Here is a 275,635-nt window from a genome sequence, read left to right on the forward strand (position 1 = left end):
TTAACACGCTGTTATTTTCTGTTGCAGCAGTGAGGCACTATAATGATCTCACAAAATAGCTTGCCTGGCATGTTTTCTCTTATCATTAGGCAAGCAGGTTTTTCTGTCTTGTGCATGAAATCAGCAGTCAGACAGTGAAAACCAGTCTTTGAGTAGCTCTCTACTGCAGTGGCACTGGATTAATAATGCTATTATAAAGGGCCAAAGGGGTTTTAATCATACATTGTGGGCTGGGACAAGCACAGGAGACTCTAGAGATGCTAATACACTAACGCAACAGGACAACCCTGAAAACACAGCAGGACTCCAAGAGTACTCCTAAGAAATGGTTTACATACTATTCCCTGTATAATGTATTTGGCAGCCATGGGGGCGGGGTTAAATAAACCCACTTGGCAAAATATATAATTACATGGCCAGATATAACCGCTCTCATACATAAAACAAAAATATTCTTAAATTTGTGTAACAAGGACATCTGGGGGAAAAAACCCCAGCTATATTCGACACACAAGTAAACTACTGTATACAGTGCCAAAATAAAACCTATTAAACCTTTTCAAATATTATTTTTTTCTTTATATTTGAAAACAATATAAGATTATAAATATTAATAGACTAATTTCAAACATGAATACATGTAAAATAAATATTCCCTTTTGATTTATAAATACTAATAACTACCTGCTTTATTACATTAATTTCTAATATTTAGACATTTTAAAACATTTGAAAATCAATTACTAATATTACAAAACATGAATAAATTACCCTTTGGCTCACCATAGTAACCCTAACATACACAGAGATACAATGCTCTGCAATTCTCTATACAGAATATGTCTCTGGTACTTGGACCCTCCTACTGTATTTCCTGCCAGTTAACTAACACTATTAAAAGCCAGTGAATGCCACTACATGGACTATACTGTGTGTATATGATCCCGGATCATATTTATTAGACCAAACATTGGGACTATCTCTGTGGCCCTTACTCACATGTTACTTGCATATGTAAGAGTGTTATTACAATGTTATTATATGCTTATAAAGACACCATGTTAAAATAATTTTCATCAGATTGCCCTTTCCTTAAAAATAGGGTGTGGTCTATTAAAATGAATTTGGTAAATTGTAATTATTTCTAGATGTTTCTGGGTATGAATGTAATTTTAATAATATTACATTAATAATTTGATTATCTGAAGAAATCGATTTTTCACACCTCTGGTCCCAATTAGTTTGGATAATTCATTGTAACATTATATAAAAATGCATTCCTTATACATGCTAAAACTGTTTTATTGTAGTAAAATATGCCACTTATCCCATGAGAGAACATGAGTTATGATTGTGTTTGATGTTCTAGATCACTTATGCAAATATATAAGATGTACAATTGCATCAAGTAATTAACTATTCCTTTCTGAATATGATCTTTAACCACGAAGCCTTGCATAGAAAGCATGCCCCGCTCTGGTATATTGGATAGATCAACATGAATTCATATATATATATATATATATATATATATATATATATATATATATATATATATATATATATATATATATCGTAAATATGGACTGGAGAGGAGGGCTATAGTGGAGAATTATTGATCCGAGGGAAGACTATTGTTACCGATGGCGGGCTATAATGCCAGGAGCCAAAATAATGAGAGGCAAGGTTGGATAGTAAATATCTTTTTACATACTGTAAAGCCATACCCTTTGCAATATTTGTTTAAATATAGCTGATATAGCATAAGTAAATAAGTAAACAGCATAAATAAATAACAGCAAATGTTTCTGAAGTTCATACTGCAAGTTTATTTTTCTTTCTTTTGTAATATGTTTCGTAATTAATTTTCTATTAAGTCACAGAATTGCTGTTCAGCAGTTTTTTTCATTCAGCCATTTTGTCTTAGTTGTTAGGAGTGGAGGTGGAGGGCGTTCTTTTGAAAAGGGGTGGGATTGACAGTGATGTGAACCAATGACATGACAGATGAAGACTATTGCCTGGGGGTGTAAGGATATTAGGGTAATAGTTCAGTCTACTTTTCTTCCTAAGAGGAGGTTTTAACCAATCACAAGCCAGAATTTCCAACCATTGCCTGACACTGATATACATATATAGGGCCCTATTTTGAAGCAAATGTGAAGGCATATTTTGTTTCATTCAGCTATAAATGTAAGTACTGTAATAGGCAGTCTTTTGCTTTTAATAAAATCTAGCAGCATTTGCAAGGCATATGTGCTCTTTACATTATTACCACACTTTCTCCATAAGTTGCTTTTTTTCTTTTGCAGTTGTCAGTTTGCTGCTGTCTCATGTTCAGTGATTACTACAGTACATTGATTGTCGTTGAGAAGCAGAGCAGCCGATGGAAGCTCCTGCCAAGTGTCCAGAGGATCCCTGAATCCCGTTCTGAATGATTTACAGAACGGGTGGCAGGGGCACTTCATCTTTTAACTTTGATTGGGCCGCAAAGTGGAGGGCAGCACTCCGCTGAGGCTGTGTGCGCTAGAGGGGATGTGTCATCTGGGCAGCAACGTGTCACTGTAGTCAGACAGATGGGGTCAGGAAAAAGAACAATGAACTCACACACAATCTGTTATTATTATTATTATTATTATTATTATTATTATTATTATTATTATTATTATTATTAGTAGTAGTAGTAGTAGTAGTAGTAGTAGTAGTAGTAGTATTTTATCTAAGTCTAAGTTACATACTGCTATAACTATTATTATTTCCATTAGATTGGGTATTGTAAATTTTTGGATCTATTTGTGTAGGCAAGAAATTGTCCAGATATCAACTCAAAATATAAGTGTAGTCAGTTGCCAGCCTTTTGTTAAATAACATTGGTTGTGACACATAAGTATAACTTCTTCATTTTCAGATGTCCCTGGTAGTGTAAAATGTCATTATAACAAAAACATTTTCTGAAAAACTATGAAAGCACATATTGTAGTTGTTCAATTACAAGACGCTAGCAAGTGCCAACATTTTCCATGTTGCTAGACTCACTTCATGTAAAGTGTAAAAAAAAGACAAAATTAAATCAATATGATAAAACAAGTTAGTTGCAAGTAGGGGCAGTCAAATATGTGTTATGACTTTGTTTATTAGCTTTATAACAGGGTTGTTCATTCCCTTCTGGGGAAAAAAAGGGGTAACCTTGCACTCTCTTCAAAATAAGGGCCAAAGTGTCAAATACCAGAAGGCTGGTGAGCCAGAATCTCATTCTATCAGTTTCCACATCACAAAATACATGTCTGGGTACATCGTCCAGCTCTGACAATACTTAGATGTAAATGGACCTAAAAGTACAAAACAAAAATCAGCAGCTGCACCATTTATGATTTGCTTTGTCATCATAAGGTTTGTAGAGGGATACTGGATAAAGAAAGAGTGGGAAGATCTACCACAGCTGTCACTAACAGAGTGTTATCATGTGGAAGAACTCATTTCTGACGATCATCTTATTGGGAATGACACTGCTATAGCTGTATAGGGATTCACGTGGGATCATGAAATCATATGTTTGACAGCTCCAGAAGGTTAATGCACGTCAAGCACTGTGGCGGGCAATAGAGCCCGGGCACAGCTGTATAAAAGAGCGGATCAGTTGTTCATCAAGGTTGGGTTGTTCAGAGGCGGAATGTGAGGTAATGAGAACTAAATTGCTTGTTAGCTGTGTTTATCTATTTGTTTTGGCCATCATGCCGAGGTGTTTGTGTTTAGTGTTTTGTTTCCTGTCTAAATGTTTTATTTGTTTATATAATAAATCCACGCACCAGCGCTTTTCACCCCGTAGTACTGTGTGTGTCCATTTCCTGATCTGATGTCACCACAAGCCACCTGGGTGACAGTGTACAGATCAATTGATTTCTAAATGGTACTTACAGATTAGACTCACAGACAGAGATTTTGTTGACACATTCAGAGTATTTTTCACATTATTTATAAAATGGTACAGCTCTCCTGGTTTTTTAGCAGTTTGAAGTTGATGTGATACAAAACTTTAACAAAATACTGTTTATTAAAGAAAATTGAACACAATCTTCCCAAACCTTTTTTTTTTTTTTTTTCTAGTCTGATCACTTCAAGAAAATGTTTGGTAACAATAAATAAATATTAGCTAGATAGATTTTTTTTTTTGTATTGATCTGAAACACCAGTGGTTTAGCACAGCCAGCTAAAGCACAGTAAGAACAGATGTCAGTGACTTTGTATTCTGTATATTCTATAATATGAATGTATTGCATTGAAGCTGTATTTCCTTCGCAATAAACATAGTGTTTAGGAAACAAGCACTTTATAGAAATCAAAAGAACCACTGCATATGTTCTTAGTATGTGGATGCACCCAGTACCACACAATTGAGATGCAACTATTTAATTTGTAAGAATTCATATTTTCTTGAAAAAGATTAAATCAAAGAACGCAAACAGTAAATAATGTAGATAACATCAATCGAAGTAATGGGGCACACATGCAATTTTAAGAAAAGAGAAGAGGGGCATACCTAATTTAAATATTTGGAACATTTTCAAGTTGTTGCCAGAACACCCCTTGAGGCTAAATTAAACATGTTTCTAGTTTGAACTAAAAAGCAAATGTCTTATAAGTTAAGGTCCATAGCATGTTCTCTCTGTGACATCACACATATGTGTATCATTCTATTTATCTTGTTATTTCTAATGCATTTTTAAATTTAAGAGGTGCGTAATGTTATCACCCCCCTCCACCTACCCCGCGCAGATTCAACCCAGTGATAATTTGCAGTTCCAGTGTGCATTAATGATGAATAATTAACTACCATTTAATTTGTAAGATATATGCAGATATGCAATCTGCCATCATATCAGTCAGTCACTGGCAGGACTATATAAGGACACAGACAGGTCATTGAAGCCCTGTAGGGAGATGATGCGCAATAAAGATCTGGGACCTGCATTGAAAATGAAATGTCAGCAGAGTGCTAACTAGGTAGAACCTTCCATTTATATGTGAATGTCACTGTTGTATTAAAGGATAGTGTGACCAACGCTGGTAAAGCCTGTGAATGAGTGAAATAGGCAACAAGATCATGAAGACTAGTGGTTCCCATTTGATTAGCCATCAATGTGAAAACCATTGCCACCTATGTGAAAACTATTGTCTGTCTAAATGTAAACTGGAAGCAGTACTAAATTAGTACGATATAGTGACTATCTGTACAGCTATAGTCAAAAGTTTTGCTTCACCTAGAATTTTAGAATTGAGACAGAATACAAAAAAAAAAAAAATATGAACATAATTTAGATCTTTTATTTAACATCATGTAATCAAATAAATTACAAAATGATTTTGCAAAAGTCTACTGGAAGCCAAAATAATAGCACAGTATTTCACGTTAGATTTTGAAAAGTCCCTTTTTTTTCTTCAGTTTTTCATTAAGTATATGGAAATCTACAAAACGTTATGTAATTCAATATGCTAACGTAACATTTCAGCATGTTTCCGTCTACCTTATTAAGCAAAATGAAAACATTTTATGCAAAATATTTGGCCATAGCTATATATCAAAAGATAGAAATATTGTTGACTGTGTTTTTATGTTTTATTTGTAAGATTTAAATAACACTTATGCCATGTCTGTGACTTCTAGACTACATACACATTCATTTAGTTACTAGATGTATGCACAGGAGCCTGTGCTTCTTGTTTCACAATAAATGAAGCAATACTGTATACAGTATACACAGAACTATAAATTGCTGTGGTGTCGCACAGACTGTCAGCCAGTCCTCAATGGGTTTATTGTCACCCGCTTGTTCACAGCACACTGTCTGGCCTGCTTGTTACTCACCCCAGAAACATCCATGGAGAAGGAAAATGACATTCTTTTACAAAGGTAAATGATGGTAGTGGATGACAAGCTCCTGCCCTCATTCTGGGTGTGAAGACAGATGATTAGAATGATGATAAATTACATGTTAAACAGGTGAAACTGGCTGACAAGCTTAGTCAACCCAAATAGCGCCACCTACTGGGTGATATTAATAGTTGTTTTGTTTTTTTTTATTTAAGTGAAGCATTCTTTATTTTTCCATTAATAATTATTATTATTATTATTATTATTATTATTATTATTATTATTATTATTATTATTATTCCATTTGCGAGTCCTACAGTAATTATATTTAGTGATTTCTTTCATTATAAGTGTGTGCCAAATTAGAAATCTTACAACTGTATATTATATATTAATATTCTACATGGGAAGGATTGCACCCTGCAATAATAATCTTTCACACATCTATGATAAATTAATGCATATCAAGTGCTTTATATGAGCAAATATAGACCGTGTGATGAGAAAACAGTATAAAATGGACAAGGCAAGAGAAGGACCTGCTGTGGTATGAGTGGATAACAGAACCCTCCCACAAAGTATTCCTGTGATTGGGCTTAGGATCTTTCTTTATAAAACTGTATACAACAGTAGTATTTCCAGGAGGTGAATAACACTGTTCACACATCTTTTTGTGCCATTAAACATTCTGTGTTAGTGCCATACACACATCACAGTGTTATATGAGTATATATATATTATAAGTCATATTATATATATATATATATATATATATTATTATATAGTATACCGACCTAATCACTAAATCCATAATTACATTATCTATAAAACATGAAAATAATTCATAGACCTTGTACCAGTTCAACTAAATTGCACCAGGGTCCTGTAATGGAAATATGCAGGCACAGTACGGATAAGTGAAGGTCTTTCTATGGGAATGGTTTAAACAGGCTTGTGCTAATAGCAGGTAAAGATTTGGTTGAGGCACTGTTGTGTATAAAGTTTGCTGAGGCATTATTGTGTTTATATTTTAACTATCTACAATAATAAAGTTGTTTTAAAATAGGGTTCTCATTTTACCTTTTTTAGGCAGAGTATTAGATTTTTTTTCCACTACCTCTGTAATCCAACACACTGTCTAATCTGTCACAATTGTCTACTCCTAAGAGACACTGGACTTTGCAGGTTTTACTGTATATATTAAACATTCATAATTGACAAGTTACACCAAAACTATGAACATATCTGATCATAATCATTTGCTATCACACATTGCATTTTTTACTTTGTTAGGCAAACCATCTTCTAGTTGCAAACTGATATCAATAATACATGTCAATAACAGAATTACAGTGGCCGCTGCTTTATCGTACTGCTATCTCGTGACGGCAACAGGACAAAAACCTTCTTGTAGGAAACAGTTCAGAAAACCTCAGGGGTCTCATAAATAAATGAATACATGATTGCTGATCTATATACAAAGATATACAAGACACAAGTGTTACCAACAACAACATACAGTGTAAAGGCAGATTTGCACATACATGACTTGAGCAAGGGTGCACAAACGATATGGCACACAAAGTATTCAGACATCAAGGCTTAAGGATGACCTCAGTGTTGCATTTGGTGCGATGAAGGTGTATTCACAAGTACCTGAGGAGAGGGAGCCAACAAAAGCGATAGCGTTTTGGGGGAGAAGCCAGTCGCTCCGGTTGCAATGCCCAAATTCACTGCCACTTACCGTTGTCATGTTTTCATGAGGCTCTCTAACTTTGTAATACTTTTCAAAGAGCTATGCAAAGAGTTCTCAGTACAACAAGCATTAAGTAATTCCACACAGTTCTGGGCTACAATATACTGAACAGACAGAATTTCCAACATTGTATGTAGCACTATATCTGTTATTAATTACTGTATATAAACAATAAACAAAACAAGTGTTTTTGTTTTTTTTTGTTTTTTGTTTTTTTTTTTTGCACACAGAAACTAGCACCTACAATGTTGAATTTATTTATTTATTTTTATTTATTTATTTATTTATAAATATATAGGGGGGGGTTAATATTCTCCCTGCCAGAAACATATATTTGTTTATGTATTTGTTTCATTGTTTAATTACACTATGTAACACAATTTTTGTTCCTGGGTAGTAAGTGTTATTTCCTAATTGCTTATGCCTCAAAAGTATAGAAAATGGCTATTATTCCCCACAAACTTTGCTTTTGTGACCAGGACAGTGATATTTTGAAATTTACCTATTTCCAATGAGAAAACAGTCTTTTCATTCACATAAAGTCAGAAAAAAACAACATACGAATCCAAATTAACATGTATTTATACTAAAGCAATACAAAAATGACTACAAAAGATTTAGAAGTGAGTAGTTTTTCGGGATTTACGATTATACTGTAAATCACTTTCACGAATCAGCCCCCAAATGTAGTCTCCCATCATGTTATACTGTCCTTGGAAGCGGCGTTCAAAGTCCAGTATATCATGGTGGAAGCGCTCGCCTTGCTCCTCTGAGTATGCTCCCATGTTCTCCTTGAATTTATCAAGATGAGCATCAAGGATATGGACTTTTAGGGACATCCTATAGCCCATTGTGCCGTAGTTCTTCACCAGAGTTTCAACCAGCTCCACATAGTTTTCAGCCTTGTGATTGCCCAGGAAGCCCTGAACCACTGCGACAAAGCTGTTCCAAGCCGCTTTCTCCTTACTAGTGAGCTTCTTGGGGAATTCATTGCACTCCAGGATCTTCTTTATCTGTGGTCCGACAAAGACACCGGCTTTGACCTTTGCCTCAGACAGCTTAGGGAAGAAGTCTTGAAGGTACTTGAAGGCTGCCGACTCCTTATCTAGAACTCTGACAAATTGTTTCATAAGGCCCAATTTGATGTGCAGTGGTGGCATCAGCACCTTCCGGGGGTCCACCAGTGGCTCCCACTTGACATTGGTGGGCTTAAGGCCCCTGTATTTATACTACTATTTATATTACTGGAAAGTTCTAGAAAGTTCTAGAAGTTACTCCAAGTTTACTCAGCACTGAATCTATCTGGAATGTTCTGGAAAATAGGTAAATTTCAAAATATCACTGTCCTGGTCACAAAAGCAAAGTTTGTGGGGAATAATAGCCATTTCCTATACTTTTGAGGCATAAGCAATTAGGAAATAACACTTACTACCCAGGAACCAAAAAAAAAAAAAAATGTGTTACACACACAGTGTTATGATTTATTAGTTAATCATCACCTGTACCTGGCTACCATTGTACCACTGCTCAAGGCTGCTGTGTGAAGGAGCCCGATTGAAAGTGTACTCAATCACAGAAAAAATATATATAAATAAATTTAAAAAGGTACTGTGTAGTCTATTTGGTGATTGTGATTTTTGTAAAACCGTATGTTTTGCTTTGTCAAACTGGTAAACAGCTTACATGTCTGGTTATTAGTTTAGGTTCCTGTTTGTGTTTTGTTAGTGCTCAAAAAGAGATGGGTTTTTGTTTGTTTATTTCTATTTGTATTATTAAAAATTTTGTGTGTAAGCACTTCAAAACTTCAAGTTCCTTTGTCTGGGTCTGAATTTAAAGGGACACTTTACAGTATGTATTTATTTTTCAACAGTCAACAGTGGCTTTGTGTTTGTACACCGCAATTTGAAAGTTTTATATTTAGTACATTGTGTCTTGCTTATATACTAAACAAAAGTCACATACCTATCTTATAAATAGGAATCACTATACCAAAAGGGGATAAATTCTAATAAATATCATTCTTTATTCTTCTGCTGGCCTTGTCTTTTCCTTTCCTCATTTCTCTCATGCTACACTGACGCTCCGCTCCCTCAACTGGCTCCCTATCGCTGCTCGCATTCAGCATAGGCAATGACAGCAGCACTGCACACTCCGGCAGTGCAACTACTGCAGGTGGAGCTGGTCTCCTCACCTCTCCCCCTTCTCTGTAGTCGGCGGGCCCCTTTTCTTGGGCTCCAGCCCCAGGATTTTCTGCAGCGCAACTGCTGCTGCTGGATACAACGAAGACAATACTGATGACAAGCAGGCACCACCCCCTGGGCGCTGTTGTGCAGGCACCCCCCCCTCCCCCCCCCGGACGGTGTTGTGCAGGCATGCCCCCGGGCGGTGTTGTGTAGGCATGCCCACGGGTGGTGTTGTGTAGGCATGCCCCCGGGCGGTGTTGTGCAGGCACCCCCCTCGGGCGGTGTTGTGCAGGCACCGCCCCCGGGCGATGTTGTGCAGGCATGCCCCCGGGCGGTGTTGTGCAGGCATGCCCCCGGGCGGTGTTGTGTAGGCATGCCCTCGGGCGATGTTGTGCAGGCACTGCCCCCGGGCGGTGTTGTGCAGGCATGCCCCCGGGCGGTGTTGTGCAGGCACCCCCCTCGGGCGATGTTGTGCAGGCATGCCCCCGGGCGGTGTTGTGTAGGCATGCCCCCGGGCGGTGTTGTGCAGGCACCCCCCTCGGGCGATGTTGTGCAGGCACGCCCCTGGGCGGTGTTGTGCAGGCACCCCCCTCGGGCGATGTTGTGCAGGCACCGCCCCCGGGCGGTGTTGTGCAGGCACCGCCCCCGGGCGGTGTTGTGCAGGCATGCCCCCGGGCGGTGTTGTGCAGGCACCCCCCTCGGGCGATGTTGTGCAGGCATGCCCCCGGGCGGTGTTGTGCAGGCACCGCCCCCGGGCGGTGTTGTGCAGGCACCCCCCTCAGGCGATGTTGTGCAGGCATGCCCCCGGGCGATGTTGTGTAGGCATGCCCCCGGGCGGTGTTGTGCAGGCACCCCCCTCGGGCGGTGTTGTGCAGGCATGCCCCCGGGCGATGTTGTGTAGGCATGCCCCCGGGCGGTGTTGTGCAGGCATCCCCAGACGTTGGCGAACTGGCCTCCCTGGGCGATGCAGGCTTAACAGCACTGTGCGGTGCAGGCTCGGCAGCCCTAAGCAATGCAGGCTCGGCAGCCCTAGGCAATGCAGGAGCTGACCCTCAAAAGGTAGCGTCAGCCCCTCCGGTGGTGGAGGCGGGTGCAACAGGTAGTATCCCTCTTGTGGTGAAGGTGAGAGCAACTAGTGGTCTCCCTCTGGTGGTGGAGGTGGGGGCTGCAAGTAGTTCCCCTCTGGTGGTGGAGGTGGGGGCTGCAGATAGTTCCCCTCTGGTGGCGGAGGTGGAAGAAACAAGTAGTCTCCCTCTGGGGTGAAGGTGCAAGCAGTATTCTGGCTTTATGAACACACTAACCTTGATCAGCCAAAGCTGCAGGTGTTTATATTGTGGTCGAGGGATTAAATGGCTATCAATTACCTAGTTTATCCCTCAACCACATTCGGCACAGGTTTCATCATGTGTATGGTCAACAGCCAGTTTGTCAATAATCTCTTCCAATGCAGGGTCCCATCAGAAGTGCAGCAGTGCACATACCTTCAATGAGACATAAAAAATAAAGTTCACATTTACCACAAAGAGTGTGCCATTTGATGTAGCATGAATGGCCCACCGCTGGTCTAATTTGTCACCTAAGTACTCTCCCACATTCTCTGTTGAATTTATATCTGAACTCACTGTCAGCTGCTGTCACTTCACATTCTAAATTGTTTTGATTGTGGAATATAAATCCTGGATCAATTAGCCATCTACCAACCCTGAGATGGATTTTTATTTAAAAAACAAATAACAGTCTAGCTTCTCGTGACAATGGTGTTTCAATTGTGGCTAATTCCTGAACTGGGTTAAATGACCTTACCAGAAGAGTATTCTTGCTACAACAAGTGATTCAAGCAAACGTTTCCAAATGAGTCTGTAATCACATTGATTTTGTACATTTTTGGAACAGAGCCTATTTTCATCTATAAGCGGATAGCTATTATGGTCTAACCCACTAAATTTCTTGCTAGACTTTTAAACAACACCGAAATTAAACAATGTGGAATGCATCACTTGCAGATGGCAGTATAATCAATAAATGAACCTAGAACTCCATGCTAAACCACTTTTATTGTACACTGGTGGCTGGTAGCTCTAATTGCTGTAGCTTATGGAGTAAATTTTATAGGCAGACAATTGATAGTTGTCATTAACAAAATGATTAAACAGACGGTGATATACTGTTTCTCATTGATGGGCAATTTACATTTCCTAGTTATTCGAATGCAGATGTCACAGTGTAAATAACTTCTCTCTAATTTTAAAATGCATTACTTCATTTTCATAATTTATAGCAATCTGAAACTACACCGTAATTCACAGCGTGGGGCCTGACACTGTCTAATGTGGCTGCTTTGACGTTCTTCAACGTGGATTCCAGTAAGTGTTCACAGCGACCCCTGCTGTCAGATGCCACCTGTGCCAGACTGGATAATAGTTCAAAAAGTATATCATGCTTATTTGTCCATTATTATAGGGTTTTTATCTATCTATCTGGCTTTCTAGTAATGATTACAATTCAATAAACAATGAAACACAAACAGGAAGTTTCAACACTTGAGCCCTTTCAACATATCCCCCACATATAATTCAGACACAAAATGTATGCACATGAAATGAATGGGTGATGTATATTATGTGATCAGGTGATGTATACTGTTAATGTAGCTGACCTTGCCTACCACAATGTAGTCCCATAATCTTCCAGCAATTGTTTCCATTCACAACTAATTAGTTGTTGTGTGTTGTGTGTGTTTTTTTTTTTTATGTCAGTTCAACAAAATTATCTTTCCACTCCTTCCCCAAACAAAGGATTTCTCCCTGTTTTTATACCATGCGACTGGGTCTTAATTGGGGATCAGTTATTCAATTGGGGATCAATTATTCAATTAAGACCCAGCCACATCCCACACCACACTATTTACACCAACAGGACTTCTATCCTGTACACCAGCATATAGTTTACAGGGTCTGGATACCAGAATTCAGCCTTACGCACCACAAGGAAATAAAGTTGTTGTTCATAAGTTTCACTAGGTTAAGGTTATTCAGGTATGTGTTATATACATAGCCAATATAAATGAGAGTATAATGGGTCAAATTAAAAAGAAAACAACTTAAAATATAGTATCATACAGTGTACCAATGAAGATTTGTGTATCACTTTAAATTGCCAGCTTGCAAATCCATTGGTTTGTAATAAAAGATACAGTAGCTGCTGATGCCAGAGGGGTGCTTCATAAAAACTGGACAAGGCATTTAAATGTTATGATAGTTATGATAATCATGTCTTTAGCACTATCAAAATTACCCTACAAGGGCTGTTTCATTTAACCTGAGGGTTTAAACGATGCTTAGAAGGATGCAAAATAGTGTGTTTTCATGAAAATAGATGGCAATTTGAGAGGTATGTTGCACTGTTCAGGTACTGTAGTTCCAAGCTACTAATCCACATCCTAAAATACTATATTATTCAGTGTATGGTAGACTTTTACATTTATTTGATTTTTTTCCCTTATGTGTCACCTACTTTATGTATCACATTTGTAGCTGCTCAATTGAGAGTGTTAACTGATTACCTTGATAAGACCTGATGTTTTTTTGTTTGTTTGTTAGTTTTTATTTGTATTTTTGAATTTTTGTTTTTGGAGAGGTTTACAAGGTCAAGAAAGTTTGCTCTATTAATTTTGTTTACTCATTCATTACTGGAGATCACATATCTCTTACCAACCCCCCCCCCCCCTTTTTTTTTTCAAGATACTGCCATCTCCTGACGCCGCAAAGAGCAAGTGTTCTGTATTACCAGTTTCTTTTGCAGATATTATTTTAAATTCTCACATCATTTTAAAGCTGGAAAACATTTACTGCTTCAGTATGAATGCATGCAGACTAACAACAGATTATTATTATTTTCTGTTTTCTAAAACCACGTGCCGGAGAAATGGGTCAAAGTGTGTACGTGCGCAGTATGCTATTCAATACGTTTTCCAAAAAGTGATATGCATTTTGTTAGTTTTCAGAATGTAATCTGATATTTCTATGTGCTGTTTTCCAAAAACTGACTTTCAGAATGTTGTGTTCACATGACTTTTGATATCGGAATTAGTTTTCCAAAAAATATCAGAATTCTTATGCTCATGTAAACACCCAGTGTTACTGGTCATGTACTTGCAAAGTTGGGTAAGTAAAGTATTATTACTTTAATAGTATATCTATTGTTTGAAGTGGGTTCTGTGTATTACTGTATCTGTTGCTTAAACCGCCCCTTGTATGGTCGCGGGAGACGTGTCGTGCTCTTTTATCAAGTTCGACCGACCAACGATTTTTCATCAGGCTTATAACTTTTGTAGGTGTTCCTTGTAATGTTGTTTTTATAGTAGATTTTATTATATTTAAACGATAGAGCCCATTGATGAAGGCTCTGCCATGTGATAGATGACCGAGGCTGGAGTTATGCGTTCCAAGCCCTAGGCAACCAGCAGTTCCATCAGCTGGTACAGGGACTGTATGACCTGTAAAATTAGTTTTTTGCTTGTAACATACCAGATTTGTAAATAAATATAATTGCTTATGATATACCAAATTTGTAAATAAATATAATTTCTATGATAAATTATTTCTTGGCTGTCATTTGTAACATACACGAAAAATAATAATAGAAAATAATGTCTGTTTACACGTTTCCTTTGTCTTTGTAGAAGACATGTCTTTATAGAAGGCACTACAGCATCAGCAAGCTTCGGTTATTGTTTTCATAATATTACTTTTAAAACTTTCATTTGAATGACAAATGGCACAGAAAGTTTTTTAATTACATTTTTAGCCTCTGTGCTATGTCTGTGGCACCGGCATTTTCAATTTTTGGTCTCCCTATTTTGACCTGACCACAAGCTCCACTTCATATTACACATTGTAACAGGATAGATTTCGGTGGTGAGGTCAGGTCAGGAAGTTCACCGAGCTTGGGTAGGTTTTCAACAAAAACACAAACAAAAAACAACTCAAGGGCATAAAACACCAAATACATGTTCCTAAATGCAGAAATTATGCTAGGAAATGATACCGTTTAAGATGCATTTCATTCTCTGCCTGGTCTGAGGCACGTGTTAATTATGATTCCGGTAAGGGTCAATTAAGGTACAATACAGATTATGAATCTAACGAATAATATAATATGTTTTATTCTAGCGTCATGATGAGTTAAGTTTTCTGACAGTGAATGTCATTTATGCATCACCCAATGAAATGCTGTCATGTTAAACACTATTACTGGCACGATAAAGGAGATGGTAAGTTTTATGAATTTGAAGTTATAGTACATAAGGGGTTAGTTAGTCTAAAAGCACAAGAAGCACTTGCATTAATTGCAGTCGTTGTATTTATATTTCCTGCATGTTATACAAGAGGTTCACGATGGTGTCATGTGTAGGTTTGGAATTAGATTACATAGCGGAAAGAAGTATAATCTGAATATAAACATCAACAGAGATAAGAGTTCCCCTTGCTAGACTGATTCAGCTCTCACACCAATTCATCTGACAGTGGCGGAGAGTAATGTTTCAAAGCTGCTTAACTTGTTTACATAAAAAAAAATAACTGCTTAAAGCTGTAAACAATACAGGCAGCTTTTTAGATAGATGCAGATCCCAGATTAATTGGAAGACAGTTTAGGATTGCAATTTACAGTAACCATCCTTATCAGCCTTGTTAATCAGTTGCAGATAATTAAAAAGACGCTGTGCAACAACAAGAAAGATCAACAACAGATTAATGCAAGTAATTAAGTACAAAGCCTGTTATTTATAATGTGCCCTCTTTATATTGATTTCTGGCAAACTCCCCTTCCTTGATTAAATTACTTACCATACATTTGTCATGAGCTCCTGTGGTCCTGTTGCTCCTAAGGCCATGTTAACAGTAGTTCCAAAAAAAACATCAACTTCCCAAAGACCAGATGTGACTATACAGACAAGCCAAATCCACACTCTACATTATGTGTTCAGTGTTTATTCTAGGATCCACCTTTACAGCCTAAGATTCCTGTCTCTTGTCCTTTATCTTTCTATATGTGCCTGTGGTGAATTAGGGGCTTAACACCATTACAAATGTTGACTCACCTCATCAGAATGAGCCACAGGACTATGTTGCTAGGTTTGACCCAGATATGTGTATATACCCTGGCGCTGTGAGGCAGCAGGCCTAACCACCACACCACAGTGCCGCCCATATATATATATATATATATATATATATATATATATATATATATATATATGTGTGTGTGTGTGTGTGTGTGTGTGTGTGTGTGTGTGTGTGTGTGTGTGTATGTATGTATGTATATATATATATATATATATATATATATATATATATATATATATATATATATATATATACACACACACACACACAATATAGTGGCTTGCAAAAGTATTCAGACCCTTAACCAATTCTCTCAAATTCCTGAATTACAAATGGTACATTGAAATTTCGTTCTGTTTGATATTTTATTTTTAAACACTGAAACTCAGAATCAATTATTGTAAGGTGACATTGGTTTTATGTTGGGAAATATTTTTAAGAAAAATAAAAAACTGAAATATTAAAACTGAAATAAGTATTCAACCCCTGTGCTGTGGAAGCTCCCAGCTTGCACCAATGAAAGAAATTGCCCAAACGAGGACACAATTACCTTACCATTAGCCTCCACCTGTGAACCATTAAAGCTGCTGTCACATTTTCTGGATAAAAACCCCACTGTTGAAGGATCATTGGTAAGGCTGGGAATCTGAAGGAAAATGAAGACCAAAGAGCATTCTACAGAAGTTAAAGATAAAGTAATACAAATGCATAGATTAGGGAAAGAGTACACCATAATGTCCAAGTGTTTGGATAACCCAGTGAGCATATTTGGATCAATAAACAGGAAATGGAAACTGCATTACATCACCCAGGCACTGCCAAGAAAAGGCCGTCCCTCAAAACTCAGTGCTCAAACAAGAAGGAGACTTGTGAGAGAAGCCACAGAGAGGCCAATAATCACTTTGAAGGAGCTACAGAGTTCAGTGGCTGGGAGTGGTGTAATGGTGCACCAGTCAACCATATCAAGAGCTCTGCATAGCACTGGCTTGTATGGGAGGGTGGCAAGAAAAAAGCTGTTACTCAAAAAGTACCATCTGAAAGCAGGTCTGGAGTTTGCCAGAAAGCATGAGAGTGACCCAGCTGCGATGTGGGAAAAGGTTTTGTGGTTAGATGAGACCAAGATAGAGCTTTCTGGCCAAAACTCAAAGCGCTATGTGTGGTGCAAACCTAACACTGCCCATGCCTCAAGACACACCATCCCTACAGTGAAGTATGGTGGTGGCAGCATCATGCTGTGGGGATGCTTCTCATCAGCAGGGACTGGGCATCTTGTTGCAGTTGAAGGAAGAATGGATGGAGCAAAATTGAAATACTGCAAGAGAATCTGCTTCAGTCCACTAAAAAGCTGAAGCTTGGGAGGAAATTCACCTTTCAGCAGGACATTAATCCCAAGCACAAGGCCAAAGCAACATTGGAATGGCTCAAGAACAAAAAGGTGAATGTCCTACAGTGGCCCAGTCAAAGTCCTGATCTCAATCAAACTGAGAATCTGTGGCACTATTTGAAAATTGCGGTCCACAAGCATCGTCCAACCAATCTGAACAACCTGGAGCAAATCTGCCAAGAAGAATGGGCCAAAATCACTCCGACACTGTGGGCAAAGCTGGTACATACCCCATAAGACTTAAAGCTGTTATTGCAGTGAAAGGTGGCTCTACCAAATATTAATTTGTGGGGGTTGAATACTTATGCAAGCAAGATATTTCAGTTTTTTATTTTTCTTAAAAATATTTCCCAACATAAAACCAATGTCATCTTACAATAACTGATTCTGAGTTTCAGTGTTTAAAAATAAAATATGAAACAGAACAAGACTTCAGTGTACCATTTGTAATTCAGTAATATGAGAGAATTGGTCAGGGGTCTGAATACTTTTGCAAGCCACTGTATATACAATTGTGTTTATTTAATTGTTTTTGATGGGTAGATCTCTATGGAGTACTCATTTTAAAATCTAGTTAGGGTGAATCAACTCTGATCAGGCTGTGAATCCAATCAAAAGCCATCTTTGCTAACCAGACAAGCCATACACTCTGTGTCAGGCAACAGCTTCTGATTAGCTAGCTGGGTCTGTTTCATATATGCAATACAATTGGGTTAATATGTGACTTTTTGTGAGGTATTTTATTAATGTATGTGTGTCATATAGCATTGATATACCCCATTTATGCATGCCTCACTTATATGTAGGGCTTGAAGTTTTCAGTTCTAACCAATAATAACTGAAAAAACACCCCTGAAGACCTATTTAGATGATTCGGTTTTTATTATTTTAAACCGATAAACGTGGGTTTTGGCAACATAATTTAAATAATATCAATCATTCGCTACTCTCTTTCTACAGAAAGAAATAGGGTTTTAGAAGACCGGCAGTGTGCAAAGACATTGCAACTGAGCAATCATCAATTTTGTGCACTGTGCAATTTTCATCAATTTGCTTAGCTATAGGCTTAAAAACACAAACCCAAATAAACCAGCAACATGGCATTTCCAGTTATTTTTTATGCCAAACAATAATAATTAAAAAAAAAACAATAAAACCTCCCAAACTGAACAAAAATTAAATTAAAGAAATTCAAGCTCTACTTATATGAAACAGCTTAATGGTACCTCAGTAGTAAAACATGAAGAAGAAAAAATATGGTTTCCATATTAATACATTTTGTATTAAACACTAAAATATCATTATTTTGTGACCAGTATTTTGTACATTCATACAGAAAAGAGATACCCCTGAAATGTTCTGTGGTATCTTATTAGTATGGCTGTCCTGTCAAAGATAGCAGAGAGAATTAGAATAACTAGGGACAATTGTTGGCAGATTCCACATTTTCTCATATAAAGGACCCTGATGTCTGTGGCATGATGAGTTGTCCCTAGTCACATTGTTGTTATGTGTTATTGTAGTTTTTTCGGGCAAAAAATATAAGGCAAAATATAACCAACCCTGCATGTAAATTGGTTCCTGGCTTCCTCCATTCCAGCCATGTGGAGGAAACTGGGGGCCCTGATTGGCAATGTACCGCAATTAATAAATTGAGGATAACATCTACATTATTAAAGGCTGCAGCCAGCCTATCCTTTCAGTTCAGGAGGGGCTGAGGAGTGAGAGCATGGATGCTAGTGAGCTCACAAGTCTTTGCTGTAAAAGTTGTTTTTTTGTTAAAAGCCTACATTTAATTTTTTTTTTTGGTATTTTTTATTTATTTTGTTAATCTTGCTGCCTGAACATAATCACTCAGCCTCACCCCCTAACAGACAGTCCCTGGTCTTGGTGAATGCATTTAATGTTTGAAGTGTAATGCAAAAGGGTGGAGTTCATAAATTACTTTTTAGTGTTCAGTACCTCAAATGAGTTCAGTTGTAATTACAGAGCAGTTACTAAGTAATTATATTGTAATTAGTCCTCTTAAAGTGGGTAAACAAAGTCATCCCAGTCATTATTTCAAATATAGAAAACCAAGACACATTTGGAAGTTGTGTGGAGTCATACAGTACCCAGAAATTTTTATTAAGGGTGGGATTAGTGTGACATTGCAGGTCAGCCATCTGGTGTAGGCACCATAAGGGGGGCTTAGCTATTTTTATTATAATTGTAATCTGATATGTTGTGGTGTGATATTGTATACCCAACATGTTACATTATTATAAGATTATAACATAGCTGGTATAGTAAGAATATAGCTCTGTAACATAGATGTATTCAGGTGGTGTAAAATTACTTGACTTTAATACAGTTAAAAAGCCCATACCTAGTTTTTAAAGCTAGGTCGTCAGATAAAGTCAATGGAATAAAATAAAAAATAAAAACAAAAAAAAAAGCATATAGATGCATACGATCCCCGTTCATCCATTCATTGTTATTTCTCAGACTCAGTGAATTGGGTCGGGAGAAGGTTGTTTTACAGTACTGACTGCTGCCATGGTAAGAATGAGCTGGTAGCACGCAGGGCCCTGGGAACACCCCTCTGCTGTAGCCGCTCGTGTTTCACAAGGCCCAGCAGGAAGCTGAGGGATGGGGGCTAGCTCTGACATCGTGGGCCGCTAGAGGGGAAGGTGTCTTGTTGAGCTTGAAGATAACAGCTGTCACTCACTGGATCATTAGCAGTGAAACAGAGGCAATGAAGCTTGTGCTGTCCTCATTTTTTATGTTTTTTTTTTATTTTATTTTATTTTTAAGAAATTGGCATGAGTAGGGAGCATGAATCAGAATGACAAGTAATCAGAATTTTAACTTTTTTTTCACTTCAGGTCTTTCAGTACTTCCAGAGATACGTCGTCTGGTGAAGTCTTTTCAAAGTCATCCAGAAGTCGTCTATATGCAGCATTTATAATATATATATATATATATATATATTAGATATATATATATATATATCTATATATATATATATATATAATATATATAAGTATATAAACACTGATCAAAGTTTTAAGTGTAATTCACAGAGGGTAAACCGGAGAACACTAAATTACTGAAGCAACCGTATGGACCTGGCCTCATTGGACTGCCATGTCAAAAGGCCCAAATCTGTCTTGTTATTTTAAAATACAGATTGATTTAAGAAATGATGTCCTGTTGATAATGATGTTCATTGGAAATGCTGGTATGCATGAAGGTACCATGAACAAGTCCATACAGTGTTAGTAATATAAGTACATTTTAAATAGACTGAATGGTCAGGCGTTATTCATACTAAACGCTGTGGGTAGCACATTCTGATCTTAGACGGACATGGAATTCACTGTTTACTGTATAAAATAAAACCTTGTATAAAAAAAAGACCTCAAAAGAACAAGAGATTAATAGATGAGGTACTTCAGTATGGGAAGTGCCACCCAGAACCCCTTGACAATGAGTGATCACAGCTGAAGCATTTAAGGCTGCTGGTGACATGGCAAGGTGCTCTCAGCAGGTTTGGAATGGAGCATCACAGTAGTACACAGTAGGTAATCCAATACCTGGCACATACATGAAAGAGATTCCTCCTGCTGTCTGAAATCTCTGAAAATCAATTATTTATTTTTTTCTAAACATAATGGCGGATTGATCATTGAACTAAAACTGCAGGACACAAATGGTTTAGCAGTTGTTACAGATTCAAATAAATACATGCCTATTTGTTTTTTGCGCATTATGATTTTATACATAACTGAGATAAAATGCAAACTATACAATTGTTGGAGTACAACAACACCATAGCTACACATTTCCCAAAACATAGATAACACATAGATAACACCCTATTATAAGTGACTGTGTCTAAGGTCCTATTATAGTCTTTATAAATCCTTCTGGATGAAAGCATCTGCTAAATGATGAATTATTATTATTATTATTATTATTATTATTATTATATATTATTATTATTATTATTATTATTATTATTATTATTATTATTAATAATAATAATAATAATAATAATAATAAAATGTTAGTATTGCAAAACCTGTTACTTACAGTGTTTTTGCTCTCCGAGCCAGAAAAAGATTCTATTAAGCTGCAAACTTGACTGCACAGTTTTAAATGCATTTTCTTCTGCAGGGAAGGATGGTATTCTATCGTACATGCAAGTGCTGTATTCTCTTTTCTCTGTTCCAGAAGTCAGAGTCTTGAAAGAATCTTAATCATCCCACACAAACATGTACTCAAGTCCCCAAACACCACCACGCAATTTTAATTCTAAATAATGTTCATTGGTTTCCTGCTCAGAATCTTTTCTTGGTAATTTTACATTTTCCCATGCTTACTGTATACAATGAATTTACTGTGCTTTACTGTGGTATACACTTCTTGTACAGTGCTATGATTTTACTATACTACACTTTGTTATGTTTTTACTGTAGTACAATTCTATAAGGGTGAATTGTTGACAAACAAATTAATTTCACTCAATCAAGTCAAGGAGGCAAGTGTTTAAGCTGTTGGAAAAAAGGAACAGAAGACACAGGTATATAATAAGATCACTAACCTTCAACAAGAGAGAATCGTTGATGCTGGGCAGAAAGTTATGATAAACTGTTCATTGGCACTAAAATCAGTGCAAGATGAGTAAGTGACCATTCCAAAAGGAGCAGTGAATGGTGGGCTTGTTCAGAAACGCGATGATTGAGAGTGCACATTAACACCATTAAGGAAACATTTGACCTCAAATCGCAGCCAAATATTTGTCTTGGGTTAAAAACCATCTTTGAGTGTTGCTGCACTATGCCTTTATACTTCAAAGTGTTATGTTAAGATATTTCTACTGAAGATTAGCAAAGAGGAGTAGGAAAAAGCACTGTTTCCTCTGAGCAATATGCACCTTTAATCATTAGCTCTTAAACTCTTCAGAAACATATTTGTATGTGCAAAAGAGAAACTAAAAACAAGCTAGTGCAAGGGGAAAAAATATATTAAAATAAAACTAAAACTTGGCTGTAGTCACCTGATTTCATAACCTTATATTCTCCAGGATGCTGGCAAGTCTGCAGTAATCCTGCTGTCAGGTATATAAGCCTTCATATAAAGCTGACATTTTTGTGGAAAAAATATATAACATGGTTACCTAAAAGTCCAAATTCCTAATAAATTAGAGGTAGACATTCTTTTCTCAAGGTAATCCTTTCAGCCCTGAATTATTTCTGTCAAAATTAAGTTATATAATTAAAAAAGGATCTCCTTTATTGAGACTATGAGAACAGGACGACTCTACTTTTAGAATGAGTCCCCTTAGCAAAACCCATAAGGTTCATACTACAAAAAAAAAAAAAAAAAAATTACTGATTCTAAAAAATAAAATCGACAAATAAAACTAAATAAATGAGGTTCATCTAATAACAAACACACTGCTGCTATACATTGCTCAGCTTTAAATTTCTGCTATACATGTCTCCCTTGGTGGGGTGGGGTAGAAACATCGCTGTTTCTATGTTACAAGAAAACAGCATATGGAAGATATGCTTAGAGGTAGAGACAGCAAAACAAAATGGTACTAAATAAAGAAATATAGCAGCAATTATTACTTTCATGAAAATATACAAACATATGTTTTTTCCCCCCATGTATACTGGTAACTGCTGGATTGTAAGGACTGTATAAACTAACACAAATAGTCTTTTAAGTTTGCTGGTGGTCTAACAGCACAACCAGACCGAGTCTTTTTCTTACAGTCAAAAGAGGTGTTTCTGAATGGCACATCAATGTGGTTCTCATCCACGAACTGGGAATATGAAGCAGCAGGCTGGGCTGGAACTACTGGAATAGGATCAGAGGAAGCATTACTACTAAAACATAGCTGTAGTCATTGAAGTGAGTGGAAGCTGTGTGATGTCTGCCGCTACTATCTCAAATGGACAAGTGACAACAATCGCTTGCAATGGGGCATGTCTATGAGGTACAGGTGAGCGTCGAGACTGACATGCAAGGCAGCGTAAACAAAACTTTTCAATGTCCCGACTCATAAATGACCAAAAACAAATGGAATGAGCATGTTGTCTTTTCGGGCTCCATGTGACCCACTGATGGGTGGGATTGTATGAGCTCCAACCATTGTTCTTTCACAGCCTCCGGAATCACCACTTGATAGTAGACAGTATCAGCTGAAGGAAGGTACATTTCCCTGCATAGCAGGTCATTGTGAATGGTAAGTCGTGGATTCTCAAACCAAAGCTTACTCAAAGATGAAGTGGCGTGCTTCAGTTTTCTCCATGGTGGTTTTCGATTATCCTTCTCCAGCCACTGAATGACACATCCCAGTACTGGATCACTGTGCTGCAGGGATGGAAGGTCGTCCACAAGCTGTGGGAAATCGGTCACAAAAGAGGGAACTGATGTTTGTTGTCATGGGTTTGTGGCTTTTTCCAGTGTAACACGACCATTCTCAGTCACTACAAAGGATGACACTACTTATGAAAGATGCTGTGGCATACTACAGCACTGAGTACCAACATTGCAAGTGCAATTGAAAGTACTGGGAGAGTCAGTAGGATTGCCCAGTGAACTATCAGGAAGACACAGTTGCTCAACCAGGGTTTTGAGGTTACAGGGTCACGTATTTCAGCACAAATTGAGTCTATTGTGGACGTCTGGATAGGAAATCCGCATTGGCATAACTGTATCCTTTACTGTGCTCCACAATCCAGTCATAGATATCCAGCTCTAGAGCCCATCGTGCTCTGCGACCAGTTGGATCATTGTCTCCTGGTTTGTGGTCTTAAATGAAGACCCACCCAAATAGTGTTTGGAATGTCTTACTGCCCTCACAATGGCAAAGAGCTCCTTGTCATAAGAAAGTGTTAAAGCATGTCTGGCGCAAGAGATGGCTTTCTCCTTGTGAGCCTGAATTTGAGCTAGCACAGCCTGGATTGTTTGGTTGGAGGCATCTCAGTAAAGAAGGAATGGACAGTTGAAATCTGAGAAGGCAACAATAGGTGGTTCAGATAATACTGCTTTAAGATAGGTGAATGCCTTAGCTGCTGGTGGCGTGGTTCTGCAATTTTTGCAAAACTGAATATGAATCTCCTATAGTAAGAAAAAAGACCTATAAATACTCTCACTTCCGTTGGTGTTGTGGGTGTTGGCAAGTATGTAACTCGCTTCACATTCCTTGGGTCTGGAAGCAAACCCTGCCTGGATACAACATGACCCAGAAAGGTGACATAGTCATGAGCCAAGTGGCACTTTGTAGGCTTCAGCTTCATACCAACACCCTGAAATACTTATTCAAGGTGTTTTATATGGTCCTGGAAAGAGGTGCTGAAAAGGATGACAGCATCTAGAGAGATCAAACAGGTTTTCCAGTGTCAGCCAAGAAGAACTAGCTCCATCAATCGTTGTAATGTGGGAGGGGCACTGGTACAGCCCACTGCCAGTGGTAAGGGCAGTTTTCTCCCAATCTTCTTGTGCCATTTCAACCTGCCAGTAGCCACTGGACAGATCTAAGGTGCTGAACCAATAACCTCCTCCTGAAGCATCAAGATTGTCATCCACCCTGGTAATGGGTGCGAGTCCCTAACAGTGGCAGCATTGAGCCTGTGATAATCAATGCAGAATTGATAGCTGCCATCCTTTTTCCACACTATTACAATCGGTGAAGACCGGGGGTTATGGCTTTCCTCGATGACATCATGCTGGAGAAGTTAATTGACTTGCTTATCAATCTCTGCTCGAAGAAGTGGAGATGTTCTGTTTGCAGGCTATCAAATAGTAGGTGCATCACCGGTCCTTATGTGATGTTAAAGAAACCAGTGCGACCATAATTTCTGGAGTCTGTGCTGAACACATCACTGTACTTGTGAAAGAGGTTCTGGAGAAAGCTATGCTGCTCATTAGAAATCCAGTTCCTATCCAGTTTTAAATAACTTTAGCATAAACTCAGATGCACATGTGGCTTCCATAACTCTACTTCTGTGATGTTGTTAACCACTGCTTCCATCACTGTAAATTCACTGTCACTCTGATGTGTTACAGGATGAAACTGTCCAAACCGAATTCCACTTTGCAGTGTCACACTTTCAGAGCTGGGATTTAAAATTCGGACAGTTGTCAGGCCACTTGCCACGTTTGTTAGTGTTTGAACAGTGACAAGACCTTCGATTAAGTTTGTATGGGGTTCCAGGAGGCCAGCATACCCATCATTAATTGGTGCATAGGTGTCTGATAGATACAGACAAAAAGTCAGATTCATTTCAGTCAGGACAGGAATTGTGGTAGTGAAATGACAGAGAGCACTACAGTTCTGAGGTGGGAGATTCTATGACTGCAGTAATGGAACATAAGAACATAAGAACATAAGAAAGTTTACAAACAAGAGGAGGCCATTCGGCCCATCTTGCTCGTTTGGTTGTTAGTAGCTTATTGATCCCAGAATCTCATCAAGCAGCTTCTTGAAGGATCCCAGGGTGTCAGCTTCAACAATATTACTGGGGAGTTGATTCCAGACCCTCACAATTCTCTGTGTAAAAAAGTGCCTCCTATTTTCTGTTCTGAATGCCCCTTTGTCTAATCTCCATTTGTGACCCCTGGTCCTTGTTTCTTTTTTCAGGCTGAAAAGTCCCTTGGGTCGACACTGTCAATACCTTTTAGAATTTTGAATGCTTGAATTAGGTCGCCACGTAGTCTTCTTTGTTCAAGACTGAACAGGTTCAATTCTTTTAGCCTGTCTGCATATGACATGCCTTTTAAGCCCGGAATAATTCTGGTCACTCTTCTTTGCACTCTTTCTAGAGCAGCAATATCTTTTTTATAGCGAGGTGACCAGAACTGCACACAATATTCAAAATGAGGTCTTACTAGTGCATTGTACAGTTTTAACATTACTTCCCTTGATTTAAATTCAACACTTTTCACAATGTATCCGAGCATCTTGTTAGCCTTTTTTATAGCTTCCCCACATTGTCTAGATGAAGACATTTCTGAGTCAACAAAAACTCCTAGGTCTTTTTCATAGATTCCTTCTCTGATTTCAGTATATCCCATATGATATTTATAATGTACATTTTTATTTCCTGCATGCAGTACCTTACACTTTTCTCTATTAAATGTCATTTGCCATGTGTCTGCCCAGTTCTGAATCTTGTCTAGATCATTTTGAATGACCTTTGCTGCTGCAACAGTGTTTGCCACTCCTCCTACTTTTGTGTCGTCTGCAAATTTAACAAGTTTGCTTACTATACCAGAATCTAAATTATTAATGTAGATTAGGAATAGCAGAGGACCTAATACTGATCCCTGTGGTACACCACTGGTTACCACACTCCATTCTGAGGTTTTTCCTCTAATCAGTACTTTCTGTTTTCTACATGTTAACCACTCCCTAATCCATGTACATGTGTTTCCTTGAATCCCAACTGCGTTCAGTTTGAGAATTAATCTTTTGTGCGGGACTTTGTCAAAAGCTTTCTGGAAATCTAAATAAACCATGTCATATGCTTTGCAATTATCCATTATCGATGTTGCATCCTCAAAAAAATCAAGCAAGTTAGTTAGACATGATCTCCCTTTCCTAAAACCATGTTGACTGTCTCCCAGGACCCTGTTACCATATAGGTAATTTTCCATTTTGGATCTTATTATAGTTTCCATAAATTCACATTTTAGAAGTTTGCATATAATAGAAGTCAGGCTTACTGGTCTGTAGCTACCTGGTTCAGTTTTGTTTCCCTTTTTGTGGATCGGTATTACGTTTGCAATTCTCCAGTCTGTCGGTACCACCCCTGTGTCAAGAGACTGCTGCATGATCTTGGTTAGCGGTTTGTAAATTACTTCTTTCATTTCTTTGAGTACTGCTGGGAGGATCTCATCCGGCCCAGGGGATTTGTTTATTTTAAGAGCTCCTAGTCCCTTTAACACTTCTGCCTCAGTTATACTAAAGTTATTTAAAACTGGATAGGAAGTGGATGACATGTGGGGCATGTTGTCAGTATCTTCCTTTGTAAAAACTTGTGAAAAGTAATCATTTAATATATTTGCTATTTTTTTTCTTCATCTACGATTTTGCCATTTGTATCTCTTAAACATTTAATCTCCTCTTTGAATGCTCTCTTGCTGTTGTAATATTGGAAAACATTTTGGAATTGGTTTTAGCTCCCTTAGCAATGTTCATTTCTATTTCTCTCTTGGCCTTTCTAACTTCCTTTTTGACTTGCGTTTGCAGTTCCGTGTACTCTTTCTGCTGTCAAGAATTTAAAACAAGAAGATCTAGCATCTCTAACTGCATGGTAATGTTTCAGGAAGAAGACGACTTTGGTGAGCATTTTTAACAACTTGCACATCACACTTTACTCTATTATCACCTATGGCTAACGTTCTCCAGTTACAGAGATTTTGCTAAAACATAGCGTTTAATCAAGGGCCTGGAATGGACATATGCAGTTTTTCATGTATGAGTGAAATTTCAGAGTCACTGTCAAGAAATCCATATATTGAAGTGTCTTCCATTAGGGCATGAATATAGACTGTGGTGCAGTCAGTCATCACACACTTAGAAGTAGGTGGAATTTGATTAGGTGTGGCCACTGTTTCTACTATAACTGGCACATGGTCCACTGTACATCATAAGGCTGATGATATTTGTGATACTGTTGGTCAGGGCCGTATGATCTATTGTGAAATGACAACGAGTCTGACTGACTCTGGTAACTGCGTGGTGATTAATTTGTATGATGTGACACTTCAGGGTGTGGTTTGTCATAATCAGGATGGACATATTTGTCCGTGCTATATGGAGAGGAATTTCGTAAATATGGTGCCTGGTGACATATCCTGGGGATCCAGGTGGACTGTGCTGGTAGTGCGAGTAGCGTGCACTGGGTGATGATCGAGTAGGTGATCTGCCACGATGGTAGAAGTCATGTGGAGAAGGGTCTCTGGAATGCCATCCAGCGCTAAAACCTGGAGCATAAGCATCAGTCCTACTAGTTTCAGTGTACCAGTGTAAGTGAATGCTTTAAATGTTCCTGTTCTTTCCTTAGTTGTTTAACCTCTGTTCTTAATTCAGCCAAGTTAGCAGTTAAGCCCTCAATGACTTTAATCAAATGTTCATCACAACTTTTGATAGATTGAGCAGACTTTGTAGATGTACATGACTGCATGTGGTCAATAGTTGCTGATGAGACAGTTGGTACAGAAGCAATAACTCCCTGTGAAATTGTGAAGTTTAGTATTGTTATCTGTAAGGCTTGTTGTGCTCTTTCCCATTGACTGTCTACAGTCAGGGCATCGTCTAGTGTAGATGCACAATCTTCATGGCATTTTGTTTGTAATGTTGGCTCCAAACTAGCAATAAAATATCAGAAACTCTCCATTTTAATAGCAGCGTCACCATAGCCTGGGAATGCTTCTTGTACAAGATGTGTAATTTCAGCTGCATAGACCTCAAGAGCTTCTTTAGGAAGCCTAGGGCATGTATTTACAAAGCTCTGAAAAAGTGTCAGATACTGCTTGCTACCAAACACGGCATTCGTTTTTTCAACAGTCTCCTTATAATCACGCTGAACGTCAAAAGTTAGGGAAACCTAATATGCTAATGCATCGTCACTAAGGCAAGTGGGAAGAATGGTAGATGAATCACAGTTCTGAGAATCATTGCATGCTTTTACTGCAATCTCTAATCACAGCTTCCAAAGGGAAAAGCTCTCCTTATCTTTGCCATCCCCGTGAAAACAAGGAGGAAGCTCGACAATATGCCAGCATTTGCAGTGTCACCCGCATCTCTTTCATTGTCTGACTGTGCTCTTTGGTTTAAAAGTACTCAATAAAATGCAGCCGTATGCAACAGTAAAATAAATATGTGAAGCACAGCAAACAACCTTCGAAAAAACAAGTTGTTTACTGTAGGCAGACTCTCCAACCATCTTTCACTGGTTAAGGCAGGAACCCGACACTGAAAACGGTAAGTCCCTTTTTACTTGTTACTGTTTTCTTTCATTCTTCCCCAACTGCTGACACCAAAATATGTAAGCATGGGTATTTATTGAGGACTATGTTGCAGACACTAATCAGTGAAATGGGTTTTATTTAACCAGAAATAGGCTTTCTATTCTTGTACAATTACTGTCTCTTGCAACAGTTCAACTTTCTCTCACATCGCCATCTTAGAGCTCTCCAATCAACAAGGCAGGAAAAAGGAAGTAACATCCTGTCAATGTAATGCAGTAAACCAAACAACTCTACTTTTAGAGTGAGTCCCCCCTAGCAAAACCCATAAGGTTCACATTACAAAAACAAAAACGACTGATTCTTCTATATAAAATATTTGAATAAAACTAAATAAATGTGATTCATCTAATAACAAATACACTGCTGATATACATTGCTCGGCATTATATTTCTGCTATACAATATCAGTATGTACCATGTGCTTTTAAAATTGGTTTTCTGAAAGGTTGAAACTGGAGCATGCCACAGAAAGAATGAAACCTTGCTGGTAGAAACACATATTTTCTATCTAAAAAAACATTGGTAATAAATTACATTTAAAGATTAATTACTGTAGTTACTGTGTTTACCAAAAGCATGCCTACATATATAAGTGTCATTATCAAAGTGCTGATATTGCAATATATGTTTGAAGGGAAATTATATTCAATTGCATAATAAACAATGCATGTTATTAGCATTAGCAACAGTTCCATAGGTCCAGTAGCGTGGTGTGTAGGTCAGGTGAATACAGTACATAGTAGGAGGGGTCGCTCAAGCAATCTACAAGTGCAGGTTAAACAGATGTGTCTTAAAGTGGTGGTAGAAGGCAGTGAGACAGAGCAGGCTGTCTGTTACAGACATCTCACCGCTATGGATACCCCAAACGCACAACATCTCGCAAACGGGTGCTTTCCAACTCAACTCTTACATAGCCTCTTAATCGCTCAGTTGCTTATCTTCAGCTATCCACTCCAACCGTGACTCCCAGGGCAAGTCTAAAACACAAAGGGGAACCTCTGAATCTTTTCCCGGACAGCTTTTAAAAGAAAGGATAAAGAAAGTTACAACAAACATTGCTAAAATCACCCAGCCACTGAAGACTACCACACAGTCTGAAGAACAGGCTTTTCCCACAACACTCCCACTGCTGACTCGTTTGAAAAGGAAATATAATTTCAGCGAATACACAGGCGGAGGAAGGACATCCATACACAAAACTAAGGTGCTAAATTCGAAATCATAAAACGGGAATGAACAAATAATAAACTAAAGTGCAAAGTAATATAAATATTTATAAGTGAAAATTCAAATAAAACGTCCATTCAACTACAAATAAATCCACTCTTTTACACACTTCTTGATGCAGCGACACTTGGCTGTTGTTGAGGACAGGCAGGAAAACCTTTGGTGGAGAAGAGCAAGACAGAAGACCCTGCATATTCAAACCCAGGGTCACTTTGTTGAAGTTGTCAATAGCTAAATTTTACCTTTTCATCACCTGGTTGACTGTCCTCCTGGTAACACCGACAGCATTGACTTTCTCCACTATAGATGACTATATGGCCTCTTTGGTAGCATAACTGATGTTGGCTGAGGTTTTCCAAATAACTCAATGTCGTGTGGGACTCTCAGCTCCTCAGAAAACTTTTATTTTCTGTGTCCTAAGAGGACTTTTCTGCCCTTTGAGATATTTTTTGTTTGGTTTGATTTTCATGCTCCACAATCACATACAGTGCCTATTTCTGTCTGTACTCCTAACTCACCTCACCGCTGGGTTGTCAATGCAGCCGCTAAATAGCTCGATGCACAGGTGGTGCTCATTGTGACCCTCATTATCATGATTGCCTCATTATTTGTGTGTGTTGTGTAATTTGCATTGCTCTTAAGCTCACATAAGCTGCAGTGCAAATTAATTGCCTGGTCGCTAGGCAATTTGGATTTTGCAGCCGCAGTTGTTTGCACTACGCCTATCCTTACATCAGCCCCATAGTGTCTAAATTATAAAGTAAATTACCCATTGACCCAAAAATTAGATCTTTCTTAACAAAACAATAGTTATTAGGTAGGGAAATAAAGCATGTGGCATGTTTGTGCTGAATGTGGGATTACTTTCCCAACCTTTAACCTTTAGCTTCTGAGTCAATGCTTAGGGTCACTGGAGCACTACACTGAATTCTGGTTAAAATCTACTGACAACTTTGACAGATCTAGGCCAATGTGTATTTTTTTCTAACAACACCATCTGCATAACAAATGATAGAAGCAGGGGGAGTGAAAGCTTAGTCCCGGTTCTTTAAGTCAGGTCAGAACAAACAAACCTTGTGCACTGCATGCTCTGCTCACAGTGTGGCCTGTTCTATGGTTGCTATAGTTATTATATTAAGGTTGCCATGTTTTCCTGCTTTGGCCAAGTCTTATTAATCTTTACTCACCCACACAAAGCCACTATTGGCTGGTTTTCTTTTTCCTTTTTTTGTTTAACAAACTCTTCTTGCCAATGATACTGCAGTTGTTTATTGTGATAGGTCAGTGTAATGAGAAAGTGACCCTACCGCCTGGAGCACTTAGAGGCTGGTGTTAAACTCTGGTTATAAAAACCTCTTTGCGGGCTATTGATTTACTGGCAATGTTTGATTATACCCCAGGGGCAGATGACTGCGAGGCCTGACACAGCTCTTACTGTTTCACGGTCTCTATTACACAAAGCAAATAAATCTTCTATACATTCATTTTCCACCCACTGTTACTGTGCAAAATGGGGTCTGTGTACTGTAGCAGTCAGTTAGCACATTTTTTTTAATCATGTCATGTTTTCATGTAGTGACTACTAAGGTATTGAATGCTTTATTATTATTATTATTATTATTATTATTATTATTATTATTATTATTATTATTATTATTATTATTATTATTATTATTATTTTGTAGTCTATCCTACTCTTTATACTGGTGGTCCTCCTTACAATGATTGCATAAATGCTTTGAAAGACTTCTCTATAGATACTTGATTGCCTAGTGCTCAGCTGACACCAGTGTATTGTCACAGACGGTTCTGGCACATCCCTTTTGTGCTATAAGTCATTAGATCATTTTGCATGCAAGGCCTCAGTTGCAAGGATGTGCGGTTCTTTTATGGATTCAGTTAACCCTTTGCGGTCAGATGTCATCCCCTAACAACAAGCATGGGCCTCTAGTTGTTTTTTCTCCAGAAAAAGCTGAGGAAACCTTTCAATGGCCGAGTGATACTGATAGGAGGTGAGAGAAACCAAAGTAAAAAAAAAGGCTGGGTGTGGGGGCGGGATCTGAGCAATACACATAGCCCCTGCACCACAGAGATATACCAACTTTAAACAAACAAGATAGTTTCTCCCACATCCAGCACTCAAAGAATATCATAGACATTTGCCAAGCCTTTTGAGATGTTATAGTAATAAAATAATGACTTGGATTGCATTATTGAGGAGTTTGGTGATAAAACAAGTGATCAGGAGATGATTTATCAGTATGCACCACTATGAAGAGGTATGTGTTAAATACAGCGAACAAGGTGTGGGGTGGGCCTGGAGATGCAATACTGAGTGTCCTGTTGAAATGCAGTGCAATTTAAACCTGTTTTACTTTGAAAAAAATTACTTTTAAGCAGCATGTGTAAAGTAAACAGCATGTGTGAAAATAAATTGGACCTGATGCGCCTGACAGATGCTGCATAAATGGACCGCAAAGGGTTAAAATGTGTTTGACCACTGACATAAGAACATAAGAACATAAGAAAGTTTACAAATGAGAGGAGGCCATTCGGCCCATCTTGCTCGTTTGGTTGTTAGTAGCTTATTGATCCCAAAATCTCATCAAGCAGCTTCTTGAAGGATCCCAGGGTGTCAGCTTCAACAACATTACTGGGGAGTTGATTCCAGACCCTCACAATTCTCTGTGTAAAAAAGTGTCTCCTATTTTCTGTTCTGAATGCCCCTTTTTCTAAACTCCATTTGTGACCCCTGGTCCTTGTTTCTTTTTTTAGGCTGAAAAAGTCCCTTGGGTCGACACTGTCAATACATTTTAGAATTTTGAATGCTTGAATTAGGTCGCCACGTAGTCTTCTTTGTTCAAGACTGAACAGATTCAATTCTTTTAGCCTGTCTGCATATGACATGCCTTTTAAGCCCGGAATAATTCTGGTCACTCTTCTTTGCACTCTTTCTAGAGCAGCAATATCTTTTTTATAGCGAGGTGACCAGAACTGAACACAATATTCAAGATGAGGTCTTACTAGTGCATTGTACAGTTTTAACATTACTTCCCTTGATTTAAATTCAACACTTTTCACAATGTATCCGAGCATCTTGTTAGCCTTTTTTATAGCTTCCCCACATTGTCTAGATGAAGACATTTCTGAGTCAACAAAAACTCCTAGGTCTTTTTCATAGATTCCTTCTCCAATTTCAATATCATATACATTTACATATCAAATACATATACATATCAAATACATTTTTATTTCCTGCGTGCAGTACCTTACACTTTTCTCTATTAAATGTCATTTGCCATGTGTCTGCCCAGTTCTGAATCTTGTCTAGATCATTTTGAATGACCTTTGCTGCTGCAACAGTGTTTGCCACTCCTCCTACTTTTGTGTCGTCTGCAAATTTAACAAGTTTGCTTACTATACCAGAATCTAAATCATTAATGTAGATTAGGAATAGCAGAGGACCTAATACTGATCCCTGTGGTACACCGCTGGTTACCACACTCCATTCTGAGGTTTTTCCTCTAATCAGTACTTTCTGTTTTCTACATGTTAACCACTCCCTAATCCATGTACATGTGTTTCCTTGAATCCCAACTGCGTTCAGTTTGAGAATTAATCTTTTGTGCGGGACTTTGTCAAAAGCTTTCTGGAAATCTAAATAAACCATGTCATATGCTTTGCAATTATCCATTATCGATGTTGCATCCTCAAAAAAATCAAGCAAGTTAGTTAGGCACGATCTCCCTTTCCTAAAACCATGTTGACTGTCTCCCAGTACCCTGTTACCATATAGGTAATTTTCCATTTTGGATCTTATTATAGTTTCCATAAGTTTGCATATAATAGAAGTCAGGCTTACTGGTCTGTAGTTACCTGGTTCAGTTTTGTTTCCCTTTTTGTGGATCGGTATTACGTTTGCAATTTTCCAGTCTGTCGGTACCACCCCTGTGTCAAGAGACTGCTGCATGATCTTGGTTAGCGGTTTGTAAATTACTTCTTTCATTTCTTTGAGTACTACTGGGAGGATCTCATCCGGCCCAGGGGATTTGTTTATTTTAAGAGCTCCTAGTCCCTTTAACACTTCTGCCTCAGTTATGCTAAAGTTATTTAAAACTGGATAGGAACTGGATGACATGTGGGGCATGTTGTCAGTATCTTCCTTTGTAAAAACTTGTGAAAAGTAATCATTTAACATATTTGCTATTTTTTTTTCTTCCTCTACGATTTTGCCATTTGTATCTCTTAAACATTTAATCTCCTCTTTGAATGTTCTCTTGCTGTTGTAATATTGGAAAAACATTTTGGAATTGGTTTTAGCTCCCTTAGCAATGTTTATTTCTATTTCTCTCTTGGCCTTTCTAACTTCCTTTTTGACTTGCGTTTGCAGTTTTGTGTACTCTTTCTGCGTACTTTCTTTTTGGTCCTTTTTTAATGCTCTGTAAAGTGCCTTTTTTCACTGAATATTTTTTTTAATTGATCTATTAAACCATTTTGGCAATTTAGTTTTACATTTAGATTTGTCTACTTTAGGGATATAATTGTTTTGCGCCTCTAGTACTACATTTTTGAAGAACAACCATCCTTCTTCTGTGGGTGTTTTCTCTATTTTACTCCAGTCTACTTCTGTTAGTCTCTGTTTCATACCTTCATAGTTTGCTTTTCTAAAATTGTAAACCTTAGCTTTAGTCTTTACTTTTGGGGATTTAAAAAACACTTCAAATGAGACCATGTTGTGGTCTGAGTTTGCCAGTGGTTCTCTGACCTCTGTTTTAGTTATTCTATCTTCGTTATTTGAAAAGACTAAATCAAGGCATGCCTCCCCTCTAGTCGGTGCCTTGACAAATTGTGTTAGGAAGCAGTCATTTGTCATTTCCACCATTTCTATTTCATCCTTCGCGCTACCCACCGGGTTTTCCCATTTTATTTGGGGGAAGTTGAAATCCCCCATTAGTATGGCTTCTCCTTTGCTACACACATTTCTAATGTCATTGTATAACAGATTATTGTGCTCACCGTCTGAATCTGGCGGTCTATAGCATGCTCCTATTATTATGCCTTTTGAATTTTTGTCTGGGATGGGAATGAGAACGTAAATTGGAGCCAAGCTAACTTAAGTTTTTGCAGGTATCAAGTAAAGACCCTGGTCCCCCACACCTCTAATATAAAACGTTGGATGCACAGGCCTGTTGTGGTGTTCGCAGAGCCAAAAGGAGAATTTGAATCTTGCTGGGAACAAGCTGACTTATTAGATATGGATTGGATGCTATAGAATGAAATACACTGCTAATAGTAATGTTGTAGGATTCTGTATTTTGTATCCTTTTGAATAAGTCTGTGTCAGGTCTGAAAAAGAGAGCTCCTGGTATCAAAAGGTCAGGCCGACCTGCTGAAAGTTCCAAACCACAATTATCAGGCAAAAGCATATTTTTAATTAGACCCAGAGCCTTAAAACATTCTGATACAGCGAGAGCAGAATGGCAAACTATATGGAACAGAGTTAATATGCCAGAAGCAATCGAACTAGGTTTGATTATAGCAAGAAGAAACAAAAATAATTAAATAAATAGAAGCCTAATATAATAACATAAGTAAATGTATCAGCAGTCCTATCTTTTAATATTCAAGGTTGCATTTGCTGCCAAGCAGGTGCCTAATTAAAAATGAATCTCTTGCCTTCTGTGTATATCGACGGAGTAAAATAAAATTGCAATTTCTAAAAGAGATTGATATAATGAAGTATCTGAATTAGAAAACATGTTATAAAATAATTTAAAGTATAAACTGTAACTTTATATATACAGTGCACAGATTTGTAACCTCGTCCTTACCTGTCTATAGTAAAAGCAGTGTTGGAGATGACTTTTTGGCCAATGTGGCGGGTTTTTTGATGGTCAGCAATTTAAAAGCCAAGATCCTCTCTATAATGAGTGATCTCGTTAATATAAATGAACAAAATACCTTGGAAATTGATAGTATGTCTATCTGTCTTTATTTCACCTTAATTTTGGTCAAAGTGACGATGAGCGCCACACACTGGTTTCGTACTTCTATAAAATGATGCTTCCTTGTTTTAATAATGTTGACCAATAAAAATGATAATCACATTCACACAGTAACTAATGTCTTTTTTTTTAGTGTGTGGTGTATTGTGACGGGGAACTCCCTGTCTATATGAACAAGTTTGGAACTGGCAGGGAGGGGGTTAAATTTCTCCCTGCCAGGAAAACATGTGAGAATGTGGCTGGAGCCCTAATTGAATAATTATTGATTAATTGGGCTCCAGCCACAGGGGATAAAAGCCAGGGGAGAGGCCCTGGCTGGCAGTGTGAGTGAGTAGTGAGTAGTGAGTAGTGAGTAGTGAGTAGTGAGTAGTGAGTAGTGAGTAGTGAGTAGTGAGTAGTGAGTAGTGAGTGTGTGTTTTTTTTGTTTGGAGTTTGTTTTTGTATTTGAGAGTTTTGTGTTTTTAAAGAAAGTATTTTGTGTAGAGCCTGGAACCTGACCGTTTATTTGTAAGTTCATTTTGATTATTTCTGGTAGAACCTCTTTTTGTTGGCCCTTGTGCTTGTTTGTTTGAATATTTTTTTTAATAAAATAACTTTATTTTTTACTTTATTCTGTCTCCATGCCTCAACACTCTGTCATCCTGCCACATGTATCCAGACTATTTCTTTGTTTTATTTAGTTTTATCTCCACAAGAGGAGCAAATGCAGACAATATTTTCTTTTTGTGACTAGCTACAGTTGTGTTATTAATGTGCTCATGCCCTGTATTCGTGTCGTTTGTTTCACTCCCAGTATGCATAGCCCATAAGTCTTGGTCAGTGACATAGTACTGAAGTACTGAAGACATGCTTTGTCAAACACTTGGAAAGAAGAAAAAACTGGCTGTATTTTATTCACTATAATTAAATAATGCCTACAGCCATTACAGAGGCGCTGCTATCAAAAGGATCAATGATATATATATATATATATATTTTCACCTGAAGTTATAAAAGATATTTGCTAAACCACACATATCTAATCTTCAGGTTAACCTTTGTGTAGTCCTTGAAGCTAACACCTTATCATGTTGTTCCTGTTAAGATGCATGTTGGGTCTTATTTCATATTATGACTGCCTGCATTTATGAGGTTAGTCTGTTTCTTTGCTTTTTCTGTGCAGGTTGTCTGAAAAAAGAAAAAGAAAAACATGCACACACAACATGAATCCTGTTTGCATTCTTTATAAATTCTATGTAATTTTGGTATCATTATAATGTAGTATTTATTAGACAGATGTATTTGTTCAGCACTGCTGTTGTCAGAAAATAATAGAAATATATTCTTGCAATTGGATTCCAACCCAAGCGCATTACATTGATTACAGATAGTTATAATTTACTGACAATTCTTGTACCACATTGTTGGGCCAGTGTTCTGCACCCTCTAGAAAATTTGCACTTTGCCATCATTAATCCATTTAAATGATATTGAAATGCATTCAAATGCAGAAAAGAGCATGGAGTTGGGTGGAATCTGGATACTAAGCAGGCAGAAACATTATAATGTGATGTCAGGATTTAGCCTTGCACTTAGGCAATTGCTGCCCTTCCTTTGACATATTGTTTTTGCTTTGTATTTTCGTGCTCCACAAATGTTACACATTGACTACTGCTCTCTGTACTCCTAACTCTGCAAGTGCAGCCGCTAAATAGACTAATGCAGATCATTATTTGTGCATTTTGAGTAATTTGCATTACATTGGACACAATGCAAAATTATTTCCTGACCATAATGCAATTAGAATTTTTTGCAATTATTTGCACTGAGCCTATACTTACATCACGCCCTGTGTGTGTAGCAAATTGCTCCAATATAACATTGACCTTTGCATTAAATAATACTGATAGCTATTTCAAAACTGATTTTATTTCCAGCACCATAATAATAAGTTTGATTTTATATTTGATTGGTGCATTGTATCTCCTCAGAAAGCATTTTATTTGCTAGCGGATGAAATGGATATTCAGTAGTTTGTGCTCCAAAAGGTAATGGTTTAAGAACTTGATAAACAATTATTATTTAATTAAAGTGTGATTAGCAATGTTACTGTTTTTATGACGCTAGAAAAGAGTAATTTTGGTTTGTGGTTACACCTGTCCTCATTTAAAAATAGTCAGTTAAATTAAAATTAACAAAAGCAGAGTGTACATGCACAAGTCATGACAGTTTTCTTCACGCCGTTTTTACTGTACTTTTCAGGAAATGCGTTGCTATGCAGTTCTGATTTAGGGGAAAAAATCGGCCATACCAGTACAGATTACTCAATTCACAGTCATTCAGGGGAGGGGATATTTAAATGTCTGTGTATGTTTACTAAGTAGGAAAAGAACGACTCTGAATATCGTGAGGAGAGCTTCATGCATTGCCATGAAGATAAAAATATTTAACAAGAGAAATGAATTCATGTGTTGTCGTACACATTCTAAATTACACCACGCACACACACACACACACACACTAAGTACAAGTTTTACTACTTAAAATTTATATTTCTGTGTGTGTGTGTGTGTGTGTGTGTGTGTGTGTGTGTGTGTATGTGTTTGTGGAACATCTAAAAGTTACATTTTATTAACACTAGAACTGCCTTTTACAAAACACTAGTTTAATAGCTGACAAAAAGGAAAAAATACCCTAGTTTTCCTATCAGCGTGAAACAGCAAGAACCGGGATTCATCAGATGAGGCAATGTTTTTCCAATCCTCCAATGTCCAGTGTTTTCGTTCCTTAGCCCACTGCAACCGCAGTTTCTTGTGTTTTGCTGAAAGAAGTGGAACTCTGTTAGGTTGTCGGTTGCCATACTCCATTCGTTTCAAGGTACGACGAGTTGTGCATTCTTTTGTGGGTCTTTTGGCACCAATGTTGTACTGGACTGTCAGTTGACTAACTGTACCCCATCTGTTGCTCTGCACAATTTGTGTCAGCCTCCTTCGGCCTCTTTCATCAATGAACCGTTTTCGACCACTGGCCTGCCATTGGCTGGATATCCTCTGGGTGGTGGACCATCCTTGATACACATAGGAAACTGTTGAGCTTGAAAAACCCAGCAGCGTTGCAGTTCTTGACATACTCAAACCGGTGTGCCTGGCACCTGCGACCATACTCCGTTCAAAGGCACCTTTGTCTTGCCCATTTACCATCTGAATGGCACATATACACAATCCTCGCCTCAATTGTGTCAAGGTTTAACCTATCTCCCCTTCATCTGCACTGATTGAAGTGGATTTAACAGGTTACATCAATAAGGGATCATAGCTTTCACCTGGATTCACCTCGTCAGTCTATTTCATGGAAAGAGCAGGTGTTCCTAATGTTTTGTACACACTCAATGTGTGTGTGTGTATATATATATATATATATATATATATATATATATATATATATATATATATATATATATATATATATATATATATATAATGATTTGAAATTGGACTTGATTTATTAAATAAAGTTCTCTGATTTGAAAATTTTCCATATCCACTGGTGGGGGACCTACCTCAAAGCCGACCACTTTAACAGAGAAAGGGTACCCCAAACTATTCCCATGAAGGTTGGGACTGCAATGGGCACAGCTAAAACATCAGTGCCACCAACACCTGTGTTTACTGTACCAGCATCTGAAACTGAGATGTTAAACTTACCTGGCACATCACGTGTTGAAGCTGCAGACATCTTAGAGGGAAAGTGTTGAGACACAGGTATTTATTATTTAAACACACACACACACACACATATATATATATATATATATATATATATATATATATATATATATATATATATATATATATATATATATTTATATTTGCATATTTAGCTACAGTAGTTTTTTTGTAGGTGAACTTGCATAATTATTTATAACTCCTCCTTGTCTGAGACAGAATTGAGATATCCTCCAGCTGCCCTTGCAAAACTCACATTTCTTTGGAATATTTGATCCAGGACAGCATCACAGTCAAGCTGTTACCAGCAGGAAGAGAGACTCAGAACACAGAAAGCTGCAAGTTTAAAGCACTAAGGCATGCATTTAATATAATAAAACAACAAACAAAAAGACAAGAACAAAATAATCATTTAAACAAAATTGAAACAGGGCTTCCTAAAACTCCCCTGAACACCAACGATACTACTCTTTATTGGTAATCCCATAGCACAGCACACAAAAGACGTACCTCCACCTCTATCACCAACATTAATTCCAACATGAACACCCTTGATTACCCTTTTTATACACCTGTAATTTACGGCTCCAGCCACATTCCTACGTGTTTCTGCAGGTGGGAATTTAACCCGTCCCTGCCAACCCAATACCCCCTCCACACACACACACACCTGTGAATCGACAGGGCTTCTGCACAATACCCAACACATTATGAAAAAAAAGGCTGTTTAACTTTGTACATCAAGTTGTAAAGAAATAAAAAAAAGTCGCTTTTAAAACATGGACTTAAACAAATGCATTATCAGGATGTTTTGCTAAAGATGTCCTTCTGCATCTGAAAGCAGTGCAGCAGACAAAGTATAAGTTTGTTTTTGTAATAACAGCCTAGTCTTTATAAGAATACATAAAGATGTATGCAAAACATAAGCCCAGACTGTCTTTGTCTTGACTAATGTTGTTACATAAAAGGAGCAGGTTTCATTTGTCCATGCTTTTCAGACAATATGGTAACACTAACTATACCATGCAAACTGTCTGCAGTGTAGCTCCTAACAAACTGACCTATGGATCAGATGCTATCTTGAACTAAACAATCAGCTTTAACACAAACAACTGGTGGGAAACTTATGTAGCTTTGCGTTTGAAGGGCTTAGATGGAATATCACTGGCTGCAGATTAGTATTAAATGCTTTTCAATGTGTATCAGTATACTTGTCAAGGCTACTGTGTCTAATTTCTGTTAGTTATAGTCTAGGATCTACAGACAGATTGCAATATATGGTGCCTTGAGTATAGAGATAATGCAGTAAATCCTCCTTTTGGCTACTTCTTATTCATGTAGCAAACTGCTCTTGAATAAAGGCCTTCACCAGTGTTGCTTGTAAGTCATTAATCTGTGATTTATTAAACATTTACTGCAGTTAGTCTTACTAAAAGTAACAGGCTGTGATTTTCTAACCCCTGGTTATCTGTATAAATTTTTCTTCCTGTGGATTATGCCTTTTCCTCTCTCTCAAATCAAATTAAAATGAGGTAACTGTATAGTTGCAATGGGATTTCCCTAAAAATATGACATCATGGAAGCTTTGTCATTGTATTATTTATAAAGGTGTTTACCCCAATAACTAATAGTGAACATGTACTGATATGAAATAGTGTTTCTTAGAATTAGCATATGGGTTACACTTCAAGGTCAATAATCTGTGTAATAGATATCCGGAGAAGATTTCCAGAAATTTTGCAGAAGCTCTGTGGAAAATTGGCTGTTTGTCAGAACTGGCGATACAATCTGTTTCCACGCACACATTATAAAGCATCACCTGTTGTGTGGCTAATGTATAATTGTATTAGTATTCCTGGATTATCTCTTTTTTCAAGCATATTGTTCCATTTGCCATGTTATTATATATTTCTTTTTCATTTGTCTATGCTTTTCAGACAAGATGGTAACACTGACTATATCATGCAAACCTCACTGTCTGCAGTGTAGCTCCTAACAAACTGACCTCTAGATCAGATGCTATCTGGAACTAAACAATTAGCTTTAACACAGGGGGTAAAGAAATATTCTACAGTTTTCTTTTTTTAGGATCTCCAAACACTGCATCTCTCGTGAGTCATGCAATTAGTATGTAACTACCGTAGGTCGTACAACCAAAACAGTGTAGTAAATTCACCAGGATACCTAATAACAGTCACTCATATTAATAATACACATTAGCCCTTGAAGTTAGATAAATATTTGGAAACCAGATGGCACAGCATTCCAGCTAAGATTAGCTCAAACAATGTGCTAGTATCAGTTGTATACCCTTAAAACTATAATGTAAGCAAAGTAAAAAGTAGAGATCCTTACCTTTCTATGCTATTCTTGCAATTAATCAAGTTTTAAATTTATTTAAATTTGTAACTGTACACAATACCTGTTCATTAGATAGCACTGGCTCTCACAACGACATTACTTTACTAGTCTAGCCTGTGTTACAAAGAGATGTTAACAAATTCAGGTCAAAACACCTTAGCACTGAGTCTAACAGAAATTGAAATAATTACAATATTTGAATAATTTAAATAAAAATCATAAGAATGATAATAACTACGGTGGCTCGATGAGGCCATGGCAAAAAAAAAAAAATCAACAACACAAGATCATTTATCTCTTGATTTCGAGAAAAACATTCAGTTATCTCGTGAGCTGATGAAAACCATTCCATTATCTCGTGATCATGATAATTTATCTCAGGAAAACGGAAGTAATGATAAAATAATTCTTCATTGTATCAAGATCACAAGATAATTTATCTCATGGTCACAAGATAAGGGAATAGTTTTCTGATGGCCTCAACAAGTAGCCATAAAGGACAATAAAATTCAATACGAAAATAAAATGTGAGGTTTCTCAAAATGCATTAAAACAAAATTACTGTTAAAGTTGAAGCAAAAAGCAAATGCACTAAGATGAATTTGTGAAAAGTACAGCAATGCGACTAGACCAAAAATGAGGTTTGCAGTAGTCAGACTTATTTGCCTGTCTGGAAGGAGTGACAACACAAATGGAAGGTGTTTACAAAGCATTAAAGCTCTTGAACATATTATTAAACTGTAATGAAAGTGGCCAATTAAATCTTTACTTGAAAGTGATTTAAGTGCACATCACTTATTTTGAATTTTGTGTGGCAGCTGAAGTGGGTTTACTGAGAGGCTATGCTAGTTTATTGTATATTGAGTATATGAATTATACAAAGTGTATCTAAACAACAAGAATAATATAACATAAAATCACCTTCCACTCCTGTAGAACCCAAAGAAGAGGACTTTACAGTCTGATAAGGCCCACCTTGTGCTGTTAAATTATTTTATGCAGCACTATGTTTTGTTGCTAATGAATGCAAATGTGTTTCTCAATATTCCATGAGTAATATGGGTTACTTACAAGCTCATGTGTAAGTTTCAGTATTTAAGCTACCATTAGGTCGTAAAATGTATCAGTAAATGTATTTTTTTTAAGTTTAAGTAATTAAGAATATCTGGTAGTCTACATGTGTTAATGCTGGTTGTGCTCTTTGATCAGTAACTCACGGACAGTGTGTTTAAAGTTAATTCAAAGCCTCCTTCCTTGCTTTGTTAGAATAGAGAAAATATGCTGAAATAATGTTGCTGAAAGTAATCAGATTTTTTTTTTTTGCTAACTGAGCTGATTATATGTAATATTTTTTACATGCCTCTTATTTTTAGCTAGATTGGGATCATCAATGAATAAATATAGTCATGGTAAGGATGAAAAGTTGTTTCTTTTTTCAGATCGAAAAAGTCCCTTGGGTCGACATTGTCAATAGCTTTTACAATTTTGAATGCTTGCTATGGTGTTTGCCCCTCCTCCTATTTTTGTGTTGTCTGCAAATTTAACAAGTTTGCTTACTATACCAGAATCTAAGTCATTAATGTAGATTAGGAATGAGCAGAGGGTCTAATACTGATCCCTGTGGTACTCCACTGGTTAACATTTTGAGGTTTCTCCTCTAATCAGTACTTTCTGTTTTCTACATGTTAACCACTCCCTAATCCATGTGCATGCATTTTCTTGAATCCCTACTGCGTTCAGTTTGAGAATTAATCTTTTATGTGAGACTTTGTCAAAAGCTTTTTGGAAATCTAAATAAACCATATCATATGCTTTGCAGTTATCCATTGTCAATGCTGCACCCTCAAAAAAATCAAGCAGGTTAGACACAATCTGCCTTTCTTAAAACCATGCTGACTGTCTCCATACTATTTACTATTACCATATAGGTAATTTTCCTTTTTGGATCTTATTATAGTTTCCATAAATTCACATTTTAGAAGTCAGGCTTATTGGTCTGTAGTTACCAGCTCCTGAAGACAAATGAAAGCAATTTAACACACTTATCAAAACAAGACTTACTAATTGAAATAAGAATCACTTAGAATTATTACAAGAATCATAACAATATGAAGCTACTTACTCTTTAGAACAGCTAAATTACACACATACACACACACACACACACACACACACACACACACACACACACACACACACACACACACACACACACGTACACCTACCCACATGCATCAAGGGATTAAGAATACTGTTCAATAAAATGTTATGTAAAATACACTCATTGACCCTGTTTTGCGCACACTCAGACAGACACATGCTGTTTATCTTGATCATACAAACCTTGGTAAACAGCAGATTCCTGATTCTCTCATTTCACTCAAGAGGCCACTGGCCCAGGGCTTATCGAGCACACAGGGGGGCCTAAAGCCAATATCCAGTCTCTTTCAGACCCTCATTTGTAAGGCAAATGGTAAGGCCCACGTTTGCAGGAGGAGCTTAGCAACCCCAGGGATTTGCATTTAAACACTCTGGAGTAATCTCTAAGCTTTTATTTAAATCACTGCAAGAGACAACAGAAACTACACTGGGTCTATTAGAAATCCACCCCCATTACCATCCCCAAAGTAATGCAGAATAAATCCTTAACATAAATACTGGTGAGGTGAGGTGCATTTTTGATAACTACGGTAGCTTAGCCTGTATACTATCAAGTGGAAATGAAATGACTCAGAATTATATCTCTCAACATCTGAACTCGCCAGTGGGGAACAAAGGCCTTAAAGAAAACTGGTGATGAAAGATCATATTGAGGGAGAGGCTGATATTGACATATTTTCTTGTACCACAATGAAGCTGTGGGTTTACTCTCTGGGGAAATATTTAACCCTAGAGTTTTAAAATCAGCTATGTATATGTATTTGTTTTAATACTGCATGCATCACATTTTAAGGGTGATTATCCATTTTCTGTCCTGTTGTTGGTTTTTGAAAAAAAATGTGCCATATCTCGCATTATTGGTCAGTGGTTACATTTTTAATCATCAGCTTAAGATCTACTGTGCACAGCGCACAATTTAAAACTGTTTGATACGCCATTATTTTGACCATTTTTTCTGCATGTCTGTTTTTCCCACCGATTTTGTATTTTCTAAAGCAGCAGAAAAACTTGGGAACATATCCTCTAGTTTGGTTTATTAGTTATTTTGATGCTATCTTTTTGGCAGAATATATAATGATCTAAGAATCCCTGTCTAATTTTCAAAGACCAAAGTAGTAGAGAATCTAAACTTCCACCAGTTTGTTTTCCACCTGCTTCAGAATGGTCAATAGTCTATCCGCCAGTAAAGAGAGTGGGAGCACTTCAGATAATAGACCGTGCCCTCTGTAACTTTTTAATGGCACCCTTTACGTCCCCCTCAAAGTTCAGGACGTCCGATTTTTATGAGAAATGATGACATGAACCTATGTCGATTTTTTTAAAGTGTATTTTTTTATAAACCGTACATAGAAATACAGAGGCCGTGAAAAACAACTTCATTCATTTCACATCTTTTTTTTTTTTTTTTTTTTTTTATCTGAGAAGTGGTTAAGCTTTCAGTTTTCACCTTCTTATTTACACTGTAGGCCATCACTGTGAGACCCCACTATTCATAGTATGTACTGTTAGCACTGACCTTCACAAACACAGGTACACATAAAGCACTGTAACCTGTATTTTGTGGTTCCGCTACAATGAGGGCATTTGCATTTTACCCCGCGAAGAAGACTGAAAAAATAAGCTACCATTTGCTTTAGACACACTTTGGATTATAACTTTTTGATTCTTATGAGGAAAGAGTTAAGTGCAAAACAATGCTAAATGTATTCATATTATTATTCAAGTAACTAATGTAATTGCGCCACCGGTATACGTTTTATTTGTTGCTACAATATTTACAACATGCTTACCAACATGCTTATTTAGTGGATATATTAAAACGTTACTTTTTGATTATTGGTGCATCTAAATAAATAATCATTACTTGAGCAAGATGGAATTTTGATAGGAGCAGCTGCTTTACAGTCACACTTTAAATTTAATAAAATATTATACAGTTAAGGACCAAAATCTTTTATACACAGACAAATATTGCTTCCTGATGTATTTGATCCTTTGATTAGATCAAGATACTGTAACATTATTGTAATTGTTAATGTGGATAGAGGTATTGCCTCTGGCTGCTAGAGTAATGAACGGCAATGATCATTTGTATATAAAGCAAACATACACGTTTGTATTGGTAAATGTCAGTACAGTTGCCAGTATATTATATATGTGATATTATTTCGCTGTTTTGAGACAGGTTTTCAATTGCGATATATATATATATATATATCTATATATATATATATATATCTATATATATATATATATGATCAGTATTCCAGCTAGTGATACAGACAAACATGTACTAATTCAACTGCTATCTGACAGGCCCGGGAAACAGGTTGCACATTTCTTGTAAAGTAAGTAACTTATGCGATTTGAAACTCCCCTAATTTGTAATATATATATATATATATATATATCTTCAAGGTTCCATTTCAGCCCTCTTCCCCATGCTGTTTATATTGTGGTTATTAAAAAAGGCTATCTGTATTACACAGTAGTTCAGACAGCAACACAGAGAGGTCATATTAGAGCAGTAGGGGTTTGTAAGAAGAGTTCATTTGATTTCATTAGTTTTAAATTGATGTAATTAGATATTTTCCCTCAATTTGGAGTAAAAATAAACAAATGGTCTCGTAGCATTTAGAGCTTGTGAACATGTTTCTCAGCTGACACAAGATGATGCATTTTTTTGATGGGGATCTTCTTATGACAGCTTCTAAGTAGGAAAAAGTTAATGAACCTAATAATACAATTCTCTGTTAAAGAATCTATAGGAGTGCCATCAACATGTGCAGGAACAGCATGCAAGCTAAGGGAAAACACTGGCCTGTTTTACATCAGGGTTGGCATCCTGGGTGATTTTTTCACATAACACATTTAAGAGCATGAAGATAGTTCAGCTCGATGCATATTGAATCTGTTGCCCTGGGCAATGATTCAACAGTGAGAAACAGCCCTAGTTGACAGTTACACTTGTGTTGTGCAGAAAAGTACCAAAAAAATAAAAATAATAATAATTAAAATAATAATAATAATAATCCCTGCTGCCAAACTGCTTTTGTGAATTATCAAACAGGCTAAGTTCTTAAATTCCTGTCGCTCTGTGGCTTACAATTACCACTAAACTAAATCCTGCTCACTCTTCTACGCTTTTTTAAATCATCTATAACTCTCTTAATGGCTGACTGCTTGACATAACCCTGTCTATCAAGAGAGATGTAGGTCACAGTTGACAGGTATGTAATTGCACAAAAAGCCCTGAAAGACAATGTGGATGGTTTTAAAGTAGCATACTAATATCAAAAAACTGAGTCAGATGTCAGCAAGACGGGTGGCTGATTCCCGAGAATGCCTCGGTGCTGAACTGTTGTATTAGCAGCAAACCAATTGACTGTGTGACTCACTTTTTGGCAGTAGGATATGGGGCCTATGACTTCCGAGTCACCTGTTCAATGAAAATGTGGGTCTGTGACACTGCAGTCACGTCTCTCTGTTTCAGGGATTAAGGCAACTTTCTGAAAAAAATCTTTCTTTCTTTTTCTTACTCAATTCATTATCAGCATTGCAGATACAGTAGGCATCACACAGTACATTTTGGTCAATAGGTAGTGCTATCGCACCCAGCACTCTATTCACTCTTATAATGCATGGAAAAAGATCAGTTTCAATTGAGGTGGCTTTGGGGAAACTAAGCATTTCATTTCTATGCAAACGCACATTTATTACAGGTCACTTACATGCCGTATTCCTTCGAATTTAAGACATAGCCCAAATGTTCCATTCTCAATTTGAGGGAAAAATAAAACATCAAATACAAAGATACAACCTCAGTTACGTAAATGAGCCATTTACACAAAGGAATACTCCATGATTGCAATGAAATGCTACCAACAATTAATCTCTCCTCATCCCCTGAGTTGGAGGAGTCCTCCTTATTACTTGACATCTCCAAGACAATGACTCTCTCTTCTTTGAAAACGTCTGCCTGTATGCAGACTATCAATGTAGTTATTTGTAGTTTTTTTTTTTTTTAAGTTTTATTAGTACTGTACTAACTTATAAACTTTAATGATGCAACTTTACAAGTCTTCTCTTTGTAAATGACTACACTATTGTACCTGTCACGCTTCAAAGTGGATTGATAGTTAGAGTTTATATTATTGAGTGCGATACCTGTCATAAATTGGTATTTAGTATTTGTTTTCTAATAGTAATCAGACCTCTGCACTCTGACTATGATGCTGTATACTATACTATAATACTATAAATCACTTGTTCGTTTTCAGAACCTGGACCTTGCAAATGAGTGTGTACTTACTGATATTGAGATAAATCTTCTGTACAACAGTAGACAGTCTAGGAAGGAGACAGGCTCTTATATAAGTTCAGTGTTTGTTCTCTCTGATTTGATTAAGTTTACCAGTAATTTTATCTGTATGACATTGTGTTTGCTCCAAATGCATTAAGATAATGGATTACAGATTCATTTGCATAGCTTACATGCACAATTATTTTCAAATCAAGTCAGTGACATATTGTGATCAAAAATCCTAGACTGGGTTCTGTCACATCTGCCTCTAACGATATGAAACTGTGACACAAGATTATAATGTTAAAGTGATCAAATGAAAAATAATATTCAATAGGCTTTTATTAAACAGGGTCTTCTATAATCTCCAAATGGCCATATAAGTCCATGCCTTTATATTGGTAAAAGCACTTTTTTTATTTTATTTATATATAATATATATATATATAGGAGAGAGAGAGAGAGAGAGAGAGAGAGAGAGAGAGAGAGAGAGAGAGAGAGAGAGAGAGAGAGAGAGAGAGAGAGAGAGCGAAACAGGTGAGAGAGATGATTTTATTGATAATGTATGAATTTGCTGCAGTAGGGAGGTATTTTCTGTAGTAATTGTGACTACCTTTCATCTCATCTGACAAGAAGAGTGGTGTGGCTAAGGACCAAAAGGGAGCTATGCTTTCTTTCATTTCCTGGCCGAGACAAAGGAAAAGTGCCTGCTGGAGCTGATACGTGTGTGATCAAAGAGCAAGAAGTTGTCAGAAGCCAGGCAGGCTCAGCAACCTGATTGCTCCTGGATAGATTCAACCCTTTGATCAGAGAGCTTTCTGACTGCAGGCACTGTTTATGAAAAAAAGACTAAAAAGAAACTCAAGTCAAAACGAACATGGAATAAGGGCCGGAAGGGGAGGGCTGTCTCGTCATGCAGTATTTATTCATGTTAAGTATCCAATAACTCTGGGTGGTTTGGAGAGAAAGGGTGGGTGTCATGCAGTTTAGTGGCAAATATATCCCGAGACATATCGCTCATTTCCTGGTTTCCTAATTTTAATGAGATCACCACCTGTCTGAGAAATGTGTCTCAGGGACAAATCTGAGAAACTGAGCTGAGACAAAACTGACAAGACAGTGCTTTCAGTGCACACTTTTACAGAGGATAGACGGGAAACTCGACAAGTGTCATTAGTTGTCTCTCAAAAGGACAACTAGGTTTTACTGAGTTTCTTGTTAATTTATGTGCCTCGGTTGAAACAAAGAATAAAATGGAAGAAACTGAAAGGAGAAATAATTATTTTTTGTAGTCATAGTTAGTTCTGGATATGTGTTACCTGATTAACATCAGGGCTGAGGAAAGAAATAAAATTATTTTAAAGACAACACTATAGATGAAAAGTTTTAGCTTCTTTCTGTGTTCCAACTCACTCCAGTGGTCTTCCTGCAATCAGACTATGAAAAAAGTAAAAAAGTATCAGGATGCAGCGGTATACAGTATCAATAGCTTGGTATCTGATATATTTGTATTTTCTGAATTAATGTAAAAAAAGGAAACAATCCTAGCACATTGATATATTCTCTGGTGGTGCTAGCACATTGATGTATTCTCTGGTGGTACTGGTGACTTTTTTGCATGTTGTACTTTTTTCAAACTCAAAACCTGCTTAACAAAATTAATTCTACATCAAAGAATGTGTTGAAAATGTACAGCTGTAATGCAAATACACACAATTTTTATGTGGTTATATGCTCTGCTCAAATATATTGTATATAGACTAAAATATGCTTACCTTGTTGTTGTACCATGAGGCACATATCCCTGTTCACGCTTGTTCAGTAATATTGTTCTTATTTCACTTGTGGGGTCTCAAAGATCAAGCTGGCTGGGGAATCCACAGTGAAACCCCCCATACAGAAAAATAATATTTGCAGCATATGTCAAATATAAATATATTAAAAATACATGGTAATACAGTGTCATCTCTTTCCTAAATATATGCTGTAAAGTGCAATACATTTTTTATATATTCTCATACATTTCAGAAAACATTCAAAATTTATTGCATTACATTCCTACAAGAATACAAGATATATTTTATAAATGGTAGAATACTAAAATATCAAAATATATTGCAATACATTCTAAAAAAAAAGGCTGCTTTGCATGCCATGCCATGCCCACACTGTTTCTGTAATTTACACATTTCCTTCAGTGCATTTTAAAAATCCTTAAAATGTTATCCTGGGTCTAAATGTAATTCCTTACTAGACATTATATTTTACTAATATAGGAAACCAAAGGTACACTCGTATATATACTTGTGTATACTTTGAAATATGTTCCCTTATATTTTGTTTTATGGACATTTTATATATTTAAACATATTTCAATGTATATGGAAGCATATGTTCCCTTATATTTCATACTATATGTTGGGATATATTTTAAAATATATGTCAATGTATGTCTAAAATATATTTAAATATATACAATGATATATTTTTACAATTTATTTAAATATTTTTGCATACATTTTTTAAGTATTTCACTTTATGTTTTAAAAATATATATTTGAAATATATTTTTGGTATTTTCTTTCTCCGTATGGGCCAGCAGGGGATTGTAATAGCAAAACCTGCAAGGAAAGCAATTTCCAGCTCTCACTTATATATTTTGGTATATAATAGGCCAATTGCTTCAGCTACAAACTTTTTATAATCGGTACATAATTAGTTTTATATAAAAGAGACTTCAATTGACTGGAAGAGGATTGCTTTGAGAATTAAAGTAAGGGTTTATTTTTAAGTATGTAAATATCTAATTTATTGCAATTAATGTACGGAGCGCCTTTAAGTGGCATATGCATCTATTTTGTAAATAGGACAGTTGGTTTGTTAAGGATTAACATATCTGAATGCTGAATTTGGGTCAAATAAACTGAGAATTTTGGTCATTTCTGACAGCTGATGAAAACAGAAATCATCAGTGGTCCTGTAATGATATATTTATAAGGTACAGGGACAATAAGGTAACATGGGAACCATATAGAGTGAGCACTGTTAGGGAACAGGCAGCATCCATTAATTATGAACAGTGTTTCACTGCTGTTTCTCGGCTCCCTGTTGATTATTGTAAATCTGCTGAAATTTGAATAGTGACTATTTGGACTTTGAGACCACATTGAATGAAATGTGTAAAATAAAAATACAAGTATACAGTATTTTTTTTTTTTTTGAAGTAATGGTTATTTGTCTCTAAATACACTAGTTTCATCTAAAGATACTATGATCATATACACTATATATATATATATATATATAGATATATATATATATATATATATATATATATATATATATATATATATATATATATATATAATTTTATTTTCTTAATTTCTTCAAAAGAAGGGCTTTTTTTGTCCGAAAAAGTAATGAAATTTATGATTTTTTTAATCATGTAAACCTTTTGTGTACATCCAAAAAAAAACTTTAAATTTTTTTTTTTTGTGTGTGTTATGTATATGTGTATATATATATATATATATATATATATATATATATATATATATATATATATATATATATAAAGGGTTGGTGCTGGAACTTTGTTATTATGTGTGTCTATGTGTGTCTATAGAACTGTGCTTGAACTGGCAGAACTGTGTGCAGGACTGAGCTGCACAACCCTGCACCTGTGCTCCCCTGGTTGCAGCCCTACTCCCCATTCTGGACTATTGATGCAACTTTGCACCAGCGCTGACCCCAACCAAACATGGGGAAAAGGCACCCTAGGGATCGTTGAGAGTACCTGACAAGAGCTAGTGGAGTGGGATGGATAACAGCCTACTGACTAGCCAAGGTTTAACTACATTGTTGCAGAGTTAGGGGTAGCAGCCAGCGATTAGTAGAGGTTCAACCACAATGTTGCAAAGTTGATTGGGTTGTGGGCTGTAAAAGACAGCCTGCCAGCTAGCTGTGGTTGGGGGACATAAGTGAGTATAGAATTGTGCTCAACATCTGCTTGCCTTCTGCTGAATAAACAAGCTGCCATTTTGAGAATACCTGCATCACGTTTTATATGTATAACTTTTATAGCAGCATTTATTACAGTATAGTTAGAGACACTTAATGTGAAGCGAGTTGAACAAAAAATATGTGGACAGTGAACATGATCCTGGTTTGAACTTGCAGAGACAATTTTTGACTTGTTTTAGATAAAAACAAAATATTACATTTCCATCTTGATTCTCTGAGATGCCTTAAAATAATTGTAATTAAATAGAATACAAAGTCAATATTCACTTGAATATTTAAACAGTGAAGGGTTTCTAGTTTGGGATACTTTGAAAGAGAAAAAGACTGCAATTATGGATTTAAGAATCTACCCATATCTAATGACATTTGTGACCATGAAAACACATTTAAAAATCTCTGTGTCTTTTTTTTCATAAATATTTAATGGGCCCCATTAGTAGAATAATATGAATAATATATATTTCCCCATTTGAAGCAGATCAGGAGCAGTGGACTATACTATACTATGCAAATGCCTCTGGGAGAAAGCTAAGATATGTACATCTAAGACCCATATTCATTTGTAGTTTATACAAGTCTAACATACAAAATAAGGAAATAAAATTTGAAAAATCACCCAGTTTCTATTGTTGTGTTTTAAAGCTCTAACCAAATATGAAATGCAGGCTTTTTTCACAATTTAGTTGTTTAGCTGAACCCCAAGTTCCCACATACCGCCAGTACTTGAATATCTGCAAATATGGTTTGTGTCTGGCTCTATTCTCCAGCTGATCAACGACCCAAAACATATTGGGGGTTATTTTCAAAGGAGATCTGCTGGAGGATCGCAATATTTTGACTTTTTTTTCTGCAGTGCTGTTTTTCCAATTCAGTGTTTTCTATCTGCTAGTTTGGGTCATTAGTTATTTTGACGGTTTCTTTTGATGGAATACGTAATGATCTAAGAATCCGTGTCTATTTTTGAAAGACTAAAGTAGTGGCTAATCCGATCCCGATAGGTTCATATTTCATCTTGGGATCATAACATAAAAAGGAAAAAAAAAAGTATACAAAAGGTTTACATGATTAAAAAATAATTTATTTCAGGACATATTAGACTAAAGACCGTCTTCATCTGGGTAGAGAGAAAAAAAAATAAGCACCCCGTAATAAATGATATATAATTCCTTTAAACCTTTTGTGTACATCCAAAGGAAAAAAAATGTTTTCATTAATTTTCATTTTTACACACAATAGTTATACATCCTTTCAAACTTATAACTCCCAGAATTTGTTCCGATCATGTTTGTTTGTTTAATGTTGTCCTAACCAAACAAGCGATTGGTAAGACTGAATGGAAATGAGAATTTGCCCTCATGTTTGCTTTTGTGTTTTGACTCATTATTTCGCTGGTTTGGTACAATTTTTGACTGTGTTTATATAGCATTTGCTAACACAACTGAACAGGAAGTATTATTTTGGCAGATAGAACTGCATAAATGCTCATTACTTATTCAATTAGAACTGCAGAAAACTATGCATGAAATGTGATCCACCAGAAGGTAAATGGAGGATCATGTTAGGAAATATGCAGATATTCAGATATTTAAAGGATTGTGTGGATTTTGCAATTTCCACCGAAAATGAAACCGCTTTCGAAAATCGGGCCCGTTATATGTAGACAAAAGGTGAAATGTGTCCCAGCAACAGGATGTATCAGATTTACAATGTGTGAGGTGCCTCACGTCTCTAAAACATTGACTACATTTAGGAGAGTCATTAATAGAGCTTTTGACTTTTGGTTTTAACCGATAAAAATCGAGAAAACACCCTTGATACAAAAAAATAATAATCAGTGCATATGCAATAAGCAGCGGAAAAACACTGGAAATGGTGACAATTTAGAAAAAGTGAAAGCCCTGGAAAAAAAAGCAAAAAAAACCCTGATTTACATAAAACTAAAAAATAGCTCAAAATAAGCACCGAAAAATTAAATTGATAAAAACCGAAAAACAGAAGCCCTAGTTATAACCTATACAGACAATATGTAGATAACTAAAATACTAAGACACTTTGGATAGTCAATATATAAATATATAATGACTGCTCACGTTACAATAAATAACCTAATGATGCAGAGTACTTTACAAATTGCATTTCATATGTTTGCTGTCTGCATATGACAGATTACTATCACACTTCAATCTGCTAAACTAATACAAATCCGCCATTCTGAATCTGGATAAATTAACCCACAATGACATACTTGCAGATTCAGCAATAAAATAAGCTAATTTAATGCGCCTTTTTCTACACCCAGTGTATGTGAGCAGAAAAAACAAGAGACAAGGATGAGCGAGATCCTTCTGAACAATACAAGGGACCTGCATTCAGGCTTGGAGTCATGTTGCATTTGTTTTTAGATTTTAAAATAGGTAATGCTGTACACAGTGGGGATTTATTGTACATGTTCCATGTTTTGAATGGGAAATCACATTCTACTACATAGGGATTACAGAGGCGCTGCATTTGTACTAGAGTCTGCAGTTTGATAGTAAATCCCTTTTTGACCCCATTCCAGGGATCGTCATACTTGCGATCTGAACACTTTAAACAGCCAATGGTGTAGCGATGAGCGCATCATGTAGTTTTTTTTTGTTTGTTTTTTTGTTTTTTTTTAACGAATATAAGCCAGCTGACTTGCATGTACAATGGCATATGTTTTAAAGTTGATTGATGGTATTTTACACAGAATTGTTATCTCAGAGAAACAGGTGCCAGGACCTGCCCTGCACAGCTATTCAGGCTTTATGTCTGTTTCTCTCAGAAAAGGTCACTAATAAACATGATGCAGCTTTGACAATAACCCCTTGGCCACTATTTTAAAGTCTGGTCTGGATTATTGAGCACCCTGACCATACTCCCTACCCCCTTTGCCTTGTTTGATGGCTGAAGCATTGTTACTGTTGCTAAGGTCATGTACTGTATGACACAATGAGAAACACCCCTTCTGTCTTGTTAACCACTACCTCCCACAATGCAGTTTTCATTGACATCTGGTGGCTTTTTACATTCAGAAGTCCGAGTTCACCTGTAGTCGCCCATAATTTAACACAGTTTTTAAATAGAATTTACTGCTGGAGAGTGGAACTCGTGAGCATTGATGAGTTATTTTATAAATTAGTTTTTCATATTATTTCACTGTTATAAAAAATGAGTATGCATATTTTATTTAAACTGTTGTCTTTCATTCATTCCCTTGGACCCTGCTGGTCTTTTCATCTCATTTCTACTCACAACACCCTATTATATTTCTTTCTTTGATTTGTCGACTGATGCATCATCAAGGAATTTATCAGGAAATTGACATGTGAACAGTTACTGCACTTCACCTAAAATGCACAGTTTTACTAAATGCATTGCATAATTTTGCAGAAAACTCTTTTTTTGACACAAACTACCAATTTGCATCTAAATTTGTATTGCAGGCCCCAGCATGCTGAATTCTAGAGCTAAAATAATAGTGTAATGAACCATGAGAACCTCCTGTAGGTGCAAGAGAGGTTAATTAAAAACAGAGCTTAAATTGCCTGTTGGTCACAAGTCACTCTGAGCAGTTCTGGGGTAAAGACTTCTGAAATAACATTAAACTCTGCCAAAAGTAAAGGCTTTAAAACTTAATGGTGTTTTCTTTTAAGCTTAGTTAACTTAATGTTTAAAGCTTTTCAGCTAGAACCAAGCCTGAGATATGAATCAAACCTTTTCCATCTCAACTAACTGCTTGTTTTAATGAATACACCATTGAAAAACATTGTTTTCATTAACCCTGTAACACTTTTTGAGCAATTGTTATGTTTAGTTGGGAGATATAAAGTTCTATGCACATTAAACTGTGCCCACACTTTTTGTCAAAACTGATAGTAAATCACCACCTATTATCCCTTGTGAAGAATTTTGAAGTTAATTTCTTTTTCTTTAATGATCACAGAACAAATTGAGACATTTGGCTGAGTCCATAAGCCATGCCAAACAATGAGTACTCTACCGATCTAACAGTTAAACACTGTGAAACACATACTACAACAACATGGAAAATAAATTAAAATCAACAGCAGAAAGAAGTCAACTGTTATAAATGTAAACCCTCCAGGATATAGAGATGCACTATCGCCAATCCCAGTGTGCTTGTAAGAAACTGCTGAAAAGCTACACCATTGTCATTAATATAATAAAAGGTAGTAGAGAGTGAGGATTGTGTCCAGGTCTCCTCGCTGAAAGATTAACATGCTTTCTGCTGTGCCAGGCTGCATCAATGGCCAGGATACACATAACTCTTCCTTAAAAACCTTACCTCTTCAGCCACCCTGAGTTACAGTGACTTCAGACAGAAACATGTGCGTGTCTTGCAGCATATTTTAGCTTATTAGCTTCTTGGGTGCTTGCTGGGAAGGTCCCTCATGGGTCAGTAGCTTCACATTTTTGTTCTACCTTTTACTTTTACCTTTTTTCTTGTGATTCTGAGTAAGGTTGCTCCAATTCTTGTAAATACACCTTTATTTTACAGGGCCAGCAGGGTTCACTGCATCCGGGCAGCTCGGATTCCACAGGTTCAGATAGTGCCAGGTGGATTCTGAATAAGAGAAAAATGATTACAATTGCAGACACTCAGAATGATAGTAAACATTATTTTTTTTAAAAGCCAGGCTGAAAAAATGAATACAATGACATTTTAAGCTACTTAATGACATAATGTCTATCCCGTGAAACAGGTTAATATATTGAGTCTCAGGTCACTTCAGAGGCACACAGACACCTGCATATCTTTACATGGGTTTAATAAGCTACCAGAGGAGGTTCATTTCTCCTTAAGCCTGATATCTGTTATTAGCTGCTGCTACTATTTCACGTATTGTTACTATCATGTATTCTGTACTTTCCACTGTATTTAGTGTACTATTTCATGTATTATCCACTTTCTTCTGTATTTAGTGCACTTTCCACTGTATTCAGTGTACTATTTCATGTATTCTGCACTTTCCACTGTGTTCAGTGTACTATTTCATGTATTCTGCACTTTCCACTGTATTTAGTGTACTATGTATTATGCTACTATCATGTATTATGTACTTTCCACTATATATCATGTATTATACATTTCTCTGTATTTGAAGTATTATGGATTTGCTTGTATTTATTGCATCTTGTAAAGCGCTTTGTGGTGGTGTTCCACTATGAAAGGCGCTATATAAAATAAAGATTGATTGAGTGATTGATTTCCATTCCTAACATGAAGGAGTTTGAAATGAAAAGCAAATATAACCCTATGTATCAGGAGAACGGGCTACATCTGCAGGTATGTTTATAAAGGTGTAACTTTAAGGATTTGTGTAAGAATATCCACAACCCTAAAGGGATTTTTCAATTCCCTAGCTCATGTTCAGAATAACCATCAAAGAGATGCTTTGTCACGTTGGCAGTATTATCTTTGTGCTTTATCTCGCTAAAGGAAGCTAAGATAATTTACCTTGCTGTAAGTTCAACAACAAAGCAGTAAAGATCACTCATCCAGATTAGGTTCCTAAAATAATGAAAAGACTGACGCAGTAAGGCTGTCCGAGAAGAGCGTGGTTTGTTTTACTGTATTTACTGTACATGTCTACCACTGAAAATTTGAATGTGACATTATTTAAAGGACTTTTCTTTCAGAAATTCCCAAACACCATTTGTTGAAAAATAATTCATATCTCTCTCAGAACTCAGCGATACACGAAAGTAAAAGTTTAGCCACACAGATTTGACAGAGAGCAGTAGCATAGGCATAAGCAAATGGAAGCAGGGTTCAGAAAAAGTAAAGATAGGGTGGGGGGTTGGGGCTTTTAATAATGTTATTAGAGTAGTAGGGTTTGTGAGGTGGGGGACACTTGTATGTCACTTTTTATTTAGTTATCCCAGTTATTAGCATAAATAAACTATACAGAAATAGCTGTTTTCAATGTTAATGGTATTATGACCATAAGAGTTGCAGAATATAATTATATAATAGGACTTGTTTTGCATAAAATATAAGTGGTTAGTTTGTTATAGCCACTAGTCCATAAGCTTCTGTCAAATCTGCCACAAGATTTAATATATTATAAAATGCTACTAAATTCATATAATTCATATATTAGCGCATAGGCAAACTAGGTAAAGTCATGGGGTGGCCAAAAACAAAAAGGTATTTGAATGAATTGCTCATGTTCCACCTGAGGCGAATTCAACAGAGATAAACACACAACCTGTAAGTATAGCAACAGGTAGAGATCAGCATTGCAGGGTGAATTTTAGCTTCTTTTTGGATTTAGTAAGTGTTTTCATTCCTGTTTTAAATTTCCTTTTCTCTGGAAAAACATGGCGACTTTGCACTGCGATTTTCTCGAATGTTCTCCTCAAACTCTCTCTGCTCTCGCACTTACGTGGTCCTGCGCCACTCTCTACAGGTTAGCGTTAACAGTTCTAACAGTAATGAAAGTTAACAAAACAATATAACTAATCCTTTTCTTCTGTTCTTGCTTTACCTTTTCAGGTCCTACGCGCACAAACTGGAAGAACTTCACCCACTGTCATTTCAACCTAGGCAGTGTATCTCACTTGTGTTCACATAAATCAAGCTGGCTGACCCGGAACTTACTCTCGCTCAATTTCATGCACCGTTACTCCAGGTCAGTTAACTTGATTTTGCTTGAATACAACAAACGTTGTCTCCTCAAAGCATGAACAAATGAAATGGTATGATAAAGAATGCTGAAGCCCCGTACCACCGAAAACTTTATCCCTGACCCTCAAGAAAGAGCATTTTCTTAACAAAGCATGTCTAAAAACACCTGTGATCAACAGTAAAGCAAGAAAGCTCACTGCCTTTGCTGTATTGGCGATTGAGAAAGAAGTAAGCCACGTTAAACTGTATTTGACTGAAGGTTGCTAACCGTCCATACATTTAACATCATAAAAAAGCCACATTTTAACACTAAAACAGAAATAAAAAAGAAATCAGTGACTCGAAATAAATATGGTATACGTTGTTATTGCTTTGCGAAATCAGCTCCAATGATATACAAATGCACCTTGTGATGGCTGTGAAAAGCATCAAAAGAAGAATGCCAATTAACAGTAGTGTGCTGAAATTAGTATATGTGTTCATCAACCAGGTAAGTAGCGTGCCGGTCCTTCCAGCACTTGTAGGATTTGTTAACTTTCTTTTACTTTTGTTTTATCTTCTCTCTCTTTTTCTCTCTCGCTCGCTCCAGCTCCTCCTTCCTGAACACCCACAATAACACATTTCTTTTCAAAACCATTCATTTTAAACAAACCAAAACAATACTTTTTTTTTTTTTTTTTACCAGGACTTTGCCTTGCTCCATATTTATACGCAGGACTCCACTGCCCTGCTACAGTCAGTAAAAACCCCAATTTGACTACACAACAATGTACAGGTATGTTTGTTTTTATTATTATTGTTATGTTATTGTGGACTATAGGGGACCTATATTTAGTGGATAAAAGTTTGAGCATCCTCCTTTATAGTATCACATTTTTTTAAATTGGAAAACAATCAACTTATAGTGTTCTTGTCCATATTTAAACAATTGTATTTTTGTTTTCAGTAAATCGGGAAAAATGATTATCAAGCTCAGCTATAGGATTTGATACAGGCTTCAGGTTATTCAGAATTTATTTTGAAATGTATTTAGCACACCGCCTTAAATTAAACTGTCAGAGTTTGTTAAAGTTTCTGTCGGATTCGGTCAGTCGTTCAGCTCAGAGCAGTGTGAAACTTTCGTCATAATCAATATTAAGTTGGCATAATTTACCATTTCTGATCAAAACCATGTATAATAACTTAAATGAAAATTATACCTTTTGCAAATTGGTGGAGCCTGAGTTAAGCTAATATACACACACACACACACACACACACACATATATATATATATATATATATATATATAATATATATATATATATATATATATATATATATATATATATATATAAATTTTTTTATTAGTATAGTTGTTGTTTTTTGTATAAGAAGATAGGGGGCCAGAATGTGTATGTTTGCTTAGGGCCCTGTGATGGGTTAATCCGGCCCTGATATATACACCACAGGAAGATTTGTTTTTTTTCACACCACCTTTTTTGTGAAAAGTATCAAGGTAAACCATTTGGACCTCCAGACATTAAGCAATTTTACAATCAACAATAAGCCCATGTTATTTTACAATTCTGTTAATAAAAAACAGTACAAAACGCAGCAACTAAAACAAAACTGCACGAACACTTTAGGAAACCATAATACAAAACAATTATAGATTCAGTATAATGTCCATCAGTGCTACCTTATCAGTGGGAGGAGTGAGCTTCTTTCCTTGCTGTATAAAGTAGTGGAATTCGGGGTGCAATGTGGAAAGGTAGAGTCGTAAGTTATCTATCACTGAAAGACGGGAGCACTACTTTGTTTTGAATTCAGTCAATGCTGAGAAGTCTGACTCGCATACAAAGGTTGAAGGGAATGAGGGTTTTAAGAGCCCAGGTGGGTTAACTCGACAAACTCACATCCTACTGATAACCAAAAATCTGCGATTGGCATGTGTGAAAATGAGTGCTGCAGCTCTTTGTCGCTTGACAGGTCAACAAGGCTTTCCTCTTCTTTGGGAGACAAATTATTTGCGAGGCTTGTCTTAAACGTGAATGGGATCCTAATCCACCGATTACCTTTGTATTCCCTCAGGACAGTATTCACGAAACTGCTACTAAGTGCAGAACAATTACATGCTGGATACTGTCAACTGACCACCACACTGTTGCACAACGTTTTGCAGTGTTGAAAACATGCAAACAGATCTCTATTGCGTACATGAAGACCACAGTTCAGGTTTGTTAATGAATGCTTTTATCAGATCGTCAGCAATATAAACATTGCTGAAGTGACATATTGAGAGAATTCAGTCGCTCAAATCTGTCAGCCAGATAAGCCAATGAGTGTCGCTGAAATTTTGTACAAGTGGAGAGTTATAATTGGCAACACAAATTCGGACTTACTAGCGTAGTTCACAGTTCGTTCCCCTTGGACCGCCAACAAACTGGCATGTAACGAGAACTGTGTAAAGTTTGCCCCCATCTCTTCACATAGAATGGCAAACACCCTTGACAAGCAATATTTGCAATATTATTTTATTTTTTATTTGAGTTATTTTTAACTTATTTTTTAAATCACCAAATCTTAATTTTTTACAATTTCAGTTAATTAAAAAAAATAAAATAAAATGGACATGCAGCTTGCGCCTCCCCTGTATCACTCACCAAAGTTTGAGAACCGCTGGTGCAAGGTGTTTGAAGGTGTTCTTTCCAGTGGGCAGCACATTCTTTCCAGTAGGCAGTACATTCTTTCCAGTGGGCAGCATATTCTTTCCAGTAGGCAGCACATTCTTTCCAGTAGGCAGCACACTAAGCTGTTCCACTATCTCCATGTTTTTAATCATGTCTATTTGAAAAGCTGCATGGTTTAACCCTTCCGCTACAATGCTAGAAATCTCATATATGAACAATGATGTAATGGTGACATTAGATACCCATTTTAAGCCTTTATAAACCACAATTGGTAGCTTATGAAATGACTGACATTTCCAAGGGCTCCATCAACCAATCAGAGATGGTTTTATAAACAAAAGTAAAGTTAGAAAGCTATGTGAGTGAGTTTTATTTTGATTTATTTTTGTCGGGAGATTCAGCAATCAGAAATCAAACTAAATCGTCCAAAATGTTTATTAACCCAAAAATAAATTAACAAAGTATTAACTGTAATGAAATATTCACAGTATAAACTGCAGGGATGTCTCTTCCAATCAAAATGCATTTTACTAAATCCCCAGGCCAATAGAGATGCCTTTTATTATGAGGTGCAGCATCTTAGTTTTTGGTTGTGATTACTGTATACCATGATTTTAAAGTACAGCATTACAGGAGAGCATACCGACAACCACAATGCTTTACACAACCAAGCATGCTTACTGACCAGAAAAGAAAAATCTGTGTTTTTTTGTTTTGTTTTGTTTTACAGAAAATGTTGATGATTTGACAGATCTATCTGATGGTGAACTTCTTCACATTATGCATCTATCAAACAATTCGGTGTCAAATAAAAACCAGACATGGTATTTATGAAATTCTTTCTGATCCTAGTTCCTGAGAGTTGTGGCAATCAATGATAATTTTTAGGTAGGAAAGCACTAAATTACACATATGGAGACATTTCTAAAAATAAATACATTTCTGAGTACATTTTAAAACGTATTTTTACATTCAAGCTAGGTAATCGTAGGGTACATGTGGCAGGAAATGGCGTTGCAGTGACGTCAGACCAGAAGGACGAAGAACAACAAAGGTATCTGCAGATTCAACAAAAAAAAAGACGCGGTGTGCGCCGTTTTTATTTTAAATCCAAAAATAAATAAAATATTTAAACAAAAACACACACTTGCTCACAGAGCACAGAAAATAAAAAAAATTAAACAAAAATAATCACAAACACAAATAATAAATGTTAATGTCCAGGTGGGCAGTAGCCTTCACGGATCCTTTAAGCATTTTTAGTTTCGTTTTCTCTTCTCTTCTCCACTCCACTCTCCACTCTCCACTCTCCACTCTCCACTCTCCACTCTCAACTCTCCATTCTACAATCTCCACTCTCCACTCTCGTTCCGCCTCTCGAACACCCCACCCGGAGTGCAGAGAGCTGCAGGTGTTTATATAGGTGACCATCTCCCAATTAACAACAAATGAATCACTTAATTCGGGAGATGGCCACCTTCTGCATAAGTTTTTAATGTGGATGGAGCTTCCCATCCACGCTGCAAAACAATAACAAAACACATGGCGCTTTGTCATCATACAATAAATATATACACAAATACAATACAATAAATCATAAAACAAACAAATACAATGAATAAATCATAATGCATAAATAACGCAGGGGTGGAGGGGGAGACCCCGTTTTAAAAATAAATAAACAAAATACATTTAAGCAGGGCTTTCCTACCACCTTGTTACAGTATATTTCATCATGGAGTGAAACTGTAATGTTCTCTTAATACTCTGAGCTATTTTAGAAATGTATTATACCCCCCTGATACACAAGCCAAAGGTCACATTATGTCAGTCAGACTTCAAACAGGTAGAATGTTCACCGGAGCGGAAGAGTTAAAAGGCTGTTCTTCAAAGTGTAAACTCACTCAAAAAAAAAAGCAAAACATAGCCATTTGACTTGGCAAAGCTCTAAAACAAAACAAAAAATGGAACTTCCTTGCTTTTTCTTTTCTTTTTCTTACAGTCCTTACTTTAGCTTTCAGAGCACAATCTTCCGAAGACAAACATCATCCCATCAACAAAACAAAAGGATAAATCAACTTACGTAAAACATGCAATCTAAAGATCTAGGTTTAAAGGGCCTGCAATGGTTCAGCTGTCTAAATTATGAAAGATAAGAGCTGAGCACAAAGAGTTCTTACTGTAGGTTAACCTTAGATTGGGTGCCATTAGAAAGTTATTTTCAATAGTGTAACCTTAGATCTGGCAGCTTGCCAAGAGTTCCTCATGTTAATGAACTGCCATCATTTAATATAGTTTGACGGCTCACAGAAAATACAGGGTTTTTTTTTTCTTTTTTTTTTATTTGGTTTTCTCATTTTACAATTAGATGTTCTACTGATGTTTTCAATGTTGTCTCCCAGATAAAGAGTAAATGACTTGATTAGCTTTTCATCTCAGTCAGGATTTTACACATGTACTCATCATAAAGAATTTCAGTGTGAGTATTTAAAGGGTGTATTTAAAGTAGCGTCTGACATTAAACTCCACTCGTAAAATTTTTAGCTTCAAGGCACACTCAAAATAGAAGACAACACTGCTCCCTTTTCATGGTTTTAGGGTACTACACATTGGTCATAGGTACTGGTAGTTGGAAATGCTACTGCCTACTCACAGTAATAAATGAGTGTGGAGCAGTAATGATAAAGTGAAAGTAATTAACAATATCTTATTTCTGTGTTATAAATGTTACGTCATTTATTACAGCAATGGTAAAGTGATACTGAATAATACAATGTTTCTAGAACTACAGATGTAGTTAATGTTACTGTAATTAATAAAAGTCAGATTGAATTTAGTCTACTTACCCTGTTGATTTGAGTTCTGCACTTGCATGTTATTAGTAAAAAATCATAGGTTTGTTATTTGTGAGCTTCTGTACAGCTGAGACAGTGAGATTCAAGTCTTTGAACCTATTTTTGTATTCAATTAAACAAGCTTATTCCACTTGCTGATATTCTGTAATATACCCACGTGCAAGAACGAAAGATAAACAGGATTGTATACTTCATTAACTATTATCTCACCTGCCATTATTCACCATGTTATGACAAGGTAAACACACCCAAGGCCTTAAATTAATGTTTGTTTGCTTGTTTTTTCATTCAACATCTACATAGCAGTTCCAGCAAGTCTAAAGCAATAATACCCTCAATTACAAAGCATCTCATAATTGCATAAGAGCAAATTACTTAATTGGTGGAATAACAGACCATTGGTGGAATAACAGACCATTCTTCACAATGCAGTGTGCAATTATCATTATAATAAAGGTGAGCAGATGTGGACCATGAGAAAATGGGTTTGAGATCCGGAGACCGATCTACCATTAAAGGTGTGATATCAATTATGTTTGAGGAGCACAATGTGAGGTAAATGGTCACATTGTCAATTGGGAAAAGTGTAACATCACTGGTAAACTTGATCCATCACGATGCTCAGACTTGCACAGGCATCGACACACACCTCTTCGGAAATAAGTGGTCAAGAAAAGAAAGTATAAAAAACAAAGATTCAAAAGCATATTCTTAAAAAGATCACTTTGAAACTTTTCTGTTTGGTGGTCTGTGATAGGGAAGAGGTGCAGGTTATCCACTGACAAATCGGGAGAGAATGGGACATTCTTTTTTTGCAGCAGCAGCAGCGCCAGACAAAAAAGAAAGCTACAAGCCATTGCCGGCAATGGTAAGGATCGGGAAGCAACACACAGAAGTGTAAAAATAGAAACACTAAAATGCTAAATAAAACACTGGAAAACGCAGCAAAAAATAAGTTTGCCGTGACACTGTTCTGTTCCTTCTAGAACAGGCAGTCCCACTGGCACACCGCTACCTATACTTTAGAACGGGATTCAAAATCTTGAAACTATGAGCTGTCCATACAAGTAAATATGAAGTCAGAATTATTGTAAACATAACGCTACTAGAAATGAATGACATTGTGGAACTTTAAATTGTTAAACCTTGTATGGTAAATAAAAAAGGAAAGTTTTTGAAATTATATTCTTTATTTTTCAAAGTGCTTCACTCTGCTCCCTAGCTACAATCATTGATCTATTCTGCTTCTGAAATGTAGCTTCCTGGACTATAAAAGGTGGTGGCAGCTATCCTGTTTCAATCTAGTCAGAAGACTGCTTTCCTGTGGTACATTTTATTCAGTTAAAAATGCATTTTAATAAAACAACATGGAGTTATATTTTTTTTTTCTTAATCAAAACGGATTAAGAATTATACATGCAGTGAAAATCTAAACTGTAGAGTTCTGATTCATGAACACTCGTGTTTTAGAATCAGATATCTTTTTGTTCCTCCTGCAATTTATACTGGAACAGGGTCAAAGGGGGAAATGAAACAGACTCTCTTTAGAGGGTGAGGGAGAGGTTCAACAGTCTAGGCACACCACACTCCCTCAGGCAGTAGGGTTAGTCAGGGCCTCTTTCGACAAAGGTGCAGTTTGTTTCCTTTTTTCTAAAAAGACACAACTGAATAGCTTATTGGGTGTTCATTTGACCCAAGTTTTGATACTTTAAAAGGGTTGCAGGTTTTCCTAAACTGGTTTGACCACTTCTTTGGAGATCTGTACCTCACAGTATATTAGCTAAGAATGGACAAAACAGTCTCCATGTTATCTAGCAGGTACTGTATGTATTTAAGTATGTTGAATATTTTATATTAGGGTCTATGCATTTGTTATAGTAAGTAATAAGTATATGGGTCCCTAAGTGTTTATTGTACAATTCTCATGCTTGACCTAATTGAATAGGTATGTTACTGTTGTACGTTTGAATAAACGACCAACCAAATTCAATCATAATTTGTGTTCCAAAAATACCCAAATCAAAGAGTATAACTTGCCTGCTAAAGAAAAGCCAGCTGGAGTTATTTTTCCTTTACAGCCACTGACAACGAGCCATGTATTATGTCACCCACGGTGTTTGCCTTTTTGCTTGTATTTAGTAGAAAAATCACAAGCATTAAGTATGGATCAGTTTTACACAGGTATCCTCTATACAATTTAAAACCCCTTTCTTTTTATCAAGAGAAAACACTTAAACACATTTCACAATTAACATGACGTTTTAATTAGGAAACTGCTCTGTTGTACATTTTGTCATTCCATGCTTATTGCAGATGTTGGTTGATGACAGTAGTTTATATTGAAGTGAAGATAGAGCACTACTGTGTTGAAGTTAAAATGCAAATTGTAATTATTTATATAGTAGCCCTTGATTAAACAAGGAGTTAGCACACTGTAGTCTTTGGTGTGGTAATAAGGACTCTTTAGGGAGCTATGTCATTTTCAGTACTATCACAATCATCACAATCCTTATAACAGGAGCAACACTCTTCCTTGCTGCTCCACACCTGAAGTAAAAGTTCACGGGGCGGAGCTATGGCCCCTGATAGTGTTTATTGACAGAGTTAGTAAACATATACACATGGAGAGAGAGGTTCATCCTCTTCAAGGCCCAACATTTACTTGATCGATAGACACGATAAACAGGAGGGGGGTCACCGTCTTTGAGGTGACCCGACATACGAGAGGGGCACCGTCTCTGAGGTTACCCGACATACGAAGAGGCTCGCGAACCGGAAAGAAAACATTAGTATTTAGTATTTAGTATTTGTTAAAACATATAATGCGTGGTGTTCCGCCTCTTCAAAGCCCAACATAATAGAAGGGGGGTTCCGTCGCTGAGGAAACCCGACAAACAGGAGAGTGGCCATCGCTTGAGGACCCTCACATAGAGGCATCAGACCAGAAAGAAGAATCCCAAAAGAAAGAATCCCAAAAGAAACATACAGCAGATGGAATGGTTTGGTTATGGGTCCCCTCTGACTCATGGAGAACCCTCCTCTATGAGGTAAATGAAGCAGAGCTTAACAAAGGGTTGGAGAAAGTGGAATCTCTAACCCCCCAGAGGAGATCGATGCAAAGGCGGGTGAGATGCTAGAGAAGGAGGAGGGAGGAGGAAGAAACGAAAAAACACGAGACAGCTAGGTAGAGGTGACTAATGTTTAAATAAGGTAGATTTAATTGATGACAGGAGATGATAGCTTGTTGGTGCCTAGCTCCGCCCCCTGAACCTCACATATAGGTTAACATTATTGTACAATTGATATTTCATTGATAGATTATAAACATCAGACAAGAAAAAACGGCTAGTGCTAAAACAAGTGAGAACTGATTGTACATTGTATACAACCTGAAACACCTTGTTTGATTTTGGGTAATAAGGCTGATCACCAAATGAGATTACTTTTCTTTTCAGTGCTTGTTCTAGAATTTAAAAAGCTGTTATAATTGGGATGCGAAAAATATAGAAAAAGTTGCCATCTGTCAAATACTAAATATGTTTCAAACTACTTGTTAAGTATTGAGTCAATTATTTATGAAGCAGATGCATGGGGAGGATTAAGGGACTGTAAAGGGAATACCATTTGGTATATAGACAGTATGAACGTTGTGGTTATACATTGCAGACAAGCCCAAAGGGGCTAGATAAGAAGCAATGAAATGGTAATTAGATAGCTGTAGAAACAGAGTTTAGATCTAAAGGTGTACATCACGCTGGGCTCGTCATGCAGAATCATCAGAGGGATTCATCAAGTAGAATTGCAAAGCACAGAATGGTGTAAACATACTGTTGATCGATGCAACTAGAAATGTGGATTCCTGTTGCTATTATTTTCTTTGAATATATTTTGTAAAGCAAGCTTGTTTGTGAGTGGACATATATGTACAAGTAGTGAGTGGATTCTATGTACAGAATCAAACTTTGTTTCAATTCCTGGAGAGTGATTATTGTTTTAGTGAAGAGAAGTATAGGTCAGAGAGTTGGAGATCTGATTAAGATGATACTGGAGAAATACCACATTGTCCAAAATTCCCTGTCCAGATGAAGACGTCAGTGGGAAAGTGTAAATAGGGGATTTTATGGCCCAGGGCTGGCTTAAAAAAATAACTTATTGTCGCTTTTTTGTAGCAGTGTACTTGAATCATGATTAGGCAGCCTGGCTTTAGCATTGATTGTATGGGGCGGAAAAAAACCAAACTGAATATGTCTCTCCCCCGTTGAGAATCTAAATTCAATCTGTACTTGAACAGTACTGTATACATACACAGCACTCTACATAGACAGTGCACCATACCTCAAAAGGATTTATTTTGATTGCTGGTTCATGTTGTATCACAGACTCCCTTTGATGTCAGTTTCAAACCAATGTATATAGGTTCACAGCAGCCACCATTGATTTACTAAATTTACAGGTAGCTCTTCAACCTAGTTCTGCAAGTCTTGCACATTGATCTGATTCTTTAACACATTGAGTATTGACAGGTGCTTCGACATGCACTTTTATGTCCTTCTCTTTGAAGCTGCATATTCCTTCTACATGCTGTGAGTTTCAAGGGTTGGGAATAAATAGCATTTTCCAGTTCCTGACTAGCATAGCACATACCATTTAAGGCCCCAGCATGATGGAAGTTATGCTTACAAAGCATACTGTAGTCAGTCGTTCACTTCAGATTTTTTTTTGTTACACATTATGAGTAAGGGGAATGGTGATGGTGATGAAATCTTGTTTGTTTCCCATTTAGTCCCTCAAATTACAGCTCACAAAATCTGAACGACATATATCGTTGTATTGAAGGGCATTGATGCATTCCAGGATGATTCCACAGTACTATAAAATGTTCTAAAAAATGCAGCAGTAATTTATATTGTAGGATATTGGTTGATCAAATCAACCCCTTAGTAAAACAAAATCTCAGAAATGATAGTAATGTTTCTTTTCTTTTTATTCAGCCTAGGCTTCAATGGGTTCAGATCACAGTAGTTAAAATCTCTATATTTAGGAAACAGAATGCAGTTTGTGTGTGTGTGTGTGTGTGTGTGTGTGTGTGTGTGTGTGTGTGTGTGTGTGTGTGTGTGTGTGTGTTCAGGTGTAAGACAGCTTTTACCCGAACTGAACAGTCAACCTTAGCCTCATTCCAGCCCGGTAGTCAGCGGACAGGCAGAAATTTATACACTAAAAGGTAAAGTGGTTGCTAGCAAATTAGCATCTATTGTTTCTGTGGATTACAGACTTTTCCCCTAGGTTGCAATACCTAAGTTACTTGCATACATTTTCAGGAATGACAATGCTCTCTAACGAACATGTGCACTGAGGGAAAAAAAATAATGACTGAAAAGACTCAAGGAAGGGCTGTAAATTTGACTGCCCTAAATGTTCTCTAGAAAAGCATTTTGTGCATGGAAGCACTTTTAACAGCAGGTAGCCCTTACATGCTGAACACTCACATCAGAAATTAATTGTAATTCAAACCAGTTATGATTTACTAAGTGCAAGAACCATTTGCCAAGTGCTAGAATTATATTGTGTTGTACTCCCCCTGCTGTGTAAAGTAGAAACAACTGTAGGGCTATGGGGAGACACACCGCTTTGTGTGAAAGGATGCATTTAAGATAAACACATGTAGTTCAATCACATTTTGGAGCAGTGTGTTACTAATGTACAGGTTTATTAATATAGTAACTCCATCTGTAAAATTTTAGTTTGGGGCTAAATTTTACTTTATAGTATATCTGTTACCATTCAAAAACATTCTAAATGTATAAGAAAAAAAAAAAAACAGTACAGGTCTGAATAAATTACATATACTACAGCATAAGGTTCAGGAATTGTATAAATAAATAAATAAATGAATAAATAAATAATTTGTGCTTTGCTGCAGCAGAAGGTGTCCGAAGGATAACGTCTATACAAGCAAGGGTGCAAGAATCAAAATAACATTATTTTTGTAAATGCCATCTGCACAAGGCATTCTTTTCCATCTTCATTTGACCTATTTTAACCCTTGCGGTCCATTTATTCAGCACCTGTCAGGCATGTCAGGTCCAATTTAGTTTCACACGCGCTGTTTACAAGTATGTATTTTCACAGTAAAACAGGTTTAAAAGGCAGTGCATATCAAAAGGACACTCAGTATTGCATCTCCAGCCAAGCCCCACGCCTTGTTCGTTGTATTTTTGACATACCTCTTCATAGTCGTGCATACTGATAAATCCTCTGCTGATCACTCGTTTTATCACCAAACTCCTCAATAATGTGATCCAAGTCATTATTTTATTACTATAACAGCTCAAAAGCTCTGCAATGTCTGTGATATTCTTTGACCACTGGATGCGGAAGCAGCTATCTTCTTTGTTTGTGTCTGTTATCTCTGTGGCGCAGGTCCTCTGTGTATTGCTCAGATCCGCCCCCTTTTTTTTCGACTTCTCTCAACTCCTATTGGTCTCACTCGGTCATTGAGAGGTTTTCTCTGCTTTTTCTGGCGAATGTCTAATTTGTTATATATATATATATATATATATATATATATATATATATATATATATATATATATATATAAATATATATAGGCAGTTTAATCCTATCAGATTCTATCATGGGGCCCCCACTTCACCCCCAAATAAATATGTTTCTATCAAAAAGCTTTTCATAATCATACAGTAGCCCCTCACTAAACCGGATATGTTTGTCGACATTAGGAGACGTTGGGTTTAAAAAAGTTTACAATACAATCGAACACACATAATTTATAGTGCTCAATGCATTTTAAATGTATAATCGTTGCACTGAAATAATACCAATGTGTTTTGGGTAGGCTACACGTTACATTATCTAAAAATATAAATCTGTACAGTACGCTTCTACAGTACAGTAGTAAAATCTCCTAGGGCACTTTTACTTTAGCCTGTAGGCTACCAGTGTGGGAACACAAAATAAATCATGCTGCTGCACTGCACACATTGGTGTACAATGTGATTGTTTTAAATTGAAATTAAATGACTTTAACAGTTTATTATTATTATTATTATTATTATTATTATTATTATTATTATTATTATTATTATTATTATTATTATTATTATTATTATTAACTTGGCAGAATAGACAGTTAACACAAAATAGATCAGAGTGCTGCATTGACTAGTTGCCATACAGTCAATTCTCGTTAATATGAATTTCAAGGGACCAGCAACAAAGTTTGCATTATACCATTAATTTCTATTAGCAGTAGTAACCTACAAGCCAAATATATACTGGCAGTTTGTATTTAAGTTAATCAGGGGCGCAGTGCTAAATTGTGCACAATTACAAACCACCTGCACATTAACAGAATAGATGTTTTCTATTCCTATACAGATGTTCAGATGATCCCTTTAGTAAACCTACCTCTAAAGGGTTAAAATACCTGATTTCATTTTACATGCAGCTTTAACTCATTTAGCTCTGCAATCTACATCTGTGACTTCTAATTGGTGTGACATTACCTTTTTTTGCTTAATCCAAATCCTGGCCAGTTCCCATTAAAAAAAAAAAAAAAAAAAAACTTTAATATTCACTGATTGTAGTTATTAGAATTTGTTATTGCATTTTAGTTTGTATATCCACATAATGGTTCATACTATACCTTTAGAATGTATTTTACACAATCAGCATGCACTTCTTATACAGTACATATATACATGTGTTTTAATAGGGTCTGCTAAAACTGGTCTTTTATTCCTACTCCAGTAACTGGCAATATTCGTGCATATTAGAAAACTAAATGACATGTCAAATAATATTTTTAAATACTCAGACTCTTTGCTTGTCAGCTTATATTTTGGCAGGAACAGTAAGAGTGATTTATAGGTTAAACACACGAGGCAGGAGAGTGCCATATCTCATTCTGCAGCTGTCATTCATTAAAGGCAGCCTCAAGCTGTTACTATAGTTGCATGTGCTATTATTTCAGTTTATTTAACTCTGATAAGCTGAAAAAATATTGAGAATAGTGTAAGTGTAACTATTCACCTGTAAAAGTAAATAAAGTCATTAGTTAGTTTTGATTCTAATAGGATATTGGTTATACTTTTTGACTGTATTTGCATTCCCTCTCTCAGGTTAATCCTGTGATATATTTAACACATTGCCTTTATCTGAGCATAACAACCAAAACCAAACAAAAACTTTGCAGGTGGCCCCTGAAATACCCTTTGAAAAACTTAAATAAACATAGCTTTGTAAATTCAATACACAGAAGTTCTTCTGGCATTCTGCCTAAAGAGTCATTGACTTCTGATTAGTTTAATAATTCATCCTGCAGTAAGTTGCATTGTTGGAGGTGTTTCTTTGATATAGAGAGGTTTCCTCACAAGTGGAGGTTTTCCCTTTCAGTTGGGCTAGTGTCTGAAATTGATTTTTTCTATCAGAAGAGGCTGAAAAGCATGTGATCACATATTTCCTTTTTGGGAATATATTGCCTTAACCCTTTGCTATCCTATGTTGGACCAGGACCGACATTACAATTTTCCCTTTCCAGTCCGATTTCGGACCCTGTCCGACATCATCTAAAAGACATCAAGCACAGGTCTCTAGTCGATTTTTCTGAATGAAGCCGAAAAAAAGGGGGGCATATCTGAGCAATACACAGAGCCCTTGTACCACAGAGATAACACGGACACAAACAAAGGAGATAGCTGCTTCCGCATCCAGTGCTCAAAGAATATCACAGACATTGCAGAGCTTTTTGAGATGTTATAGTAATAAAATAATGACTTGGATCGCATTATTGAGGAGTTTGTTGATAAAACGAGTGATCAGGAGAGGATTTCTCAGTATGCATGGCTATAAAGAGATATATGAAAAATACAGCGAATAAGTGGTGGGGTTTGGCTGGAGATGCAGTACTGATGTCATTTTGCTATGCAGGGCCTTTTAATCTTGTTTTCCTCTGAAAAAATATATATTTTAAACAGCTAATGTAAAATAAACAGCACGTGTGAAAATAAATTGGACCTGACGTGCCTGACAAGCTTGAATAAATGAACCGCTAAGGTTTAACCACCATGTCTTGCGTGCATCATGCTCCCTGAGCATCTGTGACCCCATTCACACTTGCAGTTTAAGGCGACCCACGGCTGCCTCTGGCCACCTTTTCTCATATGTGAACGCTCCAAAAAAGAAAATGAAGCCCAGGGCCGGCCTAGATTTAGGCCACCATTTTTATGTGGCCCAGGGCCTGCAATCCAGGACCAAGGCCAGCCTTTACATATATATGAATGCAAAGCGGACTTAGGGCCACCTTTTTGTATCACATGACCAATTTGGTTACGTAGCTCAGTAAGTAGATACTCCCACGTGCACGAAAGGAGAATGCTCTGCTAGCCAAGAAGGCAGTGGCTCAATATTGAATGGCAATTATTTCTACATTATACAACTTTAATTATAAAAATATTAAATATTAAACAAATCTAGTGGGTTAACATTCAGGTTGTTTCTTCCACATAATATATGAGCTGCAGTGCATTCATAATTAAGCTTCATTTGTCACAATTACCTTTTCTTCCCGTTTAGTAACTAAGCGATAAACATAAAAACTGCAGGATTGTGGATGTCAATAATGATGCTGGTGACTTGGCATAATCAGCCACCATCGTTTTTTTTTTTTTGCATGCAACAATATACATAGCTACATAACTGTGATTCTTTACATTAAAATGCTGATCATTTATTTTAGTTGCTTTCTTTTACACACACACAAAATATTGTTCTCATCCACAAATATCAAGATCGTTGATGCATCATGTGAGGGATTATTCTTGTTATTTTTATTCAACTGGCGATAGGCCAGTGGTTTATTATGTATCATGCATGTTGTTGAGCAAATTGTATTTGATAAATGACAATGTATTGCTGTATTTAGATTTGGGCACTTCCCTTAATGAAGTTGCCATAGCTATACATGTGGTACAAGAGTTTTGTTATAGCCATTGTTCGGTAATCTTCCAAGAGAAGGGGTAATGCTGATGTTCAGTCTTTACTGGTAATGGTTAGGGACTGGAGAATAATAATGACAATGAGAATAATAACGAGTAAACAACAGAATAGCTTAACGGTCGTGTTTGTAAACAAAGACGGTATTCATGCAGGTTAAACAAATACGCATAAATGAGAAGAAACATGTGTAATGTAAAACATGAATGTTTATTGTAAATGGAATGAATGTTAAATAACAGAGTTTATTGTTGTATAAAATGATTTCAGGTGTAACCGGTTACTTAATAATTCATCCTGTTAGGAGTAGGCATGGTTGGGGATTATTTAATACTGTGTCTTTCCTTAGGAGGGAGCAGTAGTATTAGGTGGTCAGTCGTGAGCTTCTCTTGTGAATGTCAGTCATTGTATATACAACCTGTTAGTTATTTGCAATCTGAGTGAAGTATCTGAGCGCAGGCTATCCTTCCATAAAAAAAGCAAACAATTTGCCACATTTTAGGCCTGCTTTTCAGTCACATATGTGAACGCGTAAAGATGCCTTAAACCACAAGTGCGAACGGGGTTGCAGACCTAAATATGCACTGAATGTACAAATAACTATTTATAAGGTCTATGGCTTGTCACATAGAATGGGAGCTCCCTAAATGAATCTCTTTGATTATGGTCTAATTTTCTGGCCACTGATAATGAAACTGGACTCCATCAACACACATGGGTAAACATGAGTTCCTTCACATTTTATTAAACTCACAGAGAAAGAGAGGACAGAATGCCCCAAAAAATGAAATCTCTAAAGTATAAAGACCCAGCATCTGTATGCGTACCAGTGCTCTGTTATCAGCCATGTGCATGCATTCACAGTCGAGAGCAAATGATAATTAAGACCCTGAGCTAAACAAAATCTCCAGCACTGTCTTGCTCTAGGTGCCACCTCTCACTTTTACCAGCATAGCCGTAGATAAGCCAAAGATTCAAATGATGGAATCAGTGTGGGAAACTACTGTAGACAAACTGATTAAGACAAAAGGGTATCTATTCAAAACAACAGTGACACTGCAAGGATCACTGGGTCAAAGAGATAAAGCTGGCATCCAAAAAATCCTGGAGTAAGCAGTCAGCCAAGGTATGATGCAACTGGGCTAAGCAAGGAAACCTTTTTGTGTGTTTTTTTGCAATGCTACTGGGAACAATCAGCTACTAGGAACCAGACAAGCATTGATGGACCAAATGGTGTCCTCTCATGCATAGCCCATTTTATAATATACCAGTCAGTTACTTGCAAAACACAATGAGCTCTATTATATTGATTTAAACAGTTAAAGATCTAAATATACATAGACTGTTAAACAATAAAATAACAAGGTAGTAAATTGTCATAAAATAACGTATAACTATAAAATAGTACAATATTTAAATGTTTGCTGGTAGAAAATATCTAAAAACACCTAATTTAATTTGCCTTGTGTTTAGCTGGATTTAATCTCTTTTTATTAAAATTTTGTGTCATGCCAGTCAAGTTGTATGGACAAAAACAACAGTGACTGTATTATGCATGTCTAAAATGCATTGCAAATCTAAGGTATTTCCAAAGCTATTCCAAATATTGCTATGCATTTGTGCTTAACTTTCTGGACAAGTCTAAACGTCATTACATTACGTACAAGATGTTTTACTATCTGCGATATATTAGGCAAAATAAGTGGTTAAAAATCTTGTTCTTTTCAATGTATTAGAAGCACAAGAGTAAATGATTGAATTAAAATGTTGTTCTTTTGTAACTTATATCTATCTATCTATCTATCTATCTATCTATCTATCTATCTATATATATATATATAAGCTAAATGCTGTCAGCAAAATAAAGTATATTTGGGGGTTTATAAAACTGTCAATTATACGTATCACACTTTTTTTACATCTTCTACTATCGAACAACATAAAACACAGAATAAGTGAAATCATGCAGTATTAAGAACAGGACACAGTGTGGGTGTTCCTTATTGCATACTTAGTCCTCTCTGCATTCTAATTCCAAGTCAGGATGATAAGGTAAATACAAACATGGTTTGTCATTTGGTGACACTGTTTTCGTATGATCTCGTGCTGTGGTGACTAAGAAGACTTCTCTGAAGAAAGATCAATACGTATTTCTCAGGATTTGAGCCTGCAACTGACAGTACTCACTTCAGGACAAATATATTGATTTTAATGTATTCCTAATTTAGTGGCAGTCACTGGATGAAGAAACACAGTGTGTTGGCTGGAGTTATTAACTCAAATTTTTCAGTCAATGATTGGCAGGGGAAAATGGGACCATCTGCATTAATTTTGCATGGAAGTGAACTTTCCAAAATATGCAACAGCAGTGTTAATTGCATGATGCTGACAAACATCTGTTGAGTGTAATTAGTTGCATCACCATAACTATAAGTGTTAACTACACTTATAACTGAGCAGCATTTCTTGCACAGAATATACATTAAAGATACATTTTTAACACATTTTGTCCAAACAAACACAAGCCTATTCGAGACTGAAAATAATTCTGCGATTGGTGCAGCTCAGCGATGTCACTTTTTAAAAAATGTTTTAGCTTTTTTTTCTTTTGCATCGGCTAAGGACTGGATACTGAAAGCAAGGGTAAGGGTAAGGGGTTTGTGTTTTATAATTGCCACCCTGATGCAAAAACCAAGAACTACAGTGGTGGGAAGTCATTACAAGCTCTCACGTTTTAATTATACACACCAGTACAAACATGTTTAAGCCTGCTTACCTGACCATTAGTCCTTCTTCTTAATTCTATATCTGTGTGAATATAATTGGTATAAAGCCCTGCGATTCAGGACATAAATTGCCCTCGGGCCTTTGCCTTTGTCAATTATCAGTCTTTATTCGTATCATATAAAAGGTAAAAAATGTTTGAAAATATAATTAGTTTAATAGCTGTGCCATTTCATCGAATCTGGGTGCTTGAGTCATTCCAAACAGACGATCCTCACTGGAAATTTTACGTTTCAGACAAAGAGTACTGGTACAAAACAGAAGCTTTAATATACCCTTATAAAAGATTACCCCACAAGATTTGCACAGTAATTTTGCAGCTTTCCAATGCTTTTTTCATGGTTATACTATGTATTTACAATAGTTTACCATGATTTGCCATATTTTCAATATACTTTACCAGACTTCTGATAGCTTTTATATGGTTTAAATTGCCCAAAGGTAATTTTAGCTGTAAGACAAGCTTATAATCCAGCTCATATCCAGGTGTGTACTCATAGCTGGCAGTGGAAGTTTTTGGGTGGGCAAAGCTATGGCTTTTTGCACCTCCCAGGGCAGCGCCCAGGGCAGTGCTCTCCTGTTTGTGTATTGTATTCATTGGTCACCGTACCTAGCCAACTGAGACCAAGGCCACTGATCCATTCAAGTCATAGAGCACAGCACACATTTACAAAAATAAAAAACAGACCATAAAACAGTCAAAATACATCAGCCCAGCCATCATTACTGAGCTGTTCACAAATCAAAGATTCGCCTCAATAAGCATTTAGTCTTTAAATATATTCACCATTTAGCATGGACAGAGAATACTTTGGGAACTCAAGCAAGTGCAGTGCAGTGACTCACAATGGTGTCTTAGGCTGGCTTTATCTCTGTGCCACTGATCTCTGTGATCTGTGCTTGCACACCATGCCCTGATTTGACTACTATTAGTAAGACAAAACCAGTAACTGAGAAAGAAGTCACCACGACAGCTTTGCATTTCTGTCACAAAGAACTAACACTTACATCTGTGCAACTGCCATGATAAATCAGAAGTCATTTTTTTATAAGGGGTATGCTGCAGTCTATATTATCTTTTCCAGCTTAGCTACTGTATAGGTCATATATACCTTTGGAGACATGGATATCAAATCTGGCTCAGGTGACAAGTGAACTGAGTTTGGTTGTCTCAGCTTAACCCCCCCAGTGGAGTAGATAACGTAGCAAATGTATTGATACAGTCTTTCAATCACTGTCATGGACAGATAGTTTAATTAAATTGCATCCTACACTACTAGATAGGAATATCAGTGACAAATGCACACCCTGGCAACCATTTCATCTGTAAACAAACTAAACGCAGAAACAAAGCATAAATTCACAAATACAACAACAAAAAAAAAGGGAACAAAGCCTTATAGTATAACCAATTCATTATCTCATGACACCGCTGAGTTTAACACTCGGCTGATCCTTAACACCCTGGCAATCTTTTTGGAAACACTTTGAATAAACCCAGCAACAGACCTTTTCCAAAGGTCCATGGCAATTCAAAGATAGGATAATGTTGCATGAAAATCACTGCATCAGCAAAATGAACAAATCTAGTTATCAAATGAAGTAGGTTTTGCTCTAGACCTGTCTTGCTACTCTCCAGCTGGAAGAGGGGGTACTAATGTGTCACTTACCCACTCCCTCTATTTCATAGCTTAGCAATCGGAGTCTGAAGACTGACCAGAATTATTTGATGCCTATCAGGAAACCCGTAATTCAGTCAAGAAAGGGCTGGGCAGGTGCAAGCTGTGTGCATTTGAGGTGGTGATTAGAGGAAAGTCTCTCTATGTGAGGCGAGATGAACATCTGTGCCTGTTACTACATGGACAATAGAGGGTAGCAGGGGGAGGAGGGGGCTCCCCTCGGAACATGAGCAGGGTCTCAGTGAAAGAGAATGCAGGGCTGAATAGTGTGGCCTGATTTAAGGCTTTCACTGCTACTTGTCATTAGCATTTGAAAACACGGGCTGGGTCAAACTCTTTGGCATTAGGTTTTTTTTTTTTTTTTTTAATTAAGGGAGCAATACATAAAGACAGCAGAGGCACCCTTCTTCTGCAACTATTGTGGCCATTATTTCTGTAGGATTATGATAGAGGGAGAGTTGTCATTATAGGTGACGCGTGTAAGAGGCTTGGGGAGGCTAAGCCACCCCAAAATAAATTGCTCAAACCCTCACAAGAAATTGTTCTGACCAACACAAAAAATATTTGTAAGAGAAGATCGATTTTTTTTTTTTTCTGCAAGTGCGCAAAGCAGGGGTATTTCTTGTTTTCCTACTGCGCAACCGCCAGACCGCTAGGGCAGCTGGGATATCAAAATCAACACTATAGTACAGACACAGGATTTAGTTGCAATTCAATGTCATTGGAGGAGACAATGTTTGGCTGGTTTACTATCAATTCTTCCTGCCGATCTGAGCCCCCCATACCGCTGCAGGAGGCAACCGACGAAAACTGAATCCTTTTTGCTCATTCCCTTGCCTGGAACTTCATCTTCACAATTTCTATATTTATTCAAATTGCTGTTATCTATACAAACAGCTTGATCCCAATCTGATTTTACAGAACCTGTGGCAAAATATTTTCACAGCACACTGTCTGTTTTCACTCACCACTGTTTTATGAGAATTCAATAACTGTGATGTTACAGTCAGAAGATTCCTTCACCTGTTTGAAAAAATGCCACCTGAAATTGATTTTTCTAGTCCTTCACTCCATTTTCAGTGAAAGCGGGGTCTTTTGAACTTCTGAAAAAGTGTCTGCAAGGAAAGCAGAAAACCTCATCTGCCTGCTTTCTGTACTCTAAATATGAAAACGTATTTTAATATTCTGATGAAAATGAATGGTTTTGCTTACCAAAGACAGTTGTTGGATACACAGTTATAGCATAAACAAAGCTATAACGGCCCTGTGGCATTATTATACAGTGCAAGTTCTCAAAAAGACACAGGAGAATGAATCTGCTTTCCAGCTTTTATTTGTGTCCATCCGTCCAACTATTTGAATTTGAACACAGTGAATGAAACTTAGTAGTCAGACTCAATAGTAACAGAGTAATAAAAAAAAAATAATGCAAGTCTTAATTATATCCATCTGATATGTGTTTATCTTACTGTATATCGTTGGGTTCAATAAATGCAGGAGGAAAAGTGTGGAACAGCATCCCCAAATGAAAGACTCATGCGCCACCTATGGGTGTCATTTTATGTATTACTCTTTATAGGTTTTATTTAAATGCCACATTTCAACCACAGCTTAGTATAGTATAAAATCAGTGGTGACCGGAACACACTGGAGCACCATTCTGATACTATTTTCTACAGGCATCAGTCATGTAGTCGAACTCGGAACTCTCACAATTAATTGGCAAGCTAAGACATGACTCACATCTCCTGCACAACTGTCTCATTCAGTCATTAGGAACAACTTATATCATGGACTACTTCTTTAAGAAGGCAAAAAATGCTGATGAAGACAAAAGCAGCAGAGCATTGACTGCGACTGTGGACCCAAACACAACAAAGCCACTGGCACACACAGACACGTAAACATTCTCACAAGATGGAGAAAGGCACTTTGTGGAGATACTTGTAGAAATTAGATGATTGTGTTACCTGTTGTATGTGTTACTAGAAGTTCACTATACAAATAAAATTTGAATTAGTATAATAATTCTTGTTTAAGAAAATCTATATTTTAGTGATGTTCTAGTACCTCCAGATTAAGGACTATTATATTGAATATTGAAGCTGACAATCACGTTTTTTGAAGGTGGCTGGTAGTATGTGTGAATATCATTATGGCTAAGTACTAATAATTAGGGCTGTCAATTAACTTCTGCAATTAACGTGTACATTTTTGGGGAGATCATTTTTTTCTTAACGCACGTTAATCGCCCTCCTGTCTTGCCCCTCTTAGCATTCTGTAATTCATTTCCTGCATACCAGGATTGAATGAGTGTAATCATCGTTTGAATATAAAATTAGTCACAGAACCACATTATGTGGCAAAGGACTGAAACTGAAGGGCTTGTGAATGGGACATTTATTTTTATTAAACTTGCTGACAGTTCATTGGATAGAAAGAGGGTTACTTGTGTCTACTGTCAAAGTGAGTTCTAGTTTCACAGAAGTGCATCTATTCTGCTGTACAACCTGTGTGCTAAACATGCTTTCACTTCTCAAAATATACTTTCTAGTAGTTCTTCAGCTATAGACAACAGCAATACAACAACAAATGAAAACATCAATTTCGACAGAGTACTCTCTTAGAAATTCAGGATCACTGCAAACCCATGAATCAAGCTACGTAGGATACTGTAAACATAACCAGTGCTGTTAGATAGCTACCGAATGCAGAGCCTTTAACATTGTAACTTTTTAAGCAATATTATTTAGAATTATGAGGGATATAACTATTACTCTGTGAATATTTAGTTTTATTTAAACCATTTCAAGTTATTTATAAAACATAATTTAACATTATTATTATTATTATTATTATTATTATTATTATTATTATTATTATTATTATTATTATTATTTAAACAGCAATGAAAAACATCAGTTTATGAGTAAAGGAAACTGTAAAGGAAACTGATAATTGTAAATGCAGTAAGGTGAGTAATAAACTGACTCCATTGTGATTTAGCAGTTGGTTCAAACAATTTAACAACAAATGTTGGATTGTAAATAAATATAAAACTATAAAGAGAATCCATAAATAGGAAAACAGGGTTTTTATGCTGTTTTTTTAATAATAATAATAATAATAATAATAATAATAATAATAATAATAATAATAATAATAATAATAATAATAATTTAAAAAAAAATTAAATGAGATGGATGCAGTAATTGTATCAATTTAATATGTGATTAAAACTAAGATTAACTGAGAAAAATTAATTGCTTGACAGCCATACTAATAATATTTTTTTTCTGATCCAAATCACATTACTGATGGAATATTTATATTTATTACTCCACTCCTTCTGAACTTTTTGTTACTGTATTTTGTATGATTAATAGTGAATATAATGAATGCTATACAGTACATTTGCAAGATTTTGGTACCAGGAGTGAGGTGCCTGTACCTTTTAATGTTGTCCAAATAGGTACCGTTTAGGACGAAGGAAGAAAGCACAATCATGAAAGTTCATCTGAATCACAACACTCAAATATCAGCAGCAAGTACAACACTGAAAGTGGATATTACTCCAGATTCAGTGGGAGGGGAGCACAGGCGATGGGCGTCTGTCCTTCAGCAAGAGGTAGCTTTGGAAAAGATCAGCTAGCTGTGTTTTGTCCTTCAAGTGCGTGTCAGTCTTGCTCACTAACCAACCTTTTTATCTGCCTTACTTTCTGTCTTAGTGGCATCATCCCCAAGCAGCTACTGTGGAGCAGCTTGCAGTGACCTTTCCATTATTACTCCTGATTCACAGTCCCACAAATATTCAATCTCCTGTCTCCAGTATAGACCTTGAATATGCTGTAGCCTACCTTGACTTGGCAGGCAGTCAGCAGTTCCTTACTTAACAAAGAAAAGATGCTACTCAGACATTGCATGTATAAAAAAGTTCAATTCTCTGCAAGAAGGAGTTAGGCAATTAACATGATTATTATAAGTATATTAAAAAAAAAATTAAATTACTTAGAGTAATAGATGTTTCTCAGAGCATAATCATTCCTCAGGATACTTCAGATTTCTTAATTTAATTGCAGATCTTTAGAAGACGCAATCATACAGACAACAGTGGGCTTCAGCAGCATGCACATTTGATCAGATCTCGTAATGAGAAAGCCAGTAAGCAATGTAAGCAATAAGGCACGACAGGGTGTATAATATACTCTAATATCAAGTCACGAGGCGAAGCCAAGTGGCTTCAACCACCCGGGATGAGTGGCTTCAACTGGCCTGGATGTTTTGGAGCTTGTGCTTTTTCAATCCTGGTTCCACAGATTTGGAATGCTCTGCATGTTGAACTCTGCTTTACCACTGAATCTCCAAACATTCTTATTTCACAAGTTATGCTAATTCATTTGGGAGAATGTATTGTCAAATGCTCTGCTGTGTGCTGGTTTTTTGTATAGGTATATGTGTGCTGCGTTTTTTTTTTATATGTATATTTATGTCTGTACAGTGCTCTATAACCACTTGTGGTCTGTTTTGTGCTCTATAATTTTATTTTAAATTTTAATAAAAAATGTTAAAATCTTTTACTTGTAAATTAAACTTGTGCATCAGCGCTTTCATTACCCCAGTCTGTTGTCTGTGTCCACGGTTTTCTGGGTCTGATGTCATCACCCAAGCCATCCTGCCACAAGCCTACAATAGTATTATTTTAGCATGCAAACCCCGCCCCCACTTCCTTCGTAGCCCACACGGAAGTATGTGTTTCAATGGAATGTGGGGAAGCGGTGTGGTCTGGCTGTAATTCAATGAAACTGCATCTGTCAACGAGGGCAACAAGGATATGCTGCTGTTTCCCACAGAGCACTATGCTGCAGGGTCACGCAGTAGAAAAGGTAATGTTATTACTATTATTATTATTATTATTATTATTATTATTATTGTTATTATTATTATTATTATGCCCCTCCATTACATTCTTGATGCCACCGGTCATCATAATCAGTAAATATAGACTCTTACTATAAATTACAGATCGGTTCATATATTTGCTCATGTACCAGTCGAACCCCCCAACTTTAGGATTTTGTTTCGGGTTTAAATTTCTTGACTTATACTCGAGCAAATACGGTAAGTTAAAAATGGTAATAATAAGGAAGCAAAATGAAGGGCAGTCCAAAAAAAAAGAAAAAAAAAAATCCAAAAGAAAAAAAAATGATAACCGAGCTCAAGCTGGATGTTGAGTGTCCAAATCAGTCCAACAATAATGCTGACCGTCCATCCTTCCCCTTAGAGGCAGACTTTCCAAAAGGGAAATCTTCTCTGTCAGTGTTGTTTGAACGTCCACCAGGCCCAGCTCAGGAGGGAATGGAACTCGTCTGCCCTGTAGGAGAGATGCAAAACAGAACCACAATGAGCCCTGATCACACCCTCCCAAGTCTCCCTCTACACTCTAGCCTGCCCATGCTGGGCGAGACGATTTTTGCTGCAACACCTCCACTGGCAGGTCCCTTCTCACAAATGTTCTGGTCTGACAGGCTCTGTTCTCCAACTGGAACAGGTATGGAGCTGCACCTCTAGGAATGGTGCAGCTGTGACTTGTGCAACAAAAGTGTGTCCAAAACAAAATCACTCTACACAAAAAATAAAAATAAAATTGCAATATAAGTGTTCAGTCCAAACAAAGACAATAAAACAAAACTCCACACATGTTTTCCAAATTCTGTTGTGCATCAAAAAAATAAGTGAATTAAAAAACAACAAAGAAATAATGCACCTGCAGCAACCATCCACAAGAATGGCTACCGAATCCACACCGTCAGTCTCTTCTCAAAAGCCAATTCTGCCTGAAAAATAGTGACCGTTAAAAAAATGCAATTTAATAGACAATAAAATAATTAAAATCTTCAGTTACAAACTTTCTCATAGTCAGTCCCAGTGGGTTACAGAAATGCTTAATTTCCAAGTTGCTGCAACTCCAATAACTTAGCTGCTTGTCTTTTTCACATTCAGTTCACTAACAAACATGCATCATTCTCCGCAATGCTTTGAATTATGAAACAAATTTTTAACAATTTGTTTCAATAAAAGCCTTCCTGCGCTGTCAAATTACAACAAAAGAAATAAAAAAGAAACGAAAGGGGAAAAGAAATCCTTTAACTTTTCCTACCTATCGTTTCTAACAGCTTACTTACCGCCCTGGACTGACTCGCCCTGACTCACTACCCCTGTTCCTTCAGTGTGTCTATGTGAAGTCAGACCTCGCTTCTCTCTGCACTCACCGGGGAACAGGTGCCGAAAGAGCTTCCATTAGCCACACCCGTCAGCAATCAAAGCTGCATCGAGGCACAACAGGTCTATTTAGGAAGCAATTACCTTCAGCTTGATTTAATTTAGTCTCCCCCATGACACAAGTCTTGAGTTGATTTGAATACTTACTTTTGCCTTTTTTCACTATGTTAATTAATTACTGGTGTCCGATTCAGACTCATTCAATATCTCATGTGCACTTCAGTTTCCTAAAAGGTCAACATTTACATAAATCTCGTCGGTTTTTTTTCCCAAAATTCTAATGGTATATGGATATCTACCAGTGATTTGCTCCTTTTTGAAAAGAGGTGCCTATGATATGCTGTGATCTGTTTTGACCAATCAGGATAGGGTATTTAAAATACCCATTTTTTAATATTTATTAAAGTACCACTGAACTGTGATGTACTATACCTCCAATTTCACTTGGGAGAAGAACATGACAGTTCCAAAAACTTCCAGAGTCTTACTCCTAGCTGTCACTTATGGTCCAGTTCTTTAATGTACATGAGACAATAGTCATGACACAATACACTGAAAAAGTTAAGTGATAGATGGAAATGTCAGTTACAAGAACTTGGATTTCCACAGTCTACTTATGACCAACTTAACTCACCCATTGCTTTGAATAACTCTGACTCTGCATGCCTAAAATGGCTTCCAAACATACAGTTAATGGACTCCAAGGGGGTAAAAAGGCATACTTGTGTATCTAGTGCTTTATACCTATTGAATGGCACTCTTCATTACTTTTGAAGTGAAGGCTGGTATTATTTATTCAAACACTGTGAGCATGAATCTGAAGTGAATTATAAATGATAAAGCGCTATGGTGAGTTATTAGTTGTGACATCATATAGGATTTGATTTAGTCTGTGTCATGCAATTAAAATAAATAAATTAAAAGAAAATAATATCTGAATGTTATACAGTAGTTCAAATTAAATATTTATTGAGTAGTAGCTTTGTTTGAAATACTTTGCTTGAAGTTCACTTATCAGCAAAAATAGGATTGCAAAGCTGCAACAGGTGAATAGCTGGTATTGGCTACCACTGTATATATCACTGTGCAATACGCCTGTCTTTTACAGTACCATATTTACTTAATCACACATTCATGTAAAAACTACACTGCTCGGTAACTGTGTACATTTTGTTTACAATATATACATTTTGGACATAATTGAAATAAATAAATGTGTTGTACTGTTGTTTCGAATCAGCATACATACATTTTTTAGTTTAGTTTAGTTTTCTTTTTGGATGATTGTTTATTTCTATGGAAGCTTGTGAGGTTTATAACTTCTGAATGCCTTGTTGTATTGTTCTGGAAATGTTTATCCGGCATCTTGGTTGTTGGGGAACCGAACGCAAGCTACAGGTTTTTATAACAAAGAGCTCCCCAATAACACTGAACATCTAAATCAGTGTTTCTCAATGGGGGCGGTACCACCCCCCGTTCTGAAGCCAAAGGGGGCATTTACATCCAAGAAGGCGGGAGGGAGGCATTTTAGCTAAAAATAAAGGAGGGTATTGTATTTTCTTACTTAAGCTTAAGGACACATTTCAAAATGTTGATTAACTACTTACACACAATGTGCCAGTACTGACTGACTTGTGCACTATAAGATCGAGTACACATCAAGTCAGAAATGTGTGTTACTACGCAGTAATGTCACTGCCATTTGTGCTATCCGGTTTGTCATACAAATTTAATATGGTCCAATCAGAACAAAGCAGCCATTCCATTTATGCCTATTGCTATGTTAGAGACGTATACATGTTACATGTCTGAATTTCACAGTTTACTCTTATTGTTATCTAGTGATGTGCATTTGAGGAGATTTTTGGAATCGGTTCTGAACCGGTATTTTGATTCTGGTTCCAAAACTGTTTAGAAAAACCTATCCGTATGTCAATGTGTGAGCAGAATATTGTGCAGTTGCCATGTATAATTAAAGTTAATAAAATAATCTAAAATCTCCAATTTGCACAATAAGAGTTTTAATACAACAGCAAAAGCCATTGTGTGCTTGTATATGAACCTCGTTAACTGCAAATTTCACAAAGCTTACAATTAAAAAAATCTTTAACCACATGGTATGTGTAAACAGGTCAATGTATGTTAGGATCCCAAGGCAAAATATGACCCTATCGGCTTGGGGTTAAATTACTTTTTTAGATCGCTGAAATCGTGTAGTTTGGCTTGGGCTTGTCTTGTTCCCCTTGAGGTGTTGAAGATTCACTTACCCAAAGCGTTTTCATCACTGCATGTAAAAGTGAGACTGAATTAATTAAAACCCCTGTTATTGCTGTAATAAATATTTTGCAGACCTTTTTTTGTGAACGTGTCAATTATAGTTATAAAATGTATTTTTGACAGAAATTGATGTTTTAATAATTAGTTTTACTAAAAACATAATAGTACTCACTGCAACCAGATCCCTGATATTTGTTTGTCGGTCCCAAATCAGCAACCGGGTACATGATTTCAAAGGAACCGTTTTGCATATCTCTATTGTTATCCACAGCATGGTTCAAGCAAAGAAGATATGTCAGCAATATTCCATAATAGTAAGCATTTTATGTATGTATCTACATGTTGACTATACCAGTGACTGGGGTTTAATTATTTTGTTTTATTAATTATTTCTCTGTAATTCTCAGAACTAGTGGAATTAAATGTAATTAATAATTTATGTTAAATAAATGGCATTGTTAATCGGCAATAATTCTTTTTTTTTTTTTTTTTTTTTTTTTTTTTTTTTTTTCTGTGGCAATGGGGCGATGAATAAGCTCAGCTGATCCTTAGGGGGCGTTGTTATGAAAAAGGTTGAGAAACACTCATCTAAATGCAGATGTTGCCAAGGTACCTGTTGCTCAGTAGTTCTGATAAAGCTTCTAGTTCCAGTTCAGGAGCGGAGAGTCAAACTACAGGAATAGCCTAATTTATAGTTCCAGGGACCTCCCAGGCTATACTTCCTATAAAAGTGGACTAAGTGCCTTTAGAAGTGTTGGGTTCCAGAGCTTTTGTCATTGACAAATAACACAAAATATCCACTGTACATGTTTACTTATAAGTTTTAATATAGTCCCTACCGCAAGGTGGGACTACACCCTGGAAGGGATGCCAGTCCATCACAGGGCATCACACACAGGGCAATTTAGAGTGACCAATCAACCTGAACAGCATGTCTTTGGACTGTGGGAGGAAACCTGAGTACCTGGAGAAAACCCACATGAACACAGGGAGAACATGCAAACTCCACACAGACAAACCCCTAGGCCGGAATCGAACCCAGGACCCTGGCAGCAGCGTTAACTACCACGCCACCGTGCCGCCCCACTAGTGTCTAGTTACCCTAATATAGGTTTTGTTAGCACTACACATATAGCTGTGCCCAGTGACACCGCCCATTGGGTATGGATAAGGAGGGCTGCACAGGCAATAGTGATCTATGAGAATGCCTTAGGCTGCTTATTAGTTTACCATATTCTATCTAGGCTGTGTGTACTGTAAATGATAATTGAGCATATGGTTTATACTGAATATTTATAGAAGGTCATAAAATAGTGAAGTCTGCTTTTTTAATAGATGTATTTGAAAAATGGCAAACAATTTCTTGTGAAATAAAATTCAGAACTTAATGGGATTTATTCTACATATTTCTCCAGCACATTGTGTATATAGTGCAGACAGCAAAAAGAGATGTCACTTTATAATGTAAGACATGACCTGAAACTGAATAAATAATTCAGAAGTGGAATGTCATTGAAATTCATGTAATGCCCTTTACCTGATGACTAAATGTCCCTTTGTGTCAGAAATCTAGTGATGAGATAAGGAATGAATGGGTTTCATATATTTTTCAGCTAAGAATATTAACATATGTCACTTACGTCTCAAAATGCTTGATTATTACAATTGACAATAACCTAATAGCAGTAGGACGCAGTCAGTGAAAGTGTGATCTTAGCCCACATTTTCTAAATCTGTAGACAGGGATATTGAAAATATTAAACACATAGCAAAATCAGGAATGGATCAAAGCGCTATGCAATGGGAGTCTTATTCCCATCCCTCTGTGTGTGTGTGTGTGTGTGTGTGTGTGTGTGTGTGTGTGTGTGTGTGTGTATATATATATATATATATATATATATATATAGATATAGATATAGATAGATAGATAGATAGATGGATATATAGATATATATATATATATATATATATATACACACATACATACACTGTACATTGCACAAAGCCCCATCACTGTTTAACCCCGAGCAATATCACAGAAAAATAAGCACTCAAATCTCACGTTCAAGTGAACATTAAAGTAATATTTATTCACTTACACGTGACACGAGCATCTTGTCACACACACTAAGAAGCTATTTTTTCAAACTGTTGCTGTATTTGAGGGTGACATTGTTTTCAAGCAATATTAGCTGTTCTTTTTGATAAAAATAGGAACAAACCAGTATTACTGTGCTGGTTATTGCAGTAGTCATTGTCCCACATATTCTCCTGTGGTAACGCAGCCTGTTATTTAAATACTACTTTTTATTTTATTTTGGTACTTGTGAATTTAGTGCCCATGAAAGGTGAGACAATGGCACTAGCCACTGTTGTGCACTGCCTGCAGGAACAATGAGCACTTGTAGCTCTCTAGCCGGACCTGAATACTTTCAGTCGTTCAGTCCTAGATCTTTCTCCAACAGAGAATAAGGCTTAAACTTACAGAGGTGAAGGTGACTGAGAAGTGCAAAGCAATGGTAAATCTACACCGTGTAGCGATAGAGTGGGTCATAATATCATTCTGTGTATGAAATTAATAGAAATGGGATATATAGAGGGGGATCCTCTTTGTCTATTTGGTTTCTTCTCACAAACTCCCCCACTGACAAAGAATGCTTTTAAAAAGAGTCAGAAACTAAATAGCTTATCTTCCCTCACCGCTGAGTGATTCATTTGGTGCCAGCAGCATCTTGCACAATGCAAAGCAGACAGTTTTGGGTGCTTTGATACCTCGGACAGAGAACAGTACCCCTCATAAATACAGCCGACAGGGGTTGAAACCACAGACCAATTGAGAACAATAGTCTCTCTCTGAATGAGAACAACCAATAAGAAACACCCCACGTGGACTCGGGCACAACCCAAAATAACCAAACTAACCAATCACAGGATGGAAGTAAGAATCACAAAACCAGCCGCGCGACTTTCAAATGGAGCATGCCCTCCACAAACGAAAAGTTTTTCCACACTAAACAAGTTCCCTGCAGAAGGAACAGCACTCCAGGCAAGAGATAGAGCTCACCACACTGAGAGCTTCCCCTACGTGCTGCCAATGAGTTCCCCACACTAGAAGTGTGTCCCACAGAAGGAACAGCGCTCCAGGCAAGAGAGAGCGCTCTCCACACAAGGAACAAGTCTTTGAACTTTGACAATCAAAAGGACTGCTGAGGGGGAAATGGAAGCTGAACTCTTCTGAAGAAAGTTACTGAAGTCATGGGAACATAATTCCTCGAATTCACAGAAGGCAAGGAAGAACCAATCTTCTGAATAATGGCTAAAATTATCTTCTGAGGAAAGGCCCTGTCGTCTCTTACGAGAGACTGAATCAGTAAATGGGATACTGTATTAATCGGAAAGCGGGTCTTTGTTTCCACGTAGCTGCACGAAACGAACTGAAGTGAAGCCATCAGTTATGCTTTTGGAAGAGCCTGAGAATTGCAACAAGAACACTTCTACAAACTATCTGAACTGAATTACGTCTCATCAACAGAACTATTCCCAGTTGGAAAACTGTCAACAACAAAGATAATGTTGCAAAACTTGGAGATCAACAAGCTGATCTCCATTTGAAAAGAACTATTTGTTTATTGAGAGCCAATGCAATACAATGCATACAGCAAAGTACCGTCTTCTTTCATTTCAGATCCATAGAGCTGCAGTATTCATCTACAAAGATTGACTTCTTTATATAGACATTGATAAGTATTCAACATATATAATATTAAATACTTTATGACTCAAGAAAGTAACTGTAGTAAATGCTATCAAGTTAGTGGATAAACTGTTCTGGGAATAGAATAAACTTCCTGTTTTAGAGTGTATAAGAAAAGTATTTTGTTTGTCGAAATGTGCAACTCAAAGGAGTTCCTTGTAAATGCAGAGAATTTGATCATTGCCCCATATCTGAGTTAATTTGAATATATAATCAACTGAGGTTGATACTATATTATTAGTTTTGTACATCATGTATATTTTAAATTAACACAGTAAAACTAATTTGCTAAATTAAGTACTGGAATGTACTGGAATGTGGAATGTAGATTTGCCATCTCTTTGCACTTCTCGATCACTGTAGCTAAGCCACCTTGCCCCCAAAGATGAATGTACTGCTCAAGAAGTAAACATCATAACAGTGTGAAAAAAAGATTTGTGCATTAAAGAATTGAGCTGTATTGCAACCCAGTGGCAAATAGACTGTGAAGGTCGTCTTCATTAATTGAGAAATGGCTTACACTTTATTACTTTTCCCATAAGTAAGTCCCCAAAGAAAACATAAACGACAAAAATCCTGCACCTAGTATACTTTCAGTCAGCATATCTTGCATTTTGCTGAAGAACATGTCATATTTGGGCCATTTAGGTCAAAGACTGTATCAGAAAGGCAAGCTTGCAGAGCCATATTTTAAATTGCAATTTAAAAGAAAGAGAATATACCACAGTCTTGGCAGTATTCCAAGATATACATAATGTGCCTGTGTGTGTGTGTGTGTGTGTGTGTGTGTGTGTTCGTGTGCGTGTGTGTGTGTGTGTGTGTGTGACCAGGAGTTATGGAAATTGGTAAGCACATCACCACTCCCCAACATAGATCTCTACTACGTTGATGAAATTACACAGATAGGAAAGTTACCTGAATTGCAGCTTAGTTCACTAGACTGCTGTTTTGTTGTGTGCAGTTGGCATTTGTGTACATCAGTCTGTTATTTAAAAAAAAAAAAAAAAAACTATTCATTACAGGTTGTGCAAACTTCAAAACTACATAAGGTAACAATTATGGGTGACTAAAGTGTCCTCTGCTTTGAATATTATTAATAACAATCTGATCCACCAAATTTCAAAGCAGCGGTTATTTATTGATTTATTTTTTACTAAATAGTTTAACTGAGCACAAGATAAGAAATAATTATTTTTATCAAAGTGAAACATAACCCAAATATGTTACTCAGAAGACTATTCACTTAATCCTCACACTCCCCAGAATGCACCCATTCTCCACCTACTGTAAGTGACATATTGGCCACATGTATATCACCTGCTGGCCTATCAGATAATCCAGCTGCTGACAGTTTTTCCATCTGAGAAACAAAGCGTGATGCTACCTGAGAAATACAATTCAGAACAACACAGAATGTCAAATAGATTATCGACTTCAAGAAAACTCCCAAAGGCCGCTGCTAATTATTGTAATATCTTGATATCTTTTGGCTTTCTCATTTCTTTCTGGCTCAGATATTAAATTAAGTTCAGTAATATTAACCACGATGCAGGACATGTTTTAATACAGAGTCAATTTAGAGATTTGTCCTGGGCAATGCTTAAAAAGAGGAGATCAAAAAGCACTATGCGTGCTTTGCTATTTGTTCACTTTGCTTTACTAGACTTTGCAATGCTTTTGTAGTGGCATGCCATACTAATCTTTTATAAGCACCATAGGGTCAGCATTGTTTACTAAACTAACATATATACTCAGCCTCAGGTCAGTCAAGTCATAAGCCACAAAATGCTTCAACTAGTAGTGCAATCATATCTGAAACATCCTGAAGTTGGTTCCAGTTTACATTAATGGCATGTGTTGTACCCCTGAGCAGGGAGATATAAATAATTCAACACTGTGCACATGACTCATGGTCATATGATAGAGCATAGGGTGCTCTAATCAATTACAGATCCTCTGCTCAGTCAGCAGATATAAAAACAGATTGTTTACAATGTCATGATATTTGTATCTTACACAGACAGTCCAACATGCCATATAAAGAGAACATTTTCACTGCTCTTAAAATAAAATTTTATCCAAGTTTGCCCCCGGGGGAAAAGAAGGTTTATTTTTAGAAAAACAAGTATGAAAGAACTTGGAATGTTAATTTAACTGCTTTACCCTTACATTAGTTTTTTAAACATTAAGACATTACACCATTTCAAATCTTTCATTCATATCTAAATTTCCAGGAGCCCCTGGAAATTTAGCTGCTTCATTGTGCCATCTATCTTGGATAAATAAGTTCCAAAAAAAATAGATTTCTTAAAGCAGGACAGTGTTCTATGTCTGTCTTCTCTGCGGTTAGGCAGCTGTGCGAAGTCCTGGACTTTATCTCTAGGTTACTGCCGTTTATCAGCTAGTAAACAAAACCTGTCACCCCCCTCCACCGTCAGATCTAGTTAAATCATTTAAAAACCACATAGGCTGAAGGTCATTGAGGACATTCCTAAAGGACTGTAACTTGGCTAATTGAAGCTAACTCCTGATAAAGAAAGGTTTTCTGTTGACTTGGCCTGCATGGCTCAGTGCACGTCAATAGCACAAAGGGCTCCATTATAGCGTTATCATAGTAAATAGCTGAAAAGTGAATCGAGGAGATGAATGATGAGCTAAGTGTTAAGTAGTCACTGTTATCCACACTGACATGCAGCCTTCATTAAAAGTATTCTTGTAAGCATAATTACATCTTTCTCTCAATGATAGCAGATAACTATATGGTCAATGCCTTCCATAACATTACCCCCATTTTTCCTCATAGGTGCTTGTTGTTGCTGTGTACAATAATAAAGCTGAACTCATACAAGACTGTTTTTATAACAGTCGTGAGGTCTTGGTATTATGATAGTAGGCAACGGTTGAACAGTAAAAGGCAGAGAATAAAAGTACCTCCATTGCAAACCAGTCTGATACAGGATGTTGTTCTTTTTGTGCAGTACTTTAGGTGCTGTAATTTTACTAAATAATTCAGAATGAGACAATTTAGAGACACATGCTTTACTGAAAGGATTTTTTATTTTGACAAACACGTGTTCCTTGTAATGAGAGTTTATTTTACCGGAATCATGCTGTAAAGTCTTTGTTGGCTTGAGAGCTAAGCAACAGTATAGAAAGTCTGAATTCCAGCGCTGACAGACCAGATACCATCCCCCAGGAAACAAACCCCTGAATGGTCACCAAGCATCAAATACAGCAAGTCTGACGTAGTTTAATGTGAAAGATGCATAGGGTAACAACCACAGACGCAAGCACCTCCAAAAGTGACCTCTTATAACCTGAATATTCAGTCACAAAAGTGATAGTTCAGCTGGCCACTGCCAAAAACTTTTGATTCCAGTATTGATCTATCATCACTTTGGGTGAAATGTTGTAGAATGAAGCTTTAAAGTGAGCTTCATTTTTGTGAAGTCAAACATTCAGTTTCTTTGGTTTGTTATTTAGAGAAAGAGAAGGTTAAACTACCTAGGAGAGGGGGCAATTAAGCATTCTGGATTTATTATTGAAAGACTCCAAATGGAATGAATGTTGAATTTGACCTTAAGTCCTTTTTTTACGATCTATGTCAAGTTACATTAAAATGTATCTTACAGATCAAACACACCAATACATTTCTGTATAGATTTCATCAATAAAAATAAATAGTTGTAAAGCAAAAAAATTAATAAACAACAAAGATATGATGTATTTTGTGTGGTGTATGGTCAGAAATCGCACTGGCCAGTATAAAACTGGAAGTTAAATACGTAAAGGTAAACACACATGGCGACTGCCACTGAAAACATCAAGCATGAAATTGAACAGCCAATTAATTTTAGCAAACAGGGGCCACAACCCCCTTTTTAGCTGCCGGCGAGGCAGCAGGATCCCACTGAGATAGAGTTGTGGACCCTCCAAAACCTGTGGCGGATCGGCAACACTGCATGGAGAGTGTAATTCCCAAAATTGTAATGTGTTTGATTGCCAATAATATACGCTTCAGTATCTATACTCTGTAATTAGTTTATATTGTTATGCTGCGCTGAAATGGTCTTTGAAGACATGTCCTGCATCGTTATATAGCGCCTGTCCCATCGCCACATGTCAGCCTAAATTTTGGGGTGTAGTATTATTAACATATTCGCCAAAGCCATTCTGATGACAGCGCCATGGGGTCCCATATAGACAGCTGAGCACTGCATTAAGACCCGCTGAAACCAGATTTATTTAGTGGTGCAATCAAGAACTTTAAGAATTGAACACACTATAAAAAGTAAAGTAGTCCTAAGTAGCAACTGTGTGCGCTTGGACTGACATAGAAAGAGGAAATCAAAGAAAGAAAAGTAAAAGAAAAAAGAACCTAAAACAAAAAAATGACAAAACGTGAGAAACTAACAATATTATTCGCAGATGAATAATAAAGAAATATATGAATTAAAAAACAAAAATCCTATTTTGCAGATACGGTGGAGTACTATATTTACAATTTCAGCAATTTATTTTCATGGCAATAAAATAGCAACTAGTCTCCGTTTTGAATGACAAGTTAAAATCAAACAACTGCAAGCAGTCTAATTAGTTTCAGCAACTTTATTTAAGCATATCACAGTAACAACACAGGCACGTCGCATCTCTTCTAAAGCCAGGAGAAGGAGGCTTTGACTTTATGATCACACACTGTGAACAAGTAACTGAACAAACAGCACAATCAGGATTAACACATACTAGAAAATGAATCAGCTGCTGCTACTGGTAGACAGATCAGGGAGGGTAGTCAGTATTTTACACTTTACATGTAGCAATGTCAATGCTATGAAATAATGTACCTTGTATAATTATTACAAATAATAAACAATTGCCCTGTGTGGCTCTACCTGTTACATTAATATAGCAATCTCCTGTGTCATGAAGGGTATACCTATTCTCTCTGCGAGTGACCTACTACTTACTGTTCTGACTTGCGTTGTTTTTTCTTGCTCTGTGCTACTGTCGCTCGACATGATCACCGCTCCTACATTCAAAACGGAGCCTTGCGGTGATACAGGCACATTCTGTCTCTTAAAGGGATTGTTGCCTGGCCTTGAATGGATAGCAGATTCCCCAACCTACTCAGTATTGATTGTCTGGGCGCTGTCACTGCACCACTAAAGATGCTTATTTTTTATCATGCCCTACTGGGCAGACGCGTTTCACTTGACCTGCCTTCTTCAGCATGACATTCAGAAATGTGCCTACCACTGGAAAAGGAGGATTGGGCTATCCCTCCAGACATTCCAACTGTGGTCTGAAAGGAATCAGAGGCTAAGTAGTACGGAGAACACAGCACTTTCACATGTGCAGGGATAGCGGTCCCTAGATTGACGAAGGGGTCTAGCTCATTCCTCGGTTCAGAGAGGTTCACATGAACAGTTCCCTGCAGCAGATTTCTAATTATCTGATACATATTGTGTTCACATATTAAAGTTTTTTAGATAGTTGAGGTTGCATTGAATATGCTTGACATGTTTCTGATATAATCCAAATGTATGTTATGGAATGACAGATGTAATGTCTTCATATTTTGTAATGCTATGATACCTTGCTGTATTCTTTCTCAATTAAAAGCATATTGTTTGGCTGGGTATGTGGAAATTTTGAATGATAACAAGTGAAATAGCAAGTGGATTAAAATATTAACTAGCCAATAAAAAAACACAGTGTTTCAAACATAACATATTTAATTACTCTGTCATGTAGAACATTGAACAAAAAAAAATTGATTGATGGTTATATTAGCGACCATTATTTATTGTTCATCCAACTCCTTAATTTGCCTCTACTTGACTAGAGCTAAGACTAACAGTGCTTTACAAAACATTTCTGGAACTCAAAAGGTTACTAGACAATACTTTCATGTCATTTTACAACCTGATTGTTTTGAATGTATATTTTTTATCAAGGGAGGTTCTAAAATAGAAAGTGCCTTAAAAACACATTTCCAGCACTAAGTAATTGGCACTTAGTTGACAGCAGCGTTCATCAGTTTAAAGTAATTATGCATATTTTTACCACTGGATAATGCTTGTTTATACTTGTTACTCGGCACACCCCTAGTTAGACCTAAGACCTAGAATGGAATGGTTTCCTACCTCTACTATAATTAAAAGGTTTACAGCTGCTTCATGGCAGGAAAACATGACGGAATCATATTAAGATACAGACCATTGTATTCTCTATGCCAGTCATTGGCCATTGAACCTGACTTCCTTAGCTGACTTCACTGCCGAATGGTGCGGCAGTTTTTTGATGTTGGCTACTGTTTATTGCTACCAAGTGTAGCCCTTACTATATTAGGTGAAAGTCTGTATATACCATGTATTTTAGTAACTGTGTTGCTAATTGGTTAGATTACACAGCTTATAGGGAGCTGTGTTAAGCATGATTCTGCGAGGAATTATGGGATTGTTTTTTTTAGTAAGTATATGAGTGCTGGCAGTTGGCATGCTGAGATAGACACAGGGAGCTGTGTTTCGCACCATTCGAAAATATATGTTTTATTTTCTAAGTACTGTCATGCCCAGGACAGTAAGGGTTTTTTTTTTTTTTTTTTTTTTTTCTCGTACAGTGATGCTGACGGGACTATACGACATTGAAAATAAGAAAGATAGTAATAAATCAAAGAAAGCAGGGATTAGAGATTGAAGGTGCATGCCAGAATCTAATTGCTATTACCAGAGGGAGTCAAGTTGTTCCAGACCATATTACAATATATTTTTTGCTTTGTAAGAGGGTTTGACTTCAAGGAGGAAACACTTTTTCACTATTTACCAGTTGCTGAGGCCTGCCATTCCTTGGTCACCTTTGGACTGCTCACAGTCCTTCTGAAGACTATGGACACATAAATATATCAAAGATTTTCTTTCTGGACATTTTCTGGATTTTTTAATACTTTGCAAAGAGAGATATTTCGTCTTGGATTTTAAAGAAGATATTTCATTAACGACTGTGAGTAAACAAAAGGACTGAGTGAAACTTTGAAAATAAATTGTGTTTTCTCTTTAATCTTGCTGTTGAATCTTGCTGAATTGAATGTATTATTTTTTTTTTGGAGCCAGGGCATTTCATTATCTCATAGACAGTACAAGTGAGTACAAATAAAACAGCTCACTGCAGCGATTCTCAGTGTGAAAGGGTGCATTGTTTATAAATCCTGTGTTTTTACTAGCTAAATAATTAGTATAGAAACATGAGGTGATTAATGTGAATCATTTAGTTATGTTGATGGTGAGAGTGGAATGGAATAAGGGACATCTTCCATATTATAGTGTGTGAGCTCTGGAGCACCACCCCTAGCCGATATTTATACAAAATATGGGTTATAAAAGAATTATATTAAGTGACCCAAGTCTGTCAGTATTTTTCCCTGGCATTCATGTAACGTTCATTTAATTGCACTTACACAAGCTAGTTTCACTTGCCAAGATGTAATCTAAAACCGAAGGTACAAGGCCAGTGCAATGCCCAAGCCACCTAATGTTTATCCTCATAATATAACATTAACTTTATTCACACTACAAGTGACCAGGATACTGTTTAAAGACCATTGTGTTTTAAAGCTTGCGTTCCCATGTGCTGGTCTTGAGTTAATATCTGACTTTAGCTTTGGAAACTTTTAATAGAGTTCATTTTGCAATCAGCCTCAGTGCAGAACACAGTGAACTCTGGCTTTCTGCTATTGATTCTTTCACAGGTTTAATCCCTGAAGTCACAAGAATCCTTTTACTCTGTTCAAAAGGTCAATAATGTCGATACTGTAAATGAGGTAATTTTCCTGGAAAATTTGCGAAGAATAGTTTCCAAAACGTTATAAGCATGCCAGACGTGCACTAGAAGGTGAGATACACCAGTTCCCAGAAAAGCATTGACATTGGCGGAAACTGAAAATAAAATACTGGTTGGTATTTGAGCCATTATAATCAAACTTAAATACATTGTTGTGATATCCTGAAAATTGCAAGATTGTTACTGCTTTTCGAACTAACTATAGAATTGCATTTTAATTATGATGCCGCTGTAACTTGTAGTAGCTTTTGAAATGTATCAATTAACAAAACAAACAGCAACTCTGTTCAAATGATGTTTCTGGCATTTTATGAGGCGTTAGCAATAATTATTTGTACTCAGTTGTCATTTTTTGTACTTTTTAAACAGGTAAATAAATGTCAAATAGCAGCACCAAAATAACAATTGTGTTCTATAAAACCTAGACATTCATATTTAGTGTAGCTGTGTTGATTAGATAAGTTAGAGATTGTTTTGTTTAATTTCTGGGAATTTTAGTACAGCTTTGAAAAGTAACGACACAACTATAACATGCATTATATTGAATGCCAAAATGAGAATGAGCTATATATTCTGAAAAATACAATAATTCACAATATCAGAATCAAGCCCAGATAATGTCTTTGAACAGCACTTAAAATGGGGGGCATGCTGATTCTTGTATCAGTCAACCTAATCTGAAAAGCTTCTATTAAATGAAAAAGGGGGCTTATTCTTTCATCTTCTAATGTACTCCTTTGGGAGGCTAAGCCACATGTGTTGTTTAGCCTTGTGGCCTGCAATGAAAAGTTAACCCTTAACAATCCTCCCATATATACAGCATATATTAAACATGAAATGAAAGAGCCATGGAGGCTATAATTGTATTTCATATACCAGTACACAAAAGGGAAGGGGTGACTGATGAGACTGACAGCTGAGTTACTGTTTCTAAATAAAACATATTAATAAAACTGGATTCCAACTCAATATAAAGACTCTAAAGACTCTAAAGGAAAAATACATTGGAGCATTCCGATTTGATACAGACACAAAATGTTTACACACAGAAAACCAAGAGCATTTTTTAAAAAATCAATAATAACGATCCCTGTCACGAATGGCTTGGTGAGTGACGTCAGACCAGGAAGCAGACACACAAAGTACTGTGGGGTGGGTCGTCAATGTGCTCGTTTTTTATTAAACAAAAGTGGCTTTAAATAATAAACAAAATGGCACAGGGACCTGAACAATAATCCAACAAGTATCGTGCTGGATTTAGACCAATTGTTTTCTTTTTCTCCTCTGGTCAAGGGATTAACTGGTTGTCAATTACTTTGTGTCTCCCAAGACCCCATTCTGCACAGGTTTTCTAGGGAGCGTGGCGACAGCCAATTCATCAATACATTACTAGCTGCCAACCAAGCATTCTCACGGGATTGGCAGAGACCAGAGGCAAACATTTCCCTGCACCTACATTTAACTGTAATAATAACAATAATACTGTAAGCAATAAAAGAAAAACAACACAAATAAACTGTGGCGGGCATATTCCATCACAGTCCCTTACAGCATTAAGCATCAGGGACGTTGCCTAACAAGATCTCAGCCTAATTACAGTCTGTTAAAATACTGACACTTGAAATCCACCCTTTTCAGACATAATCCAAAAGTGCAAAAGCTTAGTCTGATCTGGAGAAGAAGCTCTTTCGTTACGCAATTATTTAATATAGATGGTGTTTTATTGTTTTACTTTATATTTAAAACATGCAAAACATGCAAAACAAAAATGATACCAGAGATTGCGGAATGTTTTTTTTTGGTCAGTAATGCAAGCCAAAGATGAGGGCTTTCTGACTAAACTGGTCCGTAATTCTCTCTGTGAATTATTACAATTAAATATCAATAAAGATTTGGAATATGCTTTTTATTAGACAATCAGATTGCAAGATTTCCGGCTATTGACATATAATGAGCTTCATGTGATAGAGCTGGTTCCAAGAATACGCAAGGGGGATGCCAATCTTATTTATACTCTGGCCAAAGGAACCTTCTCGCCAACTGCCATCAAAGTCAACTTTGATGGCCCAGCCAATATAATTGGCATTGATGCCAGGAGGGCCAGGTGTACATACTGTAATTAGATCGCACATGATTTAATACTTATTAAAAAAACAACTGTGCTTGTAAACTTAACGATCTGCACAATGGGACCATGTGCAAATCAGCCTCAATGTGTAACTGTATCTAATGTTAGCTTTATCAACAGCATGAACCAGTGTCCACCTCTCTCTGCTGACAAGCAAACAGATAGATACAGAGGAAAAGAATAATGGACTGATATGTGGACAGAAGATATAATCATTTAGGAGAAAAACAGTTTGCATTGCTTGATGTCAACATTTCTTCTATTTCACTTGATCCCTGTCTAAAAGACAAGTATAAACAAAATGTATACTTGTATAATGTATAATTGTCTATGTTTCAATCAAAACAAATAAATAAATATGTAAACTCTTTCTTGACATGTATTATGAAAGCATACTCTGACGGGGTACAGCCCGCCCCTGTGTTTATGTGCTGCGTTGTTATTATTTAAATGTATTTGTGTTGTTATTATTATTATTATTATTATTATTATTATTATTATTATTATTATTATTATTATTATTATTATTATTTGGATTGTGGGTTTTGGATTTGGCAGGGAAGCAGATATTTATCTTCCGTGTCAACAATAACGTGCAGAATGCAGCAGTCTTCAAATTGGTTAATTGTTTGCCAATTCGAGGATGGCCACATGTATAAAAGTTATAGCTGCTGAGTGCTGCGGTTAATGAGGGTGGAGAGAAAAATGTGAGTGAGGAGAAAAAGTAAGAAAAAAATAACTGAAAAAACTGTGTTGGATTAAAAGCGGCACGATCCTTGTTTGATTTAGTGTTTGTTTTGGCCACCATGCCATTTTATTTTGTAAAAGTCTTGTGTTTGTTCGTTTCATTATTTAATAAATAGGGAGGAGGAGCAGTCACCCCCAGGGGAGGTGGAAGTCGACCACCTGGAAAGGGGTCAGAGCCACGGTGCGCAATGTCATCGACCCGGGAAGCACGGTGGCAATCAGGGATTGGTTGACGGTCGTTGCCCTCGCTGGTCAGTAGTGACGAGACGGAGCGTACAAATGTGGGCGTGGCCCATGGTTCTGTTCCTTCTGGCAAGGTACAGAGAAAGAGAGAGAGAGAGAAAGAGAGAGAGAGAGAGATAGAGAGAGAGAAAGAAAGAAAGAAAGAAAGAAAGAAAGAAAGAAAGAAAGAAAGAAAGAAAGAAAGAAAGAAAGATGGTTCGTTTTTATTGTGGACCTGCTAACCCATCTCCTTTTTACATCCTAGAGCACTGACGGGATGCTCCGGAAAACACGTTGGAGGAGCGACTACCCGGAAGTGCTGGGTTCACTAGAGCGCGTGTTTTTCCCATGGCTTGGGTTACACGTTGTGTGTTCCGGCTTCCTTATTGATTATTATTATTATTATTTTGTTAAACAAGTGGGTTGTTTATAGCTATCCTGATGTGTGAAATCAAAACAGCACTCTGAACATTCATGGAATATTCAGCTTACACTATATAACAAGCACAATGTATAAAAGAAAGGGAAACACTTTACATTGTGTCTCGAATTACTGTGTATTTACTTAGTACGGTAGTTACTTAGTAAATACATGTGTACTTATCCTAACCCTTTTCTGATACAATTGTGCACTTACCTATACCGTACAAAAAGATTTACACATTAAGTACATTGTAACTATGCATAATAACATTGTAACTGTGTAAGTACACCTGTATTTATTGTGGAACTACTATGTAAATACATAGCAATTAGAGACACTTAAAGTGTTACCAAAGAAAGTATATTTAATAAAAATTTAACAGCTGAATTTAGATAATTACTTTCCTTAGATTAAGCTCTGCATCGGTGCAAAGTCATTCTGTCACTGGATTTGAATGAATACAAGATTTCCAAAATGAAATTCGGTATAAATATTCACTCTGTAGCATTGAATACTGAAAAAGTATTCAACATTAGTGATATATTATATAAATCACTAGCACATGACCCGATGCCAAACATTGAACTCTTAAAAAATAAAGCTGCAAAGTGGGTTAACGAAATGCAAATAACCTACTGGTCCCTTTTGCACATACCTAAAAACTGCCTGCATCCATAAAGTCAATTTGCATACTTATTATGTTAATATATTATAGTTAGATAAATTTGCATTGCAATCTCTGTAGTCTCTCTGCATGTATAGAACAGAGGGTTAAGTCTTCAAAGCTGTCCAGTTTCCTTTCACGAGCAATGAAATACATCATTAAACAAATAATTAAGAAATGCCAGGCTTGTGGGTATAAATATATTGTTTTCCAGTGACGTACAATAGCATGCAATAATAAAGACTGCCCACTGTGCCGGTGGGATCTTGAGGACATTAGGAAAGCATTTCAATCTCACTACACAAAACTGTACTGCAGTCAATGCAATTCTTGTTATTATAGAATGGGTTTTACTGAAATAAGAATCATAAGGGCTCCATACACAGCAAAAAAATAAAAATAAATAAATAAATCCTATATTGTACCTTGAAACCCACTTTGTATTGATTTTCAATTACCGGTGAGAGGACAGCGTCACTGGCAAGGCCGTTTTTAGCAGGAAGGGAGACTCAGACACAGACGGTGCCAGTTTAATAACAAACAAACACTAAACAAAACACATTAACAAAATAAAAAGTACAAGGCCAAAATAACAGTTTAACAAAATAGAATACGCTGTATGTATATATATATATATATATATATATATATATATATATATATATATATATATATATATATATATATATATATATCACCAGTGGTTAAAGCAGATTACGTCACTTGATGAAGTGGACTAGAAGAAACTACGGGCACCAGGTCCCGTTAAAATATGGAGGGAAAAATACTTCCCACCAAACACTGAAGGGACTCTACAAAATATCTTACAGTTCTTAACATTTAAATAAAAAAAAGACTCAAACAGTGATTCGTCACCTGGTGATATATATTTACATAATACCGCGGTTGTAGACCGAGCCGCCACTTTCACACTATAAACATGCCTTCAGAAAAGTCCCCTACATACCAGCGCTAGTTATTTATGTTTATAAAATAGGTCTTTATCATACTCTGTTCTGATTGGTCAAAACTGGTCACATGGGGGTGTGAATATTGCAGCATATCCCCATGGGTTGGCACTTGTAGATATCCATACACCACTACAATTTAAAAAAAAAAAAACTTAGCCATATTTTAATTTATATTAATAAACATAAGTAACCACATTTAATATATAATTTTTAACAAATTCATTTATAAAATGTAGCTATATTTAATTTGCAATATAGATGACTGACAAAATTTATGTCAATTTTGGTCTTTTGGGAAATCAAACCCTAGATGAGATTTTGGACGAGTCTGAATTGGACACCAACACCAATTCAAGTGGCAAAAAAAGGAATTAGTAGTACTAGGCATCTTGCAGCTTCTGGACATAGAAAAGGAAGAAAAAATACACAAAAGAGCACTGCCTTCTGCATCGAATATCCTATTTGACTGGTTAAAACAAAAATCATTAAATATTGATTTCAAAGCAATTCCTCTGCCTGATCTAAATCATTTGCTATGGGAGTTTTATGCCACTGTCTGTAGCTCAGAGGGACAGGAGTATTCAATGTCAAGCTACATGACCCTACGAACCAGTCATAACCGTTTTTTAAACAGTCCAGAAATAAACCGCAAAGCAAATTTGATAAGTGACAGAATATTTTAAAAAGCAAATAACATATTTGTTGCCACTGTGAAGCGGTACTGTAAATCTGGCATGGATACCTCCTATCACTAACCCCGGAACTCAAACAATGATTTAAAAAAAATTAAAATCTCACCTGCACTGCCACCTTACATTGCCGCAGGTCTTGTGAGAAAGGTTTGATTTGATGTGCAACTAAATATGGCCAGACAAGACAAAGAAGGTCTGTGTGATTTAAAAGCAGAGTCGTTTGTGCTTTGCCATAATGAAAACGTCCAGGAATATTAAATTTGAATCAACAAACCAAGAATCACATGGCCGCAATCGACCACTTCCCCCTCTAAAAAACCAACCCCCTCAATTCATGTTTGTCTTTTCCCACATAGATTCTGGTGGGCTGGTTGGTGATCAGGGCTGTGGTGGAGTGGGTCTCCTCATCTTCTGCCAGGGTGACCCCAACGCTGACAGCAGAGCGAAGCATTCTGGCAGCGAAATGCTGACAAAAGCACCGCTGGTAGCGACAACGCTGACAGCAGTGCGGGGCACTCCGGTACGAAATAGCTGATAGTGACAACACTGGCAGTAAAAATGCTGGCAGCGGTGCTGGGCACTACAGCCGTGGCAGTGTTGGTAGTGGCAATGCTGGCAGTGGCAATTCTGGCAGTGGCCATGCTGACTGCAGTGCAGGGAACTCCGGCAGCTGTTTCTCCTCCTCCTGGAGGGGACAGTTGACCATAAAGTGTCCCGCTCCCTGCAGATAAGGCATTCACACGAGCTCTCAAGAGCACTGAAGTAGGCGTCCAAGTGCCCTCCTGATGTGTAGGGGCAGCACCCTGCATAGTGCCTGGCTCTGCACAGGCAAGGCACCAAGGAAGCGCTTTCTCTTTCAGGCTCTTATATATATATATATATTTTTTAAATAAACCTTGTTAGAATTAAACAAATGTAGACTATTTAGGTTGCTATTTGAAGTGTTATTTTATTCTGTTGTGCTGTGTACTGCACAGCTAATTGGTACTGTAGCTTTAATTGGAAGACCAACGTGCACTTTGACATTGCTGCTCACTGCTTGTGTCTTTGGATGATCATCTTCAAATTGGGTTCAGATTAAGTGAATGTTCTGCATCACGATGGGGTCACTTGCATGACAACCCCACCCTGAACACGAAAAGATTTCAGGGTTCTATAAAAATTAATTAACCACAACCCAATGTGGTTGACCCAATCTAGATGGGGGCATGTGTGTGTGTGTGTGTGTGTGTGTGTGTGTGTGTGTGTGTGTGTGTGTATATATATATATATATATATATATATATATATATATATATATATATATATATATATATATATACGCTCCACACATACATACGCGTGCGTCACATACACACGCCCGAAAAAATAAAACCATAAGAAACTACTACTGTGTAATTTCTCTCATTATAAGTGTTTCTCTGATAAATGTAAGCCTACTGTATATATCTGTGGGAAATAGAGCAACAGAAATGTAAAATGTTGACAAACTGCTGAAAAGAGAAATTTGTACCACTATGTCATCCAAATAATTAGTTTCCTGTCCTGCCAAGTGACAATTACAATAGACGCTTTAATAAAAAATAAATAAAAAAATAAACATTTTCAAAGCTTTAGGCACACACTTCTTTTTTCTATTAAAGCAATTACTCCTTTAGGGCAGCAAAAAAACATCACAATTTTCCCAGCTGCCTCTGTTCGGCCTCACTCAGAGATCAGGGGAAGTTTACATGTACCTGGCTGATACAACTAATTACCCGTCAGCTCCCATCACACATTTCCTGGAGGGCAAGTGGCAGTTTGCCAGATATCCGAAAATGAACTTTTATTGCATCCTCACCAACCTGGAAAATGAATTAGCAAACAGGCTTGTCTGCAGACACATTAGGGAATGTAGAACAGAACAAGGTTACTGTGAGCAAACAATTGAATGGTAAAGTTGTTTCAGGGTTGTTGTAAAGCTACACGAGTGCTATAATATGGTCATCCTAAGATCTTGTCTTGACATACATTTAAATTTCTGTTTAGGTGTCAGGATCCTAAGTATAGCATGGCTTATTCCCGGCTATATGTATGATATTCATCTAATAGGTGACATCAGCACAACTACCCTGTGACATGCAAAGCATGAAGTGGGGGTATGTCAGCAATGATGGAACACACTCAATAAATATATACCTAATAGCCAGGAATAAGCAGTCCTAAACTTAACATACTAACAAGTATTTTATGTAAATTTTATATTTTATTCATGTTGGGGTATTACATGCTCTAGACCGACATCAGGCCGCTTTTACTTTGTCAAATTGTCTCAATATTTCAATGTTTACACCTGGCTGTGCATATTTTTTCTTTTGTTTTGCTTTGCTACCGTTATGCTATTTCTCTTAGTTTACCATACTCATACATCAGAGTCTCATTATTATAGTTATTTTTTAAACTTCATTCCCCGATAATATAAAACAGATACGTTGGTGGGATTTCACAGCAAACATTTTTTTTTTATTTGCCGTGTTTATTCTGGGATGGAACATGCACCATCACAATAAACCAATCAAAATGATGTGTGAAATAATAACATATCATACTGTCTTTATACATTTTGTTAATAAAATTGGCCCAGGAATGCTGCCACTTGTTTGTCCGCATTGGGATTTTAAACATCTGCAGGTAAATAGCTGTGTAGATATCTTTTGCCATATCTGGACTTTAATTTCCCCTTTTGACAGAGACTACACAGGCACAACTTATCAGCATAGTGCAGTATATAGAAAAGTAGGTGTTTTGTCCTTGGTTTGTTTACACAAAGTGAACCCTGAATTGAACAGCCACAAAGGAATTCTTACAGACAAGCCTCCCATTCACGTCAAGGCCCTATGTAGGTCTGATTTATAACCAATATTTTGTCTCATATTGTCAGGCATCATGTCATGATTGTGTATATTTAAAACAGCTGAGAACAGTTGTGTTATTCTTCTAGATATTGATGACAATACTTCAGTTCAGGTTACAAATATGTTGTCCACAGGGTCTCATCTGGTGAAGGCAGATCAGAAATGCAGTCAAGCAATTGCGTGCTTTCAGACTCAAATCCTGTTTGCGCCAAGTTGCCGATCTTTTCAAGGGGTCCATAGGGAGTGCTGTATTGCTCTTTGTGCTTCAGCAGATCATGGAGGAAAACCAGCTGGGGAAAGATTCCTAAAAGAGGGTTCCATTGTCTACGTGTTAACTAGTTCTATCTGGGTGGCCCTAGGTTTCAAAAACACATAGTTAGAAAGCCTTGGGATTTAAAGTTGGCATTAAACACTCTTATGGAGGGTTTACACTAATCCGTGCATTAAAGGTTATTGTGATACCGGTACAATCTGACATCATGATGAGCAAACAGGCAGCTGAATTCCATTGACACATCCACAATCATAGACCTTATAATGACTATACAAAACACTTCTATACAATTTCACTTTGAATCTAGCTGTAGTAATATTCCATTGTCAAAACATTGCATGTAGGATTACTCACAGCTAAGAAAATCATTTAATCATTTGTATTTTCATAGTCCACTAAAATGAAGACGTTACAAAGTCAAGTGGCCTTCTATATAGTGCGCTTTCTGATTTAAATTTCATAGGGTAGGGATCAATATATCAACTTATTTCATAGCCCCTTATGTATGTCCTGGTCCTCTTTACAGCGCTGCAGGTGATATATGCACTGCTGACAGATTCTGAAGGTTCAATGTGAGTTCAGCTAATGAACTGTTATAACAAGACTGGTTCACTACCACTGTGTTCCAAAGAGTATAAATTGACAAGCAGAAGCTAAAATCACTTCTACCCTGAATAAATCAACAAAAGACTATGACATGAATTGCATAAGTGGATTGTGGGTGTTGATTTCCTGGGCAGCTGAAGTTGAAACTCGTTGCAATCAGCCTGGGCAGCAGAGGAGCTTTTTTCACATTTTTTGGTTGGAAGGGGCTGGAAGTAGTAGGAAGGAGTCTGCATGAAATATTAACTATTCCGATGCACCCTAATAATGACACAGTCAACAGCTTGGGTTACTGTCACAAATGTTGCTCCTGGCAACTTGTTGTGGTCAGATGCTAATGAGGGGAAGATTGGACAGATGTCAACAGAGAACTCCATTCTCCACAAATCTGCCTGGCATGTGACCTTGTGCTAATTGACCAATACACATCACCTGAGCCTAAGTGATTCTCAAGGACAATAGCTTTAAGCTACATTCTTCTATGACACAGAAATGCATTGAAAAGGGAATATTTTACTATAACCCAAGGTAGCTAAGAAAACCTTTCCTTTTGAAGTCACAGGACTGAATTGTAAGCCCTGAACCCTGGCCTGAGACCATCTGATCACTTTAAGAGGGGTAATTTAAAACCAGCAATGTCTGGGCACCAAGCACAGATCACTCATTATTACCTTGAATGACAGTTTGGTTTAAAATTGAAATATACTGAAATATTGAAATTAGTTCATGTTTATTGTCTGTGACAAAATAAAAAAAGGATTGCCTCTGTATATCAAGCTGCTTTAACAAACAAACCACATTATTCTTAAATGAGGTTATATATATATATATATATATATATATATATATATATATATATATATATATATATATACTTTCATGCATTTTTCTTTCAGTTAATTTTGTGTTTTATACGTATGTCACACACACTTATATGCACAATACAGCATGACTCTGTCAAAAACCTGTCATAGCAGCCTATACACTCACATGAACTGGGACAGATGTATACTGCACTCAATAGCTTGGTATCTCTCCTCAAGACACACCTGTTCAGAGAGCATCTGTAAACTTCACAACTCTCGACTATACTGGACTATATGGCACCCAACCGTATCAGTACTTGCATCATCTTATACTTGCACTGAACTGCTCCGCACTTTGCTGTACTCTACTACTGCTCTTAATTATAATTATACTTTCTGTATCTTGTACTTGATTTTACTCTTAAAGGTAACCATAAACTTTTGTAATTACTCTTATTTGAAATCGTTCTTATCCATTTATTGTACTTACTACTTGATCTTTATGGAATTTACTCTTATAACAAAATATTTTTAGGTTTAACTGCTCTTAGTTGTACTCGCTCTCAAATGTAATTATTTACTGTATTCATTTTCTCTCATTTGAATTTGCTGTTACTATTGATTGTAATGTATTTTATAACTGTTTTTTGTACTATATTCATAATAATAATAATAATAATAATAATAATAAATAATAATAATAACAATAATAATACCCTCTTTAAATGTATGCTAAAGATTTTAATGATCGGTCATCATCTTAGCAGCAGAAACCCATTTTAGGGGTAATGCAAACAATTTGTAAGGGAAAGCATTGCCTTTTTTTCTATTCATTTACTCACTTGCTTCCCTTTTGTAGTACAACTTAAAATAAGGTTGTGTTTTTCTCCATTAAGATTAAGTACTGCCATTTTATGTAAAATATGGTTTGCCTCTAGAGCTTTATTAATTACGACGTAAGATACCAAGATTTGTAAATAACATCTTATTGAGCAAGAGGTGTGAATGGGATAATATGGACAATAAAAAACTCCCTGCATTTATTTTGAAAAAGGGAAACCACACTAAAGGGGAAACCACATCACACAAAGACATCCTACCTCTTGCATTCCTTCCCAATTTGAAGTTAACAGAAGATGTCTGCAAACCCCAGTGGGGAGCTTTTCTTAAATCCTAGTGGGATCCTGAGGAATAAAGATCCATCAAGTGCCCCTGAGCTAAGTATGCCAATCACAGGAACCAGGCTGTGAGAGAGACAATTAGGAAGGATGAGAGCCTGGCAAATAACAGCAGCAAACAGGAATCTACGACTTCCACAAATACAGGAATTGTTTGAATTCCTGAAAGTACCCATTCATGTACAATACATAAACATCAATTACTTCTGGTTTATGCACAGTCAGTAGTAAAACTCAGTCAATGATGAAGGCAGTATTGATGACATCATTTAAAAAAGACAAATATATACTGTTTTAAAAGAAACGATCGCCAATGCATAATCTGCCCCCAGTTCTGTTTTTCACAAATGTCCCAGTACTTCTTAAACAGTGGCAGTATTTCTTACTCTCACTGTAGATCAATAAAATAGACCCCAGACATATATTGAAAGTATGCCTAACTGTACTAAAATGTACAGAATGTACAGATATAAATTAAATTAAATGACAATGTCAATGAAACCACTAAAATCTAAAATTGTGATTTACAAGAAAAACTAATGTAGGATAAAGATGGTATATTACAGTATTGTAGTTCTGATTGTACAGGGTACATTCAGGAATGCTCCTGCAATACAAAAATCATATCATGGCAACTAGAGATTATGTATGGAAACATAAATTGCACAAATTGCACAAGGATCAAATTTGGTTTGAAAAAAATGAGTACAGGGAACTGACCAGTATGGTTTCAGTCAACAAAAATGCATTCATCAAAAATTGCACATGTGATTGATTTGCTCAATGCATGCTTCATAATTAAGTCTTCAAGTACATGTTCCTAGGTACATCCATTTGCTAAATGCGTCTTGTTTTGTTTTGTTTGTTTGTTTTAATGAGAGATAGAGAACACCCCCCTAGGATAAATGAATTTTAAAAAGCAAGTTGCGCCAGGGTTGGTTTGCCAAATGAATTTACTGAATTGTCTGTCTTTCAATCTGGACACCTCATTGAACCCAGCAACAGACCCAAAAAGGCTTCGACACTCCTTTGGTTTTTACACACTTAAGAAACTTAAGTTGACATACGAGGGTTGCCATATTTAGTAAAGCTAATGACAGAAAGGGCTTAGCCATTAACCTCTGTGAAGAAAAGAGAGGCCTGATGCAGCCAGAATGGCAGGGGACAATATTTCATAATGACAGGCATTAGCAATGAATAATTAAGCGTTTAATAGAACGTTCTCATGGAGAAAAAAAAAATTATAATTTTACAATTGATATCCCTTAAACCCTATTCAGTGTTATTATCCCACATTACAGAGGAAAGGGCTCTGATTAATAAATAGCTTTTTGATGGCTGAGCTGAGGTAGTTATGGTTATTAGGTTTAGAATATTTTTTCTATGATGGAAGTGGAGTCCCACAGAGAGGGTTTCATGAAAAATTTAAGAGGAAAATGTACCCTAGAAGCTCCCCTCAGGTCAGAAGTGTTATCATCGGGCATAATGCTAAGTGAATGTCATTAAAATAAATAAGAGAGTTAACTAGCAAAAGTTTTTCTGACATTTCTAACTGAAACAGGGTACTGCATATTCAAATAATATATTTATTTATTTATTTAAAATATTTTACTGGGAAATATTGCCAGACCCAGTGCTGGAGGACCTCCTAATTTGTCTATACAAAGTCCCTTGTGCTGACACTGAGTATGCCTTGTAGTGCTATAGTGATCCATTGCCATTGAAAGGGTGATTTAAAGTAATTGTTGTTAAAAAAAAAGATATAAATCTTACCTGTTTTTTTACTTCTAGTAACTACGTAATTCTCAAGTGTGTAGTTTTGAAAGGCACACATGTTGTAGTAAACATGTTTTTTTTTTTCATTTTAAAGTACTACTTTAGCTTAAACAAAGCTTTCAGTTTTTATGCCTTATTCTTAGTTATTTGTCTGCACTTCCACTTAATGCAGTCTTCTGGGTCAAAGCATGCCAGTCAAAAGGGGAAGCGCTTGATTGGTTAGTGAGATGTCAGTGAAGGGTTGGGTACAATTTCACTCTTTAAGCTAAGGCATAGCTTGCTAACAGAGGTGTATTTAAACTAGAGAAGTACTGATCATGTAGTACTTGAAAACTGCACACCTGAGACCAATCCAACAAGTAGATTTGCATGGCAGAGAACATTTCAATTTGTTAGCTACTTTAAAGTTAAAAACCTTATCTGTTGTGGAGTGTTACATAAAAGGAATATACTATATTGTCTAAAACACTCACATATACACACTAAACGTGTCTAAAATTCAAACTAGAAAAATCTGGGACCTGGAAGCCACTTCAATGTCATACATAAGCCTTCCAGTTAATTATAAGAAACCCCATTCAAATTCTAATGTGACCCACATCCATACAGGTAAGTGTATTTTTTTAAGTGAAAGGGGTGTAAGTCAAGCCACTTTTGGTTATGAGTTCATACAAATCACATGGCCACCGCAGGTTACATTCAAAGAACCCAATCTTCGAAGGAAGGAAGGAAGGAAGGAAGGAAGGGAAGGATGGATGGATGCTAGTATTAGTCTGTGATGGGTGTGTGCTTGTCCGACACAGATTTGCCCTGGTGAAGATTACAGCGCTCAAGTTGCCTGGAATAGGATAAAAAAAAAAACCCTACATATAGATCACAGACATTCAACCTGTAATATTTAAGATACCGTTCATACAGATGTGTTTTTTTTTTTTTTCCCAGCAAAATCAGGGCTGAAAGGGATATTGTCAATAACCTAATAAACTATATAATGTCAGTCCTTGGTAGTCATATTTTAAGTCAATTTGTTAAATTACATCATCCATAATAAATTACAAAAAAACAATAAAAACCGGCAGCTTTTTTTTGGCTGATAAATGAAGCAAGATCAATACTTCAATGCATTGGACACCTTATTCCATGGAGAGATTTGTGACATTGATGATGTGGCCATTAAAATAAAGAAAGAGGTTCAACCTTGTTGTAGCTGTTGATAGTTGAATTAATCAACGCAAGCATGTAGATCATATTATTGCTATGCACCATTTATGGTTCTCCGGCGCGACACCAATGTACAAGACTACTGCTTCATCCTTCCTAACATTTTCCATTTGTAATTAGGGTCCATTGTAGAGACACAGTTGGTTGACAAAGTTGGAGCTTTCACTTGGAACCTTGTAGGAACCCTTGACACAATTGACTTATGAATATGATTTTAATTCAAGGAGGCTGTGTGGTCCAGTGGTTAAAGTCCAGAGCTTGCAACCAGAAGATCACTGGTTCAGATCCCACCTCTGCCATTGACTGATTCACTAGAACATAAGAAAGTTTACAAACGAGAGGAGGCCATTCGGCCCATCTTGCTCGTTTGGTTGTTAGTAGCTTATTGATCCCAAAATCTCATCAAGCAGCTTCTTGAAGGATCCCAGGGTGTCAGCTTCAACAACATTACTGGGGAGTTGATTCCAGACCCTCACAATTCTCTGTGTAAAAAAGTGTCTCCTATTTTCTGTTCTGAATGCCCCTTTTTCTAAACTCCATTTGTGACCCCTGGTCCTTGTTTCTTTTTTCAGGCTGAAAAAGTCCCTTGGGTCGACACTGCCAATACCTTTTAGAATTTTGAATGCTTGAATTAGGTCGCCACGTAGTCTTCTTTGTTCAAGACTGAACAGATTCAATTCTTTTAGCCTGTCTGCATATGACATGCCTTTTAAGCCCGGAATAATTCTGGTCGCTCTTCTTTGCACTCTTTCTAGAGCAGCAATATCTTTTTTATAGCGAGGTGACCAGAACTGCACACAATATTCAAGATGAGGTCTTACTAGTGCATTGTACAGTTTTAACATTACTTCCCTTGATTTAAATTCAACACTTTTCACAATGTATCCGAGCATCTTGTTAGCCTTTTTTATAGCTTCCCCACATTGCCTAGATGAAGACATTTCTGAGTCAACAAAAACTCCTAGGTCTTTTTCATAGATTCCTTCTCCAATTTCAGTATCTCCCATATGATATTTATAATGTACATTTTTATTTCCTGCGTGCAGTACCTTACACTTTTCTCTATTAAATGTCATTTGCCATGTGTCTGCCCAGTTCTGAATCTTGTCTAGATCATTTTGAATGACCTTTGCTGCTGCAACAGTGTTTGCCACTCCTCCTACTTTTGTGTCGTCTGCAAATTTAACAAGTTTGCTTACTATACCAGAATCTAAATCATTAATGTAGATTAGGAATAGCAGAGGACCTAATACTGATCCCTGTGGTACACCGCTGGTTACCACACTCCATTCTGAGGTTTTTCCTCTAATCAGTGTCACTCTAATCAGGGTCACTGTGTGACCCTGAGCAAACCACGTAACCTCCTTGTGCTCCATCCTGTGGATGAGATGTTAAATCAATGTCCTATTGTAAGATACTCTGTATATAATGCATAGTTCACAGCCTACCTCTTTAAATCGCTTTTTGATCGTCGTCCACTATGCAAGGTGCTATATAAAGATATTATTAGTCATTAAAACAATATATATATATATATATATATATATATATATATATATATATATATATATATATATATATATATATATAATTTATATATGATAACTTATATATTAAATTTATATGATACATGTAAATATTGTGACTTTATTAAAGTAACATTGTCACTACATTAATGTAAAATAATAGGGATAAAGAATATAAATTTCTCTGCAAAACTTTCATAACTTGTGAAAATACATTTTTCAGAAACAATGTATCTTAAAGGTAATGCAAACTAGAAACATGTTTGCAAAAGCATTATTGCATATTTAAAGCATAAAGTAACAATGTATCTTAAAGGTAATGCAAACTAGAAACATGTTTGCAAAAGCATTATTGCATATTTAAAGCATAAGTGTTCCTGCTGGCACCAACACATCTGCCATATAAAAATAACTAACTGTAGAAATCAAAATACATTTCAGAGTAGCTTGCCAAGATGGAGGAGGGTTAATTGCATCGTACAGTGCTGGTGTTTCTCATATATGTTATTCATGCAAGTGTGTGTGACAGATTCACATATTCTTTCATCTACACAGCTGTGCCATCTTAATTTCTGCACAAGTCACTATCCACTGTTGCAGTCAGCAATATGTTTTAATACAATAGGAAATGCATTATTTGCCAAAGGAAGGGTACAAGTAAAGTCATTTTCGTAAATTTTTGCAATTAAACAGAAATCTCATGCAACAGATTTTAAAGGCATATTAATGTTTATTTAATTTCATTATTTACAGATCTACAAAACCAACAACCTAGTGTCAGAGGAGTGTATGACGTTTTATAGTGTGTGTATAAAATTGGTGTATATTGATAGGGAGTAAACATAAAATGATCTGTGATTAAGGGATTATAAATTCAGAGCATAAATAAATAAATACACTGACACAACCGAAAAGTGACAACTCTCCATAACTGTAAATCCAGAAACCTTTTCTTAACCTTGGGTTGCATTGCTTATTAATTGCTGGTTGATGGGCAGTGGGGTCAGTGCTGTTAAGTCATGTGATGCATGATCTGTGGGCATGGTCTATAACTTTTGTAGCATAGTAAAGGTAAAGTCCTTGGGAGTGATGTAAGAGGATAGTGGATAATGGACTTTAAAATGACATTGCAATTTGATTACAGGAATCTTTGGAGTCCCCTTATTCAGAAATGTAACCCTGCTTCACTATTTACTGGTTCTGTTTGTTCCAATGGAGTGCATACATAATAAACAGAAAGGATCTACAACTTATGGGCTTTATCTAATTCTAAATATTGAGATTTACTGATGCTACTGTTGATAATAATAATACAATTAGAATGTGAAATGAATCCCTTTGTTTTGTATGGAACATAGTACAAAATTACTGCAATAACAGAACACCTAAATGCTTTGATTTGAATTATAAGCATTCATTTTTCTTTACTTTCATCTGATTTATATAACAAGCCAATCTGACCCAGGTTAAAAAGATTGGTATAATTTCATATAAAGTACCAGTTTTGCAAAGAAAAAATGGCAAATGACATTATATTATTGTTAATGTATTTGACATGCTAATTGACACAACATTTTTAATACACAAACTGCCTAAAAGTAGCTGCTGACATCCCTGACCTATTGTACGTTTCACATAGTGCTTATAACTTCATTTTTCTGTCTGATAACCCCATAAATGTTTAAAATGTGTAATTAAGCCCTGGATGACCTAAGGGTGAATATTAGTTCCAACATTGCTGCTTTCCCTGTGATATACAAAGTGATATCAAGTATAATAGACCTTAATCTAATGATCCGTATTTCAACATATTCAGCTTATGTTCATAATGATGCATTATGAACAGTGTTTCACTTACAAGTACATTCCAGTCCCATTTTAAACATCTCTCTTTTAAAATGAGATAATATAAAAGTTACCCCATGGTTCTTTGTTTAATTAAAATTACCTTTACTGTGCCAAAATGCTTGACTCCTGCTGCCCTGTGTCAATAGATTTATCTGATGTATAATCTTCATGAATTAACTTTTACACACTCAATATAATGTGGTCTCAGGGGCCAGTTCTGCGCTGGTGATGACATCATCAAAAGGAAAAAAAAAAACATGCATGTTAGAAATAGCCTAAAAATAACCAAACCTCCAGACAACATTAACCCACTAGATGCTTTCAAAACAAGCCAAATCTGGCTGCAAAAACGCCAATCTGACAGCACTCGGGAGTAGTCTAAAAGTCTAAAAGTATTAATTAAAAGAATGATCCTATTTAGAGAGATGCACACATACTGTTAATATTTTATGAACTGCTTCTTTAGCAGGCCCCTAGCTAAACAGAATCATTTCCTGACATGGCACATGACCAATAGAATTGTGGTGTGGCTTTTCAGAAAAGCTTTCAATAATGGGACCAATTAATTGCATTTTATGTGACAAGCACATCATTAAGGTTATTTTTCTTAATCAGCTCCTTATGCCCTATTACACTGCCATATAGTTTAATATTAAATATGGCCTCTAATCAAATTTCTTTTTTTCATGCTCCAAACTATATTACCAAACCTTCAAAGAGCATTATTGTTTGATATTTCCAAGGTCAGAATTATTTTTTTTGTTTGTTTTTTGTGTACACTAGCATATGGGATGCAGATGAAGACTCCGTCTCAGGTCCCTAAAAAGTCCCTTTAAGGTGCATGCAGCCAGCTGGCTTGTGAAAGGGCATGGCAGTGCCAAGGCACAACAGAAATATCATAGCCAGCTCCATTGCAACTGTACCAAACCTGCAGATAAACTAGACTTGTTCTTTGGAAACACATTGAAAGTGTGACAATAATTGTCCCAATATTAATATTATCATATGACAAATATATGAATTAAAATGTTAACTTTTACTTTGGGGTAACAAATAGAAGTTGGCAGAACCAACATGCAATTTATTTTCCTGGGTTATTACCATCTTGTTATTCTTGAACCTGATCCAGACAGGGTTGAAATCTGAGATTGAGCTCCAAGGTGCAAACTTACAAACAGGTATAGGGCGGTGTCACAAGGACGGCAGGGTTGAAATCTGAGATTGAGCTCCAAGGTGCAAACTTACAAACAGGTATAGGGCGGTGTCACAAGGACGGCCGGAGTGAGTGGCGATAGACCAGACACAGGAACTGACTCTGAACACCGGCTTTGAAATGGTGAAGGCGCTGCTGCGCAGTTTAATAATGAAACAGGCAGAAAATAAAAAGGTTTGCAATAATAAAAAAACACAGGACACAGCACTCTACGCCAAAATAAATAGACAAACAAAAACGGACTAAACTTAACAAAACGGTGCACGGACAGACACACTGACAAACACGGTGAGTTGATAAATTAACAGGTATCGTGCTGGTGGGACCAGCACAATACTTGTTAATTTATCAACTTGTTAATTTTGCAATAGCAATTGTAATTCTCCTACTGTCTCTCCCGTTCTCCACTCACTGAACACCCAACCGCGAGTATGTGACAACGTGCATCTATATATACTGTTGTGCTGGGATTCAATTACCAATTAATTATTCACTTGAATGCCAGCACGTGAATTAATAAAGTGCAATTCCCCGTGCTCACATATTACTACATTTTACTTGCACGTGAAGTGCTGTGCAATCCTCGTGCCAAAATACACACATACATTTTAAACACTCGTGTTACACAGACCCGTTTATATCCCGTGTACCAATGTCTATACACCAACATTTAACTACACCACACGCAACACATAACAGCTAATATACACAGGGGCGGGCACTTTGTCACAGGCGGCCATAAGGTCTTTATTCACCAAGACAGTTTGGGACAGTTGAAGTTTTTATCTTGCATCATAATGGATTATGGTACCTTTTACCTGTCTCTTTTTTTGTTAAGTGATCGAAATCAGATTATAAACCCACATGACACCCAGGATGTGATTGCACCATGGTGAGGTTAATATGCAAAGACAGGGCCATGATGGAGGGGTCTCCCATCAGGCAGTGCAATAAATTACCTTATTAAATATGGACACTTTATTATTGTACCTAATAAAACACAATAATGCCATCAGGAGCTTCTTGGCACCATTAAATACGGGGTCAGGTAATTTAACCAGCCAAAGGTTAAAAATCCTCTTTATTTAATGAGTTGGAGGTCACGATCATGTAAAATACAAAGGTCAACATGGCAGTCTTGGTCCCCATTCGAATATAGCACATTCCCTTTATTAATCCAATAAATAAGCTTCCTAGATAATGTTGCCTCTGAGAGGACAGTGCAAGCCAACTCAGCTTATTGACCTAATCTCCATTAACATTTCTATTGGAATACAACTGCCCTACCTTAACCAGCATGAAACCTCTGAGAAACTGGAAGCTCATTTGTTGGTAGATTTATGTGTCAAATATGAAATGGAATAGCTCTGCAATTAAGGAAAACTATCAATAACAAATTGAAACAAATAATGGTAGTAAATATGATTGGTTTAATTAACACAGTTCTGCATTCAAAGCTGACGAATGTAGTTAAATTACCAATTTATATTCATTTCGGTGACAATAATGTAGCTCAAGTTTAATTGTTTTTCATGCTGTATTGACCTACACAAGAAACTGAATTGGCCTTTTTTTTTTTTTTTTTTTTTTACAGATGTTTGATTATAATCATTTGAAATACATTTATTTAGTGTAACACAAAATGTTTAGATTTGTTTATTATTGGTGAAAGTGAATAGTAATAAATTATCTGCTAAATAATACATGATGTTTCAAACATTTTTTTTTTTTTTTTAATGTATTAAGTATGTAATTAAGTATGACAATTGCTTTCTTGAAAACATGTTCAATTAAAATATATGCCACACCCGCTGGTCGAGAGACAGCCAGTTGACTGCAGCTTTTGCAACTTAACTGCTTAATTTAAACCTTATCCTTCTCTCTCTGCACAGGAACTTTAGAATCTTCGTCACTACCTCTGACCCCCAAGATGAATAAACAGGAGCCACAAACCACATGAGCAAGTTCAAATATTTTATTACACACACACAGCACTTTAAATCATTTGGCAGGCATAGTAAGTCAAAATCAACATTTAACAATTTGATGTAAGCAATGCCAAATTATCCCTGTTGTGTTTTAATGTGATCTTGTGGCAAACTGTGACTTAGTCTGCTCAGGCCTGCTTTGTTGCGTCTGGTCTCTGCAGGCTCTCCGTTTTACTATTGCAGGTTCTGGAAATCCAACTACCGCTCCGGAACACAGGACTCAAGACAAAGGTATGTGCTAATCAGATTTAACTTTATTACACATTTATTCCACTTGGGACTTAACACTATGGCAGTGCTGTCTTCCTCTTGAGCTGAGGCGAGAGAGAGCGAGCTACTATACGAACGTTCCTTTTATACCCTTCCAAAAGACCACGTGCACATGCACTTCCAATAGTGACATTGCATATCAATAGTGTTTATCGCATGATTCGACAATCCCCTTTATTTAAATATATAGAATTCTAATACAAGTTTATCAAGCAATAATGAATCTGAATCAATATTCACAGCTAAATATAGTCTATGCTGAAATATCCTATACAAGTAAGTGTATGCAATACTAATACATTGCTATAAGGCAAACACACTAATTCAAAGTCTGTATTTAACTGTTACATGTAAACATTAGTAACACATCCTAACACAAGTAGGTATCTGTAATAATACTAGAAAAAAAACAACAAAATGAAAAATGAAATTATACCTCAGCTGTCTTTATTTTGATGAAGATTGAAATTGTTCAGCTGTGATAGGCCAGTGTACAAATAGAAATGACAGCTCATCTCTAGTCATTTTTTTAAGTTTGAGACTGGATGAAAAATGTGATATACCAAGTTTAGACAACAATATTTAAGCAAACTGAGGAATTTGTTTTAGTACAATACTTGCAGTGGGTTATATCATGGTTCCATGTGTTATTAACTGAAGCTAAACAAAGGCAAGGTATCTTGCCTGGAAAATATTCTTTCTTAATGGACATTAAATTGACTTTGGTAGTCCTTACTATCCCCAGGTCTGCAATGTACTGGTGACAGCCACTGAGTGACTCTCCAGCTCCTCCACTGTTCTGATCACCAGACCAGGCTCACCCCAAGGTGGCTGTGAGAGAGGGCCCTAACCAAGTGGCAGCTGGAAAGCCAGCTAGAGAACTGGAGACTCTCCACAGGCACTCAGACATCCCTGCAGGTAGTCTGACTTCAGCAAGGTGAAAAGCAGCCAGGTATAAGCCACTGTCCCATTCTGCAATTGCAATGTGGGCAGAGAGTGTAAAGCTTCCCTGGGAGACCACAAGCCTACAGCAGCAGTGTAGAAAGGGGAGGGCTTAAAGCAGAAGTGGATACACTGAGACAAAGCACAGAGTAGGGGGAAGGAGGTAGCACAGTTGTGCAGTCAGAAGACAAGCTGCACAATAATAATTCATACAATTTTATCATAAAATACATTGCCGTTCCCTTCGATACAGTTCAACGATCTTGCAAGTTAAGTTGTAGTTAGTGCTGTACTATCTGAGGATCATCTTCATGTAGTTCAATGCTTTGATACTTAGATAGTAGTACAATCGCAATGAAAAAATAGATACTTTACTACAGGGTTAAATGGGGGAGGGGACCAGATGAAAAGGAGTGCTGCGTTTGTATTCTGCATATTTGAACTGGATAGTTTTAAAGTGCCTTTCCTAAAAAAAAAAATTGATACATTGGGGCTTATTCATAAAAGATGGCGGCAATTTCCGACCATTCAAAAAATATATATTTTTACGAGATTCATAAAACTACTGCGTGGTTATTTTACTGGCCATTAATGGGTTTAGATATGATTTACTGTCATGGATTTTTACTGAGGGATTTTATCTAACCAATTGTCAGAGGTATACAAATGAGCTGTGTCCCCTACTTAAGACGTCAATGGCATAATCTGTTTACACCACCATGTTATGGCTATGGAACTTGTCTGGTGACAGACAGGTTGTACAAAATATCGAGCTGTCAGTTTTAAAAATAATAATAGCTGCACACACAGCTGCTGGACGCGTGTGAGAGGTTAGGGTAGGTGCAGTAGATGCTTTTTTTTTTAAATAATAATAATAATAAAAATATACTTTTTTTAATATAGCTTATATACACATGCCTTCATGAAAAATAACTGTAACCACCAGAAATGTAATGTGTCACATTTCATGATATTTTCATTTTGGTTGACAAAAAAAGAATCCTCTAATGTTACCACACGCTTCCTTTGCAGCACACAAGAAATTATAGAAGGCACTACAGCGTCAGCAAGCTCCTGTTATTTTTCTCATAATATTACGTTTAAAACTTTAATTTGAATGCCAAATGGCACAGAAAGACAGCACTGCTTAGTTACATTAGAATTCGATTCATTGTTAAAGGGCAGAAAAATCACCTATGCTTTTATTTGTTACTGTCCCTCAGTTTGCAAATACCTGCACAATTCATTCAAATACAACACCTTAACATACAAAAAAGCTTCTTTTATTAAACAAATAAATACAGCTAGATTGAAAAATCCTGTCTGCCACACAATACTACTCGGGTTCATAGCAAAATTGGATCAGAAAACACTACATATTTCTTGCAATTTATTTGCAGTTGCAACTTCTTGAACTAACTAACACTCCCATTTGACACAAATTTGTATTTTTCAATATACAGTATGCAGAAAGTTTTACAACACCTGAGACAATTAAAAAAAAAAAAAAAAACATAATTTAGATCATCTATTTAATATCAGGTAATCAAAAAAACTACCAAATGGTATCGCAAAGGTCTACTAGTGTTGTTTCAAATAGTGTCATGGGAAGAATAGTGTCTCATTTGTAGTCAGGACAAATGCTCTGTCATGCAAATTCATCTGCGCATGCCTACAATATTTTTTCCCACATCTTTGCCAAAAACTGTCACACCTTTCATTTTGAATCAGTACATGAAAATGGAAGAACTGGTTTTAGAAAAAATTTACATTTTTTAACTGAGGGTAAATACCTGAATAATTGCAAAAATCAACAAAGAAGTTTAAGGAGATATGCCGACAAGTTCTCTTTGGAAGGCAGCAAAGTACAGTATTGAAAACTTTGTTACAGAACCCATAATTAGTCTTCTGTTGTTCTTTACCCATCAGATTAGTCTGCAGATTAGTCTTCTGTTTTTCCTTTACTCACCAGATAAGTCTGCAGATTAATCTGCCATTTTGCTTGACACCTTAAAGAAAAGTTATTCCTAAACTTTGATCAGAAACGACACTAAATAGACATCGTCAATTGGGAAACCTTTTGAATTAAGACGAAGGCACACAAATCATCCAGTGCAGTTCAATGGTTAATTTAGATCATTGAAAAAACATGACCATTAAGTTATTAGACTAATTGAATGCAAGAGTTGTCACTGTATGTAAAGCAGCCCAATTGTGTCAACTTTGTTCGACAGCAGTCCCTGACGTTGATTGGAGCTTCTGACCAAACATTGGAAGGGGTTTTAATGCTGTTTTTAGCATTTGTCCCACATTTGAGTAATTTGAAATATATACAGGATTTTTTTTTTTTTTTTTTTTTTACCTACAAAACTTGTCAGCTGAGTTAATAATATGCATTGTTAGTTCCCAAAAAAGATGACTAATTGTGCTCCTGTTAAACCTGCTATGGATCACATCATCAGAGTAATACAGAGCAAGCCGCAGCTCAGATCTGCAGGGTCTTCTCACTCTTCTGTGAGGATCATGTTCCCAGATATCTCCCTCCTCTTGATGCACAGCCCACACAAACACACCATAGCCTGGCATTTTCTTAGATCACATAGGCTACAAACGTGATTTATGTTTTCCAACCAGTTAGCAAACCGATGCTGTTCAGACGAGTTAACAATGCAATTTAATGTACCTGTTGCAAATAACAAAAAACTTAAATTACATAATTATTGGATAATTAAACATATACTTTTTTTATTATTATTATTACTATTGGCTTAAATACATATTCCTGTTCAGATCAAGGCACAATACAGATTTATGAATCTGACAGATAACATGCTAATGAGAAAATTGGTTTCTAATGTCACGATGAGTGAAGTTTCCTGATGGTAAATGGCGTTTATGCATCACCCAATGAAATGCTGCCATGTTAAATACTATTACTGGCGCGATAAAGGAGACGGTAAATTTTATGAATATGGCCCATTGTGTTTGCCGCAACAGAGAACATATTTTACTGTTCTGTTATTGTGATCTATGTCTCATATTGAAACATTACCAAGTAGGGTCATCATATCCTTTGCCACAACAGCCACAATTGCCATTCTATTTGTCTTAATATTTGCTTTTTTAAGAATATGGAATATTATATTGCTATATTATTATAAAATATATTATAAAATATATTCTGTTCCTTTGCTTTTGATTTACATTCTTGTATTTAGATATTTTAAATTTTTACTGAAAATCTTCTTCAGTAGGCTCCATGGTTGCCATGGCGATGGACAAGCTCCATTTCACACACTACTGAAATCAAAAGCAGGTTTGCATCATAACAAAATCTATGGCAACATAGCAATCTGATTGGTTAGAAAGGTTGTTCTGATGTATAATCTGGTAAACTGAAAGCTACATGTAAATAAGGAGGGCCAGACAACATACATTTTTCATGTAGCATCATACAGCAGGGAACCCCAGTTCTGTATTAGTGATGAGACATGCTTCTACTAATTCAGAGAGTGTTCCCTAAAGACTAGCTCACTCCTTTCATATCGCATTTCATTAATCTGCAGCTTACATAAAAAGGTACAAGCCATCTGGGCCTATTTCAGAAACTGTCTTTCAACAGCCAACTATTCCTGTTTTTCATCTACAGTTATCAAGACAAGAGGAATTCACAATAGAATAAGTGTAGCATATATAATCGGTTTAAAGCAACATTAGTTTTTAGAGACAGATTATCTCATTCCAATCCTGGGCACCAGTCAGTGGGGGTGGAGACAAAGTATCTGGTGCAGTCATGCTGTTTGTCAGGCTGATGATCCATAGCTAGTATTTGTTGAGACAAAGTGAGCATAAAAGGACTTTGTGACATTTACGTTTCCCAGAATGCTTCATGCAGGTTTGGACACATGGATCTAAACTCTATTGATCCTGCTGGTGTTTTCCCAAAGCAGTGGTTTATTGACATACTTATTAATATTACTAAATGCAATAAACAATACAGGTAAAGGAGGTGCAGGGAGAATATGATTTGCAGAACAGCAGTATTAAGATCCATCTCTCTTTCTTAAACAGTATTATAAAAATATGCTGTGATGCATAGTCAAAACAGGGTAACGCTTTGGCAAGCATGAGAAAGAAACCCACAGATAATTCCTGTGTGATAATGTGTGGTAAAAATCATAGTAAACAGCACCAAATGTACAGTATAAGCTTGGGAAATGCATAGCAAACTGAACAATCACTGTGTAAACTTTTAAAAGGGTGTGAACTAAAAAGAGTTAGCTCAGGCATGACACCAAACATGAGTTTGAAATGTGCTCCCTGTTTACAAAACACAAATCTGCTTTGCTTTTGTAAGATCTGTTTTTCTCGGTTAAGTGCTGCTGTTTAACTAATTATGCATAAACTATAATTAGCTTTTTATTCCTACATTTTTTTTTTCACACATATATATTCCTGGTTACCAAGCTTTTAAAATGCATTCATTAGTACAGTACCATGTATTACTAAATATAAATAAATGAATAGATGACTAAATAAAGCATTACATGTAGCTTTTCTAATTATTCCCAGATGAGTAATGAAAGCCTTTACTCCTTAAAGATAGTGTAGTGAGAGCATTGCTCCCTCTTGAGGTCAGGGTTTATTACTGCAGTTGATTTTGAATGGGTTATTGCATTTAGCAGATGTCAGCAAAACATTTAAACCAATCAATCACCATCTACATGAAAAAAAAAATCGCATTGTGAAAGGACATATGGAGATGATTATAAAAGTGTAGTCGGGATCATTCCCTTAGGACTCAAATCCAGTTGCAGACCAGAGTTTTCCATTTTATTTTTCACAGAATCATATATCAGCATATTTCCTCATGTTAACATTAACTTTCAAATACATGAGGCTGATACAATAACACTTGAGTCTTTGAATATCATCTTCATATTTGTATAGCTGTGACTTTTAAGTTGACAAGTGTGACTGCCATGGTGTCATAAAGGCAGGTCAATGAGAAATGTGCCTACATGTTCATATTTTTGTTGATATCAAAGCAAATGGCATAAGACATTGTTTGCACATTATATGGTATGCAGTGTGAACTATCATGGTCCAAGACACCTGGGAAAACTGACTCTGAAATTCTCCAGAGCTATGTATTATGGATTTTTCAACAGTATCTGATTATGTTTTCCTAACAAATTTCAAAGAACAGCGAAAGCTTTACAAAGTGCATTAGATATTATTGCAAGAACATATTGGATCCTCAGTTAGATGGAAGGAACTAAGACTGAAGACATCTTTAAAAGAAAAAGTATAACGTGTTCATTCTTTCCCTTTTTTTTTGTTAACTAGTGCAATGCATAGTTTACATACTGGTTGCCACTGATGTATATACAGAATTCTGTAGAGTAGTCGGCAGTTAAGTTTTGCCTATATCGTACTGTGCTCCCTTGTTAGTTCTCTGTTGAAAACAGTTATAGCATTATAACTGTACATGTATGATTTTGTTGAGTTTCATTTAATTGCACATGCAACCAACCACCTGTTGACTATCACACAGAATGAGAGAAACATTGGGATTAATATGTGTATTAATTATAGTGAAATAATTAAGAAATTGCATTTGAAGAATACAGGGTGAACAGCAAAAACACATTAGAAAGACACGTATTTGTTTTACAGTTCCTTGGCAGTTGTTTTATAATTATCATTCAATAGAATTAGTTCCTCTTACTGGGAAACCCAGAGAGTTCAGTAATGATGCCACACCTTCCCCTATCCTTCCTCATGGTCCTGGTTTCCCAGTTCAATGACTCACTTATTACTGCCACTGGACTTTTACACTCCAGGAGGCAAACTCACAACCTCCCTTTGAGATTCAGAACTCCACCCATCAGGGGCACTGGTGCGATAGACCTCTCATCTCCCTGATGCAAAGTTTCCATAGTGCACTGTTTATACTATTGAGGGATTTATTTTTATTTTTTATTTACTCAAAACCAGGCCTACAGTTATAACAATTATTTGAACATTTAGTATGTCATTAGGTACAGTATTATACTGTATACCTCACAGCCTTTACAACCAATCAGATGGCTCCATTGCCGTAGGGCATGTCGTGATAAACAACAGCCGTGTATGAAATTGCTGAGAAATCCCATCTCTGTGGCATATGGAAATTAACACAAAACAGAGCAAAGTAAAAAGCTAAATTGTCTAGATTTATTCAAGTATCCAAGAATAAAAAGCAAAGGAAAGTAAACATGTTTAAGGTATTTTTCTATAAAGTAATGGTGCATACCAGTTACAGTGCTGTAAACTCTGCAAAGGAAAACATTGCAAATTACAGCAATCAATGAGGCCTGCCATGAACACTATACTACATTAAAATAAATTATGGATTTTTAAAGTTAGGTGCCACTGTTCTCATAGTAGCTTTTATAAAGCATCAAATAATAATTGTTGTTCAATTATTCAATGCTAACACAAAAAAAAAAAAAAAAAAACATAATGAATGGAGCCATTATTAACTGTAATTATGCTTTCACATTTGCATTGGCAGTGCTGGAATGAGGTCTACCCGCCTTGCAAACCTCCTTGTTACCCGTCCCCTTTAGCAAAACACAAAAAAACACAACACCTGGGTGACTCTTGAGGCTCCTTTTTACTTCATAAGAAATTATATGAATGCAATGTGTGATAGGTGTGGAAAATGTTAAACAAATTTCACATCCTCAAGCTGTGTTTAAATAGGTAATTTGTAATGCATACTATGATTTATATCTGATATTATTATATATATATATATATCTATGGATATATATATTATATATATATATTATATATATACAGCAGATCGATATATGATATTATATATATATATATATATATATATATATATACACACACAGCACACAAGAGACCTGGATACATGACATTTGTATAATTGCCAGCTAGGCCGAAAATCTGTTGTCTGCAAGGCATGATGATGATGTCATCACACAGATGCAGATGTGCTTGCCCTTGACATTATTATAAGAGTTACAAGGCCCAGTGGTGGCATCAAAATGCTTGATGCATTTTTCAGACTGAAAGTAAAAAGGTTCATCCTTGGGGTGTGTCTACATAAAAAAGTACAAGGAGCTCCATCAGTGTAACTCAATAAAATATAAATACATTCCACGTTAAAGCAGGTTTATAAGTTTAAGGGCAGCAGTAATAGAATTTCCCTCTGGTTAGACCCTATTGTGCTGGTCTGTTTTAAGAGGCACCATCATACTAAATGAAATTGCCTTTTGCTTGACGAAGGTAGACTGGTGACACTGGCATGTCTCAATATCACACTTTCCCTTATTATGTTGTGTTTAAAAATGTCCCATGTTAAATATGCCAGTCTTAAGGGACTTGAGTATGTCCTATGATCCTAATGAATCCAATGTTCAGTTATGATTATTACTGTAATGGCCACATTCCTAGCCACAGCACATGCCCAATTATTTAGGAAGGAGAAAGTAACAAATTGTGATGTGAGATAATATAAAAGCAAGAGCCCTATTTTGAAGCAGGTGCAAAGGCAATTTCAGAGAGAAATAAAACAACTGTGGCACTAGAAGCTAGCAAGAAACAGCTTAGTTGCAGGAAGGAGCAGTTGAACTGCAGTAGAGTACACTAGTGTGGGGTGTTTATTGCAGAAGTGTGGATTTTTTACGTTTTTCAGTGATAAGTATGGCTCTTGTTTTTCTCACCCTTATGGAATAGGGCCTGATCCAGTCTAAATAGTCTTGCTGAGGGTGGATGGCTTCACATTGATATATTTAGGGGTAGATTTACTAAGATGAGAAAATCGCAGCACAGACATGCTGCAATTTGCATTTGTGTTGCAATTTTAAAATTATATTTTAAAATAGAACTGAATGAGTTCAGGGTTTAACAATCTAGACAATTATTACACAATAGATCATGATCCTATACATATGCTCAGAATGAGCTGGAGGGGTTAGTGGCACATGTGTACAGTCTATTGCTCCCAGCATGCAGGGAAAAGCAGAAATGTCATAGAAATGTGTTTTCAAGGCTTGTAAGCACACCCTGACTTTAATGAAAATTAGGTACTTGGCATTGAGCACAACTGGCAATGCATGAGAAAAAGCAGACTGGGAAATACCTGCAACAATTGCGACTATTTAAAACATGCTTTCAGAAGTTCTTAACAAATTGATTCAATTGTAAGAGTCGCAATTGTCGGCAGCTTTAGTACATCTCATTATAATATTTTCGAGAACCCTCATTTGCACTGTCTCTGCCCCCTTTTTGTGAATTTATGCAGGAATGCATAAATAATTACATATTCATCTGGGATTGAGCTGCAAAGAAAAACTGCTGCCGCAAAGCATTCCCTAAAAAGTCACTAACAGCATTGCACATGTTTAGTACATTTCACCCTAGACTGCTGATTCATTTGCAACTGGTCTGCAATGCTGTTGCGACAGGTACAACACTTTAATACATCTACCCCTTAGTGTTTTTAGGGAGTTATTGTTTACCTGGATTTACAATGATACTACACACACATCCTACCCAACAGATCTATGAATAGGATACCAGAATTGTTGAGTGGAACCATTTAAACCAGCATAACCTTGTTTCACCCAGCTATTGACCAATTGTTATGATGACTGTCTATAAAATGACGGTTTACTGAACTTTAGTCAAAATTGTCTAAGTTAACCACAGCTGAAAAAATGCATGAGTCTACTGAAGGTGCTTTAAGGACTGTTTAAGGTCATTGTATTGAACAGGAGGTCATTACAGTAAGTATTAATACCAATTCAAATAGCTGCATATTGAGACAAATGACACCCTTGCATACGAAGGTCTCTTCGGAGGATAAGTTCAAGAAAAGCTATTGATTGTCTCCTCAGTGGTTCCCTGGCTCAATCAGAGCTGTTTCCAGATGCCTTATAGTGGGAGAGGAGCTGAAACACAGGGGTCTTTATTTGTATTAGGAAGCAGGTTTATACAGTATGATATTTTATTATAAGTATTCTTCCACATCCCTTCTTAAACACCCTGCTAAAATGCTACCCCTCTTGTCTCCTAATTAACAACCACTGAGGAAGCACAATGTCTTTCACAGTAACAACACTGCATATTTTTTGCAGGTCTTTTGAAATTCATTACTATAAGTTTTCACTGTTTTCTTTTTTTTTTTTAAATACACAGTAGATTTTAGAGTCTGTACAGTCTGGGAGATAGCCAATCTCCATCTGTACTGCCATCTAGTGGATTGAAGGAACACCGAGAGGAAAAATACAGTTATAATATGCCGGGTTTGAATGTAAGATTTCTGATTTCAAGATTCGACAGTAAATGCTTCATTAAGGTTTCATGAATATGCAATTGGTAGGTTATGAAACCCTCATTATCCCAACATCTACTGGGATGTGGGCTGCCAGTGAATAAGAAAAGCTGAACGTTTCACACAGGCATCTGTCCTTAAAGCTTTTTCTATGATAAAGTAGACAATCGATACAGCCAGCTGTGTTGTATATCAAAGCTGCAATGTTTATTTCACGTCTCAACACAAACGGTTCCAATGGTATAGGATTGACTGAGACACAGCCTTCCTGTATAACCTCTTCACTATATTTAAAACATATTTTAATGAGGTGCCAGCTGTAATAAAACATTTAAAATCAGATTTTATTTGGTAACTGGATGTTACAGTGTAAAACAAAAGTCTAAAAATTGTATTACCTGAAAGATATTTGTAATGTTACCAATACTTATTTCCATAAGGTTTAAGACTAGGGTAAGTGAATACTTTCAAAAGCAAGCATGGTAGCGTTTCATATACCTATTCCACTGATATGAATGTCCTATCTGTATCATTTAATTGATTATTATTTGTTTTAGATGAGTTTAACCCTTGAATCTCAATGCCATTATCGACTGTGTACAGTACTTCACATGTTAATGACCGTGTGTACTTACCAGATGTAAGCTACCCCATTAGCAAATTTTACATATCACAAAAATTGTCAAAAAACATTTTCAAATGACACAAAAAGGGGTGGAAATACAGAGCTTACTGTCCCACCCCCTACCCCATCTTAGACCTACTGTGCATGCAAGAAACAGCAAATAAGCCATTATTGAACTACAGTATCTTTAAGTCTAGATGTTTACTGTATGAACAATGAACAATAAAGATCAGAGTCATGTCTAGTCCTACTTCTTTCAAAGGATCTGTGGCTGCAATTCTTATAGCCATTACCTACGGAATAGTAGATCTGCTTGTACTGTAGCTCCTATAAAACCTTTGTATCATATTACAAAATCCTCTGCTTACTAAAGGACCAAGAAAGCACTGGGTTTTGAAATGTACATATTCATGAAGCAAACGGATGCAAATATTTAAACCAAAGCTTGTGAAAGCTCATGCAACCAAAATGTGCACAATTAAAACCTGAATGGTATTGCATGATTGTAAAAAGTCTCTCTTCTAACAATCTATAAGGACTCAGCTGCATTATGGTTCCTGTTAATTTTCCCAACAGTGCCTGTCTAAGTGCAGGGTGGCAGTGGGTTATTTTAAAGCTGCTTCCGTAGGAAAGAGAGCATATCATTACTGCGTGTCTGAAGAGATACAAATTGTGTCTGCCCAGTGCCTAGACATCTTCAGCACAGACAGAGCAAAGTGAGGCAAAAACAATCAAATATCTCTTCACAATGATGAAATGGTGCATGAACTATGAAGTCTGTACAAATGTGTGTACTGAAGGACTCTGACTGTTGAATTTCACCTTTTATATAAAATTTAGCAGCCTTTGGTAAACGTGACAATAAATGTAATTATTTATGGGAAAATGGGGGTTATATAAATACGACAATAGATATGTAATATATTCAAATGTGTTATATTGAAATATCTAAACTGGGCAATCTCATTCAGTTGAGCACTGTCCATAAGAAAATAGTTCAATCTATTTTTCCTCCTATGAAGAGGTGTTAACCAGTCACAGGCCAGGATTTCCAATCACTGATTCATATACAGTACCTATAGAAAGTCTACACTCTCTTTCAAAATGTTCACCTTTTGTTGCCTTATAGCCTGGAATTAAAATGATTTTTTTCCTTTTCTTTATCTACACATCCTACCCCACAACTTCCAAGTGAAAAAAAAATTCTAGAAATTTGTAGAAAATGAATTGAAAATAAAAACTGAAACAGCTTGGTTGGATAAGTGTCCACCCCCCTTGTAATAGCAATCCTAAATTAGCTCAGGTATAACCAATCGCCTTCAAAATCACACACCAAGTGGCCTCAACCTGTGTTAAATTGTAGTGATTCACATGATTTCAGGAGAAATTCAGCAGTTCCTACAGTTCCCTTTGCTGGATAGTGCATTTCAAAGCAAAGACTCAACCATGAGCACCAAGGCGCTTTCAAAAGAACTCCAGGACAAAGTGGTTGAAAGGCAGAGATCAGGGGATGTGTATAAAATTATCAAAGGCCTTGAATATCCCTTGGAGCACAGTCAAAACGATTATTAAGAAGTGGAAGGTGTATGGCAGCACCAAGACCCTGCCTAGAAACTGGATGACCGAACAAGAAGGAGACTGATCAGAGTGGCTACCAAGAGCACAATGGCAACTTTGCAAGAGCTATAGGCTTTTATGGCCAAGACTGGTCAAAGTGTGCATGTGACAACAATATCCCAACCCATAAGCAATGTGGATCAACATAGCTGAAGGCTGAAGATCTCCAGTTATCCACAGAGCACTTATTGTAGCAAGGGTAGCCTTAATAAACTCTTGGGCAGGCAACACTGCATCCAATCATAGCTCTTTTCAGACTACTGTCAAGTATATGAATAATATATTCTGTATGATGGTGGTTTCCAGGCTCTACTAAGTGAGTAACGAGGAAGGAGATTTGTACATAGTACAGTAATGTAATAAACCTAATAAAAGTGAATTACTTTTACTTAATTTTTCTGGTTTTAAAACACATGCTTCTGGTGATAACATACACATTAGGACAACAAAATCCCTGTCTAAGTAATGTTAATGGTAAATAACTGTCTAATCACATTCTGTGAGACCTTGAGCAAGTCACTTAACCTCCTCGTGCTCCGTCTTTCGGGTGAGAAGTTGTAAGTGACTGTGCAGCTGATGTATAGTTCACATACCTTAGTCTCTGTAAGTCGCCTTGGATAACGGCATCTATTAAATAAACTAATAATTATAATAATAATAATTGTTAGAAAATAATTGTCACACTTTTTTTTTTATCCCACTCACTTTTGAGTAATGGCTCTTTACAGGGCTGTTAATAAAAATATATAATAATAATCTGGACATACCAGTGATGCTCATAAGAAAATTATTTTTCTCCTGGCAAAATGCTCTCAAGTAAGAGTTGAGAAATGTGTTTATGATCTTTTATGTCTGAATAAAATATCAAAATATCATGTGAAAAATATACAGCAAAAGTAATGTGTGTCTTGTAAACACAGCAGGGCAACCCTTTAAGGAACCCTTTAATTCAGAAAGTCATGTTAGTTGTTAAAACTCATTGAAATGGTCACCAAGTCGTGCAGCTCTGAGCATCTGTTATCTTGTCTGTTTTTGCAGTTGATCATTCAGTTATTTCATAACAACAAGACAGCCTTTTTAATAAACCTTTCTTAAAAAGTAAATAGTTTCAAATACCATTTCAATAACTTTTTTGAATACAGCAAAGCTAACACATTTCTTGTAAACACTGTGGGGTGTTCTGTAAAATATAAATAGATTACTCAGTCCCCTTCATAAAATACACAGTTCACAGAAAGTGAACTGTATTCAGGTGATGAATGTGTCTAATTTTCTTTAGACAATTTCTCCAGATGGACACAGACCCAATCAGTCTTTGACAGCCATACTCTGCAAGTTGGGTTTATGGTAGAGCAGACTACCATACCTCAACCTACTCTATGTATATTGGATTTCAATACTCCATTCAGGCAATCAGAGGTCTATGCAGCATAGGGCTAACAATCAGAATGCAATTAGAAAGTCTCATGTGTAACCACCTGCAGCATATTAGAGCTGTTAAATTACAAGGGATGCGTTTCAGTCCTCTGTGGAGTTTGGAATATCCTTGACTGTTTGATAAATTATCGCAGACATACAGTTATACTATGCGACTTCATCATTACAAGTTGCAAAAAGCCACTTATGCATTAGCCATCACTCCCACTTTCATAAGCAGAGCTGTAATTGTAACCCACAAATAAAGCTATAATATTATGCAATAGCTAAATGTGTACAATTTTAAAGCTGAACTCCCTTAAATTACATTCAAAAGACTATTTATTTTGCTAAGAACGCTGAAAATTTTTGTTCTCTGGAAACTTCTGTGTCCAGTATTGCTATTTAATCAAGTGTAAAGGATGATCTAATTTAATCAAAACATCACCCTAATTGACCAAAGCCTAAATCATTCTCATTTAGTGAAGCTTCCGAGATGCGCCCTATAGCCTGGAGGTCAGTGGTTCGAGGCCCGGCTATTCCACTGCTGACCGTGGATGAGAGCGCCTAAGGGGCAGCATACAATTGGCCGAGTGCCCCCCGGGTGGAGAGGGCTTAGGTCAGCCAGGGTGTCCTCAGTTCACCATGGACCAGCGACCCCTGTGGGCTGGCCAGCAGGTTTGCCTGTAAGCTGTGTTGTCCTCTGATGCTGTAGCTCTGAGGTGGCTGCATGGTGTGCAAATAAAGTGAAAAAAAGCAGTCAGCTGATGGCACACATTGCAGAGGGCAGTGTGTATTCGTTTTCGCCGCTTCCGAGTTAGAGTGGGGGTGGTAGCGGTGAGCTGAGCCTAAAATAATACAATTGGCTATTTCCAATTGAGAGAAAAATGGGGTAAAAATCAGTTGGTGACTACTAAAATTTATATAAAAAATTAAACATTCTTGTTTCATTAAACTCTTCAATGACCTATATATTACATAAATCAAAGATATCTTGTTAGCAGAAAACATTTGAACATGGACTTTATATGGGGGTTTTCAAACACTGAAAAAGAAAAATGCAAAGCCTGCCCTCCTATATATACTGTGACATACCACAGCTAGTTACGCAGTGTCTGGTCAGTTTGTATTCTAGAAGACCTGTTTCACTTGTCATCAGATTGGAGATTCAAGGATTGAACCGTCTAACTGTGATTGAACAGTCCTGGATGTGAATCTGAAACGTGTACTTCGGGCAGGATGATCATCTGTCTGGGGAAGGAGCAAATCCATATATTTAGAAAACAACTGTCCTATGGACAAGAAAAACACACTCCTCCCAAAGCTTATACAGTATTCCAAGTAGCATGAGACCCATTGTCAGTTCATCACCCAAGTGCAGCTGCAAGAGAAAGATTATTATTATTTGTCTGTTTGAAGAAAAAATGAAGGCAGCTTTGACACTGGTGGAAATGCAAAGAACTGAACAAAAGCCTTCACTGGTTTTCTTCTATGGTTTTTACTTACAGCACTTCCTCTGTTACCAGCTCCCTGGTGGTCCTCCCTAATGGAACTTCAAGCTCCCTTTTTATTCTGTGTGGCTCTTCCCAATCAACACCAATTACCTGCTTTGAAACTAGCCACATTCTCACATGTATTTTGGTAGGCTGGGGATTAATTATTCAGTACAAATGCACATGGACCTGGATATTGCAATTTTCGACCCGTTAGAGACCACCCTAAGAAGACGTGAGATTTCCAACACTGTCTCCAGGGTCAGGTAGCGGTGGAATGCTCCCTGGGAGAGGAATATCACTAGAATCACAAAAAGCTTCAATTAAGCAGATATTTATTTCTGTAAAGAAAGTCAAGGGACTCTTTTCTTAGAGTTAAGAAACTTAGAAACTCAGATACACACATATTAATGCACACTTTGTTGAAATGTTTGCCAGCTGGACAAAAGTGTTTGAAGTCTAGAATCAATGTGAAAAATGTAAAACCATCATTCTGTTTACCAGTAATGTGAAGTGTTAGCCCTTCAAATGAATGTGACTTTAAAATAAGGGAAATAGGTTATTGACATTCTGTTCATTTTGTATTTATTTATTTGCTCATTTTGCTGCTTTTTGAAACTGAAATGACTTACTTTGACATGCATGGAAAGACACCTGGTTACAGTGACCCCTTTTTCTCATTTTTTAAGCATTTACTATTAATGTAATGCAAAGGTCAGCTGTCTACAAAGGCCACGCTTTCAAAGCCCCAGGAAGGCCTTTGCATTGCAATGTGCATCCCTCTGTGCCAAAAGGCTGCTTTACAGTTCAATCATTACATTTAATCAGACACAGAGCTGGAGAATTGGAGCACCTCTCTCATATATTATCTTTTTTGCATAAATATCAGTTTTTTTAAATCTCTTAAAAAGAGTACAGACTAAAGGATTGATCATAATCTGTAATATGTAAATCTTTTCAGTGTGGCTAAAATCATCATATGAGCAGTTCACAAACATTACACATTTTAAGGTTATTATACTGTACCATGTTGATATATATATATATATATATATATATATATATATATATATATATATATATATATATATTGTAATGTTCGACATTGGTATATGCTGGTGCTTATAAGCATCGTTATGGGTTCCTTACCCAAAGGGATAGAGCAGACACATAAGCTCTTTTAAGGGTTGTTTAATGATGCAAGAACTGCCAGCCACAAGCAGTACCAAACTACTCCCTCTCACTCTCATTCTGACCACATAACAACAATTAAGCAAAATAACATTCTCAATCAATAATGGAACAAGACAACAATAAAAGGGCAATAAACAACAATTACTAATGATAAAATATTTACAGAATTAACGTTTTCACCAAAATAGTTCCTCAGTTCTAGCATCCTTTGCACAACTAATTGTGCCAGTCCTGAGATCACACCTCTGGCAGGCAGTGCAGTATGTAGTCCTGAGACGAACACCTCACACAGCCTCTGGCAGGTGACGCAGTCCTGAGATCACACCTCACACAGCCTCTGGCAGGCAGTGCAGTATGTAGTCCTGAGATGAACACCTCACACAGCCTCTGGCAGGCAGTGCAGTATGTAGTCCTGAGACGAACACCTCACACAGCCTCTGGCAGGTGACGCAGTCCTGAGATCACACCTCACACAGCCTCTGGCAGGCAGTGCAGTATGTAGTCCTGAGATGAACACCTCACACAGCCTCTGGCAGGCATTGCAGTATGCAGTTCTGAGACGAACATCTCACACAGTCTCTGGCAGGCAGTGCAGTATGTAGTCCTGAGACGAACACCTCACACAGCCTCTGGCAGGCATTGCAGTATGCAGTTCTGAGACGAACATCTCACAGAGCCTCTGGCAGGCAGAGCAGTATGCAGTCCTGAGACGAACACCTCACACAGCCTCCGGCAGGTGGCACAGTCCTGAGATCACACCTCACACAGCTTCCGGCAGCTGACGGGAATGTTGGCTCAGCCTAGGAGAGGGCAAGTTTGGTTAGAGGTCTGCACAGATGTGTTACGACAAACAAGCTAGTTAGGTTCTGGCTTAAGGATCACATATTCAGCTGCTTGATTGACTGGGAAGTTTGGAGGTGTTATAGTCTATACAGGTTGGAAAGTTTGAATGCTGCTAAGAATTATCATCTGGGCAACACATTCGTTCAGTTGTTGCCAGTGCTTTCATAGTCAGAATTCCAAATTTCCATGTACTGACAAATGTTGAAATTCTCAACAACATAGTGATGGTCACGGATGTCTTAAGTGACAGTGTTCAGGAGAACACCTCACTGTTATGTAGGCATATCAGCAAAGGTTGTCCTGTTTGTGTTTGTACACTTGTCAGAGACACGGTCATTCAACAGGTACAGTTGGGTTAGGGAATCTATTTCTGGCAACTGAACCCATTAAGTCTAGTTCCTGAGATGGTGGGTGAAGCAGACATATGCTTGTCATATAAATATATTTCCTTATCTACTTCCAACATGTATTTCTTGGATCCATGCAAGGCTTCTTATACTAACTCAACAACTGCCATGAGTTTTCTTAGACCTGGGATATCATTTGTGACACACTACAAATTGAGACTCATGTCATCTACTTCAGCAGATGGGACCAAAACAGCCTTTATTGGTGTTCTTTGCCAGAATAGTTTTTCTTGCAGTGCTTGATTAGTACACTAAAGCAGACACAGTTCTGGGATGGACTGCAGGGATTTGCTATCCCATGTACTTCAATCTCACCTAAGATCTATACTGCAGCAATCCCGCTGAAATTTCTCTGGAGACATCTGCAGAGCTTGCCAGAGGCAAAGCAGATTGCTTTCTTTTCTTTCCCAGTGATTTGTGAATTGTGTTTGCATGATTTCACAACAAATCCATAGTGCTGGTTGTCAGCTAGAAGATGTAGCTCAGAATTAGTAACATGATATGCAGCAATGGGTAGCTGATGGAAAAGATCAATTAAAGCGATGGACTGCTTCAAAATCCTTGAGCATTCATATATCATTTTTTCTGAACATTCAAGTATATTGAGTCTGTGTTCTGTATGCATCAAGTAAATAGCCAGAGTAACAATGCAAACCTGTTTTCAGTCTGCTCGTTTTCCCTTGTCTATAGAGGAAGATAAATTTGCTACAGGTACAACACACTATTCAAGAAAAGGCAACTGAGCAACTAGCTTATGGAGACATAGTACAGTATATGGGTCTTTACTAATATTTTGATTAATGTACCCTTAATAGATTATTAAACATGATTTGATTATATACGCTCTCTAATATTTTAAACAACTCATTTAGGTCTGGCAGCACTGCTGCTGAAATGAAACCATTTTCTCATGGGTAGACATACCAAAGCTGTCACAGGGAATTTGCAGACCAATTTGAAGCTACAAGGCATGGCAAAGGCCATCTTGTGCATTACCATGAGGAACCCTATACAAGTAACAAGACTAAAAACATTGAGAGGGAACTCACCTCCAGTTTTATGCTGTAAGGGTAGGGCTTGAGGCAGCCCTTCACACTCTTGTTCTAAACCCAGGGTTTTGTGGATCTACGACATTCAGCCGATAGAGCCGCATAAAAGTGTGGGGCATAGCCCATACTGCTGCACAGCAAATGTTTCTGACAGTTGCACCCTAGAATAAAGCCCAGGGAGTTGCCATGTCCCTGGTTGAATGGCGGTGAGCTTCTCTAGAGGAGGCAAGTTGGCTTGTTTATACGCAGTCCAAACCGTATCTGTGACCCATCTTGATAGCCTTTGTTTAGACAGAGCTTTCCCATGGGACAGCCCCATAACAGATAAACAATTGCTCAGATTGCCTCCGACTGTATGAAGCTGCCGCTCTCTATCAGACTGGAAAGGAGGTGGATGAAAAGCCTCAAGCTCTACCATCTGGTTCACGTGGAATGCCGAGATGTTTTTTGGCAAAAAAAGCAGGATTAGTGCGAACTGTGACTTTCTCCCTGGCTTCTGCAAAAATTAACAGGCTTTTTTAACCAACCTTTCAGGAACTCTATCAGAGTTGAAAATCAGTCTCCTGGGCCAATAGTAACACCCTGGTCCGGTCCTGGTAGGAGTGGAATGCCAGTGGCCAGTGAAGGCACTGGTCAACCCGGAAAGCAGAATAATTCTTATGAACTGTATGTTTTGACTTGTTTGAAGCTTTTATTTTGGCCCCTGTGCTGTGTTTATTTGTTCCTGTTTATTTTGTCTTAGTTAATAACGTGAGCAACAGCGCTTTCACTGCAGCTTCCTGCAGCTTTCACTGCAGTCTCTTTCCTGATGCTATCCTGCTACATATGGTGTCAGAGAAGTAGGATAGCACCCCCTAGAGGCTCGGAGTGAAAATAAATTAAAATAAATAAAAGGTTCAAGCAAAACAATTACTACAGTTCAAAGGAATGTTTCTGCTTGTCCAGGCATTCCACTCCTTCCAAACTCCACCAAACAAAGAATTTTTCCTCCCATTATATACATGTGGCCATTCTTAAATTAACATGTAACTATCTAATTAGGGAATGGCCACATTCCACCAGTGGGTTCTGGCAGGAATGGAATTAACCCCATCCATGCCAAATTTACATTCAACATACCCAATCTTTATTTACACACTGCTTACAAGGCAATCTTCTGCCCTGTCACAGGAGTTTTCAGAATTTAGGCCAATATGTTGAACACATCCATTTAAAAAAAAAAAAAAATAGAATTACATTTCCTGCAAGATCCGTTTCAATGTCTTGTACGTTGACATTGTATAATATGAATAGTTTCTCGGGCAAACATATGTGGTGAGTTAATATTTCTCACATTTGATCTCTGAAGCTACTGAGCAGAAATAAGGTAGCTGTTAATTTACATAATTTAATAGAATGCCAAGCACACCCATCCTCTGTTCCATTTTCCAAATGGCATGTTTACGCATGGATTGTCACAACCTGCATTGGGTTTATTAATGTAACAGCATGACATTTTATGAAGCTCTGACGATGAGGTGGTTTTTATGTTTTTACTTTCTTTTTAGCATTGAGTTAAGTAGACATTTTTAAATAGTATGGGTTAGATTTAATAAGATCGCACACAAGCAGAATGATTGCACCAAAGTGAGTGCCTAACCTTTCTGCCCTCTCATCAGGTTGCATTTGCTAAGGTCATTCAATGCTTTAATGGGTACATTGGGTGAATTTTATCCATAATGCAGGTTAATAGGTTTATAAGACATGGGGATAGTTTGCATTCACTTTAGATATAGATACAACATTTCCTTTTTGGATTATTTTATAAACTACATTTTGTAAATGTGACCAGATATTTTAAAACATATTTCGAGGGTTGGGATAAGGGTTTCTCTTGCTTACTAGTGAATGGTAGTTTGGTGGTTGGAGCACTGAGCTGCATTACAGAATGCTGGAGTGTCTTGGTTTTCCCACAGAGAAGCTGTATCTCTCATGATAGGGGCTTTCCATTTACATTAAAGTGTGTGTTGCATATTTCCAATTTTGTCCAACTCATTTCAGTTGTTGTCTGTATTCTTTTAGCTACTTCTGTTGTATGTATTTTTGTTATGAAGCTAGATACAAAGCCCTGTCTATTAGCAAGTATTGCAGTCCATATACCATTGTGTTAATACTTTATCTACCCAGTTTAATCAGCAAACAAATTCATCTCATGGGACACTCATTTTCTCACAAGTGCAATTATATTTCACAGTTTGCCAGCTGTACAGGCAGAAACCCTGAAATAATTTATCAGAAAATTACAAAAAAAGAATGAACTATACAGCGAACACTCCAAATTTCTGTTACTAAATAAATTAAACCCTGCAATTAGCATACTTACCAGCCAAAGTGTCAACCAGAGTGTATGCAATACTAAAAAGAATATATCATTATACAATACATTTCAGGAAAAAAAAAAAAAAAAAAACGCTGCCAATATAAAACTGTCAAGATGTGGATATTTTTATTTAAAACACTTTCATTGTTTACAGGTGGTCTCAGAATTGGCTACTGTAGCTGTCCCTCTGCTTTTGGCCCTTCAGCTGAAGGTTCAGGAGCTCTGTTTAAAATCTATTAAAAAAGAAAGCAGAAAATTGTGACAGCATCTTATGAAGGAATGCTTAAAACAGAATGCAATTTATAAAAAAAACAGGTTGATCGCCATGAAACGTGAAATGGCTTCAAATTTAAATGCACTAAGATTGGGCACAGTTAATCCATATACATGTTCTTATACTCCAATCTATAGTACAGCAGTCCATTTATTTCCTTGAATTTAAATTAAATAATAAAAACACACAAAATGATCACAAGATCTTTCTCTTTACAAAGAATTTGTTTTACAACTCTCAGATGCAATAGACTCAACCAGAAAAACAATGTGTCATATTATTAGTAAACCAATAGTCTTTTGTTTTTTATATATATATATATATATATATATATATATATACTATTATATAATATATATATATCTATTATATATATATATATTATACAGCATTTCGTACAGCATTAATCATAATCTATTAGGTGTATCTGAGTCTTGAACTGAGTGATTATCACCAAAGTATAAGTTCACGAAATTACATTGCTATGAAATATTAATATATTTATGACTGAAGCTTAAGCTTTTATACAAGGGAGGAAGAAGGTTGTCCACAATTATACTCAATGAAATTTCTAGTTATATGTGACGAGTGCTGTGAACTTGTTGACAAGTGTTGTGTCTTGGATTTTAATAATTAAAAAAAGTAATATATCTGCTGCTTCCGCTGAATTTGATCTCAGCCATTCATTTGCAACATCAATCAATTTTATGACATAAATGGCGATGACATTTTTAGAATGATTACTGTAATAGTACTGTTAAAAAAAAAATAGGGAGGGCTGTGTACTTTTGAATTATTTGTTTTTATGGCCTGACACACCGAGAAATGAGACCCACTTCTGGAGTAATGTGATTTTCTGCTTCAGAATCCTTCTTGCTTTTTAGTTTTGCCTGAAAGATATGAGACAATCATTTACCATACATGCATTTGACATTAATTTGTACTTGAACAGAAAAAACACACTATTCATTCATTTGTAACATAACAAGTACACATTGCATGTTTGTATTTCATTTAGGAAAGTATGAAATTTTGGAGGCGATTCTCTCTTTCTCTATACTGATTTATGACTTCAGCCTTGTGAACTTACACCTTGTCTACTTCAGTGTGCAGATCCTTTTTTCTCTTTAATAGGAAACGATTCTGTAGCAAACTTTTTGGAGGATAAGTTAGTCTCATGTGGACCCTGTTAATCAGTTACCTAAAGCGTGCTGCAAAAAACTGATCTCTGGCTTAATGCAGCACCAGACACAAATCACCCTGCACCTGTTTCAGTACCCATCTTGACACAGCACCAAACACAAATCACCCTGCACCTGTTTCAGTACACATCTTAACACAGCACCAGACACAAATCACCCTGCACCTATTTCAGTACAGCACCAGACACAAATCACCCTGCACCTGTTTCAGTACACATCTTAATACAGCACCAAACACAAATCACCCTGCAGCTGTTTCAGTACACATCTTAACACAGCACCAAACACAAATCACCCTGCACCTGTTTCAGTACACATCTTAACACAGCACCAGACACAAATCACCCTGCACCTGTTTCAGTACACATCTTAATACAGCACCAGACACAAATCACCCTCCACCTGTTTCAGTACACATCTTAATACAGCACCAAACAAAAATCACACTGCGCCTGTTTCAGTACACATCTTAACACAGCACCAGACACAAATCACCCTGCACCTATTTCAGTACATATCTTAATACAGCACCAGACACACTCACCCTGCACCTGTTTCAGTACACATCTTAACACAGCACCAGACACAAATCACCCTGCACCTGTTTCAGTACACATCTTAATACAGCACCAGACACAAATCACCCTGCGCCTGTTTCTGAACCCATGGGAAAGATCTGTTTCAGTATTTCTAAGGTTTTAAAATATTAAAAATACATTCTTCCAAACGTTTCCAACTTTCCAAATGCCTTTACTCACATCAATCTCTGACTCAATACATTTGATAACTAGAATTGGCTTCTGTTTTACTATTAATTTAGCCCTTATAATATATGGTATGAGTATACATAAACATTATATAACATTGCATGTAAACACACTTTAGCCAGTAGGGTTCCCACATGTCAACTGCAGGCAGTAAGGTATGTATTTGTTATCAAATAATTGATAACTGTGGAGTTTTCCAAGAAACCTTACAAAATTGCAGTTGTATGTTAAATCTAAGTCATATAGTCTACTGTATGTAAGCAATACTCTATTTCCAATTCCTGTATCTTAATTTCCCAACAATATTGATTAAATCAATATTAACCCACTGATGCCCCCATTCATAGAACAAGCACCTAGGGTGGTGCTGAGTGGGGCATTGGGCTTTAATAGATTCAGTTTAATTTTGAAGCAATTGAGTAGCAAGACTCATTTTTGAATATCTGTAACCAAGATAAAGAAGCAAGCATAGTGCCCAGTGTTGCAGAGCAGAAAATATCTTCTCCTGTCCTTCTTGTAAGAGTACCTGCCAAAAAAAACTATTCAGAATTTATGTGATTGGTCACATTCAGCTGGAGGCTTCTCATCACCAATACATATTAGAGGTTCTGCAGTTTAATATTTTTATGCCACCGAGACATTTCTTTATACTACAGGGAACAGTTGAGGCAGATTTCAATCTGTAAGTGTCTAATGTTTTTCTTCAGCTACACTGGTAAAAAAAAATACAGCTAGGGCTAGCAAAACTAGACTCTAATGAAATCGCTATGTTTGTCCATACTGGTATCAGGCACGACAGCAACAGCATTCTGAAATAGGAAATGCATTCACACATTAAATATATTGCTGTTAGGTGTCTATTGATTAAATTTCGAGAATTCCACAAACAGGGTACCGACAATCGCTAAGCATCCTTTGGTTTGCTTCGTAAATACTGTTTGGTGAATTAAAAATGTATCTTTTAATTAATTAAATGAATACAACTTATAAGCAGGGCCTTTAAAAATTCATGACAAAATTTGGAAGAAATAACTCCACTGCATTAGTCTTATACCTGAAGATGTCAGAATATTGACAGTATATTAAACAAACTCCAGTGTATCTAAAGAATAATTAGTAAGTAGCCCTGATAATTATTAATGTCCATTATACAATAGATGTGTTTTAAAGATAAAGTGTAGTCTACTAGTGCAGGCAACTAGCTTTTCAGTTCCTAATCTTAACCTCTGCTTACACTTTTGTTTCTCAATACAACTACCCATAAACTAAAGTCCCATAAAAGTAAGGTGCAGCGTACCTAGAATATTGATCGTATCAGTGTTTTATATCCATCCCATCTGGACAAATAATTTCCTAGAGGCTGATAAAGCTAGTACCAATCAATCAAGTTGCCCCCATTAAAAAAAAAAAAAAAAAAAAAACACAATGGGGCAGACGATATTCTGCAGAAGAATATCATGCCCTGTACATTACTTGTCACCCAGGTTTTGTGGAGGACGAACTAGAAATTGTTGAAGGAGTTACAAAGTTTAAAAGCTCAGCCTCATTGCCCTAATGTGGCAAGGGACTCCACAATCTGATACAGGGGTTTGAAATCTGTAATGTTAAAGTTCATCAAATGTTTAATACAGTTGATGAATTATTAAACACATACCAAGCACTGCCAGAAGAGATGTGCTGCACAGATGCCAGAATAAACTAATAGTGTATTTCAGCTTTCCAAGTTTCTAAAAAAAAATGAAATTCCTACAACCTTGATCAAATCACCGTTTAATCAACCAGTTCACACGTTTCTAAAGGCAGCAAAGACTTTTGACCAACAAGCTTGGACTGGATTATATTTCAGAATGCAATGACTGCTACAAATCTGTGATATCGCCATGCTTCAATAAACCTACCCTTGAAAAAGTGAGACTTCTGAAATCGTAATCCAAACATCCTTGAGAACTTCTCTTGCTCTTTTGTTTCCTGAAATATACAGGAAATCTCTTATATAGAAATCGAAATATGTCACCAAAGCTTTTAAAGTGCTCTATTCAATTGATCAACACATGGAAGATCTAAATACTGCCACCGTTTAGATCAAGATGATGAACAGTAAACATCTAATAGTGTATGTGAGTCTGTCTTTAAAAATATGTAACTAGTGAGAGTTAAATGATGGCGGTACTTAGATCGGTCACCATTTATACATCAATTGAAACAACCCCAAAATATATTTGACTTAAACATACATGATGTCAAATAAAAATTCTGGAGTGAAAACTTGAATTTCACTCCAGAAATTACTATTTCTACATTTCATGGGTGAAAGTAAAAACTGACCTTGCATGATAAAAAAAAAAAAACAGCATAAGTTACTGTAACGGATAATAAGCAAGGTATTGTAAAGAATCAAGTTATCAAATACAGATGGATTTTATATACACAGACACTCATTCATAGGGCTAAAAAACCTAATCTCTAAGGATAAATCGATAATTTAGAAGGGATGCGCCTTTTATATGTCTATTCCACCTCTACTGGAACTCTCAGCACACTGTTCTGCAGGTGAACACAAGAAGTGCGTGGTAGGTGTTCATGGGTGTTAGTGAAGAATAAGTAGAATTAATGTTGGTGACAGAGGTGGATGACCATGTTAGTGTTACCGTGCTGTGTTGGTGAGTTTTTGTAGACCATTTTGTTTTGGCCCTTGTGCCGTTTATTTTGTTAATGTATTTTGTTTAGTGGTTTTGTCCATGTTATTTGCGTAAATAGAGAGTGCATTAGCGCATTTAACTTGTAGCTTTCTGTGTCTGAGTTTCTCATCCTGTAAATATCATCTGGGCTGTGACGCTACCAGGCCACAGCCTATATCAATTATTTTAGAAGCAATACCTTTTCTATGTCTTCTCCTGCTCTCCCGCAACCCTCAACAATCTATTCTGCTAGTAAGCATGGGATGTGATTGTGGTATGTCAAAAATACAGCTCAATCACATTTTGCAACCCTCCTAAGGTGGAAAGGGTTGCAACTGCACTCCAAAAATGTACCATGTACACTTTGAAGGATTAATCCAGTTGGACAAGGACGTACTTGGTATCAAAATAAAGGTAATCAATTAGCATATAATGACATCCCTGGATCTTCAAAGAGGTTGATACATTTTAAACACTTTGAAAGTACTCAGTTCAAGCTTTGTGAATAGAGCTTTGAATTGCAATTATTCTGGGCTCACATTTAAAAACAGAAAATACATGTAAAAATATGCTTCATCCCTTTTTGACAAAAAGGGATGAAGCATATCCCTTTTGTTTCATGAACCGTTTCTATACACCTTAAGTCTTCACAAAAATGTGTTTTTTACTAAAAGATGCATTCTTTCAGTGATGCTTGACAGCATTGGATGACAGGTTTCAACTGAAAGACAGTGCACCACGCCAATTTACTCTCCAGCAAGACTGCTATGGGACTGTGAGGCAAACTTTGGTCCCAGTAGATTTTTTCTAACCCAGATGGATTTTCCATACCCTCTCGAAACACTTCCAGCCTGCCAGAGTAATCGTTTTATACTAGGCTTAGATAATAAACACACATCACACATCAAAATGACCATAGCACTCATTTTATGAACCAATATGTTACAGCAAGTTACAATAAATGTTATGTGTCTATCATATGTTAAAGCATACCAAGCCAGAACTTCATAAAGGATATGAACTATGCATTTCTAGGTAGTTTCACTTACTTACGGATGGTACACAATAAAAACCTTAATTAAAATGGTCATCAAAATGCAGTTCAAGTGACCAATAATACACATTTTATATGATGCATTTATTTTTTATTGAATGTCAACACTAGAATCACTATCAGTAGAACTACAGTATTTCTTGTGTGTTATTAAGTGATTTAAGCAATAATGCAGAGTAAAATCCAAGGAGAGAGCTACTTTTGTCAGGGACTGACCAAACATACGGTATTTACAAACCAATAAAACAAAGGCAATACTATGAAACTGAAAGACAATCCATACACCGTTTAAGAAATGAAGGTGAGATTTAGAACATTGGATGTTAGTTATATTTCATAATTTGCCTGAATTTTACTTGTCTTTAACAGTTTGTTTAAAAAGCAGTGCTAATCAGTGTGTTCTATGGTGTTCAATGTAGCACAGAATTGTTGAATATTTGACGGTTCTGATGAACGTGTAGATAATGAACAACAATCTAGACAGTGTAATACAGTGACCCTAAAATCCCCAGTGAATCTTCCTTGCAGTCAAAGGTAAGTCTGTCATGGTGTCTGAGGTTGATTAAAGTTGACACTGAATGTGAGGAAATTACTGCAAAACCTTAGATGGGGAATACTCTCCAGAAAAACATGAATGCAAAGACTTTGTGCTGGCAAAGAATAGAAAAATCAATGGGTATTTGATTTTTATCACAAAATGTCTGTAAAAAAGAGGAAGACCATTGATCAAACATCCCTAGTTGTATTGACATAGCCAACAATATTCATTAATAAGAAATGCTCAGCTGTCTGAGTAAATTAAAACAAAAGGTTGCGATAAACAGATTAAACGTGGAGGTTATGGTTATCCTGCATCTCAGAACAAACACATTTTTGGTTTGGTTCCCAACACTAAATTGAAAAAAAAAACAGATCACAAAACATATGTGTAACAAGTTCAGACCTCATTAATCCACTGGTTTTGCAGAACACAAACTTTGCAACTGCTAAATATGCTGTAAAACTTCCACTGTAGTACAATAAAGAAAAACAATTCAGCTAAATGCCAACTTAAAATTCTATTCACAACGCAAACATTCTTATGGAATTTAAAGGAAAGATAACCAACTGTTTAAAACCCATTTAGCATATCAGCAGTGTCAAAAGTCCCTACATCAATTAATAGTGTCTAAATAGGGGGGAAAAAAGCCATGTACACTACCGGTCAAAAGTTTTAGAACACCTCAATTTTTCCAGTTTTTATTGAAATTTACGCAGTTTAATGTCTCAATGTACTCTGAAATTAAAGAAGAGAACAAATAAACAATTGGAGATAAAAAAAGAAATCATGGAATCGTTTTGTTTAACAAAATTTAATCTAAACTTTTGACTCCTCAAAGTAGCCACCTTTTGCAGATATAACAGCCAAACACACTCGTGGCATTCTTTCTATAATGGAAATCAAATATTGTTCGGAAAGTTCCCACAAACGTGTTGCACTTGTAGGTTGCTTTGCTTTCACCCTTCTGTACAGTTCATCCCAATCCAGATCAAGGGGGTTTAAGTCTGGAGACTGTGCTGGCCATTCCAGATGATTTGAAGCCTACCGTCTTGTTCTTTTCTTCTAAGGTAGTTCTGACATAGCCTGGAGGTATGTTTTGGCTCATTATCTTGCTGTAGGATGAACCCCTGACCAACTAGGCGTATATTAGAGGGTATTGCAAGACGCTGCAAAATGCTGTGGTAGCCGTTTTGGTTCAGGGTGCCACTCACTCTGTGCAAGTCGCCGACTCTGGATCCAGCAAAACAGCCCCAGGCCATCACGCTTCCTCCTCCATGTTTGACAGCTGGTGTCACACACCGAGGAACCATCCTTTCGCCTACTTGACGGCGTACAAAAACCCTGCGTGATGAACCAAAGATTTCAAATTTTGATTCATCGGTCCCTAAGACCTTCTTCCAGTCTTCAGTAGTCCACTGGCGGTGCTTCATGGCCCAGGCAAGCCTCATTTTCTTATTTTGCCATCTTAGCAATGGCTTTCTTACTGCCACTTGACCTGTCAAACCTGCAGCTCGAAGTCTTCTCTTCACAGTTGAAACTGAGACTTGCTTACTTCGACCAGTGTTAAGCTGTGCTTGAAGCTGTTGTCCTGTGAGCCGCCTATCACACAAGCTGTTGACTCTCAAACTGATTCTGTTGTGGCTTTGGGTCGGCCAGACCTCTTTGTCAGAGTTTCCTCCAGTTTCCAAGTGCCTTTTGATGGTGTAGGAAACTGTACTCACTGACACCTTGGCTTTCTTTGCAATTTCTCTAAAGGAAAAACCTACACTTTTAAGGGTAATAATGGTCTGTCTGTCTTCCTTTGTTAATTGCCTTTTTCTCGCCATTACAATAGCAATATACTACTTCCTGCAGTACAATACTGTCCAAATAATGCTTAAGAGGGTGTAATAACACAGTCTGTTCCAACACTGCTTTTATACAGACAGAGGGTTTGTAAGTAATCAACAAAAGTTGGGACACCTGTAGGAATTGTTAGCATCAACTTTCAAGGCTTAATTTACTTCCATTGCTGCAGAACAGCTGTAAGTTGTTAACCCATTATTTGTTCCCTGAAAAAGGCCTTTTTGTATAACTCTGAAATGTACATTATTTTTCAGTTTTTGGTAACTTAAACTTTTTTTTTTTTTAACCTCTGGCAGTTTACCGCTTACCTTTGTACCATTTCAGGTTATTCACTGGACGTGAACTGCTTAAATTTCAATAAAAACTGGAAAAATGGGGGTGTACTAAAACCTTTGACCGGTAGTGTAGATTGTACCCAAAGTCAACAGGAATTGAGCTTGACTTGTGTTTTGTTGTAGCAGTTGTTAAATTCCAACTGAATTACTCTTTTAATTTGACAGAAATATATTCATCAATTTTAGAGCAATACAGCAAACAAGAAAAACCTTTGAGGAATTGAAGGATGTCAAGGTCACCAAACAAATCCCCCAAGGATGGCTATCATATGTTCCAAGTTGGAAGTCAATACAACTAATAGTTTACGATATCTAAGTTGAGCAAATAGTTTCTAAACATAAGAAAATCAGTGGGCACTGGTGGTGAATGCATTTAATTCAATTGCATTGCAACAAAAAACTGAGGTTGTGAATAATGTTATTGAAATAGTCAACTACATACATGTGCAGGTGTATACACACAATTTATTTACTTAAAAAACATCTAAGGGAATGATACATGTTATATACAAATATATATATATATCTATATATTATATATATATATATATATATATATATATATATATATATATATATATATATATATATATATATATTTTAAGTTTCAAGTTATTCTAATTCTGTCTTTGAAACTAAAAACTGGGTGTAAACACTTTTTGGAAATGAGTTTTACCTTGTGGTTGGAAAAACTTTTTTTGAGGTCATGGGTACCTAAACTTAGGAATCAGTTTCTACTCACGCAAACCCCATGTCGATGCTGTTTGGACAGGCAAGTGGTTTTTTTGTGTATTTGGATCTGTCTGCCTTTCCACATCTAGTGATGGAATTCTCTCCTCGTGAACAACTTCAGCTGCAACCTGTGTGATAAAATAAATAGACTTTCATGGAATCCCAAGTGTGGTATCACTTTTAACTGGAAGATGTCACACAAATGTCAGTGCACCACAGCTATGACGTACACAGAAATCCTTGTGGATATGCATGTGACAAAGCCTGATTGGTCAAAGCAACTACAGAAAACATGACAAAATTCTGGCCCCAGACAACAACAACCGAAAATCATAAAATGTAATGTTGTTGAAGCTGACACCCTGGGATCCTTCAAGAAGCTGCTTGATGAGATTCTGGTATCAATAAGCTATTAACAACCAAACGAGCAAGGTGGGCCAAATGGCCTCCTCTCGTTTGTAAACTTTCTTATGTTCTTATGTTCTTTAAAAAAATTATTACAAGATAAATATCTGTAATTTAATCTGTAATTAAGGACAGTCAAAAAAAAATAAATAGACACATGTTATGTTGAGCTCACAAAATAAATAAATCTCTGGAACTTAACATTTTAAATCATTGTCGCGATCACGCGATAAATTATCTCTGGGTGTCGACATTTCAAACCGTTATGTCAAGATCATGATTGAAATGATCTTAGTATTTCGACACAGCATGTTTTTATTTTTATTTTTCCATGTCCTCAATGAGCCAATGTAGTAATTTAAATATTTAACTGTTTAAACAGAAAAAGAAGGCAGTTTACCGTTGTCTCATTGCAATGAATCACTGAATATTGGGTATTACCTTGGTAGTTGACCTCGTCTGTTTCTAACACAGATAACTACCAGAGGGGAATGATCTATAAATCAGGCTTTTATTGCTATAACATTGTTAAACAAATACCCCAGCCTTGATCCTCTAGTACTGCAGCAGTGTACTGAATGAAGTTTAATTGCAGTCTATTCATGCTTACCTTGTCAATGGGCAAGTCCACCTTCATATCAGTATCATCATACACCTCGGTGGCTCCATGAACCTCCCTTCTTCTGGCCTTAGCTTTAAATACACCTCCCTCTGCTGAGTAAAATAAGACATGAATCACTAGTAGTTGTTGATCTCTGAAATGACTATATGTTATCACACATTTCAAAGGATGCATTCAAATGATATGCACACTGATGGTACAATCAATAAAATTAATTGAATACATAATATAAATGAATTAATTGAACATCCATGCTAAATAAGAAAATAATCATTCAGTAACTTTTAATTTTCTTGTCCTATCACTTGTGTGAGATTCGCAAATCTCAGTCAACCAACACGAAAGTGATTATAATTTTAATACAGTAGTAATGAAATAATCAGAACTGACATCAGGGTGACCAACAGGCATTATAGTCTGGTATGTGTGAGTAATGAAGTCCTACGCAAAGCTGAAGACTCACGTCTAATGACTGCTAATGATCAGCATTGAGGGTCAGTTAAGCAATGGGACAAGGTGGCCTATTGTTATTGCTATTGAGGGAATTATTCCTACTCCTATTAACCAAAATCCATTTCTTTGACTTATAACAGACTGCTGACTTTGAGACTGAACTGCTCTGATGCTGAGCTCATGATTTTAGTGCTAAAAAGAAGCAGTAATAAAGATTACTTCAATGAGAATCAGGGTTACCATTAGAATTTGGTTATGGGGATATTGGGGGTTGCTCCCACAGAAAAATAGTGGCCCACACAATCGACAAAAGCTATAAATAACAATGCTGCAAGCCCATCACATACATAAGAATGCTGCAAGGTTATCTCAATCACAAGAGATATATTGAGGCTATTGGAAAAGTTGTTTTTTTCCCATATACTGGCTAACTCAAAAAGGAATTTACATCCAATTACATCACTATGCAGTATGCATTAATCACGCTTCAAAACCACTCCAGTTATCTCATCAAAGAACTGACTCCTTCAGCTTCTCAAATCCAATAACATGTCTCATCATCAATATAATAAACTTAAGTGAGAAAAAGGGCTGAGCTAATTTGCGAGTCAGAAAATATGTCACACTGAAGTAATAATTGGTTGGGACTATTAGCCAGACAGCAAATGTCAATACATTGATGCTTTACCCTGACTTATGAATACCTACAGACTGCTCCCCAATAACAACATTCTGTCATGAGAGTAAGATTACAGAAAGCAGACGCTAAGCAATCTGTTAAGGTTACTAAAAAGTGTAACATTACTAAAAAGACTCAACTGTGCCATCGGCAGATACTTTTATATTAGTTTTCAGGGGTTGTTTTTCCACCCAATAACAGCCATTCACTCTCATGCTTTAGAACAACTGAATCAAGATATTTTAATTCTAATGTTTGACATTTCAATGCTATCATGTCAATAATGGCATTTCCAACAACAGATTATTGATAACAACCATCTACTTTATTTTCTACTGGTGTGATTTTAATGCTGGAACACATGTTTGAATATTTAAACAAAATGCTTGATATGTATTTTGCAGAAAAAAATAACCCTATTTTAATGCATTTTTATAACTTAATGAGAAACCCATTTTTGCCTGTGCACTGCTTAATAAAATATCTTTAATAAAATCTCTTGTAATCCTGTTGCAAATCCTGCAGAAATTCAGAACAAACAACACAAGGGACAATTAATATATAAACCAGGGAAAAGGGCCAGAGCTGCATCAGTGCTCCCTCAAACAGCCATTCCTTCTTCCCACAATTACAAAACCCTTTCACTCTGTGGGGGGGGGGGGGGGGAGTTTGCTGTGAAAAAAACACTACAATAAAAACATATTGCCACTTGGTGACACTGTCAGCTTGGGTAAAACTCTAATTTAAAAAGTACAGTGAATAAAAGCTGTTACTGTTGCACACAAAAATAAATTGTTTAATTTTGGGCTTGTAAGTCAACCACACACCAAATCATTAAAAATGTAAAGTAAGCTAAAACAAAAGTTTATCTAACAATGATGACTGAAATGTAGGCGAAAAAGGTTGTCTACTTGCCAGATTAAGTTACAGCTGGATTTATTACTTTAAAGCACAACGGAATCACTTTAGTTTTCAATACTCATTTTAATCCTTGTATAATCATGGGTACAGAAGGTGGTTGATACATTCCAGGTGGATTCCCTGTTACTGTAAAATCCATCTGAGAGATACCGTTGACTAACCCTTAGTTTGTAATATAACAAGATCAAATACCACAACCTCCATTTCATCTCCCTTTTGTCTATTTCATGCACAATGACATGGCATAATCAGTTCATTAATATTTCTACATAACTTTAATTTAAACCACCTTTGCATGTACAGTAACTACCTGCACATAACTTTCACATGTTATCATTTTCTATAGAAACATTTAAGAAATATAGTTACATTATCCACTGCAACGGTTCTAACATAATAATAGCTTACCCCTTGCAGAGAATGCATGTGGGGACCTGGATGAATGCTTCTTATATTTCATTTTCAATGGCTTGGCATAGAAATAGGAGTCTTCCTCCCTCACTGTTAAGTCTGCCTGGTCTTTCAGTTTCCCTTTAACTCCAGGTGGAACTCCTGGATGCCCAGTAACTATCTGCCCATCTCCGGTAGAAGGAGTACTGTGACCCACTGACTAAACAGGAAATTCAGAAAGAATGGATCCATGAAGGCATGAATACAGTACTTTACCACAAAGAACTCAAGATGTGAACTAGCTGTAGTTTTTTTTTCATTTTTTCCTATACTGCCCTTAATTTTTCATTAACTGATATGCTTCTGTAGCTCCCTTGTGACTCAGAGTATTGTATTCTAGTTCCAATACACCCCATGCATAGCCTATGAATCATAAGACAGCAGGGTAAACTAATCATTTATTGATGAAACAAGGTAGCCATGAATTTCCAACTGCATTTGGCCTTATTTATCAAACAATAGCAAAACAGTGAAAATCCAAAGAAGAAAAGGGGAATAACTTATTTATTGTGAGACGACATGCTTTCATTGATAGAAAGGGCTTGAAAAATGCTAGTACACAAGAACACAAGTGCATATTTCAGCCCAGGCAACAAGCTGAACTTCTCCCACTAGATATAAAAAAGACTTGTACATGGTGCGCTAGAGGAGGGCTGCACTCCTAGGTAGTAATGTGAGCAAATATTTCCTCACAGGAAGGAAAAACCAAACTTCAAACTTGTAATCAAATAGTTTTTTAGCTGACTTGGGGGAGAAGCTGGCTGGAGGGGAGCTTACAGATCTCCCAGCTTCTTCCAGAAGCAGTCAAACACAAAGGCAATACTGCATGCCATCCTGCTAGAAGGGATTCATGGGAATTAGACAACAAAAATGGAGAAATGTAGAGAAAAAATTATTTGATTTTTCTAAAGCCCTTGACAACTTGCAGTTTTAAGGCATCTTTACAGTGTTCCAAAGGATGAGGTTATAAAACATTGTTAGGGTATTTGTATAGACTGGTGAGATGTGAATAGAGTTGGCTACTCTCTAAAGCCCACAAGTCTATCAGCCATCCCAAGCTCTGATCCAGTGAGAATTCTATACATTTCCAGCGCCTTCTATGTACTTGGTATATTGCAACCCTGAATGCACTTTATCACTTAGTGTGTATAGTTCTTGAGGATATATACAGAAGCACGCATGGTTTTGGCTTTCACCCAAACCACTTTTCAAGGTCTTCACTCATTTTTTGTGCATGTTATTAGTACTTCATTTATATGAGCTATGGAATGTTTCTCAGCAGGGTCACTGAGCAGGGGTCAACAACAACCAGAACCAGAACTATTTAACATAATTGGATCAGACAAAAAAAAAAAAAAAAGTATATATATATATATATATATATATATATATATATATATATATATATAAATATGGCAAAATACGCTCAGTTAAGCAAAGACAAAAGACAGTCTACAATTACTTTAAGAAATGAAGGTCAATCTTTATGACAAATTGCAAGAACTTTGCAAGTGTCTGTAACTGCTGTGGCCAAGACCATCAAACGATTTGAAGAAACTGGCACTCATGAGGACCGAACAAGGTCAGGCAGGCCAAGGGTGACCTCAGAATCAGAGAACAAGCTAATTCGAGTCACAAGTCTGCGAAACCAGCGATTAACTGCCCCTGAAATACAAGCTCAGCTAAATGCTACTAGAAGTACAGATGTTTCAATATAAACTGTTCAGAGGAGATTACGTTAGGCTGGTCTAACTGGAAGAATTGCTGCAAAGAAACCATTGTTAAGAGTGCAGAATAAGAGGAAGAGACTTGCCTTGGCCAAAAAACACAGAAACTGGACATTTGAGGAGTGGAAGTCGGTCTTATGGACCGAAGAGTCAAAATTTTAAATATTTGGGTCCATTTGAGTATTTGTAAGACGCAGAGAGGGTGAGCGTATGAGTTCTGCATGTGTGGTTCCCACTGTCAAGCATGCAGGAGGCAGCGTCATGGTCTGGGTTGCTTTGCTGGTGACAGAGTTGGTGATCTTTACCAAGTCCACGGCAAGCTCAACCAGCATGGCTATCATAGCATACTTCAGAGGCATGCATTTCCATCAGGATTACAGCTAGTTGGGCAGTCCTTCATTCTTCAGCAAGATAATGACCTGAAACACATCTCAAAGTTGTGCAAGAACTATCTGGCGAAGAAGGAAAGTGAAGGACAACTCAATCTAATGACCTGGCCTGCCCAGTCGCCAGACCTCAATCCCATAGAACTTGTATGGGACGAACTGGACAGAAGAGTCAAAGCAAAGCTACCCACAAGTGCAAAAGCAGAGACTGCAAATAGGGGTCACAATATGATATCTACTGTGTCATACAGGTGGCGGTATGCTGTGGGTCATGATACATGTGATGCTCCTGATTGACTACTAGTATGGTGCACAATAAGACCAAATGCAAAGTTCAAAAAACTAAAAGTGAATGAGATAGGGAGGGTGTGCAGATGACTTTAAAACACACTTATTCTTCATTCAAGAACCATTTGGCTTTGTTGTGTTTTTGGTCTTGTATCACAATACAAATGATATGATGTATCATGTAAAGAAAATATCACGATTCATCGATACACAATTAACTATTACAGCTCTACTAATTAGTTATAAATTATGTTTAATGTATCTATATTTGCAAGCCAACAGAGCTACACATAATGCATCACAATCAAAGTGCCGCCTGCATTTTTGCTCTTTCCTAGTGAATCTTTTCTCTCTACAGGTCTCCAAATACTTGATAAAGGGGCACATACGTTACAGTACATAATGGAAATATTTATTAAAGTGGAAGTAGAAAGATAACACTGTGTTTCTAGAAGATAACGATTGATGCTACTATACTGTATATCATATTTAACCAGCTCAAATTGATGGAATTTCTGATAAGATACTATAACCATATGTATAATTTTCCCACCCCAATATTCCTGAATCAATCAAACTGTAACTACCGTAAAGCCTAAGGTTCAACAAACTAAAATTATTCTCTTACTGTATACTGATTACCATTGTCATATAAATCAGTAAAATTGGTCAATTCAAGTGAAAGTTCTTCAGCCATTTACAGAAACAACGTACATTCTTTGTATAAGCATATGCACTGTATATGTGTAATGTATTTTTATTATTATTATTGTTGGTATGATAATGGAACTTTTGATTGATGTACTGTCTGGTGTCCTTGAGACCTCCTTGGAAAGCAAGGTACTCCAAATTTTATAGATTGTTAAGAAATCAGTTAGATCTTCAAAATGAAAAAATACTGAACCTCCAACAGCAAAATAATCTGTTTCATTAAAATGCAAACTAGGTTTATTCACATAAACAGAATAATCCTTCCTGTTTCATCTCTAATTACTTTATCCTTTTTGAGGATGAAGCTTGTTATTCCATATTCTAGCTCCACTATGCCAAAAAAAAAAAAACCTTACTGGGTTTTGACAAAATGCCATCATAAGCAAATGTTTCTTAGTGTATACACTGTTTGTCTGCATTCCTTGAAAGGAGGATTAATCATTTACCTGAACAAGATTTCATTCTGATATCTTGCAAACAATGGCCAAACAGATTTACTAAAATGCTGTTCACATTCACACAAGACCTCATGTGGTAAAAGATTAACTCATACATGAAAATATATTGCATGATGCAATGCATCCAAGAACATCTTTGAATAAAAAAAACTTGATTTACACATCAAAGAAGAACATACCCTATCTTTTGTCTTCCTGACATTTTTTATTGGAGGCAGTATTTCAGGATGGATCCTACAAGATAAAGACAAGTAGTAAATTAGGTATTTGAGATCAATATGTATTTATTATATCAATCACTCTTTGTTTTATCCCTTCTAAATTAGGCAGTGTTTTTTATCTTCCATATCAAGCAGCAATACATGTTTTGGTGCAGTTTGCTTTCCTCGATAAAAGTGCTAATTGACCAAGGGTTTGGATGGCATGCAGATAATGAAATCCTCTCAGAAGAGCAAAGTAACTTTGACTAAAATCCTTTCAAAAGAGCAAAGTAAATTTCTAGCATACAAATACACAAATTACAGGCCACATGACCTACCTCCCCAGGGTGTAGAAGAGCATCTCATAATAAATGAGCCTACGTATTTTCAATAACACTACAATAAAGAAGATGCCTACATGTGAACTGTGTTCCTGAAGGTTCCTTTATTTTGAACCCACTGGAAATATTGAAGGTGTTTAAATCTTTCAGCTCCCACAGCAACATAATAATGGAAATTTTCCAGCTCGGCTGAGCCTAGTAAAGGTGTCCCATCAATTGTGCAAAGTCTGAAAAACAAACCCTTCATGTCAGTAATAAAGCATTGGTTAAATCTTTTTTATATATGTTGCATTATATGATAAGCAGTTTGAGTTCCGATAAGCAATCAGATTACAAAAGTAGCTACACAAATATTAAGATACCAAATGTATATTTTGCACTTATTTGGTTCAAACATTACTCATCGACTGTGATATCCTCAATAAGGATCCGTCATTGTGTTATGCATACTTTTTTGTCAACAGAAAACACTCTGGATGGATTTCCTACAATATTTCCTTAGATTTTAATAAAAATTCAAAGAAAAACCATGCTTACCTAAGTTCAGTGCTTACCTGTACACTGCTCCTGTGCGAAGCTGCACTTTGTCAGTTACCATGGCCAGCACGCGGTCCCAGTTTCTTAAAGTGTACTTCGGTAGAAGTACCCGCACTGGAGGAACCAAGATTTCCCCATTTGTAAAAACACTAAAGAAATAAACATATAAGAATTCTCAGTGTTTCTTATGCGCTACAATAAACAGAGAACAGACAAAGTGTCAATTCTATGAGTGTTAAATTATTAGTAAAAAACAAGACATAATCTTCATACAACTATACAGTTTCACTCATTTAATAACTAACTAACTAAACTGTGCTCTGCAAAACATCTTTAAAAAAATGTACAGACCAGTAATAAGCAATTAGTTTAACAAAGTAATAAATTAACGGCAGACACAAAAAAAAAATTTGAATATTCTGGTAATATTGTGCCTCAAGCCAGCACTAAGGGAGCATGTCTGTCTCTATGATCATCCAATCTTTGATTACTCTTGTGTAGTTTTGGTTTTAATAGTAATTTGTATAATGTGTACCTAGGTCAGACCATTGCTTGCACTTTGTGCCTTTTATGCCTAAAACACATTATACTGTACTGTACTGCAGCACAAAGTGATAGTCTCACTCAATAAAAATACAACATTATGATCCTAATATTATAAAACTGCATAAACTTTAATAGAAAACTTTTTAAAAACGACACACATTCATTATTTTTAGTAGGATGCTGATAAAATGGTGATTTAAGGTAGCAATGCAAGTTCAAATGCATTGTTATGGGGACTGTCATTTTACAATATCTCTAAATCTGAAAGAAATTATGTGCCAAGAAAATTGTGACAATTTGCACAAAGCTTGTATCTATTGCCCCCTTGTGGAACTTTTGTTGTCAGTGTACAATTACCCCAAGTCAATCTGAAAACTACTGACTTGATAGTGCAGGACTCGTGGAGAACTTTTCTACATCTTGCAGAGACAATAATTCTGCTGTGAAGCACTGGTCGTATCTGCAATGAAAGTTAAATGTTCACTTTATGTGCTTTAAATTACATTCTACTAAACACAGCTAAGCAATGTAACATGTTACTGCAATCTATATAACGTTTGTTGAATTGGACACCTTTGTATATATATGACACTCAAGAGGATTTAAATACCTGTAATTAAAGTACATTTTCATTCCCCCCTTTCTTGTAGGAAAAAAAAAACAGGATAATAAGTCTAGATTACATACTGTACCTAATTTACTAATCACATTACTGACATTTTCCATGCAAAATCACACAGCATAACCCTACCTGAGTTAATCCGATACACATCTTTTCATGGGTCATTGCAAAAGTTGTACAGATCCAGTCAGGGCTAATATTAAATATTGTTACATTAGGCTCCGTTCTCATTTGCTATTTAATTTATGTAGAATGGATCCAAGGTGGTCAAACTGTAGTTCATAGGCTATAAATACGTTGCTAACATGACAGAAGGTGGGATTCCATTTGATACCTCGATCAACACATTTTCCAACATATTGTTATATGTCTTTCATTCAAGTACACTGCCTAAGTATTTCTCCTAAACAAGCAGACATGGAAATACATTTGTGGTAAAATCTGTTTTAATAACTAATTATTATGAATACAGTATATTTTTTCCAATAGCATTTTATAGAAACAAACCATTTGAAAGTGTTTAAAATACCTTAAATTATATATTATTACGTGCAGAAAATTATTTCCAACAGTCGCTGTATTAATATTTTTCAAACACTGTTTTGCCTTTATGTCAATAGACCCTTTGTGTTAAAAGCTTGTCTAAATTCCAGTATTGCGGCAATTTATGTGTGTGTGTGTGTGTGTGTGTGTGTGTGTGTGTGTGTGTGTGTGTGTGTGTGTATGTGTGTGTGTAAAAACAAACAACCCTGTACTACTCTTCATTGATTCTAAATGAATATTCTGGTAAGCAAAAAAAAAAAGCAATATTTCAGTTTTGCCAAGATTTGAAATGTTGGAAACTTTCGGTTACAGGTGAAGAAAAAACCAGCAACCCTAAAGAAATCACCAAAGCATGAAACATGTCATTTCAAATACTGCACTGTGTCTCCAAAACAACATTGATTAAAATCCGGTCAATTTTTAACTAACATGTTTTATAAATAATCATAGACTGTGTACCTGCTGCAGCTACAGTACTGCAGACACTTCATTTCTTATTGCTTCACTGTTTTTTTAGTTTCAGCAATCGCTGATTAGAGTGCATGTGGTAACATGACCCTGTTACAGTCGGGTCTTTTTGTGATTCACTGTTTTAAAGATCATCAAACACATGCCAAGATTTTCCACGAAACTCTGATTGAAAGATTAACAGGAAAGCTTCAATACATTATAATAAGCAAAGTATTCAATACATATCTCAGAAAATATACCATGGTTTTAAATTGTTAGGTTATGAATGCTGAAAAGAAGCATCCAGTATAGAGACTACATTTTTCTGTAGAGAAGCCAAATTCACAAGCTGAGTTATACTGCCCTGATAACTGTGCAGCTTATACTGTAAGATGCGATAGGTCTTCTCTATTCAACACCTCTTTAGGGATCACTTTAGTTTGGATAATGAAATAATGACTTTAAACATGGACAGCAGCTGCAAAAGCGTTCTGTCTTTTGACGACAACTGTAAGAGGTTATCTAGTGTGTCATGTTTCAGCACTACAACACCGGGTGTGTGGGATATCGCCACATCTCAGGTGCATTTATACAAGTACCATATTGCATTATACAATGGCTCTAAGGTCATTTGATTTTAAAATCTACTAACAAATATAGGTTTAAAGAGAACCTTGGCAGTCCTAATATATCTCTGTGGCTATGACACCACACAACCCATTGAAATGAACAGGAGATATTTGGTACTGTATAATTAAATAAGACAACTACCTTAAGATAAATAGTTTTTTTTTTTTTTTATAGCCATGTATAAAACATATGAGACATTTACCACACAACTCCAAAATGTGCTGTGGCAGGGTGCTGGCTCCTGTGCTGATTTTGTGTTTTATGTTGTATGTGGTGTGTTATGGATAGTGTGTATATATTGGTGCATGGGATATAATGTGAGATATGTAGCACGAGTGATGGAAACTGTATATTCGTATTTCGGCACTGGGATTGCACAATCACTTCACATGCAGATTAAAATGTGTATTAGTATGAGAGCACGGGGATTGCGCAAATTAGTTCACGTGCTGGGATTCAAGTGAATGATTAACTGAATCCCGGGACAGCTGTATATATATATATATATAAATGCACAAATCACTCACTCTGGTTGGTGTGTTCGCAAGAAATAAAGAGAATTAAAATAACAATTGCTACTTGTGCTGGAAGGACCAGCACGGTACTTGTTTGGGGTTCATCCACTGTCTGTTTTGTCTGTCTATTTATTTTGGCCAAAGTGCCGTTTGTTTTGTTCAGTGTTTTGTTTAAGCATTTTATTTGTTAATTTAATAAAGCAGCGCAAAACAGTGCATTCACTGCACAACTCTGTGTCATTCAGTTCCTGGTCTGACATCACCATACAAGAGCGACTGTGTCACAAGTGCACAGAAGTATTCTTATTGTAAGCCTTTAGAACTGTTATCAGTTTTGAAACAGACATGTTTGTTTAACAGAGCATCCCCTTCTTTATATAGACTTTCCTTTCAATTGCAGTATAAAGAATTTTACTGTAAGGCTGTACAATTTTCAGATCACCGTGTGTGCAATGTGTTTCCAGCACCTACCGAAAGCCATCTAAAGTACCCCTTAAAGCCTCAGTCTAGAAATCGATTCAGTGAGAAGTGAGGTAGTCATCTGTTGAACAAAAGCCCCATCAGACACTGGCATAGTGCCTTTTACCTTAACGACCAGAAACTAAGGACCTGGGAGTGTTAGCTGGCCCTTACTTGGATGTCCCGCTTGGATTCAATGCATCGGACACCTGACCATTTGGCGACACTTAAGTATAATGAAGCCAATAGCACTAGATCATTTCCATCCTAAAGGGCCGTTCACACCAGACAAGGTGCACATGCCACCTCCTTGCGTGTTGCTCTGCAGTCACATCAGACCACTGTTCACACCAAATGCGGCAGGGGAAAGTCAGTGGGCAGTCTGTTGTTACGTCACGGCTGCATGTACAAGCAACAAACAGTAAATGCAACCGGGAAGGGAAAACTGTTTTTATACAAAAGAGACAAAGCTTGAAAAAAATTAATTTGAAAAAACATTTTTCTGTTTCGACTTTTTTAAATATAAAGTATTACTGATATTTAAGCTATATATATATATATATATATATATATATATATATATATATATATATATATATATATATATATATATATATTTTATTATCAAACCTAATTTTAACCCCCCACACACACCATCATAATCCCCCAACAATTACCCCAAATTACCCCAAACTTAAAAATTTAGATATTTTCTTTCTTTGTGAGTTTTGTCTGGTTTGCTGGGTATAGGCAAATACAGTGTGAGTTAAAGGCCTCATTATACATTGATATTATTGAACATTATAAACATGACTAAAAAATGCAACTACTGCCACCCCATCATATCAAACTTCTGGGGGGGGGGTGGGGGGCTGTAAATGTGGCAACAATCAGTGGTACTGTGCATCTAACAACACAATACCTTGAACAATGAACAGCAAACAAAAAAAGATAATTGTGATCGCCTTGCTCTACCGGAGAAAGAAAAAAATGTAAAATTGCTGTGGGTCCATGACATCCTCAAGAAAAGAAAAAGGTACAGTGAATATCATCGGCTGACACGGGAACTCCAGTTTGATGAAGGCAGATTTCAAACCTACTTAATGTTGTATTATACAACTCTGGAAAATCAGAAATCAGAACAACAAGCTTTTCCTCCATTGTATTTGCTAGCACTCTAATATTGTGCCAAATATTTTGACAGGTCCAAAAACATTAAACGTCACTCAGTGCTGTTAAAGATTGCAGTTCTTTGCTGTTCCCTCTCACAATGCAAATGTAGAGCACGTTTGTTCACTGATGCAAAGCCAGTGGACAAAGGAAAGGAACAACTTGACTGGTGAGTCTCTGAAAGGGGTCCTGCTTGTACAGCACAACTTCAGGCGCACATCTTGCAAAGACTTTCAGAGCTACTTCAACCACTGCTGAGAAAGATACGCTCTGCAGAGAAATATGCACAGGCACACACTAGGAAAGGGATGTTTGGTGCACAGATTTGACAGTTATCTTGCAAAGACTTTTTTCATTGCTAAGCAATACAGTACTGACGTAAAAAGGTTACATGTATGTTTGATGCATATACTTATTTTTTTTAAATAATTTTCAGATGTTTAAAGTAAAACTTTACAGTTTAGTTTAAATTTAGTTTTTCCGTGTTCATTTTGCACAACGAAAGATTCATCTTAAATAAAAAATTGGTCCTGCCAGTTAGCAACCCCCTGGGTAGTGTCCTCTTTTTGAGGATCTGAAATATGGTAACCCTACCCAAATCTATATATGCATGTGGAATAACACACATTTTACAAAATTTTAATTAGTAGTAACATTGTCCAATATTTAACCTCTACCTTTTATTTGGTTTCTTTTACAATAAAAGTTTCTGGGACCACATTTAGTTACTGGAGTAACCACATCTTAAAGGGTACATAAGGACCTTTATATTTTATTGTGTTACATATCCCCATGTGTTGCTACAGCTGTTTATATAAGGTGGGTGTATTGTTTAATTGCTTTTTAAACTTTTAAATTGCATTCCCTGCCTCAAGATGGCTTCCCATGTATCTGCATGGACCTCTCAGAACTACATTTTCCATCATCTCCTGCTCACTGATAAATCCATCTCAGTTACATATGTAACAGGAGGATGATGGAAAATGTAGTTCTGAGAGTTTCATGCGGGTACAAGTGAAACCACCCTGAGGCAGGGAATGCAATTTAAAAGTTTAAAAGTGGTCAAAAATGTAAATAATAAAAAATAAAACAATACACACACCTTACATAAACAGTTGTAGCAACATATAGGAACATGTAACACAATAAAATAAAAAGGTTCTTATGTAGTCTTCAAGGGTTTACTGAAAACACAAGCTTTGTATTGCCAAATAGAGATAATGTATAGATACTGGCATCCTTCTAGGGCACTACACACTGAATGAAATGAAATATACAATGGATACTGATTTAACAAACTTGTACATTTCTTACTGATTTTGCATATTAATGTATTCTAACAACCACCAGACCACAGGCATACAGTACCACAGTAGCCACAATCACAGAAACCTGGACAAGACACACCGGTTTCTACTGAAACAATTTGCAGGGGCCATGTGGTCCAAGCCACTAACCAGGCCAATCTATATTTTTTGTTCAGTCGGTGCAGAGTCTCTTCACTATTTAGATACAGGTTGCTCTCTGACACATTACAATCAGGCCCTCACTTAACTTCTACAGAAACTTACCAAGTCATGCTTCTTTCTCTGTGGTTTCTTTGTTGTTATGTGCGGGTAACTACAAGAAACAGAGGAGGATGTGTTAGACAGGAAGATAACATTATGAAGCATAACTGTGCCAGTACTGGCCTAAACAGATAGCATTGCAATTCTGTGATTGATTTCCATCATCAGATACCACAATAAAACAAAATACATTATTTAAACTGAACAGCTTTAATTTTGGGATTATTCAAAAGCGCAATGTTCAACTGTTTGTATAAAACCCTTTTTATGCTGGATACACAAGCAATTGGGCTAGGGTACAATACAGTTTTTTGTAGACTTCATTTTTGTAATAAGCACCCCTTTAAGAAAAAAATGCAGTCAGAGCTAATAAACATCCTCAATAAAAACCCACTAAAACCATTACAACCGTACTGACAGAAGAGAGTTCTTGAATTCCTGCAATTTGCATTAGTAATGATTCATTCACACCAAGTTAAATGTGCCTCGACCTACATTAAAAAGAATCCCATTGGGGTGTTTACTGGCCAGTAACAATATGGTGTGTGTACAGTTATACCTTGTTTCAACAGTAAGCAAATATATAGTCAAGAGACTACAGCAGGCACTTCATTCTTATAACAATACCTATGTTTGTTTGGAAGTCTGGTTTGTTTACACTAAAAGGTAGCGAAACAAATTGTTAGAAGGTATCCTAACCTTACTTATTGCAAACCAATTATTTCTTATTGAAATCTTAAAAATTGTACTTGATTTAGGCCATATATACAAAATAGTGATGAAGGGCACATTACATCAGTATACATTATGTTTAATATTCTCCCATATACTGTATTTCATTAAATTAGATTAACAGACACAAAACCGTTCACTACACAAGCAGGTCAATAATTTAATTACAGCAGTGACCCTTCACTACTATTAGCCCATAGTGGAAAATACACGTGCTATCTATTCTACTACAATGTCTAAATTAGAAAATGTTACATCTTTATGTAAATCTTACACATTCATTGTCCACCATTGATTGAAAATCAGGCCAGTAAGTAAATGATCTTCTCAGGGCCCTCTTATAAGTAAGTCAGGGGGTAAGGGTCAAAGCATTCCAACAAATTATATTTTAACAAATGTATGTACATATTTGGTTTAAGGAATGTCCTTTATGAAAGTTGACACAATGCAATTTTATGTTGTTGATTACAGCTCTGGCGCTAACTGTAGTGTAGCACTTTAACTGAGGGAGGATGAGGTGATAAGGCATTATCGTCTCACTCACCAGGCCATCCTAGACCTAATAGCTGAATTTCACCTTTTCATCACCTGAGTGACTGTCCTCCTGTTAACAACGACAGCATTGACTTTCTCCACTATAGAGGGCCATATGGCCTCTTTGGTAGCATAACTGATGTTGGCTGAGGCTTTTCCAAATAACTCAATTGACCTCAGCCATAGGGACTCTCAGCTCTTCCTCAGAAAACTTTTCTTTTCCATGCGCCAAGAGGCCTTTGCTGCCCTTCCTCTGACTTTTTTTTTGGTTTGTATTTTCGTGCTCCACAAATCTCATAGAGTGCCTACTGCTGTCTGTACTCTTAACTCACCTCGCCTCTCGTTATTATTATAGGATGACGTGTGGTCCAATGGTTAAAGAAACGGGTTTGTAACCAGCAGGTACCCGGTTGTTTTTGTGAGAGAACCTCCTGTTGAGTATATTGATCCTCCAAAATCTCCTAGAACAATGAGGTGTGTGATACTAAACTTTTGTATTCGTATTACCTTACCTGTACGCTGTGTGGATGCAACAAGCAGTCATCAAGTGCCATAGAAGGAAACCAAAGCACACACCTGCAGCTAAGCAGATCTGGCTTCAATGTTGTTGTTTTTTTGTTTTTGTTTTTTTTTTTGGTTGTTGTTTTTTTACTATATCACAAAGATATGTCTAATACTATGTAAGATTGTGATTTGTTTACTATTATTGTACGTTTATAAATAACGATCCACTCACTCAAGTTTCTTGAACCGTTCTCCGCCTGCAGCGACATATCTCCCTCCGTTTTGCAAGTGTTCCAAATCCAGGACTCGGTGGCCGTCCAGCGGGGTGTAAACATTCCTCACAGCCCCGTAAGGTGCCTCGATTCCCTTGGTCACTAAACTTAACACATTCTCAAAATTTGAGATATGCCGCTCATTAATTACAAACTTCCTACCAGTAAAGAAAGCGTCCCCATTTCGGTACATTATGATAGTTTTCGCAGGGGGTATAGTTGGAAGGGACACTCTACCCGAAAACCCCGACATGTTGAAGAAGATTGTGCTTGAGTCAGCAACAGGTTAACTCTGACCCGTTGGTCGGACTAAAGGTAAACGTGATCAAATTCTCATTCGGTAAACTGAAACCCCGGGTTGTGTGGTCGAGAAGCCAGTGCTTCTTGGAGCATGCAGCCTCATCTGATCAAGTTTTCAGGAGTATGGTTTGTTTCTCTGTGAATTACTGTTTCTTTTTTGATCGTTGTTCTCCCCGCTGCCCGTGAAGCACAGAACGAGACGGTCGTTGTTGATGTGTCTCCATGACAACTAGCAGAAGAATCAATCTCAGTGCTAATTTCATTGTAATAATTGAACCACAAAAGTGTCGGTAGATTTAATCACTCCGCTGTGGAAGTCAGACAGTCAGTCTTCAAAGCACCTCCTCTGTCCAGGTCAGTTCAGTATTATATTATTCACGAAGTTTAACACAATTTTGGATTAATGGGACAAAGTCATTGACTCATTGCCTGTGATCTACAAGTACTGTATATAATATATATATGCAAACCCCAAAACAGCACCTGCATAATGGTGCTAAACTTCAGGGCATGATGTTATGCATATATATATATATATATATATATATATATATATATATATATATATATATAGATAGATAGATAGATAGATAGATAGATAGATAGATAGATAGATAGATAGATAGATAGATAGATAGATAGATAGATAGATAGATAGATATAGATAGATAGATAGTAGTTCTTATTATTAAACATATATTTTGATATTGCTGGAACTAGTCAGTTGTTTAAAACAAAAACAGGGAAAGGGTTAGCTTCATAAATATCAAACTTTTTTTTTAATCATAAAAAAGACCATGAAAAAAAGATTCTTTAAATTAAGTTAATGCTTTTCTTCGTATTTATTTATTTAAAATATGATGATACGTATTGTGATTTCTACCAAAAGTTATGCCTCCCGAACTGTAGTTTAAAAGCTACATTTTGTAAAGGTGTAAGCATATGTTGTTAGTGCATAATACAGTGTTTGTTTTAGCTAGTATAATTTCTTGAACACCAAATGCCTAATTTATAGATTTATATAATTATTACTAATATTCTTCTAAGTCATTCATTGTGTCCCTAGTGTTCTTATACATATTTATGCTATACCTATTCATGTTTCACCATGTACAAGTGACAGAATATTGATTTGTAATCAAACTTACCTTGTTATAAAACACATTTAACAAACACATACACATATCTCTGTCTCTCTGTTTATTTCTGTTGACATTAAAGTTAAATCACTTTTTTTGTTGTTGTTGTTTTTTTTTTTTTTTTTTTTTTAAGGCAGAGAATGCAGGTAAGCCCAGAGCCGCATCCTACTTATGCCCCCATCTGGAGCTATTGTGAGCCTCACGTGGGTGACAGCTTCAGCCAGTTCTATTGCGCTGCCACTGAAGAAATGCAGGTGATGTGCTTTGAGCTGTAAAGAATAGATACATGAACAAATTCAATGATATTAATACAGAACTGGAGAATACATTATCACCTGGTTTTAGTCCTGATTAGCACACGTCTTGGACTACATTAGGTTGATTAATGGGTCTAATAAGCTAGCTGTATATGTGATAAATCATATTAACCCATGCAGTGTAGATAAACAGATTTACTACATATGTGATAACATGTTGCCATACTCAACATTCCTCCTCAAGAAACAGCTAATTTGCCTTCATGGTTCAGCATGTGATAATAACGTTTCCCACACGTGAGAATGACTTGTGTGATGCTGAACAATGCTGTATAATCTATATATCATATATGTTCTTGTAACATTAATTCAAACTGGAGGACTAATATCTTACAGTGCGGCCTGTATAATAGGGTCACGTACCTTTGTTTTTGGAAGTAGAATTTTCCATTCCAATCCCTGATTGGTCTTCCACCTCATGCTTATATTTTCTTTCTCTTCTTCTGGTGTCATCACACAGGCTTCAAGTGTACAAGAGTCTGGGAAGTTACCTTGCAATAGACGAGTAACAGCAGTTTGACCTTGTATTACTAAGGTTGTTTGAGTGACCACAAGATGAAAAATACTTTCATTTTGGCAAACATCTACTGTTTGCTCTGTTACTGTTAGGTTAACCCTAAAATGTTATTGTACTAGTATTAATAATGTTTTTTTTTTTTGGTTTTGTTTTTGCTTTGTAGAGTGACTGTACCTTTGAAGTGGTTAGTATCAATCTCTATGTGTGTTATCACACCAGCATGGCCCAATCTAAACACTGACCATTCACTTCCAGGCACTTGTAACAGACCTTTATCATCAAGCTGAAAAGAAAGTGAACAACAATTATTACAACAATATTACAGTGAGGGTTAGCCAATGCAGACCCTGCCAAGGTGTGTTACCATTAATACAGGTGGGCGGTCCAGTCTTCTGGCAGTCTCCCAGCCATCGCCCATATTAATGGCCCTTCCTAACCCTGTCAGGAATCAGACATTACATTAAAGACATTTTTTAAATAACAGTCTGTATTAAACCAAAAAGGTAAACTTGACCCTTAGAATTTAGTCAGACCTTTGTATTTGTATTTATCTAAACAGGGTAGAGCAGCTTCCTTACTTAATCGCAAATGTTTATTTACAGCAAGCACAATTAAACAACTGGAAATTAAGAAAGATAGAAAAATGGAATACATTTTATACATTATTGTAAAATATCACCCATAACTCTAAACACTCGGTTATACATTAATTTAAATGTTTACATATATTTAAAAAAGGCATGATGTTTCAAGAAAAAAAATAATTATTGGACTACATACATGGAAATTCGCACACTGACATCATTTTTGAAAAAGTAAAACCCAGAAGAATGAAATACCTATCAAATTGCGTGGGTGACCAAAGTGAGCATCACTGAAACCAACACAGACGCCTCCATTTACCAGGCTTGCCAGGTCCACTTTCTCATCTGGAGAGACAGCAGACCAGTCTCTTTCTCCTATGCCATAAACTTTTAGACGGGCAATTCCACCATCTACAAAAGAATAGTTTGGAAATAGATAAATTTTCCAGGGCTGTTCACAATACATCACATGTTCAGAGATATCTTGTTTCAAAAGAAGTTACCACATTTGAATGAAAGGTAACTCAGCTTTTTTAGAATGAACACCTCTTCTAATATTTATGTACTGCGTGACTTATGAACGATTTACTTCAAACAGGGATAGAAGTGTATTCTCATTTTTCAAAGCACTGTTTAACTTATGGTTATACTTACAAACACTCTTCAGAAAATGTTTACCAATAGTACCAAATGTTTACAAAGCTAACTTAAACCCCATGCACACAAATACACAAGTGATACAACAAAAAACATTACACTATATAAAAACTCAAATGTGTTTAAACCCTCTTGCATAAGATGTATGTTTCATTCTTCAACATTTTGTTTACTGTGTATAGTTCTCTTTTTTTGTTTGTTTTGCTAACTCTACACTATGTTTTTGCTATTCAAATATCTTCTCTTTTATGAATAAATGTCCTCTGACTATAAAATATCCAAGCATCTGCTATTTTATTAATCAGTCATTATGTTCTCAACTAGAAATCAAAATCTTTATCTTTTGACGAAAGATTAAAAAGTAGTTTACACATACATCTGTATCTCTTTGCCAGTGAAAAATATCCCAGTGTTACAAATGCCAAAACTCAATTCCTCTGCTATTCTTTTATCACCTGGGTACAAGTTGAGTCTAATATGAGTCCATCTCTGCTGAGAGCTGACAGCAAAATAGTTATGACAGGTGTCAAAGTAGCCTGGCTTCAAAGCTGCAATTGAAACCAGCTCAACCCAGGAGTCAGACTGCAGCTGAATAAAAGAAAGACATATATCTGTATGTAAGTATTTAAATGTTATAGTGTCAGATTCTTTTTCAAACCTTACACTTTACTGGAAAAAAAAACTGAAGATGACATACATACCAGATGGATATAACAGGACCAACATTTGCAGTATATTAAATAACTTCAATCTCAAATGAAGCCTTCACATACCCCACCAATCATGGATCTGGGAAAATAAATACATTAACTAAATACATTTACCTTTTGAATAGCTTGGAATTCTTCTTCTGACGCAGCAGTTCCTGTTCTATCGCCTTGTGCTGCAAATTCCGGAATCCCATCTTGTCAGACAGATACAACCAATGATGAAAGGTGATCAGAACACTACTATAAATTCCAGTTCTATTTTTTAAAACTTCAATACTGATTGGATGTGTATTTTATATTTCTTCACCTTGACTCAAACATGCTGCCTGAATAGATATGGACGGTGCATAGTTTCCAGTAAAAAAGGAAGTGTCTACATCAAATCCATGTATAACGCCAGGCACTCCAAGCTGGATTATGCACCAGTCATGACCTATGGGACAGAGAAAGCATAAAGAAATCCACAGTACTGTGATCATAAGGCTTGATTAATGTACTTTATATACTGTGATAACATTGTATTTAAGCCTGTTTCATATTTTTCTTTTGCCTTTAAATTACATATGTATTTCAAAATCCATGTCCCTTAAATTGGAGTATTTAAACACAACAAATGGAAAGATCATTAATACGATACTATATATTAAATATTAAGTCATAGCATATACCCATGTTACTATTATAATAACTGTGAATTAAAAAGCACCACCTTTTTGCATAACAGAAAGTATGTGAGTTAGGGACCTGAATTTGGAAGAGGCTGTTGATGGAGGTGAAACAAGTGGACTCTTGGTGGGGACTGTCCACAACACAGGCTACTCTGCTATCAATCCCCAGGTCACCAACAGCACATGGGTGCGAAGCAGCTTCCATTACTGTTACAGATCATCCAGAAAGAGAGGGCTTGTTGTACAGGCCAGTCTGAACTTTATTCTGTTACCTGGAATTCTTTTTCTTCTGGTCTCCCATCCATCCATCCATTTACCAAACTCTGTAAATGCATTTGGTAGAAATGTGGCTGAATCTCTCTGCAAGGCATAAACAAAGGTCTGACTTCCTCTTACAGATAGCTGCATAATGCTTTTTTTTTAGTCTCAAGAACAGGTAATCCAGCCTTCTCCACAAGCTATACACATATTAGTCACAATAGCATTCCATTTAATTTGTGGTTATCTTTTTGAACTACAAAAATAAAGGGCTTCTTTTTTCATATTTGCACTGAAACTGTCTTGCACCACTTTCTACAAGGGTTCGAATAAGAATGATAATATGCCCCAAATGCAACCACTTGCTTTACCACGGAAGACAATATTTAGTGAAAGATTGAAATTTGAATTGCGGTATTTGGCCACCAGGTTGTGTTGTGTACAATTGTTTTAAGGTTAAACGTCTAAAGCAGTTGCCCAGGACAGGACCTTATCAGATATTATAGACCATTTTTTGCCAAATCTGTTGTTAATCTCTGGACTTGCACTCTTTGCAATTCAAAAAATTTGAACATGCTCTTTGTCCATTTTTTTTTTTTTTTTTTAATAGTATTTTGTTTCTGCCGGCGATGCAGTCTCTAGTTGGTTACCAGAGATTGACGTCTGTTTTTTTGTCCACCTAATTAATAACAGGTATTTCAGATCAGAGTGTTAAACTCAAATTCGAGAAACGTTTCAACAAGTCTTTCTAGCAGTTTCAGATTAAATCTCAGACGTGCTATCAAAATATAGTGCATCTGCAGATTTAAAACCAGATTGCAATGTGCTGTACAGAAATACAGATCAGTTTTACAAACCTAGAACCAAACAGTGGAGTAGCTTATTTCAAGGTCTCTTCCAAATTCCCAAATAGTTTCCTTTTCATGCATTTTGTATCATTTACATGGATGTTTATCTTTTTTTGTAAAATAGGAATAAATACAGATGGAATAAACACATTTGAGAATATTCCCCAACCATGATGATAACTAGAATTAAAACGATGTTACAGCTAGTCAAAACTCATTGTATGACATACCTTCAATAGATTGTGTGCTGGGGCAAACCAGTCATCTGTTGCAAAAAGCACCTGAAACAAAGTAGAAAGAGTAGGAGTCCAAGGTAAGTTTAATTCCAATCGCTTTTAGGAAAACTCTTAACAGCAAACAAATTAGTCCTAAACTACCATGTTTGTAATAATGGCAATTGGAGAAGGATTCAGTAATCAGCTCAATAACCCTCAATATACATATTGTATTTTAGGTGACTAGTTTGTATCTTGATCATACGATTTTGCCCATCAATTAAACGTGTTTGTTTTGAAAAAGAAAAGAAAAAACACTGATGTAAACATAGCATTAGGAAAATTATTTGTGAATATTTCTCAGTATGTTTATTTACAATCCACAAATTAAATATTCTGGAATTAACTATTAGTACATTCAAATAAAAGCTATTAAGCATAGCTGACTTTACAGATAAGTAGTTCTATGTTCTAATGTGTGTTTTCAGTTACAGCAGCTTACCTTTCCTCCAACTGATTCACAAGCCAGGTTATTTAACTGAAGAAAGTGTGGGTCAGCACTGGATTTCTGAACCATTGGGTGAGTTGCCATGTTCTATTAATAATTATTTTTTTCAAACCAGGTCGTTGTTCACAATACTAGACAAAACACTGTAGACAAGAATGAACAATGAAGAGAAATAATGCAATGTCCAGATTTTCAGTCTGGAATCAAAGCAAATTCTATTTGGCTAATAATGGCAGGCATTTTCAAACAAACTACAGTAAGAACTGGGGCTTCTGCACTCACGCAAATAGTCGTGATCTCAAAGTAACGACTGATTTAGCCACAATATATACAGTTAAAATGCAGGTTTTTCATATGGATACATTATGATAATATTACCTCTTATTTTCTCTGAGTTTTGTTTCGTCCTGGTGAAAGCCCAGTCGGTGAACGTGCAAATATGTTTAAACAAGGTGCTACTGAGCAAACAGCCACTGGCACAGAGGTTATGTGCTGAATTTGAATGAAGCTGCAGAAAGGTTCAGAGTGCCACTGGCACAGAGGTTATGTACGGGGTTTGAATGAAGCTGCAGAAAGGAGTGTAGTACAGTACATTGTCAAAATGTCTTCTAAAATTGCATCTAAAAATACCTATGTTATAATTAAGTGGGGTAAAGTAAGGCCTTCACTACCTATTCTATTGTGATATGTTCAATACCATTTTACATACAATGGCTTTAGTTATGCTTTGCAAATGAATGAATAACTGAATACTTATCTGCATTTTATTGTATATTAATAACTAGTGTAGGGTCACTTGATGAAATCAAAGACCAGTCACCAGCGTGAGTCAAATCGAAGTTTATTCAAAGTGCTTCAGCAAGCATTAACAACAGAGCACTCCAGAGTACAATAGAGCACTGAGTCAGTGCTCCAAGTATTCTGCCGAATATAATACAGCATTAGCGTTATATAGACAACAATATTATTTTATGTTCCATTGGGTATTAAGCATGCATCAAACAATTCATATATGTTTCATCCCTCTCTTCCTACTATACCCCTTTATTCTACCAATACTACCACTGTATGAAGAGCCCACCTCTCCCCCTCTTATGGTTGTTATGTTCCTTTCTAAACCAGTTTATTCGTGTATTAATCTGTTATTGTAGGAATCATTTGTTCTGCTCTTTGTTTCAGTCTGCTCTCGCTCTTTTGGCAGTACTTGGTGTTCCTTTTAATCAGTGATATCCCATGCAGCACTCGAATCCCTTCCCTTCACCCCCACCGGATAGGTGCGTCCCTTCACTAGCATTTAACAAGGGTGTATTATGTTATGCACTTGCACAATGTAAAAGCATTGCAAATCATAATATTTTATATTTAGCTGGGAATTGTGCATCATGTGATTGGAACAGAAAAATCAAAGTAGGTTTTCCAGCAATTTGCCTTAAATATGTCAATAATGTACTTTAGCTTAATTTATATCAATTTTTATATGATTGGGTCTCTTTTCTATGTGGCTTTATTACAAAAATAAATGTAAACCAATTACAATAGCATTTCTATATTTTCTTTATTTTTCATATGATATACTTAGTATTTTCAGGCACAATTAGCAGTGTCGGTGGCCATACTGAGGCCACCAAAATCTTGAATGGTATGGTACAGTATGGTGTGGTTTATTCCAATGTAGCTGCCAAGATAATTAGATATGAACGCGTCAGGCAGCTGCTACTAACTCGCTTTAAAATATCAACGAGAATCAGATTCATTGGTTTAACAATAAAAGCCAGTTATGTTACTTTATCCAAAATAGTTATATATCTGCTTATTATTACATTAATGCATGTTCTTTAAAACGATTCACAATTGTATAATGCTCCAATAAGAATACATTTTACTCTACTTTTTGCCCCCATGTACTCTGACTGCTATGCTCATGTCCAGATGTACAGCTCTGGAATTGTTATAATCACACCTTTAAATGTCAATTTCCATTCAGTCAACAAGACTGTTTTCTTGCTGTTGGTTACACAGTGTCTTTATCAAATTCACAGACAAAATACATTGTAATGTGACAAGCTACATCATTCCAGCCACCAGAGGCCACCATTTCTGCACAGTCCTCTTCATCATAGGCATTATTAGGTTCCCCAGTGCGCCACTTGTTAAAGGTGGTCATGGCAGATCTATCCACATAAGCAAAGTGCCCCTCTTTCTCCAGATCGTTGATACCAATAAACACCCTGTTGAGTCCTGCTTGGCTGATGTAAGAGGCTACAATCCCGTTGGCTGTCTCGTCCTTAGGCATGCTCAGATGTCCTCCTCTCCCTTGGCAGTAGGCTTCGGCATCCTCGTAGCGTTTCTCTTCCTTGACCAGCATGTAGATCTTACTGTCCGACTCTCTCACACCAGCGACAGCTGCGGGGGAGGGCAGTGCTGGAAAGTGAGCACTTGTATTTCTATAATCAAACTTCACTGTATGTCCAAAGTGCAAGTCAAATAAGATTCTTTTGAAGTGACTATACCCGTTAGGTTGGACCTACTTGTGTTTTGTTTTTACTTTCGCCTTCAAATGCAATTTTCTACTTTTTCAAATGGTATTTAGTTTTTCTTGAGGGTAAATAAATAGCTCCACTTACATTTATATGAAGCAATGCTAAAATAAACTTAGAAAAATCATTGACAAATGTTTTAACTATAATTGTTTCACAATTCCTCAAATTAAAATTGATTGTCACAAAATGTTAATTTACTTGTATTAACGGATTACCCCAGATCAATCAATAAGACATGGACAAAATAAAAACAAAAAAAAATAGTGCGGGTCAACAGGGACATGGTTATACCAATATTATATACATAAATAATATAAAAATAGGCAAACATATTGCCCATACTAATAAGTATGTTTAATGCATTCAAAAGGTGTAGTCACTTCTAAAGTACAATTGCAAAACACAAAGTAAAGCAATAGGGTGTATCAGCAACAGCTCTTGGTAATTGGTTTAAAAACACAAATGCTAACAGTCCCATTATTCAGCCCTTGATTGTGGGACCATTCACATTTTAAAGACTTGTATAAGGTGTAGTAGATTTATAAGCAACTATAAATAATAAGAAATGTAGTATGACCTATCAAAATAAAGACTTTAGTGGATGCATACAGTATGCTAATACATGTTTGGTATAGTGTTAACTGTTTAGGCACTTCTGTATGTGGTTAAGGCAAAGTGAATGTAAAAGGTGCTGTGAATGCTTACCATTTTTTATGAATTTTAATTCATTTGTTAAATGTGCCACTAGGTTATCCATTTCACCGATCATCTTCCTTAAAGGCGCACATTCGCAAGGTATCCCTAAGAAATATTTAAAAGTGGAATACTTAATTATAAGCGTTTACATTGCCTAAAAAAAATGTCTATGCATTCATGCCATTCCTACTCCAACCAGTTTCTTACCTGGATCTCCATTTGATCCACGGGGCCCAGCATCACCTATGTCTCCCTTTTCACCTGGTGAAGATGCATATGAAATGTGTATTTACAATTTGTAAGACACTGAAAATAAATCGTACATACTCCCCAATCCCCCTATCTGTTTATTTGGCAGACGCCTTTATCCAAGACGACTTACAGAGACTAGGGTGTGTGAACTATGCCTCATCTGCATATTTCTCCAAAACACTTATTAGTCATTGTAAAGCTATGTGCATGTGTAGTTAATTACCATTCACCTCTAGTAGGTAATTGATTAACAACTGTTTTGTATGTACTGGATACAATGCCAAGCATTACAAGTAATTCTTATAAAGAATAAACCTTTCTTCACCAAACATATAGAGCAGGTCATTACATGCGTCACTAATAACTAGCTGTATTTAATCCTGAACAGGACTAGCTTTACCATTCCTTGGACACAAGGTGGCAGCAGCACATTACAGATCACATTATGCTTTTCCCAGTTACAAGCACCCCAAACACAGAAACGTAATGCATTTTTAATAATTTAAAAACATGCCACTTCAAGTATCTGTTACATTTCTAGCTTACCTTTTGCGCCAATGGGGCCTATTTTCCCATGACGTCCAATCAGACCTTTTTGGCCCTTTAACCCTGTATTACCTGTAGAAAAATAATACTTATTTAAAATACACCATTATAAGGAGAATGTCCTCAACAGGCATACTTTCAGAAATCCATTGCATATTACATAAGGTATGTTAGTCTTAGGATTTTCTCATTGTCTTGCATCCTGGCTCTTAGTATTGATAAAAACAAAGTCACAAAGACATCTGAGCATTGCCCATGTCGCTATAGCAGATAACTGGGACTTAACACCAATAATTGAAAAATATTAAATTCTATGATTTTACTGTTTTCTTTTCCCAAATCTTCATTATGCCATATGCTTATACTTAAAAGTGTACTCCACTTTACTTCACTTTTACCACAGCATACCTTGTAAGACTGTGCTACCAGTCCCTCCAAAGAAAAGCTGTTTATATATTTAAACTGAATGTTTAAAAGGAGCATTTCCTTTCTCATCAGAAATGATCTATCCAAAATAGATCATTTCAACAGAGTTATAAACAGCAGCTACAAATCATTAGCTGTTCTCAAGGGTTCCCTGACTTCTGCTTTGTTTCTTGACCCAGTCTTCTTTTCTATAAACATTAAGCAGATCTGCACTTCCTAACAAGTGGAGCATGTAACAAGTAATGTGCTGGATTAAGGTCTAATGATGTTTTTTTTCTTGGTTATCATTGCAAATGTTCTTGTGAGCAAGTTGCAGGCTGAACCAAGACTCAAACCTGAGCCACATGTTAAGAACACAGACTGAAGTTGTCTCGCTAACTGACCTAAAAGTTTACTGTTGCTGTATGTAAAGTTATTATGGACAGAGTATTACTGGAATATTATGTTTTGTAGAACTATTAGACTGCAGTTGATTTTTCTTTTATTAGAACTTAAAAAAATCTAAAAATTAATCCAAAGAACTTTAGCAAAAACACGTGAGAAGTGAGTTGTATCAGTACAATCACATGCCATCATTTTCAGCTATGTAGAGAATATTTCAAAGCAGTTACATACACACTATATGAATTAGCCTAAAGTGAGTTAGTTGTTACGCTGGGTCCTTGTGAAGGATTTACAAACACTATTCCTAACAGGGAGGCCAGTCTATCCAATTGAAAATCCTATATTTGTATTATATTTTTCACTGCACTCAAGGCACGCTTGTAGCAGTTTTGAGCCAAGCTGGTCAAGCACTAAAACACTAAGCAAGAGAGCAAGTCCTGTATGGAAAATAGAACACCTTTAAATATCAGGGGAGACAGCCTCGGATAACATGATGACATGACCAGCAACAGCAACACAAAATGCAGTAAAACCAGATACAGCATGTTGGTGTTTCCGTTTATATCCAATTGGATTGCCTTTGCAGTGCCTCTGCTTTTCTATTGAACATCCTTTGGCAGATGATGCTGATTTTAATAAAACCCTATTAATGGCCCGTCAATGAAGGATATGCTTATGTTTTAGCAGATTAAATGCTGGTTTCTGCTTGGAAAGTTAGTGATAGTGCTCTCCGCCTGTTTTATTATTTTCCTGATGTAAAGTTTCAGTTGTCCTGCTCTATATATTTCAAACAGTACTGTACCGATTTCACCAGGGGGTCCTGCTCTGCCGGGTCGCCCCGGGGCTCCTTTCTCTCCTTTCTCTCCAGCATCCCCTGGGAAAGGTGGAAGAGAGATAGTTGGCATGTGCAGATGAATACCTGGAGAGTATCTACAGCATGCATTGTATTTATGGTTACACTCACAGTAGGTTCTCATTAATGATTCATGATCAGGGTGGTCGATTGTACTTATTCGTGAGCTTGTTATCCATGGGCCAAATATGAACTGTGTATTTGTTTTACTTACAGAAAACGTTTGCATTGAGCGCCTGAATGAACTAATCCCTTTACTGGTAATGGAATGCTAACATTTTTAAAAGATGCCCCCCTCCCCCCCCACCCCCACTTGACCGTGCCCAAGACTCCCAGTAATGAACACAGTACCTTTAAGTCCTGGCACTAGGATCTGTACAGAGCAGGGCTCCTCTGCTATGTGCTGAGAATGCACAGATCCCAGCAGAGACAGACAGAAGAGGCTGATGAGGGTCACAAGTAAAACCAGATCTCCTCTCATAATGAGGGCTTGCAGTTCAGTGACTCCTGAGTGAGAGAAACAAGACTTGCAGGTACAGGAGCTATAATAAACAGCAAAAATACTAGATACACATGACTGGAATCCTTAACCATGAAGGCAACATAACTAATACAAATGTCATATTCGTCTTCTTTAAGTGAAAAACCGACACTTTAAAATTGCTTGCAATGTTGTGTATCTACATGTATAATATTTTGGTAATGCTTTATTTTGCTTATTTAATTTATTTGCATATAGTCATTTATTGAAGTTCAAATACATTTTAGTCAATCAATATGAAACAGGGAAATGCAACCCTATGACATTGACAATGTATCAATATTCCAAAACCTAATTACAAATGTTTTACATGGCTGTCTTTTTTGTGGCCCCACCACAGACACAATACCTGTCTGAATCTGTTTTGATGATGTGACCATTTTAACCATTGCGTATTCGAAGATACTGCACTATTTTATACTAATAGCTAAAAAGACCAGTTCAAAGCATTTTTACCACTACATTAATAGGTAGGATCTGATCCACAAGCAGCTACATTAACAACGATGTTTAGTTTAGATGCAATTATTTTAGTTCAGGAATATTGGGTCTAGTCACAAATATTTAATTAACGAGTTTTTAAAAATATATTAAATATAATGTAGATGGATATACTGGTAGTTGTTGCTTCATAAACAACAGTATATAAGTTTCATTTATATAGAACTTGGAATGGATTTAAATGTTAAAAAGGTGCCATGTATGTTTGGCTGTATTGTTGATACTTGAAGTAATTTCTTGTTATTCCTAGAGTCCATTTGATCTTGTTTTACATGATTTTTAATTTATAGAAAAAAATTTATATAAGAATTGATTTAAACTTAATGTTGAAATATTGGAAAATTACTTCTTATAATTGTATTTAAACCTAAAAAAAAAACAATAATAACCACCACAAATATTTTATAATGGCGATGATGTACATATACCATCAATGAATTATTATGAGCATTTCCTACTGAAATAATATTGTTTATTTCACGTCACCGTGACACATCAGGGATACATAGTGCTACAATAAATACTGGCATACAAATGTTTTATTCATAGTCTATATGCTTGAATGTATAAGAATGTATTATTTGTATTCAATTCCACATACCTTAAAGAAAGATCCGAGATCTGAGGATAATGAGCACTCTGAAGCACACAGAACGAATGAATCTCATGGTGCTTTTCACAGAAGCCTGACAGCTTTTTGTTTCCAGGAGTGATGCTCTGTAGTCTTTTTTTAAACAGGCCAGTCCAAAAGGGGCCAGTCCAAAACATTATCAGTAAACAACTTCTTGACTGAGAAACGGCAGCTGGCCTGTTAGCAGATAATTGCGTGGGAAAGTTGGGAGATTATGTTATAAAAGTCAGTCACCTATTAATTACTTCACACATTTTCTTTTTCATTGTTTTGTTTTAAATAATCCTTCCTATTCCAGTAGTTTTGTATTTGGCTCCTTTAAAAACATACATTCTTACATTGTATTTAAATGAATGCATGGCATTTCGACATCTTCAACGATAAGAACAGCTCCAGCATGTGGGTGGTTCAAGCCTTGCTCCCTGTCAAAGGTTGATTTACACTAAATCACTGAGATTGTGTACGTTATTACATGGCCATAACAATCTGAAGGAAATTAAATCCAAATTTATGGCAGCACTTTTTATTGGCAATTGAACCACCATAATTTTGATTTCACCCAGCTCCTATCTTATCACAAATTCAGTATTATTTCACTGCTAGTATAGTACTGTAAACGTAGGGCTCGGTGAATTATAGTAAACCTATTTTTTCATAACAATTTATATATCAGTAACATGTTAGCCCAGTCCTTTCCTCAGTATTGTGCCCATGTAAGATAGCACTAAAAGTGCTAATTACTATCGTTGTTTAGATTTCATTTTGACAAGCTGATGCTTGCAGCAACACAATGCTTTCCATGGAAACTGGAAGTGCAAATCCAACTATATGGAAGGTTCTTTCAATTTGACCCAACCAAACAAAATCTGACTGGGTCCTCATTCTTGTCCCAACTCTCAAGAACACGTGTGTACACTAACTGCTATACAACAGAAATATTTAAAGATAAAAAAAAATAAATAATATTTGTTTTCTATAACCAATATGTTAGTAGCCAGCCATGACCAGTGTTTTAACTGCAAGTGTGAACTTGCACATGAAGAGATTCTGACATAGCTGGGTTTTTTGTGTGTGTTTGTGTGTGTGTCAAAAAGTAAGAATTTACATATTTGGAGGTCCAGTATTCCAAATACTGTATAATCAAGTTTCAATATTTAGGATTATTTCAGAAAAGAAAAAAATCTAAAATGTTTGCTCATCCCTTTTACAAAAAGGGTTTATATAATCAGCAATTAATTACTGAAAACTTAAAACCAACTAATCAGTTGTTTTGCTACAATATTATGGAAAGGCACTGGACTTGGTACTGTTATAAAGTAGCTCTTCTGTTAACCCACAGATCTGGATTCATATAAACTACAAGTCAATGCATGGCTTTGAATCACATTTTGACATGCACCATAATGACTATTTAATGCTTTCAATATTTAAAAAAAAAAAAAAAAAAAGTGAATTTGTTATTTGTCTATCCTGATTAAGTAAAGGTTTGATTAATTGAAATCATATCCACAGTGAAAGTGTTTTGTCTGACATGCCCACAGTATTTTATAAATTGGGTCATAACCCATCTTAAAAACAGCAAGCGATCAAAAAAAATTAGCCAAAACAAAATACTTGGGGGTGTTTAAATTATTGAGGAAATTCACTTCGCCCCTAAAAATACTGAAAACATTACAAAAGCTAAAATCATTTTCCACACAAGAAATCAGCTAGTTTACTATAAAACAAACCACAAAACTGCAACTGTCCGAACATGGCCTTTATTTACAGGGGTTGATCAGAGCAGATCTTTTATAAAAGCTCCTGGTGTTTGTTGCTAACGAAGCTGTTAGTCGTATTCTTATACAACGATAAAAGCATCTAGCAAAGCCCTGATGTCTTCATATCCAAACGTATGAAAAGGTGCCCTGCATGGTTTTCCTCCCCAGTAATTGCCAAGGGCTCTGTAGCAGCCTGAAGGCCAGGGGGCAGCATGCTTGCTCTCCAACATCGTGGAATGGGACTGTAAATCATAGCACTTATGCGCTAGTCCCATACGCCACACAGACAGGAGCCAAATGAGAGCAACCTCACAGGATGTAAATATCAGGGTTTTATTGCTGAAATTGACCTAGTGTGTGTAGAATATTAGGAACTATTTTTGGTGGATTATTGTAGCATGTATTAATTACACTAGTTAAAACAAATATCAGTTCCAGACCATCTGTTTCCATTGGTCAACAAAGAATGAGCTTGGCAATTAAACCAACAGCTGATCCAAAATTTTATATAATTAAATTCAAAACATCAAAAACAGCAATGAAGAAATAAGCTACAAAAGGTGATAAAAACTAGTTTATTTAGTCATTTTGCACTTCACAGCTGGAACTCTGGGAACTCAAATACAACATCTTTGCCCGTGAGTTTCTTGTAGACACCAGAGAAAGTTTCAACCTAAAAATAAGAAGATTCAGTTAATAAAGATGGCATTTACTTTGCACCAAATACAAGGCAAGAGGTCAGCATGAAAACATGTTACAAAGTAAGAGTAAAGTCATCTAAAATGTACAACACTTAAACATGTGCCCTGCATGGTTTACCTCCCCAGTAATTGCCGAGGGCTCTGGAAAGATGTAGGAATATACAGGACGCTGTCCTCAGCAGCCCGAAGGCCGGGGACAAGCTTGCTCTCCAACGTCGTGGAACGGGACTGTACGTCACAGCACTTAAAAGCACTACGCTCCCACACGCCACACGGACAGAGCCACATGAGAGCAACTTCACAGGATGTCCACGTTGGGGGTTTTATACATATCAAAAACAAAAAACAAAAACAAACACACAAAGTATTTGGTTTAAAAGACCACTTACTTTGTGTTCAACGTTGTTCTGTTGTGCCTTGTCTAAGTGGACCTTGATGAGTCTGCTGCTGTCCAGTTTTACACGGATCCTCTTGCCAACAATTTCACTTGGGAAGACCAAATCTTCGAGGATAGCATCATGCACGGCAGTCAATGTACGGCTGAAATAAACACACAAAAGTAATGAAACTCTTTAACCTGCATATTAAAGTTGCTGTTTTGTTCAGGAGACGATATCAGTTTAATTTTCTTGAAGAGCCATATTAGTTTTAACTGAGCAATGTGTAGATGGCTAACAAATTGTGACAACATAAGCATTTGAAGGGCTCAATTAGCCCCACTTCTACCAACATAAACCCATAAAATACAACACTGCACTGAGGATACAAATTTACAGGCTACTTGGAATATCTAAGCAAACCTCAAATAAAAAGCGATTGTTCCTCATAGCTGGTATCATACCAGACAACTTGTGTATCTACACACCAAATCAAGACAGCCACAATAATGCCGGTATTTGCCAAAATACCCTCAATACAAACTTTGGCAGGGGATGGTGGGGGAGCAATATAATAATATAATTATAATTACTTTGGTCTAGAAGTAGCGCAAGAGTGTTAAACGAAGTAGACAGACAGCGTCACTTAAGCATTAACAATAAATGAACTTATTTCTGAAGCCAACAAAACATACCAAATCAGATTTGTAAAGCATTTAGCAAACTGGGTATTTCAAAGCCCCTACCTCCTGGGACGCTTCTGCTTGTTCTTTGTGCGGCTTTTCCTCGTTGGTTTGGGCAGAATTCTCCTCTGTAAGAGAACAATGATTAATTAATTATTAATGATAATCATACTACAGACACCCGACAAGAACTTGAATGAGAAAGGCAACCTTTAAATGAAGACGCTTAAAGTCCAAGGAGCCAAAAGTATTAACATCACTACTACACTGTTAATGTGTTAAGTAATTGCTTTTGTATTTTAACTCTGGATGAATTCTGCAGTCAGAAAAGGCCGGAGACAAGCTTGCTCTCCAACGTCGTGGAACGGGACTGTACGTCACAGCACTTAAAAGCACTACGCTCCCATACGCCACACGGACAGAGCCACATGAGAGCAACCTCACAGGATGTCCACGTTGATTTAATACTACCAGCAATAAAAACAGTATAATTTGGTGCATTTCTCATGAGATTGTAATTCGGCTTTAGTAATCACTGTGCTGCTGCGATGTCACTGCCTTCTTGGAAATACAATGCAGAATCTAGAAGCAGCAAGCATTAATGTACTTTAGATCCACCTACTCCAAATATGGTTGGATTAAACATGTTTGTTGGTCTGCCTCACATTTCGATGGAAATGCACAGAGTCCAGTGTCTGGTTTTACAGTGGGAACTATAACAGTCAAACCATTTTTACAGCGAAGGTCGATTGACATACAACTGAGACCTTGACACAAGATAACCAGTCCCAGCACCGGCTCGTTACAAATGCCTGGGTAATGAAGGCTGATGTTTTACCTGTGCAATGAAGACCACGTGTTTGCCGCTGAATTTCTTCTCCATCTCTCGTACAAGTCGCACCTGGATCTTCTGGAAAGACTTCAGCTGGGGCACCGGCACGAAGATGATGATTGCTTTTCTGCCACCACCTACTTCAATTTCCTAACCAACAAAATGATAGCAAATTAGGTATCAAATCAAGTCTAAGTAAAAATAAAATTTGTATACCCGTTTCCTCAGACAAAACTAGAACCACAAAGTTGCTGGTACCGTGCTACATAAGTTTAACAGCACTCGACAGTCACTGTAACAGTTTAATTGGGGATATACAACGTTTATTCCATCAGAGGGCTTAATCTGCCACATGGCTTCATTGGAACATACATGGAAACACATTTCACAGATGTATACATGTACCCTGCATGGTTTACCTCCCCAGTAATTGCCGAGGGCTCTGGAAAGATGTAGGAATATACAGGACGCTGTCCTCAGCAGCCCGCAGGCCGGGGACAAGCTTGCTCTCCAACGTCGTGGAACGGGACTGTACGTCACAGCACTTAAAAGCGCTACGCTCCCATACGCCACACGGACAGAGCCACATGAGAGCAACCTCACAGGATGTCCACGTTGGGGGTTTTAATGTGTTGAACAGTAAAGTCAAAAGCACTAAAATATCGCATGTGGAAAAGTTTCTCTTCCAATGCTATAGAGAAATAATCAGTATGTGTCATATATACATACACACATATATATATTATATATATCACACACACACATATATACGTGACACCAGTGTTGGGCAACGCTATTTGACCTTTATAAAAGGGTGTAGAAATGGTTAAGGTGCTAAAATTGTATGCAGCAGGCTATACATCAGCTGGAAATTACTGTACAAAACTCACAGTATGAGAACTTTCACAGGATAGCATATCTAGTTATTCTGTAGCATGCATTGCTTTCTTTCAGCTGCTGAAGTTACTTCAGTGTCTAGTTCTTAATCCCCTAATCATGTGACTTACAAACACTACACACTTTAAATCTCATTACAGTGTGACAAACTAAACAATAGTTCAAGCAATGCAACATGGTACAGAAAACGATTGTGTATTAATACCTACGCATTTCCTTCTTGCATACCTTTGCAGCAGTGATGTTGAGTTCCCTCAGCTGAGCCTTCAGGTCCGAGTTCATCTCCAACTCCAGAAGAGCCTAAACACAGTTAGATTCAGCTTTTTACACATGCTGCCATTGCAGAAGAGGGGAAGATTAATGTTTATTTAAATAGTTGAACTAAACACTAGTTACATTAGTGCATCGTGTGTCGGACTCAAACTATACACCATGGGCTCAAGAGAGTACAAATATACATTTCTTACCTGGGAAATGCCAGACTCGAATTCGTCTGGCTTTTCGCCATTGGGTTTCACGATTTTAGCGCTGGTACTGAACATGGCCTATCTGTAAAAATGAAGAAAACAAAGGGGCTTTTACAACATTGTCTTTAGACATATACAGCCAGGTAACTGTAGTTTGTGTCTGTGGAATATCCAAGTACAAGCTTGAACAGCCTCACGAGTTCCCATTTTGTTAACTTATCGTTACCCATGCATGGATTTTAACATGGCTATTTGATATTGTACAAAGGAACAAGGCACGTTTTCTCGAAACACACTATGTTAAACACCCGACACAATCTATCTCCGTAGGTCTGTAATAAAGGTAATTAGTGTAACCATTTTACCTATGGTTGCCCCAATACACAGACACTTTGAAATAGGCATATGTAAAGGATCACAAGCATTGCATATCAACCACCAGCGGAGCAATTATTTATAACTACCTGCCACACTTGCACATGGGCCTGAGCCTCGGCCTCTTTGCATCCTTCCTACAGATCATTCAGTCTTGGGCGACTAAAACCATCTAAATTTCACAGTACGGGAAACGCCATCCGTGAACAAAAACGTATTAATCTAATCAATCCCTCTGTCCAGATTTGAAAGGGGACAACAAACAGAACCTAAACTCAACAGCATCATTTTTATTTAAAAAGCAGACCACTGTGTAAAATTCTCAACCAACCTCTGTCAATGACGGCCTAGAAAGAGAGCGAAGTCTCGCGAGTGGCTGCTGAAATCGCGTTGTCGCTGAAGGATCTTGGGAGCGAAGGGTGAGGGGATTGTTAGAAAAAGAAAAGTTTGGGTAGCGACGCGCTGTTCGAATAGAGAAAATATAGTTAAATAACTCAAAGGTGTGTGCCTTTTGCAGAGTATTCTTACCTCACACAAAATCAGTTTTTTTAAAGTTGTATTTTATATGGACTTAAACGAATAAAATAAACTGAAATCATACGGTTCTATTTTATTTGTCAATAATATTATTTTATAATTGTATACGTACATTTCATTGGTTTTGTTTAAAGGTTACGGTACATTTAACTCAAACCATCAAAAATTGAAAAGTATGCGTTAAGCTTTAATAGGTCATTTTAAAAAAAAAATTGAGGAAAATACAGAAATTATGAGTATTTCTTAAGTATAAGTTTAAAGATGACTGCGTATTAAGTTCAGCGGTGAACGTCGGATGTAGTAGTAGCCACTAGAGGCCGCTACGGTGTGGAAATAACAGCAGTAAGAGTGACAGGGTTAGGGGCTAAGTTAGAGCTATATGTGTAAGCCTATGTGAAGTTGTGCGTGGACAAATAAATTGTGTTGTTAATAATGAGGTAAGATGAATGAAGTAACGTAACATTTAATTTAATTAGTTCTGTTGAAGGGGTAAAAATAAGTTTAAAAAAAAAAAAGGATTTGCCAAAATATTCCCTTTATTATTATTATTATTACTATTATTATATATTATTATTATTATTATTATTACTCTTGTTCTGATTTGGGCCAGTCAAATTTATTGAAACGCGTAACAGAATTACGAGAGTATAATTTTATTTAGACTAGACATAAAACAGCTGTAGGACAGAAGGGGTTGTAGCATTCTGTGGTCCGTGGTCCGGACCACTCAGCACTGTGACGTTACAGTGGTCTGGACCACACGGACCACTCCACCTGTCGTTATGTTCCGATTTCACAGTTTCATTTTCATTTTCTTTATTTGCAATTATGTTATTTTACAAATATGTATGTTACAGTAATACATGCCAGTGTTAAGGTTTATAACAGTAAGTACAGGGGTGTGACAGGGTGACGAGTGGCAGTGATCTGGTCTGGACTGGACCACTCAGCAGCAAAGGGCAGCAAAAGTCCCTCAGTAGATTATTATACATTTACAGCCTACACTGGCATTTTTATTACTATAAGTATTTGGAAAATAATATATACGCAGATAGTTATTTTATTATTACCTCTTTTTTAAAATAGATTTGTAAATGTTTTATTTAAAGTGCTTTAACTGTGAAATCAGTACAGCGGCAGTGGTCCGGACCACCCAGCGCAATGAAGAGCAGCATAGCACCCTTGTAACAGGGCGAGGAGCCCTGGACAGTATTGTTTGTTTATTTTTAGAACGGGGTCTCCCCCACCGCCCCTATGTTATTTTGTATTTGTCTGTTGTGATTTATTTCTTGTATTTGACGGCGTGTTGTTGTTTATTTTGGGATTTATTGTATTTGTTAGTGACGGCGAAGCGCCGCGTTGTTTTTGTTTTTGTTTGCTTGTGTTCTGGCAGGGGCAATGGCGCAGCTTGTCCTCAGCCAGGAATAATTAAAAAAAAAAACGCTCGTGCAGAAGGTGTCCATCTCCCGAGTTAAGTAAGTTATTAATTTGTTGATAAACCAGGAGATGGTCACCTGCATTAAACCTGTAGCTCTCTGCACCGGGTGGGTGTACGGAGGAGAGAGCAAGAGCAAGTTAAAATAACACATTCTAAGAACAGTGACAGCAACTACACAGTCTGACCTAGCATCTTATTATTATTTTGTGTTCGTCATTTGTTTTGGTTCAAACCATGTCTTTTGTGGTCTGTGAGCAAAGTGTTTTGTTTTTGTTCAAATATTTTATTTTTTGTTTGTGTGTAAATAAACGGTGCACAACGCGTCTTTTGGACTGCAGTACTTGCCTGTGTGTTTTCAGTTCCTGCATCTGGCCTGACCTCACCACTCGTCACTCTGTCACACCCCATGTACTTATTGTTATAAACCTTAACACTGGCACGTATTACTATAACATACGTATTTGTAAAATAACATAATTGCAAATAAAGAAAATGAAAAGGAAACTGAAATCAGAACATAACAACGACAGGCAGAGTGGTCCGTTTGGTTCCGGACCACTGTGATGTCACACCGCTGAGTGGTCCGGATCACGGGCCACATAATGCTACAACCCCTTCTCCTGTAGGAACTAATAATTAACAGATAGCTCTTCGTGGTTCCAGGGCTGCACTAACTTAGTTCTACAGTTTTGCCACTGAGATCACAGTGAAACTGTGAAAATGCTTCGCTATGTCTTTGCTGCGTACATCTGCTTGAACGTTTGTACTCTAAAGTACTGCATTGCAATGCTTTGGAAAATTACCACTACTGGAAAATTTAAAGTATGATGCTACCGTTTACACTCTTAAAAGTACAATATAAAGGCACCTGTATGCAATGGCGTAGCTAGGGGGTTGTGTATATCTTGATTTTTGCTTTTGCAACTAAATAGATAAATTAACTAAACGTTGCGAGAGTGGATATTAATTTAACAGTTAATGTCCAAGTTTAAAAATATAATTTTATGGTAGCTAAATAAATTAAACCCCGAAAAACGCTGTGCGTATCTGCCTGTTTATATTGGTTACAGCGCTCTCAGCAGCACACCTATAAGCATCCAATATGGAAGTCTGCAGTTGGCGGGTCGAGTTCCATATGGGTGCGTTCACGGGGATCACTCTGAGCCGAGTCTGCACTGCATGATCTCCGTGAACGCCTGTCTGTGGTCGAAACCACACTGCACCGCACAATACTTGCAAACGGAAGTTACGTTGTTATATAGGAGACAATTAGCAAGTCACTAGTGAAGTTTTTAAACATGGTGGAAGCCTGGTATATGGACGATTCTTCCGAGGACCAGAGAACTCCACATAGACTGGAGCCAAACAAGTCCGTTTCTTTGCAAGAATTAGAAAAACTTGGGGTTTCGTATTGGAAGGTGAGGTTTTTAGGTTGTGCGTTAAAAAAAAAAAAAAGTATAACTCCATGTAAGCTACATTGAAAAAAGATCAAAACAGTATGTATGTATGTATTGACTAGAATGACAGGCTGTTAACAATAAAAACGTTACATCTCTGGAGAATGCTAACTTAACTAGGGCTGCAACGAAGGCTACATTTTGACCTACGAAGGTTCGGAACACTTTACAGAAGGAAGGTTCGTAGGTTCGATGGTACTGATTTGCTTAATTTAGTTGTGACGTCAACATAGCTACTTGTTTATATTTGTTTGAAAATCGTATTTTACAGGTAAGCCATATACACGTAATAAACCATTCATATGTAGTTTAAAATTACATTATATAGAACAGTAATCCATGTTTTTATAATTTAAAAAAATACACGTTGTTTATTTACACGTAATTGTTGCTGCTTGCGAGTAAGCTTGCATTGCAGCAGCACGAAATGCAGTGGACTCAGGCAAAACAAAATTTAAGTCACCGTTCCAAGCAGGTTATCAGTCACAGTCATATTTTACTATTACTACGACTACTATTAATAATAATAATAATAATAATAATAAATAACAACATGAGCAGATTCTAGTGACCCCAGAGGTTGAATGTGCGTCCATGATAAATCATCAGTCGCTTGCACAGTTTGCCTTCAACTTTCTTTTTTGGTCGTCTGGGCATTTAACAAAAAACATCCCAAACAGCAGAGGGGTTTCGAGACATTGCTTTCAATACAGTTTACCCTGTACAGCGCTTTGCTGTCGAGATGTTGAATGAAGAAATCTGCCTCTGGTTAACCGACAGACGGTGCTCAGTTTTCGAAATTAACATTATTAGTGTTAGTGTATATTTTCAAACATATTCTACCATAGCACTTCTCTTACACTATCTTGTACACTAGGTATTCATCTTTTACATTTTTATGCCTTCAACTAGAACGAGATAACGCTGCATTGTTTGTATTCAGGTGGTTGTCCAGACTTGCCGACAAAAATCAAAATGCTCCATATAACCTCTACCAGTAACTTGGTAACATACCTTCCATAGGATAAGTACAATAGAGGTGATTGTAGGTGGTAGGCAACATTTGAAATGGTTGTTTCAAACTGAGTAGAACAATAGTTGACATTTAAAAAAGGTGCAGTTGTTTGTTACTAGTTTTGTAAAGCCCCTGCTAGTCACAAGAAGCACTTCAATCTTAATGTTTTCTATCATTCCAGTTAGATGCTGACAATTACAAGACGGACCCAAAACTGGCAAAGATACGTGAAGAGAGAGGCTATTCCTATGAGGATATAATAGCAATACACAAGGACACCCTCCCAAATTATGAAGAAAAGGTATAGCAAAAAACAATACAACAGTTGCATAGAAATGAACAAGAGACCACTTGCAGGTTGGGATAAGGCACCTTTTTTCCTCTGTTTGTCTTGTAGTTAAAAATCTTTTACACGGAACACCTGCACACGGATGATGAAATCAGATACATTTTGGATGGAAGTGGCTACTTCGATGTGAGGGCCAAAGATGAGAAGTGGATCCGAATTGCCATGGAGAAGGGGGATATGATAACTCTGCCTGCTGGAATCTACCACCGCTTCACACTGGATCAAAATGTGAGTTCAGATTTCCGCAGAAACCCAACGCAGGCAATACATTTAATTTAATATAATTTTTATTTTGGTATGGGTTATTTTACAACAAAGGGCTGGGCAGTGTCATTTTATGGCAATTACAGAGGAGCCATGCTTTTAGATGTCACACATACCATGAATTAAATGTGCATTTAAAAAGGGTGTTTAAAAGGACTTTGTAAGATTTTAGAAATTATATTACAGAAACATTCCAGTTTTACTTCATCTGGTTTTACAGAGGATTCTGTTTATTTTTTTTTGTTTGTTATTTTTAAATCTGAGGACAGTCCTGTTAATTGTCATCCCCTTTATTTCAGAATCGTACCCTAAAATAAATGGTATACTGTAGTTCCAACTGATTATTAACTTGGCATTACATTTTCTTCTTGTTTTTTAGAACTACACAAAAGCAATGAGATTCTTTGTTGGGGAACCTGTTTGGACAGCACACAACCGTCCAGCTGATCATTTTGACTGTCGGAAGGAGTATCTTAATAAAATTGCCACTGTTGTGGCCCCTTAGCATATGCTACTGCCTTCTTAGTATTCACGATAACCTTAAAATTAAAGCAGGTTGCATTGGTCAGAATATATATGAAGCTTTATTAAATCTCGTTTTAATATTTGTCTTGTGAATGGTTAAAACACTATCCCGTGACACTGTAGTCTGTACTATAACTGCTGAAGTTCTTAAAGTGAGTGTTTATAGGCGTGGAAGTTTAACACAGCAGAGCGTACCTGCTTAATATTCCTGTTACTTTGATTCATTTCTTTAGGCTTTATATGTCATTTTATCATTAAAAGGATTTTAAGAATCTCTCCTCATAAAATATAAACAATACACCTCTGGATTAATCATGGCAGTGTGTGTCATAGCATAACGTTTTGCTGACCGCAAGGAGAGGTTGTGTTGTTTTATTCATTGGTTTGTTCCACCACTGACATCTGATCAAACCATTTTTAAACTTAAACTTAGTCAGCAGGTGGCACTCAGCAAACCGGTTCAAAAAACATCGCGGAGCCAGCAGATACGCCAATATCAAAGGGTGGAGAATAGATACCTTAGGTATGGAGACACAACTCTGGACCTTTTAGTGGATGCGGAGACTGCTAATCTGAGCTGAGTATGTAGTCTATTGACATCTTCCAGAGTTATATATATATATATATATATTTTTTTTAAATAAAATGCCAGCCTTCCAGCAATACAAATCCTGTCATGCACTAGTGTTTTTTTTTTTTTTTTTTTTTTTACTATAAACCTAATCTCGTACATATTTGTAAACTATAATATATGCTGTAAACTACTAGGTTTAAATGATATAATGTCTCTTTAAAAATAAAGTTGAAATACTGCCTCCTTGTGGTTCTGATTCATCCAGTATGATGGGAGATATGTATACATATCAGTACAGGACAACTTGTATACTGTTGTTCATTTTAGAACTAAAGCTGCCTTTACATACTTTAACAATGACATTTTATTTCTGGGGTAAAAATGTATTGTAAATAGACTTAAAATTTACATCTTTTTTCCTTGGAGACGAGCTGGGGGAACTTGTCGCTTCACATTTTGTGGTGAGGAGATCATAGTTCCTCTTACACAGTACATACTTGTAAGTTCATCACAATATTTGTTTTGCAGTCAATTTTGAATAGTATGACTGTGGGTATATAGATGGTTTAGGGCACTTCAGAGGATGCAGCATTGATGCACAACTACGTGTTTGTTTTGTAGACTAAGTGTTGAGAATTTTTTTTTACTATATTGTGGCTCTATTCAAGTTTTAATAATAAAGTAGTGTATTTGAACATAGTTGTCTTAATCATTTGTAGGTAAGAAATAATATTGATTACGTATGTGGCAATGAGTTTCAGCGGCATTTATCATTCACTTTCACATCAGTTAACTTGCTCATGTTTCAATATCAGTTCTAGTCTGAGATCCCATCTCTATAACCAGAAGTACCAGTAGATCAAAGTGTTCTTCATTTTCTTTGCAGCTGTATAGTTTTACAAGCCCTGCGTTTGTTCCAAGTGAGTTTTGGTGTAGTAGATCTGGCAATGTAACGACTGCTGGGGGGTGCTCTCCAGGATACTCTATCCATGTTTAACCTGATTTAGTGTAAAATCCTCCCTTTAATTGCATTGGAAAGACCTCACACATCAACTAAGCAAACTACTAAACTAGTTGTCAGGTGATTCTCCTCCCCAAGGCCAAGTAGTAATAATAATAACTTTGATTTAAATGTAGCACCATTCACATCAGTGCTCCAAGGCGATGCACAATCAAGATGTCCAAGACGCAAATTAATTTATAAACTTAAATACAAACAAGACAAAAGTAGAAATTTCCAAATACATTGATAAACGTTGTAAGCATCAAAACAAGATAAAAAAAATCTCAGTTCACATTTCAAAACCTAGGAAGCCTAAGAAGAGAAGACGGCCAAAAAGAGGTACATTTTGAGAAGTTTTAAACTGAGAAACTGAAGTAGAATTTCGACTGCAACTGGGCAGTTCCATAAAGAAGGGGCAATGCAACTAAAGCTATGCCTACCAAGAGTAATACATTAAGGTGAAATACATTTAAGAAGACATAAGCTGTCTCCCAGGGATGTGTGGGCTAAGAAGGTCCAAGATGTAAGAAGGACCCTTACCATCCATGTAGGGCCTTGTATTTCAGCAGCAGAATCTTGAAAGGGACACTGGAACAGACAGGTAGCCAATGGAAACGCGCAAGAACGCAAGTCATATGTTCAGCCTGTCAAGATTCTAGCTGCTGTAAAGGATTGATAGAGCGAGAAGGAAGACCAGCAAAAAGGGCATTGCAATAATCTAAGCAAGAAGTGACAGGCATGAACAAGGATCTCCGCATACCTGGGGGACAGGAAAGGACAGATTGGTGAAAGAACCCTGCCTTCACCACTGTAAAGACGTGTGTCAAACGATAACCTAGGGCTAACTGAGCACCTAAACTTCAGACCACCGAGGAAGCATTAAGGGAACAATCACGAAAAGAACAAGAAAACCCAGGGAGAGTAAAACCAGCAACTCCGATTTGTTAGCATTTAATTTCAAGAAATTACCTGACATCCATGCTTTTACATCAGCCAGACGTGTAGATAGAACGCTCCAGTAGTAGAATTGTCATCTGCGTAAGAGTGAAAATGTAACCTATGCGCCCATGTAACATCTCCCAATGGCAGCATTTAAAAACTAAAAAGGAGAGGGCCAAGAACAGAACCCTGCTGGACTCCATTAACTACTTGAGTGGTAGAAGAATTAGAATCAGCATGGGACATGTGCTGATTTGGATCTGACAGGTATGTTCTGATTTCAGTTTCCTTTTCATTTTCTTTATTTGCAATAATGTTATTTTACAAATATGTATGTTACAGTAATACATGCCAGTGTTAAGGTTTATAACAGCAAGTACAGGGGTGTGACAGGATGACGAGTGGCAGTGATCTGGTCTGGACTGGACCACTCAGCAGCAAAGGGCAGCAAAAGTCCCTCAGTAGATTATTATACATTTACAGCCTACACTGGCATTTTTATTACTATAAGTATTTGGAAAATAATATATTCGCAGGTTGTTATTTTATTATTACCTCTTTTTTTAAATAGATTTGTAAATGTTTTATTTAAAGTGCTTTAACTGTGAAATCAGTACAGCGGCAGTGGTCCGGGCCACCCAGCGCAATGAAGAGCAGCATAGCACCTTGTAACAGGGCGAGGAGCCCTGGACCACATTCTACAACGAGGACTATCTGTATAGACGGGATGGACTGCATTTAAATAACAAGGGAACTAGTCTACTCGGAGAAAAGATCCTCGAGCAGGTTCGGAAGCATTTAAACTAGAAAGGAAGGGGGGAGAAATCAACAAAAAAACAGAAGGGAGACCGCATCAAAACAAGAACAACAACTCAGGTAAGACAACCATTAAATGTATTTATCTAAATGCTAGAAGTATCAGAAACAAAATTCTAGAACTTGAAACTACTGCACTAACAGGTAACTATGATGTGATAGGTGTTACAGAAACGTGGTTGTCTGAGAGTGATGGGGACGAATATAATATTTGTGGGTATACACTGTATAGGAAAGACAGGCAGGACAGAAGAGGAGGAGGGGTAGCGCTATACATAAGAAACAGTCTTGAAGCCCAGGTGTTAAACCTGGACAAAGAAAATAAAACCGAATCAATATGGGTCAGAACGACAGACAAAAATTCAAAAGGCATAATAATAGGAGCATGCTATAGACCGCCAGATTCAGACGGTGAGCACAATAATCTGTTATACAATGACATTAGAAATGTGTGTAGCAAAGGAGAAGCCATACTAATGGGGGATTTCAACTTCCCCCAAATAAAATGGGAAAACCCGGTGGGTAGCGCGAAGGATGAAATAGAAATGGTGGAAATGACAAATGACTGCTTCCTAACACAATTTGTGAAGGCACCCACTAGAGGGGAGGCATGCCTTGATTTAGTCTTTTCAAATAACGAAGATAGAATAACTAAAACAGAGGTCAGAGAACCACTGGCAAACTCAGACCACAACATGGTCTCATTTGAAGTGTTTTTTAAATCCCCAAAAGTAATGACTAAAGCTAAGGTTTACAATTTTAGAAAAGCAAACTATGAAGGTATGAAACAGACACTAACAGAAGTAGATTGGAGTAAAATAGAGAAAACACCCACAGAAGAAGGATGGTTGTTCTTCAAAAATGTAGTACTAGAGGCGCAAAACAATTATATCCCTAAAGTAGACAAATCTAAATGTAAAACTAAATTGCCAAAATGGTTTAATAGATCAATTAAAAAAATATTCAGCGAAAAAAGGCACTTTACAGAGCATTAAAAAAGGACCAAAAAGAAAGTACGCAGAAAGAGTACACAGAACTGCAAACGCAAGTCAAAAAGGAAGTTAGAAAGGCCAAGAGAGAAATAGAAATGAACATTGCTAAGGGAGCTAAAACCAATTCCAAAATGTTTTTCCAATATTACAACAGCAAGCGAACATTCAAAGAGGAGATTAAATGTTTAAGAGATACAAATGGCAAAATCGTAGAGGAAAAAAAAAAAAATAGCAAATATGTTAAATGATTACTTTTCACAAGTTTTTACAAAGGAAGATACTGACAACATGCCCCACATGTCATCCAGTTCCTATCCAGTTTTAAATAACTTTAGCATAACTGAGGCAGAAGTGTTAAAGGGACTAGGAGCTCTTAAAATAAACAAATCCCCTGGGCCGGATGAGATCCTCCCAGTAGTACTCAAAGAAATGAAAGAAGTAATTTACAAACCGCTAACCAAGATCATGCAGCAGTCTCTTGACACAGGGGTGGTACCGACAGACTGGAAAATTGCAAACGTAATACCGATCCACAAAAAGGGAAACAAAACTGAACCAGGTAACTACAGACCAGTAAGCCTGACTTCTATTATATGCAAACTTATGGAAACTATAATAAGATCCAAAATGGAAAATTACCTATATGGTAACAGGGTACTGGGAGACAGTCAACATGGTTTTAGGAAAGGGAGATCGTGCCTAACTAACTTGCTTGATTTTTTTGAGGATGCAACATCCATAATGGATAATTGCAAAGCATATGACATGGTTTATTTAGATTTCCAGAAAGCTTTTGACAAAGTCCCGCACAAAAGATTAATTCTCAAACTGAACGCAGTTGGGATTCAAGGAAACACATGTACATGGATTAGGGAGTGGTTAACATGTAGAAAACAGAAAGTACTGATTAGAGGAAAAACCTCAGAATGGAGTGTGGTAACCAGCGGTGTACCACAGGGATCAGTATTAGGTCCTCTGCTATTCCTAATCTACATTAATGATTTAGATTCTGGTATAGTAAGCAAACTTGTTAAATTTGCAGACGACACAAAAGTAGGAGGAGTGGCAAACACTGTTGCAGCAGCAAAGGTCATTCAAAATGATCTAGACAAGATTCAGAACTGGGCAGACACATGGCAAATGACATTTAATAGAGAAAAGTGTAAGGTACTGCACGCAGGAAATAAAAATGTACATTATAAATATCATATGGGAGATACTGAAATTGGAGAAGGAATCTATGAAAAAGACCTAGGAGTTTTTGTTGACTCAGAAATGTCTTCATCTAGGCAATGTGGGGAAGCTATAAAAAAGGCTAACAAGATGCTCGGATACATTGTGAAAAGTGTTGAATTTAAATCAAGGGAAGTAATGTTAAAACTGTACAATGCACTTGTAAGACCTCATCTTGAATATTGTGTGCAGTTCTGGTCACCTCGCTATAAAAAAGATATTGCTGCTCTAGAAAGAGTGCAAAGAAGAGCGACCAGAATTATTCCGGGCTTAAAAGGCATGTCATATGCAGACAGGCTAAAAGAATTGAATCTGTTCAGTCTTGAACAAAGAAGACTATGTGGCGACCTAATTCAAGCATTCAAAATTCTAAAAGGTATTGACAGTGTCGACCCAAGGGACTTTTTCAGCCTGAAAAAAGAAACAAGGACCAGGGGTCACAAATGGAGTTTAGAAAAAGGGGCATTCAGAACAGAAAATAGGAGACACTTTTTTACACAGAGAATTGTGAGGGTCTGGAATCAACTCCCCAGTAATGTTGTTGAAGCTGACACCCTGGGATCCTTCAAGAAGCTGCTTGATGAGATTTTGGGATCAATAAGCTACTAACAACCAAACGAGCAAGATGGGCCAAATGGCCTCCTCTCGTTTGTAAACTTTCTTATGTTCTTATGTCCTAAAAAAAAAAAAAAAAAGGATTCCAAATGAAGTGATCATTTGGGGATGATAATGTTCATTTAGCAGATGTCTGGACTATTCTTATAACTTCCCTGCTTTTTAATGCTAGAATTTGCCAGCTTACACTTCAACTTGTAATACGTATTTATTGTAAAGCAATGGCCCTTTATCAACATATAATAAAATATAAATGTGACATTCATTTACGCACACAAACTACTGTTTTTTTTTAATTTTTCACATGGGTGGTTTAACAAAAATATATTGGATATAGTGACAAAAACAGAAAGTTAGAGTATTACTTGCCACCGGGTTAGAGGGGTCTATTTTCAAAACCTCTGAAAACAAACTGTGTGCTTCTCCATAGTTATTCTGACTTAGTTATACAAATGCCCTAATGGAGAAAAATGAACAGAAACAACAAATAACTGGTTATTAAACAATAGCAGTGCTTTTTTAAAACATGGAACGATAAGGAATAGGCACATTCACTTATATAGGATATGTTAAGTGCTTATTTAATAAATGAAATCTGCACCGTAGACATGCAGCAAACAAAGACAAAGGAATCAATCCTTTTGCAATAGCTTGTCTATTATCTGAAAACAAATGTACAGAGTTTTTTGGTGGATTCGATGCTTCTGAACCTGTGTGCACTTGAATCTGATTAAAACCCCACTCTGATTCCAGCTCAAAACTGGTTTACATGCAGAATATACAGAGAATTGGAGAATTGATTCAACAAATTTGACTGTGCATCTGAATGGGGCGACATGAAGTAACTTAACCTGTTCCTGATAAAAGCTGCTTTGGGTGGGAGTGCTTTATAAGGTCGTGGCATGTTTTACACCCTTGGGCTAACACTTAGCATGCCAAATTTCTGGAAAATTAGATCTGATTTGAATATTCAAATGATTTTCTTAAATAAATCCAGTCAAATGAGCTTCAAGAGTAACGTAGTACTAGTAGGACATGTCCGGTTTTACTTCTGTTCAGGTAGCACAAAGCAAAGTTTACCTGTAAGTGTACCTGTCCAATCAGATTGTGGCTACTCTTATAGCTATTACAGGTAACAAAATACACATCATTAGGACAATAAATATCACAGGATCTAATGTCTTGTGTAGGGCAATTGTCTTGTGCATGAGAAAAGTTCACTTTGGAGTGTCTTCATGGGAAAAAAAAAATATCCCAGAGGCATCAGTGCATCAACCCAGACCCACAATAATTATTCAAACCTATTATTACCTGTTCATTAAAACCAAAGTACTTTGGTTTGGATCATCTCCTTTTGTTGTGAATACTTTCTCCATAGACTGGAAATACTTCTCTGCTGTTTTAATGTCACCAATCTAATAATAAAAATTAAAAAAAAAAAAAAAAAAAACATGAATAATATTTACTGTACAAAAAGCTAATCTGTAACTTTCTAAGGGAAATTACTTGAATGACAGGAGTGTAACAACATCTCAATAAGAGAAATTAGAATAAAAAAACAAACATGGCATTCACCTATCTAGGTGCAATACAAGGGTCTTTGCAGGGCAAGTAATTCCACAAGAGACGATGCAAAGACGGAAATTTTAGATTGCTGTAAACATTAATCTTTCTTAAAAATAAAAGTAAAGTAGCCTTTGAATGGTTTGTAAACATTAAGTAAAATGGAGATGTGAAAAAGGTTGTAACAATGTTGCAGTGAAATGGGAATTTTTACTTGACAACACTGGTAAAGGTAAGCTTAAGAAAGCTTTTTAAAAGCAAGTTTTAGCTTTCTTGCAGAGGGCAGCAGGTTTTCCTCAAGGACTTTGCTCCATTCATTTTCCCGTCTATCCTGACAAGTGCCCCAGTCCCTGCCAATGAGAAACATCCCCATAACATGAGGCTGCCACCACCATGCTTCACAGTAGGGATGGTGATGGTGTTCTTTGGGTGATGCGCTGGGTTGGGTTTGCGCCAAACATAATGCTTTGCATTCACACCAAAAAAGTTCAATTTTAGTTTCGTCAGACCATAAAACTTTTTGCCACATGGCTACAGAATCTCCCAAGTGTTTTTTTGCATACTTCAAACGGGATTCAAGGTGGGCTTTCTTGAGTAAAACACAGGCCAGATTTGTTGAGTGCTTGGGATACTGTTGTCATAAGCACACTTTGACCAGTCTTGGCCATAAAAGTCTGTAGCTCTTGCAAAGGTGCCATTGGCCTCTTGGTAGCTTCTCTGATCAGTCTCCTTGCTCGGTCATTCAGTTTGGAGGGACAGCCTGATCTAGGCAGAGTCTTGGTGGTGCCATACACCTTCCACTTCTTAATAATCGTCTTGACCATGCTCCAAGGGATATTCAAGGTCTTTGATATTTTTTTATACCCATCCACTGATCTGTGCCTTTCAGCAGCTTTGTCCCAGAGTTCTTTTGAAAGCACCTTGGTGCTCATGGTTGAGTCACTGCTTTGAAATGCACTATCCAGCAGAGGGAACCTACAGGAACTGCTGAATTTATCCTGAAATCATGTGAATCACTACAATTTAACACAGGTTGTGGCCACTTGGTGTGTGATTTTGAAGGCGTTTGGTTACACCTGAGCTAATTTAGGATTGCTATTACAAGGGGGGTGGACACTTATCCAACCAAGCTATTTCAGTTTTTATTTTTAATTCATTTTCTACAAATTTCTAGAATATATTTTTCACTTGGAAGTTGTGGGGTAGGATGTGTAGATAAATGATTAAAAAAAAAAAAAAAAAAAAAAAAAAAAACACTTTAATTCCAGGCAAAAAGGCAGCAAAAGATGAACATTTTGAAAGGGTGTGTAGACTTTCTATAGGCACTGATATATATATATATATATATATATATATATATATATATATATATATATATATATATATATATATATATATATATATATATATATATATATATATATATATATATACTATATCTATGTCGACAGTCAGAATACAGCTGTGTGTCGTGTGCGTTACAGGTGCAGCAACAGATTTGCAAATTCATACACTCTCGACTTAAGGGGATGGTTAAAAAAAAGGGTGTCTAATTTGTGACTGCTTCTAACTGGCAATTTATAATTGAATGATAGCAAAGGAAGACAAATAGTGATGTTGCTGCAGGTGTTAATAAGTGTTAATGAAATGCTTTCCACAAACAGTACTATAAAAATAAAATGTTAGTTGCTGGTGCGTCAGCTCATTAGTACATGAGATTGTGAGCAAGGAAATTAATATTTAAGGAACAATCTCAAAACTGCAGTTTTCACTTTGCAAAAATACAGGGCTTTCCTCTAAAAATCTCTCTCTCTCATCTATCTATCTATCTATATATATATACACATACACACACACACACACACACACACACACTAAACAAGGAGTGATATGCAAACTCTTGTTCCACTGGTTTTATTTCTATGAAAAGAGGCGTTTGAAGGAACTACTTTGAAGAAAGACGTGCAATTCAGCAATGTTTTGCATTACTGGTAGTTTTAATGTGCTACATAATTACAGTCTTTGAAACTGAAACTTTTTTTTTCCTATCTTACATTCTGATGCAAATTATTGTTACTGTTAAAACACTGGACAGGTCTATACAAAAATACCCAGACAGACACAGGCCAATGAGGATAGAAAGGCAGGTCCATGTGCTTAAAATAGTCAAATATCAAATGCCCTTCCAGCAACACTACTGGATAGATTTGGGAAATACTTGGGAATTACAAGGTAATTGTTTCAGAGGTTCTGGCATTCTGACCAAAGAGATTATTCACTGTTAAAAGACAATCATAAGTGTCAGTGTTTTAGATTATTGTTTGCTCGTTAAATTTAGCAAATTTATGCAGCATGCCAATACAAGAAATACAAGAAAAGCTCAAGATCTAAGCAACAACAATCAACCAGCATTTCTTTGCTGCACCCAAGTAATTTTCAGATGAGCCTCACCTGGAGGAAAAGTCTTCCAATTCCACTAAGAAGCTGGAGTTGTTGTTCTGGTTCATACTGGATGATTGAGTGGTACACATCTACTGCTAGCACATAATCCCAAGGGAACACACAATGCAGAGAATGTATACTCTTGGCAATAGCGTTAGGTATACAGCAGTCTTGGATTTCACAGCTTTTATCTAACCACATGTCAGGCCTTCTGGTAATAAAACAGTTCCTATTCCAACAACAATTTGACAGACTATGGTAACATGCTAAGAAACAGTGATGCCAGGATACATCACGAAGAAATAAAAACAATACAATAAGGGATTTTTGCAAATGCTCTTGGCTCATAGTCTCCTTAAAAATAATGTGCATATATTAGGAAATGTTACATTCACAGAAGAATAGCCTTTAGGCTTTGTGACCAATTCAATATAACACTTCAATAAAATCTCTGGCTATTAAGTACACATCTCCATGAAGACCATGTATTGAATTTAACAGATGGATTCTGCTGCATTTTTACGGTACAACATGCAAAATAAGTTATTCGGGTAAATATGAAGATGCCACCTTTATACTATAATTATAAATGACTGACATACATTATAGTATTTTTATTTATTTATTTTTAAAGCATCAAGATCATTCCTTGTAAAATGTCAGATAAAAACAGCATTGCAAATAGTTTAAATTTGTGATTCATATTTACTATGCACATTTGTGTATGGCAATACAGTACACGGCATTGTATTTTCTGTACACTGCAACATTTATTCCAGCAGATGGCACTATTTGTCCAGATTTCTTGTCATTGAAAAACAGACATTTTCAGTACACAGCTTCAACTGTAACAGGTAACTAGAACCAAAAGTAGAAGCTCAAATCAAGGTGTGCAAGACTAATTTTAAAAACCTAGGATTTATTACATTCTTGACGATAAAGGCAAAAAAAAAAAAAAAAAAAAAAAAAAAACATACCTGGTACACTTTTTAGGTTGAGAAAGAATGTTTTAGCAGAATTAGATTGTGAAATGATCCCTGTTCACACCAGCAGGCGTTACAGCTGCTGTACAGTAGAGAAAACCAGAAATAACCCTGTTGTCTGCATGTTTTTCAAAGCTTGCAAAAACAGTTACGGTTTTTGCTATAAATACTTTGTATTTATTTTTCTATTTTTGCGAAGCATCATTTTGGGAGCTTGTATCCCTAATGCAGAAACTTGCCTGCTTACAAGCTATTTGTCTACCAAAGAAAAGCGCTCTGAAGACTGAAAAAAAAAAAAGAATGTAGTAAAGAGACACAGAACTGTGTTTTAGTGCAAAACTGGACAGGATTGTAAGACAGAGAATTAAAAAGGCTTCCTTTACAAGGGTTCTGTTCTAACAGCAATTCTGATGCAGCAGACAGACAATGATGAATCTGGCTCTGAAACAGACTGGGTTTGCAAAGATGAATCTTCCAACAGCGGTGACAGTGACGAGGTGCCAGGACTGAGTGCGCGAAGAGGGCACAGGAGATCCCGTGGGAGTAGAAGCAATCCTGTGGCAGACACTGCAAGGACGCCAGCCACTTCACCTACATCAGCCCCTGCACCTGAGGCAGCCGCTTCTCCAGCGGTACGACCAGCAATACCTGGCACTCAAGAGGCTGGTAATGATGGCACTGTTTGCAACTATAAATCCTGGTGTTTAAGCTGCAGGTAGAATGGGTATATATATAATATTTTGAGGGAAGTTCCAGGGCCCACGGCATACGCAAAAAGCAACATTAACGAGAGCACATTGAGCGCTTCTCGCCTATTGATTGACATGCTTACGATTTACCATATACAACGTTGCACTGAAGCAGAAGCCCACCGACAACTATAAGATGATTCCTGGTCAATGCCCTTGGAGGAATTAGAAGCTTTCACTGCACTAGTATATGCATGTGGAGCATTTGGTGCCAGAAGCCTGTCACTGTATAGTTTGTGGTCCAGTAAGTGGGGAGTTGCTTTTTTTTTTTTCTCTCCCAGAATCAATGCCACGGAATTTTCATCAAATCTTGCGATTTGATCTGAAGCAAACCAGAAGCGCCCGACTTCAAAATAATAAATTTGCCCTGGCATCTGAAATTTGGACCCGCTTCACTGACAATAGCATTCTCTGCTCCAAAACCGGGGCAGAATATTAATTACAGTGGACCAGCAGCCAGTTGCAAGAGACGTCAATGCCAGACTACAAAATGTAATGGCAACAAGACGGCTGATAGCTGTACCAAATGCACGAAGACAGTCTGTGGTAAGTGCACTGCATGTGCTGAATAGCGCAGGATCTGTGTGATTTGTACCAGCACTTAGACTTTGTAAATGATTGTAAACAAAGCCCATTCTGTTCAAACGTTTATTTATGCATGTAATTTCGATTATAGTATCTTTGTGTATAAACGCATACCTTTGGTTGCATATGTGTGCTTTGTTATGTAGGCAATATAAACCCATGTATTCTTATATTAAGTTATACTTATTTACATCGTTTCAGTTGTACAGTTTTGTATGTATATAATATACCTGTATATACACAAATTTATTTTCAAATATTTGTTTATTTCATTTTTTACAGTTTGAGGTTGTGCTTTATGTAATATGCCTGCATATAAAACACATTTCTGTTCAGTTGTCCGGTTACTTATAATTTTTCGGTTGTGTAGATGCTTTATATGACGCTCCTGAATAAAACTATGACTTACATTCAATTGTTTGTCCTTTCAGTATAATATTATAATAGTGTTTTAATATGCTGGTCAAATTGATCACTCATGGTTGTTCAAGGTATGCATATAAAACATGGTCTTTCTAGTGTTAAGCTGCTTAACTTAACAAAAATACAGACTGCACTTGCAGTAGTTTCCAGCCCCCTGTACAGAGTATATACGGCAGCTCTGTAGCTTGCAGCCGCCCACGTACCTTCATCAGTAGCAGACAGTTTGCTACGGAGTACAACACCTGGCACAGACGTGACCTCCACAGCTGAATAGTGGCTGCAGGAAACAGAAGCAGCTCGTGAGACATCGAGGCAGCCTGTTTTAAAACCATCAATTACTGGAATTTACACCCAAAAAATGTAAAAATCATCCAGTGCACTCTCCTCCTACATTAAAAAATGAGAGACTATATATTGAAAAGGGACATGTCATTTTTTAACAAACATACATTCAATGTAAAAAAGATATAAACTGTTCTACAGAAAGTGTATCGAACAGTACTGCGGAAAATGAAACGAATTTGCAGTGGCATTCAGATTGATCAGTGACACATCCAAGCAAGGCAGTGTGTTGTGCAGATCTAACTTAGAGAAAATATCTGGACAAACAAGGACGTATACATACCAACTAATAACCCCAAGATTTGTGCAGTTGTATTCATTTGAAAAAAAATGGTCAGACTAAACACAGGCTGGGGGGGGGGGGGGGGGGAATAGCATATTGTGCAAAGCTGAGAGAGTCATAGAGCCCCATGAGACAACAACAAAAAACTGCAGAGACAGTACTGAGAGGCAAAGCAATCCAAGGGAAAGATTATGTTACTGTTAAAGGCTGCACTGCTGAATTCACAGCAGCATCTCTCAATGTGTTAGAGGAGTAATGACTCATAACCTCTGAACTCCCAATTAATTATTCTCTCTCCCTCTCCCCCCCTCCCTCCACATTAAAGGAAGTATGGTGAATCTGACAAATACATTGATTTATTTTGTCTCACTTCTGGCTATAGCAGTGTTATTTTGTAGCTTAGAGGCTCTTCAAGCACTTTATAGATAATTATGTATTAGTACTGTTTGAATTTGTTATTATTATTATTATTATTATTATTATTAAATCAATAGGGCTGCCTGCCCGCACAGTGAAGAGTTGAATGTTGCAATCGTTTTTTCTTTCTTTACATTATTTCGTTGATATTTTGTTGGCACTCCTGACTCTAGAATGGTGCTGAATTGGCAGCCAATCCTCTCTATTTATCCACAAAGCAGGAATAGCACAAGCCCTGGCAAGCTGAGCTTCCTCACATTTGCCTGCAAGCGTGATTCAAGCCTGCCTTGTTTGTGAAGCTTTACTGAACACCATGAAGATTTCAGAACAAACGCATTACTAAATGTTGCTGTGCACCTTGTATCTCTGCAATCTGTTTTTCAATATACTGATGATAATTTCAACATTTTAGATTTGTGACTGAATGTATTTGATGTTTTACCTACATATGGTACTAGCCACTCGATAATTTAGCTTGAATATAAACATGCTATGGGAATTCAATAAATAGTTGTAATATTGTTCACCTTGCCTGTTCTCTTGTGTTATGTTAATCATACTTCCATCTTCCAAATTATCCAAAATCTGTTTAAAAAAAAAAAAAAAGGTCCTGTATTATTTATTATTTTTTTAAAATTATGTATATGAGGTGTGTACAACTATGGTTTACAAGTGCTATTCCATTAGTAACTGCTAACGACCTGGATAGAGGATTCATTTGTCTGATTCTTTTTAATATATCAGACAAAGGCTGCTGGTTAATATATCAAACATTATTAAATAATGTAATAAATAATGCCTATATAATATAATATATAATATATAATGCCTATATAGTAATAAATAATGCATACAATTTTAATGCCAGACTAAGCAGCTTTCTAAAATCTGTCCATACAATTACAATTAATTTGAAATGCCATATACAGTAGTCTCTGTGTACAGGAACACCTCCTAAGAGAACACTTCGCCTCATGGAACACCCTTGTGGTGACACAGATTTTTCTCATTGTAAAAGCTCCGCCAAAAGAAACAGGAACTTTGCTTAAAAGAACACACTTTTTGACACATAGCGATTCATTCACAACAGATACAGTACTGATTTGTAACCCGATAACTCATCATCAAACTTACATTAAAATGGTTTATTCAGTCTTTTAAAATGTGAGAGTGTCTTGAAGCACAGACTGGTTTATAAAATAAAAACCGCCGTCATATCATTGACCCTTTTTGTATCCAATAGTGCACCTCATCACTACAAAATAGCATACAAGCAAACCGTAAAAGGCACAGCTGTTTCTTTTGCTACTAAAAGTGGGAAATTGTTTGAGCTCTTGAAAAAAACCTGAATCAGACACAAGTCGCCGAGCAATTTGGTGTTTCCTGTTCTGGCGAGGGCTTCACCATTCTGTTAAATAATCTTCATGTCTTATTCTGCGGCTACAGTTTTTAACATGTTCATTTAGTTTGACAGTTACATCATTATTATAGTTCATTGACATTCACTTACCTAGTGCATTTCTTTTACTTATGCAGTTAATTCCATATGTTGATACAAGTGCGTCATGACAAGCAATACATATTTACTTATTTCTTCATATTGTGTCTGGTGGCTAACTCCATCTTAGAGAACACTTCGGCTATAGGAATACTTTGCTTGCTTCCTGAGGGGTGTTCTCTTAGCCTGCGACTACTGTATCAAAAATGTACATTTTGGTAGAGGTAACCTACAATAAATTATTCTTAAATATCTTTTCAGATGATTCCTTTCACGCAAATGTCAAACAAGTTTGATACCAATGTTACACCTTTCCAGTGACCCTTTTTTTTTTGCTCACCTTTAACGCAATCATTTACATACTGTGCAGGCGGTCAAGGGAATCTTGTGCTTTTCCAAGATACTGTGGCAGCTCAGCATGCAAAATCCGCATTGAAAATGGAACCATTGAACCTAAAGATTTAAACAAATGCATGTTCATTGAAAAAAAAAGAATATAGTACCTTACTTAATTACAAAATATCCATAATCTCCCATTCATTAAATATACATCGGACTCAATAAGTAATTTTGTTTACAATCCCAGTATATACTGCAGAAAAAGAGTCTGTACCAGATTTGCACAGCATAGACAGGATTGGGATTATTTTGAATTTAGATCACCATCAGCCTTTGGCCAAACCAATCATAAACAATTAGTATTGCGCCATAACTTGTGTTAAATTGATGAACCACCCAAACAAATAAACCATTAAAATGACCACAGCTTTGTATATATTTTTCTACATTTACAACTGAGAACCACTTCAGTTGTGCAATGAAGCCTGAAGAAAGTATCCTTGCTTCTGAAATTCTAAGGTGAAGAGGATTTTACTCCCAGTCTACATGTTCCCTCAGAAGTAAAATCTGCAATTAAATAAACATATTCTAAACTAAGTCAAATTCTAAACCAACCAACTAAAGAGATTAATACTTATATAGCCCTTTTGCATTGCTTCTGGACTCTATTTTACAATGTAATGCCTTTGATTCCATCTTGTTTTCAAAGCATATACCCCTACCTTTTCTCACAAGGCTTATGTTTAACCTTAACTGAGTTTTTTTGAGAACATTAAAATCATTTTATTGCAATGTCCCTTTAATTGCAATATCCTCCTGTTTTTATAGTTCTTCTGTGATAACCATGGATTGGTTGCTGATCCAATTCAGGGGGATTCCCAAGATGCAGCTCTTATTGGGGTAATGGTTGATCAAATGAACCTCTCACACTAGTCATCCACATGTACTGTATGCATTTATTATGGCGATACTTCCAAAACTTAGCTGTTAGCAATTTATACCACTTTTTTTCTTTAATATAAAAAATGTAGTCATCGCCAATGTTTTTTCCCTGGTTTTCCACCCAATTTGGCATGCCCAATTATTATTGTTATCCTGGTTCGCCGCTACAACCCCACGGCGACTCTGGAGGCTGAATCACGCGTCCTCCGAAATGCGCTCCTGCCAATCTGTCATTTTTCATTCTGCGGATCCACAGTGAAGCCACCAGACCTATAGTGCCGGAGGACAATACAGATCGGAATGGCTCCACTGCAGAACTGCAGGCGCCCTATTAGCCACAGGGGTCAATGGTGCCTGGTGAACCATGGATTGCCCTGCCAACCTAATCCCGCCCTACCCGTGCGGCACTTGGCCAATTGTGTAGCGCCCCCTAGTAACCCCTGGAGAGTCTTTACTGAGTACTCGGAACTGCAAACGCAAGTCAAAAAGGAAGTTAGAAAGGCCGAGAGAGAGACAGAAATGAACATTTCCTAGGGGGCTAAAACCAATTCCAAAATGTTTTTCCAATATTAAAACAGCAAGAGAACATTCAAAGAGGAGGTTAAATGTCTAAGAGATACAAATGGCAAAATCATAGACAAAGAAAAAAAAAGAAAGCAAACAGAAAAGATCACTTTTCACAAGTTTTTACATAGGAGGAAACAGACATGCCCCACATGTCAACCTGTTCCTATCCAGTTTTAAATAACTTTAGAATAACCGAGGCAGAAGTGGTAAAGTGTTAAACACAGTGAATTATGAGGGTCTGGAACCAAGTCCTAATAGTGACTCCAAGCTCACGTAAAATTGGTACCGATTGCATTTCAAACCTACCAAATCCCAAATAATGCAATGCTGAATTCGAATCGCTGCTTCTGCTCGGTATAAAACCTGGACAATGAAAACAGGGGAGAAACACTGAAATTCCGAATACTGGAAGCTATTTTTACCTCTGTGTCCTGGGTATACATTCGAGTAATATTCGTAGTAAAGGTTTGGCTGGTCAAGGTTTCCAAATGGTTCAAACTCCATCTCAGCATTTTGAAATAGGCTTAATTTGGTTAGTAATGCTAGCCTTACAAACTAGAGCTGCAAAAAAATATATACATTTCAGAAGTTTGGCTTTGATTCATTTAAAAAAGAAAAACACAGGAATGTGATTTTGGATTATGCAGCGATGCCTCCAATTCATACATTCTAAAGGAATCAAGTCCTTCCATAGTTAAAACATTTGCCTTTTTAATTATTCACAACATTGTGTACATTTGTTAATATAATTTTATTACCATAATTACTGTATTATTAGAACACTCACTGCGCACCCCATAGAAAGCTTGATATAACCTCCAGATGGTCCCGCCCCTCCCCGGCAGTTGAAAACTGCTGCTCCAGATCTATTCCAATTCTGCAACTATTCATGACTTTAAACACAAATAATAAAAGTAATAAATGACTGCCTTAGACTTGAACCATTTTTTATAGAGTAGCAGTCACTCCTAGAATGCTGTAACAGCAGTCCATCTGCACAACAGAAACATAACCTCAGGAAAGCTAAATTAGGTAATCTGCAGCTAAAATGTATTTTGGGATACCCGTAAGCAGTTGTAGGTGCAGCGGTGGATTTGAAAATAAAAGCTCTCCTCACAGGGCTGCTTAATTACAGTAGATCAAGCAAGCACGGATCTGGGCTGGGCTTTCCCATGTGGCACTTAAATCTCTAAGGGAGTTATCTGATAGTTCAAACCTCATGCACGTTTAGCCCAAGAGAAAACACAAACAAAAAACCCAAGATTAAAACAGAAAAACCAGCCTACTAAATAGGAGGTACTTTTGTGATGACAATGGAGACTATGCGTTTCAAGTTCGGGAACATATCTTTAGGGAGTTCTGCTTCAGTGCCCAGGAAGTTGCCTTAATCATATCAAAAGTGTGCATTAGCAATGCAGTGTTAAACAAGGATAATGGAACAAAACTTCTCAGCATTAAGGAAAAATATTTTCAGTTGTTTCAGAGAATGAAAGTTCCACAGGGTTGACTGTGGTTTACATCAATCAAACCATGCTGCGATGATGAAACTGTATGAGTCTTAATTCTTATCCCATATTTCCACAGTGTGGGTTTGTGGTGCAATGATTTCACAACATACTTAACATAATATATTTAAAATAAAAAATGGGTAAAAAACAAACAGAAACCTGGTTAACTGTGATTAATTATCCCAGTACAGTACACTCAGTATATCTACTGAAATAAAAAAGGCTAACAAGATGCTCGGATACATTGTGAAAAGTGTTGAATTTAAATCAAGGGAAGTAATGTTAAAACCGTAAAATGCACTAGTAAGACCTCATCTTGAATATTGTGTGCAGTTCTGGTCACCTCGCTATAAAAAAGATATTGCTGCTCTAGAAAGAGTGCAAAGAAGAGCAACCAGAATTATTCCAGGCTTAAAAGGCATGTCATATGCAGACAGGCTAAAAGAATTGAATCTGTTCAGTCTTGAACAAAGAAGACTACGTGGCGACCTAATTCAAGCATTCAAAATTCTAAAAGGTATTGACAGTGTCGACCCAAGGGACTTTTTCAGCCTGAAAAAAGAAACAAGGACCAGGGGTCACAAATGGAGTTTAGAAAAAGGGGCATTCAGAACAGAAAATAGGAGACACTTTTTTACACAGAGAATTGTGAGGGTCTGGAATCAACTCCCCAGTAATGTTGTTGAAGCTGACACCCTGGGATCTCAAGAAGCTGCTTGATGAGATTTTGGGATCAATAAGCTACTAACAACCAAACGAGCAAGATGGGCCGAATGGCCTCCTCTCGTTTGTAAACTTTCTTATGTTCTTAAAGGTCACAGGAGTTTTGCTTACTTCTTTTTCCTCCACTGTCTGTCAACGTTCCTTCCAAATATATATCCAATTTAATTTGTTTATCAAAGTGGAACCAAGAAACTATTATAATATATACATTTAGAAGACAGGAAAAAAAACAAGATCATGCATTACATTTTTTGGTTAATTTGTTCTCTCTTTTACACATTGCAGACAAAATGTTGGTTTAGAAGAAATCCCGTAATTAAGATCCAGGTCCGTATTGACCTGTGGGTATTTTAAATTGCCAATACAGTTTTAATATAAAACAGACCTGCTTACTGACAGCTGAAGGCACTTTCTAAAGCACAGGTGCCATGTTATATACAGGTGTTTGAAGATAGAAAATAGTAGATTGTAAAAAGCCAAGCACTCACCAGGTATCTGCTGTTAAAGCTTATTTATTATTATGACATTATTATGAAAAAACAATGAAGCGAATTCATGCAGACATGTTTCAGCCACTGGTCTTCGTCAGTGGAGTAACATATATACATACACAAGGATTCAGCAGGGTGGCCACTATAGGTTTGACTATAAAATCAAAAAATGCAATGACAGTCACTAACAAAAAAAGGCAACATTTGGTTTTCACAGCACTAGATGTAAGTGGAAAACTTACCTGCAGGGAATCTGTAGTGTGGCTGGTAGTCTGCCCACTCTTTCCATACCCTTGACCGTGAGCAGTCAGTAGTCTTCCAGTCAGGTCAACAGCAGCCCTCCAGTTCTTTGTGCCCTATTATGAAGTGGACAAGGTGAAGAATAAATGAACCCATTAAAAGAACAGCTGCTTGTTTGGCTGCAAGCAGGTACAGCAGAGCTACCCATTAGTAATAATGACAAGGTCAGTTTAGCTATTCAGTTTCAACTTCAATGTTATTCATCAAAACTATGTGTAATTAGGCAAAAATTTAAACCAAGCATAAAACTGAATTGAACAAACAGAAAAACATTTAAACAGTTAAGACGGTGCTGTTATCAGCTCCTGCACTTCTGCTATACATTCCAGCAGAGTGTGAATGTCTCCGACACACAGAAGACTTCATATCACCACATCTCTCACTTCTAAATCTTCATTAGGAGGGGAAATGAAGCTTAAAATGACTGGCAAGAAAATTGACAAAGGCAGCTGCAACGCCTGAATCAGAACAGATAATCAACTGGGCCCTGTATATAAAAAAATATAATTTTTTTTTTTTTTTTGCATGTCATAAAGTAAAAAACTAAATAAATTATAGCTTTAACAGTCTAATCATGTGACTGCAGCACTGATTCTTACAGAAGAATGGCAAGGTACAGTAGCTTTACAATACATACTTACAAAAGAAACCCCTGCATCATGAGTTCAGTTAGCTTACATGCTATTCAAGGTGCAATGATGACTGTGGCTATGGAGTTCACTTTGGGATCAAGTTTACAATTTTGTAAACCTCAAGCCATGTGAATGTCTAGCATTGGAAAGTTTGATCTAGATGAAGAGCACAGCTAATGTGGTACTGTAGCTTTAATTGGAAGGTCGACGTGCACTGTAATGTTGCTGCTCACTGCTTGAGTTATGCTGTGTCTTCGGATGATCTTCTTTAGATCGGGGTGAATTTTCTGCATCGCGATGGGGTCATTAACAAAACAACCCCATCATGAACAAGAATAGAGTTTGGGGTTCGAAAAATTGTAATTAACCCCAACGTCAACCCGATCTAGATGGAGGCTTGTTTCAGGTTGGGGTCCTAATAGATACATAAACTTAGTAACTATATACAAGTATTAAAATCATAATGCTTCTGGAGGATTATTTATCATCAGTAGCAAGCATCATTACCGTATGTGAATCTGTTTTTAATAAATACCCTTTTTTTAACTTTGAGGAAAATGGCCAGCGGAGTGATGACACATACTGAGGCTGAAATAAAAGCTGCTGCTAATTCAGGGGCAGGCACTAGTTGATATATGCTTAGAGCTACTAACTAATATAATCCATATTAGTACCTGCTTGACTTTTCCCTATGCATATTTAAACCTCATTCAAAAAACGTAAGGCAATTCTATTTGGGTTAATTTCACATCACTACATATAAATAAAATGGTGGAAAAACAACAACAATCTATTTCCAAAAGTAGCCTGCTTGACCAGAAGTATTTCAAACATCTCAGCAACGTCAGTCCGCGGCGAGCAGGTTTTCAGCAAGGCTAGTCACATTGTAAATGGAGCCCGTTCCTCTTCAAAAGCAAATAATGTGGATGCTATCCTGTTTCTTAATAGAAATAAAATGGAAGAAACGGACACTAATAAGACTCAAGCATAAGGTTAGGACATAAACCTGCACATGATGCTGCTGAATAAGGCTTTGAAAAAAATGGATCTTAGCTGCATACAGATTATGATTCGGCACTGTGACTGCAGCATGAGTCACAACTGATTATATATTTATCTAATGAATAAATAAATGAACGATTCTATGCCATACCAGCAATAAGATCTGTTTTCATTTTGCATACTACACGCAATGTATGTCTATCTGAGAAAGAAAAAGAAACAATACACAATGTAGCTGGCATAGAAGCCAGTGCAGATGCACCAACTTGCTTCACAGGCAACCCTGTTAAAGTAATGAATAGCCTACACCATCCACCATATAATTAATTAGGGATTCCCCCCTCCCCCTAGTACAAAAAAATGAAAATCGATGCATAGTCAATAAACACTGGAAATGGTTACTCCATTCATTGATTTGATCCCTTTCCCCATTTAAATAAAATAAACAAAATGCAGTAGCTTACAAAAAAAATATTTATTTATTTATTTAAGTACAACCCCAGCTACTGAGCGGCAGCACATTCCTACATTTCTAATGGAGGACTGTACATGCATGCAAGATTTAAAATGAGATTACAATGACCTGAAGTACAGGGTTGTTCTTGCTAGCGGGATTTAAAGCTATATTACAGTTCGATAGTATTTACACTCTCGTGGAATTTAAAACAGAATTGCAAATTGTCACGAAATGTAAAATAATGTCTAAAACACACAAACATCCCGGAATATGGCCGTGACCACAAAGATTTTGTTATGGAAGACAGTAAAGGAAAGAAGGTACAATTGAAGTGTGCAAGTACTGTCAAGTTACAGTGACAGAAAAAAAACTACGAATTTTTTAAAGTAACCGAAAACAATAATTTCATACAATATATATATATATATATATATATATATATATATATATATATATATATATATATATATATATATATATATATATATATATATATATAAAACATAACAAAAACAACAAACGAACACAGCTAAAAATAAGTACCAAAAAATGAAATGAATGAAACCCGAAAAACAGAAGTCCTACATACAATGTACATTGGTAAATTCCTGATCACACTTCCAAGGTTAATCCTTTACAAAATCTTAGTTATACATAGGGCTTCTGATTTTCCGTGTTTTCCCCAGAGTTGTCCACTCCTTGAAAATTTTAATTGATACCTGTTAAGCCATTCATGTACCTCAATCACAACTGAGAAACATGTTGATAGTAAACTTCACTTAATTTTGTTTTGTTTTTTTTCCCAGTGAAACAACTAAATGAGCTAAATCAGCTAAATCCAGTGCTTCTTATGAATCTTAACTAATGCTATACAGGTATATTACTGTGTACAGAACTTGCAGCAATAACAAACAGTAAGGGGGAAAAATACACATACAAATGTTTTTATCTATTTCCATCTTCTAAATATGCCTTGGGGGGAATCCTGTACAGCATTCATGTCCAGATTTAGAACATTATTTAGGTACATTATGGAAATGACCAGGAAAATGAGCAATCATGCCTTCAGATCATTAAAATAATATAATTAATTGAATTGATGTTATTTTTCTTATAAAATGTGCAGGGCAGGTTCAGCAAGCTGGATAAAAATGCATTACTTACAATTAGCTGCTTTAGTCCCACAAAGGATTGCTCCACAGAGTTAACTGTTAAAACCTGCCTCCTCTTTGCTGCCTGTTCCCCCAAAAAACGCAGCATAAGATCCCTGACAGCATCACCCTGAAAGAGACTCCTTGAACTGTTTTGAACCAATTTAACAGCTAAATGGTGGGTCAAGGTGCCAAAGCATTAGATATATGCATATAATAATCAAACATAATAAACACACAAGTTACACATGAAAATGTATTATAAGTAGGGGTCTACTTAAATCACAGAGAGTGTACATATTTTTCCCAGGTAGGTGATCGTACAAAATTGGGATTTCACTGACCAGTTTAAAACATTAAATAAACATACGTAGATAATATTTCAGAGCACTATTAAAGCTTATAAATAGTGGTACCTACTTCCTCACTAAAACGGAGTGCTGTCATTTGTTAAAGGCAAGCATGCAACATCCCCCAGTAGTTGCTGACGACATTCTCTGTCTGGTGTGGACTTGCCCATGCATTGAGACTGCACATCTGCATCCACTGAATTGGTTGGAAGTGTAAGGCAACAATTTGCCAAGTTATACAGATCTGCCACTCTTTAATGAAGGCCATATATGCAGCACGTTCTTTGTCAGGTTGTTTGTTCCATCCAATAATTTATTTTATTAATACAGACTCAAAAGAAAGAAAACGTGCCTATTCAGGTCTAAAATTCTAACTATGTTTAAAAAGTAAGCAGCAGGTTGTTTGAAGCGAGGTGGCTGCTAGATCGTACCTGTAGTACCGATTTAACTTGGATACAACCGACAGGAATACTCTTTGTCTGCACTGACTTTCCACTTTATTTTCTGAAAGCTGTTATTTGTTTAACGTTCTGTTTAATAACCTTTCTTAATATGTGATTCTGAATCTAAATAGCGAATGATCACATTACAAGATGTGCAAAACAACTGAACTCCATCTGCATGTAAAGTTGCTATGGGAAATTTCTTGACACGATCCTCAGCCGAAATATACTTTGCTTTTTTTTTTTGCTTTGTCATCCATTTTTGGTATTTTACCTCCAATGCTGAAAACTAGATTTTAGCAACCTTAAAATAACAATGCAACACTGGGTTTGTCCCTGTGCATAGAACAGTGAAGGAATAAAAAAAAGCCTATCTACAGAATTAAGACATAGTTTGCATTGCTTGCTGTGTGCAGTAGTTCATTTAAATTATGTTTAGTTTTTTTTTTTTCTCCGTGTAGTAGTCCTGTATGCATTAGCCCCTAAAGAGGTGAAATTTGCGATGACCCCTCAGTTTCCAGATTTCCGCAAAAAATTGCGAATTAGGTAGACCCCTAATTATAAGCAAGGAACAACTTTGCTTGTTTAGGACAACTAAAAACAACATATTAAGTTAGGTTTGTGTGGATCAAACTTACTCCCACTTGGTAAACAATCAATCATTAGACAGGGGTCCTTAGATGTCTACACTTGTAAAAGAGACTTTTTGGCCACTCTAATACTGATCCTTTTTTTTTTTTTTACTTTTTTTTTTTTTTTTAACATACAGGATACAGTTCACAGCGATATACACCGTTATTCTAGATTTACCTGAACATTGCCAAACCTCAAACCAGGCATGGTTAGCTGCTCTTTCTCAATAAACACTGTGTTGTACTGCTGACTGGCGACAGAAATCAAAATCTTTCTTGTTTCGTCTGATGGGAGCCAAGCATTATATCATCTGTCTATTTCACTCATGTTAAGAGCTGTGGCAAAAGGATCATTGCTGCCTGCAAAAGCAGCCTGTGTATGTGAAAACTGAGGCGTCCTTTCAGAAGAGGACTGCTGAACAGGTGACTCAGGGGGGGCAACCCCAAAGAAAAAGGTAGGAGTAGCAGGTTCTTGGGGAGCAACTCCAGTTGGACAAGACAAAAATGACAGTCCTTCTGGTATTGAGGAATCTTGGGTGTTTGCGTTAGGATTGCTAACTGAAATGAAAGAATATGAGGTTGTAAATGAATCAAAGAAGTCTGCTGCTGGGTTAGAATGGCCATTGTCCACAAAAAACTTGCTGAGACTCAGACTTGGCTGGCATACTAATGGAAGGAGTTTGTTAGGGGTTTCAATGCCACTGCCAAAACTAGGTGACTTAACCACTGCAGGTTCAAACCCAGAATGTATCAAAGACTGGGCTTGGATTTTAGGCAGATTACCTTGACCGAAGATAATACACAATGGGATGGGTCCCTCTTTTGGTGACTGTTTACCTGAACTCATAGATGCTTGTTGCTCAGTCTTAACTAAATCATAATCATCCACTGTCAGCTGGCTAGGGTTTTCAACCGCTATTGACTCTTCTTTTGGCTCGTCCCATTTCTCATCATGTGTTAAGGCTATCTTTGAGATTTCTTCAGGCTTTTCCAAACTTTCAAGCTTTGTTGTCTCACCAGAAGTCTTGTAGTTTTCTTTATTCTCAGTTTCCTTTATCCCAAAGATTCCCCTTTCTTCATTATGTTCCAAAATATCCTGCAGACTCTCCATCTGACCAAGATCATCTTCACTGTTACTGGGCGAGTCTGATATCAAGACACTTTCCATCATTTGGTCATTGAGTTTATCCATAAAGTTCTGTGAAATATCCTCTTGCGGTGTGACAAATGTTTCCCCATCAAGGTCAATGTTCTCTTCTTGTAAAAGCACTTCTGGATGATAGCTTAACGTCTCTTTGTGAGATGTTTGGTCACTTTGCTGACTTTCCATTTTTCCAGTGATGTCAAGTGACAGAGGTTTTGCATCTTTAGCGTCCGAGTTGGAACTATCCATAGTTCTTTGTACTAAGAAAATAAAAATGCAATTAGTTTTTTTTTTTTTTTTTTTAATTTAAATTTAGTTGTTGCCAATTACCTTTTTTATTTTCTCTCAATTTGAAAATGGCCAATAATTATTTAGGCTCAGCTCACCGCTACCACCCCTGTGCTGACTCAAGAGCAACGAAGACGAACACACGCTGTCCTTCGAAGTGTGTGCCGTCAGCCAATCGCTCGCTCACCATGCAGCCACCCAGTAGCTACAGCGTGGGAGGACAACGCAGCTCCTGGGCACCTAACTGGCAAGCCTGCAGGTGCCCGGCCAAACTACAGGGGTCGCTAATGTGCGGTGAGCCAAGGACACCCTGGCCGACCTAGACCCTCCCCCATCCGGCGACGCTCAGCCAATTGAGCGCCACCTCTTGGGAACTCCCGTCCACAGTCGGCTGTGGAATAGACCAGACTCGAACCAGCGACGTCCAGGCGCAATTAGTTTTATTACACCTTCTAAGTGATATGAATATTTTTCACTGGTAGATTACAAATGGCACATTGCAAGTTAAACTTTCAGTTCACTTCTTTAAAATGAATATATTTGAATGTATTGGCTATACAAAATCATAAATAGATGGTAATAAAACAAGACATCAACTACTTCAATGAAAATGGCACCATTCAGAGGTTGAAAATGTTCAGCATTACACACTTTAGCATAGATTTTCAGCAAAACTGCTTGTAAATAATGACGCTGTTACCTGCCAAACACCTCATGATGTCAAACAAACAAAACCCCAAAAACCCTTGGATTATTCAAAACATATTGCAAAAATGGGTTAAAAATGAGTTCCAACCCAAAAATGTTGGCTTCCAAGTCTGGAAAGCTAAACTACTGAGAAACAGAACAAATCTTCAACTTAAGCCCATATAAGTCTTAACGGCTCACAAAAGAACTGTACTCTCTATTCGTGTAATATACACACGTTTTGTTATATTATTATTATTACATTATGCAAGACACTTCGGTTGATCAACATGAATAGAGAATATAACAAATGTAATATATAAAATTTCCATTGACCTGTGCTTTTTTACTAGGCTTGTTGTTTTCAGACACTCACACAACTCTCACACACACCAACAGACCACACACACGTTAAGATAACAAATATATCTCTGCCTACTCTCACTCTCCCTCTCACAACATACCTGTATAAATAAAATCAAAATCCAAACCTGAAAATACACTGAAGCTGATTATACAGTATACAGTGTGATCAGTTCAGCACACACAGACAGCAAGCAGAATTAAGATATCAAACTTCGTACTCCTAAAAAGAATGACCTAACCTACTCATTGTGTAAATTATATGTTTATAATGAGTATTAATTGCACTTCTAAAACGTAAACACAACCGCTTACCTTGTCGCTCTGTTGAGAGCAAAATAAAACTGTGGGCATGCGCAAGAAGAATAGGAAGCGAAAAGGACGGAAGCCGATTTGTGTCTGACGTCAGTCTGGACCGCAAGAATGTATTCACGAAAAGCTTTGCGATTAAAACATAACTAGAGTAATTGATTTCGTGTGATTTACGAAAGAAAATCGTGTAAACGTACCCGCTTGATGTTTTCAATATAAGGTACCAGGAAGTAGTAAACGCGTGAATGAAGCTTGAATCTGTTGAATAAACGAAAGGAGTGCGAGTTAACATATTTAGAAATATGGAAGATGATGCGCCTGTTATATATGGTCTTGAATTCCAGGTACGTGCACATGCGAGTTCCTTTTTTTTGCACATTGTCATAATTGTTTTTAGTAAATATGCCACACATGTATCAATCATAAATAATATAAATAAATTATGTAAAATAATATTAGGTTTTGAAAAACAAAAATTATATACGTTATGTAAATGTGATCCAGCTGACTGGCGTTAATCACTACGTTTCAAAAGGTATCAGAACTGAAAATAAGTACCGCAGTACACTAACACAAGTACTGCAGTTACTGAACAGTGAAGTTACACTGTACAAACAGCTCTTTTCATGTCTACTTATAGACAAAACGAGATGTTGATGTTTTTAGAACATGTATAGTGTACTGTAAAATTGTTGTACCAAGCTGTCAAAATGTATTTAATAAAAATGTGTTATAGTTCAGTTGCAAATTGCAATTCCTAATCTAAATTAAAATACAATATTATTCCCACATTACAGTAGTGTTGTGTAGACAGCTACCCTGAAGTCAATAGAACTACAGTACTTCTTATTCTTTTCTTGAACCCCTACATTTCATTGTGTGTGTGTTTCAGTTGTTTAACCTTTCAGCCTACAACCTACAATCTGCAATCTGTCTGGGACACCTGCAGTGTCATGTTGAGGATGCCCAGCAATCCTAATATATTTCAGGTGTTGCAGGTGCATTGGTAGCATAGAGCAGAGTCTGTTGTGGGGACAAAAGAGCCACAGCAGCCTTGACCCACTCAGGCACCATAAATAGATAATCGACTCCTCTTTAAACATATAAGCAAAAGACTGCAGTTGAGTGTTATCCATTTTCTAGGAATACAGAACAATTGGATGTTTTTCTTCTTTTCTATTAAGACTGTGAATGTGATCCTTAACCTCATAAAAGTCCTAGTGTGGAGCCTTCTGTTGGACAGTGCTGATTTAAAATAAGACTTTGCTGCCTGATAAGTATAAGGTAGAGTTCCAAAGCTGGAAACACATCCCTGTTTATTGGTAGGATCTGTGAGAACTTATGTGAATATAATATTCAAGGCATTAATACTGGAAAAAACATTGACATTCTTGTCTCTCAGCTAGCTGGAATTCGGTTTGTGATATAATTAACTTTGTTGCTTTCAGAAGTGCCATATGTGTGTGAGCATGTTTGTGATTTGTTTTCTTCGTTTTTAAGGAAATATTGTTGAGTTTTATCATAATTAGATATACTGTATAACCCTGACATATACTCATTTGCTCTGGTTTACATCACAAACAGTTTTGCTTGTGATGTGCTCTGCATTTGATGAAGCACCAACTCAAACCATATATACAATTGTACATCGCTACAGAAGTTGCTGTGTTTTGCATTGATCGTATGGTGCAGACCTTCACCTTGTTGGCCTGGAGTTTTGTTTTTCAGCATTCTAAACGCTGCCAGCTTGGTAGAATGCATTATTTGGATTGTCAATCTGATCAGTGGAACCAGAAGAAGACCCACTGCTGATTTCTCTTCATTGAAGTACTGAATCCCAGATGGTGCATTCCCCTCCAGCAACAAGCACTGCAGAACCCTGCTGTGCTGCCTGCACAACCAGATAATTGGATCTTACTGAAGATTAGGGAATAACATTTTCTGTCACCAGCAGAATACAGAACACCGTGGAGGGGACACTGCGTGGCTTAGTATAAAGGGTACAGACAGGGAGACTTCAGATCATTGTCAGCAGTGTGGAAAAACTGACAGCATAGAATAGTCTCATAATGTATGTATATGTGCTGACTGTGCCATGTTACTAAATGTACATCTGAGACATCTTTGTAATTAAGCTAAACAGTAATGGGCTACATTTAAAAAAAAAAAAAAAAAAAAAAAAAGCAGTACTCCACTGTCTTAACCCTTTGAGGTACAAGCTACAAATAAAATGATGCTAACTTTCATATTTTTGCAATGAGGTGTACGAAGCAGTAAACTATACTGACAGGTTGTATTTTAAGAAGAAACCATTGAACATCAAGCACTCAATTCCTTGTGTACATTAAGGGGTTGAAATGGGCCAGTGTTTTCAATAACTTTTTTTCTTTGACTGTTTTTAGGCACGTGCTTTGACAGCCCAAACTGCAGAGACAGAGTCCATACGGTTTCTTGTTGGCACACAATCTCTCAAATACGACAATCAGGTACTATTTTACAATAGCCAACAAATGAGTTGAAAATATAAATAAATAATAAAGCCATTTGAAAGTATCTCTACATCTGCAATGACTCAACTGTGTTCCATTTTAATGGATTTCCATGACATTGATGACTTACAGACATTCAGCTCAGTATATAAACACATTTCCAGTTGTGTCTGTATGATTCACACTGTTTCGACTTCACAGACAACAAAACAGTATAAGCTGGATTTTTATATTGGTGTGCACTAGGCACTGCACAGTAACAACAGAAATTCTAACCACGTTTAACTTCAGATGGCTTAGAAAAGCAGAGCCCCTGCAAAACTTCAGAAGGTTCTTTGTTGTTATCGAGCTGCATGCAACTGTATTTTTAAAACAAGTTACTGTTTGTTACTGTTGAAAAAAATACCAAAAAAAAAAAAAAAAAAGCTCGACAGCAGGGGGTTAGGCAAATAAAACAGAATCTTTGAACAATAGCACACAGGCATATAGCAATAGGGGGCTCTTTCACCTGACTGATTAACATGTTTTGCAAACTGCATCTCTGACATGTATTCTGCTAAATATGAAGGCTGCATATCCCTGTTGCAAGTAAGTTTCAGTAACAATGGACAAAAAAGCAGATCTGTCCAACTTTAATAGAGGGCTCGGTTGGCAGGTGCTTCCATATTCAAGACTGCAGAACTTAATTATCTTCCATGAGGAGCAGTCTCAAAGATGATGATGCTGTAACATAATTTATGTAGCACAGCAAGAGCATGCTGTGTGATCCTGAAAAGATATAGGAGACAACGGCAATCGGTGTGTGCAAAGTTTACTGTCAGGCATGGCCGTGTTTATGTGCACTGGCAGTCAAAGGAAGTATACATTCCCAACACCTTGGTTCGAAGTCTGTGGGCTATCCTAGAGAATACAGTGAAGGAATTAGAAAAGACAAATCATTAATGAATGGTCTGGTAATCTTACATTGAATTTAAAATATGTCCCTGACACTTAGATTTCAGAACGTTTTGTTGAAGACAAATAATGTCAGGATTTCAAACTTTCAAATTGGTTATGTCGACTCCAAGATTTCAGCATTGATCATAATGTATTGATCTCGAAACAAGCTTCTCTGTGAGGCAGGATTTAAAAATCTCCTTCCATGGGGGTGCATCCTATTGGCAACAATACAGAATAACAATAGCCAACGTAAGTGAAAAATCAACACTGTATTAATATGTAGTGTCTTTCACATGGGAGGTAGTTCTGTTCTTCCACTGCTCAACACGTAAGAGAGCATGTCCTCGAGAATCCCTGAAAACTCTTGGCAGGTGTGACACCTTGTGCTTAACATCCCTTAGACTATAACCCAGATCATATAACACATGCAGATTTGACAAGTATGTCTCAGTACTTTTAGTCACACTTATATAGACTGTGCCAGATCATTTTATCTCCAGTCTTGCATCTGCTGATACCCTGTGCATATGTGATAGTGTGGTATAATGATGTCTATTGCAATGCAGTCTAACACTAAACAAGCAATCTCATTATATAGCATTGCTTCTCCAGTACATCTTTTTTTGCATATCTGTATAGAAATTACTCCAGTTTGGGGCAAACACATCAGTTTCACATTGCTTTGGGACACCTGTGACAATATGTGTTTGTTTGTGAAAACACTGAACTGCCATAAATGAAAATTTGATATTTGATAATGAAATTATAGATAATAAAATAATTTATAAATGGTGCACTGTTATAGCTATGCAGGTCTCACATGTGCAGATTTGAAAGAAACACCTTTTTAGAAAACATTAATTTGCTGCTCAGCTGTATTTTCTAAAATTAGACTGATTAAGGATTTTCTCATTTTTGTTCTGCTCTCTTCTGTAAAATAATCTGCAGGCATTATAATTTTAATCAGAAAGAGTTAATCGCAAGGTTAATGGTCTTGCTTCTATTGAGCACTAAGTAATAACATGTAATGTAAAAGAACATTTATTTTTCATGGATAAACTCTTGGCCAATTTTAACTATTTGCTTCACTTTGATATGAGGTACTGTATACACTAAATACAGCAAATGTTAATTGCTTGCCACTGAGCTTTTCCAGTTTATATTACAGTCTCCACTGTTCAATGGTCATTATTGTTAACCTCTACTGCTTGATACTATTTCAGGTTCTATTCTCATTACCTGTTTCTTTGTTTCTCATTTTCATAATGTTTTAAAATTCAAATTAGCCTAACTTTTTCAGTGCTGTTTGAAGCTTGCTCTACAAATACAGTTTTAGCATTTGTGTAATAATTCTAGATTTTTTGAAGAACGTTTATAACCAAACTAGAGATGGATTCCACCCAGTTTGTTAGGGACACTATTCTCTACTTGTTTGGTCCCCTCTTGGTACAAATTACTGTATAGCAACTACCTAGCAAAGCATGGATTCCACAAGGTTCCTGCAGACTTCTGGTGAAATTACATTCCTTGTCAGTCAGTGAGCGACAGTACCAGGGATCGGCAGTGCATGCTGAATCTCAAGCTTATCCCACATATACTCCAGTTGTTTTTTTTTTGTTTCCAGAGGTTTTCCACTCATTGAAGACACATGATCTAGTCTTCCTTCAGATCCAAGGGTGTAAATAAGACCCCTAATGCATACCAGCTTCACTCAATCCAGGTTTTAGTGTATGCTTGATTAGCCCCAGTGTGCAGGTAACAAGCTCAGGTGTGTCTTATTAAACTCCTAGTAAAACCAGGAATGCGTCAAACTGCTGTTGGAACGAGAGTTACTTCCATCCCGATGTCCCAGTGTTGCAGTCATAGACTTTCACTTAAAGATCAACTTGGTAGGGGTACAAAAAAAAAAAGTTTTATTTACTTCCCTGTTTCTGTAGTTTTTGGTTGCACATCCTGGCAACATTTTGCATAAAAGTCAGTAGGAGCCACATCATTGTGCTAGACAGTAAAGGACACAGACATGTTTAAAAGACATTTGATAAAGACCTATATGTGGGTAAAATGAAAGCATCAGAACAACAAAATTATATATTTTCGAACCCCTATCAGCTTGCTCGTTAAGTCATTACCTCTATCCATGTAGTAAACAGCTACCTTTCAGAATACAGTGCACATTTAAGTACCGATAATTACATTTAAATGATCAGGAGTTTGAGCAATCAGGACTCCTAGTAGTAAACCTACTGAAGAGACACAGCTGATACTTATTCAAGCTGTGAAAAGTGCAATCAGTCCACAGCAGATTAGTTAGCATGGGCTTGATTGCTCGAATTCCAGGTCATTTCAATGATATGCAAACAGGTTCTGAGGCACAGGACTGGGTGCAAGACTAGGGTGTATTAAGTTATAAAGAGCACTGGGGCCTTCTATGTGATTTTTGGGTTGCAAAATCCAGCTCCTTTTTTCTTTATTTTTTCAGATACACATTGTTGACTTTGATGATGAAAATAAGATCATTAATAAGAATGTGCTTCTGCACCAAGTTGGAGAGATATGGCACATCAGTGCAAGTCCTGCAGATAAAAGTGTGCTGACAACATGTTACAGTAAAAGTAAGTGATCTACAGATGGTCAGTTATACAGTGCAGCACAGCAAATGTTTGGGTACAAACAAAGAAGCAACAGTACTGTCTAATTGGTGTTTAAATAATGGTAATGTGGGAAATACAGTCAGGGCCATCAATATTTAATAAGTTTACATCGATGTACTTTGCAGGTGGTCATTACTTGCATATCGCCAGTAAAGCGTAATATTAACTAGATAATAAACAGTTTCATCAGTGGTCGATCATTTTGGTTGTTATCATTAACTAGTTTCCTTATCAAGCCTTGGCAGGTTATTGGAACGTTCGCCACTGTTATATTGACAATGTAAATAAGAGAGGAATTAACATTACTACGCAATGATGTTACACTCAAGAAGCTGTGAAGCACAAAATACAGCTCTGTCACTACCAGTACAGCAGTCTATTTGCCAATAGTACTGTATTTATTGGATCAGAATATGAGGAACCCCACTACTGTATGGTGTAACCCACATTATCTAAATGCAGCTTTAAAGCAATACATTTCTTTGTGTTGCTCCATCATTGCACAGGCCCCGTACTATAAGTAGACCAAATACTGCTTGTAAATTAGCAGTTTATTCAAAACTTTACTTTAACTGCAATATGCACATATGTTGTGTGAAACAAAGAACATGACAGTAATGTTACACAACTAAGAGCCCTCAAGGGGAGCTTTTAAACAATAAAATAAATCTTTGAGCCATTCCAGGTTTTTCTGTGGGCCCTAATTGTGGACAATATAAAACTGTGTTAGATGAAACTCAATAGTGTCTTTCCTTTTACAGGATAAATAGCTCAATTGAAATGGACATAAATTCATACAAATCAGTACATGAATGAGTGTGCTGCTCTGCTTTAAGTTAGCAGTAGAGTTAACTTTCTGAGTCCTGTGTGCAGTTCAGTATGTCATATACTGTATGTTGCACAATGTGGTTTTTTTTTATATTTTGAAAACAATTCAATATATTTTAAATGTGTTTGTCTACTGCAATGATTAATTCAAATTATGCCAAGTTTGGCAATGATTCTGAAATACAGTCACGCAGAATATATAATATATCTTTGACAGCCAGATTGTTTTGTGTCTCATCTACGGGCGCACATTTGTGTTCAGTAACACAGATCCCTGTTAGATCCAGCTATGACTGTTCTCAATCAGAACAATAGTGATATCATATATGATCATTATTCAAGCTACGTTAGAGAAAGACTGAAAGGGAAACTGGCTGATAAGGGTACCGTGACCACAATTACCAGCTGATTTGTTGTTGTAATTTATCTTCTTTTTTTGTTTAATTGCTGAGCACTGAAGTGTGTCTGTCGTGTAAGAGGCAATCTTATAACACTGGTCTCTGTTTCCTAGCTTCAGACAATAAAGTGATAACATGTGCAGCTATGTGGAGGATGCCGAAGGAATCGGAATCAGGCAATCATGAATCCCCTGATGATTCATCAAGCAACCCTCAGGCCTTAGAGCTGCTCTGTCACCTTGACAACACAGCCCATGGCAATATAGCTTGGTAGGAACCCAAGTATTGATTCAAACCTTTTTACCTACAGGATAGTATCCATTGTTGAATTTGTTATTCAGTAGTGTTTTCCACCATTTATATATATGTGTGTATGTGTGTGTGTGTGTATGTGTGTATATATATATATATATATATATATATATATATATATATATATATATATATATATATATATATACAAGTTATTATTGACTGACCTAGATACCTTCGTGTTAGTGAAGGTTAAATGTCTGCACAGCAAAGATACAATATTTTTTATCAAAGATTTTTTTAAAGATGTTACCTACACCTGTTAAAGGTGTTTAACTTGATTGTTTGTCATTGACTGAATGAAATAAAATATTTACTTTTCTCCTCCTTCATAGCAAATGCTTAGCCCAAGTTATAGGAAGAAATGTTAAATATTGAGATAAATTACATTGAGATTAAATATTGAGATTAACATACATTACATCACTATACAATAATATGCTTTTGCTGTCTATGAATATGTTTTTGCTATAATTAGGTATACTTTACATTTGATACAAGCAATCGATGTTTGTTCACACATGGTATTTCAGTATTTGTCCTTTTTTTTTTCAACAGCAAGAAATACATTTACAAATTAATATATCGCACTTTAGTATCACATACAGTATGGGTCCATTTGAAATGCATTTAAATTCCACACCTAAGACCTTGGAGGTCCTGAGTTTAAATCCTGTCTAAGACACTGATAGTCTTGGAAGCAGGGAAGAACAATTAAAGACTTGCTAGCTACATAGACCATGCAAAGACACTGCCAGGATCACTGTAGCACCATAGAAAAGATATGTCCAAGTACCTGAATCAAACAGAATGTATTATTAACAAATAATGTAAAAGGGCCCTTACAGCAGTGCTAAAAACAAGCAAGGTGTTCTATCATTGAGAGGGTGATAGTAAATCAATGGGTATCTAAGATTCCCCTAGTGCCCAGTTTAATTCATCACTATCAAGGTCATTCAATGGCATTTTATAACACTGCTGCAATATGTAGTTTATAAAGCCCTTATTAAACTATTTAGATAGACATTGACATGAGTTCCAGAATCAATTCCAGTCCAGACCACAATGAATATAAATTAGTTCTCTTTGATTTCATGTAATCACAGCACATGGGGTTTAGTCTGAGAGCAGAAATTCTACTCTGCTGTCTCGTCCATAAAATCCAATGTCTGCATTCAAGGGTTTCTTCCTATGCAAATTTCTAGTTTCAAGTTTAGGGTTAGTATGTCAAACAAGGCATGTTCAATTGATAGATTCTACTGATAGTTCTATTTTTTGTACAGTTATCATGGATTTTCCCCTAATTCTCCAGACATCACAGATCTACCACCATTCATAACTGTAGTTGTGGTAGCTTGTTGGTTGAGCAAACCACCAAGCATTAACCTTTTTAATGTGTTATAGTGTTCTCTGGGAGCCCATGGGTGATGGCAAAAGACTGATTTCACTTGCAGATAATCATGTACAGCTATGGGACTTGCAGGAAAGTTCCAGCAAGGCAGTGGTAAGATAGAGTTATTTTTGTATTACTGATTGTTACTGATTGTTCAGGAGAGATGATTGTATATAAGAGTTGGTGTAAGGTGTTTTACAGGATTGGTATGGAATTGGTCAATCACAAAAACACTGTCTCCTCCATCTTTGGCTTGACGCTTCCACTAGGTCTGGCAGTAGCCACTAGGCCAAGGAGGTTAGTGTCCAAGTTTAACTGTAACACTCACAATGTTTATAGTGCATTTTTTGTTTACTTTGGTTTTGGGTGATGATGTATCAAAAGTCAATTAAATAATATGCACAGTACATGAGAATGAAGAGGGTTATACTGTGCCAGGCTACAAGATAGATAGATTCGCAACTGTTATCACTTTGTTTTGGAGAAACTCGCCCATCCACCAACCTTTCTGTTTGTTTGTTTTTTTAGGTTTTCAGGAGTAAGGATATGCACAAAGTGATTTGGGTCTGCAAAATCCCCTTAATGTTGGCGTAAAGTCTGAATTTACCGGTCGCTAAAAATGTGCCGTATGTAAAGAACGATGTTCACCTGGCGTTCAGCACCCGCTATCGAATTTGCACTTTGCCATCATGAATCCATTACAATTATATTGAAATGCATTCAAATGAAGAAAAGAGCATGGAATTGGGTGGGATCTGGATACTAAGCGGGTAAAAACATTATAATGTGATGTCAGGATTTTGTCTTGCACTTAGGCAATTGCTGACCCTCCAAAAACCTTTACACCTCTGCAAACCATTGTAGAAGCGAGTAACAAAGAGTTGTATAAAAAGCACACCCCTGCAGAGACCTGTCATTGGCTTCAGGATGGCTGCTGTGGTACGCTTCCTTATGCGGCGACACTTGGCTCTTGTTAAGGAGAGGCAGGAACACGTTTGGAGGAGAAGGGCAAGACAAAGAGGACCCTGCATGTTCAATGCCAGGGTCACTTTATTTGGGATTGTCTGTGCTACTTAGCCTCGGGTTCCTTTCAAGCCACAGTTGGAATGTCTGAGCTAGCCCAATCCACCTTTTCCAGAGTGCTGGGCACATTTCTGGATGTCCTGCTAAAAAAAGCAGGCCAATACATATGAGGCTTTTCCAAACAACCCCATTTCATGCTGAGCGACCTCAGCCGTAAGGACTCTCAGCTCTTCCTCAGAATACTTTTCTTTTCTGTGTGTCAAGAGGACTTTGCTGCCCTTTCTCTGACATTTTTTTGGTTTGTATTTTCGTGCTCCACAAATGTCTTACAGGGACTACTGCTCTCTGTACTCCTAATTCTGCAAGTGTGGCCGCTAAGTAGACTGATGCGTTCATTGAGGCCCTCATTATCATAATTGCGGATCATTATTTGTGCGTGTTGAGTAATTTTCATAGCTCTTAAGCTTACATAGGGCGCAGTGCAAAATAATTGCCTGGCTACAATGCAATTTGAATTTTGCAATCCGCAATTATTTGCACTTCATCTGCCCCTTAATGCAGTGATTGTGACATGGGCAACAGCATGATAATGCTAATGTCAGATGAGCATGTGGGTAGGAGCTATTCAGTGGTGCGCCTTTCTGTCAGAACAGAGTGCATTAAATATGAAATGAGGTTAGAAGAGGGGCAGCTGGCAACACAGTGAGATTATAACTTCGCAGTGGCACAATTTCCAACATACTCAATCCCCCTTTAACTGTTCAAGTAAATCCCAAACAGTTTGCTTTGTCTGGTTAACTTGAGCAAACACTTGAAGCTAAGGAATTAAATTCTAGAGACACAATAAAATACAAAAGGATCCTGAAATTCTAAAGACGTAGAAAAATACAAAATGATGCTGCATTAATTCAGAAACTGACGAGATAGAATAAACCAGGCTTAAGAAAGGTGGGTGGACAAATAAAATCCTCTAATACAGGAAAGGAGATTATTCAAATGCACATTATACATACATTACAGATGAGGAGAAATGAAACATGTTCACTATTTTAACTGGATACAATTAACCCCTTTATAGTTGCAACCTTTGTGCAGTTATGATGGGTGACTTCATCGGTTTATGTAAAGAAATTAGATGCCATGATTGTCAGCACTGAAGGGCAACCAGTACAACTTTAAGCAGGCCTTACTACTAACTTAGCATGTAAATGGACAGCAGATAATTATCTAAAATTGAATTTTGCACAAATGGCAAAAAAAGGTGTTTATAGTAAGTGAGGTAATTGGAAAATCTTGTCTATAGAAAATAGGTTCAGATAATGTTAATGGTGACAAGCAGAGCTTTTGTATGGGCAGTCATATATAGTACATCATAAAGTTATTTAAAAAAAAACAAAAAGTGTTGTGATAAATTCTTAACCTGCTTAAATAAATACAAAATGTATATGCTTTATATAATTCCGTTCTGTTTCTGATTTTAGTTTTGACAAATGCTACATTTTTAACAGCTGCCTTTGTTTTCAATAGATTTCCAGCTCTGCAACACTTGAAGGAAAGGGGCAGTTAAAATTGACATCTGGCCGATGGAGTCCCCATCACAACTGCACGCAGGTTGTGACTGCCAACGACACGGCCATACGAGGCTGGGACATCAGGAGCATGAGGTAATTGAAACAAAGCAGCTTGCTGGCAAGCACTAGCACAGGTCTTTCACTGCAGTGTGGTGTCTTGACTATGTTTATCAGCCTTGGGATGCAGCCAAATATTGACAGCAGTGACTCGGCTTAACGGGACGACATCTTTAGGCTGGACCGACTGGACTGAGACCTTTTCATGAAATAGAGGAAGATTAGCAGCTTATGTGTAGGAACTGTCATAATATGAGTAAGGAAGACATTTTACAGTTAATCGTAGTGCTTCTCTTCATATTCGTCAGGGATCTCAACATCTTGAACAGCGCCAGCCAGCATTCACGCTGTAATATTGTACACTGAGCTGTGAAAACATTTACTTTCTGCTCACTAAACCCAACATGTGTCTGGGGTAACATAAAAAAAGTGTACAAATAACACCATTAGGAATCATATTAGACATTGTCTGATCCCTGCCTCTGTCTGTTTTTCTTGTGCTCTCTAGTAAATAGTTTTCCCCACAGCGATACCATGAAGTAATCTAATTCCTTCAGGAAAGAATCACCTGCCAACTAAGAACTTACACTCTGCCCTCTAGTGATGTTTGCTAGATCCACTGGTCTGTCCATTGTTACTAAAAACAGAGATTCAGGGAGATGCAGCTTTTATGTATTACAGAATAGATGTCAGGCATTCCCTTTGGCAGACAAACAGATGAGTCATGTGAAGGGCAGCTACTTACATTAAAGTGTAACTCCCACAGATTGCAGACTGTCTTTTGTGAGCATCATCAAAACCGCAACACACTATTTGTATCTACACATTGGCATGCGAATAGTATGATTGTCAGATTATGTTGTGATTAAGACATAATGCAAGATGTTGTGTTTCAAACTGTTTAAAGAAATTTATATAGACCTCGTACTTGAGTGAACTACGGTTTGGTAATTTGCATCCAGCTGTTAGAATTCTTTAAATTAACTTAATATGTTGATTTTAAATCATTAATGTAGTTTCTTTAACGATTTTGTTTCATCAGCTTGTTTGTGCCTGTTGTGAATTACTTTCTGCTCTCAGAATGGGGCACTTTCTTCATCAGCAGCAGAGATTGCTGATGCAATTCACAAATGTTTTTCCACCAGGTTTGTCTGGTGGATTGTTACTTATGATCTTAATCTTCCACATTTTGCTTTAAACAAACCATAAGGACACCAGTGTTGTTAGTAATAGTGTGGTTTTACCAGCAATGTATAAACCTAAATAAAAAACCAGAAAAGCAATGGGGTTGGAATGGTACTTGGAGAGTGGCCCCTGCGGTAGGATGACGGGCCAGGTAAGAGGAGAGAAGTGTTAGAAGGCTTACTCAGTTTGTATGCCAAATATGTGGGTACTTAAGGAATACATGTGTGTTTTTGCATATTTCTTTGGAATAAGACAAATAACATCTCTCAGGTATAGCCTACTATGCTCAATCAGATATAACATAAACAGTATTCCAGTTACAATTAAGGACTGATGATATTCCTGTGGCCTGCAAAAAGAATTCCTGAGGGGTTCCAGTTCTCACACGGAACACAGCACAGCAATATCACAATGACTATACTACTACAGCTTTTCCAAAAGGACCAACATCATTTATTTACTGGTCTTCTCAAATGATTAATTGTAAAACTATGCACAGGTTTGAATACAATATTTACAGGATGAATACAATCTTGAATAAAATCTGCCAATCTTTGCTGGGGAAGAACATCTGAATAGAGCTTGTTCATCTCCTCTCGTTCCAGCAACCGCTACTTGTCAGGCACCTCAAGATCCCTGGCAGACAATTCCCAGGCTGGGCACTCGCCTCTAGCATTCAGTGGTGTGGCAACATCTGATTTCAATACAGAATTCTAGGGTGCCTAACAGTATGTGCTTCCCTAAAGCTATGAAAGCAAACAAGGATACATTTCTCACCTACTCCACTAACACACTTTAGAGGGCAGTCTTGGATGCTGTAGCTTAGTTCTACTTAAAATGGCCAAGTGATAATGAAGACAGATTGTTAAAATACTGACTCTTCAACAACAAATTCTCTCACGTTTTGTATTGAATGTAAATCTTGTTTAGTTCTATGGGATTGAGGTCTGGAGACTAGGCAGGCCAGGTCATTAGATTGAGTTGTTCACTTTCCTTCTTCTCCAGATAGTTCTTGCACAACTTTGAGGTGTGTTTCGGGTAATTATCTTGCTGAAGAATGCAGGACTGCACAACTAGCCGTAATCCTGATGGAATGGCATGCCTCTGAAGTATGCTATGATAGCCAAGTTGAGCTTGCTGTGGACTTGGTGAAGATCACCAACTCTGTCACCAGCAAAGCAACCCCAGACCATGACACTGCCTCCTCCATGCTTGACAGTGGGAACCACGCATGCAGAACTCATGCGCTCACCCTCACTGCGTCTTACAAATACTGGACCCAAATATTTAAAATTTTGACTAATCTGTCCATAAGACCGACTTCCACTCCTCAAACGTCCAGTTTCTTCTTTAAGTAATTACAGACTGTCTTTTTTCTTTGCTTAACTGAGCGTATTTTGCCATTTTCCGCTCCCTTACATTCAGGAATGACAAACGTGCCTATGCTACCTATATTTATAGTAATCATGGTCCCTCACCTGTTAACAGTAATTGGTGACAAAAGGTTAATTAGGTAACATGCTAGTTAACTCAGAGAACATCTAACAAAGACACTTTTATACTTAGTCCAGTGTTCTAACACAGTGTTATACACATTTCAGACTTTTAACTGACTTGGGCTTCAGACTGAAATCCCCTTGCTTTGGGTGACCATTTCATTGAAATTGACAAGATTTACATTTTCATTTAAAAATTTTATTTTTGCATGCAATTCACTTTGATTATCAGCTTATATAAGTACACGTATTATATAATGAAATATTAAGTGTTTGTAGACAAGTTTATGCAGTTAAAAGCATAGATAATCATGAAAAACCTGGTTTACTCAAACTTTTGACTGGTACTGTGTGTGTGTATATATATATATACACATACACACACACACAGTATCTATCTAGATATATCAATAAAATGTGTAGACGGTTGGGGGTGCTGGAAAACAGTGCAGAGCTAGGAGGTGATTGTTTGTCTGACATTTCAGGTGTTAGCTACGCCTGTCATAAAGGATGTTCTTTCTATGAATAGCTCAGAATTCATACTTGGACTTGTGCACAGAGAGTGAAAAAAAATACAAACAGAGTCGCTGCTGAGGTATGCTTCAAGATAGTTGGCTGCTCCACTCAATATTATTCATTAAGAAAGACTGGCCCATTTCTTTCAGAAATAAGAACCAGCTCTGGGGTTTCTTTAACCCCTGTGTCTGTGGTAGTATTTTTTGTATCATCTAACTTGTAGTTACCAGTTGGTAATTTTTGCTGATTACAGCAATGCAGCTTTTGTTTTCTTTTCATTGCAAACAAGAGGTCTTTGTTTATGGTGTTTATGCTTTCTCTGTCTCATAGCCTGTATTTTATAGAATCCACTACCCTATCAGCATATCATTCATAGATCATATTTTTATAAATACAGGTAATACCAAATTGTGGCCTTGTGATGCCAAATTACAACCAGTAAATCAGAAATGAAATCTCATATTATAATTAGTCTGCTTTAATCCTTTTTACAACAAAATAATAAAAAAAGAGGAAAATGTAGGATGTAAATATAACTTCACATGCTAGGTATACATGTATGTTGGATAATATAATGGAAAATATAGCTTTACTAGTAAATGTATTAACTTTACCAGTACATTAAGTGACATCACCTGCTTCATCCAATGTATTTCTTAATTTCAGGAGCATGCTAATTGAACCTAATCCATAGGATTATGTTTCTAATAAACCATAGAAGAGATTTTTTTTTTTTTTCTCTAGCTCTGGTTTGATTTTGATAAGCGATGAAGTAATTTTGTGCACAACGGTTGCCATAGAAACGGGGGCCTGTGCAGGCTTTTAAAAGATACAGTTTATCCCCTCAGCACAAAGTGATTTATCACTGAACCGGGGGAGACAGATGTCTTGTAATAACTTATGTTGCCTTAAAGGAGAGAAGACTTTAAATTTGGTTTCACAGTGTCGACCGGCTTAGGGAAGGAAGACTAACTCCCTATATCCAGCTTTGTGGAATCCAGATTTCATTTTTAAAGGCAAAAAATCGAAATATGTCAGGATCCTTAAACAACATAATGTCCTGCTCCATTTTTCCAGGTCCCATTTTATAAAATCTGGAGATGTGTCTCTCTGACTTACAGTAAAGTTACTCTAGAGTAGTTAAGGTATCACAGCAGTATTTTATTTTCTACCCAGTGGTGTAAAATTGATATAAGAGAACAAGATTGATTTATTTCAATTTCAGTGTTAAAATCCCACCCATTATGCTGTTGGCTGCTGCTGTCAGTATGCATGAGTCAAATACCTCCTAACAACACCAATACTACCTACACCATATAAATAAAACAAATCCAGTCCCCTACTTTCGGAGGCAAAGAGCTCATGTAAATGTTGTTGAGTGACTTTGGAGATCAATGCAAATGTTTTCTTCCCTTCTGATGCAGACAGATATACTGTATAGAAAATGCACACGGCCAACTGGTAAGAGACCTGGACTTCAACCCAAACAAGCAGTACTATCTGGCCAGTTGTGGAGATGACTGCAAGGTCAAGTTCTGGGATGTCAGGAACATCAATGAACCTGTCAAGAGCCTGGAAGAGCACTCCCATTGGTGAGAGAGCTGTGTGATCTGTGCTGTAGTACCCAGAGCAATATGAGAGAGCTGTGTGATCTGTGCTGCAGTACTCACTGTAGTATGAGAGCTGTGTGATCTGTGCTGCAGTACTCACTGTAGTATGAGAGAGCTGTGTGATCTGTGCTGCAGTACTCACTGTAGTATGAGAGAGCTGTGTGATCTGTGCTGCAGTACTCACTGTAGTGTGAGAGAGCTGTGTGATCTGTGCTGCAGTACTCACTGCAGTGTGAGAGAGCTGTGTGATCTGTGCTGCAGTACTCACTGTAGTATGAGAGAGCTGTGTGAGCTGTGCTGCTGTGCCCACAGTAGTATGCTTACGGAGAACCACACACCTTCATTATGTGACATGCTTTCTTCTGTGCCAAAAGATCACATGTTCAAAGCCACTCACTTACAGTATAATCTCAATCCATACTATTTGATAACACCTGGAATCACAAGTTGTACAGCTTCCTTATACCTGCATATGGAGGCTTGCCTACACTGTTCTATATGTCACACTTTCATTGTATATCTATTCATAGAGCTGCTCATCCAATTTCTATGAAACTTGCTAATGGCATTCTTTAGCACAAGTTAATGAGACCGTCAGAATCCGGGGGTATATGGTTGTGCCCAGTCTGTCTGTTTGTTCCCTCTGCATGTTACACTTTTTAGAGATACCATATGTCGTTAGACCCACTTCTGCAATTGTGATGAATCTTACTCAGGACATTCTGTAGCACAAGTTAGCTCGAATTTATAGTTACATTCATAGCGGTGGATGTACGTTGTTGAAATAAGGTTGTGCATTGAATTTCCATGTGGCTTGACTTTTGCATTGTTTCACAGGGTGTGGAGTGTGAGGTACAATAACTCTCATGATCAGCTGGTGCTGACAGGCAGCAGTGATAGCAGAGTCATCCTCTCTAACATGGTGTCCATCTCTTCAGAGCCCTTTGGTCATCTAGTGGATGAAGATGAGCTGAGTGACCAAGAAGACAATCACCAGGATAAGTACGTACTACAGTTATAATACTTTCAAGAGATGAAGCATTCAAACTGAGTAATGGCTCATCACTCAGCGTTGGCAAGTTCTCTTTAGTACTGTAGTACTTCACATTTTTATAAGTTTTCTGAACTTTGAAACATCAGGATGACACAGCACGTGTTTACTGAAGATAACAGTACACAAGAGTCTAGAAATCGATTTCAAAACCTTAATCAAGTGCTTGATCAAGAAAAGGTTTTTAAAAAATGCACACAAAAAGTTAAAAAGATTAAAAAATATTTTATTTTCAGGACATTTTGGGCAAAAGCCCTTCTTCAGCTGTGTAAAAAGAAAAGTAAACACAATGCAGTATTAGAAGTGTAGTATTATAATTCTTGAACAACAACAACAAGTTTACTGCACTGTGTTTACTTTTCTTTTTAAACAGCTGAAGAAGGGCTTTTGCCCAAAATGTCTCTGAAAATAAAATATTTTTTAATCTTTTTAACTTTTTGTGTACATTTTTTAAAAACCTTTTCTTTCATAAACTCAGATAATGATATGTTTCCTAGTAAATATAGCTTCAATAAGGGTTGCTGGATGCAGAACTATTGTCAATTTTGTAGGCAAGAGATTAAATCCTTAAATGCTAATGAGCACTAGACGTTCTTACAGGAGTATTTCAATTCTTGTTGTAGGAGGAAAGAGCCACTTCAGGATAGCATAATTGCCACCTATGAAGAACATGAGGACAGCGTGTATGCTGTGGAGTGGTCATCTGCAGACCCTTGGCTCTTTGCATCTTTAGGTTATGATGGAAGACTTGTGATAAACAGAGTGCCAAGGGCACTGAAATACCAAATCTTGTTATAACAACGTGAAACCAAAATTTGAATGTGTCTGTGTTGACATTTTAATGATTTGCCGTTTGAAGTGGGGGGGGTGAGGGTTGCATTTCATAAAAATCATTGCTGCAAGCCCACGATTTAAGTGGGGTTTGGCCTACACCGATTCCTAGAATCAGATTCCATAGTCTGATATTAATGACTTGTGTTACATTTTTCCAATAGTAAAATTATAAAAATGTTAAACAATTAAACTCTAATCATGTTTATATCTTGTTCTGTAAAGTTACCTTGCCATATTTAAAGTAAATAAATAAATAAATAAAATTGAAAAATCTCTGACAGTTTAGTTGCGAAGAGGCAGTGTGGCTTAGCTGTTACGCCCTAAAATCCATGCTCAACTTGCTTGGGGCACGTCACTTCATCCTCCTGTGCAGTTGGGCAGTGTCCCTCCTTCCTGACTCATCTTTTATTGATTTGATCTGGATGCTTTAAACCCACCCCAACTACTGTGTGACGGCACATTCTACATTTCTATTGGAGACTCTGCTTGCGAGATTTAAAGAAAAATGTGCAATTACAAAGGAAGGCTTGTTCGTGGGATTTAAAGCTATACTACAGTTAGATAGTGAGAATTTAGAACAGAATTGCAAATTGTGGCGAAATGTAAGAAAAAAAGCCTAGACGCACAAAATCCCCAGAAGAATGTGCCGGTTACCATAAGGATTTCGTGACAGCAAAGGAAAGAAGGTACAACTAAGAGTGCAAGTACTGTCGAGTGACAACTATTGTGACAGAAAAAAAATGACGAAGCATTTTGGAAAGTAACCAAAAACAATCATTTCATACAGAATGCAAAACATGAAAGCCTGGAAAAAAACAAAAAAAACACAATTTACATAAAACTAAAAAACAGCTAAAAATAAGCACTGAAAAAATTAATTCATTAAAACAGAAGCCCTACATATAATATAAAAGTCTGTCAGAAACTTGCAGAATATGCATATATGGGGAAAATGCAGTAAATATATACTGATTTAAAACAGGTTTTTTACAGATTGACTACAGCAACTAGATATTAACGTATATAACGTGCAACACTACTGTATATCTACATCATATTATTTTTATGACAATAGCAATCGATGTTTATATGCATTAAAAAAGTTATATTAAGCAAAAAATAGTAACTTTAATTGTTTTATTAGCATAATTATGAACTATTATGATCTTTTCAGCTGAACAGAGCTGTAAGAAATCAATGCATTTGCATTTCATATGAATGTACAGTATGCATCTATTGTTCATTTTAATTGGGCAAGTGGAAAGCCCCATTGAGAGACGTGCTGAGATCTGCTGAAAGGAACCAGGGTTCGTCATTCAAATATTTGAAACATAATGCATTAGAACCTATATTCCAGGTTTAATTTTCTACATGATTGCGGCAGGGAGAGCTTTGTCACTGGATCCTGCGCAGGTGTGTGCAGCTGGTACACAGAGCAGGAGACACACTGCAGTTAGGATTGGCTGGGGGGCGTGCCCGGAGATGAGATGAGATGAGCGAAAGCTTGCATGTGTTTATTTTGAGGAGGAGAGCGTCCTTAAACACTTAAACTGCAGGAGTCGCCGTGAGAATGCCGGGACTCCAGGAGCTCAGAAGTAGGTTAGTTTAGGAAATGTTGATCTCAAACAGTGTATAGAGGGTTTTCATAATGTAGTAGGTTGCAGGAGAGGGATGTTTCCTTTAGTTATTATTTGTTTATTTAGCAGACGCCGTTATCCAAGGCAACTTACAGAGACTAGGGTGTGTGAACCATGCATCAGCTGCAGAGTCACTTACACCAACGTCTCACCCGAAAGACGGAGCACAAGGAGGTTAAGTGACTTGCTCAGGGTCACACAATGAGTCAGTGGTTGAGCTGGGATTTGAACCTGGAACCTTCTGGTTACAAGCCCTTTTCTTTACCAACTGGACCACACAGCCTCCTTTAGTGGGGCTAGTGCTTGCCATTTGTGTGGCAAACTTTTATTTTTAGCTTTTGATTTGTTCTCTATTAAATCTGACACTAGGGCTAACATTGTTGGTACCCTATTGGCAGCACCTCTGTGTAATTAAATCTGCGTGCCTGTGCGGCTTGTCAATAGCCAGTGCTCTGCGTCTGCCTCACTATTGTCCAGTGACACATGTCACCCTGTTACAATGATATATACATTTACACAGCATAATGTTCTACAGTACAATATGTCTTACCTTAGTTTGTCACCTATTGAATAAAGTAGGCTACAGAAAGGCAACAAACTAGAATCTGGTTATGTACACCCAGATTAAATGCATTTAAAGATTAGTCAAAAACAGAACCCTTTTTCAATTCACACTTAATACTGCTGGCACTGTTTAACATATTGTGCAGAAATTGGACAGGGAATTAGAACAAGAAGCACTCCCACTATTAAAAATAACTATTTATGTGCTGTAACTTTTGAGCTCCAGATACTCCAGAAATATTAAATGGCATTCCATCTAGTGTAAGCATCCCTTTAAAAGAAATTAAGTGCATGTTTGCATGTGTAACTATCACAGTGCAAAAAAAAGCACATTTGTGAAAAATTAAAAACAAACAACCTTGTCATTGTATGATGGGTTCCCTATGCACTTGTAATGTACAGTATAATGTAAAATACCTGGTGTTTCTATAATTTACATTAAATTAAGAGTGTCTGGCTTAAAAATAACATTTTCAATATTAGGGTTCACTGTCCCCTTACTTTTTCTGATTCTTATTGCAATTACCCAGTGTGTTTTATTCACTCTTTGATTCACAGTACTGTGTGATGGCTGAGGTTGTTGTCATGTATTTGGAGACTGAACAGCAATGAAGTTTTGAGCTACTATTGTGGAAACACTAGAAATAAGATATACATCTAAAAATGGATTTGGAACAGATTCAGCACACATTTTCAACTCGAAATAATGACTTCCATCCACTTTAATTCAATCCAATACTTTAACTTCAATAGGAAATGTGATTCACATTAAGAATATGGCTGTTAATCATGACAATTAGCTGTCATTGCTACCCCCAATATCTTCCACTCACACTGCATTTTCATACATTGTGTTTTCAGAATACAAATAAGGTTGAGCTCAATGATCATACAAGCATAAAAGCTGTTTCTGAAGGGGGGATCCATGCAATGGAGCGCATCATATGTAGTCATAAATAATTATGAAACAGAAGCTTTGTTGCATTTTTGTGCTGTAACAGGTAGAGGCTCTTTGTCATTGATTACCAAAACTCTTGGGTAAACTACCCTATTTCAGGAGTCTCTTTTACAACCAAAATTATACCCAAACTTGAAGCAAGAGTGTCATTCTTGACTTGAACTTGAGCAATTTAGTAGGGTTTTCTTTAACCAATGTATAATGTGATTACGAGTAACACTTTATGATTAATGCTAAACCAGGAGCTGAGAAACTAATGCATGCTTTTTGTTTTTCCAGAATTGACTACTGTAATGATTTATTTGCAATGCTGCCTACTAACCTCGTGGCCAAACTATATTTATTCAAAATTCTGCTACTAGGATTTTGACTAAATCGAAAATATATCAAAATGTTACCCCTGTTCTTCCCTCCTGCGAACCTATAAACCATTAAATGGCCTTGCCTTCTTCTAATTCACTGAGTTGCTCTCCCATTCTACACTAAGCAAATTGGGCTTAGCTAAAACTGACCTGCTTCAAGTGTCCGGAACAAGACTGAGCATTTTTGCCAGTACAACATTCTGTCACTGCTTTTCAAGACTGCACATCTTTGCCCTCACAACATTCTGTCACTGCTTTTCAAGACTGCACATCTTTGCCCTCACAACATTCTATCACTGCTTTTCAAGACTGCACATCTTTGCCCTCACAACATTCTATCACTGCTTTTCAAGACTGCGCATCTTTGCTGACACAACATTCTGTCACTACTGTGTGCACCCAAACACCCTGGAGCTACATTCCTTGACATTTCAGAGACGCAATCGTGGTCTTAGTCTTTAAATCTCACTTGTAAGTTTTTTATCGTGCATTCTCTTATCCTTATGCTTTGGTCTTTATTTATTAATTTATTTATCGATTTATTTGTGTATTTATTGATTTAAATTGCACCTGGGCCTTGGGATCAAATGTTATGTAACCTTGTTGCTGTTTAATCAGGAAAACACAAACTTTGAAGAAAAGGTGTGAGAAAAACATACATTCATTTTTTAAGTATTTAATAAGCCTAACCATTTTTCTTTGTCATACACACTGACACCCTACCCCACCCCACCCCCCTTTCAAATATTTGGGCACACTTGGTCAGATCACATCAGCTGTCATGTTTCATTGTATAATCCTGCTGTGTTCAATTCTCCACTTTAAACTGTTTTGTAAAGCGCTTGGGCATTGACATTTCCAATCCTCACTAGACTAGATTCAGGCACTAGGTTATGTCACTGTAGTGAGTACTTTACACACTTTGTGCCAGCATCAGTCATACCGCAGGGGTGAGTTTTGGAAATCCTACACTCACATATTACGGCATACAGTTTAGTCCTAAGAACCCATGCATTTATTGTTTGGTTTTATTATGCTAACACAGGAACAGCCTTAACTTTCCACTTTCCCTTTAGCTTTCTAGGGCAAGGTGCATTTTTGTCTCATGTCTGCTTGAAACTTTGTGACCCTGCAGAACATATTCATTTATCATGGAAAGATGTCCCAATTGAACATCCAGACCTGGAAGTCTAGACCCATGTTGAGGACTTGCTATTGCTGCCCACGTGAGTGACTGTAAACACTGCTCCTGACACCCTACAGTACTGTATATAGAGTAAGAGGAGGTGAGAGTCTAGATAACTTAATGTGAATCTGAGCCTCAAGTGAAAAACAAGTGGTGCAAACTTCTTAGCTTTTAATAGACGCTCCCTTAGCTTCAATAAGTTGATGTTTCTAGTTATCTCCCAGCTATCTCTGTGCAATAGCGTACAGTATGCCTTGACTAAATGTGAATGCAAATGTAAATGCACCTGTTCACTAAACAGCTAAACAATATTTATTTCGATACAATATCCAAACTACATGAAAAGGGTTTTCTTTTTTTCTTTTTTTTCTTTTTCTTTATAGGAGGCAGTGTAGTCCAGTGGTTAAGTCCAGGGCTTGTACCCAGAAGGTATCCATTTCAAATCCCACCTGTGGCATTGACTGACACACTGTGTGTGACCCTAAGCAAGTCACTTAACCTCCTTGTGCTCAATCCTGCAGATGAGATGTTAAATCAGTGTCCTATTGTAAGTGACTCTGCATATAATGCAAAGTTCACAGCCTACCTCTTAAAGCACTTTGTGATGGTGGTCCACTATGAAAGGCACTACATAAAAATAAAGATTATTATTATAATAAAATGTGACATTATTGGTAATATGGTGTCACCTCCCCCTCCATTGTTAGGACACAAGTGACAGTAGTTCATCAGGATTGATTGATGAAATACATCAGGACTGATGACGGATGACTGTGTTTATTTATATGCATGCACATACTGTATGTTTTAACTCTGGACACTCTGCTTTCTTAACTGACATTATTACAAAACGTTTAATCCTCCTGCCTACATGTTTTTAACCTTTTATTGGGTAGATGACCCAACAATTAAAGCTCATTTAGTGCTATTCAATAGTTTTAACCAGTGTTTGTTGTTTAATGGTTAAGAAGATTTATTTTTTATAATACCTACTGTAGATGTTCATAATCTCTTGAAGTCATATGCACCAAAAAACTGGTGGGTTTTTACTGCCAAAGTATTTTAGTCAATTGTATTTTTAGGATTTCTTAGTGAATACCATTTCAGAATTTTGCTTCTAGACTGAAATACCTTTGTGTATGTTCTGAGGAAATGTTAATCAAACCTCAGTCCTCACCACAGACTTATTTTTACAGTCCAGAGCCTTTGAAGTAAGGATGTAAGGCACATGGAGAACTAGTTTTAGTGACAATTACCTCACAGACCAAGTACAGCATGTAATAAACATCTTATTTATCATCACAATGTATGCTTATAAGATTTTTTTTGTGTTTTTAACTTTTTATCTGGGAGTATATGTGGGGTGTACTGTCTGTCTATGTTAGGATGTGCCAAGTGGCCAAAGATGGTACTGCAGGGAAGCACACCAACAACAGAAGTTTCGTTTGCAAATGCTCCCCCCCCTTTTTATTTTTTTATGTTCCAGGAACTGAACAGAACAAAATCATAACAAAACAATTAAGGAAAACCAAAACTTTTTACAAAACAAACAAACAAAAAAATCCTAAGTGCTGGATGATTAAACTTTTTTTTTGGCAGGGAAACAGTAAAAAGTACATCTATACTTTGCTATGTCTAGCCAGGACACTCACACAGCAAACATCTCTCTCAACCGTCCTCTTCCCCCCCCTCACAGCCTCCCTTTTATAACCAGGCTGAAATCACTCCACCCCTTGGGAGAAACCAAAAATCAAACAATTAACTTTAAAATCTATTTACATGCTGTTGGCAACTATTATATAAATATAAAAGTTACATAATATCACTAGGTTTTATATTCAAATTCTACCTAGAACAATTTTCAATAAATGTGAATTTTTTTTTTTTTTTTTTTTTTTTACAAATCACAACACCCCTTTACTTTAATAACGGCATGGTCTGCTCTTCAGTTACACACCGGTAACAATTAATTTGTTTTGCGCATTGCAAACAGGCTTTACGGTACAACCGAGGTAATATCTGCCCCTCACAAACATGGCGCCTCATTGTACTGCTCGGCTCGCACAAACATGGCGCCGCCCATGCGCCACACTGATGCTAACAAACGCCATTTACAAACAAACCAGTAAGTATGTGCTTGTAATCTTTATTTTAATTTAATTTTACTTGTATGGACACTATGGACATTCACAGGGGAACACGCACTAATACTGATTTTTCTGTTTGTCTTCCTTTTTTTTCTGTGCTGGCATCCTTCCGCGGCCTCCTCCAGCACAACAGGTAAAGTGTAATACTCTGTTATGTATCTACTTTGTGCAATTGTTAAAATAAAAATAAAAAAAATCATATACATTTAAATAAAAACAGTATACAATATTATTGTTTTCATTGCAGTTGTTAATAAGAAACAGTCCCGCTTTATTCCAGGATTCCTTTAAAACACGTCAGCTTGTTAAAAGTTATTGTTATTTTATAAGGGATGCGGCGTGAACCATCGCAGTCTGTATGTCGCATGTACATACATCTTCATGTATTTATTAATACACTGGAATGTTCCACCGCATGAAAGAACATGGAAGCTGCAATCAATGTTTCATCTGCTTACATTTTTGTACTTATGTATTACACCACTATCATACTGTGCATACACTACCAATAGTCATGTGCTTAAAGTCATAAAACCATTGCTTGGAGTTGGTTTGGTTGGTGAAATAAATCATTTTTCCTGTTGATTTCACCGTGTAACAAATTTATTTATTTATTTATTTATTTTGTTCCTGGGTAGTAAGTGTTATTTCCTAATTGCTTCTGCCTCAAAAGTATAGAAAATGGCTATTATTCCCCACAAACTTTGCTTTTGTGACCAGGACATTGATATTTCAAAATATCACTATTTCCAATGGGAAAACGGGCAAATGTGTGTCTTTTCGTTCACATAGTCAGAAAAAAACAACATATGAATCCAAATTAACATGTATTTATACTAAAGTAATACAAAAATGACCACACAAGATTTAGAAGTGAGTAGTTTTTCGAGATTTACGATTATACTGTAAATACAGTAATATGTTGTTTTTTTCTGACTTTATGTGAACGAAAAGACACACATTTGCCCGTTTTCCCATTGGAAATAGTGATATTTTGAAATATCACTGTCCTGGTCACAAAAGCAAAGTTTTTGGGGAATAATAGCCATTTTCTATACTTTTGAGGCAGAAGCAATTAGGAAATAACACTTACTACCCAGGAACAAAAATTGTGTTACATAGTGTTTTCAGTCTTCAGGATCGATAGGTTGGTTTTAATGGTGTGGCAACATTGGAAAATTGTTTTTCAAGTTGATCAAAAAGGTTTATTTTGTTTAACAAATAAGTTGGTGTATAATTTTGATGAAACATTGACATGTGATATAGCTCTGTTATTGCAGCTATTGAATAATTGCAAAATGGTGTGTTTGGTTTTTATGAAGTTGTATATTGGCATTTGTACGATATTCTGTTTTCAGGAACGTTGGTGATGAACACAGAGCTTGTCAGTTGTTGTTCTGTCCAGACTGTTTCTGTTGTCAGTCCGCCTTTAGAGAAACTGACAGCCCAAATGATATTCTGTGAAGGTGCAGAGAATGAATTCTTGCATGCAGGAGGCCAGGCTTGTCCAAGCCCTTGCAGTGAACTCTCCAGTAGGTGAAAGTTGAGTTGTGTAAAACCTGCTTTGGAAATGGAGTCTTGCTGTCTGAAACTGGAAACCTGGTTTCAATCCTCAGCCACTGCTTTATATTGTGTTAAAGACGCTGATGTGCCTTCACAGCAGTTCTTCTTTCACGTTGGATTGCATCACAGTATAGAATTAGATTATAAATAAACTGGTTCATATTTAGGGTTGATGGTTGAATTCGATCCAGAGACCATGGCTTCTCCAGCACAGCTGCATGTTGCTTCTTGAAAGGCCAAAAGCCACACTTACTGAACATGTGTTAATGAGTTTGTTGGAGCACTGTGCTTTGCTGGACAGCCACTGTTTATTGCAGAGGTATGTATTGGTGACTTCGTGTGATAGTACTGTCTAGTAACACACTGCCTAACACCGACAATCGTAATTATTTGACAGAAAATGGTGATGCTTTAGTTGTCAATTTTCTTTTTTTTTTATGATTTCAAGGCGAGTAAATCTGGCTTGTTTTGTGCTGATGTCATGTTCATACCTCCTGTAGATACTGTTTCCGTCAGCACAGTGACTGCCCAAACGTTCGCAAAGCACCAGCTAACTTGGGAAAACGTGGCTTCGACTTGCACAGATTCTGCTCATCATACATGCCAAGGACGTTATTAATCAGAAACCAGAACTGCTACTCATCATAGTCCACATGTAAAATGTTTTTTCCCCCGATTTTTATCAATGTTTCAATTAAAATCTGTTTTCTACCGGTTTTATTCTTATTTTAATATATGCAAAATAAACTCCCAGAAAATGAAAACCGAAAACGCAGAATATTTGTTGCATTAACTTTAAAAAAAGTTATCTTGGAGGTTTTCCTCATACATGGGATACTTCTAAAATGGCTGAATTGAGTGAGCAGTGAGTAATTACCCTTAATTTGGGTGTGCTTTAAAAGAGTTTAGCAATGACTGGATTTGACTGGTGTTTTTCTCCCTTTATATTCGGGGATGATCAAAAATCATAGACCGTAATAATTATGTTTTTTGTTTTTTTTTCCCCCCGATATAGTATTCTGATCTCGGTATTCACTACCTTTAATATTTGAAAACTAAAACCCCCAAATCCTTCAAATGGGTGAGCGTTTTGTGTAAATTTGATTTACTGAGGCTTGGTTGAGTGAGCTGCGCTCAACAAGATGCTTTGAACCTACAAGTGTAAGCAGTTCCAATATTAATATGCATTATCTAATTGCATTGCATAAAAAACATATTACATCCTGTTTGGGTTCTGTAAGAGTGTTGCTTAATTGTTTTACCTTCAAGAAAGCAGACACAAGTGGATTAAACTTTTGCCTACAGCTTTGGTTCTATGGCAGGAAGTCAATTATAACCTGATAAATATCCAATTGTGAGGTAGATAACATGGTTACAAATGCAGCAGTAAGTTTCAAGAACCCTCTGTGCTGTTAGGTTGTTTATTTTTTAGGCAACACTGGGTAGAATGCCTGTGCCCTTTACCACTTTTGTGGCAATTAAATGTTGCTAGATAGAATAAAAAACATTACTGAGGAATTCCATGCATTTCAAAGAGCTGGTTGCTACTGGCAGTGTAAATGAGAGTGAGATACTGAGTATTTCTGAAGTGTTTCCACGGCAGAAAAGAAAACTACATTCAAATTAATGGCAGAAGAGCAATTTGTAAACAGCATTTAAATTAGATTAATTACCTCAAATACTGTATATCTACAGATATTTATTTAGTCACATATTTACTGAGGGGTGTAGTGCATTTTTAAATATATTTGTTGAACTAGAGAAATTAGAGTTTCTTCCTTCATAGCATTGTTAAAATTTTAGGAATACATTAGAGTTAGGAACGTATGAGCGTACAAGTATCAACGAATGAGCATCAGCAGTACAGAGGCAGAAATGGGTAGTCTTGGAAATGGGATGCTCCTTTGAATCAGTGCCATCCTAGCAGCACACATCTCCTGCATTGAACAGCGCTGTGCAGGGATCTATTCATAAGAACATAAGAAAGTTTACAAACGAGAGGAGGCCATTCGGCCCATCTTGCTCGTTTGGTTGTTAGTAGCTTATTGATCCCACAGTCTCATCAAGCAGCTTCTTGAAGGATCCCAGGGTGTCAGCTTCAACAACATTACTGGGGAGTTGATTCCAGACCCTCACAATTCTCTGTGTAAAAAAGTGCCTCCTATTTTCTGTTCTTAATGCCTCTTTGTCTAATCTCCATTTGTCCATCTCCATTCAGGGCCGACTCACAAAGACAGATATTGTATTTGGATACATGTCATGGAATTTGTGTCTGAATGTCCTTTTAATTTAAAAAGCATATCACTGGAATAATGAAAATGAACGTCTGATTCTTAATGGAAATTGAAAGATCTTTTAAATGTTAACGCAACCAGGAGCGACATTTGGATTAAAGATATCTGTTAGAAATGTTCTATCACTGAATAATCAGTTTGTTTTCATGATTAGCCTTTTATGAGCTGCTCCAGCACTGGATACTTTTTTAGATTCTAAATTTACCAAAACAGATAGATACAGGTGCCAGTGCGAGAGCCATAAGGTGTAGGTAGTGTAGTGCTAGTTAACGAAACACAGAGGATGGAAGGTGCCCATTTGAAGACCCCAGAGATGTACCCTACTTGGCTCAATCCAGACGGTTGACATGCTGATGCGCTGGGGAGACCGCACAGGGTTGACCCCCATACACAGCAGTGCAGCCGTTGTGTGTGCTGATGCACAGGGGAGGCAAAATGAGCTGATCCCTGGAGCCGACATTACACTTCAGCAATCAACAGCAGACAGAAGGATATCTACATCATCAGATGGAAAACAACGCAAATGGATGGAGATGCAGATAGATCACATTAGTTTACTGCAAAGCTACGTCTTAGTTGGTGCTTATCTTGGTGAGAGCCGAGTTCAAATCAGCATGAAGTTCAACATCTACTCTCATGTAATGGAAATCGATGTAAATTACATGTTATTGGTGTGCTATGAACAATTTCCTACAGTACTTTCAATTTTGGCAAATTTTAGTTCTGATTTTGCCAACTCTCAGCCATTATGAAGATACAGTTTTTGTTTTCAGTGTTGTGTTTTATAAAGAACACAGTCTGGATAAAATCAATCTATTTGGAAAACCTTCCAAAACACAACATTGATAAGGGAAACTAGCAGTTCCTGAGTTAATGCAATTACACCTGACACTTTTAATAGAATTGTTTCCATATGTGACACCTTGTCACTTCAGTTTATGGAATTTTTAATTTAAAAAAAAAAAAAATTATTACAGTATATGTACAGTACATGCTTTTGTGGCATTGTTTTTTAGAGTTTGTACCAGCTGTCTGGTTATCTTTACTATACAAAAAATAATCTGCTTTTACTTTCTAGGTCAATATCTTATACCTTAAAATTAACCCTTTTGTATCTTCATAGTGACTTTATATTCGCAGGATTAAAAACTGCATGCAAAATACTTTGGTGACTTTGACATTGAACTCTGACCTAATATGGCTACCATATTAAGGTCTTGGGTACACAGCTATATTCTATGATTTTATAAATAAAGTCCCATTGCAGATGATGAGAAAAAATTAACCATTTCACTGCCACATTGTTTTATAACCGCTGGCCATATCAACAATACCAATCTTTTTTACCTATCTGTTTTACTTGGTGTTTGCAAACTATTTGATCAGATATACAATTACCTTTATGTTATGTTTTTTTTGTTTGTTTTTGTTCACAGAAAAAATTATATTTGTAATTCAGTTTGTCTTTACAGTTACCAACTGAAAGTATTTTGCAAATCTGAGATTTAGAAAATGCACAAAAGCAATTTCATTCAAAGAAAACTATGGTACTTAAAAAAAATAAAAATAAAAATATTAAAACTACAAAAAGCATTAACAGTGTTTTAAAAGTATGATTTATTAACTGCTATAAATGCATTTTTAAAAAGTTGTACACAGTATTTAAAATAATTATACTACACACCATGGAACATTGATTTAACATTCAGTACAAACTGGTATGCTGTGTAGATGAAAAAAAAGATTTCAAATTGCTCACAAATTATACTATCATGAGACTTATAAGTTTATGTTGCATCATTCCCTGTTAGAATCTGAACTGAAAAATCAGTGAAAGTGTAGTGTGATGTTCAAGTTATTATTATTTTTTATTTACTTGTACAATACTATCAGAAGTAAATAACTTTTAATGCTATTGAGAATATTATTTTATAAATATAACCATAATAGTTATAGTGTTACTATGACATGGCTAGGAGCCCAGCACATGAAAAGGGAAACTATGAAGGTATGAAACAGAGAGTAACAGAAGTAGATTGAAGTAAAATACCAAAAAACATCCGCGGAAAAAAGGATGGCTTTTTTTTTTAAATGTAGTACTAGAGCCGTAAAACAATTGCACCCCAAAAGTAGACAAATCTAAAACAAAATTGCCAAAATGGTTTAATAGATCAATTAAAAAATATTCAGAGAAAAAAAGGCACTTTACAGAGCGTTTAAAAGGGACCAAGAACAAAGTACACAGAAAGAGTACTTGGAACTGCAAACACAAGTCAAAAAGGAAGTTAGTAAGGTCAAGAGAGAGATAGATATGATCATTGCTAAGGGGGCTAAAACCTATTCCAAAAAGTGTTTCCAATATAATAACAGCAAGAGAACATTCAAAGAGGAGGTTAAATGTCTAATACATACAAATGGCAAAATAATAAATGAAGAGAAAAAAATAACAAATATATTAAAGTATTACTTTTCTCAAGTTTTTACAAAGGAGGATACGAACAACATGCCCCATATGTCGAGCTGTTCCTATACAATTTTAAATAACTGAGGCAGAAGTGTTAAAGGGACTAGGAGCTCTTAAAATAAACAAATCCCCTTGGCCGGATGAGATCCTCCCAGTAGTACTCAAGAAATGAAAGAAGTTAATTACAAACCGCTAACCAAGATCATGCAAACACTGGGGTTGTACCGACAATAGCAAACATAATACTGATACACAAAAAGGGAGACAAAACCGAACCAGATAACTACAGACCAATAAGTCTGACTTCTATTATACGTAAACTTATGGAAACTATAATATGGAAAAATGGAAAATTACCTATATGGTAATAGTTTCTTGGGAGACAGCATGGCTTTTGGAAAGGGAGATTGTGTCTTACTAACCTGCTTGATTTTTTTGAGGATGCAACATCGACAATGGATAATTGCAAAGCATATGACATGGTTTATTTAAATTTTCAGAAAGCTTTTGACCTGCATAAAAGATTCATTCTCAAACTGATCGCAGTAGGGATTCAAGGAAATGCATGTACGTGGATTAGGGAGCAGTTAACATGTAGAAAACAGAAAGTACTGATTAGAGGAGAAACCTCAAAATGGAGCGAAGTAACCAGTGGAGTACCACAGGGATTAATATTGTGTCCTCTAATCTTCCTAATCTACATTAATGACTAAGATTCTGGTATAGTAAGCAAACTTGTCAAATTTGCAGACAACACAAAAATAGGAGGAGTGGCAAACACCATTGCAGCAGCAAAGGTCATTCAAAATAATCTAGACAAGAACTGGGCAGACAAATGGCAAATGACATTTAATTGAGAAAAGTGTAAGGTACTGCATGCAGGCAATACAAATGTGCATTATAAATATCATATTGGAGATACTGAAATTGAAGAAGGAATCTATGAAAAAATTTAGGAGTTTATGTTGACTCAGAAATATCTTCATCTAGACAATGTGGCGAGGCTATAAAAAAAGGCCAACAAGACAGAGAATTGTGAGAGTCTGGAACCAACTCCCCAGTAATGTTACTGAAGCTGACACACTGGGATTCTTCAAGAAGCTGCTTGATGAGATTTTGGGATCAACAAGCTACTATCAACCAAATGAGCAAGATGGGCTTGAAAGGCATCCTCTAGTTTGTAAACTGTCTTTTGTTCTTATGTATTAGAAAGATTTGGACTGTTTTTCTAGACCGTTATTCGAGAATATCAAACGTTTGTTACACAACCAAGGCTTTTGTAACCAAAGGCTGGAAAAAATGTTTTTTGTTTTATTATGGCCTTGGTGTTTTTAGTAGAGTGGTCTTTTCAGCTTCATGCAGATTTTTTGTGGTTTTCAAAGATTGTTTGTATGTGTTAGAATATGTAAATTCATATTTGTTGTGTGTTTTCATTCAACTGTATATGCTCATCAGCACAGCAGCAATTAAGTCGTCTCTCAATTGGGAGACCAAAGGACACATCTGTCTCCCACTCCGAAGTGGTAGTCTGTGTAGGAAAGTGTTAATTTCAGTGACTGCATGTCCTGATCATTTCTAACTGGAATTCACTAGTCATCTTTTTGTAATTTATGATTTTACTCTGTTGCAATTTACGTACTCTAACACTTCATCCTCAAGATTTTAATTTTGCATTTTGCATTTCCGTTTTCTGTGGTGCAAAGTGGTGGTTTTTGCTGCTGTTGCAGTTATGAGCCACTCATTTGAGCGTCTTTCCTGCTCCTCAGCTAATTTTTTAAAATCATTTTCATTGGGAAGTATACATTATTGTGCTTATATGATGAGAAACTTTTGTAGCAGACAACACGGGACTCTGGTTATGCAGGTGAGAACATAAGAATATAACAACATAAAAAAGGTTTAAAAAAATGCTTGGCTATGTAGTGAAAAGTGTTGAATTTAAATCAAGGGACATAATGTTAAAACTGTACAATACATTAACAAGACCTCATCCAGAATATTGTGTTCTGTTCTGGTCACCTCGCTTTAAAAGGCATGTCATATGCAGACAAGCTAAAAGAATTGAATCTATTCAGTCTTGAACAAAGAAGACCATGTGGTGATCTGATTCAAGCATTCAAAATTCTAAAAGGTATTGACAGTGTCGATACAGGAGACTTTTTCGACCTGAAAAAAGAAACGAGGACCAAGGGTCACAAATGGAGATTAGATAAAGGGGCATTCAGAGCAGAAAATAGGAGGCACTTTTTTACACAGAGAATTGTGGGACTCTGGAACCAACTCCCCAGTAATAATGAGAAACTTTGGATTGCTTTGGATCACATACAGTATGCAGAACAGTTAAATGATCAGATTATTATTAGATTAGATTTCATGGGTTCAGACAATCGGAGCATTTGGTTTGTCTTGGACACTTGACTTATTTTTTAAATTCAGCTTTATATTTGTGTCTTTGTAGTTAGCCTGTCACACAGCATTCTACTGCATTCTGTATTTGTGCAGAATTGCAAGAGTTTGTCAAGAGGCGATTATTAAATATTAAATATATGCCTTGTCTGTAGAAAAAAATATATGCATCTACAGTACTGTATTATCTAAACAGCAATGTTCTCAATACTGCAGCCCTTCATTTCTATGATACTCCTGACCTTTTTCCCACAGAGGTGATTTACAGTGGAAGCTCCACTTTGGAGTTTATTCAGGAGTTAAAGGCAGCAATATCAAGGTTGTTAAAATTAACTGCATTAAAACAAATATTAAAATGCAATTTCTTATAAGGAAGCATCACATACCATAAATACTGTATGTACGCATTTGCTACTAATTAAGAATGAAATTCTCTGTTTCTGGCATTATCTGCATTTTGAATGAACACATAATGTAATTTCCAAATTGGCAGCGCATGAACTATGTTGACGTCAAGTGGTGGGGTTAGCACTGTTACAGGCCATACCGTTTCGTGCTTGTGAACATCAAATTCTTTGTCTGGTCATTTCAAATTCTTTTTTTAATTTATTTTTTTAGTCGTCGCCAATAATTTTTGAAATAATTTTCTTCCCAATTTAGTTGTGTCCAATTATTTTTAGGCTCAGCTCGCTGCTACCACTCCTGCGCTGACTCGGGAGGGGTGAAGACGAACACACGCTGTCCTCCAAAATGTGTGCCGTCAGCCGCCTGCATCTTTTCGTGCTGCAGGCTCACCATGCAGCCACCCAGAGCTACAGCTATAGCTACAGTCAGAGGACAACATAGCTCTGGGCAGCTGCAGGTGCCCAGCCAGACCACAGGGGTCGCTGGAGCGTGGTGAGCCAAGGACACCCTGGCCGACCTAGTCCTCCCTCCCCCCGGGCGGCTGTGGGCCAATTGTGTGCCACCCCCTAGGAACTCCTGGTCATGGTCAGCAGTGACATAGCCTGGATTGGAATTTGTGATCTCCAGACTATAGGGCACATCCGTGGGGAGCACCTTTACTGGATGCGCCACTTGGGAGCCCCAGGTCATTTAAAATTCTGTCCTGGATCACTGCAGCATTCACCTCTTCACCCAATTGCTGAAAAGTCTCAGCAAAAGCTATCCAGTTGATCACATACATTACCATAATAAATAGATTTTTTTAATAGAATTATACCAATTATTCATCGTTAAGCACTTCAAACAGAACATCACTATTCAGGAACTTAATTAGACTGACCAAAATGTAGGTGGTGCTCTTGTGAGACAGAGAAACTGTAAAATACCTTTTTTTTTAAAATATATTTCGGTGTATGGATGGTTTTTAAGTGGCCGGTCTTTTTAGATGTGTAATTTTTCTGAACTAGATATGATTTATTCAAATTAATATACTTGTGTAATGAAAGTGCACATTTCTGTCTCTGTGTTTTAGTAGAGGCATTCTGTGTCGGTTGCTAAGAAACCGAACACCCTTTGTCAGCGTTTTCTTGTTAATTGTCAGCTAGGAGGCAGTATATACTGGTAGTTAGAGATGAAAACAGACAGAAAAATACTGGGTTTAAATGCCAAATCAGTCACTGAATTTGGAACAATTCAGTTAACTTGTTAGTTGGAGAGAAACCATGTTCAAAATGAAGCATCTGAGCTACTATATATTATCCTTGGTAGGAAATTAAATTAATAATTGAACAGGAATTAGATTTTCTAGCTATTCAGCGAGGTCTTTTCCAAAACCATGTTATCAGGTAATTGTTATTCTCCTTCAAGAATACTGCAGTGGATTTTGTCATTAATGACAAAAAAATGTGTTTCAGTAGCTGAAGGAGCACAAGAGCCAAATATTGCTCAGACTGTACTCTAGTAAAACAGGAGGCTAATGTATACTTTCAGGCTAGCACCGTCTTTCTGCTAATAAGGGAGAAAGGAGGTGACAGCATGAAATATTGTCTGGTGACTTCCCAAACCTATAGGGAGAATAATAAGGAGTGCATGTTCTTCTCTGCTTAATGTTTCTACCTCTGCATTAAACAGAGCAATGGTTGCATAATAATGTACCCGTAAATCTTACTTTTATTAAGTGTATTTTGAAATGCTGCTGCAGAATGGGTCTGAAATCTGTCTCCTGCTACAGGAATAGTACACTAGATGCAAATCTGCCGTGTGTGTCTGATTCTGAAAATACAAACACAATGGTGACCCTTAAATTGGGGCTTAAACCTTCTGGGAGAAGGCTTTGTAGATGAAGCCAGGCAGGATTTGTGAAAGGTTGCTTCACAGAATGCAGATGCTGAGGCTTTGCAGCTGTATGCCTATAGGAGATGCAGGGTGTACGGGTCACTACTGACGGACTCCGGACTCCGGTTTGTGGCTACCTGTCATTTCAAATTACTTCTTTCCGAGTGTTTGCTGCATATAAAGCACACTGGCCTCCAGAGGGCCTTGCAGCTAGCCATCTGATGAGCTGCCAGGAAGAGGCTCATTTCTGACCTGAATAACAGCGTCACATCCCCAGTGCCCCTGCTTTACATTCTGAGTGCGTATGAGAGATGCACACAGCTTTCCTGCGATACGGCTGCTGGGTAGCACTTGCTGCTTCCATGCATTTAGGCACTGTGCCGCTGTAATTTGTCTCGACTTGATATCATCTTTTGTCTCGCTGCACAAACCTTTTTGCCTGTCATTGTTTTGTTGCATTAACTACCCCTGTCTCCTGTAGCAAAGGATGAAAACCCAGCATACCCAGTAAACTACAACATGCAGGATGCAAGTATTAACCTAAATTAAAATAATCCACATATGAGTGCACTCTAACACAGCAGATTGCTGTTAGTCAGGTACTAATGTACTTGTACAAATGAAACCCTTGGTGTTTTTGACATTACCCCTTTCTGTGAAAAATAAATAAACAATGGGCATAGCATATTAGATTGTTATAGAAGTCTGCAGTTTTGAGGGGAGTTATATTTCCCAGAGGTCTGCAGTTTGAGTGGAGGCAAAGATCCCATAATACTTTACTGTATGTAGAAGAGCATGATTTTGGACACCTCATTGACTTACCCATTTTATTAAAGGAGCACTCTTTACTGTAGATACCTAAACAATATAATAATAATAATAATAATAATAATAATGCATAAGATTCCATATTCAAATAAAGGCAACACCAGTGAGAGAACTGACATTACAATAAAATGTCATGTGAATTTACTTACATGTAGGTTTTCATTTTTGGTCACTGCAATGGTCTTCCATGTTTGTTTTCTTAGTGTCTTCATTTAGCCCTCTGCAGATATTATTTGTAGTGACCCCTGCTGGAAAATGCGGAGTGGCACAGCTGCAGGCTTCCCTGCAGCTGCCACCTGCCACGTCTGCTCTGGGATAAGCAGACAGCAGAGAATCTCTGGCAACGATCCCGGGAGGCTCTCCTCATTACTGTAAAGGACGGCAGTGGCAGCAACACCCTTTCCAGGGACAGCTGAGGCTCCAATTCAAAGCATCCGTTCCCTGCTATTTTGAAGCAGGGTGTGCTTGTTTGTGTGTGAGTTTGCCAACTCTCTAATGCAAAGAATATTTGCACCGCACAGCCATCCCTAAATAAATATCTTTCTCTGCCTTTGTACAGTATTCGCATGTTTGCTCTCCATCCCAGAGGACGTACCTACCCCTCCGGCGTTTCATTGCTCACAAAGTCTGTTGTTTAAATGTTACGCATCCACAACAAGCACAATACTGAGAAATACAGATGTGTTTTTGACAGATCTCAAGCAAATTAATTTGAGGTTACCTAATGGTTGCCCTGTAGTGACAACCAAACATATTAAAGAGATGGAAATAGGATTCAATATATTGTAATAAATATACCTAGTCCTTTTAAAACAGATTTGTGCTATAATTTGGTAAAAGTATAGCAACGTGTAGCGTTTTTATAAGAAACATACTGGTAATACAAAATAGACATTGTGGGACATATGCCAAATGCTTTGATGAGGTTAATACTTCTTAATGTTAAAATCAGACAAGACATAACAATCTCACCTAATGCATACCCAGGATATGTACTACTTAGCTCAAGTTGTGTTCTTATTTCATGCTTTTAGTAATTAAGGGACTAGGAAGCTTCTACAGTGCTGCAGGTAATTTTCATTCTGCTGCCACTGCCAGTTTCACATGGCCACACTGTTTTTATCAACTGCCTGTATCAATGATTCAGATTTTTCTGTCACGTACAGTATCTATGTTTACAAACTAATCCATCAGAGATGCCATTCTCTTACACTATTACCCAGTAATGCTTTGTTTTCAGTTCACAAAACCACCACAAATATTGTTATTTTTTTCTAACATTAATGTCTGTGTAGTGCAGGGGATTATAAAGTTGACCTCATTGCACTACCTTATCAGACACCTAAAGAACATTATTTATTAAATAATAAACTAAAAAATCATCAATGATGTGGATTGCCTTATCCTAGCAATGTAAATGAACTAACATACCGTATATAGGTTAATGTTTTTAGAACTGTTTCTGCAACAATGTGCACATACAACTACACTCCCTCTGAACTATATCAACGGTGTCCCCACTGGGATTGAGTGAGTGTGACAGAGACAGAATGATTCTTTAAGATAAATCTCCCTCCCGATCTGTGAGGGCGCTGTGTAAAGAGTGCCCTGGACTCGATGGCCAGACAATTCATTCCCAGGGTTAGGTGGAAGTCGGCTATCTAGAAAGGGGGCGGAGCTATGGTACACTAAATCATTGACCCAGAAGGGAAACAATGTGGCAGCCGCGGATTGGAGGAGCAATTGTAATCATTAACCAAGGTGTCATGATTGACAGTATATTAGGGGACGTAGCAAAGTGATCTGTTCCTTTGGTTAATGCTGAACCGGAAGGAGAACCGTCTTGTCTATCATGAGTGTTTTGTCTTGTCTAATAATAACAAAAAGTATAATTAGACAGCTAAAACGATCCGGAGCTGTCGCTACAGACCAGCACAAAACATGGAGAACTCTGCACTTGTTTTACGATAAATTGTATTTGTGCCACGAGCACTACGGCACTCACTTTGGACTGGTGATCATGTTTGTATACTGTGGGTGTATTAAAGACTGTGTTTATTGTTTCAGTACTGAACCCCTGGGTTAAACTGTGTAGTACACAGCCTTGTGTACTACCATTCATTATTATTTACTGTTTGTCATCAGACTTTGGATTATAAATAAAATACCCTTGCACCTGGATTATCATTGTCTGTCTATTATTGATCACTGCATCACTCCTGCACCTGCACACTGTTAACCGCTTTGCCACAGTGCGCCAATAAAAGCAATGTGTTTATTGAGGTGTGGGGTTGAATGTGTTCTCAATCATACCTCACTGTTAGGGCACATATAAAAGTGATGTCACAATGCAAGGATGGGATGGTTTTTCAGATATTGCAAAGTAGTGGATTTTTAGCACAATGATAGCACCACAAATGTGTACTTTTCCTTAAGTTGATTGTCATTCAGCTCTTATTGGAAGAAACTTTTAGTAGCCTCTTGCTCAACACAGACGTATAAGTTAAATTCAGATAAGTTAAATTTTAATAATTACCGTATCTGTCTATAATGTATTAATTTACGTTGCTGCATTTTAAGGGACTTGTCTAAGCTACTAAAAATATATTTAAATATGCTGTTTAATAGATATGGTCTGTTCAATTCATATGATTGCATTCTAAATAGAGATCACATTTAAAGGACTAGGATACTTAGTTTTTTTTAGCTAAGGTATGCTACATACAGACTCATACATAGGTTTAAAGGGAATTGAAATTATTAAACAAGGCTTTAAATACAAAACTGGTCTCTTTATGGGGTAAGAAAGAAAATGAGGGGTGAATGGATCTCGATGAACAACAGGAACTTCTTTTCCCTTGTATTTTAATAACAAATAAAAAAAGCTATCCAATCAATAGATATGCAGGTCCTCAACTAATTTTAATGTGACCCATTAAAGACAATGTCTTTATTTTCAATTTTGAATGACTGAAGAGGAATTCCCAAAAATAAATCTTCTGCTGTCCCTTTAAAGCTGTTCTGGTTAACACTGGGGGAATGTGGGCCAGCATTCCCCTGAACACAGAAGCTTGGAGGTGATCAGCTGTACCCACACCCCCAGGCAAGCTCAGAAGGCTCAGCAGAGATTTAACATGAGGTCAGGGACACACTGAAAAGCAGAGCAAGGAAAAGGACGTTTCTGTCTGTTTCGGCTGCTAACCCTATCTTTTTTTTTCGGCTATATTAAAGAATTTCAAAGCTGGGCTAAGAACACGGGCTTCCTCGGAGCCTGGGACTTACATTGATATACTTGAAGATGAAGCCCTTCTGAAGTCTCCCTAAAGAGGATCAGAATCAACCCTCTGCAAACTGACTTATTTTAAAGAATGTGAATGTGAATTTGGGTACACACAGCCTTGCTGATTGCTACATTAGTGTTGTTTGACAAAGCAGGGCTTGGGAGGTCAAGGAAGTGCTAGCTTCTGCACAATAACAAGCAAAAGAAACATTTGGTAAAAAGGTGGCTGCAGAGTGTTTTAATCATTGATGCCTAACCAGTAAATTCCTAGGGTACAGTACTGTAATAGATTGTTGACCGTGCTAGTATTTTTGCAGCTTACCAGGCTTTGCATAAAGGATTGCCTGTGCTTTAGCTTGCTTTCACTATGATGTACATTGCTTTGGCTTTTGTTTTTTGCCATAATCTTTTAAGGTTTTGCAGGCCTGCAATCCATTGTTATCTGTAGTTTGCCAGTAGTTTATATCGCTTGCATACCAATATCTCATCTACAGGCTTCTGAAACAACAGATGACTTACAGCAAGACTATAGGTGGGATTTGTATTGCCTATTTTTCCTCACTCAGTTCCTTTACTTACTAAATATATTTGTGTCCTTGAACAGATAATCACCTCCTCTTTAAAAATAAAGCATGCTAAATATTTTAATGAGAAAGACATCTCACAAGTAGAATAGTACCTCAAAATGTTCTCCTTTTTCTAGGAAAGCAGTACAACTGGGGAAAGGGAGTTTAGCATATTAGAGGAGACAATTGCCTAAATATATTAAATATTGTTTTCTAAATATGGGCTCTTAAAAATTGTACTTTTTACCTGCAATGTGTTTCATTGTCTCTGTGTCTTCTGAAGTAGTACTATGTAATTGTAAGCTAAACCTTAATGTTCTCTATGCTATTGTACGTTTCGTCAGGGCTTGAGAAAGACACTGCCTGGTAAAAGAGAGTTTTCAGCATTACAAACATGTGCAAGCATAATAGCAAGCTTCTGAATTGAATTGATTTTAATTCTGCAATATAAGTGAGCTTCCAGATGTGCAACCGTGCAGCTTTGTCAGCACAGCATGCTTTTCTTAATACTGCTCAGGAAGGGAATCCACACACATATGATTGTGGCCGTGAAAAAATATAGTTCATGACCCAAAATAATTCAGACTTTAGGTTCTGTGTACTTTTCTAATAGTCGTCTGTGACTCCCTGCACATTTGTGACAGAAGAATCTCAAACAGTTCCAGATGGAGAGGCATTCTGCATCGATAAGGCTGACTTTGCATGCCCTTTCGAACAGCGGTCTCCAGCTGTGGGCTTATAGAAGGTTTCTTTGGCAGTCAGTCTGCTGCTCCACTGAGACTCTTGAAGAATTTGCATATGCTACTGCAGTGCTTCGGTGCAGTGGCTTCCCTCCAAGGGTGTGTGTACTGACAGTTCTGAGAGAAGAGAGGGAGCCACAACTACCAATTATCTGATGTCTCTGACTGGGATCCATTTATACAGCAACATTCAAAGAACAACAATAATTAATATTCAGTGTTTTATTAAGATTCATATTTCTAAGGGATAGAGGCAGTATCATTTTCGGGAAAATGTGCATGAGTAGAGTTAACCCTTCTTTGTGATTGTTCAGTGTGCTCTCTCAAACGTCTCCACCTGTAACTCTTTACAGATACTGGAGTTGCCCATATGTAATACATGCGACAGGGTAGCGGCTGCACGTGACCCCGAACACTGCAAGCAAGCGTCTTTAAGAGCTGGGCTCGTCTGTGTAGCAGGGTAGCATCAAGAAAGAGACGCAGAGGCAACGAAGCTGCAGTTTAAATGCTAAAGAGCACATTTAATAAACAAAATAACACCAAGGCCAAAATAAAGGTTTAAACAAACATACAAAAACTGCCCAGGGTGGGCAGAGCCTTCACTGTATTTTTTAAACAACATGGCAACACACAGATTAATAATAACACCAACTCCTCTTCCCAACCACAGGCTTTCTGTCTGCTTTTATGCAGGTGGCCACTCCCTAATTAGCACCAATCTGCACTAACTGGAGAGTAGCCACACCTGTGGTTGCTGGGAGAGACATTAACCCTGTCTCTGCCACAGTCTGCATTTGTGGATATAGAGCCTTTAATCTCCATTGCACCCATGGGACGGAATCTGTAATGGCTTGCATATTTAGCTACCGCAATGGTCAGCATATACCATGCACCCTTGTACACATTTTAGGAGAATATATGTTGCACATTATACAGTATATGTGAGGTTTGCAGTATACTTATTGGGTTGTGAGTAAATTCCATTGTACTGGCTCCTGAAGATTGAGAAATAATAACAAAAACATCATGTAATCAAAGAAACTACAAAATGATATTGCAAAAGTCAACCAGAAGCCATAATAGTAGTACAGTATTTCATGTTAGATTTAGATGTTAGATGTTAGTTTTTCGTTAAGTATAACTGCAAAGCAGTATGCAATTCAATATTTGAACTGAACATTATTCAGTGGGTTTCACTTGACTTTATGAAGCAAAATTAGTTCTATAGGGCAGTAGTTTTTCAACCTTTTCTACCTGACGACCCACACTTACATGTAAAAAATGTTCGTGACCCACCTTTGCTTTGACTAATGATGAAATAAAGTACTTGGGAAAACAATCAAACACACCAAATAACTGAAGTGATGATTGTTAGTGTGACGATCCCTCAAGGAGGGACTGCTGACAGACATGCTATGCAGGTCGTGTGCTGCATTAAGTCTTGCTCGATGCTTGTTTTTTGTAACAGTTAATGATGAAAAGACTGTTTCGCAGGTAAGCTGAAGAAAAAGGTGCAAGAACACGCAGTGCCTCCCGTGCTAGTGTTGGATACTCAGAGTGGAGAGAGATCCAGAATTTCCCAAAGTTGTTTTCTTCCTCACAAAACTTTAACTCAAGTGTTCGGTCATTAAAAACATCCAGCAGTTCTTCTTCAGCCTTACCATGCAGATCATTACATTGACTTGCCAACTGATGAAATGAATTTCAAAACCAATCCATCTTTTCGCATGTTAACTCTGGGTAATATTCATTCATTTTGCTGCTTCAGTTTTAACATCTGCTCTTTTGTTTTTAAATTGATAAAAATTTGGAAACATATTGAAATTGTCTTCTCTGATGCATTTAGCCCATAATTCTAACTTTGCTTGAAATGCTTTTATTTTGTCCATGTACGTTAGAACATATGCGTTCTTCCCTTGCAGTGAGAAATTCAACTAATTGAAGATGCTGAAAATATCAACTAGGTATGCTAACTGAGACAACCACATCGAATTTTTCATGTCAGCAGCATAATTAGATTTTTGCTCATCCAAAAATATCTTAACTTCTGTGTGAAGCTTTACAGCCGAGTAAGAACCTTCCTGCGTGACAGCCAGTGCACTTCTGAGTGGTACAGAAGGCCATGATACTCTGATCCCATTTCTTCACAGAGTAAGCAGAACAAGTGAGTATGAAGAGCTCTTGACTTAATGAAGTTTACTATTATTACAGCAGTGCTCAATACTTTGTGTAGATTTGGCTCCATAGTTTTTTAAACCAATGCTTGGCGGTGAATGAAGCAGTGGCTTTGCAGTGGCCGTTGGAGCAACTGCCTGGACTCATGCAGTGACACCCTTATATTTGCCTGCCATCGAGGCAGCTCTGTCCATGCACACTCCCACACACTTGTCCCAATAAAGTGATTCAGACTTTATGTATTTGTCAAGCAAGTTGAATTTGTCTTCTCCTCAGATCCCTCAAAATCCTCAGCTATATCTTCAGCACAACAATAACACACAAAAACCATCAACTGCGCAGAATTAGCAACATCTGTGCTTTTGTCCTGCTGCAACGCAAACATTTCAGATGCCCTCAGCCTATCACTCAGTTCTTCCCTTATGTCATGAGACATATCTTCAATTCTTTGCTGATCTGTATTATCAGAAAGAGGAATATTTTTAAATTCCTCTGCAGTCTTCTGGTTGAACATTGTCTCGACTCTATCAAGCATGCTGGCAAAATGAACTCTTTTGCTATATGCGCTTTCTTCAGCTTAGCAATTCTCTGGGATATAAGGTGTGATGCCTTAAGAGCTTTTTCAGGTACTGTCGTTTTTTGCCTCCCTGTCACAAAGACAGCCGGAGTGGGTGGCGTCAGACCAGAAGCAGGAAAATAAACAAAGACAGAGGTGGAGTTTGGTGGAGCTGAGCGAATGGTCTTGCTCAGCATTTAATGAATTAACAGGCAGACAGAAAATAAACAGTTAGAACAATACAAAAACAGGACACGGCACTGGTAGCCAAAATAAACAGAAACAAAAACGGACTAAACTTAACAAAACGGTGCAAGGATCGACACTGACAAACACGGTGAGTTTAAATAAACAAGTATTGTGCTGGTCCCACCAGCACGTAATAGCAATTGATATATCTAAGTTTCTCCTTCTCTCGCTCCCGTTCTACACTCACCGAACCCCCAACCCTGAATACGTGACAACGTGCATCTATATATACTGTTGTGCTGGGATTCAATTACCAATTAATTATTCACTTGAATCCCAGCACGTGAATTAATAAAGTGCAATTCCCCGTGCTCACATATTACTACATTTTACTTGCACGTGAAGTGTTGTGCAATCCTCGTGCCTAAATACAAATATACATTTTAAACACTTGTGTTACACAGACCCGTTTATATCCCGTGTACCAATGTCTATACACCAACATTTAAACACACCACACGCAACACATAACAGATAATATACACAGGGGCAGGCACTCACACTCCCATATTCACTTTTCTTCCTCTTAAAAAATTAACTTATTAGAATGATCTGGATGCTTTGTTAACAGATGTCGCTGAAGCTTTGATAGTTTCATACTTGGTCTTGCCAGTAGTTCATAACAAATGACGCACTGTCGAACACTGTAATCACCCGAACCTTTCTCCATAAATCCATACTTTATGTAAGACTTATCAAATTTCCTCCAAGAGGGCATCTTTCTTTACCTGCTCTAGCTACCATTTTTGAATACTCCAGCAGTTGAGATTCTGAATCGCTTCCATCGCTCTCACGTGAAGCTGTTGGAGGGCTCAGTTGTTTTACAAACCTGTCCATGATATACACTTTTGTTATATCTGAAATTGCTGTATTACTGCACGATAGAAAATAATTAACCTCTGTCTCCACATTCAGCACACACAATTAACTCCTACTACTGGGGCCAGTTGTACTAAAGAGATGAAAAAATGGGATCGGATCCTAGCTCACTGGAGTCAGATCATGAGAAGGTGTTTTGCTACATAGATCTGGACCTGGCTCCACTGATCTGCAGTCTTGATCCTATCCTGAAAGGATTGCAGCGCACTATATGCAGTAAACCTGGAGAGACTTGTCGATCACAAAATACACTCTTGCTTTTCAGTCTATGAATAAGCCGCTGTACTTGAATCTCCTCCTTTTAAAAATGTTCGATAAAGCTCTGATCTGACTAATCCTGCTCTGAAGTAAGATTGAAGTAGGTTTAGATTTTGAGCCGAAACTGAGCTCAGAATCAGCGCTGGTCCATTTAGTACAGCCCAATACGTCACAGATCCCTCAGTACAATCGGACAGCGCATGTCAGTACAGTGCGACAGTGCAACAGTGAGTCATTGAGCAAGCTCCTCCCCCCTTGATCGAGGTAAGCAAACCAATGCAGGGTCTAGCATTGCCAAAATATTTAATGCATTTTATCTGATTGCGCAAATATATTGGCGACGCACCTGAGCATGGCTTGCGACCCATAGGTTGAAAACCTGTTATAGGGGGATGCAAAACTTTTGGCCATAGCTATACACACTACATAGCTGTACACACTCCATTTATATGCTCCCTCTGGGTGATAGTATAAGCAAATATGGAGTAAATTTCCATTTTTATGCAGATGACACCCAGCTGTATTTGTCTCTAAAACCTGGTGATGCCTCTTTTGGGACCAATATAGTATCTTGTCTTACTGACATTAAGGGCTGGAGGTCTCAAAATTCCTTAATGTTGATGCAGAAAAAACTGAAGTTTTGTTGGTGGGTTCATCAAACCTGCTAGATAAGCCTTAATCACTTGGCCTGGATTTCAGCAGAATACCTTCTGAACCTGCACTAGAAATGAGAAATTTAGGTGTGATCTTCGACCCTACTCTTATTTGAGAAACACATCAAAAAAGATTATGAAATCATCTTTTTATCATTTGAGAAATATTGCAAAACTTAGACCTATAATCTACATCTGACACTGATGACTAATACATGCCTTTGTATCCTTGAGAATTGATTACTGTAATGTGTTATTTTCTGGCATTCCAAAATGTTCATTATCTCGTTTCGTTCAAAATGCTGCTGCTAGAATCTTGACTAAAACCAGCAAAAGGGAACATATCACCCCAGTGCTGGCTTCTTTGCATTGGCTTCCTGTACATTTTAGAGTTGATTTTAAAATACTGTTATTAACTTGGCACCAACCTATTCAGAGAACTGCTTACTCCATATATCCCCACTCGTAATCTTAGATCCCTGAATATGTGATGGCTGGTAATCCCTAAAATAAAGTATGTTAAATGGGGAAGAAGGGCTTTTTTGTTATAGAGCCCTCAAAGTTTTGAATGAGCTACCAGCACATGTGAGGGAAACCGAGACTCTGTCTGTTTTTAAAACCAGACTTAAAACATATTTGTTTGAGCTGGCATTTTTATAATATGTATATGTATGTATATATCTGTTTGTTTTATTTTTAATAATTTGACTATTTTTGTCCTGTAAAGTCCTTTGAGATAAACCTGTATGAAGGGCACTTTATAAATTAACTTTGACTCTGATTTAGGATTACTTATTAAGCACATAGTTAATAATATACTATTGCATTGTTGAATCCTGTTGAAGACAAAAATCATAGTGCTAAAACAACAAACAGCCAATACAGATATTTCCTTGCCTCGAGATCTGGGCTAGCAAAAACATGGTACCATCATCCACCTGTGAATAGGGTACAAAGACTAACTTTTTTTTTTTTTTTTTTTAATCTAATAATGCAAATTCATTAGAATAATAAGATTATCATCTGTCATATTAGTTTATTTCAAACAATGCTGTAACATACCTTCCAAGAGGAAACACATCTTTATTTTTCACAAAAAAGTGCTACAGTATATAAACATGGCATGGCTCTGAAGGAGCTGTTATAGGTTAAACCCAAGCTACATTTATACACACTTGACCTTGACACATTTTCCTTTATATCCTCATTTCAGAGGACTTATCGGACTACAGGAATTAAAACCCCTACAACAAAGGTAGCCAGCCTGAGGAAGATAACACCAGCAAGGTTGAAATTATTTGCTCTCCATTGAATAAATTAGTAAATGTATTGGAATCCTGACCTATAACTCTGGAGAAGTGCAAACATTTTTTTTTTGAGTGTTGATAAAAATCACATTTGCATGTTAACCATGATAATTGATGCTGGAAAGATACACGTTCTCATAGTGGCCTTAACTATTGACTTGAGCAGTCCAGAGCTTTGTTCCACAGGGCATTCAATGATGTAATTAAGAGCTACAAGGGAATACCACTAATCTAAACCAGGAGAAGGGCAATTTGACACTTCCAGTCTGTTCCAGTCATGTCATTTATTATTTAATTGGACCAATGAAGCCCCCAGGCCAGGTCATAAAGCATATAATCATGTATTTATACATATTAAACCTGGAATGGGTTAGTACTCCAGGAGACTCCAGTGCCTTAAAATCCGTGACACATATCATGGTTTAATTAAAATCTGCATCTCTCTTTTGCAAGTCAGTTTCAAACACAGTGCTGTAGAGAGAAGATCTGATAGACTGATGGAGGGGTGTCAGTATGTTGCAAGTCTGCACATCTTGTTGTTTCACAAAGAACTTGCACAAGTGATGATTTCTGGCCCCAGCTTCCCTGAAGGATTTGTAAACAGCAGCAATCATTGAGGGACGGAGACATATCTCTTTAATTCAATTTAAACACCTTGCAGACTGGTCACATCGAATGAGTGATGTCCTGGTACACCACACTTTTGACAGTATCTAAGCAGGTTTTAAACAATCTATATATTTCTCACTATCACTTGGTACATTATATGTTTGTTTGTACATGTTTTGTCTCAGTTTAAACTAAAAACTACTGTTACTTATTCATTGTTTGTAAGAAGTTTATAATTAGGATCTGTATGCAGCTTTTGTCTTTTGCTGGTCAGGTTGAGACTTATAGAACTTTCTTTCTCCTGTGACCTTTAACAAAAGCCAGGGACAGCATTTATCTTCTTTCCCTGTGGAGCAGTCCACTCAAGGTGAAGAGCACTGAACCAGCTCCACCAGCTGCGTCACCAAACTCTTTGGGGATCACAGACCATTTAGAATGTTCAAAGTTGCTTTCAGAGGCACAGCAACCAGGCTGCAAAACAGCAAGAAGATTCAGAAAGTGTGAAAACACATTTGCAGTGCACCACCTGTGTGAAAGTCAGGCTTTTGCAGAACCCACTGAAGGGGTTTTACCCCGTTGGATTCTGCATAATCCTATATATTGCTTGAAGTGACGAAATCTAAAACATGGGTTATGGGTTTTATAGTATTATGGGATAAACATGGGCTATGGGTTTTATAGTATTACGTAAGATTTATAATTGAGTTTTAAAAATGTGGATGAACGGAATACAATACAGTATGCCCCTTTAAAGTAAGATAGCTTTCATTTATCTCCCCTGCGACTAAGATGATACAATAAACTTGCAGTACTGTTGTGAAAGGAAAACACAGATGAGTTGCAAGATACTGTGTTTTCTTCTTTACTCTGAGGCACTGTGAAATATTGAGTATACCTTCCAGTTGCTGTTTCACCAAGGTCTTTAGAAGTACCCTCTGCCATTTTGCATGATTTATTTTTCATGCACTGTTTTTTGATATCACACTTAGGTAGACGAGATAATTAAGATGGTTAAATATATATATACACACACACACAGAGTAGTCCGTCGTGTATCTGACTGCGGCAGGACCAGGGTAAGGGACGATATGTAAAAAGGTTTTAAATATGATTATACACAGCTGTAACAATTACTATATTTGCACAATTATTGTTTTGACATTCAGCTTTTATTAGGGAGCTCCCCTAAATCCCTTGTTTAGAAAGATACAGGGTATTAATGCTTATGACAGTAGCCATCTGCCGTGTGGGTGCATGCATTCGCTGCCGAATGACAGGCAGGAGATCGAGGTTGAAGTTGATACACCTCACAGATGAGCAGGATTTATTTACATATCAACACAGGGGAAGAAATAGCTCACAAATCTGTTATGCTGGTTCCATTTCTAATCATTACTCTCACAATGACTACACTAATGTAATCATTACTCGCCCCCTAAGCATGGTGTACAAACATACTTTTTGCTATCTTACACGTTGTGACAAAACAGTTAAATGTTAAAAAAATAAAGCATTAACAACAACAACTATTATTATTATTATTATTATTATTATTATTATTATTATTATTATTATTATTATAACGGCCAGGCAGTTTTACGGCTTCCAAGCTCAGTACCAGTTGAAAATTTTGATAACCTTGATTAAAAAAAGAACATCATTTTTCCCTATTTGAATTCCATTGTCCCCAGGATGATGCCTACCAGGTTAAGAGACAGTTGGTTAAATGATTTGCACACAGAAGCAGTTTGATGTTTGGGGCGTGTTTTGCAAAATTTGGTGGCAGCCATTTTAGAAATTTATCGCAGGAAGTCTTGCTTCGCAAACTTGAAGCGAGTTTGGTTGATGAGGACGCATGCGAAGTTTCACATTAATCGGTTCACCGCTTCCCAAGAAGATTTTGAAAGCTTTTAAAGAAATGCTCCAGGTGGCCATCTTGGTTGACGCAGGAGCGCAGTTTTTTTTTTTTTTGCATTTGAACTGTAATCTACACGGGGTGATACCTGCCAAATTTCACCTTGATTGGTTACACCGTGTGTGAGTAGGGATAGTTTAAAGTTTTGGGAGGAAAAATGAAAATAATAATAAAATAAAAAAATCTTTACAATAACAATAGGCACCCCAAGCCACCCTGGAAGCCTAATAATAATAATAATAATAATAATAAATAATAATAATAATAATAAAAAAACTTGGCAAGTATGTGTTAATAATAAAGAAATGTATTACAATAATCTGTATCCGCCTGTCACATATCCGCCCTAAATTTTGATCCGCCATGATCAAGCTCTTCAGCAACATTAGCTTATTATTGAACAGGAAAGATTAGTTCAGATATTGTAGATGCTACCAAAGTTTTTGTACACTGTGTTGTATTGCTCCGTGCGCTGCCATTGCTGTTCAGTGTGTTGATATGTAAATAAATCCTGTTCGCCTGCGGGGCATATCAACTTCAACCTCCCTCTCGATCTCCTGCCTGTCACTCAGCAGCGAATGAACACACCCACACGGCAACTCTGTCACAAGCATTAATACCCCGTATCTAATAAACATGGGATTCAGAGATGCTTCTTAATAAAAAACCTGCATCTCAAAACAATAATTGTGTGAATACTGTAATTGTTACAGCGCTGTATAATGGTATTTAAAACAAGACTCATATATCCGCCCCTACAGTAAGTTATTCTAAAATAAGACATTGATACAATTAAAATACAAATGAAACTTGTATAAATCACTGCACTTACCATGCTCAGTTCTGGAAGAGCAGCAAAATTCAGATAATGCAGTACGAGCATTCAATGCCGCCAGTGTATTTTCGACGCTTAAACGGTGCTCTTACTGATTTCTTCCCTCTGACATTCAGGATCATCAGAAGAAAGATTTTCACGCTGTTCGAAGGCGTCAACCAAACGTATCTGCTTCCGTTTGCTCATTACTACCACCAAATAAACAGTACAGTCCTATAAGATTAAAATGTCTGTTTCACTTCAACCGATTGCACAAGACTATATGTGAGTCCACACTTATGAAGACAAAATTTGCGTTTTGCATACGGCTTCGTGTGCCAGTGCGTCAGAATATATTATTACACAGTACAATATCTCGAGTTGGTTTCGGGCAGTAATGCAGACGTGGCGCAGACATGTTTTATGCGTGATAATAATATTTACTGACCCGTATATTATTTGATATATTCAATGTTTCTTAAAGTATACAAAACTGAATAGCATTTAAAAAGAATATGTTACCATTATCAGTCTCGCTACAAAGTCTCCTGTTCAGTCTTCCCTATTTTTCATTTTTTTATTGTCAAGGTGAAATTCAAAAGTCTCTTTTAGGTGTCTGGTGAAGTTATCCAGTTTCTCTCACGGATCACAAATCCAGCTTCGTAAGATTTATATCAGCAAGTTGTTGTTTTCCCCCCCTTTCATTTTCATTTTCTTGCTCTTTTAAAAACATATCTGTTAATTTCTGTATGGGTCTGAACCTCTGTGAGTATTTCATGTTTGGCTGAATGTCCATGTGTCTATTATGAATGGATTATTTCTTCTCCATTGTACTGTGCTTGTTGTTGCAAGAGTGATAATGGCCTGGGTTTGTTCTTAAATGAATCTGCTGACCAGGGAATGTTGTTATATACCTACATATCTACATGATATATTTTCAATATAGTTTCTGTTTCAGTGGCAACATACTGTAGAATATATATATATATATATATATATATATATATATATATATATATATATATATATATATATATATATATATATATATATATATATATATATATATATATATACTGAGAAACAGCCATTTTTTACAGGCTGTAAACAATTTCCTATCCCTTGGTCCACTGAACATCCGATGCAGTGTCCAATGAGCTGAGAAGCAGCACAGACGTCATTAGCTGTATGGGTTTATTTGAGCACGACTGACTGCAGCTGCTCAGCGAGCTGAGCTTCCATTAGAGTGGCTCAATTGATCTCTGATTCACACTGCGCCAGCAGGGCAGGCGCTCTGGAAAGAAAAGCAAGCCTCTGAAATGCCAATTAACTGGAGACAAAATTAAAACTGCTTTTTTTAAATTGTTTTCTTTCTCTCCCCCTCTTATACACATCATGCTCTTGTTTCTTTTGGAAAATACTGCAGTCACAGAGGGGGGACGTAATATGATAGACTGCATGCCCAGTGTCTGTTTTATCAGTCTTCCAAGTTAAAATGTGCTGGCTTATTTATACTAAAGGAAAGGTTAAAAATAAAAATAAATGATTTTTAAAATAATAATTCTTCCCTTCAGAGGCCAAATCAAGAAAGCACAAATTGTTTTTTGGTTTGTTTTTTGGATTATTATATGATATGATATTGTAATAATACCAATATATTTTAGAACTTCTTTTGCGTGTGTTGCAGATGCTTCCACATATGATTTTCAATTTTTGTTTTCTACTGTACACAGTCTGCCTGTAAAGATGCTACAGTGTTGTCAATGCATTTTGTTTTAGAAGTAAGTCACCACCAACCCACGCAGTTAAAAATAGGACACATAAGCTGGTGGAAGTCTTTGCTTTCAATACTATTGTGTTAGGTACAAAAGAATTACAAGTGATTGCAATATTATAAAAAAAAAAAAAAAAAAAAAAAAAACAGGAAGACCTCTACATGTCTGCAATGCAGCCCCATAGGGGGATGAAGCCTAGGCTGGCTTCTATATTAAAAAAGAGGTAAAAGAAATGCAGCTGCATCCCTGAGAAATCCCTCTCTCCCAGAAACCCTATCAAGCCATTATTAGCAAGATTATATTGAGAGCACTGTTCCACGGCAGACAGAGAAAGTGCTGTAGATCCGCCCAGACGTATGCCTTGCCATTTTCATTTGAATCAATTTGATCAGGACGGCTGCTAATT

General features: G+C 36.9%; 6 protein-coding genes, 2 non-coding genes and 3 pseudogenes across 9 annotated transcripts; 2 read left to right on the plus strand and 9 right to left on the minus strand.

The window, feature by feature from the left end:
* Window positions 1-106,387: 106,387 nt before the first annotated feature.
* LOC121317740 (doublecortin domain-containing protein 2-like) lies at window positions 106,388-169,500 on the minus strand. The gene is made up of 9 exons (XM_041253885.1): window positions 168,816-169,500; window positions 166,817-166,865; window positions 161,240-161,316; window positions 160,328-160,459; window positions 159,851-160,000; window positions 159,412-159,466; window positions 155,621-155,822; window positions 153,148-153,248; window positions 106,388-106,528 (listed from the first exon to the last, which is right to left on the minus strand). The coding sequence occupies exons 1-9, from the start codon at window positions 169,106-169,108 to the stop codon at window positions 106,388-106,390; spliced, it is 1,200 nt and encodes a 399-aa protein (XP_041109819.1). The 5' UTR covers window positions 169,109-169,500.
* Window positions 169,501-170,020: 520 nt separating this feature from the next.
* Window positions 170,021-176,073, minus strand: allc (allantoicase). Its single transcript, XM_041251643.1, has 12 exons — window positions 175,955-176,073; window positions 175,571-175,719; window positions 175,084-175,134; window positions 174,020-174,107; window positions 173,387-173,512; window positions 173,194-173,273; window positions 172,825-172,957; window positions 171,968-172,123; window positions 171,493-171,566; window positions 171,303-171,411; window positions 170,975-171,102; window positions 170,021-170,563 (listed from the first exon to the last, which is right to left on the minus strand). The coding sequence occupies exons 2-12, from the start codon at window positions 175,658-175,660 to the stop codon at window positions 170,423-170,425; spliced, it is 1,176 nt and encodes a 391-aa protein (XP_041107577.1). The 5' UTR covers window positions 175,661-175,719; window positions 175,955-176,073; the 3' UTR covers window positions 170,021-170,422.
* A 333-nt stretch (window positions 176,074-176,406) lies between these two features.
* On the minus strand, window positions 176,407-183,023 carry LOC121317549 (collectin-11-like). 2 transcript variants are annotated; one of them, XM_041253613.1, is made up of 7 exons: window positions 182,917-183,023; window positions 181,625-181,780; window positions 181,223-181,294; window positions 179,611-179,682; window positions 179,020-179,073; window positions 178,822-178,917; window positions 176,407-177,979 (listed from the first exon to the last, which is right to left on the minus strand). In XM_041253613.1, the coding sequence occupies exons 2-7, from the start codon at window positions 181,752-181,754 to the stop codon at window positions 177,588-177,590; spliced, it is 816 nt and encodes a 271-aa protein (XP_041109547.1). In that variant the 5' UTR covers window positions 181,755-181,780; window positions 182,917-183,023; the 3' UTR covers window positions 176,407-177,587. The 2 variants fall into 2 exon arrangements, with proteins under 2 accessions (XP_041109547.1, XP_041109546.1); XM_041253612.1 differs by having other exon boundaries at window positions 176,407-177,997.
* A 1,821-nt stretch (window positions 183,024-184,844) lies between these two features.
* Window positions 184,845-185,035, minus strand: LOC121317764 (annotated as a pseudogene).
* Window positions 185,036-185,267: 232 nt separating this feature from the next.
* Window positions 185,268-189,392, minus strand: LOC121317551 (40S ribosomal protein S7). The gene is made up of 7 exons (XM_041253614.1): window positions 189,370-189,392; window positions 188,664-188,745; window positions 188,425-188,496; window positions 187,306-187,449; window positions 186,531-186,595; window positions 185,797-185,947; window positions 185,268-185,379 (listed from the first exon to the last, which is right to left on the minus strand). Exons 2-7 carry the CDS (start codon window positions 188,736-188,738, stop codon window positions 185,302-185,304), a joined length of 585 nt encoding a protein of 194 aa, XP_041109548.1. The 5' UTR covers window positions 188,739-188,745; window positions 189,370-189,392; the 3' UTR covers window positions 185,268-185,301.
* LOC121317762 lies at window positions 185,504-185,725 on the minus strand. The gene has a single exon (XR_005950527.1). It is a non-coding gene; the product is annotated as a small nucleolar RNA SNORA73 family (small nucleolar RNA).
* On the minus strand, window positions 186,721-186,927 carry LOC121317763 (annotated as a pseudogene).
* Window positions 187,697-187,918, minus strand: LOC121317761. The gene has a single exon (XR_005950526.1). It is a non-coding gene; the product is annotated as a small nucleolar RNA SNORA73 family (small nucleolar RNA).
* A 2,658-nt stretch (window positions 189,393-192,050) lies between the features above and the next one.
* adi1 (acireductone dioxygenase 1) lies at window positions 192,051-196,419 on the plus strand. Its single transcript, XM_041253615.1, has 4 exons — window positions 192,051-192,431; window positions 193,667-193,786; window positions 193,883-194,062; window positions 194,478-196,419. The coding sequence occupies exons 1-4, from the start codon at window positions 192,312-192,314 to the stop codon at window positions 194,601-194,603; spliced, it is 546 nt and encodes a 181-aa protein (XP_041109549.1). The 5' UTR covers window positions 192,051-192,311; the 3' UTR covers window positions 194,604-196,419.
* A 4,549-nt stretch (window positions 196,420-200,968) lies between these two features.
* Window positions 200,969-222,457, minus strand: LOC121317550 (annotated as a pseudogene).
* Window positions 222,458-222,685: 228 nt separating this feature from the next.
* Window positions 222,686-241,343, plus strand: LOC121317553 (EARP-interacting protein homolog). Its single transcript, XM_041253616.1, has 9 exons — window positions 222,686-222,755; window positions 224,814-224,897; window positions 228,319-228,451; window positions 229,830-229,986; window positions 231,433-231,532; window positions 233,972-234,108; window positions 238,694-238,861; window positions 239,717-239,881; window positions 240,554-241,343. The coding sequence occupies exons 1-9, from the start codon at window positions 222,714-222,716 to the stop codon at window positions 240,726-240,728; spliced, it is 1,161 nt and encodes a 386-aa protein (XP_041109550.1). The 5' UTR covers window positions 222,686-222,713; the 3' UTR covers window positions 240,729-241,343.
* Window positions 241,344-275,635: the final 34,292 nt, after the last annotated feature.

The sequence above is a fragment of the Polyodon spathula genome, chromosome 6, assembly GCF_017654505.1.
Source record: "Polyodon spathula isolate WHYD16114869_AA chromosome 6, ASM1765450v1, whole genome shotgun sequence".
NCBI classification, from domain to species: Eukaryota; Metazoa; Chordata; class Actinopteri; order Acipenseriformes; family Polyodontidae; genus Polyodon; species Polyodon spathula.

Excerpts from the sequence above, each read along its gene's own strand:
- LOC121317549 (XM_041253612.1), bottom strand. The coding sequence starts at position 181,754 with ATGAGAGGAGATCTGGTTTTACTTGTGACCCTCATCAGCCTCTTCTGT. Across the intron at positions 179,683-181,222 it reads AGGACCCCCTGGTGAAATCG|GTAATACAGGGTTAAAGGGC; the intron begins GTACAGTACTGT and ends ATTTTTCTACAG. Across the intron at positions 178,918-179,019 it reads TGGATCAAATGGAGATCCAG|GGATACCTTGCGAATGTGCG; the intron begins GTAAGAAACTGG and ends AATATTTCTTAG.
- adi1 (XM_041253615.1), top strand. The coding sequence starts at position 192,312 with ATGGTGGAAGCCTGGTATATGGACGATTCTTCCGAGGACCAGAGAACT. Across the intron at positions 192,432-193,666 it reads TTGGGGTTTCGTATTGGAAG|TTAGATGCTGACAATTACAA; the intron begins GTGAGGTTTTTA and ends CTATCATTCCAG. Across the intron at positions 194,063-194,477 it reads GCTTCACACTGGATCAAAAT|AACTACACAAAAGCAATGAG; the intron begins GTGAGTTCAGAT and ends CTTGTTTTTTAG.
- LOC121317740 (XM_041253885.1), bottom strand. The coding sequence starts at position 169,108 with ATGTCGGGGTTTTCGGGTAGAGTGTCCCTTCCAACTATACCCCCTGCG. Across the intron at positions 166,866-168,815 it reads GAACGGTTCAAGAAACTTGA|TTACCCGCACATAACAACAA; the intron begins GTGAGTGGATCG and ends TGTTTCTTGTAG. Across the intron at positions 160,460-161,239 it reads CACGAGTCCTGCACTATCAA|TGTTTTTACAAATGGGGAAA; the intron begins GTCAGTAGTTTT and ends TTATTTCTTTAG.
- allc (XM_041251643.1), bottom strand. The coding sequence starts at position 175,660 with ATGGCAACTCACCCAATGGTTCAGAAATCCAGTGCTGACCCACACTTT. Across the intron at positions 172,124-172,824 it reads TAGACTCAACTTGTACCCAG|ATGGTGGAATTGCCCGTCTA; the intron begins GTGATAAAAGAA and ends ATTCTTTTGTAG. Across the intron at positions 170,564-170,974 it reads TTCTACTTCCAAAAACAAAG|CTCAAAGCACATCACCTGCA; the intron begins GTACGTGACCCT and ends TATTCTTTACAG.
- LOC121317553 (XM_041253616.1), top strand. The coding sequence starts at position 222,714 with ATGGAAGATGATGCGCCTGTTATATATGGTCTTGAATTCCAG. Across the intron at positions 224,898-228,318 it reads CTCTCAAATACGACAATCAG|ATACACATTGTTGACTTTGA; the intron begins GTACTATTTTAC and ends TTATTTTTTCAG. Across the intron at positions 228,452-229,829 it reads GACAACATGTTACAGTAAAA|CTTCAGACAATAAAGTGATA; the intron begins GTAAGTGATCTA and ends TCTGTTTCCTAG.
- LOC121317551 (XM_041253614.1), bottom strand. The coding sequence starts at position 188,738 with ATGTTCAGTACCAGCGCTAAAATCGTGAAACCCAATGGCGAAAAGCCA. Across the intron at positions 187,450-188,424 it reads TCAACATCACTGCTGCAAAG|GAAATTGAAGTAGGTGGTGG; the intron begins GTATGCAAGAAG and ends TTTGTTGGTTAG. Across the intron at positions 185,380-185,796 it reads AGAACAACGTTGAACACAAA|GTTGAAACTTTCTCTGGTGT; the intron begins GTAAGTGGTCTT and ends TCTTATTTTTAG.